Source organism: Globicephala melas, chromosome 14 (assembly GCF_963455315.2).
Source record: "Globicephala melas chromosome 14, mGloMel1.2, whole genome shotgun sequence".
NCBI classification, from domain to species: Eukaryota; Metazoa; Chordata; class Mammalia; order Artiodactyla; family Delphinidae; genus Globicephala; species Globicephala melas.
Window position 1 is genome coordinate 76,508,639 of NC_083327.1, and position 288,358 is coordinate 76,796,996.

At 41.1% G+C, this 288,358-nt stretch overlaps 1 protein-coding gene across 6 annotated transcripts; it reads left to right on the forward strand.

Moving 5' to 3' along the window:
* The first annotated feature begins 31,930 nt into the window (after nt 1-31,930).
* SCAF8 (SR-related CTD associated factor 8) lies at nt 31,931-225,575 on the forward strand. 6 transcript variants are annotated; one of them, XM_060283710.1, is made up of 22 exons: nt 31,970-32,050; nt 32,389-32,476; nt 38,116-38,180; nt 64,586-64,669; nt 68,402-68,446; nt 72,574-72,735; nt 75,548-75,701; nt 76,775-76,905; nt 78,928-79,104; nt 80,722-80,801; nt 82,557-82,674; nt 88,921-89,052; nt 89,311-89,423; nt 90,871-91,064; nt 94,229-94,329; nt 96,822-96,935; nt 97,904-98,060; nt 99,926-100,059; nt 101,685-101,829; nt 103,575-103,643; nt 106,222-106,440; nt 107,672-112,352. In XM_060283710.1, the coding sequence occupies exons 1-22, from the start codon at nt 31,970-31,972 to the stop codon at nt 109,123-109,125; spliced, it is 4,017 nt and encodes a 1,338-aa protein (XP_060139693.1). In that variant the 3' UTR covers nt 109,126-112,352. The 6 variants fall into 6 exon arrangements, 5 of the variants coding, with proteins under 5 accessions (XP_060139692.1, XP_060139693.1, XP_069899563.1 ...); XR_009558804.2 differs by lacking the exons at nt 31,970-32,050; nt 38,116-38,180 and adding exons at nt 202,389-202,474; nt 225,527-225,575 and having other exon boundaries at nt 32,103-32,472; nt 107,672-109,139; XM_070043462.1 differs by lacking the exon at nt 31,970-32,050 and adding an exon at nt 202,389-202,474 and having other exon boundaries at nt 32,103-32,472; nt 107,672-109,139.
* Nucleotides 225,576-288,358: the final 62,783 nt, after the last annotated feature.

Below are 288,358 nucleotides of genomic sequence, written 5' to 3' on the forward strand. Positions count from 1 at the left end.
TACTGTCACAAAAATATTTATAAAGAAGATTGTTATCAAATGTGTAAAAATACTTTGAAAATACCACAGAAACTCTGGCATTTCCTTCTGAGCCAAAGTCATGTTGCAGCTTCCTTAAAATCTCGTTAGAGTATCTCCTAGCTTCTTCTAACAAATCATTTTGGCCAGATTTTTTTTTCCTCTAGAAATGGAGTTTTCTCCTTCCCTTAAGAAATATGTTAAAGCTAAAACTAACTTCTCATACACCCATCCTTTATCAGACAGTCATGGATGTGTTCCTATAAAACTCTATAAACAGCCATTTACTGTATCATTTCAATCAGATCGATGGCATATAGAACAGTTGAACAGAACACTTCATTTATTCTATTTCAAGTTGGAAAATAGGAGTTATTCGCACCTTTCACACCTTAAGAAACCAGAGGTACCTTCTATTTTCTCATCTTACACATATGGATTCTGAAGATTAACAAATTCACGAAAAGACACCCAATAGTAAAGATTTTCAAAATAAAGTGACATACTGGTACAACTCAAACTGAAGAAGACACTTTAGTATTAAACCAATGTCCCATCCACTAAACTTTTTTTTTTTAATAAATTTATTTATTTTATTTATTTATTTTTGGCTACACTGGGCCTTTGCTGCTGTAGGCAGGCTCCCCCTAGTTGCGGCGAGTGGGGGACACTCCCTGCCTTAGTGGAATTTAAGATGTTTGGCTCCAGTTTCAAAGGCCTCACCTTTTCATTTCACATTTCTGTCTTACTTAAATATTCATGGAGGATATTTTTTTATTCTTGAATTTGTTCCAACATCAGTGCTTAAATATAGAATCTCTGATGAGTAAGCATTTCACCACAGTTTACTCCTAAACAATCCCATATGCCCTTATTCATTTTTAACATTGAAGCTGGGTAATATATTTTTCTATTCCTTTCCTAACCAAATAAAAAGGAACATTTTAAGCTAGAAAGTGTTTGTTCTTCACAAATACTTCTATTAGGGACCAATGTTGCAAATCACATTTTTTGAAAAGGTTTGCCTAAGCAAAATTTTTACTAGATGATCCATTCATGTAGCAGGAATTGGTAAAGTATCTATTATCAGCATACTGTTAGGCATGGAGAAGCAAACAGAATAAATATAATCTCTATACATCAAGAGCACATTATCTTACTGAGGAGAAAGACAGAGGAAACAGGTAACAATAAAAGGCTATCAGTCATTCTATGACAAAAGAAAGCATGATATGTTAGTTTCCTATACTTTCCTATCAAAAGTATTATCTCCTGGAGGAAATTTCCAGACTCCTCCTCTAGAGAACTTATTGATTAGGTCTGGGGAAGAGCCAGGGAATCTGAATTTACAAGAGCCAGATGTTGATTATTATTAAGATAAAAACAAAAGCAAAGTAAGCTGGTGTGCCCAAGGAGTATTTCATTAAGAAAATAAGCACCCAACCAAAGCTAACAGGATGGAGAGGATTTAATTAGTTTTGAGAGGTGGAACAAGGGTGTGTGTGTGTATGTGTGTGTATTTTAAGAAGAAGTGTGCTAAATGATGTGGTTGGCTGGTGCAAGAGGGCTCATTTTAGAAGTAGCAAACATTAAAAGTAGAAAAGGATTTTATTCAGGCCAAGAACATTTTTACTTTGTAGATAATGCAAGGGTATTTGAGCTGAGGAATGACATGATGCAATCAGCTTTTTAGCAATATTAATGCAACAGAGGCACTGAGGATAAATGCATGGTGAAAGCCAGGAGACCTAGCCTGCTCATTCATTCATGTAGCAAGTATATATTGAACAACCAAATTATGTGAAATGCCCTGTGCTAAGCGGGAAGAATGCACAGTTGTAAGCACCAACGGCCAGAACTACAACACCAATTCAGTGAGTTCTCTCTGTTTAATCTTTTTTGTTCACTAAAATTTCTTCTTGTAGCCCAACTTAATTTAGGACCATCCTAACAGCTTTCAGTTCTGTATTTATGCTAATTTGCCTAGCTATTTGGAGTGGCTGCATTTGCAATTAAAATGTTCTATGTGGTTGTTAGAAAACTACTCTGTAAGTGAGATGAAAAACAATTTTGTTCCATCCAAAATATACTTAAAAGACTCTGAGGAAAAAAAAAATTAAAGCCCTATTGATGGGTAGCCAGATCTTGAAATACAGAGAACAGTTAAGGAAACTGGCTTTATGTTATTGCACCTATCAGAACAGAGAGGAATAAATCAGTATACATAATAATGATTACTGAAAAAGATTTCAGTTTAGAAGTTTGGTTAATCACATTCTGACTGGAGGCCTTGTCTCTGGGATGCAGCTTGGTAAATGTCATAAATCTTACTGCAGAACTTTTGAACGCTTAGTAAGAAGAAACACCATCAGATACCAAAGTATTATTTGTGTTATAAGTTACTGTGAGTATCACACATTCCAAACTGTCAGAAATAGCAAATTTCTCCATTTTCTTTCAATCAACTTAAATCTCTTCCTGAAAACCTCATCCCACCAAATGATGGGAAATTTAATCTGAATTATCCTCCCTGGTCAGTGTCAGAAGGTATTAAAGTCATGTAACTGAGGTCACAAACTGGTGCCCACAAACTGCCCTGGATTTAGCTCGTTGGTGTGTTCTATTGGCCTACAAAGTATATATATTATAAATAAATAAAATGTGTAACTACTAAAAAGTTTGTAAGTAGTCACCAGAATTCATACAGGAAGTATTGCTGTAAAATTTGTATTTGGGAAGATCTGGCAATATTTGGCAACAGTTCTTGGCCACAACTGCCTGGAGTTGGAAAGCCCCGTCCCTCTTAGAAGGGGTATTTTCTCGTACTTGCCATAAACACAATCTTCTTTATGAGTTTATGCACAACGCTTCAGTCATTTTGTTCTACCACTTGGCCCCTACAGGCATTTGATTTTTGCCACTCTGGCCCAGTGAGTTTTTTGGGGGAAACGTAACCTGAGTTCATTAACCCAATAAGCCTACTATGTTTGTGGTTAAGGTGCTCTGAAAACAGGATCCCATTACATGAGAATTGTTTTTGAAATCTTTATGTTGTTAAAACACTGAAGTCAGCATGAGAAATGCCAGGATTGTACTGGGTTTTCCAATATCTATTTTACAGTTTAGGATTTTTAAATTTTTAATTAAATGGAAAGGGGGCACGTTAATGGTTCTTCAGCACCAAGACAATAAAAATCATGACATGGACCCTAATTTGGGATTCAAGAACTTTCCTCCCCCCAAGATTTTCAGCTATGTTGAATCAGAAATTATAGCCCCTACAGTCCAAATCACTTGGAATACTTCGCCAGAGATCACAAATAAAATTAGCACTGTAGCCAGTGAACTCTCATCTCATCTTCAGTGGTAAGGGTATAAAAATACCCAAGGGTTGGTGAGGGGAAGCTCCTAATTTTTTTTTTTTTTTTTTTTTTTTTTGCGGTACGCGGGCCTCTCACTGCTGTGGCCTCTCCCCTTGCGGAGCACAGGCTCCGGACACGCAGGCTCAGTGGCCATGGCTCACGGGCCCAGCCGCTCCGCGGCATGTGGGATCTTCCCAGACCGGGGCACGAACCTGTGTCCCCTGCATCGGCAGGTGGACTCTCAACCACTGCGCCACCAGGGAAGCCCGGAAGCTCCTAATTTTGTTCTTCGTTAATTGGGGTCAAAGCAGAATACATATGAAACACACAAAGCTATGCCAAATCCCTTTCATCTTAGCCTGCAGTCACTACCTTTCCTCATATTTTAGTAAGATTTAAAGTTCTTTTTTGCTTCGTGCCCAGACAAGGCAGACCTCAGGGTGCAATAATGAGTGGTGAGAACTGAAACAAGTTAAAATATGCAAAAATATAGGCCTTAAGTTTATTATAAAACAAAACAAATATTAAAGATTACTCTCAAAATGAGATTAGCGGATATTAAAAGTACTTTTTTATTTTATTATTGTTATTAATTATTTTATTATTAAATGTATATGAATTAATTTAAGATTATATTAGACAAGAAGAAAAGGAGGAAGAGGGGGGTGAAGATTGAACAACTTACTCTAAAACTGCTTGCCAAAAATAAAAAGATTTCAAAAGATTCTGTCTCACTATTGACCTTGACCATTACAGAAGTATTGATTAACGACTGCTTTTGAAAAAAATTAGTGATCAATGGTCAGAGACCTGAAAAAAGTATTATAGATGAATTTAAAAGAGCAAATACCCTACATCAGCAAATTTTAAGTATCTTTGGAATATTTATAAAATGTTCTCTCTTAGGCCATAAAGAGACTCTCATGGTATAGGCCAACCTCCCAGTTCCGGAAGTGACAGCAAACAACTCAGGCTGCAAGCTCAGCTCTAAAGGAAAATGGAGCATTAAGACTAACCATATAATCAAGATATATTTCTTTTCTTTTGGGCAGCACCCCACGGCTTGCGGGATCTTAGTTCCCCCACCAAGGATCAAACCTGGCCCCCAAGCAGTGAAAGCGCTGAGTCCTAACCTCTGGGAACTCCTAAGGGAAATTCCAAGAAACAATTTCTTTTTTTTTTTTAATCACAAGTAATATCTTTTATCTGTCACCATTAAAAGCCTGAATTTTAAACAGATCCTTGGACTGGTGGCTCATATCCATCAGCCTGTTCAACTTTAGCACCTGTCTCATCCCCAGTAGCTTTTCCAGAACTACTACCTTCACCATGTAGATCCATGAGTTTTCCCATTCAAACTTGCCATGGAAATTAGTTAGGCAGTTTTTTCCCTGAACATCCTCAGTAATTAGCTTGAATTTTCTAAATGCACCTTTATCATTCTGCAGATCAGCAAGGCTCACTTCAAAAACGCGACCTTCAGGCCATCAGATGCGATTTTGGTTCCTTGAGTTCTCATGACTAGTGTTTTCCCAGTATTTCTTACATTGAACATAGCTGGTGCTTTCACATCATACCAATCTTTCTTAGAATATGAGTCAACCACTTTCTTCTTGGCTTCCTTTTGTCACCTTTCGTAAGGTGCTTGTTCTTGCCGACTGCTATGGTGCTACTCAGAGAGCCAAAAGGGCTCAAGAAACAATTTCTAATGCCTTAAAAGATTTATAGCAATAACTGTTAGAATTACAGGGGGAGATGGATAAATTGATAAATGTAGCTGGAGATTTTAACAGACCCTCTCAGAAATTTAATGATAAAGCATACTAACAGTAATTGAAAATATAGATTCTTTAAGTAACATTATTAATAAATTCACATAAATAGCTGTATAAGCAACCAACCAACCAAAGTTCTTTTGGAGCATATGTGAAACTTGGACCAAAATTCCCCAGAAATACCTTCAGCATACTTTTGCCTACATCTCACTGACCAGACTGGTGTCTAATGGCCACCTGTAGCTGCACAAAGTTTATAAACAAGCACTGGGATTTACCAGCCTCTGTTGGAGAGGCAGGCAGGGGAGAAGGATGTTGGGAATGGAAACGGGTCAGTCAACCTTTGGTGTCTATCACATCTTGGTTACGTTAATGTTTTGCCCTAACTTGAGTGATCAAGAGCAACAGGATCTAAAAATTCACGTCGCCAGTTTTACACTCAGAATTTCGAAGGCGCTGCTTGCCAGCATCCAATCCATCTAAGAGAAGTTCTATATCTGTCTCTTCCAAACTCCTCTGTAGTTGTCCTAACTTTTTACTCTCTGGAAGTTCTTAGGATATTTATATTTATTTATTTTCATGTGTTCTGAAATTGCATATGAATGTGTCTAGAAGTGGGTCTTTTTAAAATTCATCCTACTCAACCCTACTCAATGAGCCCCTTTAATCTGAAGACTTGAATCACTTTCCAATTCCAGAAGTTTTCTTCTGTGGTTTGACATATTTTATCCATTTTCTCTTCTTGCGACTCTAATTAGTTGCATATGTTGGCTCTCCTAGATTGTCTTTCACTCCTCTTTCTTGTTTTGTAATTTTGAACTCTCTTGTTTTTAACTTCTATATCTATGGGCTTTCTACTCATAGTGTGTCCACGGCCCAGCAGCGCTGGCCTCACCTGGGAGCTTGTTAGAAATATAGAACTTCAGGCCTCACCTCAAAACTACTGAACAAGACTCTACTAATAAGATCCCCAGGTGATTCTTATGCACATTAAACCTTGAAAGGTAACATGGGATATTTTTCAACTTTATCTTCTAGTTCTATTGAAATATTTTTATTGTCACATTTGCATTATTATTGTAGCTGTTTTTTATACTGTTACTTTTTCAAAGGATTTTATTTTGTTTTATGTATATAATATTTTCTTGAGGCTAATTATTTTATTTCAAGCCCTCTTTTGTTTCTTGAATTATCTATTTCTTCTGGGATTATTTTTTTCTTGTGTATCTTGGTCTAGCTCTTTCACATTGTTCTTCTTCCCTGATATACCTGTTGAACCTTGTTAGTTCCTTTATATTTAAGAATAAAAGATGTGATGGATTATTTCATGTAGTTGGTATGAGTTTCTACTTTTACTGCCTCCTGATAAACCTCTTTCCCCAGATGGGAAGTTGTGATATGTTGGAGGGACATTTAGTGCAGATGCAGTGTTTCATCATTAGGGAGTCAAACCCAGTACTCGCCTTAGAAAACATAGGCCTTCAAACTGTTTAATTTCCTTAGAAATCAGAACTTTTTCTCTTCTCTGATGCAGCCTCTGGTGGGTGAGGCAGGAAAGTTGGGATTAAATTAGCACAGCTCCTCCATATACTCAGCCCGAGTCTGCATTCCGACTCTCTGATCTCCAGACTCTGGCTGGTCTCTTAACTACGCTGCTATCTCACTGAACTGCAGCTGGAGCTCCATCTCACCTATTAACACACTTCTGTCCCACTTTGTCTTCCAGATTTGTTTGAAATTTCTTATCTGTGGATAAATCCCCTCATTAACTTCCCTCTTCCGGTGTTCACATAACTTTCTATAATTCCAGAGCATAATATTAGTGGAGTTTCAGAAGGAACACAAGACAAATATTTGTGTTCAGTCCATTAGAGCCAGAGACCTCTAAAACATTTTTGTGATGCTGTATTTAAATCATAAAAGTGTGGTCTTTAACTGTAGGCTTAAAGCTATGATACCCACGATGGAGTTGTACTTATAGATGATTTATGAAATAAATACTACAGAATTTGGAGGGAATGTCAAGAATTGCACGATGCTTTTGTAGACAAGATGACATAACATGGGTGGATTTGTACTCAATGAAGTAATCAGAGAAGACTGAAACAGTGCTCTTTGATGTCAAGCTGGGAAAGTGCTTTAAAACTGAAAAACAGAGCTTCCGGGAAGATGGCGGAACAGAAAGACGTGGAGATCACTTTCCTCCCCAACAGATACACCAGAAATACATCTACACGTGGAACAATGCCTACAGAACACCTACTGAACGCTGGCAGAAGACCTCAGACCTCCCAAAAGGCAAGAAACCCCCCACGTACCTGGGTAGGGCAAAAGAAAAAAGGATAAACAGAGACAAAATCATAGGGACGGGACCTGCACCAGTGGGAGGGAGCTGTGAAGGAGGAAAGGTCTCCACACACTAGGAAGCCCCTTCGCGGGCGGAGACTGCGGGTGGCGGAGGGGGGAAGCTTCGGAGCCACGGAGGAGAGCATAGCAACAGGGGTGCGGAGGGCAAAGCGGAGAGATTCCCGCACAGAGGATCAGGGCCGACCGGCACTCACCTCGAGACGCTTGTCTGCTGACCCGCCGGGGCGGGCGGGGCTGGGAGCTGAGGCGCGGGCTTCGGTCGGAGCGCAGGGAAAGGACTGGGGTTGGCGGCGTGAACACAGCCTGCAGAGGGTCGGTGCACCACGGCTGGCCGGGAGGGAGTGTGGGAAAGTCTGGAGCTGCCGAAGAGGCAAGAGACTTTTTCTTCCCTCTTTGTTTCCTGGTGTGCGAGGAGAGGGGATTAAGGGCGCTGCCTGAAGGAGCTCCAGAGACGGGTGCGAGCCGCGGCTTAAAGCGCGGATCCCAGAGACGGGCATGAGACCCTAAGGCTGCTGCTGCCGCCACCAAGAAGCCTGTGTGCGAGCACAGGTCACTATCCACACCCCTCTCCCGGGGAGCCTGTGCAGCCCGCCACTGCCAGGGTCCCGGGATCCAGGGACAACTTCCCCGGGAGAACGCACGCCGCGCCTCAGGCTGGTGCAAAGTCACGCTGGCCTCTGCCGCCGCAGGCCCGCCCCGCACTCCGTGCCCCTCCCTCCCCCCTGGCCTGAGTGAGCCAGAGCGCCGGAATCAGCGGCTCCTTTAACCCTGTCCTGTCTGAGTGAAGAACAGACGCCCTCCGGCGACCTACACTCAGAGGCGGGGCCAAATCCAAAGCTGAGCCCTGGGAGCTGTGAGAACAAAGAAGAGAAAGGGAAATCTCTCCCAGCAGCCTCAGGAGCAGCGGATTAAAGCTCCACAATCAACTTGATGTATCTGCATCTGTGGAATACATGAATAGACAACGAATCATCCCAAATTGAGGAGGTGGACTTTGACAGCAAGATTTATGATTTTTTCCCCTTTTCCTCTTTTTGTGAGTGTGTATGTGTATGCTTCTGTGTGAGATTTTGTCTGTATAGCTTTGCTTCCACCATTTGTCCTAGGGTTCTATCCGTCCGTTTTTTTTGTTTGTTTTGTTTTAATAATTGTTTTTTTATTTTAATAACTTTATTATATTTTATCTTTATTTTACTTTATCTTCTTTCTTTCTTTTTTTCTTCCTTCCCTCCTTCCTTCCTTCCTCCCTCCCTCCCGCCCTCCCTCCCTCCTTTCTTTCTTTCTACTTCTACTAATTCTTTCTACTTTTTCTGCCTTTTATTCTGAGCCGTGTGGATGAAAGGCTCTTGGTGCGGCAGTCAGGAGTCAGTGCTGTGCCTCTGAGGTGGGAGAGCCAAGTTCAGGACACTGGTCCACAAGAGACCTCCCAGCTCCACATAATATCAAATGGCAAAAATCTCTCAGAGACCTCCATCTCAAAACCAGAACCCAGCTTCACTCAACAACCAGCAAGCTACAGTGCTGGACATTCTATGCCAAACAACTAGCAAGACAGGAACACACCCCACACATTAGCAGGGAGGCTGCCTAAAATCATAGTAATTCCACAGATAACCCAAAACACACCACCAGACGTGGACCTGCCCACCAGAAAGACAAGATCCAGCCTCATCCACCAGAACACAGGCACTAGTCCCCTCCACCAGGAAGCCTACACAACCCACCGAACCAACCTTAGCCACTGGGGACAGCCACCAAGAACAATGGGAACTACGTACCTGCAGCCTGCAAAAAGGAGACCCCAAACACAGTAAGATAAGCAAAATGAGAAGACAAAAAACCCCACAGCAGATGAAGGAGCAAGATAAAAACCCACCAGACCTAACAAATGAAGAGGAAATAGGCAGTCTACCTGGAAAAGAACTCAGAATAATGATAGTAAAGATGATCCAAAATCTTGGAAATAGAATGGACAAAATGCAAGAAACATTTAACAAGGACCTAGAAGAACTAAAGATGAAACAAACAATGATGAACAACACAATAAATGAAATTAAAAATACTCTAGATGGGATCAATAGCAGAATAACTGAGGCAGGAGAACGGATAAGTGGAAGATAAAATAGTGGAAATAACTACTGCAGAGCAGAATAAAGAAAAAAGAATGAAAAGAACTGAAGACAGTCTCAGAGACCTCTAGGACAACATTGAACGCACCAACATTCGAATTATAGGGGTTCCAGAAGAAGAAGAGAAAAAGAAAGGGACTGAGAAAATATTTGAAGAGATTATAGTTGAAAACTTCCCTAATATGGGAAAGGAAATAGTTTACCAAGTCCAGGAAGCACAGAGAGTCCCATACAGGATAAATCCAAGGAGAAATACGCCAAGACACATATTAATCAAACTGTCAAAAATTAAATACAAAGAAAACATATTAAAAGCAGCAAGAGAAAAACAATAAATAACACACAAGGGAATCCCCATAAGGTTAACAGCTGATCTTTCAGCAGAAACTCTGCAAGCCAGAAGAGACTGGCAGGAGATATTTAAAGTGATGAAGGAGAAAAACCTGCAACCAAGATTACTCTACCCAGCAAGGATCTCATTCAGATTTGATGGAGAAATTAAAACCTTTACAGACAAGCAAAAGCTGAGAGAGTTCAGCACCACCAAACCAGCTTTACAACAACTGCTAAAGGAACTTCTCTAGGCAAGAAACACAAGAGAAGGAAAAGACCTACAACAACAAACCCAAAACAATTAAGAAAATGGGAATAGGAACATACATATCAATAATTACCTTAAATGTAAATGGACTAAATGCTCCCACCAAAAGACACATTGGCTGAATGGACACAAAAACAAGACCCATATATTTGCTGTCTACAAGAGACCCACTTCAGACCTAGGGACACATAGAGACTGAAAGTAAGGGGATGGAAAAAGATATTTCATGCAAATGGAAACCAAAAGAAAACTGGAGTAGCAATTCTCATGTTGGACAAAATAGACTTTAAAATAAAGACTATAAGAAGAGACAAAGAAGGACACTACATAATGATCAAGGGATCGATCCAAGAAGAAGATCTAACAGTTGTAAATATTTATGCACCCAACATAGGAGTACGTCAATACATAAGGCAAATACTAACAGCCATAAAAGGGGAAATGGACAGTAACACATTCATAGTAGGGAACTTTAACACCCCACTTTCACCAATGGACAGATCATCCAAAATGAAAATAAATAAGGAAACACAAGCTTTAAATGATACATTAAACAAGATGGACTTAATTGATATTTATAGGACACTCCATCCAAAAACAACAGAATACACATTTTTCTCAAGTGCTCATGGAACATTCTCCAGGATAGATCATATCTTAGGTCACAAGTCAAGCGTTGGTAAATTTAAGGAAATTGAAATCGTATTAAGTATATTTTCCGACCACAATGCTATGAGACTAGATATCCATTACAGGAAAAATTTGTAAAAAATAGAAACACATGGAGGCTAAACAATACACTACTTAATAACGAAGTGATACTGAAGAAATCAAAGAGGCAAATTAATACCTAGAAACAAATGACAATGGAGACACGACCCAAAATCTATGGGATGCAGCAAAAGCAGTTCTAAGAGGGAAGTTTATAGCAATACAATCCTACCTTAAGAAACAGGAAGCATCTCGAATAAACAACCTAACGTTGCACCTAAAGCAATTAGAGAAAGAAGAACAAAAACCCCCAAAGTTAGCAGAAGGAAAGAAATCATAAAAATCAGATCAGAAATAAATGAAAAAGAAATGAAGGAAACGATAGCAAAGATCAATAAAACTAAAAGCTGGTTCTTTGAGAACATAAACAAAATTGATAAACCAGACTCATCAAGAAAAAGAGGGAGAAGACTCCAATCAACAGAATTAGAAATGAAAAAGGAGAAGTAACAACTGACACTGCAGAAATACAAAAGATCATGAGAGATTACTGCAAGCAACTCTATGCCAATAAAATGGACAACCTGGAAGAAATGGACAAATTCTTAGAAATGCACAGCCTGCCAAGACTGAATCAGGAAGAAATAGAAAATATGAACAGACCAATCACAAGCACTGAAATTGAAACTGTGATTAAAAATCTTCCAACAAACAAAAGCCCAGGACCAGATGTCTTCATAGGCGAATTCTATCAAACATTTAGAGAAGAGCTAACACCTATCCTTCTCAAACTCTTCCAAAATATAGGAGAGGGAGGAACACTCCCAAACTCATTCTACGAGGCCACCATCACCTCAATACCAAAACCAGACAAGGATGTCACAAAGAAAGAAAACTACAGGCCAATATCACTGATGAACATAGATGCAAAAATCCTCAACAAAATACTAGCAAACAGAATCCAACAGCACATTAAAAGGATCATACATCATGATCAAGTGGGGTTTATTCCAGGAATGCAAGGATTCTTCAATATATGCAAAACAATCAATGTGATAAACCATATTAACAAATTGAAGGAGAAAAACCATATGATCATCTCAATAGATGCAGAGAAAGCTTTCGACAAAATTCAACACCCATTTATGATAAATACCCTGCAGAAAGTAGGCATAGAGGGAACTTTCCTCAACATAATAAAGGCCATATATGACAAACCCACAGCCAACATCGTCCTCAATGGTGAAAAACTGAAAGCATTTCCACTAAGATCAGGAACAAGACAAGGTTGCCCACTTTCACCACTCTTATTCAACATAGTTTTGGAAGTTTTAGCCACAGCAATCAGAGAAGAAAAGGAAATAAAAGGAATCCAAATTGGAAAAGAAGAAGTAAAGCTGTTACTGTTTGCAGATGACATGATACTATACATAGAGAATCCTAAAGATGCTACCAGAAAACTACTAGAGCTAATCAATGAATCTGGTAAAGTAGCAGGATACAAAATTAATGCACAGAAATCTCTGGCATTCCTATACACTAATGATGAAAAATCTGAAAGTGAAATCAAGAAAACACTCCCATTTACCACTGCAACAAACTAGGAATAAACCTACCTAACGAGACAAAAGACCTATATGCAGAAAATTATAAGACACTGATGAAAGAAATTAAAGATGATACAAATAGATGGAGAGATATACCATGTTCTTGGATTGGAAGAATCAACATTGTGAAAATGACTCTACTACCCAAAGCAATCTACAGATTCAATGCAATCCCTATCAAACTACCACTGGTATTTTTCACAGAACTAGAACAAAAAATTTCACGATTTGTATGGAAACACAAAAGACCCCAAAGAGCCAAAGCAATCTTGAGAACGAAAAACGGAGCTGGAGGAATCAGGCTCCCTGACTTCAGGCTATACTACAAACCTACAGTAATCAAGACAGTATGGTACTGGCACCAAAACAGAAAGATAGATCAATGGAACAGGATAGAAAGCCCAGAGATAAACCCACGTACATATGGTCACCTCATCTTTGATAAAGGAGACAGGAATGTACAGTGGAGAAAGGACAGCCTCTTCAATAAGTGGTGCTGGGAAAACTGGAGAGGTACATGTAAAAGTATGAGATTAGATCACTCCCTAACACCATACACAAAAATAAGCTCAAAGTGGATTAAAGACCTAAATGTAAGGCCAGAAACTATCAAACTCTTAGACGAAAACATAGGCAGAACACTCTATGACATAAATCACAGCAAGATCCTTTTTGACCCACCTCCCAGAGAAATGGAAATAAAAACAAAAATAAACAAATGGGACCTAATGAAACTTCAAAGCTTTTGCACAGCAAAGGAAACCGTAAACAAGACCAAAAGACAACACTCAGAATGGGAGAAAATATTTGCAAATGAAGCAACTGACAAAAGATTAATCTCCAAAATTTATAAGCAGCTCATGCAGCTCAATAACAAAAAACCAAACAACCCAATCCAAAAATGGGCAGAAGACCTAAATAGACATTTCTCCAAAGAAGATATACAGACTGCCAACAAACACATGAAAGAATGCTCAACTTCATTAATCATTAGAGAAATGCAAATCAAAACTACAATGAGATATCATCTCACAGCAGTCAGAATGGCCATCATCAAAAAATCTAGAAACAATAAATGCTGGAGAGGGTGTGGAGAAAAGGGAACCCTCTTGCAGTGTTGGTGGGAATGTAAATTGATACAGCCACTGTGGAGAACAGTATGGAGGTTCCTTAAAAAACTACAAATAGAACTACCATATGACCCAGCAATCCCACTACTGGGCATATACCCTGAGAAAACCGTAATTCAAAAAGAGTCATGTACCAAAATGTTCATTGCAGCTCTATTTACAATAGCCCGGAGATGGAAACAACCTAAGTGTCCATCATCAGATGAATGGATAAAGAAGATGTGGCACATATATACAATGGAATATTACTCAGCCATAAAAAGAAACAAAATTGAGCTATTTGTAATGAGGTGGATAGACCTAGAGTCTGTCATACAGAGTGAAGTAAGTCAGAAAGAGAAAGACAAATACCGTATGCTAACACATACATATATGGAATTTAAGGGGGAAAAATGTCATGAAGAACCTAGGGGTAAGACAGGAATAAAGACACAGACCTACTAGAGAATGGACTTGAGGATATGGGGAGGGGGAAGGGTAAGCTGTGACAAAGCGAGAGAGGCATGGACATATACACACTACCAAACGTAAGGTAGATAGCTAGTGGGAAGCAGCCGCATAGCACAGGGAGATCAGCTCGGTGCTTTGTGACCGCCTGGAGGGGTGGGATAGGGAGGGTGGGAGGGAGACGCAAGAGGGAAGAGATATGGGAACATATGTATATGTATAACTGATTCACTTTGTTATAAAGCAGAAACTAACACACCATTGTAAAGCAATTATATTCCAATAAAGATGTAAAAACGCAAACAAACAAACAAAAAACTGAAGAACAGACTCCTTAGTAATCAGACTTTTTTTTATGGCTATAGATATAATGACATTGAGAGTATACTGATTAAATCTTTAGATGAGTTAAAACTAGAAGGCTACTGGATTTGACAGAATCACAGTCAAAAAGGTAGTAGGTTGAAAAGGTAGTAGGTTGATGGGCTTAATCTAGGAGAATAAAGTTTAATGTAGACAAATGTAATGGCTGGAACTTGGCCCAGGAAACCAACCACACAGGAGTACAGCTTAAGAGCAAGAAATGCGATGTGATATAGATTCTAAAAATAGCAAATAGAATTTTAAGTTATCCAAAGAGAAGTATAATAGAGGCCTTCATAGATCAGATCCTCTCTGAGTTGGGCTGTCCTTATTTATAGTATTTGAATTGTAAAACAGTACTCTGGAGCTGATCTGAAGACATGGGTTTGGCTGGTAGAAGATCATATGAAGAATGACTAAAAGAAGTGGGAAAAAAGTATAGCTGTTTATGTTGAGTAAAAAACATGACAGTTTTTTTGGGCTTCCCTGGTGGCGCAGTGGTTAAGAATCTGCCTGCTGATGCAGGGCACGTGGGTTCGTGCCCCGGTCCGGGAGGATCCCACATTCCGCGGAGCAGCTGGGCCCGTGAGCCATGGCCGCTGAGCCTGCACGTCCGGAGCCTGTGCTCCGCAACGGGAGAGGCCACAACAGTGAGAGGCCCGCGTACCGCAAAGAAAAAAAAAAAAAAAAAAATTACAGTTTTTTTAAATGTTCTTTGAAAGATTATATTGTGAGACAGAAATCAAATCTACATAGTGTGACTTTGGGACAGGCCCGAGACAAGTGGGTGAAAGTACTATGGCAACATACTTAGGCTCAGTTTGAGATAGAACTTTATAGCAAACAGAGCTGAAGTCAATTGGATAGTAAATTGGACTTGCCCATCACTGGCACCACAACAGCAGAAACTGTATGACCCCTTGTCAAAAATCCACTTAGGAGCTAAGCACTGGTGTATGCTTGCATTCTTTTCCACGCTGAGATTTTATGAAAAATGAGTGAGGGGGAAGGAAATATAGGTTTGATGCTTTATTGAGTTAGAAATGAAAAAAGTCAACTTAGCTGTTTCTGGACAGTTAATCAGTACTTTACAAATCATGGCCTTGTTTTCAGCAAGGCCTAGGATTTGTCCTATAGCCTACCATTTTACTTCTCAGATCCCTTGCCAGGGAAGAAAGAAAATATAAAATGGTGGTTAATCAGATTTGCTATTCTGTTGTATCAAAAATTGGAAAGGCTTAAGCATCCAATGGAACACTTAACTGTTATCGAAATCTTTCCCATTTTCTATGAATTTTAATTATTCATTCCATGCCTGTATTTGGTACCATAGATTATGGATAATTATTTGAATGCTACAAGGGTGAAATTTCTTTTATGATTGATGTTGAAGTTTAATAACAGAGTCTTTAACTATTGTTACATTCTTGGTTACATGATAACTTTTGGGGATAGAAAAATGTTCAGCTTTGTAAGAATACTAATAATTACGTTCTTTAATTAATTAAAATAATGAGGTGATCTCTTCACAGATTTATAGTTTGAAGAATAATCTCTAAAAAGCTAGTTTTACAATAAATTTTACAAAGTAATTTTGAGGTGCTAGTTTAAAAGACCCAAGAAAGGTCACAGTCCCTTGCCCCCTCCTGCCCTCACTTCTCCCCTTATCCAGCGGCAATTCCACAGCCACTGTTTTTATCCTCAAACACTTCATCCTCAGCTTCCTTGCCCTTCTCTTGCCTTGAGATTCCTGCTTGGTTAAATCACAACCCTGAGTAAGTCCAGCTCTTGCGTCCTCCGAGCCTTTACCCACGTGGCTGACTGTGGCTAGAGAACCATGCACAGCCATGTTGACAGTCCTCACTGTGAATCCACAGTCACTATTCTTGAATGGGCCCTTCGTGCTGCCTGCTATTAACACCACCATCCCCTTCTCCTCCTAACACTGCCTTCCAGATCCTCACTCTGTGCAACTTCCTATTTCACTAAGAAAACAGGAGACTGTCTACCCCAGCCTACCACCGCATCTACCCACTGAACTGCATCTCGGTGGGACCCTCTGCCTGGCCTCCCGTTACTATGGATGAGCTGTTTGTGCTCTTAGCCAAAGCCAATTCTTGAGGGCCTTTGAACTTGCCATTCCCTAGGTCTAGAACATGAACAGTCTCCCTCACTTCATTAGAGTCTATACTAAAATATTGGTGAGTCTCTCCTATTTAAAATAGCAACCTCCAGCCCCACTTCCAGTCTCCTTCCCTGCTTTATTTAGCACTTATCATCAAAAAATATTTCATATATTTAGCTTGCTTATTTTGATTATTGTCTATCTCTCCACAGAAGACTCAATTTCAAAAAGATGTCAGTTCTTTCTAATTTATTCGTAAATTTAGTAGGATTCCAGTAAAAGTATCTAAGGCTATGTATGAGAATAGGCGAATGGATTTTAGTTTCATATATAAAAAGAATCAAGAAATAAGATAAGAAATCTTTTAAACAGAAGAGCAATAAGATGGAACCAACCATACCATATAATAAAATATATCATAAAAGCCTAGAATATCAGAATAGTGTTATAGAGAAATATTAATAGACAAAACCGATAGAGTAGAACAACATGTGGGAATTTAACATAAAAGAAAGGTTGTATCGCAAACCTTTGAGAAAAACATAAACTTTTCAATAAATGAGTTGGAGAAAATTCAGTAACCATTTGGGAAAAAATAAGAGTCAAATCCAGAGCAAAATGTAAATTTAATGAGAATCCCAGAAGATAATTTTGTTGGTTTTTGTACTATGTACTATGCTTCTAAATTCCAAATAAGAAATTAGATGAATTGGAATTGTCAAGAAATTTGGAAAAATAAGACAATTAAGAAAACTGATATTATCAGATATTAAAATAATATAAACCTATGGTAATAAAAAACTATGGACTTGACACATGAACAGACATCTACATCTACATCTGTGCTCATGCCTTCCTAGAACATAATGGATTCTCTACACAAGTTTGTTGAAGATAGAATATAATCCTCAACTCAGTACGGTATTATCTTTAAATTATCTCCTGCCGTATAACTTAATTATTCATTATTCTATTGAAATTTGAGTTGTTTTCACTAATATAAATAATGTATCAGGACTTCCCTGATGGCGCAGTGGTTAAGAATCCGCCTGCCAATACAGGGGACACAGATTCGAGTCCTGGTCCGGGAAGATCCCACATGCCATGGAGCAACTAAACCCGTGCGCCACAACTACTGAGCCTGCCCTCTAGAGCCTACGAGCCACAACTACTGAAGCCCACGTGCTAGAGCCCGTGCTCCAAAGCAAAGATGAGCCACTGCAATGAGAAGCCCACACACTGCATCGAAGAGTAGCCCCGCTCACCAGAACCAGAGAAATGCCGCGTGCACCAGCAAAGACCCAACGTAGCCAAAAATAAACTAATTAATTAATTAAAATTAAAAAAAAGAAACCAGTAAAGTTATTAAAATAAATAATGTATCAATGAGCAAATTTAAAGATAATGCTTTATTGAGTTGAAGATTATATTTTGTCTCCAACAAATGTGTATGTGTATATGTACACACACAACACATACATACATATAATTAAGTTTAAACAATAAAGTATGTGTGTATACATACACACACACTAGGAAATGCAGATATTAACATGGATGAACATCACGAGCATTATATAAATGAAAAATTGAAAGGTACATTATTCTACTTAGATGAAGTTCAAAACATTGCAAAACCAAAAATAAATTGTATAGGTATACATACATATAAAATAAATCTGTAGGAAGAAAAGCAAGGTCACAGTAAATATTCATTAATATGGTGGTTACTTGGTGGGTGGAGGGGAAGTGTTTGGGATTTGGGATGGGTATAAACAGTAAGTGGGTACCAGAATAAGTAGCAGGCCTGAGATGCTATCCTTAGAAAGACCTGCTTGTAAGTTTAGACCTTGGCTAGCGTCTGGGAGCTTAGATTTCATCTTGGGAGGGTTCCCACCATTGCCTAATAAGAGTGGCTCACAATATGGTTTATGCCAAACACCTGCTTTCCATCCGGAAGTCTTGAATTTTGGTACATGCCAGGCAGAGGGAGCTGCATGTGCAGTTCCCAGCGAAAACCCTTGGCACTGAGTCCCTAATGAGCTTCTCTAATAGGCAACACTTTACACATGTTGTCACGACTCATTGCTGGAAGAGTTAAACCCATCCTACTTGACTCGCCTGGGAGAGGACTCTTAGAAGCTTGCACCTGATTTCCTTGTGCCTTTTCCCTGTGCTGATTTTGTTTTGTATCCATTCACTGTAATAAATCATACTGTGAATATGACCTGATTCCGAGACTATGAGTCCTCCTAGCTAATATCAAAGCTAGTGTTGGTTTTAGAAATCCCTTTCAGTGAGGGCTATACAGGTGTTCTTTCAAAAATTTTTATATCTTTCATATATTATAAATATTGCATGTATTTACCGATTAATCAAAAGGAAAATAAAAGGTGAAATGAATAGGAGTTACCCAAGTAAAGATGAGATGTGATTGTGTAGAAAGCGTTCCAGTAAAATGAAATAGCATGGCAATGTCTAGAATCAAACCACAGAATATCTCATTCAAGGAACTGAAATTATGAACAGAGGAATCAGAGGAAATGGTAAAACTGGAGAAGTAATCAGAAGTAGCCGTGGTTGTGTTCTCCATGAAAAAGTCTTCCCAGTTCCTGCCGACCCCATCTTCCCTCCATGTACTGCCCCTTCTCCTCCTAATTTTCATCTATGGTGTGATGCAAACGTTGAGACACCTTTTTTTCCCATTAGCATCCCCTTTTTTCCATTGCCGTTTATTAGAAAGACTATGAATTACCTTGGTACGTTTTTGAAAATGAATAAACTATATATGTGTGGGAATGTATACACATATGTGTATATTTCTGGATTTTCTAGTCTTCTCTGTTGATACGTAGGTTGATTCACACTCCACCACCACACGACATTATCTTGAAGCTATAGCTTTATAATAGTATTTTAGATCACATAGTAGACGTCCTTCCAATTTTCCTTAAAATTGTCTTAGGTATTCTAAATCCTTTTCATCCTCATATATTTGGAATCAGCTTGTCTATTTCTAAGGGGGGGAAAACCTGCTTTTTAAAAAATTGCACTAAACATTTAAAACATTTTGAGAAAAACTGACATCTTAACAATATTGCCTTCACGCCATGAATGAGGTTATCATTCTTGCTTGGATTATAATTCAGTAATATTTTATTTTGTTCAAATTGTTTCTGCTTTGGCACTGGGAGCTCTTTCAGTTGGTTCCTGTGTTGCTTTGATACACACCATCATTGTGTGTGTGTGCCTGTAGTTCTTCCCAGGTGTTCAGTGAGGATTTCTCCACTCCGGCTGATGAGAACTCAGTATCTCCTAGTTCTGGGAATTGTTCAGCTTTGGGCTCCCAAGTGCTTTTCTTTGCCTGACCTCGTAGAATTTTCTCTAGGCATGTGCTGCTTTGTAGTCAGCCAAAACTCAAGGTGACCTCTATGATGATTTCTGGAGCCCTTTCTTTAGGATAGATATATTTAAAAATTATTTATTTAGCTGTGCCGGGTCTTAGTTGCCACGTGCAGGATCTTCATTGCAGCATGCAGGATCTAGTTACCTGACCAGGAATCGAACCCAGACCCCCTGCACTGGGAGCTTGGAGTCTTAGTCACTGGACCACCAGGGAGGTCCCTGGAGCCCTTTCTCCACATAGCTCTCTCCGCTCTAGCATCCTGTCCTCCAAATTCCAGCCACCTGTCCAAAATCTGATCTCTGTCTCCTCAACTCAGTAAGACTCTCATGCTCTGTTTGGGTTCCTCCTCCCCACCTGTGGTCCAGAAAGAGCCACCAGGAAGAAAGTAGACGTGTTGCTGGGATACCGTTTTTATTATCCTTCTCTGTCTAGTGCCCAATGTCTGAAAACAATTGTTGCTTATGTTTTGTACATTCTCTAGTTGTTACTATAAAAGGCCAGTGCAGTACCAGTATTCCATCATAGGAGGAAGCACAACGCCCTCTACTAGGGTTGGCCAAAATGTTCGCTCAGGTTTGTCCATAAGATCGTACAGAAAACCCAAACGAAATTTTTGGCCAGCCCAATATTTTGGTTGCTATTTTACTTGGTAAATATTTCTGTAATCAATTACAGTTACTAATATAACTTCCATGTATGGGCATATAGAAATGCAATTGTCAGGGATTCCCTGGCGGCCCAGTGGTTAGGACTCTGCACTCTCACTGCTGAAGGCCTGGATTCAGTCCCTGATCGGGGAACAAAAATCCCACCAGCTGTGCGGGGAGGCCAAAATAAAAAAAAGAAATGCAATTTTCTTAAACTATTAATAATTCTATAACTTGTCTGTAGATGTTTTTAAAGCTTTATATTCAGATAGTTGTGTTAAAATAATATTTTGTGTGTTTTTCTTTTCAGTTCTTAGCATTTTTATTTCTTTGTCTTGCTGCATTGGTTTGGGTTTCTGGGATAATGTAGAATACAACTGGTAATAATGGACATCCATTCTTATTCCTGGTTTTAAAAGGAATGTTTGATATTAGCTGTAGCTATTTTTTTAAGATCCTGATTAAAATACAAGTTAAGGAAGCTGTCTTTTACAATTCGTTTGTGGTTTGTTTTGCGGTATGCTGGAAGAATGTCCCCTCCCCCCAAGTTATATTTACTTCCTAATCTCTGGACCCTGTGAATATCACATTACACAGCAAGAGTGAAAATTAATTTACATGGCAAATGATGTGATTAAGTTAAGGATCTTGAGAGGACTTTATCTTGAATTATCAGGGTTGGCCCTAAATGCAATCATATGTACCCTTAGAAGAGAGAGGCAGAGAGAGATTTTATACAGACAGACACAGAGGAGAGGTCCAGGTGTGGATAGAGGCAGAGATCAGAGTGATGTCACCATCGGTCAGAAAACATCATACAGAGTGAAGTAAGTCAGAAAGAGAAAAACAAATACCGTATGCTAATGCATATATAGGGAATCTTAAAAAAGAAAAAATGGTCATGAAGTACTTAGGGGCAGGATGGGAATAAAGATGTAGACCTACTGGAGAATGGACTTGAGGACACGGGGAGGGAGAAGGGTAAGCTGGGACGAAGTGAGAGAGTGGCATTGACATATATACACTACCAAATGTAAAACTGATAGCTAGTGGGAAGCAGCCGCAGAGCACAGGGAGATCAGCTCGGTGCTTTGTGACCACCTAGAGGGGTGGGATAGGGAGGGTGGGAGGGAGGGAGGCGCAAGAGGGAAGACATATGGGGACATATGTATATGTATAACTGATTCACTTGTTATAAAGCAGAAACTAACACACCATTGTAAAGCAATTATACTCCAATAAAGATGTTTAAAAAAACACAAAAAAAACATTAGGAGAAGCTGTGAGAGGCAAGAACTGACTCTCCCCTAGAGCCTCTGAGGGGAGCCTGACCCTGCTCACATTTAGATTTCTTATTTCTAGCCTTCAGAACTGTGAGAGAATTATTGCTTTAAGCCACCACATTCATGGTAATTTGTTATGGCAGCCATTGGAATCTAATATTGTTTTTATTTAGTTGTGATATTGAATCACATCAAATGCATTTGTTTTGCATCCACTGAAACAGTCATATAGTTTTTCTCTTTTAATCTCTCTTTTTTTACTCTTCGTTGCAGTGCACGGGCTTCTCATTGCGGTGGCTTCTCTTGTTGTGGAGCACAGGCTCTAGGAGCGCGGGCTTCAGTAGTTGCAGCGTGTGGGCTCAGTAGTTGTGCTGCATGGGCTTAGTTGCTTTGTGGCATGTGGGATCTTCCTGGACCAGGGATGGAACCCGTGTCCCCTGCATTGGCAGGCGGATTCTTAATCACTGTGCCTCCAGGGAAGTCCCTCTTTTAATCTCTTAAAATGTGAATTACATTAATTAATTTTTCTAATGTTAAACCAACCCTATATTCCTGTGATTAATCTAACTGGTTTATGATGTATATATGTATGAATGTATGTTTCATCTGTCTTTTCTGCTGATTCTCATTTATGGTATATAATCTTCAAATGTCGTCTCTAGAGCCTCCAGCTAGAAGAAACGCAGCCCTGCTGACACCTTGATTTTAGCACAGTGAGACCCACTGTGAACTCCTGACCTCCAGAACTGTAAGACAATAAATTTGTGTTGTTTTAAGCCACCAACTTTGTGGTAACTTGTCACAGCAGCAATGGGAAACAAATACACTCATTTCCCTTAAGGATTCATTTGCAGGATTTCCTTAAGGCCTTAAAGGAAGGACCAATATTTCAGAGAGGACGTGTATTTCCTTCTCCTAGTTGTCTAGGGCAGAGGTCCCTAACCCCGGGGCCATGGACCAGTAGCTGTCCCGAGGCCTGTTAGGAACAGGGCCTCACAGCAGGAGGGGAGTAGCGGTGGGCAGGCCAGCGAAGCTTCATCTGGCGCTCCCCCTCGCTCGCATCACTGCCTGAGCGAGCCCTGCACCCTCTCAGCACCCCACCCCTGCTCCATCTGTGGAAAATTGTCTCTCACAAAACCAGTCCCTGATGCCAAAAATGTTGGGGACCGCTGACCTAGGGGCACTACTAGCCCGGGAACTCTTTGAACTACATTAAGGGCTAGAGGTAACATGATTTTGAGCTGCAAATCCGTGTAAAGGCTAGGCTGTGTTATACTTTTCGCTATTCCCCTCTCTTCTTGTTCTGTTAGACAAGGAAAATTTTCTCAGAGTCTCCTGGGTGGAGAGAGATGTGAGTTTACTTCTGTTTCGCCCTAATCCTGGGTTGTAACCCTTTGCAGGTCTAGCCCAGTGTAAAGAGACCCTCCTGTTAGACTTTCCAACTTGGGGGCTCCCAGGCTCTGATTTCTGCCCCTTTTACCCCAGAAGGCTGTCAAAACCCAAAGTTCAAGTTTGTCTGGGATGGACTATGCACTCAAGGCAGAAGCAATTTCGGGGTCTCTCTGGTTCTCACTTTCTTTAAGTTTTGCCCTGTTTTCAGCGCTTTTGACGCTTTTCATATTTTTCTTTCTTTTAGCCAGAATTTGTTGCGGTTTTCAGTAACGGGACTGATCTGAATAACCTAGCCCAACATATTCCCAGGCACCTATTAAAAATTTTGTCCTCTGAATCTGTCAGTTCTACCATCTAAACTTTTGGATGATCTGATTTTGCTGTCTTGTGTTTCTGCTGGCTCTCACTCACGATGCTTTGTTTTCCTGTTCATTTATTTGTTTGTTTAATTATAATCTCATTTTCAATAGACCTTTATTTGTCAAACTTCTTTGAAGGTTAGGTTGAAGTCACTTACCCCCAGAAAAAAATTGCAGTTGTATTTTCAATTGCCTGGAGGCATGCCGACCCAGTACCAATTAAAAATAATTCCTTTGCTTGAGGTTTTCTACATCACCCAGGTATTATGAAGTGGACCACAAACATGCATGAGGTCTGACTTGTGGTTACACATTCTTGTGGGAATTTCTGCCCTCTCTTTACTCAGTTCTGATGTTGATACAGGAATTTCTGTGCCGCTCCCTCCTCCCTCATCCGCCAACACCTTTTGTTTTTGTTTTATTCTTCCCTTTACACTTTAACCACTTTGCTGATGGTTCCCTTTTGACACTTAGCTTTGTACAAGGTTCTTTTTATAAGACTAAGAGAGTAGATCTTAAAAGTTCCCATCACAAGAAAAAACAAAATTTTGTAACTATGTATGGTGATAGGTGTTAACTAGACTTATGGTGGTGCTCATTTTGCAATATATACAAATATCGAATCATCATCTTGTACACCTAAAACTAATATAGTGTTATTTGTTTAATTATTTAAATTAAAAAGACTCCATAACTTGGCCATCTCATGTCCTATGTACATATCAAAATCAAAGCTTAGTGACACCAGGGATTGGCAGTGTTCTGCCATTACAGTGCTTCCTTATTTCTCTAGATTTCTGCCTCTACTTTTTTTGGCTTCTAAGACTGCTTTTACTCTTTATCAACCTAGCAATACATTTAAAAAGAAAATTTAAATATTTTAATGAGTATTGGTAGTTGCTGTGCAATGGAGGTGTTTAGGAATCTGCTCTGTCATTCTGTCAGAAATTCATCATTTTAAAGTGTCAACAGTCTGCTGGAATTTAAGGGACTAAGGCTATAGTTCCTAAAGTAGGCACCATGGTGTCCTGACCTCCAGAAGTCCTTCCTGACCTGGAGGATAAGATTAGATTCCATTTCACCACCATTTTATGCCTTGAATGCGAATTCTTTCTGCCTTCATACTCAATTCTCTTTTATAACTCTTCTTGATTACTAACCCATTCCTCTCTACAAGCAGTTTATGTGAAGTAAGTCAAAATAACATGACAGGCATATGATCGTTAAGAACTTTTTGAACTTTACATAGCTCTCTTATCTCTTCTTATTAGAAGCAGAACAAAACAATAAAACAAAATCTTAACCCAGGGCTTCTCAGACAAAGATGGGCATTACATAGCAATAAAAGGGTCAATCCAACAAGAGAATACAACATTTGTAAATATTTATGCACCCAACATAGGAGCAGCTAAATATATAAGGCAAAAATTAACAGACTTAAGGGAGAAATAGGCAGTAGTACAATAATAGTAGGGCATTTTAATACTTCACTTACATCAGTGGATAGATCATCCAGACAGAAAATCAATAAGGAAACGTCAGCCTTAAATGACATGTTGTACCAGATGGACTCAACAGATATATACAGAATATCCCCTCCGAAAGCAAAAGAATACACATTCTTCTGGAGTGCACGTGGGACATTTTCCAGGATAGATCTTATGTTAGGCCACAAGACAAGTCTTAATAAATTTAAGAGGATTGAAATCATCTCAGGCATCTTTTCCAACCACAGTGGTGTGAAACCAGAAATTAATTATACAAAGAAAACCAGAAAATTCACAAGTATGTGGAGATTAAACAACATGCTACTGAACAACCAATGGGTCACTATGTTGTATGCCTAAAACTTATATAATATTGTACATCAACTATACCTCAATTTTAAAAATATATAAAAAAAGAATGCTCAAAAAATAAAATAAAAAGAGGGAAATCCTGCCATTTGCAACAACATGGATGAACTTGGGGGACACTATTATAAGTTAAATAAGCCAGTCACAGAAAGACAAATATTGCATAATCTTACTTATCTGTGGATTTTTTTCTGAAAAAGGTTAAACTCATAGTAACAGAGAGTAGAATCTTTGTTACCAGAAGCTGGGGGTCAGGGGAGAGGGGAGATATTGATCAAAGGGTACGAACTTTTAGTTATAAGATGAATAAGTTCTAGAGACAGCATGATGACTATGGTTAATAATAATGTAATATATACTTGAAATTTGCTAAGAGAGTAGATCTCAAGTGTTTTCATTTCCCCAAAAAAGGTGGTAACTGTGGAAAGCGATGGATATATTAATTAGCTTGATTGTGGTATGCATTTCACAATATACATCTAAACATCACCTTGTACACCTTAAATGTATATAATTTTTATTTTTCAATCATATCTCAAGCTGGGATGCAGGGAAGACCCTGTCTCCAAATACAGTCACATTCTGAAGTACTGAGGGTTAGGACTTCCACATATGAATTTTGGGAGACACAATTCAGACTATAAAAACACCCAAAACTGATTTTTAAAAAGTGCCTTGAAACCTTCTGACTTAGATTAAAATCTATACAAATTAACATATAAGGAATAAACTCAAATCTTCAGAAAGCCATGATTTTGCTAGTCTTATTATAGGCTTCAGATTGAGCCAAAAGATATTAGCATAAAAACAAAATAGGTATCAGAGAGATATTTGCAGTGTTTATTCAATATGGTGTAGGAAAAAGGAGCACTGAAGCTTGGGTATACGTCAGGGGGAAGGATATAAAAGTTCTAGTCACTATAAGTTTCTTTTTACAATTTAATAATTCAAAGCAACTGTCAGATTATTAGTTTCCCAGCTACCTTGGTGTAGAAGACTTTGCCTTGAATAGTAGACATGAGAATTCCAGTCACTTGAATGAGATATATAGTAAATCAATAAACTTGGATTCTGGGCGGCATATGTCAGTATCTTGTGTTTGGTTATTATTGGTTTGTCCATGAGGCTCTGATCTACTCTGGATGAATTAAATTGAGTTACTAATCCATCAACATATGAGGAATACAGTGGTCACAATGTATTGTCAAAATGTGAGGCCTTATTTGGACAGCCTCGTTGATACCACTTAGCACAGTGCCCTCAATTTATAACAGCTGTTTGTAGCAGAAAGGTAGACAGAGTTTAGGGATATAAGAAAATACCTTTTGGGTGATATGACCTCTTTCATCATACCCTGAGTCTTCTCTCATTGTACTGCAACAAAAGAATTTGGTCTCCTTTTCAATGATCTGAAATAAATGAAAATTCCTATAGTCAGAAAGTTCTGTCATTTCACAATAGCTGCATAAAACTTTAAGGCAGGCGAAACAGCTCCTTCTCACCAGCAACTTGAAGTTATGTCCATTTGGAAAGTCTGGGGAACAACTGAAGGTTGTGTCTGTGGGTTGGGCATATACTTTGGGTCAGGAGTGTGTGTGTGTGTGTGTGTGTGTGTGTGTGTGTGTGTGTGTGTAAGTAGTAAGGAAAGATTCATTGTGAAGGAAAAAGACACGAATCTGTTGGTTTACTCATTGAGGGGCAAAGGTTAAGCTTAAATCAATATTCAAACTACAAAGCCTGGAAATTTAGAGATTTTTTTTTTTAAATCTTTGACCACTACTACTGATAACATGTGCTGTTTTACCTTTAGCTATTTGAAGAACCACTTCTTTAACAGAAAACAAAACACATCTGCCAAACTCAAAATTCCTACTTAATTTAAGTGAAGCTGGTGGAAGTAAAATATTTACTTTGTACCTTTAACATCTTATGATTCTCTCAGGAAATATACCTGGTTTCACTATCAAGTTTGGTGAGTTATACTGTGCTCATTTAAAATAATAAGATTGGGAATTCCCTGGCGCTCCAGTGGTTATGACTTCGTGCTTTCACTGCCATGGGCCTGGGTTCAATCCCTGGTTGGGGAACTAAGATCCCACAAGCCACATGGTGGGGTCAAAAAGAAAAAAATAAAATAAAACAATAAGATACAAAATTACCAAATTATTGAAATGGGGCAAAAATATTTTTTAAAAAACCCTTGCAATCCCAGCACCCTAATAGAATTATCTTTATTTTTTATATCATTTTTCAATCTTTGCATATATACTCTTAAAACTAAAATATCAATACATTAAGTTTGTTTTGTATTCTTTTGTATTTAATAGGCTAACATATGCATTTTCCCTTTCCTGTATTTCTAGTCTTATTCTAACCATTAAAAATATTTTAAAAATTGTGATTAAGCAAACATAACATAATATTTACCATTTAATTATTTTTAAGTGTACAGTTCTGTGACACTAAGTACTTTCATAGTCTTGTGCAACCATCATCCCCATTCATTTCCAGAACTTTTTCATCTTCCCAAAATGAACTCTATGCCCATTAAACACTAACTCTCCATTTCCACTCTCCCCTGGCAACCCCCATTCTACTTTCTGTCTTTATGAACTTGACTATTCTAGGTCCCCCATATAAGTGGAATCATACAATATTTGTCTTTTTGTGACTGGCTTATCTCACGTAGTATAATATCTTCAAGTTTCATCCATGTTGTAGCAGATGTCAGAATTTCCTTCCATATTAAGGCTGAATAATATTCCATTGTATGCGTATACCCCATTCTGTTTTGTTTGTCCATTTACCTGTCAATGGACACTTGGGTTGCTGCCACTTTTCTTTTTTTTTTTTTTGCGATACTCGGGCCTCTCACTGTCGTGGCCTCTCCCGTTGCGGAGCACAGGCTCCGGACACGCAGGCTCAGCGGCCATGGCTCACGGGCCCAGCCGCTCCGTGGCATGTGGGATCCTCCCGGACCGGGGCACGAACCTGTGTCCCCTGCATTGGCAGGCGGACTGTCAACCACTTCGCCACCAGGGAAGCCCTGCTGCCACTTTTTAGTTATTGTGAAAGCGCCACTATGAACATGGGTACACAGATATCTGCTCAAGTCCCTGTTTTCCTTTCTTTCGGGTGAATCCAGAGGTGGAATAGCTGAATCATATGCTAATTCTATTTGATTTTTGAAGAACCATTGTATTGTTTCCCACAGTCTAATCATTGTAATTGGCTATATAATATTCCATTTTGTTTCTGTGTCCTAATTTACTAAACCATTCCCGAAGTGTTTCCTGAGGAATCTCAAGTTTTCATTTTTTTCACTGGATGGAAATTAGTTCTGGTTTAGATAGTGCTCCAGGTTTTTTGCCCTTGTTTAAAAATAACTCATATACATATATAGCTACTTCTGATGGCTGATAATTGTTTTTTGCTTACTGCCACCTCACAATGACTCCCCTTATCCAGGACGTGCCCTATCGATGGGACTAAGTCCTCTCTAGCTAGACTTCTGCTTTCCAATGTGGTGGCCACTAGCATATATTTAAACTTGAGCCAATTAGAGTGAAATAAAATTAAAAACTTATTTTCTCAGTTGCGCATGCCATAGTTCACATGCATGATAGTCGCACGGAGCTAGCGCCACTGAATTGGGCGTCACGGATATAGAACATGTCCACCATCTCAGAAAGCTCTATGGCGAGGGCTGCTTCAGACTGTTTTTGACTCTGACCACTTGGTTACGGCTGAATTAGAGCCTATGAGTTACTTCCCCAAATGATTAAGTCCTAGGGGAAAGGCCAATGATAACTGCACTTGGAAGAGAATGCCATAAACTCTGGAATGTGAGTTTCATAATTCACAATTGGGAATATTGCTTCCAGTGGCTGGGCTACTCCTGCCCGCTATTTCCCACATTAATCTTCTTCAGAAAATGAATTATTGGTCTTAAGTTTCTCGGTGATGATCACCTAATCCAAGCTGGGTCAATCCAGTTCCTTACTTTCCTCTTAAGGACTTTGGAACTGGGAAGGAGAGGCTATCAGTCAGGTCCTCTAGATGTTTAGAACTATAAAACCAGGAGCGACAGTCATATCCCACTAAGTAAAACAGAGAGTGGATAAAGCAACAGAAGGAAAACTCAAGCTGGTAAGCAGATAAGGCTGCTTTAGGCTTTCTAAATTCTGGTTTGGGTGCCTTCCTTAGGCCCATCTGCATTCCTGACTTTGGAGAAAAATCTGCATCCTAATGGTGAATTCTTTAATGCTTAAGCTAGCTCGAATTGGTTTGTTACCTGGGAATCAGAATCCTAATATACATAGATACATAAACTACACACATGGGCATTGACATGTTCACATCGTAGAGGTGTGGGTAGTTGTGCACAAACTTTGCATTTACTCTTTGCACTGGGCCTCCAGACTCCCCTTTACCCTCCTCTAACATTTCTCTACTTTTCCTCTTGCTTTACTTCCTTCTCACTAAAAGAGTGTGCTTAGGTTGTCCTCTGCCTATTTTATTTTTCTTTTCCGTCCCTTGGTCAAAATACGCCTTCTGCAATCCTTCTGGCTATGGAAGCTATATGAAATCAAGTCCTGTAATATGTTAACAATGGATTTAATTCTTTTTTTTTAAATATAATTCTTTAGCTTGTATTGCATCTTAATCTCTCAGGCCTAAGTAATTCGGTCAACATTCATTCATGAATGACTGAATAAATAATCCCTCATAGGCCAGAGCGGCAAATGTTGAGTGGTAAAAATCTGGCATGAGCAGAACTGAGTGGGTACTTCCGCAAGTCACAGCATGCTACTGTAGATGAACTGATTAGGAGAAACCTCTGGCAGGAGGAAAGAACGAGAGCAACAGCACCCCAGAAGGCAGAGGCACACAAGTGTCCTAGGTAGGAAAGCACTCAGTGTTGTCAAGGAACAAAGGAGACCACTGTGACCAGAGTAAAGAGGACAGGGGAAGTAGTGTGAGCTGAGATAGGTAGGACCTTCGGGCCATAATAAGAGGTTAAGATAATATCTGAAGTGCAGTGGGAAAGTCTTAAAAAGATTTAAACAAGTGAGTGACCTGATCTGATTTGTGTATTAAAAAATTCCCCTCTGGCTAGAGTCTGGAGGATGAATGACAGGGACCAGTTAGTTAGGAGGCTACTGCAATTGTTGGCAAGAGATCACAATGGCTTGGCCTATGAACTTTGTGACACATTCGAGATTTTGAAAGTGGACATATAAGCTCTTACGAAAAATTATCCGTTTTACCTTCTAAGTAGCCAGCCACCGTATTAAAGCTGTCAATGAAGTAGGCTCTAAAAAGCAGACCCTAAAATGTCAAGAGGCGCCTGCCTTCCCCAGTTTCACACGGTTCTGGGCTCAGCTCTTACATTAGTACCTTGATTCCAACAATCCTCTAGAGAAAAATTCTGCCGTCATCTTTCCCCCCTTTCCTTTGAGTGAACTTCGGAGAAGTGATTGCTGAAAAATGACTCCCAGTAAGACGACAGTGGTGTTTGGGGTTCAGTGATACACCCCTAACTTTTAATTTAAATGCTCGCTTTGAATTTGGTATCGGTTATCTTACATTGCACGACGTGAGAGAGAAGGCGTTTTGCTAGCAGCATCTATTTCATCTAGGAAAACGGTATTCACCCTCTGCCTCTAAACCTAGGGCAAAATTCCTTTAGAATAATTCATCTTTCATAAAAGATGGGTTCTTTCGCCTATGGAAATCTTGTGCGTTCTGGGCACGGCTTCCCGCTGTACAGACAAATGCACTCATTGTCTAGACCACGCCGGTCCCCCCCGGATTTTATGCAGCGTGCATTTCCTGCACTGAGCTGCTTGCTCGCTGCAGGCGTGCTTCCCTCGTCCCCCTGCCCCCGCCCGGATCCAAAGCTTTTGTTTCTAACGTTTTCTCCCGACGCTATTAAAATGCTTGGGCACATCGTTACCAAATAAGTGGCTGACTAGGAGCTTTTCCGGCTGTTAACCTTTAGGCCAACGTCCAGTAAAGTTCTGAAAAGCAACTAAACCTCATGTAAAGGGGCCAAGCCACATGGAAACAACGGAAACGTGTATATTGCCTAAACTTGCCGGAGGGACATTTGAGATTTTCTTAGAGCAATGCTTTGCAGTGGCCCCAAGGGCGCTCCAAGAGGCAGCAGCACTCGCTTCCGCAGCGGCGAGGAGGTGGGGTGCGGGTGAGGGGCAGGGACCCCGGGAGCCGAGATGAGCGGGGCCTCCTGGCGGCGACGCTCTGGCCCGCGCGTGCTCGATGGTTCCGCGCGGCGGCCCGGGCCTGCGCGGTCCCGTCGCCAGGGGGCGCGCTGGCAGGCGCCGCGGATCTCCGAGCTGCGCGGCCCGACTCGTGTCCGCCATATTGGATGCCGCAGCCGCTGCTGCCAGCGCTTCCTCCTCCGTCTTCGCCGTGCGCTGCTGGTTCCTACGGCCCGAGCGGCGGGGAGGTGAAACAGGAGCCTGTCGGAGGAAGAGGAAGAAGGGGGTGGAGAGTGTAGGGGACCGGGCTAGGGGGTGGAAGCCCGAGACCGAGCGGGGCGGAGAAGAGAAGGCGCCCAGCCCCTCCCCCGCCCGCTGCCAACCAGCCCCGGCAGCGCCTCTGTTTCCCGGACCGGCGCTCCGCCCGCCCTAGCGGCCATGCCGGGGCCTCGCTGCCCCTAAGGGAACCTTTCCCTGCCGGTGCTTGCCCTTCCCCTCCTGCCCGGGGTCGCAGCGGCCCGGCCTCCCGCCGGCGCCCCCCTCCTCGCAGCCGCGTTGCCGCCCCCGTCTCGCTCTCCCCACCCAGTGCAGTGGCCGCCGCCTCTTCCGCCGCCGGGCTCCGAGCCTCCGCACCGACAACATGGAGGCTGTGAAAACCTTCAATAGCGAGGTTGGTATTGTACTTTAGCCTCCTCTCCTGCCCACGCTCCCCCCAACCCGGAACGAGGCCACTGCGGGAGGGTGGGCACTGGCCCGCAGTGCTTTTCAGGGTGGGGCGAGTGGCGGCCTAGCTGTGGCCGTGGGGGAGGGGTGTTTCTCTGCCCCGGCGCCCCTCCCCCGATTCCGTGGGCGGAGGGCTGGAAGAGGGCCGCCCCGGGGCGGAGGGAGGTTCCGGTGTCTCCAGCAGAGTACTGAGTGGCTGCGGGGCTGGAGGGAAGGCCCGCTTGGGCCCTCCCCCGGAGGCTTACGGCAGGTCTCTCCGGGTCAGTTCCGCCGATGCCTGGCCCGCCCATCTCTTTCCTGGGCCTGCGGGATTTTAACTGGAGGCCGGGCATCACCGCCCAGACCTTTCCCGGGTCCTTAATGAGGCAGGCCGTGATCAGGGGTAGTGCAGGCAGAGCACCTACAGGGGTGATGACCTGTGGTCACCTTGCAAGTAGTGTTTGTTTATAATTGAGATATTGTTGGCTAGGTAACCTGCCAACTAGGGACTTAAGCTAAGGGCATGGTTGATCGGGAGGCGAGATTATTCTGCAATTTCTCCTATTCTTACTCCCCCCCCGTTCTCATCATCCGACATAAAGACAGGCAGGGTGAGTTGTGCATGCAGAGGGAAGATGCTGGAGAAGCATTTCCCACGGGCTCCTTCACGTGTCGTATATAGGGCTAGATTTTTAACAAGCAGGTGTCCAGTTTTCACTGTTTAGTTGAGTTCACTAGTCTGAAGGGAGACAAGTTTTGATAAAATATTTTAAAATCTTTTAAAACTCCGGTAGGAATAGACCTTAATGCTAACATTAAACAAGCATTTAACAAGTACATATCTACACAACCAGAGTTATCCTTACCTGTATGACTTATTTAACAATATTTTAATGTGATGTTAACTAAATTTATATAAATTTTATGAACTTTTCATGTGGAAGTGCTAATACTCCATTCAGTAGTATAATAGTGATATTCTGAACAGGGCAATACTTTAAAAAGCTGTTTTACAATTTTGTTTTCCAAAAGGAGAAAACTCGTTTCCTCCTCCCTCCCACCGTCCCTCTTTTCTCCCTCCCTCCCTAGAATTGACGTTTTGGAAACTTAGCAAAGAGGCTAAAAGTTAGATAATATGTGAATTAAACTCTCCATATTAGACTAGATAGCAGTGACACAGTTACATGAAAGCAAGCATTTTTTTTGGAAAGGATTTTCTTTTTCAATACTGGATTTTCTTTTTTTTTTTAACCGCTTCTTGATACAAATTAGAGCAGTAGACTTGGGAATCTTTTCCATTTTTTTTATGGATTTATAGCTGATAATTTGGGTCAGATTATAAAATTTGGTTCCACCCCACAATACTCTTGTCCTTAAAATCTGGAATAAAAAGTAAGAATACTATATGTTCCAGTTTATTGCTAATAGTTTCATGGCTCTGCGGGGGGGAAAAACAACAGGTCTGTAGCCTTTTTATTTGCTACATGTGGTGCTATAGCACTAAGAGAATGTTAAAGTGTTTTTTTTAATTATAAAAAATATCCTTTCTCTTATTTCCTTGCCATTATTTGTTTACCCTACGCCTTTTTGTTGGGTGCCTCTCCTATTTATCTTGGGGGTTCCTAATATGTACCGTCCTCCATTCCCAGCCCTCCCTGCCATGTGGTAGATACAAACAAGTGGTTAGTACACTGTGGTTGGTCACTGTAAAGCGTGGTGGATTACAGGTGTTAACAATTGGTTTTTCATTTTAGCATTGATGTTAAGGGTAAGGAGTCTAACATTTAAATGGCTGGCTTGATGCTTCAACTCTTCTCTCAGCTAATCTTCATAAGAACTTGAGATTTGTGGTAGTATTCTCAGTTTATGTAGCACTCTCTCTTTTCCCCTTACGTATTTCAGAGACCTTAAAACATCTTTTAACTTCCTATTTACTAATACGTTCGCACTTCACCATATTTGAAAATGGGGTTGGCTTAAAAATTGTAGCAGTTAACAGTCATAGAATTGAGGAAGGGCAATAGATTTTGAAGGAGATTCAGAAGAATATACTTTTTTTTGCTTTAAACTGAAAGTACATCATCCTGTTTTTTTCTGATTTCTGAATATAGTTTCTGTGAATATCTATAACACTTGCTGATGTAGTAAAAGTTTGTTGTTGCAAGGAAGTATATAGTGGGAAATAGTTCAGTAATGATGTTTTTCCATTAAATCACGTTGCAAAGTGCAAAAATGAAAAAGGAATCTGAGTTACAGGATTAGGAGAAAAGGATGTTTTATAATGTTTACTTGCAGTGAATTTGGCTTTTAAAGGCATCTATCCTTGGGCTGAGCCCAACAGAACTTTCTCTGGCAAGTTTAAAGGTATCTTTGAAGCACTGAATTGTCAAGAAGTGCCATTTGCTTGATAAGGCACCACAATTTAGCTCTATATGTATAATGTTTAAAATAAGAAATGCTTAGCTTTTATAACTTGCTAATTATCAGGTTTTTCAAGATTAAAAAAAAAGACAAGCAAGCAGATCTTGGCTTGAAAACAGGAATGTGCCAGAGATTTTAAAGTTCAGAATGTAGGCTTTTAATCTGCAGATAGTGGCTAAGTCTCAGTCTGAACGTGTGGGGTCTTCTGCAGGATATGTCCGAGTCATGATGGCGTGTCTGCCTCCCTGCCTCCCTCCACCCCCCCAACCCTTTTCTCAAAGGGGCTTTGTGCCTCCCTACCCCTTTTCAAATGCACTGTCAGAAGATCCTTTACGTGGTAAATCCCTCGTACGTATCATGAGTTAAATGAGATTGAGGCTCAAGAACTGATATTTAAGTGCTCATTGTGCTAGTTTTGTGGGAAAACTTTAATTTCCAGTTAAGCATCATCCTTGTGATAAAAGTTTTCAGAACTAATGTCAGTTCTGAAATGATGAAAGAAAATTTGTCCAGGATGGAATATAAGATTCCCTAACGGTCAGTGCTTGACCTGAGCGGTTAATTCCAGAAGAATTATCATCATTACAAGGTATTGTAGTTACTGCTGCTCAAAGATGGTGGCATTTATTTGTTATGATGGTTTAGAGTTCTCACCTCAGTGGAAAGGGTCTCATCTTTATCTGTTTACATCTGTGGATTACGTTAGGACCACAGTTGATTACTGGAATGCAGCAATTTTATGTGAGCTACATATTTGTACTCTGTCCGTAAGACTCCTCCTGTATGGAGGTTATTGTGGTAGCGTTTTTGTTTTTGAAAAGAGGGAAAAGAGAATAGCAATACAGGACCCTTTCCTTAGAAAATTATAACTTAATTGGAGAGGGCATTTTAGTAATATAGGAACTCTTAAAATAATATGTGGAAAATATAAGAATCTCTTATGCATTATAAGAATCTGTTATGCATGTATCAGGAAAACTATTGCAGTTTAATTTTTGAATTTACCTTGGTTCTTAAATTCTTTACTCATCTTTAGGATATCTAAATTCTTAGTGTCTTTTGTTCTTAGGATCCTTTGGTTAGTCCGATAGCTTACTCTTTGTTTCAGGATGTAGCCCATTCCAGAGTCACTTTAACACCCAGTACATTTTCCTCTTCTGTGCCTTGTCTTTCACATCAATAGTGAAATCCCATCTTCATTTTATTCCATTTCCAAGTTTGTATCCAGAGTGTTCATTTGGTTAACTACAGGACTTTTAATACAGTCTTTCCACCGATATCTAGTAGTAGGCATGGTTTGGTAGAGAACAGTGGGAAAGGTAACGGGAATAATAAAAGCATGTGAAATTTGTTTTTATATTTTCCCCTTGTGGTTCAGGAAAGGGAATTTATGTGAAGTAGCTATAAAACGTTGCCTTTTTCTTTTCTTTTTCATGTATGGGGGAAGTCTCTCTCTCCTTTTTCTCTCCTGTTTTGATTTTCCAGTGGGAGTTTTAATTAGTGTTTTTTTTTTTTTTTTTTTTTTTTGCGGTACGCAGGCCTTTCACTGTTGTGGCCTCTCCCCTTGCGGAGCACAGGCTCCAGACGCGCAGGCTCAACGGCCATGGCTCACAGGCCTAGCCGCTCTGCGGCATGTGGGATCTTCCCGGACCGGGGCACGAACCCGTGTCCCCTGCATTGGCAGGCGGACTCTCAACCACTGGGCCACCAGGGAAGCCCCAGTGGGAGTTTTAATTGTAACAATTAGTCTATCTTTTTTGTTTCTACCTTGTGAAAATCCCTTAAAGACGTAGCAGTCTTGGTGTTATAAAGGAAGGAAGCCTTCACTAACCCCTCCGTGCCCCCAGTGGTTTAGGTCAAGGTTTCTCAGCCTGGGCCCTATTGATATTTTGGGCTGGATAATTATATGTTGTGAGGAGCTGTCCTGTGCATTACAGGATGTTTAGCAGCAACCCTGGCCTCTACCCACTAGCTCCCCCATTGTGACAACCAGGAATGTCTCCAGATACTACCAAATGCCCCTTGGGGGGCAAAATCGACCATGGTTGAGAATCACTGATTTAGGTCCCCTGTTAAACTGTCTTAAAACACTGTGCTTTTCCTTCTAGTGATAACTACAATTTTAAGTAGTTAGCAGTAATCTTTCCCACCATATTATAAATTACATGAGGACAGTGACCACGTATCTTTATTGCTTCATATCCTTGGTACATAGCATAGTGCCTTAGTACATAGTATATGCTAAATAAAGATTTCTTGAATGGATAGCTTGATGGTATAGTAGGTAGCTGAATGGCCTGGACCAAGGCAGTTAACATTTCTGGACATTTGGTTTTCTCCTCTGTGAAATAAATGATTGATTTGAGATTTTTAGGTTCCCTATTAGTTGGGAGATTCTTTGACTAAATATGAAATTAATGTTTTGGAGGACTTAGTATGTATAAGCATTATTTTGAAGGTCATTTTATGGCATTGTAGGCGTATAGGAGTTTAGATGGGAAATTTAAAATCAAAACTCTGATTTGTTTATGATTTTCACTTCTTACTAAGAGGGGATAGTGGGAAGGGGACTATTCCATTGAAAGTTCCAGTTAGATTTAATCCATCCTAAATTTTATATTGTGTAATTATGCTATTTTCAAATCCTTTTTGCTTTGTTTTTCATTTTAAAACAACATATGGTAAAAGTTGTGTTTTTAACTAATTTAAAAAATTTAGAATACAAGGATAATTGAGACTGATAATAATGATTTTGGGGACTCTGAGAGTGTTTCAGTCATTCAGGATTAAATATAAAAATTTTTTGGCAACATTGAAATTCATAAGATATATATAGTTCAGCCGTTCTACTTTAGGCTAGCATTGAGTTTGTTACAGTAATTTTGATTGGCATTTAGGGGACATCTGTATTCCCCAGTCTTCTAAATAGTCATATTTTATGATCACTTGCTCCATTTTTTTAGAAGTATAGTTGGCTTAGAATTAGTGCTGGTATTGCTGCTTGTACATGGAATTTTAGGTATTTCTTCTGGGCCAGTTTTCCTGTTATTGGACAACAACTAACTCATAATGGTTTGAGAGAATGTAATCAATCTTGACCTTGAACAGTGGCTGAGCTCCTGAGCTCTTAAGTGAGCTCATTTTATCTGGTTTTGTTTTCTCAACATCTTTCTCTACTCCTCTCTCTCAGGATTGTGCCTCTCTACTCCTGCTTGTACAGACTGCTTTTCCAGCAGCATGGACACAAGAAGCATAGTAAGATGATTATGACCCACATAAGGCAGGCCCTTTGGAAAATACTTAGGGTTAAATTGGTAGTGAAATGATGTCTTGATTATATGGGAAGTACTTGGGAAGCAGAATAAAGTTTGTCACTTAGAGTATGTTGGTAATCTGAAAGAGAACATGTAGGGAATAAGTTGAATTTTTCACAAAAAATAGGTTAAGTGAAAAAAAAGTTACTGTGCTTAGTAGTGAGTATAAATCATATCTAAACTCTTGTGCATTTACTTGCATTCTGCTCCGTATAGTTTTTTGTATAAGAAATATTACTTATGTATATAATGTGAGTAAATTGCAAATCTCTGAATTTGGTGGTAGGAAGTAAAATACATCTTATATTTTGAGGAAGTTCTTCAAACTATAAGATGACAACAGATCATTGACAGATGTTGTGTAGTAATGGAAAAACAAGACTAAATCAAATTTTTGATTTTCTAATTATAGAGGAGCAGATTTTGTTAGCGGTACTATTATGAGAAATAAATGCTGGTGAGAAATGTTTCTGTAGCTTCTGATTCCTTGTCTGAGTTAGTTCTATCTTAAGTTTGATGGTAAACATGATGCATTTGATCTTTCTGATTCTGGTTTTATGCATTTATTTCGTCTTTGTAATTCTGCTTTGCCAGTTTCTGATACACCATATTTTAAAGTCAAGGAAGGGTATGTAAATATGTTACGGTATCTACTGTAGGTCAGGAAATACGTTAGGAACTTTGACTCTATTTAGTCAGAATGGGGAATATAGATTATTTGTTCATGTTTTTAAAAGACATTTGTGGCTGTTAATTTAATGTATGCCAAATTTGTTTTTAAAATAATTCTGCAACTTAGTATACTTTATAAAGACTGACTAGTATACTTTATAAAGACTTAGGATTTCATTCGTTTATTCATTTAACCAGTACTTAATGAATGCTTACCATACACCAGCCGTTTTTCTGTCTGCTGGGATACAGTTGTAAACAAGACAAGCGAAAAGCATACCCTCTTTGAGCTTATGTTCTTGTAATCCTTTTTCTTTCACCTCATCAGCTTTGTGTGCAATGACCTTGCTGCAGAGCTAGTGAGGCTGGGCAGGCGTTACTGACTCTGGGCTTGCTTCTTTGCCAGGAACTGCGTGGGATTGAGCAAGTAGACTTCTTAAACAAGAATGTGATCTTACATTTTCAACAACGGGGAAATAAGACAAGCTACCCTATTTTATTTTAAACTAAATTGTCGTATTAAATCTCCATTTGGCATTTTGGAATCATAACTGTTTTTAGAGAACACAGTTTTAAGGATGTTTTCTTTTGTGAGTGAGATATTAATTAGTCTCCATGTGTAAACAATTAAAAAATACTTTTAAGTGGTGACCAAACCCTTATGAGTTTGGAAGGATAAATTAAGGAATATTTTTATTTTTGAAACAAACTTTCCCTTGATTTGAGTGCATGAAAAAAATTTGGTGTCTCTCTTTTTCTCTCTTCTATAAACACTAATTTTCTGAATTTGATTTAATTCCTTGGGGCTTGTGAGTGAAGGATGAAAAGTTTGGATCATGTATTTTATGATCTTGGGAACTTGGGAAATGATATAATCTTTTTAATCTGGGTCACAGTATCTGAAAGATTGACCAGTAGCCCTGAAACTAATACAAGCTGTATGTCAGCTGTATCTTAATTTTTTTAAAAAGGTTGACAGAGTCCTGGTTAATGATTTTCTTTAGTAATGTTTTTGATACTGTAAAGTTTTATGGTTAAAAAAAAATGATACAGGTATTTGAATTTATTGAAATGGTAAGAAGAATGTTGAATAAGTTAAATTTTTTGCAAACCAAAATACATAGCAAATGTCTAGTTTCTAAAACAGCTGCTTGCTATGGTGAAAAAAATGTCTGGCTTGTGTAATTTTGAAGTATTTTTTGTTTACCAAACATTGTTAAAAGTGAGCCACTTTATAATATATGGTGTTTTATGCACCTCTTTTCTGCAACCATTATTATGTTTCTGTGGATCTTTAGGGTTAATTTGTGAGAAAAGTAGGATAGGTGCTGTCTTCATTTTACAAACAAGGGAACTGAGGCCTGCCATTGTGATTTTACCGAGGAAAAGCAGCTTTGTGTTAGAGCTGAGACTGGAAGGGCCGGCTCTCAACTCCTGGTTGAGATGTAAAGGAGAACCATCACTCGATTTTTCACAATTCTTTTTGCTGGTATAATGTCCAAATATAAATTAACTATTTTTCCCCTTTTTATACTTTATTTTTACGACTTCAGGTTTACAGAAAAGTTGCAAGAGTGATAATTTTTATGTACATTTCATCCTGATTCCTCTATCTAGTTAATTTAATCATATTTGCTTTCCTATTCTCTTTCTCTCTTGACATACACATGAACGACACATGTAAACTTTTTTTCTGAACGTTTGGAGAGTAAACTGCAATTAATGCCTTTTACTTCTAAATATAACTGTCTTTTCTGAAAACAAGGACATTCTCTTATGTAACCATAGTACAGTTACCAAAATCAGGAAATTAATATTGATATAATGCAGTTGTCTGCAGACCTTCAGATTTCACTGTCTGTACCAGTAACGTCCTGAATAAAAGGAGTAAATCTAAATCCTACATCACACCTTGCATTCACTTGTCATGTCTGTCTAGTGTCCTTTAATCTGGAGCAGTTGGTTATTACTTTGTCTTTTGTGACCTTTGATGATTGATGAGAATAGGCCAGTTATTTTTAGAATTCCCTCAATATGGATTTGTCTGCTGTTGCTTTATGATTAGTTTAAGGTTATGCTTCTTTAGCAGGAATAATCCAGAAGTAATATTTTGTCCTCAGGAAGCACATGATGTCTATTTATCCCATTAGTAGGGAGGTTAACTTTTTTCTGCAAGGTTTCTCCATTGTAAAATTACTGTTTTTCCCTTGTGACAGATATCTTTTCTAAAAATTAATTTATTTATTTTTGGCCACTCCATGCGGCTTGCAGAGTCTTAATTCCCCAACCAGGGATCGAACCTGTGCCCCCTGCAGTGGAAGCACGGAGTCCTAACATCAAAGTTCACTCTTCTTTTTTTAGCATCCAGTTAGTTCTTGCCTGAATCAGGACTAAGATGGTTGTCAGATTTTCTAAGTCTGTTGTTTATTATTGGCAGTGCATAAGAGCTTTTCCTTCTCCCCATTTATGTATTTATGCATATCGGTATGAACTCAAGAATTCTTTTCTTATTCATTGGGGTGTTTTGATGTCAGGGCTCCTTCAGGCTGGCACCTGTGTCATTGTGACATGTGCTTATCAGTTTTTGAGTACTTACTTTCTTGTATAATAAGATATTCCCACCCCAGCTCTGGAATCAGCCATTTCTCTGAGGAACCCTAGTTTCTTCTGGTGGTTATCTGTTAACAGATTGAGCTAGAAATTGGGTATATGTCTGAACATGCTTATATGTGTGTGTGTGTGTGTGTATGTGTGTGTGTGTGTATATATATATATACACACACACACATTTTTGTTGTTTATCCATCTGCCTATCTAAAAAGCCATGAGTTCATCCTATCTCCAATAACAGTCCAGCACTGTAGGGTTCATTCTGGCCTTTCCCTTTTGCAAATCTGTAGTTCCTTTCTCTGACAGAAAACTAGTTCCCATTATCCACAATATATTTACTTACTGTTTTATCAATCCTAAAATTACTTATTGTTTTATCAGTCCTAAAATATGCAGAAAGTAGTTGCAGAATTCTAAACCATAGGTCTGAAAACAAACCTATTAACTAGAATTTAGTATTTGTTTATAGTTCATCTTTTTTAGCCTGAGGATATATAGTCAAAATGCAGTGTTCAAAGATTGCTTTGTTAGTTTTTTCTCCCTTAATGTACTTGCTATTCTTTTGAAATATAATTTGGCTTTTTTTTCTCTGTTTGTATTCCTTTGTTTTTTCCTCCATCCGTTTTTGTAATGTTTTAGTATGTAAAATATTAAACATAAATTAACTTTAATCCTCCTTTACTTCTTATTAGTCTCAGCATTATAACCACTTATGCTCTGGTGAAAAAAAAGAGAAATGAAACAAAAAACCATTTCCTTAGTATTCTTCAAATCAAATAAACCAAAATTTAGAGGTTTAGATATGGAGAAGGTCTTAGGTGAAAAATATGTTTCTAGTAGCAGAGATTCAGTTCATAGGTGAAAGTACATATTCAAAAAACTTCCATTCTCTTTTGAATGGAAACTCCATTCACGGTTTCTGTAGAGGGCCAGATGGTAAATATTAGGTTTTGTGGGCTGCTTATGTCTCTTTTGCATAATCTTGTTGGTTTCTCACAGTTCTTTTAAAATGCAAGACCATTCTTGGCTTGAGGGCCTACAAAAATAGGCCATGGGCCATACACTTATGGCCTTACTGCACTCTGAAACCTAAGAACTTGGTTAATAGCATGCTACTTGCAAATCAGAATTATAATTGAGCAGGAAGATATATTCTTTTATAGGCTTTATAAGCCTTTTTAACATCAAAAACAGAAACAAAATAACTTTAAAAGCTGCCTTAGTGAAAATATTTATTCAACATGTTTTTTGAGCACCTACCACCATGTGCAGATGTGCAGGCACTGTTCTAGGCTCTAGAGATTTAAGTGTACAAAACACACCCACACAAAAAACCTCTGTCCTCTTGGAGTTTACATTCAGTTTTTTTGTGTGGGTGTGTACTGGAAATGAACGTTTCTTGTTTTTCCACATTTAGTGACTTCTGATGGACTAAAAGTTTTTTTCGTATTAATTGCAGAGCGAGCATTCTTTCTTGAAAACTTGATAAAAAATGCAGCAAAGGGAGCAAACTTTTAAAAGCTTTGTTCATTTCTTCCTGTCTCCCAGTCATGATGCTTTCATTGTGTAGCTACACTAACTCACTAAAGGAAGAGAAGAGAAACCTCATTTATTGGGCACAGAACCCAGACCTAATTTAGTGATGAGTACACATGTATTACAGATCCTTAAAAAGCTGTTCAACAGTGTACATAACAGTAAATCAGCTAATCTTCCTTTACTGCTTTAATGAATGAATGAAAAAATTTTTTAATTAATTTATTAATTATTTTTGGCTGCGTTGGTTCTTTGTTGCTGTGCTTGGGCTTTCTCTAGTTGTGGCGAGCAGGGGCTACTCTTTGTTGATTGCGATGCGCAGGCTTCTCATTTGCGGTGGCTTCTCGTTGCGGAGCATGTGCTGTAGGCGTGTGGGCTTCAGTAGTTCTGTCGCACGGGCTTAGTTGCTCTGTGGCACGTGGGATCTTCCTGGACCAGGAATCGAACCTGTGTTCCCTGCGTCGGCAGGCGGATTCTTAACCACTGCGCCACCAGGGAAGTCCAAGAATGTTTTTTAAAGTATTGCCCAAAGTTAAGGACCACTGTGAAAGTAGTTGCTTGTGTAGTTTTCTTGAAATAGGGAGAAAGTCTCCTGATAATGCTAATATGCATTTACCTAATAAAAGCTTAAAAACTATGTGCAGGTTATCTATCTTTTGCCTGGCTTTGAATAAAAATCATCAAAATGAGTTTTTACCATGTTGTATGTTAGTTGCTGAAATGACTTATAGCTCTGGGTAGTTTTTCTGTAAGCATTTAATAAACCAGTTAGTGCCCCCCCCAATGCTTTATTGAAATACGAGTGACTGCTTTTGTAAGGATTATTAACATGTTTGGCTTTGTTTTTTCTACACCAAGAAAAGTGGTTTTTATTTTTATAGCAGTTCCTCTTATTGGGCAGAATTTTCCAAATTCTTGTTCCCATTTTGTCAGAGAACCCAGAACCTCTTTTAGAGGCCTCTCTCTGCTTTGGTGGCAATTACAAGAACAAGGGTTGTGACCAACTTAGCTGAAGAGGATTGATATCCCAAAGGAATAGGCCAGAGGCTGCCACATCATTCCTAGTACAAAATTTCCCAGTCAGTACTTTGATTCATTTGCAAAATCAAAGGATTAGATATCTCAGGCATCTTAGAGCTGTTAACAGAGAGTCGTTCCAAATAATTCTGAGTGCTTCCTTTACTTTGCTAGTCCATCAAGATGGTCAGACAATTTTTTCATTCTATTTTAACTATATTACAGTTTTCAAATTGCTAGAATGCAATAATAACCCGCAAAGGTTCTAATGTAATAGCAACTAGTGGTTGGAAGGAATGCTGGAAAGTAGTGGCTGGTCCTTTGAGCCTTGTTATTTATGTGTATTTGCCATCTAGCAGGCATTGTATTCTGCAGAGTGGTTACCAGGTTAATCAGATACCTGTGTCCTTTTTCTCAGACAGCTCATATTTTAATAGGGGTGGGGTTGAGAATGGACTACCACAAAGGGTAAGAACGTAACGTGACATGAATACTATGATACAGAGTAGTGGTGTAGACAGTTTATAAACAGTATGTGTATACTCTTCTGTGTATATCATGTTGTACACAGTATGATGGAGGAGACATTGTGTAAGGCAAAGGCTAGAGATCATTTTCAAGGAAATGGCAGCTTTGGGTAGGGGAAGTGGTTGGGAGGACTGCTGGAGGGTTAGGCAAGGGTCTTCTGATGAAGGGTCTTTGTGTACTATGCACAAGACCGCATTTTTAATCAGAAGGGAATGGAGATTCTGAAGGGTTTTTAATAAAAGCACAAGTTTTAAATTTGTATTTTAGAATGATGATTAATATCTTTGCAGAACAGGGCAGGTCAATGAGGGTTGAGATTGAGGGAAGGAAGGTTAAATTACTATAGAGAAGATGAGCTCAACTACAGTAATAATGGGGAAGAGATGACTAGATGAATGCAAAATAAATTTAGTAATAATAGGGAGCTGGATATAAGGAAGAGGGTGGTGCCACAGGGCTTTGGCTGAGTGACGGTGCAGATAAAATGATATGGTACCAACCATTAATAGGGCAGATCAGGAGGAGCAAAGCACTAGAGGAGGAAGATAATTTGGTGGGTTGGATGAGGGATCATTTTCCCACCTAGAATAAAAGAGTATGGAAGGAGGATTGAAATCACCCATATCTCAACCACCCAAAGACAGTGTAACTAGTTTGTTGAATACAGTTGTAGTTTTGAGCATCTTGAAGATTTGGTGTCTATGGGACATCAAGGTGGAGATGACCAGCTGGATATAGGTCAAGCACTTAGAGAATAGGCTAGAGATGGAGATTAGGGGGAGATGATGTAGAAAAAGAAGAGAAAAAGGCTTGGGGCAAAATCTTTTATCTTACTCAGTTTTTTTTTTTCTTTGTTGTTTTAGATAAGGATTGACCCTTTCTGTCATATTGTATTTGTGAATGTAAGGACATTTTAAAGCAACTCTGCTTGGAATTTGCCTGATTTTAAATTCTGTTTATACAACCAGATGTTCTTATATGCAATTAAAAGTTAAGTAGTAAATTGCATGGTCTATGAATAAAATTAAAGATTTAAATTTTGTTTAATGAAACTTTATTAGAATTCCGTAACATTGAGCCGACTTGTATCATTGAGTGTTTTCTTAGCTCCTCTTGGTCACGTAGTTTTTTATCATAACTCTGTCTGCAATAACCAATTTATTGTGAACATGGAATTGTGGTGAATTTAAATACTGTATTTTTAGAAATAGAATCCATATTTATTGAGAAATTCCAGCTAATATGGTTTGTAATGAAGAGGATTGACAAATTAATTATTCTTTCTCTTGTTCTCATTTTGGCCATTTCACTGTTAATAGATTGCTTATCAGTTATTTAGTAACTCTAAAATTAAGAGGAGGTAAAATTCACATCTTTTTATTTTAATGTTACAAAAAACATAGGAAAGAACTGAAATCAAAGAAAGGTGGTTGTTTGGATTCCTGGGAAAATTTAAACTGAAGACTTATTTTTATATATGTACGTGTTTGTTTATACATTTTGTTTTCTCTCATAGAGAATCATTTCTGTTCTCTTTGATTTTAGAATGGGGTAGCTAAAGACCATTACACTCATGGTAAGCATTTGTAGTTATAGGTTCTATGATTGGGTTTCTTGTTTACTTCCTTGTTAATGCTTAAACTTGATTTCCAGAAATTGCAAATTTTAGACCTGAAACACTTGTGATAGTATATCATTTAATAGACAGATGAAGAATCAAGACCCAAAGGTGATGAAACTTGTTAAGAATCACAGTTTATGAGAGGCATATAGTTAGCAGCCAAATTAGAAGAAATTTCTGTTCTCTGCGTCTCAGTTCATTGTTTTCACTTTTTCAGTATAATTTTTTGAGTGAGATTTTGGTAGTGTTCATGTGTGTTGTAGGTGGAAGAGGAGTGGGAATTGGTGATTCTTAGTAAATTAATATCACTTTATGCTAACCCTGGACCAGAATGAGGAACAAACTACTAGGCTGCTGCTTCCCTGCTCATAAAATAGGTGCCATAGGAGAACACGCACTCCTTGGCAGAGAGGCGTTGTACAGTAACACCCACTTAGCCAGCAGTTCCCTAGCAACCCAGCCCTCTGCAGAAGAGTAAAAAAAGCCTTTTTTACTTATCTTGTACCTTCTTCGTAGAAGAGGGATACAGTTACTCTGTAAGCCTGTATCATTAGCATGTTTCTAATTTTCATTTTAATAATGGTGGCTGCTCTGTAACTGCTTTCTTTAAATTTTCATAGACAGCTGTTTAGAAAGCTCCTGGTACAGGTATTTTAAGGCACAACAATGCTACAAAATTAATGTGGTTGCTTTCAAAGTAAGATGTGATAGATTACAGTTGGCAAGGAAGGAGGTAGTTGTTTTACCATTTATAAAATGTGATTAGACAAGATAAATTTTAGGATCTCTTAGATATTAGCCCTAATGAATAAGTTTTCTAATTAATTTTTCTTAGCTTCAGTTTACTCATTTTAAAAATAGGGATAGTGATACCTTCCCTGACTACCTCTCAGAATTGGTTTAAATATTTAAAATATTGGCTGGTTTGAAATATTCAAAAAAGTTGGTGTATATAAAATTTTAAATATTCAGAGAAGGTGGTTTAATATATAAAATTGTAAAATAATTTTATAAAGTACTTGGAAAGCTAAAGAATACTAGTTCTAATATTCTTAGTTTCTAGAGAAAACTAAAAAGTACTAAGAAAAGTAGTTTTTTTTTAAAGCTGCTACTGGGAACATTTACTGTCATTGTGGATGTCTCTTTTGCCCTGGAAAGTATTTTCATATTGTAACATTTTAATAATGGATAAAAGTTTTGGAGAGTATGAGCTATAAAGAAAGTGCTGTATTATATTCAACATATTTTCCAAGTTGGAGAAATATTTATAAGTTGAACAAAACTTTTGAATATCAGACAGTAACAAAATACAGACCATGATGTATTTTGGACCAGTATTATTTTTGGTCATCATTTATAAGAATTTCAATGTTCTACTAAATCCAGCAAGACTTTTAAGATAATCAATTTTAAATAGTTACTACGAGTATAATTTTGCACCAGATTGTATTTAAAGTATATATGTCATCATATATAAATATGTGTACACATTTATGTTTATATATACACACACAGACACACATATAGATGCATATAGAAAATTCTGCAAAGTAGCCTACCAGCCTTTTAGCCGTGGTTGTTTCTTAAGAGAGAAGTAGGTCGATAGGGTGTAGCGAATGAGAGTTTTCAGTGTTTGGAATTTTTCATTCAGCATCTATTACCATACCAGTTTTGTAATATTTTCCTCAAACCCAAAATATTATGTGTCTTAGCTTTGGGGAGAAAGATGGAGTTGGTCTGTTTTAATGTTATTTGAATTAAATCCTTTAGAAAAAGTGAACTTCCTTGTTAAGGGTTGGAAGACTCTTAAAACTTGATCAGTAGGCATATAAGCTTCATAATCTGTTGTCTTTAAATCTTCTTGGTTATTATTATTGGTTAGGTTGATGCTATTACATGGTTGTCTCCACGGTCATCTACCATCTTACTCAGTGACTCAGTTGTATATGTTTAGTTGGATGCTACTTGGAGGACTTTGCTTTGTTTTTGCAAACTGAGTGTTGGGGTAGCCAGAAGAACTGGGTTTGAGACATGGCTCTGTAGCTTAACACCAGTTTGAATTTAGTTAGGTCATTTACCCTAAGTTTATATATCTGTAAAATGAGAATAATAAATACTAATCTTACTGGGCCATTCTGAAGGTAAAAGTGATATAGCATGTATAATATGATAGTGCTTAATAGTTGACAGTGCCATAGAGATGAAAAGTAATATTTATTTTTAAAGTTTTTTTTATATATATATAAATTTATTTATTTATTTTTGGCTTCATTGGGTCTTCATTGCTGCGCGCGGGCTTTCTCTAGTTGAGGCGAGCGGGGGCTACTCTTCGTTGCAGTGCATGGGCTTCTCATTGCAGTGGCTTCTCTTGCTGCAGAGCACGGGCTCTAGGCACACAGGCTTCAGTAGGTGTGGCACACGGGCTCAGTAGTTGTGGTGAGCAGGCTCTAGAGTGCAGGCTCAGTAGTTGTGGTGCACAGGCTTAGTTGCTCTGTGGTGTGTGGGATCTTCGTGGACGAGGGCTCAAATCCATGTCCCCTGCATTGGCAGGTGGATTCTTAACCACTGCGCCACCAGGGAAGCCCGTAATATTTATTTTTATCTTTCTTCTTTATTATGCTACTGCGTATCTCTTTTTTTAGTTTTTGCATTTGTTGCTTATATTTCTGAAATGATTTTACTGTAAGGCCTGCTAGTCTTTTGGTCTACTTATTCTCTCTCTGATATTTAGTCTTCAGTATTTTATTCTTCATCTCTTCAACTCTTAGCTCTTCAGGAAAGACTGTAATTTTGCTTTTCTCTTCCGGGATGCAGTCCCATATCTTCTAGGTATTATGTGTACATAAAATGGCATTGTTATCATCCCAGTCTAAATTTGTCTTTCTTCTACAAACTTACTTTTAGACTTCCTCTTTATGTCGGTAGTAAAAGTGTGTTCCCAAACACTCAGATCTGAAAACTTGGAATTTTCATAAGTGTCTCTCTTTTATTTGTATCTTTTCAGTCATGAAATCCAATGAATTATTTTTAAAAATACGCTTTTCATCCTTCCCTTCCCTTTTATTCTTTTTTTTTTTTTGCATTTCACTTCTAAAATATATTTTATTTTTTTTTAAAACATCTTTATTGGAGTATAATTGCTTTACAATGGTGTGTTCGTTTCTGCTTTATAACAAAGTGAATCAGTTATACATATACATATGTTCCCATATCTCTTCCCTCTTGCGTCTCCCTCCCCTTTTATTCTTAGTACGAATACTTTGGTCCATATTTTCATAACTCCCCACTTGGTTTGTTATAGTCAGTTTTTTTTTTTTTTTTTGCGATACGCGGAGCACAGGCTCCGAACGCGCAGGCTCAGCGGCCACGGCCCACAGGGCCAGCCGCTCCGTGGCATGTGGGATCCTCCTGGACCGGGGCACGAACCCACGTCCCCTGCATCGGGAGGCAGACTCCCAACCACTACGCCACCAGGGAAGCCCGTTATGGTCAGTTTTTAATTGACTTTTATTATTCTCTGTTCTCTCTTGTTCGTACAGTAGAACGACATTTTTTAAGATTGCTAGATTAATTTTTACTAGGTTAATCTCTGAACAGCTGTTCTGTTTGAATCACTTTGTATTTTGAAAAACCATTAAGATTCCTTTACCTTCAACTGTGCAGATCTCTTTTTTTTGTTTGTTTTTTTGTTTTTTTGCTGTATGCGGGCCTCTCACTGTTGTGGCCTCTCCTGCTGCGGAGCACAGGCTTCGGACCCGCAGGCTCAGCGGCCATGGCTCACAGGCCCAGCTGCTCCGCAGTATGTGGGATCTTCCCAGACCAGGGCATGAACCCGCGTCCCCTGCATTGGCAGGCGGACTCTCAACCACTGCGCCACCAGGGAAGCCCTGTGCAGATTTCTTAACTGTGGATTTAATACTTTTTATAAGACTATTTTATAAATAAGTTATTTATAAATATTTATAAATAAATATTATCAATATGTTTGTCATAAGCATTGCATATTTGAAAATGCTATGAAATAGGACGATTTACTATATGCAAAGCTATACACTATGTATTCCCATCTTCGTGTCTTGTTTTTGGTACTTAGTGATACTCCAGTAGGAAAGCACAGCAGTCTGTTGAGATATTAATGCATTCCCATTAGGAAATAGCCACTTCTCCAATCCTTTGTGAAAATTACTGCTTGTCAAGAGATTTATTGATGAGTATGCTATATGTGTAAATAGTGTAGAAGCAGAATCACAGCTGTGACAGGAATGCTCTCTTTTTCCAATCAGTCCATTTCACTTCCACTTTCTTTATTAAACCTTTTATTTGTTGTTTCTAATTACATTTCATTTGTCTGAATACCTTCCCCAGTAGCATTTTTTATTTTGGCACTAAATTATGCCCCGTGTTCTTGTTTTCATGAGGCAAAGTCTTAAGGTCCTCATGGATCCCCCATTTTTAAATACTAGTTTGGTATGTTATTCCTTTGTTAAATGCGTATGGGAACGTGTGGGAAGAAAAAGATGCTCAGTCACTAATGGTTAAGTAAATTGTTTCCCCATACACCAGCTTTTTAATATACACACTTTGGATTAGTATCTCCAAAAAATTACCTGTGATTACATTTTGGAGAACTTTGGGATCGTTAGTGAATTGTCAAAGCTGACAGTGGTAAATCTCAGAATATGAAGAATCTGCTATGTTAGAGTAATGATGTGTCTGTGACCCTCCCTTTCCACTTCAGTAGATTGTTAGATAGTTGAGGTGAAAGGCTTTATGTTTTTATCCCCTGAAGGGCTTAATATATTGTGCATATCTACAGTAGCTTATCAGTGGATGTTGGTTTGATTTAAGTCACCCACTAGCTTTGACCTGTTAATCAGTTCAGTTTGGCTTTGTATTTCCCAGTTCTTTTTGTTCTATTTGTTTTTAGTTGATTTTGTTTTGTTTTTAGTTGGTTTTACCTTGAAAATAAAACTTGATTGATCTCAGTAAGATTATTGCGTGAGTGCTTATGATTAACTCTCAAAGTAAATTTGAAAGTAAGTACACAAGGGTGATTGTTGTACGTCAGTTACAAGTTATATTGAGATTATTTCAGAGTGAGACATTCCACTCCTTTGAAATAGTTCTTTATTTCCATGAATATTGGCATAGGATTATAGATACAGGGTTGCAGAGATTGTTAAAAGTAAAGTTTGGGGGGGATGGGAGTAAAGAGATGTATGTCATAAATCTGGCTTTGGCATTCTGCTCCTTTGAGCACAATAGATCTGTTGCATTCAGGTGAATTTAGATATGAAGAAGCTGGATAGATTATTTTTTTAGCTGTATTTGGTTACCTGATTATCTTTGGAACCTAGTAAGCTAATTTATCAAAGTTAAATCAGCTTATATTTGAATAACTAATATGTGCAAGGAAGTTTTTGCATTTAATTCTTATAGTTATGAAGTTGCAGTTATTGCAAATATTTTCTATTTGTCATGTAGCATTAGACATTTCCATATTTCTGCATTAATAATGTGTATATCAGGTTTCTATCTCTTAGTATACCTTACTAAATCTCTCTTCCTGGACATTTTTTTTTAACTGCCATATAAAATGTTGATGTAAAAATAATCATGATTATGGCCTTTTGCTTCTTAAAATGTGTAAAGTCACTGGTGAAATTTTATAGCTCTTATATATAGTGCCATACTGTCTTTTTCTTCCAGATACTGTAGTTTTCAGTTCTAAAATTTCCATTTGGTTCTTTTTTGTAGTTTCTCATTCTGTGCTGAAAACTTCTATCTTTGCATTTATTTCGGGAGTTTTCTCCTTTACCTTATTTAGAATGATTATAACTTCTTTAAAGTCCTTGACTGGTAATTCCAACATCAGTGTCATTTTGGGGTTGGCATCTGTTGATTATTTTTTCCCTTGATCAGTGTGGACAGATTTTCCAGGACAGTGAGAGAGAGAGAGAGTAAGAGTGTGTGTGTGTGTGTGTGTGTGTGTGTGTGTGTGTGTGTGTGTGTTTTGGTATGTCAAGTAAGTTTGGCTTGTATGCTAGACATTTTCAATATTGTATTGTAGTATTTTATTAAAATCCTCTGAATAATGTTGATTTTTGTTTCGCAGGTATTCAACTCGGTTTGGTTCAGGATGCAAGTTCTGTCTTGCCTTTTTGGGTGGTTCCAGTGTCAGTTCAGTTTTCAAAGCATTTCTTTTGCTGTTTAGGTGTGCCCAGCATATGTTCCACTCACTTGTCTAGGTATTGGGTAATGGTTTACATAGATATTAGTTCTCAAAGCCTCTGCTGGGCTTCTTTGGGTCTGTTTCACACAGGCACAATTTTAGGACAAGCCCAGGACTTACGTTGGGCTCCTCTCTATCTCTCTCTGGGGTTCCCATACTCTCTCCAGATCCCAGGGCATCCTTTTCCTTGTTCTCTGGCCAAAAAGTCAGGTTTCTCTCCAGGTTTAGCCTTCAGAGTGAAGTGGCAAGAGAGAGAAGAAAATGGTATTTTTGGATAGTAGGGGCCCTTTTCCTGTCTGGAGATGGCTTTTCTCTTGGCGTTTTTGGTGCTGGGGTGGCAACAGTGGCTGTCCTTTAACCTTTAGCAGGGCCTGGGAAGAAAAGGGGGAGGAGTTGTTTTTTCCCTCACCCCTGCTTCCCCAGTAGTGTGGACGATTCCTTTTACCTAGTCTTCTGGCCAGATGAAGGGGGTTTCCCCTAGTATTGTGTTTTTAATTCTGGTATTGGCTGCACCATTTAATAATGCCGGCTCTGGGATAAAAGTCCGGAAATAACGGAGGAACACAAAACACTGCGAAATTTTTTACCTTAACATCCACACACAGCTCCCCGCCCCGCTGTAACTGGTCATTATTCAAGTTTGACTCCAGTGGCTTGGTGTTCCCTTTTACAGCATCCTCAGGTAGTTGTTTTTTATATGTAGTCAGTAGGGTTTACTTGTAATCAGTGAGAAAGAGAGAGGCTACAGTTGCTTACTCCATCTTGGCTGACTGTAACTTCTATGTACCTTTTTTTTTTTTTTTTAAGAAGATGTTGGGGGTAGGAGTTTATTTATTTATTTTTGGCTGTTAGGTCTTTGTTTCTGTGCGAGGGCTTTCTCTAGTTGCGGCAAGCGGGGGCCACTCTTCATCGTGGTGCGCGGGCCTCTCACTATCGCGGCCTCTTGTTGCGGAGCACAGGCTCCAGACGCGCAGTCTCAGTAGTTGTGGCTCACAGGCCCAGTTGCTCCGCGGCATGTGGGATCCTCCCAGACCAGGGCTCGAACCTGTGTCCCCTGCATTGGCAGGCAGACTCTCAACCACTGCGCCACCAGGGAAGCCCTATGTACCTTTTTTAAGAGTATTTTTTAACCCCCCTTTTCCAGGGACTTGGGAGGGTTGTAAAAATTTGGATGTTGGATTAAAGGACCATGAAAATAAGTTCTTGTGGCCTAAATTTAATTCTTTAAATGGTAATATTTTGGGGGGGGGAGATGATAGTTTTTCTTTGCTACTAACACAGTTTTAAGCTATAACTTAGATTCTAAAATAGCTTCCTTTTTGATAGTATTTAAAACTGTAATATTAACCTTAGATGTCTGCCATGCTTGAGAAATACGATATTCTGCTTAATAATATAAAAGGTTAATTATTTATGTGAAACTGCTTATAGCCAATAGCAAAAGATAATTTATGAAGGATATAAACATTTGTATTTGTCATAATAATCTGGTTAGCACCTTTATATATCAAATTCTCGCTTTTTGTTTTTCATTTTCTTTTTTTTTTTAATTAGAGGATCTCTAACCCACCCCCCGCCAAAGTTTGGTATATAGATTTGATCTTACTGGACAGATGTTTGCATAATTCAGATTTATAATAAAAAAATAGGCATCATTTCCTTTTATAATATCTTACATTTTTAAAGAAGGGATTCTGGGGCTTCTCTGGTGGCACAGTGGTTAAGAATCTGCCTGCCAATGCAGGGGACACGGGTTTGAGCCTTGGCCTGGGAAGATCCCGCATGCTGTGCAGTAACTAAGCTCAGGAGCCACAACTACTGAGCCCACGTGCCACAACTACTGAAGCCCGCACGCCTAGAGCCCGTGCTCTGCAACAGGAGAAGCCACCGCAATGAGAAGCCCATGCACCACAAGGACAGTAGACCCCGCTTGCCCTCAACTAGAGAAATCCCATGGGCAGCAGCGAAGACCCAACACAGCCAAAAATAAAATGAATAAATTAAAAACAAAAATTAGAGAAGCTGCCATCCTTTTAAAAAAACAAAAAAAGGGATTCTAGATTTGAGATTCTGAAAAAAATGTACAATTTTGCATACTCTTCACCGTATCACATTGTTACCTTCATTATGTGCTCAACTGTACTCTGCAAAGTGTTTCTATGTGTTTATTAGAATGTTGTCCATCGCCAAAAGCAGCCCATTAGTTTCATGAGAACAGAGACTGTCTACCTGTTCTATTGGATCCATAGTGCCTGGTACTAATTGAGTATATTTGGAATGAGTGATGAATTCTTGGATTATAGATGATTTGCATTTTCTGCTGTCTTCATGCTTTTTTTGCATTTCCAGTTTTTCCATAGTAAAATATTTTTATAATCAGAAAAAAGTTATAAGATTTTTTTTTAAGGTGATTATTTTTTTATGTTCTCTCACTGGTTTTTAGGTATTATGTAACATTTCAGGTTTTGTGCTTTGGTGTTTGCAATTATTTATGTCCCCCCTCCCCCAAAGATGCATTTGAAACTTTGTTCTGCAGTTTTCATGCTGGCACAATATTTAGTGTAAAATTGGGAGTGCTGCCTTTGTTAAAAGCCTGATCTGGTGGTCCTCACAGAATATCTGTGATGTATCTTTTATTTAGCCTTTGTTCTTTAAACATTGTGATTGCTCAAGAATATTGCTACTTCAGTAGAAGTTAGCCCAAGTTTATAAAGAGCTTTGTTTCAAATACTTTTTACAAAGAAATTGACTTTAAAAAACCTTAGGAACATGTCGATATTGGTCACATTATTGTTTTAGAATGTGCTTTTCTTAATGTTGGATCTACTACTGTTAGTCTAATGCTAATGTTCTCTGGTCACATTTTGTCATGTCCTGTGAGTCTGATTTTATACGTCACTTTGTTACATGCTTGTATTATCAGATAGTTTATATTGTATTCCAAACCAAAAATAATATGGAAGATTGTGCTATGTAAAGAAAGGAGAACTCATATGTTAGGGAGTGAGAAGTTTTGGATATGGAGAATACCTAGTTTTTGACTTGTTGAGGTAAAATTTGTAATGAGGTGTATTGGTTCTCAGGTATTAAAATTGGTGAATATTATGCTCTTTAAAATGACTATCAGTGAAACAAGTCTCTTATTTACTTTTTTTATATATATATATAAATTTATTTATTTTTATTTTTGGCTGTGTTGGGTTTTCGTTGTTGCGCGAGGGCTTTCTCTAGTTGTGGCCAGCGAGGGCTACTCTTTGTTGCGGTGCGCAGGCTTCTCATTGCAGTGGCTTCTCTTGTTGTGGCACGCGGGCTCAGCTGCTGTGGCTCACAGGCTCAGCAGTTGTGGCTCACGGGCTTAGTTGCTCTGCAGCATGTGGGATCTTCCTGGACCAGGGCTCAAACCTGTGTCCCCTGCATTGGCAGGTGGATTGTTAACCACTGCACCACCAGGGAAGCCCTCTTACTTACTTTTTATTCCTATATGCAAAATACTGAATTTCTATTTTTAAAGTTAGGAAAAGATAGAGAACTGTTTTATTTTGAAATTTTAATTTCTGTTGAATACTTTGAATTATAAAAATGGTTTTTGCAAAAATATTTATGAAAAGTAAAAAAATCTATACAGTCAAGTTAGAAAATTAAGATAAATCGTTCACAGCTTTCTTCTACTTTATTTATTTTCTTTTGCTGTGTAACACATTGCCACAAACTTAGCTTGCGGCTTAAGCACCATGTACTTATTTCACAGTTTCTGTGGGTCAGGATCAGGCACTGGTTAGCTGGGTCCTCTGCTGATGGGCTCACTAGGCCAAAGTCAGGGCGTCAGCCAGGCAGGCTGTGCTCTCATTTGAAATGTGTGGTCCTCTGCCCAGCTCATCCAGATTGTTGGCTTAATACAGTTCCTTGCCATTGTAGGACTGAGGTCTCCATTTTATTTGCTGGCTATGGGCTGGGTGTCTTTCGGAGTTCCTAGCAGCCACCCTCAGGTCCTAGTTGCCTTGTAGCCTTCTTATGTGTGTCTTCACATGGCTGTGAGAGGGAGCTAGTTCTCTGGTGTCTCTTCTTAGAAGGACAGTAATTTTATTGGATAAGGCCTTCACTCTTATGACCTCATTTAACCTTAAATACAATACCTCCATAAAGACCCTATTTTCAAATAAAGTTGACCCTTGAACAGCACGGGTTTGAACTGTGAGGGTTCACTTATATGTGGAATTTTTTCAGTGGTAAATGCTACAGTACTAAACAACCCGTGGTTGGTTGAATCCACGGATACAGAACCATAGATATGGAGGGCTGGCTATAAGTTATATGTGGGTTTTTGACTATGTGGAGGGTCATCACCCCTAATTCTTGCATTGTTCAGTGGTCACTGCATAGTCACGTTAGGCATTGGGACTTCAACATATGAAATTTGGGGGAGAGATACTGTAGAAGGCCAGGGTTGGCAAGTGGAGTTAAAACAAGATTGTATTAAAATGTAATTGTTACATTTTTCAGAATAACGTATGCATGTAGTTTCTTTTTAAGTACAAAAGAGATTTTATTGGAAGCTCTTTCTTCTCACCCTGTGCTGGATCTCCAAAAAGAACAGTGTTTTAATTCATAACACTTCTGATGATAACCTTCATATCACTAAGCAATAATTTTATATGTGTTTCTTTAATGGTCAATTTTAGACAGTGACATTTTGCAACGGTAGGTGAGGCATTAGTTCACTTGTGCTGGTCTTGCCCTCTGAATACCTTGTTTTTTTTTTTTTTTTTTTTTGCGGTACGCGGGCCTCTCACTGCTGTGGCCTCTCCCACTGCGGAGCACAGGCTCCGGACGCGCAGGCTCAGCGGCCATGGCTCACGGGCCCAGCCGCTCCGCGGCATGTGGGATCTTCCCAGACCGGGGCACGAACCCGTGTCCCCTGCATCAGCAGGCGGACTCTCAACCACTGCGCCACCAGGGAAGCCCTGAATACCTTGATTTTGAATGGTGAGACTGGATTTTTGCAGGGCAAATTATTTCCCTCTTTGGCTGTATCTGTGTGTTTTGGGGCTTGCGGTTTTCTCTTTGTTTCATCAGTTAACCAGTCCTTTTATGACATTTCCATTTTCTGGAAATTTTCTTGTCTGCTTATTCTGTTCCCATTCCCATTCTACTTTTTATTGTGAGTTTTAAATACCTTTAAAAAATTATTCCTTTTTTATCCTGCCAGTAAGAAGAAGAAAAGGAAAAGGTGGTCAGCATGCTATCTTGAATTGAAAGTACCAAGATTGTGTTGGATCCAGGAACTTTTGTGATTGTCTGATTTCTTAGGAGATTTGAAGGATCCTAACTCTAGTACTCTCAAGGCCCTGAAGGACCATTGTAGAGAAAAATGAATTGGATTGATTAATATTTTAGGTTCACACTTAAGGTTAATTCATATTGGACATAGAATCAACCTTGAAGGCATAAGATTAATCTGTAAATGAGCAAGATTTTACCCCAATTTAATGGTTCTCTTGGGTTTGTCAGGTCACATGTTTTTTTGTTGCACTCTTCCAGGGTCATGGTAGAATTCATTTAATATTGCTCAAATTGGGAAAGGCACTAAAATTTTTGAAGTGGAGAGTTTGCTCGAAATAAAAAGCATGAAGTACAACATTTTGTTAAATTTTGGGTAATGAGCCTTACTCAGTGCATAGATGAGGAAAGGCCTCAATACACTTGGCAGGACGTGAGAGTGTCGTGTTTATCCAAAAACAAACAAAGTGGAGTGTTTGTAGGATTGAGAAATAAAATTGCCCAATATCGGGTTGACCTGGTTTTGTAAAAAGGTTATGTTGGAACACACCCTGCCCATTCATGTGAGTTGTTTGTGGCTGCTTTCTTTACCCAGGGGTAGTGCTGAGTACAGGCATACCTCAGATGTTTCGGGTTTGGTTCTGGACCACCACAATAAAGCAAATTTTGCAATAAAGCAAGTCACATGAATTTTTGCTTTCCCAGTACATATTAAAGTTATGTTTACACTATACTAGTGTGCAGTAGCATTCAGTCTAAAAAATGTACATACTTTGTTTTTAAAACTTACTGCTAAAAAATACCATCATCTCAGTCTTTGGCGACTTGTAATTTTTTTGCTGGTGGAGGGTCTTGCCTCACTGTTGATGGCTGCTGACTGATCAGGGTGGTGGTGCTGAGGCTTGGGATGGCCATGGTAATTCCTTAAAACAACAGTGAAGTTTTTGCTGCATGGATTGACTCTTCCTTTTACAAACAATTTTTCTGTAGAATGCAGTGCTTTTTTAAAGCAGTTTTCCATAGTAGAACTTTCAAATTGGAGTCAGTCCTCCGAAATCCTGCCTAATCAACCACGTTTATGTAATATTCTGTATCCTTTGTGGTCATTTCAGCAGTCTTCACAGCATATTCACCAGGATAGAATTCTGTCTCAAGAAACCACTTTCTTTGCTCATCCATAAGAAGCAACTCCTCATTCTTTAAAATTTTATCATGAGATTGCAGCAATTCAGTCACATCTTCAGGCTCCACTTCTAATTCTACTTCTCTTGCTATTTCTACCACATCAGCAGTTACTTCCTCAGTGAAGTCTTGAACCCCTCGAAGTCAACCATGAGGGTTGGAATCAGCTTCTTCCAAACTCCTGTTAACGTTGATGTTTTGACCCTTTCCCATGAATCATGAATATTCTCAATGGCATCAAGAATGGTGAAACCTTTCCAGAAGGTTTGCAATTTACTTTGCCTAGATTCATGAGAAGAATCACTCTCTATTGCAGCTATAACCTTACGAAATATATTTCTTAATAAGACTTGAAAGTTGAAATGACACCTCAATCCATGGGCTGCAGAATGGATGTTGTGTTAGCAGATGAGAACATTAATCTCATTGTACATCATCAGAGCTCTGGGGTGACCAGGTGCATTGTCAGTGAGCAGTAATATTTTGAAAGGAATTTTTTTTTTTCTGAGCAGTAGGTCTCAACAGTGAGCTTAAAATATTCAGTATGCCATCTTGTAAATAGATGTGCTGTCCTCCAGGTTTTGTTATTCCATTTAGAGAGCACAGGCATAGTAGATTGAGCATAATTCTTCAAGGCGTGTAGGATTTCCGCAATGGTAAATGAGCATTGGCTTCAGCTAGTCACCAGCTGCATTAGCCCCTAACAGGAGAGTCAGCCTGTCCTTTGAAACTTTGAAACCAGGCATTGACTTCTCCTCTCTAGCTAGAAAGTCCTACATGGCATCTTCTTCCAGCATAAGGTTATTTTGTCTACATTGAAAATCTGTTGTTTAGTTTAGCCACTTTCATTAATGGTCTGAGCTCGATCTTCTGGATAACTTGCTGCGGCTTCTCCATCAGCACTTGCTGCTTCTCCTTGCACTTTGATGTTATGGAGAAGATGGCATCTCTCCTTAAATCTCATGAATCACCTCTGCTAGCTTCACACTTTTCTTCTGCAGCTTCCTCTCCTCTCTCGGCCTTCAGAGAATTGAAGAGAGTTAGGGACTGGCTCTGGATTTGGCTTTGGCTTAAGGGATGTGGTGTCTGGTTTAATCTTCTATCCAGACCACTGAAACTTTCTCCGTATCAGCAGTAAGGCTGCTTTGCTGGCTCATCATTCACGTATTCACTGGAATAGCACTTTTAATTTCCTTCAAGACCTTTTCCTTTGTATTCACAACTTGACTGTTTGGTGCAAGAGGTCTATCACCCTGCCTCCTTCACTGACACAGGGTTGCAAAGCACGGTGAAATGAAATATGCCTGTTGTGCGATAGCAAGTGTGTAGCCTCCAAAGCCTAAAATATTTACTGTGCTGACCCCTGGCCTAATCAATAATGGACAACTTAAAAACTCTTCATTAGAAATGAGTTTTTTGGGGGAGTAGCCAGCAGCCACTGAGAAATCTCCGTTTAGGTTAAAGATTTCTCAAACCTTGATTGAAGTCATTAGAAACTGATTTGATTTGAAGAAGTTGTTTTCACATCTAAAAATGTGCATTTCATGTGGTACATACAAGTGATAGAATAGAAAATTTAAATGTTACTGATTGAAAGAGCACTCTGCAATGTAACTGAAAGGAGTGGAAAAACAAAAGAATGAATGAGTTAGACTGAAAGCCCAGGCTGTTGTTTAGTATCTTTCCTTTGAATCCGTAAGTCTTGAGTAGCCAAAGGAAGGACACGTCAGGACTGGGACTTCATTAAATTTTAGTAAAGGCATTCTGTGAAGAATTAGATGAAGTGATCTATGCCTCTTTTCTGGCTGTCAGATTTAATAAAGAAATGAGATTTTAGAGAATCTAAATAAATGGTTAGTTGGAAGCACATGTATTCAGTGGGCCTTTGAAAAGTACTTAATTGCTTAGTATTTTTCTAAGTAATACCTTAAGTTTCTGCAGTATTAAAAAGAGGGTCTCTCAGACATCCCTGGTGGTGCAGTGGATAAGAATCCACCTTCCGATGCAGGGGACACGGGTTCAAGCCCTGATCAGGGAACTAAGATTCCACATGCCGAGGGGCAGCTAAATCTGTGCACTGCAGCGGCTGAGCCCCCGCGATCTGGAGCCTGCACGCCATAACGAAAGATCCTGCATGCTGCAGCGAAGACCCCGAGTGCCGCAACGAAGACCTGACACAGCCAAATAAATAAAAGTAAATAAATAAATTTAAAAAAATAAAGAGGGTCTCTGATAAGAGCTGACTTTTCATGCTGTTGAAATGTTTTACAAGTCTAAGCTATATTTTCCCTACATCATTCTCCCAACCTCCCCCCCGCCCAATAAAAAAAGGAAGGAAGAAAGAGAGCAAAGTTTTTGATCTGCTAGAATATGGACCAGTGCTTGATTGAAACTTTAGGGCTTTACCACACAAAATGAAAGAAGTAATGTATTGTCAACTATAGGAAGACCCTGGTGCCTCTTCATTGCCCCAGTCATATAAATTACTATGGAATGTACCTTCAGGTACCTGAGTGAATAAATGTTTGATGCATACTTTAATATTATTCATTTAAATGGAGAATGCCTCCAAAGAGAAGGATTTTAATTTAATAATGGCTAACCCTGTTGAGTGACTTAAGTATGTTCTAAAAGCTTTATATGCAATGTTTCTGTAAAATGAGTATTGCTTCTGTTTTCTAAACGAGAAAACTAAGGTTCAGAGGTTTAGCAACTTTGTATTAAGGTAACATAGTTGGAATTAAAATCCAGGTCTTTCTGTGCAAAGCTTGTACAATGCTGTGTCTTATATGTACTTGTTCATTTTAATTTATTCTTAACAAATTCTTATTCTCAACGAATTCTTATTCTCTGCCAGACACCGAGGATACAGTTTGGACAAAGGGGGAAAAAAAATCTAAGCATAAAAGGCAGAGTTTCTCTTCTTAGAGCTTATTCTTTAGTAGGAGAGGGCAGGTCTGGATCTCAGATGGGCTGCAGTCTGGGCCTGCTAAGAACTTCTGGGAAATTGACCTTTGCTTTACACAGCTTGCTGAAAACACTGTGTTGATGTTGTTTTGCACCTAGTGAGGTGATTGGCATACAGTTAGATTTTCTAAAACAGACAGGTAGGAATTGAGGCCATGAGTATATTAAAATTCCCTGTGAGTTTGACAGAGGTAGCTTCTTAAATGATCTGATGGGATCCTAACCCCGGTTGGGCAGTATCATCAACAAGTGGACACCTCTGTGGGAACTTAAAGGGAAAGACGTTTATACTTCTCCCAAGGTTGATTTCAGTTTGGACAGCTCTTGGTGTTCAGTTAGTGTCTTATTGCTTAAACTGCATTAAAGGAACTTATATCCTTTGTCTCAAGGATGTCAGTCTTTGTCACCCTTTGGGACAGTCCTTTTAAAAGTCAAATATTAGTTAAATAATCATGCAAGTAAGTGTCAAATTCTGTGATGAATGCTTCAAAGGTGAGTGACAGTACAATGAGGGTATAAAAGGTGGTATAGGGGCTTCCCTTGTGGCGCAGTGGTTGAGAGTCCGCCTGCCAACGCAGGGGACACGGGTTCGTGCCCCGGTCCGGGAAGATCCCACATGCCATGGAGCGGCTGGGCCCGTGGGCCATGGCCGCTGAGCCTGCGCGCCCGGAGCCTGTGCTCCGCAACGGGAGAGGCCACAACAGTGAGAGGCCCACGTACCGCAAAAAAAAAAAAAAGGGTGGTATAGCTCTGGTTGGGGAGTTGTAGGGAAGGCTTTCCGCATTAGGTGATGCTTTAACTAAGATGAATGAGTATGCATAAACTAGTAGGGAGGTCCTAGTTCTATTCCAAATAGAGGAAACAAGCCCATTTTTAAAGGCTCTGTGGCAGGGAACTGAAAAAAGACCGTTGTGCCTAGGGCAGAGAGCTGGGGAGAGGAGCATGGTGTGAGATGAGACTGGAAAGGTAGACAGGAATTAGATCAGGCAGGGGCCTTGTATGTGTAGATTTTTGTGTATCTCCAAAGAGTGGGAAGTCATTGAACCTTTTAGGGTGGTAGAGGAAGTGGGTGAGTATCAGTCACCTGATCAGATTAGTTTTTGAAAAGATAGACATGCTATCACAATGTGCGAGATGAAGGTAATTTGGACTGTGGTCATGGTAGTGGTTGGAGGAAGAAGAGGCACACATGGAGGAAACTGGGTAAAAATCAATAGAATTCAGTGATGAATAGGTTATAAGGGCTGCTGGAGCAAAGACTATAGAGCAGCGGTCCCCAACCTTTTTGGCACCAGGGACTGTTTTCGTGGAAGACAGTTTTTCCATGGACGGGGTTGGGGGGCCGGGATGGATGGTTCAGGCGGGAACAGGAGTGATGCGGAGCAGCAGATGGAGCTTCGCTCACTCGCCCCCCGCTTGCCTCCTGCTGTGCGGCCCGGTTCATAACAGGCCATGGACCACTGCTGTCCCGCCCCGGGGGTTGGGGAGCCCCGCTCTAGAGGACTCCCTAGTTGTTAACCAACCAGTGTTGTTTTGAGTTGCTTTGCAAGTCTGTTCAGGTTGTTTTTGCGATGTTCTGAGGGCCAAAGCTTAGTTTCCAGGCTTCTAGTTAATATCTTATAGCATTGTAGTTAAATTCCCAGCATCATTTAATACCAGTTTTCATCAGTATTTATTTAAGCTTAGTTATTTGTCTTTTGCCTAATTCCCCCACCTTGTCTTCATCCGTTTTCTCTCTAAGCAGTATTATTATCCTTTGCGTATATGAGAAATCTTAAAACAAAAATTTGGGGCGGGGGGGTGGGATTATTGCTAAATATTAGATCTCTTGACTTCTAAAAACAATTATATTGAGATGTAATTCACATACCACGCAATTAACCAATTGAAAGTGTATAATTCAGTGGTGTTTAGTATGGTTGTGCAGTCATCACCACAGTCAATTTTAGAATATTTTTGTCACTTAAAAAACATGCTTTACTCATTAGTTATCACTCCTCATTTCTCCCCAGCTCCCCCAGCTCTAGACAATCACCAATAGATTTGCCTTTTCTGGACATTTCATATAAATGCAATTCTGTAACATGTTTTAAATATGGCTTTTTAAACTGAGCATGTTTTCAAGGTTCATCCATGTTGTAGCATGTATCAGTACTTCATTCCATTTTCATGGCTAATATTTCACTGAATGGGTAGAAGAAATTTTGTTTATCCATTCCTCAGTTGATGGACATTTAGGTGGTTTCCACTTTTTAAATGAATTTTTTATGAATAATGCTGCAGTGACCGTTTGTGTACAAGTTTTTATGGGAACGTATATTTTCACCTCTGTTGGGTATATACCTGGGAGTGGAATTGCTGGGTCATATTGCATATTATTTTTTTTTTGAAAAACTGCCGAAATGTCTTCCAAAGCTGCTGCACCATTTTACATTCCCATTAGTAATGTGGGTAAGGGTTCGTTTCTCTACATCCTTGCTAACACTTGTCTTTTTGATTATAAGCAAGTAAGTGTAAAGTGATAATCTCATTGTGGTTTTGATGTGTATTTGCTTGATGGCTAATAATGTTGAACTTGATTTTTAAAAGAAAAGCAGCACTTTAATTTCACTGAGGATATAAAAATAGAAATGGTTGGTAATTTCATGTAATTTCTTAGAGACCAGTTTTGCTGTATTTAAAATTTGTTCTTCTTTTTCATCAGTTGTATTCCCTGAATGACTACAAGCCACCCATTTCTAAAGCGAAAATGACCCAAATTACTAAAGCAGCCATCAAAGCTATTAAGGTGAGTAACACCTTTTATTCTTGTGTTTTTCAAAGGAAATACTACACTAATATTTTGCAGGAGGGATGATTTTCATAGATTATATGTTGTCTTCCTCTTTTCAGAGTCAGTACATGTTCAAGAGAAAAAACGCAAAAATGAAAATCTGTCACCTGCAAACTCTCTCACCTAGAGATAAACACTTAATATCTTGATAAATATTGTTCCATAAACTTGGAAGCAATCATTTTCCCTTATTTTTCTTAGGTAAGATTTTAGATGTAGCCACATTGTGGAGAACGTGTTTAACATTGTTATTTGTCACACTGACTTTACAGAATCTTGAAATACAAGTTAAGAAAAGGTTTCTTTAAAAAAATTAATGTATTCTTTTTCTTATTGATTGTATTATAGATTTAAAAATGGGCCATTATGGAAAATAATTGGGTTTCATTGTACATAGGACATTTAAACTGTGGGAAGAGGCCACAGGTATTTAGCCATTGTTCTGATAACAGTGGTTTTGATTTATGGATACTTCTGAAAATCTCAGGAAAAGGTTGGGTCATCTCTAGAGAAATACACATATGTACAGAATTTTGCATAAAATTTCTTGGTTTTAGGGACCTTATGAAGCTCGACCATAGACATCTCTCCAAAATGTTCTTGTCCCCAAAGCTAAGACTCCCTGCTCTAGTAGGGTTGTTAAAATTGAGAATGAGTGAGTGCTTATTTTTAATTAAGTAGGTATTAACCTATAGATATTTGGTGATACGTTTTTCTGCTCTGAGCATTAGCTCATAACCAGAAGCACCATTATTTAAATAAATTGTCTTTTTTGTTTTTTTGTTTGTTTTTGGCCACACTTCGCTGCTTACGGGATTTTAGTTCCTCGATCAGGGATCAAACCCAGGCCCCGGCAGTGAAAGCGCCGGAGTCCTAACCACTGGACCACCAGGGAATTCCCTGAATAAATTGTCTTTGACTAATAACATTTATCTGTTAGATTTAACAAATTCTTTACAGAGAATCACTACTAGGAGAAAATTTAGGTAGTTGATTTTGCAGTGTTCTAATGCCCCAAACTTAGTTTTCAAACTTATAATTAATATCTGATAGTATTATAGTTCAAATCCCTGTATTTATATGCACAATATCAAAGAGGGGATAAGGACAGTGACCAGTAAACACCTTAAGATAGAGAATTCTTCAAAGAAGTGATTTTTCAGTTTATCTGATAGACTCAATATAGAACGTTAGTCTCTTCTGCTTGCTTTATACCCTTCTTCATTGTGATCTGATTTTTATGGTCATGATCCTGAGAGTATGCGAACGTGTATATTATTATCATTTTTATTCTGAAAATTAATAATTCATGCATTTAATATAACCTTTTGTTGAACAGAATACTTTTTAATTAGAAGACTCTAAGGAATAGGTATTAACATTATTTCCATTTTTCACTTGTTGGAAGGGTCTAAGAGAAGTAATTTGCAACAGTCAGAATAAAATCAGCTAGATTTTGATCTTCTCTCAATTAGTCTAAACATGTTATACTGTACTATTTTGATTTATTGGTACTGTCTTAATGTTTTTAATTTTGAAGAAACACAAACATGTTGCATAATATAATGAGCAACACATAGCCTCTTAGATTCACCAGGTGTTAATATCTTGCTACATTTGGTTTATTTCTACACACGCGCGGGCGTGTACACACACACACACACACACACACACACACACACTGAAGCACGTACATACACACTTTCACGTTTTTTTGGCTGAATCATTTGAGAGTTCGTTTCAGTGTTCATTCAGACTAGCACATAGTCCCTAAATACTTGAATTTGAATGTCCTAAAGCAAAGAGATTTCCTAGGTAACCAAATACACATCACATGCAAGAAATTTCACTTTGATACAATATTATTATCTAATATGTAATCTACACTTTCATTTACCAGTTGTCTCAGTATTAACTTTAGCACCTGCACCTGTGCATTTTCAGGATCCAGTCGAGATCCTGTCATTTATTTATCCTGTCACCCAGCCTTTTTGCTTTGTTTTGTTTTTGTTTTCTTTTTCATTACATTGACATTTTTGAAGAGTTCAGACCAACTTTTTTGCAGTACTGTATTAATTTAAACTGCATTTGATACATATGTAAGTTGATATTTGAACTGCCTTTTAAATCAGATTTAGATGATATTGTGTTTCATATTAAGGTAAGTCATTGGCTTTCTATCAATGTTTAGAGACATGATTATTTTTCTGGGTGCTTGTTAACATTGCACACTGTCAACAAAACTTCTGATAACCTATTGTGGAAGAAGGCCTATGTGAGTTGAGTATCTTTGAATTAACCGTAAGTTGTTTTATGAAGTAACTAGAAGCAAGAAGCACTGCCGAGATGTCTTCCAGAAAAATTAATATTTAATAAAAACCACTCAGTGTGTAATTACTATTTTATATATTGATTTTAAATGTTTAGTTACTTATAAAGTGCCTAATAACTTTTAAGTAGTTTGGCTTTTTTTTGCTTGAGTAACTTAAACTGTAGCATAAACTGTTACTTTGTAGTAAGGAAACTTTTATTGTAGATTTTGATTTGGTGAATATGAATAATGAGATTTTCCTTTATTTTTTTAAAATACGCCTTTTTATATACATTTAGTTAGTTAGTTAGTTGGTTGGTTGGTTGGGCCAGGTCTTAGTTGCGGCATGCGAACTCTTAGTTGCAGCATGCACGTGGGATCTAGTTCCCTGACCAGGCATCAAACCTGGACCCCCTGCATTGGGAGCGTGGAGTGTTAACCACTGCACCACCAAGGAAGTCCCAGTTTTCCTTTGTTTTTGACTTTATAAATGTTGGCTTTCTTGCTGCAGTTCAGTTGAAAGTTCTTGTGTCTCTTCAGTCTAAGGGGATGTCCCTAAAGAGCATAATTCATGGGATCAGAAATATAAATAGAAGTACAATTCAGGACAGTTTTTTTTAAACAGAAATGTGCTGATTGTGCAGTTGCCATTGAGCTATTAAAATTAAATTAGGTACAAATTCCAGATAATTTTTGTTTAACCTGTAATTTTCATCTAATTTTTTTCACGTTTATTCATAGTGTTGTTTCATAAAACTTAAATCTAAGTTTTCACATAATCGATAGAAGCCCATTTCTAATTTTTAATGTGTGTGCTCACTTCTCTTCCTGCTGATTCGTTTTGGCTGATCCTTTAGAACATTATACATCTCTGTGTTTTGTTATATATACGTGCAGTTCCATTTTCCAGGAGAAGCAGAGGAAGATAATGAAGTTGAAAACATCTCCCTTGCACACATTTATTAATGCTCTTTATTTTCAGGTACTTGATTTTTCTAGTACTAACCTAATTTAGCCAATAAAACGATACTAAAGGAGAGCTTTGCTTTTTTTCCAGGAAGGAAGAATGTACATCTACCAGTGTCTTACCACCAGTATTTTGCTGTCAACCTAACTATTTGTGAAAGTTTGCTTTCTTAAAGACTGTAATAGAATTCTTTTGTATCTGTGTTAACGTAACACACTTTGGATATACTGATCATACACCTACTTGAAGAATCCCTTTACTAATCATAGCTAGTTTAATCATGAATTTAGTCAAAATTCATGATTAAAATTCATTGCTTTGATAGACCTTTGAAGCTATGTTAAACCGTATGTTTAGCAGGAAGGTTCTAATCAAACATTTAAAACCACATTTCTTTTTTTTCTTTTAGTTTTATAAACATGTGGTACAGAGTGTTGAGAAATTCATTCAGAAAGTAAGTATATAATTTTCTATATATACGCTAAATGTTCTGTAACTATAGATTAATGGCCTGCACTCTTCTCTTTTAAATCAAATACCCAAGTTTAAATTGTTTTGATGGACTGTTCAGAAGTGATTCCATTTGTTTTAATATCTGATTAAGAGTTAAAATGAAAGTGCTTTTTGGATAATTCTAAAAACAAAAGCTTTTAGATAGATGTTTTTGTTAATTTGCGTTGCCGTAGTGAGCATCCGTCCCTTGAAGAAAATGTTTCAATATGATTGATTTTTTTAAAATTTATTAATTAATTAATTTATTTTTTGGCTGCATTGGGTCTTTGTTGCTGTGCACGGGCTTTCTCTAGTTGCGGCGAGCGGGGGCTACTCTTCGTTGCGGTGAGCAGGCTTTTTGTTGCGGTGGCTTCTCCTGTTGCAGAGCAGGGCTCTAGGCACGCGGGCTCAGTAATTGTGGTTCGTGGGCTGTAGAGCGCAGGCTCAGTAGTTGTGGCGAACGGGCTTCGTTGCTTCGCGGCATATGGGATCTTCCTGGGCCAGGGCTTGAACCCGTGTCCCCTGCATTCGCAGGCGGACTCTTAATCACTGTGCCACCAGGGAAGCCCCCCAATATGATTGATTTTTAATGAAATTATAGATTCATTATTTTTTATAGCCTTTAAAGAAATTCTCCCGTGTTATTTGAAGCTGAATGCTTAGAGAGCAGTCTTCCTTTTAGATAAGATGTGGTAAAATGTAGTAAAAATACCAGCCACTTTCCTTCTGCTGATTCATTTTGTCTCATCCATTAGGGCATTACACATCCTACATCTTATTATATAGACCTGAAGTTCCATTTTCCGGGGTAAGCAGAGGGAGATGAAGTTGAAAACAGCTGTTTGGCATACACTTAGTAATTTTTTTTGTAACCAGGGCCCGAGGTGACTAGATTATATTTCTTTGCCCCTTTGTGATCAGTGCCCTATTGGTGCCACATTTTTTTGGGAGGAGTACATAACTTTTATAACTTGTAATATTGTACTGTAGGATATCTGTAATTGAATTTAGGTTTTGTATTCTGCCCATTGTTCATGCCTAGATGTAAGCAGAACCAGTTTGAGGATCAGAGGTAAATGGCATTAAGGACTTGGCAAGGTTGCAGTGTGTTTCTTGAACGAAAATAGTTGACTGGAGCATGAATCAAAGTGATATTACTGTGTCACTAAACTAGCTAGATAATCTTGAATAAATCAGTTAACCTTTATGTGATTCAGCTTTTTTTCTCTTAAAGTCTTGTTCTCTCAAAACTTAAAGAATTGGTAAAACATATTTTGAGGTGAACAACTCGTGAGTTGAAGCTTAAGGCATGGGGTAAAATAACACGTATGCTGTGTTTTAGGTAAATCCAACTAGAAAATACAAATGTTGGTGATTGGAAAATTTCATTGTTCTAAAGCTTTTAAAAATCTTTTTCAAAAGGTTCAGTGTCTATAAACAGTGCTTCTTAAACTACTTTTGTGCACAGGAATTACCTAGAGATCTTGTTGAAATGCAGGTTCTGTTTCCCTAAGTGTGGGTTAGTTAGGCTCTGATACAACCTCGGCAAGTTAGGCTCTGGTTAAAAAGTTTCTCCTGAGAGAAGACCTTGTGAAGAACTGAATGCTGTGGCTGTCTCAGAATGGTTCCTTTTCCTCTCCTTCCTTTGGAAGCATGCTCTATTCACTGTGAGAATTCATTTGGTATTAGGTATAACTGTTTCCTGAGACCAGCCCTCTTTTCTTACATGCTCCTGTCAGCATCATTTAGTGCTTTGTAAGTACAGCCACAATTGTTATTCAAAGTGTAAAAAATACCTCGTGACATTGGAGTCTTAGGAATTCTTGTGTTTTCAGTACTGCCAGAACTTGAAAAAGAGATTGAAAACATTTCAGATTTTTTGGTCTTAATTCGCCTCTCAAGTTTCTAGTTGGTGACTTAGCCAAGTTTACCAAATATTGTAATCTTAAAACTTCTACAACATTTAAATCGTACATAATTTTTTTTTGCCATTTTATGTGGCAGACACATAAAAATGCCTAGTCTGTCAGTGAAGGAAATTCTGTACCATAACACGTTAATATAGTGTTTCTAAAGATATTGTGGAAGAAGAATTATCTTTATAGCTTAATAATAAAACTGCTAACATTTTTGAAGCTTTGGAATCTTCACAGTAGGCGAGGAAGGCCCATTTATTGTGTTATGTACTCATGATTCTTATGTATTGTGAGTTTATAATCGAGTTTTTATTATAAATCAGAGAAAAAGGTGTATTTGTTTAAACAAAACTCACTGCATTAATCACTTTTATTACTTACCATTCAGTATTAATTTTAATAACTCTTACCAGCAACTTATAAATTTTATTTAGCCTTAGTCTCAAGATAATCATTTCTGTAAAGTAATAGATTATATATCAGATTATTTTATCTGTGTTTTCGGCATTGGGAAATAGATGATTTTTAACAGAGTTGTCTTGCTTTTCATTAAATTTAAAAAAATTTCTTTTCTTTACTGGATGTATTATTTGCCTGGCTAGGTGAATATTTCTTTGAATGTATGGTAGTCAAAGGAAAATAGCCTTGGCCAGTTATATGAACTGAGGGACAGATATGCTAGATTTGGGGAGGAACGTGAGGGAAAAAACTATTTCAGACTTTTAAAACAGTAACTTTCAATAGAGCAGACAGGTTTTTTTGTTTTGTTTTTTTTTTGCGGTACGTGGGCCTCTCACTGCTGTGGCCTCTCCCGTTGCGGAGCACTGGCTCCGGACGCGCAGGCTCAGCGGCCATGGCTCACAGGCCCAGCCGCTCCGCGGCATGTGGGATCCTCCCGGACCGGGGCATCGTGTCCCGTGTCCCCTGCATCGGCAGGCGGACTGTCAACCACTGCGCCACCAGGGAAGCCCGAGCAGACAGTTTTGAAACTTTTTGGTAGGTTAAACCTAAAACTTTAATGTCCAGTCACCAGCATTACTGCCCTTTTATTAAATGTTTCAAGTACTAAACAGCCAGAACCTTGCAGTAGACACTTGTGAATTGGTGCTAAAGGTCTCTTCATTTTCTTAATAATGACCTTAAAGAGAAGGTTCTTAAAAGGGATTTGAAGGAACAAATGAAGAATCATCTAGTCTTTTTGCAGAATGAAATCACTCATTGTCTTGACTGAAAATCCTGTTTAGAAGCATGTATGTCTGTGTTGGAGGTAGATTGAGGATCCTTTACCCACTGGTCCTTGGGTTTCCAGGAAGTTTTTCAAGAATGCAATTTTGATTTAGTCCATATATGATTTCTATGAAATTACTTTGGGTGAAATACCAAATTACACCCAGAATTTGACCCTGCTTTTTGCAGCCATAATTTCATTTTTATCAGTATATGTTTGGGAGGCAGGTGTTCTTATGCTTCTGGATATGGAAGAAATCGAAGCAGTGAGCTTGATAGTGAAAGGATTCTTCCTTGTGCTCTGGAAAGTAGGAGACTTTCATATTCTTCAGATTGGGTAATGGGTAAGGTTGAGAAACATTGATCAGTGGAGTAGCTAAAAAATGTTTTCATAGGATAGATTCCTAGAATCATAATGGTAGTGTCTTGTCTTTTGTATAGGTGTGGTATTTGAGAAAAGTTTTGAAACTTTGGGTTCATTGTGTTTGGAGTGTTACAATTTGTCATTTGATTTGTACCTTCATTAGTACAGAAATCCTTTCCCTATATGTTTCAGACGAAGTCTAAGGCATGTTGGCAATGCTTTTACCAGTACTTTTCTTTCCTGAATTTGCTGCTTCCTTTTATTTGGCTTTTCAAAATCATTAAACATTTCTTTTTATTATAACAGTACCTTATCTTTTGTTTTTTATTGTTCAAGCCAGTTACTCAGCGCTATTTCAGAACTTAGGTGATTGGCAGTTGAACTGAATATGTAGAGTAGCCAAAGTAGATTCTTTCAAATACCATTCCAGAGACAGACGGTGTGGAATAGTCAACCTCGAATGTTCATCACCTCAGTATGAGCAGTGTTTTTGTGTTTGTACAGGATTTGTGGTGACATTTGTATATCAAGAATTTTAACCTTCTCATTTGCTTCCCTTCCCACTCTTCTTTTTTTCTTCAGTGTAAACCAGAATACAAGGTACCTGGACTTTATGTTATTGACTCTATTGTACGACAATCTCGACATCAGTTTGGTCAAGAAAAGGATGTGTTCGCACCCAGATTTAGTAATAACATCATTAGCACTTTCCAGAATTTATATCGTTGCCCTGGAGATGACAAGGTATGCTGCCTTTTTTCTTTTTTCTTAAGTCACTACAGTAATTACCTTTTTTGTCTTAATGAGACTCTTTACATTATCTTAATTTTATCATTTTATGTTATTGTTTACTCTTTGTTATTCCGCATTTGAATATTTAGTTATCGCACTCTCCATGTTCCTCTTTGTTATTAGACTTTTCTTAAACAGAGTGGAAAGATATAGTTGATTTTGCTACTTTTTAATTTATTGAAGCAGTTGGTGTTAAAGAAACTGGCTCTAATAAGCATTTGGAATTATCCTAAAATCTTACTTATTTACACGCACAACCAATTCAGAATTTTGATTATTTGACTTGAGCTGATATTTACCTATTTAGTGTCTGTGAAAAGTGGATTTACCAAATAATTAATAGAAAATAACTGCATATCAAAATTCCATTGTCATGGTAGAGTTTTCTTAGTGCTAGAAACCACACTACTGGGTCTGCTGGATCTGAATGAATAAATATTCTTTCCCACATTAAACAAAAGCTTTGGGACCTGAGGGAGAATAAAAAGGCGCTGTTTATCCTCATAGGTGCTCAAAGATAGTAGAAGGTTACGTATCTTGGATGCTGATTTGGAAATTTAGTGTCCTTTTTCTGACAGAGTTGATTGCAGTATTGATTTTGTAGGAAAAGGAACGAACAAGTGAAGACTAACTGTTACTCTGAGGAAGAGCCACAAAACTTAAAAGCTCACCACAAATCTTTTACCTTCCCTCAAGTACAAGATTAGGTAGTCTTTATTTTTTTATTTTATTTTATTATTTATTTATTTATTTATTTATTTATTTGCGGTACGTGGGCCTCTCACTGTTGTGGCCTCTCCCATTGCGGAGCACAGGCTCCGGACGCGCAGGCTCAGCAGCCATGGCTCACGGGCCTAGCCGCTCTGCGGCATGTGGGATCTTCCCGGACTGGGGCACGAACCTGTGTCCCCTGCATCAGCAGGTGGACTCTCAACCACCTAGCCACCAGGGAAGCCCTAGGTAGTTTTTATTTTTAATTTAATTTAATTTTAACTATTGTACAGTTTTGAAACAAAAGAAGTCTTGTTATAATAGATAGATATGGAGATAAATTTATCATTGTTTTTCAGTTTTATTTTATTTTATTTTAACTATTGTACAGTTTTGAAACAAAAGAAGTCTTGTTATAATAGACATGGAGATAAATTTATCATTGTATCATTCTTTGTAAACTGTTCTTGGATATGCTTCTTGAAGCAGATTTTTTTCTTTTAATTAACGTTGGTACGTTGATAATTCTATGCAGGCAGAAAGAATGCTTCTAGTTTTTAAGTAACCCATCACAGTTGAGACTTAAAGTAGATGCCTTAGAATCCCACCTAAAATAACTCATTTGAAATTTTATATAAACATTTTTGAAGTAACTTAAACACTTTGATTTAGGAATTTCACTGGTTTGGACTTGGATTTCTATCAGTTACAATGAACAAGTCAGTCTTGAATTCGTAGATTTCATAATAATAATGTTTCTCATTTATAATAAAGTTTAGTATATAGGGATTTTTTTTTTTAATAACCATAGTAGGAAAGATTACATTGCTGCTGTAATCTCAGTGCATAAACTCCATAAAGGAGAGGCATTATTTGTGTGTAGGTAGATACACAGAATGATACTTACCAGACGGGGACTACTTTTAGTGCTTGGTGAGTATCTTGGGAACTGGAAGATTTTTTTTTTTATGTAAAGCAAAAAAAATATAAGACACTTTCTTAGTGCCTACATCTTAGGAAAAATAGTTAAATCAGAAGATATGAAGCATTCTTTGTGTAACTTTCTTATGCTTCATTTGAAATACAAAAATTTGCATGTTAATTTAGCTTGGACATAGTTTGAAAATATGTCGATATAATATTATGAGTGATTTAAAGGTGAACCAGATATTCTTAAAAATTCCTGGGGCTTCCCTGGTGGCGCAGTGGTTGAGAGTCTGCCTGCCGATGCAGGGGACACGGGTTCGTGCCCCGGTCTGGGAAGATCCCACATACCGCGGAGCAGCTGGGCCCCTGAGCCATGGCCGCTGAGCCTGAGCGTCCAGAGCCTGTGCTCTGCAACAGGAGAGGCCACAACAGTGAGAGGCCCGCGTACCGCCAAAAAAAAAAAAACAAAAACAACCCATTACAAAATAGATTATTTAACAAAAGGCTCTTTTTAGTACTAATTTCAGCCTCTGTCATTTAACTTATTCTACTGGAGTTAAGTAGCATTACAGTAGTCAGTAACTAATACTGCTGTTTACAGAACTTTTATATGCTGAACAGTGGTGGCAGAAAGTAAATTTGGTTAAATTCTTATGTGAGGAAATACCCTTTCTTGTTCTTAGATAGTTTTAAAATGAAAAATTTTTTTTAAAGTCACATAAGATAGGGATTTTCTCTTGAAGTTACTTTTTTAAAAGATAAAATTAAAATCAACAGTAAATATAACTTTAGTGCTAAGCCTCAGAATCCTTAACACAGTTCTCCAGCTAACTGTAACCATCTCATTAGTGTTCATGTAGAAGGTGAAACCTAGTTACCATTCCTTCCTTCTTTCTGCTAAGTATTGCTTTCATTAACTTGTATATTCATCAGAATGAATATTTTTGCAAGTGAGTTAAAGTTAATAAATGCAAAATTATAGAAACATAATATCAGGGCTGGAAAGTATCATAGCAGTATTTTAATCCATCCTTCCTATCTATTGTCCAAGTAGCCTCTAAGATATGACTGTGCTAAGGTTTTGAAAGCAAAAAAACCAAAATATCATTTTTCTTTTTTCCTGTAGAGTAAAATAGTGAGAGTATTAAACTTATGGCAGAAGAATAATGTATTTAAAAGTGAGATTATTCAACCTCTTTTGGATATGGCAGCAGGGATTCCTCCTCCAGTTGTCACACCTGTTTTGGCCAGTACTACTGCTGCTATGAGCAATACCCCAGGTATGTTGCTTTGATAGATTTTCTGAGTATTCTATTCATGCTTTTCAGGTGATTATTCATAGATGAAATAATAATTTGACAGTGCAGGAGAATTTGTCTAGCATTAGGTAAATGAAAGGAAATGCAGTTTAAGTGAAAAATAAAATCAGAAGTTATATTTGTGTGTAATTCTTTTCTAAAAATTAAAAAGCTTAGTTTTTAAAATCCCTAGAAACATAATGAGCTTTGGAAATTGGTGTGTCAGTTAAGTTTTTCCTGATTTAGACTGTAATCTTTTAAACTTGCATATATATCATCTTGATATTCACAGTGAACTAAGACTACTAATATAAAGAGAACCCTGAAAAATTTATTTAATGGAGAGGGGAATGTTTAGTAATAATCTCAAAATCATGTTTTGTTTTTTTTTAAGGTATTTAAATGACATTTGAAATTTTTTATCATAGTCCAAGAATTACATTTGTTAGCATTTTGGTATATATTTCGTTTTTGATGTGTGTGTGTATACATACACAGACACACATATTTTGGAACAAAAATAGTTTTATGTTATGCACACTATTTTATAATAATTTTTTTCATGAAAGATTGCATTTTGAATATTTCCTTATGTCATTGAATTTTCTTCTTTAATAAGATTTTTAATGACTTGCAAGTATTAAAGCCTCCTTTATTTTGTTTATTTTTTTAAGTTATTTTTTATTTTTGGCCATGCCATGGGGCATGTGGGATCTTAGTTCCCTGACCAGGGGTTGAACCTGTGCCCCCTGCATTAGGAGCGTGGAGTCTTAGCCACTGCACCACCAGGGAAATCCCTGTAGGTTCCTTTAAAGTAGTAACTTAGTTAATTGAGAACAAGTATGGATAGCTCTTTTAGGTCGTTTTTTTTTAATTGTTGTTGTTTTAACATACCTGATTCTGTAATGGTTTTTCAAAATGGAGACAGTAAAATTACATTTATATAAATCTGTACATATTTTATAAAAGTGACAGAACAAATCTCTCTACTTTTCCAAGTCTTATTTATGTACCTACATATTTATTGGGGTTGGGTTTGATGTCTTTTCTAAAAGGAACTCCTGTGACACCTGTTACTCCAGCCAATGTGGTCCAAGGTTTACCTGATCCGTGGGTGTCTCAGATAACAAATACAGATACACTTGCAGCTGTAGCTCAGATCTTACAAAGTCCTCAAGGCCAACAGGTGAGCAGCTTTTTTATTGTGTCAATGATTTAGGACTCATTATTTTCCTAACACATTGTTTCATTATGTACCACCTAAGGAGTATGTGTTTTATTTTTTAAAAATGACTACACTACATATAGTACTGTGTAACTTGGTTTTCTTTTCATTTAGTAATGCATCATGAACACTTTTATGCCATTAAAGATTATTTTACAAATAATTCGTTCCACACCAAAATAATTAAGTGCACAGTTTGTGCCAGACGTTATTAGGTGCTATTGTTATTCCAGTAACAAGGCAGGGAAGTCTTCTACCTTGAAGAAGATACCTATCTATCTTGGGGGAGACAAACAGTAAAGAAGTATAAAACATTATTTAGATAGTGATATATGACTTAAAACAGGGTAAGTCTTTACAGTGACTAAGTTTGGGGGAAGGGGTCAGAATTAGGGTAGCCAGGAGAAGGCATCTTTGACAAAGTGACATTTGAATTGAGACTTTAAATGGAACTAGTCATGGAAAGATATGAGGATAGTCTAGCATCTGTTTGGTTTTTTTTTTTTAACTTATCCTCTAAAAAGCAGGTTAATTGTGATATGAATAAGTAAAAAACGGTGCAGTTGTGGACTCTTTAAAAGACAATCTCAAAAAAAATATGGAACCATTTTAGTGATTTACAAATGTAAAAAAACAGTTCAATTATCGTCTTAGATTGGATCCAGTTTCTACATTTTTGGGACAGTTGGGAAACTGAATTGGATATTAGATTAAATTATAGAATTAATAACCTTTTGTGATAATGATATTTTGAAAGTAATTCGTAAAGCAAATGTCATTTTAAAAGACATCTATTAAAAAAATACTTTTGGCCAGAGTGTGGATTTTCTGGAAGAATAGAACAAGGAGTCAGGAAGACACAGTGATCTATAAGATATGAAGTCAGAGCAGAGGAAAGAAAGTAGGGTGCTGCAGTGTTTGAGCCTGGGTACCTGAAAGAATAACAGCGCTGTGGGGGGAAATGGAGATGTCAAAAGGAACATTTAAAATGTGTAAAGGAGAAATGTGATAATTGCCTTACTTTCTTCTTTCCTCCCTCTCTCCCTCCCTCTTATTCATCCATCCTGTTTTGGAGCTTCCTCAGTGCAGTAGCTCAACTATCATATGTTTTTGTAGTTTCTTTCCTATCACATTAGTAGTTTGTAGTAAATGTTGGTATGATAGGTAAAGACACTAGTTTGTTTCTTAATGTTGCTATTTCAGATGAAATTATTTTACTTTCATCGTGCATGTTTTTACCTTCTCCCACTGTAAACTGAACTTGAAGAGTGCAAATGTCTTATTTAGCAATAGCTTTTCTATTTTTCTTTTTCTATTCTAAACTGATGATTTTCAGATTTAACTTGGGTTTACATCTTGAGTAGGAAAGTATTAATTACTACTAGGTTATATATAGGGTTTACTGAACTGAACTATCTTCAGCATCTTACTACTGTTTCTATTTTTTAAGAGGGAGGGTGAATGGGGGGACAGGGATTGCTTTCAACTCTTGTTGACACTATTCACCTTTAATTTCCTTAGTTTCAGACTGCTCCAAGGGACAGATTTCTTATTTTCTTAGCTGCTTTCAGGAATGTGTTATCAGATGGTAAATCTGAATGATAGTAAAAGCAGTTGTAAGTGCTCGTCCTTTTACAGAGATTGAGTTAATTGAAGAAGGGATGAAAAAGCTTAGTGGAAAAAAGTCTGCTTGTGATGAGTTTTTTTATCCGTTGGTCATGGTGTGATCATTTTATTTTGTTTAAACTTCCCTGACTTTCCAGAAGCAAGACAAACTTATTAAGGACTGTGTTATATATGGCACACACAAAAAGTCTTTTTTTAAAAAAAAAAAAAACTTTTAAATTAGTATATATTTTTTCTTGGTCTCTAGACTGTAGAATGGTAAATTTTATTGACCAAAAGTTTTAGATGAGTATTCTTATTACAAACCCAACACCTGTTTGTAGTAATTTTCTTTTTTTTTTTCCCCCCACCCTTTAGCTTCAGCAGTTAATACAGACTTTACAGATACAGCAGCAGAAGCCTCAGCCTTCCATCTTGCAAGCCCTGGATGCCGGCCTTGTGGTCCAGCTGCAGGCTCTTACAGCACAGCTCACAGCAGCGGCTGCAGCAGCCAGCACCCTTAATCCCCTAGAACAGGGAGTGTCTTTTAACAAGGTAAAAACTAAGATAAGAGATCTGTTCTGTATGAAGAACTGAATTTTCTGTACTATCATGTATATTCCAATTCTGTAAATTACATTTTACCGTAGCACTATTTTATATTTTAACATCCATCATACTCTATAAGATATAAATTTTAGAAAAAGTTCAAATTTCTGAAAGAAATTAAGTAATTTTATAATTCCACTGGCAACATTTAGAATATTTTCTTTTGACTAATAATAACTGGTCAGTAAAATTGTGTATTCACTTTTTTTTAAAATAAATTTATTTTATTTTTGGGTGCGTTCGGTCTTCGTTGCTGCGTGTGGGCTTTCTCTAGTTGCGGTGCACGGGCTTCTCACTGCGGTGGCTTCTCTTGTTGTGGAGCACAGGCTCTAGGCCCACGGGCTTCAGTAGTTGTGGCTCGCGGGCTCTAGAGCGGCAGGCTCAGTAGTTGTGGCGCACAGGCTTAGTTGCTCCGTGGCATGTGGGATCTTCCTGGACCAGGGCTCGAACCCGTGTCCCCTGCATTGGCAGGTGGATTCTCAACCACTGTGTCACCAGGGAAGCCCCCTGTATTCACTGTTGAGGCAGATAATTATTTTTTATACTTCCTAATTTATTTTATGGATGTTACAAATATATTAATTATGGTGTCCGTCCTATAATTTTAATCTGCTAGAATTAAAATTGTAAAGTATGTGAAAGTTCAAAGGAAAGCTTCTTTACAAGTTGTTACTATGCTGTGATAAATCGAGGTCTAACTAAAGAATAGTGGGTTTTTTTGTTTTTTTTTTTTTTGCTGTACGCGGGCCTCTCGCTGTTGTGGCCTCTCCCGTTGTGGAGCACAGGCTCCGGGCATGCAGGCTCAGCGGCCATGGCTCACAGGCCCAGCCGCTCCGCGGCATGTGGGATCTTCCCAGACGGGGGCACGAACCTTTGTCCCCTGCATTGGCAGGCGGACTCTCAACCACTGTGCTACCAGGGAAGCCCCAAGAATAGTGTTTTTAAAGTTGAAAATCTTTTATGTTTAACTTGTGTGATATGCTTAATATTCTTGCTATTTATGGGAATATTATAATACTTTGGAAGTGTTATCTGTATTATTTTTATTTCTGCTACGGTAATTTTCATAGAAGTATAAATATTGATTTATGAGATTATTACTTAGACTTTTTTAGCCTGCAGCTTCCAAAAAGTCTTTAAATTGACCATTTAGAAGACAATGGAGCATTCTGAGAGAACTGCGCTAGTAACAGATCTGTTGATTATAGTTCTAGATTTTTTTTTTAATCAAGCTCTGTTACTATTGACAAGCCACTTAATTATTTTAATCCTAATCCTCTCTTTATATTATAAAGTTAAGAGTATTGGTATTTATCCTGCGTGTCATGATTGTTTTGCTTCATAAGGCAATGTCTGTCAAAATGCCCTGAAGAAAAGTAAAGATCCGCTCAAATAAAATGTTTTATTGGAGTATAACAATAAAATGATATGAAACATTTACATTTTAAATGATAGAGATAAATTAATGGGATGTCAGTGACCTTCAAAATAGCATTTGCAACTTTTATTTGTGCAAAGCACTTTTAAATTTGTCTCTTTCTCTTTTTTTTTCCCCCCACTTAGAAGTTGATGGATAGGTTTGATTTTGGGGAAGATTCTGAGCATAGTGAAGAGCCCAAAAAGGAAATTCCAGCTTCTCAACTGTAAGAGTCATTATGTTTTTCTTTATAAACCATAAATTTTTTCTGTTATCTTTATAAACATTGTATGGGACGTTGCCATTGAGCTACTGAGTGTACTTTGAGTGAGTTGAGTTATTATTTCAGGCTCTTGAGCTCTCACATTACAGAAAGATGGTAGAATTGCTGCTTGTTGCTTCCCTGTGTTATTTTGACTCTTCCTAAGAACTTTGTAAATAATTGGGATATGTCAATATTCTTTACTGGAAAATTGATGTGTTGATAAATCTAGTTGTGTTATTTTCTGTTGTCTATATTAGGCTTTAAGTTATTTAACTCTGTTGTAAGAATATTTATAGGAAAGACGTTTGCTTCTAGTGCCAGTGGGCACTACTAGGAAGTATACTAAATTCTGGGAGTAGATCAGACTAATCAGAAGTAAGGAATAGGGTTGTAGGGATTTTGTTTGTTAAAGAAATGGATTGTATGTTTTTCTTTAAATCAGTGATACAGTTCTGCAGAGCCTTAGGTTCGGTGAGGGTTCATGAGAGGACCAGAGGGAAGGAGGATGTTGGAGAGCAGGGGTGGAAGGTGGGACGATTAGAAAGGGATGATGAGTGGGGAAAGCCTCTAGAAATCTTATTTCAATAGTTATTTAGTTTTCTATATTGTGATAATATATTAAAAATATACTTATATGTAAAATTGCAATTATATGCTTATGATAGAGATTCTACTTGAAAAAATTAAAAACTAATGTTTTAGATTATGAATTCTAAAGTTGTAAGAAGCATTTGAGATCATGTAGCTTAGTGTCCTGAGCAATGTAGTAATCTCCTTTAACCATCTGTATAGGTTATTTATCCATTGTTTTAATGCCTTCTATGACAAGAAGGTAATTTTTAATACTGTATGATCTTTTGTTACTGAATCTTATTTGATTTGCTTTCTATACACTGATCCATTTTGCTTTCTGAAGCAAGGAAACAAATTTGCTCCATTTTCTTTTGAGAAAGAAATAGCCATTCCAGTATTTGAAGATAGGTATCATTCTTCCCCTTAGGTTTATTTGCTCCAGATGAAGTACACTTTTTTCCAACTGTTTCAAGACTTCTCACCATCCTGATTGCCCCTTTTGGGATGCCCTCTTTTTTGTTCATGTCTTGCCTTGTGGCACCCAGAATTCCAGGTGTATTCCAGGTGTGAATTTCCCAGAGTATAGTTAAATTATTAATTCCTCTTATCTAAACACTGTTTCCGTTAACATACCTAATAATGTGAATGCTTTTCTAAAGAAAGCAGATTAGTTTTACGGAGTGTATAATCAATTATGATGGTAGATTTCACATATAGTGATTGATGGAACATTTTTCCCACTGTCTCATAGTTTAAAGAAGGAGTTAGAGTGACAATGCTTAAGTACTTTTAACTCTTTTTATAAGTGTTTTATTGAGATTTTCTTAAAATGCTGTAATGTAAAAAGTACTAATTTATATGTATTTTAATATTGTGAGGCAGTAATATCAGATCTTCATCAGAGTATCTCTAACATGTGATCCATCTATTGAAACACTATTGAAGAGTATATTTCTATTTTAACGTATTAATGTTCTGAGGTATTCTATTTTCTGTGTGAATATTTCAAAAGTAAACATAGAGTATAATAGTAGAGTATGTTCCATTTAATTGCATTTTGGGGTGTTCTTTTCGAATATTCAGTTATTATCATATTATCTTTATTGGATTTTAATATACATTTCCACTTGTTTTTCCTTTTAGTTCTCATGTTTCAGAATCTGTGAACAATTCCATCTTTCATCAGATAGCAGAACAGCTACAGCAGCAAAATCTTGAACATCTCAGACAGCAACTCCTGGAACAGCAACAGCCTCAAAAGGTTTATATCCCCATCTTGTGGTCTTTAGAGTTACTGCTTTGTACAGTCTGTCATTTGGTGATGTTTTTTCTTCAGCTGTTTATTACTAGGGAGATCAGTCTTTTCAGGACCTTTACAGTTTTTGTTTGTTTTTTTGTTTCATTTTGTTTTTTGGTAATCAAAATGTTTACTGGCAACTTATGTATCCATTGAGAACATTAATTTCAGTATACTGGAATTAGAGAACAGAAGACAGAGATGGTGTTTCAGTATTACAGCTGAAAACTTTCCTTTCCTCTCAATTCCCTGTCAAGCCAAGATAGTGATGATTTTACTGTTGTTGGTGGTGATGATGACAAAATAGATTGCTGTCTTTAATTAGACTGTTATTAGTATGTGGCAGGAGCTTTATTAGGCATGATTACAGTTAATGCTTATGCGATAGGTATTTTGAATCTCATTTACATTGTAGGAAATTGAAGCTTAGTGAAATCGAAATATCTACTGTTAAAGTACACAGTATCATATATCATCAGTCTTAAGACCCACCATTATTTTACGTATAGCTAAGAATTTTTAGATACTTGTATGTATAACATCCCCTGGAGTTTTAAGAATCTTCTAAATTTCAGGGTGATAAAATGTAAAGAAAAATCATACCTTAGAATTGATAAAATATGTCAAATTGTTGTGAAGCTAGGGTTAAATCCATTACAAAGCCTCTTTTTGCTCTATATGAGAAATACTTAACGGATGTTAAACTGTTTGGATATGAGTTTCTGGGAATTCCCCCCACTCACACTTCTTCCTAATCAAACCTTTTTGACTCTAATGAATTTAATACAATACCACAAATATTTTTAAAGTATGAGCATTGTTAGGTAATACATACAGAGATGAACAGAGAAGTGTCTGGCCTCAAGTAAGCTCTTCTCTAATGGAGTGCATATATCTATATGAACACAAGGCAGAATCCTGGTTTCTGAAATAGAGGTATATATATGAAGGACTATGGAAATATGGAAGAGGGAGAATTACTTAAGAAGGCATAGTCCCCGAACTTGCCCTTTTAATGCAAAGAGTAAATGTAAAATGGATTTTTTTAAAAAATATAAATTTATTTATTTATTTTTGGCGGTGTTGGGTCTTCGCTGCTGCACGTGGGCTCCCTCTAGCTGAAGTGAGCAGGGGCCACGCTTGTTGCGGGGCCTGGGCTCCAGGGGTGTGGGCCTCAACAGTTGTGACACGCGGGCCCAGCCGCTCCGCAGCATGTGGGATCCTCCGGGACCGGGGATCGAAACCGTGTTCGATCTCTGCAGTGGCAGGCGGACTCTCAGCCACTGCGCCACCAGGGAAGTCCTTGTAAAATGGATTTTGATGATATTTGTATGTTGGAATTTGTACCTGGAATTATGAGAATGGAATTCCATACCTTGTTTTGTAGAAATAATTCTGATAGAAGTAGTTGGGTAGGTGCATTATTTTATGTCAAGAAAATAAAATATATCTGCCTAAGAATTCAGAAACTTGAAGACAAAGCACAATAAAGAACATTTGGGGACTCCCCTGGCAGTCCAGTGGTTAAGACTCCACACTCCCAATGCAGGGGACCGGGTTCGATCCCTGGTCAGGGAACTAAGATCCCCCATGCCACACAGTGTGGCCAAAAAAAAAAATAACCTGGATGTTATTTAAAGAAAAACATAAGTTGTGACTCAAGGAAGAGAAACAGGTTGTCAGAGCTGTTACAGAGGCAAGAGGTAGTAGTAATGGAACAGTTTATCTAAACAGATTTGTTCAGCTATAGATGTGACACTTTTGAATTGCCTTAGTTCCAATTTCATTTCAGAAGTTTTAGCAGAAGCAGTAGGATGAAGGTTCAGCAGAGACAGTAAAGGTGTAGCACTCTTGACCTGGATCTTGAGCTTGAGCTTGTAATTAACACCAGGTTACTGAGGTGAAAGTTACTAAAAACTGGAGAGGGATTTTGCTTTAAGAATCTTACCAACCAAAAACAGAAAAAAGAACTCTGGTCTTAGTTGATTACTCTATACCATCTCCAAAATTTTAGAAGATATAGTAATAAGATCTCTTTGAAAGGAGTAGATGTTCTTAAAAGCTTCCTTATTCAAAAATAAGCAGTGAAGAAAAGGGAGTAGTGAAGAAAAAAAAGCAACTTTTCTAATGCATAAGGTGAATAGTGTTTAAAGCCTATCACAAATTTAAAATTGAAAAGTAAATATCAACAGAGTAACAAATTTAATAAGTTGTGTAATTGGCTTTATCAAACCAGTTCCCTTTAGTGTATTTAAGATGGGGTGAAACATGCAGAAAAATTAAGCATTTTTGTTTACCAGTAAGCTCCGTATTGCTGCCTAAAATTTATTAGAGCGCCTCAGAGAAAAGAATAGGTTTGCTAGTGCCACTCTGTTCCTTGCAGCTTTGACCACACTTGGGTGTGGGTTGAGGTCTTTTATCTAATGATGGAAAACCAGTGGAAAATGGGAGCACTTTCTGAGAATGGTTGAATTGTGAAGGGACTAACAATCATATCATAAGAGGAATGATTTCTATTGTCTTGAGTAAGTTGGAGTTGTGATTTTGATAATTGTTTTATCAGGATATCCAAAAGGTGTCAGAGTCATAGAATGAAATGCTGATGATGAAAATGATAAGACTAATAAAAGGGCTTTAAAAAGAATGTTAGGAATAAAAAGATTATAGAAGATTCAGCTACTTAATAAAGAGCTGTCAGTGGGATATCAGAAATATGTAACTTACTTTGCTTCAGTAGTTTTTTATAGAGGAGAATATAATGGAAAGAGGAGAATTGAACATGATAACTAAGATGGGTGATAATTAAGAGACTTGAGTTGCATTTCAGGGTACTGAGGTTGATGTTGTAAGGTTATTAGACTCATAAATTAGGAAAATGCTGTAGGTGTAGCATAGCATGTGTGGATTTCAGTAAGGTTTTTTGACAGTCTTTCCTGCCACTTATACAGAAAAAAATAGAGGAAAGTAGATTTATAAGGGATCAAAATGTGATACTGAGTGAATGTTAATCCAATTTTGAAAAAAGTCTCTGCTAACTGTTGTTATCCTTGTCTTCTATTTTTTTCGATATTATCTTTATTTATTTATTTGGCTGCGTCGGGTCTCAGTTGTGGCACGTGAGATCTTCGTTGCGACATGCAGGATCTTTCGTTGTGGCACATGGGCTCAGTAGTTGCGGTGTGGGCTTAGTTGCCCCGCAGCATGTGGGATCTTAGTTCCCTGACCAGGGATTGAACCCGGGCCCCCTGCATTGGAAGGCGGATTCTTAACCACTGGACCACCAGGGAAGTCCCTCAGTATTATCACTGATGCTTTGCCTGAAGACTTGCTGAAGAAACTAAAGATGAATATACCAGGATGTATTCTAAGGACGTATATCAGTATATCAGGGTAAAAAGTCATTTGCCACCTGGGTTCTATGGAGTCTTTTTGGTTTTTTAAAAATATTTTTTAGTCATCTTACAAATAATTTAAAAGCGAAGCTAAAGGGATAGGGGAAAATAAACATAATTAGGAATTTTAATATAGTTGAAATATAGCAAACCTTTTTATGTCAACTAAGTTCAAATGTCACATGTTCTTTTAACAAAACAGACAGTCCAGCTTCTTGTTCCAAAATACTATAAGATGAAGTCCTTCCTGTTGAATGACTAATTGAATGAAAATACCCTTAGAGATTTTTGTCCTTAGAGATACATTTTTCGCTCATTAGTTCTTGAGTTTGAGAAATACGTTTGGGATGCAGTCATTTGAAAACTCACCGTCTGGTATTTCACTTAAACATTAAATTTCACCGTTACCATTAGAGTCTAGAATGCTGCGGTCTTTTTTTTGCATTCATCATCTGCTTTGTCTAAGTGTTGTGAAATATTGGGAATTACTGGTGGTCCAGTGGTTTGGACTCTGCGCTTACACTGGCAAGGGCGCGGGTTCAATCCCTGGTCGGGGAGCTAAGATCCTGCAGGCTTTGTGCCCAAAAAAAAAAAAAAAAAAAATTTTGTGAAATACGTTTCTTTGTCAGTTTTCTTCTCTTTGCCATTATGGACAGAAAATGAAACATCTAAATATCCATTGTCCAAGGAAAGCTAAAAGCAGACTACAGATATGTCTCCAGTCTTATTTATACCTTCTTGAAATATAATGCAGTGGTTTTGGTGATGCAGTAAAACTGAATGATGATGGTTTCACTGTTGAATCACGCTTCTCAACAATTCCATTTTTTTTGTTATTATTTTAGTCTTTTTGGCTACAGTTGGGAGTAATTGATGAGTAATAATGGAATAATTCTTAGGATGATGAAATGGCAAAATGTTTCAGTATATAGGAAAATAAAACCTCTAAGATCCCGTACCATATCTTAGATATAGCTAAGGGTCCAGTGGACCTAATTAATGCTAACTGCAAGATCATAAGATAAAATTTGGTAGAATATTAAAAGTAGATTTTCTCTTTGTTCTTCATAAGATTGTTAAGAAAGAATAAAAGTCATGAATCACAACCTTTTCAAATAGGTAAAACTGCTCAAAAAAGAAGCTCAAGAACTAGCATTGGTTGCAGTGGATTCTGCTGGTTATACCAAGGGTTGACCATTAATAGAAAATCAAAGATGAAAAACAAGTGGGTGGATGGTAGGTAGGATGCTCAAGGTGAATGGTGAGGTAAGAAGTAAATAATGTGAAGGATGTATGAGTACTGAACTAGGAGCAAACAATACAGCTCAGGATAAAGTTGAAAATTATCTTGCTGTGTTGTTAAGAATTTTAGTTTTATTGTACCATTTTAAAGGCATAAGCCAGGACTGTGCTTTAAAAACATTTTGATTTGTTCTCAAACATATACTTATTTACCAACTCTTTGGTCAATTTTGTGGAATAAAGACTAATAGAACTTTAATTCTGATTTTAGTTTTAATTTATTTCTAAACTTGAAAATGTTACTTGTCTTTGGGGAGCCTGTTCCTTCATAAATTAAGACACTTGGAACAGTTCCTTTTTTTTTTTTTTGGAACAGTTCTTTAATGCTCTTTTTGGCTCTTAATTTTTATTCTGCTTTCTTTTCTTTCAGTTTAAATGTCATTAGAGTAAGTTTTAAAAAATAATTTTATTGAGATATAATTGACATATAGCATTGTTTAAGGTGTACAACATATTGATTTGATATGATTATATATTGGGATATGATTACCTCTGTAGTGTTAGCTAACACCTCTATCATGTCAAATAATTATCATTTCTTTTTTGTGGTGGGAACAATTAAGATTTAGTTTCTTAGCAACTTTGAAATTTATAATACAATATTGTTTTTTATAATCACTGTGGTTGTATTCCTTTTACATGTAGGGAGACAAATTCAGAGTTGGAGTAACTTGGTTCACAATCACAGAGTTTGTAGCAAGGGAACAGTAGTTTTGAGTTGCTCTTTTCTGTTAATTATTATAATAGTCCCCAACTTGTGTACCAACTCTTCTTACTAATCCTCAACACCTGTGAGATCATGTTTTAGGAATGTTTAACTAGGGAGTCATTTCTTCATAATAATCAGTTTCTCAATTTTAGTTAACACCATAGTGTATGTAATTGCTAGTCAAGTTCATACTGATTAGTACCATGTAAGCAGTATCCCTATAGCAAGTTGCTGTAATTCTAGTCCTAGGGGGGCAAAAAGGTTTAAATTTTAGTTTTTCCTATAATTAGGCTGCATTGCCTAACTTTTATTAGTCTTTCTGAAATATTTTACATATTTGAGTACTTCCTTATACTCTTTTGTCAATTCCTAGAGGTGGAGGTTGAAAAAGACCCAAGTTGAGAACTGATTTTGCAAGATCAGTGATTTTGATATTGGGGTTTGAGCTTCGTTTTGCTTCTACACGTGCAGTTGGGTGACTTAGTTCTTTATATATCATTCATGATACAGTCCCTTTATTCTTGGTAGTTTATATTTTCCACAATATAAAATTTGTTTGGAGACCTACTTTATCTTACCATTCTTTCTAGTGTTATAATATCTCCCTTTTATGGAGGTATTCTGTGCTTTTAAGTAAACTTGGATTTATACAAAAGTGCCATTTTAGATTGATCATAAAAGATGTAATGGGATTTCTTTAGGTATTGGGCTCCTTTTTAAAATTGTAATTGTGATGTTTCATTTGTAACAATATTCATAATATTCATTATTTCCCAATGTTTGTGTGTTTGTGTACATTCTCAATAGGCAACTCCTCAGGATAGTCAAGAAGGAACATTTGGGTCAGAGCATTCTGTGTCACCATCACAAGGGAGCAGTCAACAGCATTTCCTTGAACCTGAAGCAAATTTGGATGATTCCATAGATATTCAGCAACAGGTAAAAAGTAAATGTTTTTCTGGGGCATAAATTTATAAAATTAATTACAGAAAAAAAATCTTAAAATATAGTAATAATTTTTATTGTATGTAAATAATGTAAACCTGAATGGTTTTTTCCTACTCATTAAGCTCCACATTCTTACCATTTTACTATTAGTCATTAATGCTACTATGGTGAATATTTTGTAAGGCAGAATTACCAATACACGCTGAATCTCAACCAGGCATTTTGTCTGCTGTTCTTTTGACTTTCAAGGATATGGATATAGATGAAGGGCAAGATGGAGTAGAAGAGGAGATCTTTGAACAGGAAGCAAAGAAAGTGGCTGTTCGCTCCAGATCAAGAACGCATTCACGATCCCGTTCAAGGTTCTACAATCCTATTTAAGAATAGCTGTGTGCGAACATTTAAATTGTTGGCTTTACTTTTTTGCATCCTTTATTTCTTTGCATCAAGATTAAAGAAAATGTTTTCTGAGAGTGACATTCTCTCAGGAAGAAGTAATTCAGAACTTCAAAAAACAGAAAACATGTGTTCTGTTTTTAATTGGGTGTGGCTGTGGCCATTTATTTGAATGATTTGCATGAGTCACGGCAGTATCACGAGACTTGGATTTGGGGTTATATCTGGTTTTAGTTAATAACATCATGATAGTCAGCTTAGGGTATTATTGCCCCTGAACAACACTTAAATCAAGCTGTAGAGGACCAGTATTAGAAACTCCATTGTATTTCTCACATTCCATTTCATCTCATAATACCAAAAATGATTATAAAAATAAAACTACAAAAATTATTTTTATAAACATTAAGCATATCAGACTATTACAAAACATATCCTAGAAATGGTTTCTTTGTGGGCTGTTCAGCATGGCTGAGGCTCACTAATGTGCATGCTCATTCAGATTGAGTTGGAGGCGCCTTATTCTTAACCTGGTAAATTTTCTTGTAGCATGTGTATATTGTTTTTGCTATAAACTGTCTTAAAACTTAAAGTCATTAATCTTTAACATTTTAATGCCCTATTTTCTACACACAAATACCCAGAAAATCTGAACAGCGAATGCTGGAAGAGAGGCAGTATCCGTGATGACTTTTTCAGTCATTTCTTACGTGTTTCAAGAACTTACTTGTATTTGCCTCTTGCAAATGAGAGCCTGTCAGTTCATCTTTCTCTAAGCTGACCTCTCTGCAGTGAATTACAGTGTTAGTGCTGAAACTTCTTTGTCTTAGCAACTTCTTTATTTGTCTTAGCAACACCTCCCTACTAAGTATTTTGAAGAGAGTTCAATGGCATATGACTGGCAGGAAAAAAGAAACAGTATTTCAGTATCACATTATATTGTAAAGTCAAGCACAGGAGATTTTAGAAATTGAAAACTTGTAAACAGAATTGTATAGTGGCCTAATGTTCTGTTGAAAACATTCTTTGTTTCTTAATTTTAAGAATGTAACATCTTTGTCACCTAAAGAATCTTTTTGTTTTCTTCCATCTTTCATCCCTGTTCTTGACTCTTGTTTGAAAAAAGAGTTGGAAGACCCTAAGAGAAAGTGAGGCCTTACTAGAATCTCTTTCTCTTACTCTTCCTTGTGGTTGTGGTTCAGTAAGAATCATTGCAAACAAACATCTGTGACTAGTGTGGACCTAAGCAGTATAGAAATTTGAGAAAATACATGTTTGATACTTGATTATGCTTGAATGTTTTTTAAAAGGTAGCTAAATACCAGACAGTCTCGCCCCCGCCCCACCTACAAGTGAGAAATTCGATAGAAGAATAACTTTGTCATTAGAAGTAAAATAAGATTTTTTTTGTAGGTCACCAAGAAAACGAAGGTCTAGGTCACGGTCTGGTTCTCGAAAGCGTAAACACAGAAAGCGATCACGCTCTCGCTCTAGAGAAAGAAAAAGGAAATCATCACGTTCATACTCAAGTGAAAGAAGAGCTAGAGAAAGGGAGAAAGAACGACAGAAGAAGGGATTGCCTCCAATTAGATCTAAAACATTAAGTGGTAAGTGACGTACAAGCTTTGGTTTCAATAACATTGAGAAAATAGTATCTGTTACAATGTCTCCCAACCTTATTTTCAGACTAAGAGGTTAAATACCTGTTTTGGTATATGAGTAATTATATTTTTGGGTTTTATAATGTGATAGAGGAGAAAAGGAAAAGGAATAGCAGTTTCTACTCAAGTACTAAAGTCATTGAGAGTTTTTTTTTTTTAATGCTAGTTAGAAAATATGACTTGATTAATGATTTATAAAGTGTCCTAGGCCTCGTGTCTGTTTCATGGACACCGTGACTTCTATGCACAGTGTCCTAACCAATTATGAACACTAGGTCTGTAGGAGTGATTATTATAGGAAGAATGCAAATTTTAAAGCTAATTATAAACTTACTGGATCAGTACTGAAGGAGAGATTTCTCTCGTAAAAACTTTCCCTCCTTTATATGTTAATCTATAATGTATGATTAGAACACATTTGGTAGTAGTGGGAGTTTGTTTTGGGAGAGTGCTGCAGGAGAGTTGACTTGGTAGGCATGTGAGGTCTAGGAAAATAATTTGTAATTAGTGCCAAATTCTGCCTAAACGATTCTTAGCGGGTTATGACTTTTAAGGTGAATCAACAGACTGCAGATGGATAAAGTACATAAAAGGAAGTAAATTGTCATTCTTCGCCAAGAGTGAAACACTGATCAGGTTATCTAATTTCTGAATGTATCCAAATAAACTCCTTCTGCCATGGAGATAGATGAATAACTGGTATAATTTATAATGCTGAAGCATCCTAGAAATCGAGGCTTAGGATTAAAGGCGACGCCATCTTACTGAATTCTAGCCATTTGAACAAGCCTTGGCTATCTTTCCAGAATCTTACCTGATTATGAGAGCCATTGTTAATTTAGTAATGTTGACATTCCTAACTCTGAAAGTTTCTATTTATCCCTTAGGGTGAGGGACAAAATTCAAACATTTTCGTGCTGTCTGATAAATAATGTCAGAAGTCTGATCGTAAAATCTCAACTGTGCCTCCTCCCATGATTGCTATTAGGACGTTCAGAATAACGATTTTTATGATGGGCTTTTACGTGGAGTCTCTCATTTAGTTCCTTACCTAACTTGTCATGTGTCGTTGCCACCGTTTACATAGTTATTGACCGTGGAATTTATTTTTTGTTGCTGTTTTATTTTCATGGGTAAAACACACAATTAAAAAGTTTAGAAAGGACATAAGAAAATACAGTGAGAAGTATATCTTGTCTTTTACCTCAAAACTCTACTGAGAAGCAATAACAATTTGATGTGGTCCCAACACATTTTAAACACATGTGGTAGTGTTTCTCTGCCCATTGCTTCTTAGAACATGAGTTTTCATGAATAGTCCAGGGGCTGTGAAACATCAACAAAGAGTAACATTCTAAGAATCAAGTGTCCCCTTCTCATGGGATGGAGGAGACTCATTACTTTCTGGGGGGGGAAATGGAGTTGTCCATGGGAAAAATTTGTAGAGAGACAATATCAAAAGAGTAGGGGAAACATGGAACAGATTTTGGGGAGATTAAGGCAGCTATAATATGTAGAACAGAGTAATGAAGAGGTGGGAACTGTTCAGTGAAAGAGGTCCAGAAATTTGCTAAGGGTTGGTGGTAGGTTGAATAGTGGTCACCCAGAGATGTCCATGTCCAAATCACTGGAGCTTGTAAATATGTTACCTTACATTTGTATATCTGATTAATAAGGATCTTGAGATGGGGAGATTAACTTGGATTATCCAGAAGGGCCCAGTGTAATCCAAGGGTCCTAATAAGAGGGAAACAAGAGGAGAGGGTCAGAGAGAAAAGGTGATGTGAATGTGGAAAGGAGAAAGAGATTGGTAAATGCTACACTGTTGGCTTTGAAGATGGAGGGTTGGGACCATGAGCTGAGGAGTGCAGATAGCTTGTAGAAGCTAGGAAAGGCAAAGAAACAAATTCTCTCCTAGGGCCTCCAGAAGGAATGCAGCCTTGTTGACTCATTTTAGACCCCCAGAGCTGTAAGAGAATACCTTTTTGTGTTTTAAGGTACTAAGTTTGTGGTGTTTTGTTACAGCAGCAAAAGAAAACTAATATGTTGCCCTTTGAGACTTTGGTTGAATATTAAGTTATTTATGCACAGGGTAAGACTGCATGAGGCAAAGAACAAAGAGCAGGGAAAGAGCAATTTCCAGGCATCTGTTAGCTGAACAGGTTCCTAAAGCTCACACAGGCCTGGAAGACGTTCAAGTTCTGACCAGCCAGAGTAGAGAGATGGAGACCTGATTGAAACCCACATTCAGTAGAATGTAATGTGAAACCCACATTGCAATGGTGACATCTTAGCTCTAGAGTAAAACCTGCTCTAGGCTGTGTTGTAGATGAAAGATAACCCAAAAGCTGGAAACTTCTTTTTTTTTTAATGACATTGACATAAATCCAAATATATTAAAACTCTGCAAATATATCAGCTGTAAATATTTTTAAAGTCAGTGTTTTCAGGAAAAGGAGATGTTCATGGAGACATGAACAGTGCAGCTCAAAGTAGGCAAGATGTCTCACGTGTAGCATTTATTTCTTAAAGGGAAGTGGCTTCCAGCCCATAAGTATCCCTAAGTCTTTCATGATAATGAGTTCTAAATTAGCCTTTTCCTTTTTGTATATATATATTTTTTGTGTATAATTATTCTTTCCTTAAGGATAAGATTTAACTGTTGATTTAGGAGAAACATCCATTTAATCATTCCAGTACAGAAAGATACTTAAAAGGTACACAGATAGTATTGCAATGAGAAGTGGTTTTGAAACTTTGTTGCACATTAGAATCACCTACAGAATTTTAAAACTCCCAGTTCCTGATCTGTCATACCCCATACCTTCCATCATCTTTTAGAGTGGGTTCCAGATATCCACAGGTGACTGATGTGTGCTGCCACGCTTGAGAACAGGTGATAATGCAAGAAGTTGACTTGGCATAGATGTGAATGGGTACCTGGTATTTTAGTTGATTTTAAACATAACATAAAAATGTCTGTTAACAAGTATTTAAAATATACTATCTGAAATTTTAATTTATTATTGTTACTAGTGTTTTTTCCTCAGCTACTTGAAAGAAGTAACTGTCTATGTGATTTGGGTTATTTGTCTCTTATATCTTGACAGTATGTAGTACTACTCTGTGGGTTGGCCAGGTAGACAAGAAGGCAACACAGCAAGATTTAACCAACCTCTTTGAAGAGTTTGGACAGATTGAATCCATTAATGTAAGTATCAGTTCTTAAATAATTTAAAGTTAAAAAAAAATAGGGAGTTTTCAGAGTCACTTTGGTTCCTAATTAGCCCAGCAATATCTGCCTTTAATCAAATTTTAAAAGGATTGTTCGACTCTAATCGTTTTTATGTTTACTCTGCTGTTGCTTATCTCTCTGCTTAATTAATTTTCCTTTTTTAAATGGAAGTCTAACAAAATATTCTTAGGAGTTTTATAGCAATGTAATAGCACTTGATTCCTAAAAACATCGAATGTTTGAGTTAGCAGGAACCGTATGTGTGATATTGTTTAATTTCTTTTTTAATGAAAGTGAAGAAACTGAGTTAGAATTGTAATCACCTGCACATGAGCACATAGGTAATGGTGGAGACACAACTGGACTTGAGGTCCCAGTCTTTTGCCAGGCACTTCCCACCCCTTCCCCTTCTCTTCCTCTCAGAGCAAACCTGAGGCAAGAAAACCTGTGTGGCCACAGCATAGCTCTATCACTCCTCAGCTTGATTCTTTCAGTGTACCCAGTCTCCACCTTTGAGTATTTTCTTCCTCCTGCAGGGCTATTGTTTTTCCTTGAGGCTAAAGATAATGGAATAGTCATTTGAGGAGTCTTGTTCCTTAACTCTCTGATTTTATTCACTGTTATTATACTTTTATGTCTATTGGACCTTTTTATCATTATTTACCAGGAAATTGGCTGGTTTTCCTTTCTAGTCTTAGATTCCTTATATTCTCAACATTCCTTATATGGCCAAACTTGACTTTTTGGTGTTAATAACAGCACTCTTTATTTAAATTGAATTTGACCATTTTGTATTTTACTTTCAACTATGTATGATCTCTTTGGAGCCTCACAAGAAGCTGGTTAAGTAATTCAAATCTTGTTATTTTACCAGTGAGGAATCTAAATGATTTGTCTAAGTTACACAGATAATAAATAGCTGATTGATTGGTTAATTAATAGGTAATTGGCTGAGTGTTTCAACTTAGGTATTTCAGATTCCTCTTTTTACACCATGAAAGTGTTGTAGGCTTCTCTTTTCGTCTTTTTAAATTTCACCTGTCAGAACATAAGTAATCTCTGAGTCTGTGATCATATAACCTCTGAAATTTTTTCTGATTTTCCGCTGCCTTTAAACTAGTGGTTCTCAGCTCTAGCTGCATATCAGAAACGGGTTGACATTTGAAAAAATAGGGATGCCCATTATCAGTACCTTTAGATTCTTATCAAAGTGCCATAATTACGCAGGTGATTTTGATGCAAAGCCAGGAATCACTGCTCCGAACAGATCCCGAATCCAAGTAGCATTTTGTATTTTCACGTTGCTTATGACGTTTGTAGTCTTTCTTATACCACAGTCATTTGGACATTAGTTTGCCTTGTCTCCCTCTTCTTCTGTATTACCTTTTAAGAGTGTAGTACTTAAAAGTAATAGGCACTAAGTTATTTTGTGAACTGAAGTGTACTGAATGGCTAGTGATAAAATCCAGGATTTGAAAAATTAATGGAAGATTTATAAACCTTTCACTTCGTTTTGGGGGAGTTTGAAGACTGAGAAAAGTCCATTAGATTTAGCATCTTGTAGGTCATTAGCTCGAAGAAAATATTTTCGGTGGGTTGGTAAGGGGTTGGATCTACATTGCAAGAGATGAATTGTATAAGGGGTTGGATAGACTTCTCTTTCGAGAAATTTGGTATTAAAGTGACAGCTGTTAGCAAGGCTGAGGGAAGCGTTACTTTGACAGCTAGAGCTTATTAGGTATTAAGTACTAACAAAGTGATGAATACCTTTTGAGTTCTTCATAAAGAAACTGAAATGCTCTGTGTATTTTTCTGAGTTAATACATTAAAGATAATTTTATGATCTGGTAGTTAATAGAGTAGTTAAATGCTTTGTAAATAAACCTCTTGAGATCCTTACACTGAGGCTATCTTCTTATTCATATTAAAATCTTTGTCCAGAAGTACTTGGACAAAGTTAAGTTTTATAAAATTGAAAAGCTTTAGTTTTATTATTTGTTGTAGATTTTGGACTTTATATTAAGGATAAGATACTTCCCCCAAACAAAATCCTTCTCACATTACTCAACATAACATTTGGCAAAATTTAAATGCTACTGTAAATAAATTGTATGCCTTCAAATATGTTGGCCGTACAGTATTGTTTTCCTTTTATCTGGTGGTATTATATACACGTCTATACATTGCTTTGTTTTAATAGCTCTTCATTGTGTGTTAAAACTTTAGTTGACACGTGATATTCAAGATTTCACATATATAATGGCTTAGAATGAGACCCAACTAGCTTCTGAATTTTTTTTTCAACTGATTGTGCTTGAATTTTACCAATAAACAGATAGCTGGAGGAAGAAAAGGGGAAACAATTCAGTATTAATAATCAATATTCTGTTCCATTAAAACTATAAAATGCCAGAAATGACTTGCCCTCCTCATAACACCCTTTCTAAAGAAAATAATTTTTTTAATAGATGATTCCTCCCAGGGGCTGTGCTTATGTCTGCATGGTTCATCGACAAGATGCATTTCGGGCTCTTCAGAAACTTAGTTCCGGGTCATATAAAATTGGGTCCAAGGTCATTAAGGTGAGATTGGGGGGCACGTGCTCTTATTTTATTGGATTGTTAGAATGTTTCCTGTATTTAATTCATCTTCTTCTTTAATGTTATAGGCAAACCTTGACAAATTTATTATTTTAGTATTGTTAAATTATAGAATTTGGCTATAGGTAAAACAATAACCAAAATTTTATTCAAGCAGTTCTTCAAAATCACACATGCACAGTATTCTTAGTCAACCCGGGCACCATTTTATGAGCAGAACTTTTTCATTTTTACAAGTTTGTCTTTCATTCACTCCTTCCCAATGCTTCCTAATCCTACCCCTTAATTATATTATTAATGTCTCCTTTTTAACATCTTGTCTTATACAACTCAGGCCCTTGTGAAGGGTTTATTTATGTATATTTGTTTCCTCTTAGTCTTTGAGTATTTATTGTGTATTTTTCCATTTTTACTTCTTATAACTAATTTACATTTTATTTCTGCTATTTGGAGTTAATTTATTCCATAGTTTTAGCAACTGAATTAAAAATTTTTAAATTACTTTCAAGGGAGTTAATATGCCCGTGTTTTCTCATTTTATGGCAGAGAGTTTATGTAAGCTAAAGTGTCACTGGTCTCTTGGAGTACCAAGATTTTGTTTAACTATTCTAATTATCGCTAATGTAGGTTGACATTTTTATGGTGAAAAGTAGATTTGGTTTATTTCTGGAAACGTGTTGTTTTAAGGCCATAGTAAGAAGTGGAAATAAATCCCATATTATAAACACCACCGCTATCTAATGCAGGTTTTATTTTACAAACAAAATCAGAAAATACATGGAAAAAATTTCATTGGCTACTGTTATTCCAGCAGTGATGCTTTGCCTGTCCAGCTGATTTTTAAAACTAATTTTATTCATATTTGCATTGTTAGCATATGATTTTGTATGTTTTACCTTGTTTTTACAGTAAACGTGAGCTTTCTTTTTTCCTCTCCTCATTCCTGATAGATTGCTTGGGCTTTAAACAAAGGTGTAAAAACAGAATACAAACAATTCTGGGATGTGGATCTTGGAGTAACATATATACCATGGGAAAAAGTTAAAGTGGATGACTTGGAAGGTTTTGCAGAAGGAGGCATGATTGATCAGGAAACTGTAAATACTGGTAAGAGCCCTGTGGGTAGTTTTATTGTTTAAAAATATGCTTGAGGGGTTGTAATTGATAAGAGTTTTACATGTTGGGGTGAATTGTGTTTATTTCCTGGATCTTCCCCATCCTGCAGAAGAGGGGAAAAAGTGAAACATCACCCTGTTCAATGTGTATACTTAATGGGATCTATTCCATAAATGTCAGAGTATATAGATAGTGTTCTAAAACTCTAAATGTAGCATTTTTATATATGTCTTTTAAAAAGTTTCAGTCTTTGAGAGCATTGTATGTATGGAGGCTTGTAAAGACTAAGTTTTTCAGTCACTTGAGTTTCAGTGAGAACCGGGGATTTAGGGAATTCCTTTAAAAAGCTTCCTAGACTATTTTGATTAGTATCTATGTTGAGGATGCCAGGAATAGAATCTCAGAGAGCTGTAGTTCAGATTCATGCTGCTTTTAGAAAGCTTATAACCAAGTGATAATCTGGCCCGTTCTTTTGAAAAATTTGTCTTTTTGTTTTAAAATTTTTCAGTTATAAATTCACAGAATAATGGATGCTTGGGAAAGAATTGAAATATGTTATACTTATTTCTTGATATCTTAGCTCTTCTACCAAAATTAGCTAATTTTCAGAATAGTATTTTTGTTCTCAGGCCAATGTACATATTTTCAAACACTTTTTCAGTTGTTTTCTTCTTGTCATTCTCTCTCGCTGTCTTTCTCTCTCCTTTTTGGATGGATGTTCCTCCAGAACATTTATTCATTCAAAAAATATTTCAGTTCCTACTGTGTGCCAGGCATAACTTTAGGAGCTGGGATTATAGCAGTGAGACAGACAAAAATCCTTCCTCTCTTGGAGTGCACATTGTAGTACAGGGGTTGACAACAGCCCATGGGCCAGATCTTACTGGCAGCCTGTTCAGTAAATAAAGTTTTATTGAAACACAGCCATGCTCAGTTGTGTTTACCTATTGTATATGACTTTTTAAAATTCAGCAACAGTTGAGTCATTGTAACAGAGAACACATGGCCCGCACCATCTAAAATACGTACAAATAGGAAGAGTTTGCCAACCCATGTTCTAGTGGGAAAAAAATGGATAATAAATAAGATAGATAAACTAGGTAGTATTTCAGTGTTGGTTAAGTTCTAAGAAGAAAAAACAGGGAAAGGGGATAGGCAGTATGGGTGTGGAGCTATTGGAGTTTTAAGTGGTTGAAGAGGGTCTAATGGAGAAGGTGGTATTCAGAGGTGTGAGACATGCAGCTATCTGGGTAAGAGTGTTTCATACAGAGAGAACAGCAAGCGCCAAGTCTGTTAGAAAGTCGTGAGACCAGTATGGCTTGAGCATAGTGAGGAGTGAGTAGTAGGAGATGAAGTCAGAGAGGTGCAGAGGGGCGAAGTCATGTGGTCTTACTAGTCATTCTCATGACTTTGAGCTTTAAGGGAGGCGAACCTGTGGAGGAACCTCTTTGTTCTATTTTTGCTTTTTTTTGTATTTTCAGAAAGATCTTTCTGTACTGGGTTAGTACTTGTTGTTTCCCCTTATGCCTTATGACAAAATATAGAATAAGGTTGGTTTGTCTTAAATCAGACAGCCTTTGAGATACGTATCTGTTATATCCCTTTTAAGTGTTTTCTCTAGACTGAATATTTTAGTGTCTTTGATTTGTGCCTCATGTCATGCTGCTTTGAACTCCTTAGTACCCTAATCAGATTTATCTCAGCAGAACCAAATAGGTTGGCACCGACAGCTGTGGACACATCTTAAAGATGTGCCAAGGTAGATGAAGGACTATTTAGATGTGAAATAAATGTGTACATATAAAATGAAAAATTGCACCTATCCAGAGGAAATCAATTTCAAATATTTTGTTTAGAGTGGGAAAGTGTGAAAAGCTCAGAACCCGTTAAAGAGACGGTCCAGACAACTCAGAGCCCACCTCCAGTTGAAAAGGAGACAGTGGTCACAACCCAGGCAGAGGTTTTCCCTCCACCTGTTGCTATGTTACAGGTTAGTGCTGGGTGTTTTTTTATTGTTTAATGTGGTGTTTTACAGTTTTGTTTTTACTCACATCTTTACTTCATAAAACTTGGAAGAAATTGTCCAAAATATATTAATACTAAATATAAGCATTTTTGAAATTTTCCTTTTAGAAAAAGTGTAATTCATATTTAAATGTTTATTTATTGAACAAATATTTATTGATTGCCTGCTCTGTGACATTCACTGTTCTAGGCACCTGGAATAGGGATACATCAGTGGGAAAAAAAAACAAACACAAATCCCTTCCCTTACGGAGAGTTTGTTCTCAATAGGGGAGACAGAAAATATAAAATTAATAAGTTTATAAGATACTGTGGAGGGGAGAAGGTAGTACAAGGGTCATCAAGAGTGCCTAGGTAGGTGTTTAAAATTTTAAATAAAATGGTGAGGTAGACTTAATTGAGAACAAGACATTTGAGCCACAACTTAAAGTTGCTGAGGCAATTAGTCACGTGGCTATCTGAAGCAAGCGTTAGAGGCAGAGGGAACAACCAGTGCAAAGGCCTGCAGCCAGGAGCATGCTTCGTGTGTTCCTGGAATAACAAGCGGACAAGAATAAAGTGAGTGAGAGGCAACTTAGTGTAAGTGAGACCTCTAGGGGGACTTTGGTTTTCACTCTGAGATGGGGAGCCATTAGAGGACTTTGAAGAAAGGAGTGGCTCAGTCTGGCTTAGAGTTTTAAAGGATTACACTGGCAACTATTTTGAGAATAGAATAGTGGGCATTGATAAAAGCAAAGAGACCAGTTAAAAGTTGCAGCAATCCAGGTGAGAGATGATGGTGGCTCAGACTGGACTGATGGCAGTGAAGGCAACGAGAAGTCGTCAGATCCTAGGTGTATTGTCATGGTGTGGCCAGTGCGCGGGGTTAGATTTGAGTTGTGAGGAAGAGCAGAGGCAAGGTTTTTGGTCTGAGAAATTGGAAAGATGGAGTTACCATTATCTGAGAATGAAAAAGACTGTGGAAGTGTGGTTTGGGAAGGACAGTTGGGAGTTCAGTTTTATGCGTGTGAAGTTTGAAGTGTCTTACTACACAGCAAAGTTGAGATGTTGAATAGACCATTGATACAGTGTGAACTTTAGGAGAGGGGTACAGCCATGCCATAATACAGATAAATATTTGGGAATTGTTGTACCTAGGATGAGTAAAAGAATTTATGATTAAGAGTAGAAAACAAATTAATGAGAAATTCAGCCATTTTAAAGCTGTTAGTGACATGCTTCCTAATGGTGATTAGATCGCATAATATAGCTAGGTATTATAAACGTGGTAGGAGATGGCAGTGTAAAATTGAGCATGCTATTCACTGTTGAAGTAGGTGCCCACATCTTTACATCACTCGAATGTAAGGTAGATTTCACAATCTCTACACATACTGTTTGTTGAAAAATACTGTCTTGCTTTTACCTCAAGTAAGTTCACTTATAAGAATACAAAAAGGAAGAAAAAAAAAACCAAAACAACTTAATATAATGATATTTGTTACTTTCCTATAAAAGAAACAGAAATAATTTATCTTTGGTTGTCCTAAGATGTAATCGTTGCAGATGGATAAAATGATACATGGACTTTTTATTTTCTATCCACAAAAGATTCCAGTAGCTCCAGCAGTGCCTACAGTTAGTTTAGTCCCACCAGCATTTCCTGTGTCAATGCCAGTTCCTCCTCCTGGATTCAGTCCAATTCCTCCACCGCCTTTTCTCCGCGCAAGTTTTAACCCTTCACAACCACCTCCTGGTAAGAAATTTTCATCTTATCGTTTCAACTCTATTTAGAATATCATTTAAAATGTTCTTTTTCCAGGTTTAAACGCTGTAGAGCAGTGATTCTCAAACCATAGCTTACATGCGAATCACTTGGAGGGCGTGTTAAAGCACAGGTTGCTGGCCCAGCCTCCTTTTGAGTCAGTGGAACTGAGGTGGGGCAGGACAGTTGCATTGCGAACAAGTTCCCAGCTGATGCGTATTGTTGCTGGACCACACTTTAAGAAGCACTGACAGAAAAGAAATGGAATCCTTTAAAATCATTGAAATGCCTTAAGATGATTTAAAATTCATGTTGAAGTTTTTATATAAAAGTTCTCTATAGTTATCACCCATTCATCAGAAAGTATGCATTAAATTATACAGATTAGTCCTCCTAAAAATCATTAGATTTCCATTTTGACATTAGAAATTATAGTATATCTTAAAATGCTAATTGAATTCATAATACTTTTTTTGACCTAATAAATTATAGATAAACAAGTTCCTTGAAGCGTTTCTAGGTAAAAACTATAGGTTACTTAACATTTATCAATTAAATATAAATAATTGCTTACATAGGTTAGAGATAGAGCTTTTCGTATTAGATCGTGGAAGGCTTAGACAAATAAAGGAGAGAGATAATACAAGGGATCAAACGATATATGTTGTTTTTCAGAACTATTTTTTTTGAACTTCATGAATTATTTGTGTACTATAGAAAAGAAGTACTGAATTGACTTCTGTAATTTAAGTTCTTAGTCATTGAATAGAGTTCCTAAAAACTGTCAACAAGGCCAAAAAGTAAATTCATTGTCTGAAAACGGTTGTAATTTGTCATGTAATGTAAATTTTTTAAATTACAGTTTAATACATAATTTGAAATTGATGCAGATTTTAATAAGAACTTTATCTTTTAATATTTTAAATATTGGAAAACTACTCATCAGATATCTTCAATCACAAATCTGTATTTGTGATTGAAAATTAAAATTTTTTCTCAGAAGGTATTTTTAAATGATTTTTTCAAAAACCATACCACATGGATTTTATAGAGTCTTTATCTAACATTCATTTGTTGAAAACCACATATCTTTTTTTCCCGTTATTCTTAGCCACTATTTTCTATTGGAATTTAATGGTAGCTCTATATTTTAAAAATGCAGGGAAGCAGGTTTATAGTTTGATCATATGATATTTAAAATCATAAAACAGCCAATATTAAATTTATTTTATTTATTCCTTATTTTTTATTAAGATTTGTTTCAGTGCTCAAAATAAAATGTAACATCCAAGGTTAATAAAAGTATTCTGATATAGTGGGTAAACAGCATATACATCAGAGAAGTACAATAGCACATTTTACAGATGACATTATTGCATATGTTATCAGCCGCTTGAAATACAATGTTTAACTTCCCGTACAGTCACCATGCTAACATATAAACAGGTTGCCTAGCTTGACTTAATCGTTGATTTTACAGCAGCATAGAGCATGCCAAGTAAATAAGTAGTATATGCTCATGATGGGGCTCTCTGTGCTTTACTTAGCTTACGGAGGATCAAATAAGGTAGTGTATATAAAAGTAATTTTTTAAATGGAAAATATATTCATAAATATGAGGTAGTAATGACTGTTTTAAGAATGTAGGATTTCATTTATAGCTGTTGGAATGTTTGATTTAAAAGAAAGTAACACTTTTTGTTATTTTATTTTTGGTCTTTTTTTTTTCCATGTAGGTTTCATGCCACCTCCAGTTCCACCACCTGTTGTACCACCACCTACTATTCCACCAGTAGTACCAACATGTGAGTTTTCTACTTTAAGAATTTTCTTTCTTTATGATAGTGATAATGTGTTGGTTCTCATTTTTGTGAATTATTGTTAATTTTTTTATCATGGAAGTTTTCAGACAAATGCATTTTTTGGGTTAAATGATTTCTAACAAATTAACAGTATCATATGACAGTTCAGATTTGCTCTGTTGTATCAAATTTGTGTTTTTTGTTTTATGTATAAAATGTCTTAATCTAGAGCAGCCCCACCCACACCCCCCTTTTTAAAAATGCTTCATGTCTTTGACTTGTTGAAAAGCAGTTCACTTCTGTATGCAAGATCCCAAATAATGGGTTTGGTTTTTTTGCTTCTTTGTGGTATCTTCCTTGAATCTCCTGCAAATAGAAAGTTTTTAGCACCATAGGCTTGTTTAGAATATGCTTCAACTTTTTTGATAAGAATACTTAACAAGTGGGGTGCTGTGGACTTGATATTATATCACATCAGGAGCCTGTGCAGTGCCTTCATGTCCCACTTTTTTTTTTTTTGCGGTACGCAGGCCTCTCACTGTTGTGGCCTCTCCCATTGCGGAGCACAGGTTGCAGACGCGCAGGCCCAGCGGCCATGGCTCACAGGCCCAGCCGCTCCGCGGCATGTGGGGTCTTCCCGGACCAGGGCACGAACCTGTGTCCCCTGCATCGGCAGGCAGACTCTCAACCACTGCGCCACCAGGGAAGCCCGTCCCACTTTTAATGATGTCATAATGGATCAGAGCATTCAGATAGTGGGACCTGGTCATTTAAAAAAGTTGCCCTTCAAATTTTCATCAGATGGTTTCATCTTTTGATTATTATTGCTGAATCTACTTTTCATTAGTTGCAAAGTGGTGACCTTCCGAATTTTGTAATTCCTTCCACATTTCTTAGCAGGGATTTTTTCTGTAAAGAAAAACTTTCTCTTATCAACTAGTAGTATTTAGTTACCTTGAAGTACAGTTGTACAGGAGAAGCTAAATTCTTGCCTGTAAGTGCAGTTTTTCAGAGTAATGAGTTCTATGGATATTACCTGTGATATCCAGTGACTGAAGGTGGGGGAGGATTTCTCTTATTTCTCCTTCTCCACTCCCTTCCCTCTACTTTTTTCTCCTTCACTTTTAGTAGTGTTTATGGATTAATGCATTTTTACTTCCAAGTGGTTGCATTCACCTTTCTTTTTGAAGTTCAGTTTGTTCATTTTTGGACAGTAAGAGCCTTTCATGTTACTTCTCTATTCTTTTGAGATGACTGCATCAGTTTTTGAGAGCTTTTTGGCCTAATACTAGACCAAAGGACTTTATTGTAAAGAGAGTGTATATGATACAATTTTACGTTTTGGTGTTATAACCCACTTTTCTTACATTTTTAAACTCTTTTCTCTCCTTCAGTGTTTAGACAACATTAGAATCCTTTTTGTGTTACTGTTGGTTAATTAGGAAGAATTGTTTATTCTTTCTGAAAATTAGAAAAGTGTTCAGAAGCCGTTTCTGAATTCACCATTCACAGAGACTCACCTTACTTAGAGCCTCCCTCCCAGTTGTTTCTCCTTACACTGTTCATTTTGGAAAACCGAGGGTCAATTAAAGGAGAAGGAGAAACACCACTGTGTGCCAGCTGCTCCCCTAATTGTTCACACTGTCTTATCTAATTCTCATAATTCCCATACATGATCCCGGTTGATTTTTATCCCAATTTTACAGCTCTGTTCTGTGCTAACAGTTTGTCTAGGTAGTCCAGAGTTAAATGTGAGGATAACAGTTTCTAAAATCCCAAAGTACATGATTTAGTAGTGTTGTGAAATAAATTTGACTAGAAATTCTGTGTGTGATTTTTATACTCCTCTAGCTTAGTTTTTTAACATACAGGTGACATATACAGAAGAGTTTTTCTACCTGTTCTTTATGCCTTTTTTATATCTTTATAAAAAGGAAATGGTTTTACCTTTTTATGTGTAGTTCTCACCTGATGAGTTTCCTGCCTCATTTGACAAATGGTAGTGAATGTAAAGACCCTCGTACTTACAGATTCAACGGGATTGGGCAGATTTTCACTCTCATATTTGTTGGTTTTCGTCAATCATTTCTCTATATTTAGATATTCCCATACTGGCATCCTTGAAAAATTATGATTTTTTTTTAATTGCTGGGATTTTGTTCTTAAGTATGGATCCTTATTTTACTAAACATTTCTCTTGAAAATATTTCTAAAAATTGTTGTTTTTCCCTATTTTTAAAAAATGAAGCTTTCTAAATATAATTTAGCTTCTTCAGGATGACTCATTTGTCACTTTGAGCATCAGTTATTATATAATGTGCTAGGTGATACAGAGATGCCATTAAGTGAAACACTCAAGCTGCCAGAAGTTAGTTTTCATTATAAACGAAATAAAGGGACCAGAAGAGAATTCACATATGTCATGTTAACTGAGCAGTCTTACCAAATAATTGGGGAAAGAGGATAGGAAGTCATTTAAAACTTTGGCAAGACCAGTGTTGGTCATACTTAATATTTTTACCTAGCACATGAATTGATTAGCTAATTAAATCTGAAATATATATTCTCCTTCTTTAAACAGCTTTAGTGCAGCCGCCATTATCTATGACTCCAGAAACTGTGAAAGATGTTGGATTTGGTAGCCTTGTTTTGCCAGGTGGTTCTGTTGCCAGCAGTCTTGCTACTTCCACTCTGCCAGCTGGAAGTGTTTTTAATCCTCCAACTAAACAAGCAGAGCCTGAAGAAAAAGTACCTCATCTTATAGACCACCAGATTTCTTCTGGTGAAAACACCAGATCAGGTAAAAAGAAAAAAGAAATCCCCAGAGATACATAGCTAAATCATAATCACTACTTCTCTATATTGGTGTTTAATTCTTAGGTGCCATGAATGTGTAAAACATTTATCTCCTAAAATTCCTGTTAAAAACAAATTTGGCATTCTCTTCAGGATAGTATAGATTTTGACACCTTTCCATTAAGACTCCTTCTCCTCCTGTTTTTGGCCTATTGGAACTGTTTTAATGTGTTATCAAAATAGGATTGCACAAAATATGTATACTTACAGAAAGATTAAAACAAACAAGTATTAGTTATAAGTAACTACTACCAGATATCCAGCTAGGTCTAGAAGATAAATATAGTTTTGAAAGCAGCGAGTCCTTTTTTTTTTTTTTTTTTTCCTTCCTGCAACCGTAAAGCAGTTTATTTACTTGCATGATGTCACACACAGGCTTTAAGTAGCAGAGCCAGGAATTAAACTCTCTTTTTTAGATTTTTTAAACCTGCAAGCTCAGTGTTCTTTTGGCTACACTATACATCTTTTTTTTTTTTTTTCTTTGACATCTTGGAGTATAATTGCTTTACAATGGTGTGTTAGTTTGTGCTTTATAACAAAGTGAATCAGCTATACGTATACATATATCCCCATATCTCCTCCCTCTTGCGTCTCCCTCCCACACTCCCTGTCCCACCCCTCTAGGTGGTCACAAAGCACCGAGCTGATCTCCCTGGGCTATGTGGCTGCTTCCCACTAGCTATCTGTTTTACATTCGGTAGTGTATGTCCATGCCACTCTCTCCCTTCGTCCCAGCTAACCCTTCCCCCTCCCGGTGTCCTCAAGTCCTTTCTCTACGTCTGTGTCTTTATTCCTGTCCTGCCCCTGGATCTTCAGGACCAAAGTCCTTCTTTTATGGCACCACTGTTAGTATATTAAGAATTGTTTGTACTTTAGAAAGACTTTTGTTAAAGGTGGAGAATCAGTATAAAACCTGATATTTTTATTTAACTTAAAAAGATTCATGTAAAGATTTTAGGTAGCAGCCCCACTTATGTTTTAATATTAAATTTCACTACGTATGGTATTAACTTTAGCTTTAATTTTTTAATATCTAGTGTACCTGTGGATTCTTGGGGGGACACAAGTAGCTGATTAAACTAACTGCTGGAAATTATAGCATTAATAATTATAAACATAGTTTCCTTTTCACACCAGAATGATTGTTTGTGTTATTTTTCTTCTTTCCATTTTAGTGATTCCAAATGATGTTTCAGGTGGCTCTGCAATTTTAGGAGGACAGCCGCCAAATGTGACGAACAATTCTGGAATTCTGGGAGTCCAAAGACCAAATGTATCAAGTAATAATGAAATTCTTGGAGTCCGGCCATCTAATGTTTCCAATAGTTCTGGGATTATTGGAGCCCAGCCACCAAATATTCTAAATAACTCTGGAATTTTGGGAATACAGCCACCAAGTGTGTCAAGTAGTTCTGGACTTCTGGGCATGCTACCCCCAAATATACCTAACAATTCTGGACTTATGGGAGTACAGCCACCCAGTGTTCCAAATACTTCTGGACTTTTGGGAACACAGCCACCAGCTGGGCCTCAAAATTTACCCCCTTTAAATCTTTCTAATCAAAGGATGCCTGCAATGCCAATGTTAGACATTCGTCCAGGACTAATACCACAGACACCTGGACCAAGATTCCCTTTAATGCAGCCTGGAATTCCACCTCAGCGGGGACTCCCTCCCCCAGCGGTGCTTGATTCAGCTCTTCATCCACCACCCCGTGGTCCTTTTGCTCCAGGAGATATTTTTAGTCCACCTGAAAGACCTTTTCTAGTTCCTGGAAGACAAAGTGTAGACAACGTTGCTAATCCAGAAAAAAGGATACCACTTGGGAATGATAACATTCAACAGGAAGGAGATAGAGATTACCGGTTTCCTCCCATAGAAACCAGGGAAACCATTAGTAGACCTCCCCCGGTGGATGTTAGGGATGTGGTTGGACGGCCTGTAGATCCAAGAGAAGGTCCTGGAAGGCCTCCATTAGACGGTAGAGATCACTTTGGACGACCTCCTGTAGATATTAGAGAGAATCTTGTGAGGCCAGGCATAGATCATCTTGGTCGAAGAGACCACTTTGGCTTTACTCAAGAGAAGCCCTGGGGGCATAGAGATTTTGACGAGAGAGAGCATCGGGTTCTGCCTGTCTATGGTGGTCCAAAAGGCTTACATGAAGAAAGAGGTAGATTTCGGTCTGGAAACTATCGGTTTGATCCTAGAAGTGGTCCTTGGAACAGAGGATTTGGACAAGAAGTTCACAGAGATTTTGATGACCGCAGAAGACCCTGGGAGAGGCAAAGGGATAGGGATGACAGAGATTTTGATTTCTGCAGAGAAATTAATGGAAGTCGTTTTGGACGAGATAGAATTCAAAACACCTGGGTCCCCCCTCCTCATGCTCGGGTTTTTGATTTTTTTGAAGGGGCCACTTCTCAGCGAAAAGGTGATAATGTGCCTCAGGTTAATGGTGAAAATACCGAGAGACATGCTCAGCCACCACCTTTACCAGCGCAGAGTGATCCTGAACTTTATGAAAAACTGACATCTTCAAGTGAAATAAACAAGGAGAAGAGTGACACAGTTGCTGATATAGAGAGTGAACCAGTGGTAGAAAGCACAGAAACTGAGGGGACATAATCATCACTCAGTAGGTAAAAGATACATTTTGTAAAGTTGTCATCTCTCTGTAATAGATTAATGGCTGACTGGACCATAGTTGTTCACTTTTGTCTGCCAGAATTAAGTTAATCTGATGTTCATGTTCACCTTTCTCTTAAAATAATTGTACAACTGACTTGTATAGACATTGTTCTTAATATGAACATGGTAGGTAAACATTTTTTTATTTTTCTGATAAAATATAAATGTTGCCCCAGATTCTTTTAACTTCAAGGAAATGAATAACAGCTTGTCAGAGACTTCCTATGGAAGAAAGAATTTTTTAGATACTACCATTAGGTTGGATATGGTAATAGATATATTTCAAAATAGCAAACGGTGGTATATCTTATCCATATCTTTAGGCTGCTGCAGAATTTTAAGGTAATAGACAAAGCTGTGATATTTTATGCAAAGACTGGCTCTAGATATTTGAGGAGCACAATACAGAGATTTTAAAAAGTGATTTTGTAAAATCTACACTATGGTCTCTGTTTCTCCAAAGTAAGTGTTTGTGATTTGTTCCTCATACTGCAGTGAGTAAAAAAGAAAAAAGAAAAAAAGAAAACAACATAAATATTAAAGTACGTTTCAATGTTGGGTGAATTTTGTTTTTAGATGCCAATAAAACTTATTTGTTTGATAACAGTGTTCTAGGAATTGTATTTTTTTAACCTACAGATTCTTAAAACCATGGATCATTAGCAGCATGTGCTTAGTTGTTGCAGAATTTTTCTATTAACTCGTAATAACAACAACAAAGAACCATGTGGTTGAAAAAAGCGTGTACTTTGGTATAAAAATCATGCAGTCTCATTAGTATGTGTGTAATATCTGTGTATATTTATTGCATAAGTCATACGTAGAGTTTTCTTTCTCTGTACGTCTATTTTCATGCACATACAGAGAAAAATAGGAAGTTGGTAGTTTAGATAATAAAATACTCTTTAAAACTGGATAGAAAATAAGAGCAATTTGGCTAATTGACATTGCTCATAGTTACAGCTCTTAGCCTTTATGATGGTAAAATAAGAAATACTGTAAAGAAATACATTGGCAGTTTGGCCGTTCTCTTTTAATACAGTTAAGCATGAAGCCAGATTTAGCATCAAGCTGAATTCCACGTAAATGCTTGCATTGCTTTGTTTCACACTATTTGCTATTCTGCATAGATAGTGCTTATACTGAAGTACTTACTGGTCACTTGCCTAAAGTGAATTTCTCAGTTGCACAAAATGTAGAGTAGTGTTGGTGGATTTTAAAACATTAACTTGTATACCAGAAACAATGTGTCCGTCATGTGTTTTGTAGGCTCTGCATAATGCTGTTCAGATTAGCCTCCAAGGTAAACGGAGTAGCAGAAAAGTTGGGGATAAGTTTCCTGTTTTATTTATTATTATTATGTTTTTGCTTTTGCTTTTCATTTACTTGCTGTTTGTTTCTCCTTTGGGTTTTACATATATACACATATATATAAAACCATTGGTGTTTTTCCGTTTCTAATGATGGCTTTCATTTGGTCCCATGAACAGTTGCTTTGTCTCCTATTCCAGTAATTCCTCATTGGTTCTATTTACCTAAAATTCTTAAGTTACATTTGTCAAGCCCCCCCACCCCACCCCACCCCAGAAGAAATGATGGAGTACGCCAGCCATTGAACGTTGGGTGGTGTTCGCTTCCCTCTGATGATCTATAGATCTTTAAGGATTCTCGCCAAAAATAAAGTCTTTTCTTCTTGTAGGTTCTGAAATAGAAATAGTACGTTACTTATTTTGTTTTTTTGGAAAAGTGGATGAGAGGGGGAGTTTGGTGTTTATTTCTAGGGTAATTGAATTCAGTCCAATAATTTCGAGTTGGTTTCAGATCATTTCCTTGGGGTAATGGGAAAAACTGTGACATTGGTACAAAGTTTTAATATTCTGGAAAGATTTAGCCTTGTCCTTAGGGAAATTACATTAACTGAGATTTCTCTCAAACTACTTTAGTTACATTTATCATTATCAAAATTAAGTGACATTCACTTGGATTAAGTAGCAATAAAAAAGAAAGTGAGACTTTTCAGTGACTTTTGATCCCAAGTTTTTTTTATCACCCTTGGACCTTCAGGTGCAAACTTGAAAATAAAATGTGTACAAGTATTGCACTTGTTTGATGATTCTGATGGTAGAAGTTACCTAATCAGTTGTCAGTACTGTCTCCTAGAAACCCATCTTGGAAATGTCTGACATGCTTAATTAAAACAGCTAAAAAATAATTATGTGTAGTTAGGCTCACTTTATCCTTGTATTGTGTAATGTTTGAGTGAAAGGATGTTATTCATCCTCATACTGAATTTCCAAAATTGATATTTACGTTCACTATTTTTTTTTTAAACGGTGGAGAGAAAAGTTAATTGTCTTACTTTGCTAAGTTTGACATAAGACCTATCACATTTTTGACGCTTTTGATCACAGTACTGCTGTCGCTAGAATGCTAGCAGTTAGAAATATGAAAGGAGTACCTAAATACTTTAATAAAACAGTTGAAGTGCTGCAGGCAGTAATTACATTAGACAGGAGGTCACATAGTGTTTTGATTTGTGATATTTTAGAGAGAGAGAATGATAGGACTTAGTGTGGTATTAGTAGATTGCAGCGTTAATAGACATTAATTTCTAAATTTTTTTTGTGTTTAAACATTTCATTAAACATTGGCTTCTGTTCTTAGCATGAATGCATATACTGTACTTTGATCATTTTATATTGTAGATGGAAACTTATTTTAAAGCAAGGTAGTCTTTATCTACAGCATATCATAGGTGGAATGTTCCTTTATTTTAATTTTATTTCAATGTGTAGGCTGTGCAGCATACTTAGAAAGCATTGGAAGATGGAATAGTATAAAATTATTTGTTTAAAACTCTGGAAATGACTTCATATATTTAATTAATACAATTTGTTTATTATTTAAACGATTACATTCTTACCAGAGCAGTTGCTTTTGTTCTGGTAATTTAGTTGCTTCACCAAACTTATTGGCCATTCTTCACAAATTTGGGGTTGTTTTGGGAATGGCACAGTTCGTTACATTTAAAAAGAAAGTTACCTCTTTTAATTTGAAAAAGTATTTTTTTATAAACACTAGTTCATCAGATCTAAGGTATCATTGATTGTAAGAAGCACCGTTCAGAAATTTTTAAATGCTTCCAATATGACATGCCAGCGATTTATAAGACACATTTGTAATTCAGAAATGTCAAAATGTAAAATGTGTCTTAGGATCAAAGAAATATGGTATTTCTTTGGTATATATATATATATATATATATATATATATATATATATACACTCCATATATATATATTCCCTTAGTAAGTGATTTAGAAAAATTCTGATTTATTTTTGTCATTGTATATATTTTAGATGGGCACAACATTTAATGAAAAAAATTTAACATTTGATTAAAAATAATTTTGTTGTACCTTATGTGCCTTCATCGTTATTATTGGGTGCTATATTAATAAGATGTTTTAAGGGCTTTTAACTCTTTCAAAGAAAAAAAGCATTAACATTTTACTCTTTAAATATTTTACATAAGAAGAGGAGAGCAAGTGTATATTCATTTTTAAGATAGGCAAAGTAAAATTATGTAAGAAATCATAAATATTAGTGTGGCAGAGAATTATAAATGTTTGCTTAATTGATGATGCTGTGATTTTATAGGAACCATCTTTTAAACTAACTTAAGTTGTAGGCTTTAAAAATTTTATTTTCTACTTCTGAAAAAAAAAGTCAGGTTGCTACACTTTTTAATGGGAGATTAAAAACAAGATACCTTGATCCAGCAAAACTTTCTAGAACTAGAATTTAAAATTAATGGCAGAAATTGTTTTCTTTGGGGGCATACTTTAAATGAGGGCATGTGTATTGAAAGCTATATGAAATACACTTTCTCTGTGGTTCTCAGCCAGGAAATGTGTGACAGAAGAATCACCTGTGGAGCTTTTTGAAAATATGGGGTGGGGATGGTCACCACAGACTTACTAATACAGAATCTCCTGGGGAGGTATTCATGTTCATACACCAACACACACACACACACCTTCCACATATCACCACTTTAGATATGTTAAAATATGCAAATATTTAATGTACCATACACTTGAGATTTTTTTACGTTTTTTTTTAAAATAGTGATACAAAATTATTTTTAGTGTTTCAATAAAGTGTACAGTTAATTGTGGTAATTGGTATTGGAGGGTGAATAAAAAGTAGAGAAGTCCATCACGGATGTTTTAAATTCAAGTGTTAATCTAAAAATGAATTATTATAGCAAGAAAGGGATGGAAGGATGACGCATATGAGATGGTTTTGTTGGAAGTATTTTTGACCCAGGTGAAACTTTGTTATTGGATACCTCAAAGAAAAATTTACTAGATGTATCATGTAATTAAATGCTTTGATTATAAAAAGGGTCCCTTTGGGACCAAAACTGCAAGCATTAAGCTTATCAGGGATTAGGAGTAATGTTACTAGTAGGACTACTTAGCTGTGGGTTGCACATCAAAGACTAATGCAAGTCAGTGGTTTATTTTGGCATGAGCTTTGCTCAGACATTTTTCTTCCCCTCTACTTAGATCTTCCCCCCCCCCCCCAGGGGTCTGTTCACCTCATATGTACTTAGAATTACTCTGCCTTGTTCTAGTCAAGATACAGAACAAATATTCTAAGTAATCTGTAAAATATGTGTAGTATATCAAGGGGTAGAATGGTGCTAATGGGCTAACTTTATATTGTATGAGCAATGTGAGGTGCTTTGGATAGTAGGCTGACCTGCAGTGAAGGAAGCTGAGGGCATGCTTATGCAGAGCCCAGTAGGCGGTAGAGAGTGCGCCTGGAACTTGTAACCTTGAGCCCTGAGTTTAGTGAGAATTAAGTGAGTTAGTTTAATGAGCGTATTAAGCTCGCACAGCAGCTTCAGAACGTAGCACTTGGTTGACCTGTGTTGTTTGTCCTCCCACCTCCCACCACTATCACTCAGCCTGTGGGTGGCTGTCACTGTTTTATCTTATTTTTCTGCCTTTCTCAGAATTCTCATCACAGCACCTCCCAGCCTCCTTTTTGACCTATCATTCCAGGAAGAGGCTATCAGTTGGATTTGTCTGGTGAAAGCAATTTGCTACTCCTTTGCGTAGTGATTTCTGAGGTCGTTTCCAGCATTTAAGTACCTTGAGTCAATGAAATAAGTTTTTTCTCTTCTGTAAAAGACCAGCTGAGGAAGCAGGAGGAACAGAGGGAAAGGCTAACAATATTGGAACACTTTTTAAGAGAGCATAGGTTTTATTGCCTTTGGGTGTTCAAAACTAACATTTCTAAATATATGTCTTCAGACTGCACCTTGAAGCATCATTTCTTAAAAGCTGGCCTGAAGCGCTGCTTTTTTTTTTTTTTAATTGATGATAATATTAGCTAATATTTAATAGGCATATACTGTGTGACAAGAACTGGGATGATTTTATTACCTGCATAATATAATTCTCATTGACAGTCCTGTGAGGTAGTTGTTGCTTTAATATCTCTTACTAAGAGAAACCTGAGTCACGGATTTAATATCCTAAGATCTCACCACTTGTAAATATTTGAGCAAAGATTGAAACCCAGGCCTGTCAGATTAAAAAATTAACATGTACCACTTAATAAAGTGCCAGGCACATGTGGCAGAGGTTCACCAACTATTAGTTCCTCTTCTCTTTAGAAAAGGCAAATAAATTTGTGCGGAAAAACGTAACATGCATACCAGACTTATCCTTATAGGGTAAGGGTGCAGTGCAACACTGAACTTATGTTTTCACTGGTACAGGTGTACTTGGGGCTGTCTTCTTTTCCAGTGTCTGAACATTCACTTCAGCTTCATTTTCTTAGATCCTACTTTCAGGATATGTTTTTTTTCTTAAAGTGATACCATAGCATAATATTGTTAACTTTCTAAATAACTTGCTACTTTGGAGGCAGGTTTGTGTTGCATTGATATTAAATAAGATTTCTTTTTGAAAACACCTTTTCCCACGAATTAAATAAAATTTCAAAACTTTTTTATTCTTTAAAATGTTTTAATACTTGTAAAGCAGAGCCAGTGGTAGCTTCCACATTTATACTTTTGTGGCTTTGGCAGCTCCTTTCTAAAATGTGGCGGTTATACACTGTATATTTAGCCATAATTTAGTACTCAGTTTTCTTGTGTATAAAACTCATATATTAGGAATATTCCGTGGCTTGAAATAAATGAAATATGTAAAGTTATCTTTACACATAGTAAGCATTCAATGTTAGTCGTTATTCACCACTTGAATTCAAGCAGTCTGGAGGTTAGCTGTTGTCTTTGGTAGTAGTGAATAATTTACAGTTATTTTACTTTATTACAATATATAACCTGATTCTAGGCTTTCTTCAAGTCACTAAACTTAGGTTCATATGAGGTTTAATCCACAGCATGTCATGGTGCTGGCCTTTGATCACCTTTTCCAAAGTCTTTGGACAGATGATTCTAAACATTGTGGCCATATTACTGCCTAATCCACACATCAGGGGAACATGCTTATCGTATTTGTGAGTTATACTTCTATTTCTACTAATCTTGCCAAAGTTAATTATTATTTGCTTATGTTATTATTACATGAAATAAAAAGTTCTTGCATTTGAACAGTCGCTTTTTAATGACATGAGTCTTGTGTTTATTGCTGAACTTGGGTCAGTTTACACATTAGTAAGAATATTAGTAAAATCAGAAGACTTGTATTAAATAAATAACCTTTGAAAGTGTAAAAGATAACTTGTTTAAGAATTGACCTTCTCTGGTTATTGAAACTACGTTGAGCCTTTTTACATAGGGTAGCATTTACCTTCTTAGAAGGTTCTGAAAAACAGCACACCACATAGCACTGTGGTCATACCCAGGGTAAAGATTTAGAGATTTCTAAGTAGTAATGCTATCAGGGCTTCATTTAGGACAGTGTTTTTTATAAAATTTATTTAATAATATTTGAATTAGTCCTCTTTTTATCATATTACTTTCTGAATTGTTAGCCAAATAGTGTCTGACCATATGTTAAAATACATTCTCATTACAGGGAGAGGGGTTTGAGAGTGGACAGAGAAAATTTTTAACCTCTGTGTCATTGACATTCTATATAATTTATCTTCAGAAATACACTGTTTGGTAGGATTCATTTTCCCTTCTTTACAAATAAGCAAACTCAAATCCATGGTCACACAGCCTTTGATTTGCATAGGTCTTTGAACCCTGGGTTTGCTGACTTAAAAGCTATGCCTTAGTTTAAAAAAATGCTCTTTTGGACAGGTAGATTCTAATTATAATATATGGTCTGTATAATTAATTTCATAGAGCTGCTGTAACAACATACCAAAAAGTGGGTGGCTTAGAACAACAGAAACTTAATTTCTCATAGTTCTAGAGGCTAGAAGTCTGAAATCAAGGTGTTGGCAGGGCCATTCTCTCTCTGAAGGCTCTAGAGGAGAATCCTTCCTTGCCTCTTCCCAACTTCTGGAAGTTCTCAGCAATCCTTGTTCTTGGCTTGTAGATATGTCACTTCAGTCTCTGCCTGTGTCATCACATGGCTGTTTTCCATCATGTGTCTTCACATCATCTTCCTTCTATGCTTGTCTGTATCTAAATTTTCTTCTTAAAAGCACACCAGTTTTATTGGATTAGGGGCACACCCTACTCCAGCATGACCTCATCTTGACTAATTATATTTATAATGATCCTGTTTCCAAATAAGGTCACATTCTGTGGTACTGGAAGTTGGGACTTAAACATATGTTTTTGGAGGACACATTTCATAACAACCTATGACTGGATTCTGTAACTATTTAAGATCTACGTAAATACACTTGGAACAGTTTAAAACACACAGGGGGGAAAGATAGTCACATTTTAGAGTGATGAAACCCATCTTTATAGAATTCCATTTGTAAATTACTTTGGGTGTTATAAACAAATTTACAACCTTCATACAAGTATTGCAAATTGTTAAATACGATAGCCACTGCCTAGCTTTTAACATGAATTTGTAATGCCCATACTTTTATGTTTTTTAGTAATAGTTCAACTAACAAATCGGCAAAGAAAATCCAAAAGTATTGGCATTATGTAGCAAAGAATCTATTTACTGAAAATTATTCTTGCACTTAAAAAAATTCATGCTGACTTTTAAAAGTGAAGGTTTTTTGGACTTCATTAAATACAGCTACACTGAACATATGCAATGTGTCTTTCCATTTCATTTCTATTGTTTCTTTTTTATAGTATACTAGCATTTGTTTTGTCTGCTCATTAAAATTTCCTGTTAAGCAAGTGATATAACTATCATTTTGCTGTTTTAGTGGTTTGTTAGAAATAGGTTTTTCATTTACCAAATAAATTAACAATTTGTTCACTATTTTTATTTATCTAGTAGCATAACCTTAATATATCTATTTTTTCATACCATTATCCAGCAAAATCTTTGAGTGAAAATTGGCTTTGTAGCTGACTGAATCCAAGTTGTATAAAAATATAGGTCTTTACTAAATAGGTGTTTTAACAAGGTCCCCTATAACTTTTGTAGAAATTTGGAGAATTCTCCTGATTTTCATTTGAAGAGCACCAAAGCACTTAGAACACTGCCTGACATGTAGTATACCTGGGTGTTCACTATTGTTATAATTGTCCAAAGTGGCTAATAGAGACTTTGGGGGCATGCAAATCACTGTTGTATATTAATTGTAAATAATTAAGGGATAATTTATGCAGATTTGAGTATTAACAACCTCACATCAGGGAGTAGGGAGAGGGGATGGGATGGAGTTATATGTTCTTGGAACTTTAAAGCTCTGAAGTGTTTTTTTCTACCTCTACAGCTTACTTCGTTATTCGAGCTGTATTTGTGTTTCTGGTCCTCAGTACCAGTCTTTAAACGGGAGTTTGATTTGTTAGGCTAGTGGCAAGCCTGCTGGCGTACCTGGCTTGCTGGTAATAAAGAGATGGCTGTGATCTAATTTCAGGAAGAACAATTAGACGGCTTCCTTCCTTTTGTTAATTGTCCAAATTATGTCCAGATAGTAACAATTTAATGGTGAAAACACAGTATTCCTCATTTTCTTATTCAGCAAAGTAGGAACTCAAGTTTTAAGAGTAGAGATTTTTCCATGGGACTTGAAAAAGGATGATTCGATTAAAATGAAAAAAAAAGATTTATACTTTTCTCATAAGTACACTCATACTAAAAAGAAAGTTGTTGGGACTTCCCTGGCGGTCCAGTAGTTAGGACTCCACGCTTTCACTGTTGAGGGTGAGGGCTCGATCCCTGGTCGGGGAGCTAGGATCCCACAAGCTGCGCCATGCAGCCATGTGGGGGAGAAAAGAAAAGTTGTTAATCACTGAAATAAACAAATTACTTTTTAAAAATTGTGTCCGACTCAATCCATTGTATGGGAAAAATTGTCTTACTCAAATCATTTAGAAAAATGCTTTAAAAAATTTTTATTAGACCTCCCTATATGACACTGAGAATTTGAAAAGCATATTTAGAGTTATTTTATCCCAAATTAAGTCTGTCAAATAAAATTTGAGGTCTCAAAAGACATTATCTACTTGGGAGAGAGAAGTGAAGTTACTGTCCATTCTGGACTATCTAGTCATTCATAGCAACCAGTTTAGGAAGACACAGTAGGGATCTTGGTTCCATTGGAAACCATGAAATGCCACAATAACTGTAGTCACCTGTGCTTCCAAATGTAAAGCAGTAATTTAATTTCTCATCAGAGCTTTAAAAAAAATAATAGCTAGACTCTTCAGGGGATAATGTAAAATTTAATTGTTACCTTGATGTAGAGAGCTAAGTTTGGGATTTGGCAGTCCCTTCAACTGTGTTACAGCTGTACTTTTTCTTTGCCACATGCTGTAGATGGAGTACTTCAAATAGGGAGGTGTAAGTACAAACTGTACCTGTCTCCAGATCCACAGTTCAAAGCCTTTGTTTTAATTTGAGCTCTGTGTTGAAAGTTTTCTTCCTAACATGACTTCTATACTCTGAGCAGATAAACTCAGTAGTGTACATTTTAATTAATGGCAGACAAAGAGTGACTTCTTAAATTAGTATCCATTTTCAAAGGGCCAAAAAAGGATTTCCCTTACACCAGCAGCATTTTCATTTAACTGTTAGTAAAAGTAGGGAATGTGGGAATGTTTATGGATGAAGGAAAAATTCGAATGGAGGATTCACCTGAGAAACTATGAGAATAAAGGCACTGACTAGCCTTTGGATCTTACGAGCCTCCAGCTGTGTGATTATTCTAACTATCCAAGGGTTGTAGATGAGGGTATGGCCTTGATTCTTTTCTAAAGCACTAAACATCAGATGGAAATGATTTTCAGAGCACATAGGAATAGTATAACCAGGTCTTGAAATCAGGATGACGTCTAAGTCCAGAGAGTTGAGTAAGGCTGACATTTTGTGATTTGTCATTGAGTCCTTTCAAGGTGTGATTTTCTCAGTTTCTCCAGAGGAATACTTTGCTACTTTTTCCCTTTGTTCTTAGCAGTTTAGACAGCTCTCTGTCCATTGTCGTTAACTCCAGTGGTTGATGGTCTGGTGGAAAAAGAAAGTCGCTCTTGACTACTTAATGCCATTTGTTGTGTTTTGTTGTCAGATATCTACTTTGGCATCTTAAAGCATCTCTTCTGCCTGGAAGTGGTTGAGCCAGGTTGATTTTTAATGGTATATATTTTTTCTGTTAGTGAGTAGTCTTTGCTTTTGTTTCTTGACTTTACATTTTTAATTTAACATTTCAAAACGGTTTCTGATAATCTAATACAATTTATAATACAATTTATACACATACATGTATATATGTACATGCATATGTGTATATATCACCTTCTCAACCTTTAGCAAGCTTTGTAGATTTTCTTTTGATCTTTTTATGATTGTACTTGAACATTCTCTCAGGAATCAGACAGCTTAAAAGCAATATCTTTCTCTGCTTTGAGTCTCACACATGCTTAGCAAACTTGTAGTTCCTAGGAATTAATTAGATCTTTAAAGGCTGATATAGTCTCATCAGGGCCAACTCAGTCTTTATTAGAAAAATGACTCGTTTAAATGCCCCAACAACTGGAAATTAATTTGTACTCGGTACTAAATGTATTCTCAGAGAATGAGAGCGAGCAAGAGCCTTTAATTTTTAAAGCAGTAATATTTCTGATAGCTGGCTAACAAAAAAAGTAGCTTTAAATGATTTTTGAGTTATGATTCATCTTCTGATTTATTGTAGCCTAATAGTACTCTCTAAAATTACTGTCCAGTGCGCTCAATAGCATCAGTCGTATGGTTCACTTGGTGGATTTTCTTCAGCTTCTTTCTTTGCACCAGCTGGTTTCAAAGACACCAGAAGTTAATTGAGACTGAATAAGAAAGACTTCAGAGAGAAGACAGAGATGTGAGATGAGTGAGAGGGATACAGCAGCGGGCAGGCATGTGCCCCTTTTTGGCCTTTTGACTTGTTTCATATTCAGTATTCTACCAAAAAGAAAACTTTCTTCTTTTACTTTTTCGTAAATGTTTTGAAGGCTCTTTTATGGGCGTCCTCTTGGATGTTCTAATTTATGAACCACCATTCTAAACTTTTTATCAAACTGATTAATTCATAGTGAAGTACAGGGCTTCCCTGGTGGTGCAGTGGTTGAGAGTCCTCCTGCCGATGCAGGGGACACAGGTTCGTGCCCTGGTCCGGGAAGATCCCACATGCCGCGGAGCGTCTAGGCCCGTGAGCCATGGCCGCTGAGCCTGCGCGTCCAGAGCCTGTGCTCCGCAATGGGAGAGGCCACAACAGTGAGAGGCCCGCGTACCGCAAGAAAAACAAAGACAAAGTGAAGTACATGATTTCATTGAGCCATTCTGCCTAGAATGGATTGATAAAAATAAAAACAGTACGTTTGTCTCATCATGTATTTAGAGTACATATTTGAAACCCAAGCAGTAGACCTCTTGGGATGATGATAAACAAGCAAAAAACCCAGACATTTATGTGGTTTTGGAATTTAACCCAGGAAAGAACACTTCATGGGTGGTCCTGCACAGAGAGTCTGATGTACACCCTTGGGCCCTCTTTAGTATTACAACCTATCGTAGTAAATGAGAATTAATAACGTTCTCAATGCCTTTGCGCCAACATGATTGTTCCTACACCCTTCTGCTCTCTAAGCATTTTATGATCTGGAATTTCACTTCTGTTAACAGGAGTGCTGAGGCCCTAGTACCGTTCTTGCTTCTGGCTTTCTGATATTCTTCTGAGCTTATAGCTTTCATCTTTAATTAAAAATCTTTGAAGCCTCAGGAGAGTGACTCACATATTTTAGGGTGCTGTTTCTCCTATAACTTGCACAGTAGAAAGAACCCTGAGTCTGGGGGAAGTTAGCTTTGTGATACCCATCAGTAACGGAATTTGTTGCCTTGTGCTAGCACTCTAATATTTACCTAGAGCAAGGTTCAAAAATATGGAAGGTGTACCAGCATTTTCCTTCTTCCCTCAAAAGATGTATATACTTTACAGGTCCAGCTATGTCAGGTACCATTAATCTATCCAGGGACTCTCGCTAAGCCACGAATTTTCCACATTTCTCTAGGTGGCCAGTGCTAGTCACAGTTATTAGCATTAGAACTGAAACCTCTTCATTCTGGCCCTGAAGCATTTTACCATTTAAAATTGTATGCCTTTCTTAAACAGTTATCCCAGCATCTTCTCAGTTTGCAGTGTATAGTTTTTTAGTTCTTAAGGTGACATTACATGATGTTACTTTCCATTGATTAACAGCATTCACAGTTAATATTGTTTTGTCTGTACCTCACTTGAGATGCAGTCACATCTTGCATAATTTAATTAAGTGTTCTGTTCCTGAATTCTTTTAAGTGTTGTAAAACAAAAATAGTAATATAGTTAAGATTATTTACTGACTCTTAATTTTATAGATGTCACAATGCCCCAATTGTGTTTTGGCCTTATTTTCAACTTTTTAGGGAAAAGAATCCTTAATGAAGATGTTAAATGGAATAATTACATCCTTTGCCATTTGTTTTAGGTTTACTTTAACCTTGTCAATAAAATTGTTATAAGTAATTATTAGAAACATGCTAAGGCATGACCTTTGAACCCAGTTAATTCTTGTTTCTGATATTAAAACCTTTTTTTTAAATATTAAGGGGACAGGTTTTTTTAATTACATTGGGGGAGGAAAATTGAAAAGAACTCAGAAAAAGAGAATAAAATTAGGACTAGCATACTTGCCTTATTTCCCACAGAAAATAAAGCCAGTGAGAGGCCAACACAGGTTGTTTAAGAAAAGGACGAGCATTGTTCAGCACCTAAATATACCCAGATTTCTTTTTGAAATGAGAAAGTTAACCTTTATGTCAAGGTTTCATGTTTATGTAATCCAAATATGTTAGAATAAAATATTTTAAGATTATGAGTCATGGAAATCAGTGCTTATGGCCTTTTTGACTTTTTAGTATTGAGCACCCTCAGAGATTGGATCCAATTTATATTAAGAAAAATAAGTCTCAGAAGTTTGTCCACTTTGGAACTTGACTGAACTCAGTACTTTGTTGATTGAAGTGTCTAGTGAAATTTTATTTGCTTAATGTTGGTTTTGAAGGAATTTGATTTTAGTAGTAACTTGCAACAGTAAATAGACAACAAGAGTTTTTTTTTTTAATCAGTAGCTTAAAATGTGGGCCAGGTATTGAAATCCTTAAATTTTTTTAAGCATAATTGAATTATTTATACCTAGGTTGTTCTTTAACTACACTTAACATTCCCTTTCTCAATTCTTATACCTTTTTTTTTCTTTCTTTCTTATACCTTTTAACATGTTTCCAAATCATGTGCACTTTTCATTTCCTTTGGGAGGAATAAAGACATAACCTAACAGCTTTAGAAATAACCCTGATTGCTGTACGAATATGTTTGCCTTCAGTAAATTCTTTCTCACTTGGTAAGAGAGAAAAATTGCCTACGCACCATTTTGTAGTCAGTTTTGGGTGAAGTGCATGGGCTTTTCCTGATGATATAATGCCCGTTATCAGAGCTCATCTTATAGAGGCCTCAAGTGTGCAGATCATGTTGCAAATTAGAAATGCAGTTGAAAGATGATGTTCACATTGGTCTTTAGAATATGGAATTTCAGCTTAATTTTTTGTCCTTTGATCAGTACATGTAGCAGATCAGAAAACGAACCCAACTTGAATTTTCTTTCTTTGAAAGAGAAGTGGTAACATATCCAAAGTGCTTATCATTCAGTATTGAGACCAACTTCAGATGGTTGTGGAGCCCAGAGGAGTTCTGTTTAGGCAGTGAGACTAATAACCATAGTGAGATTATAACCACCACTGTGGCTTCTCTCTAGCTGAAAAAAGTCATACTTCTGAACATATGCTTATGCTGAGGTTTATTTTAGCAGATGAGAATCTTTGCCTATTATATCTGGAATTATTGTTTGAGCATATTTTAATGTGCTAGATATTTGTGTTGACCTGAACTCTCTTGAGGGAGATTTGCGGTTCTCTTAGCTGCGCATGGAAGTGCTACAATAAGTTTATGGATCCAGGAAAAGGAAAAGAGAAAAATTTCTGGGACAAAGTTCCATATCTTTTAAATACATATTTTGGGGAGATTTTTAAGTGAGATAAATTTCTTTGCAGATTACTTTCCTTGGAAATGATGTTGACAAACACTGGAGGTATTATCATACATCTGGCCTGTTTTCACTTGTGTAAGGGCAACTGCCTAATGTGTACTGTGAAAAGTATACTTTCAACATTTTCAGAAAATTAGGTTGTTAAAACATAAACCAGATTTTCAAGTCATAAAGACTGTTTTTAGAAGATAAGTTTAAGTGAGGTAGCTAGTTACAACATCTTCTGACCAGTCACTTTGTAAGTATGCAGTAATTAAGATTTGGGGACCTAGATATAAATATTAAATTTTTCTCTACACTGAGCACAAATATTAATGTGGAGTATACCCAGCATATGGGAGTTAACATGACAGTTTTTCAAAGGTGATGCATCATTTAAAATATTAGATTGTTTTATTTTTGTGTCTTAAAATAAAAAAGTATTGGTTGTAATGGATAGGAGTGCGAAAATAAAACAGAAGACTTCCTAATGAAGACTTTACAAAATTTTGATAAGATTGTATATTCTGAAAAAAAGATCAATTCACTTTTTACCCCTAAATCTCTATTCTGGTAAACAAGAAGATGGTTCTTCTAAGAGTCAAAACACTTTTCAGAATGATTCACTTCCTTAAATTTTTAAGACTATTTTGAGAAAAATCTTTCAGTGCATTATTCAAGCTCATGTCCTTTTGTGTACTGTTTTCTGGAGAGCCCATAAAGCGAATGTACTTGCTTTTTAGGCCTAGGAGAATAGAAAATATTTCTGATACCCAGGTGATTTTGTTTCCCTGCTTATGTGCCTCTCCCATTCCCCACAAAATCATTGCAAATTTTTTCTCACCCACAGCAATACATACTTTTCCCCCACTTTGAGCAAAGGACCCTCCTCCTTTCTCAGGGTACAACTGGTAGATGGGAACCACTTTGTTTCAGTCTCCCTCTAAGCTTTGTCAAAATGATCTAGTCTGTGCCTCTAGGCCGGTAGTTCTGAATCAGGAAGGTTTTGCTCCCTCCTTCCCCCAGGGGACATTTGGCGATGTCTGGAGACATTTTTGGTTGTCACAGCAGGGCTGCGGTTGGTATTACTACTGGTATTCAGTGAGTATGAGGGGCACGGGTGCTGCTGAAAGTCCCACAGTGCATAGGGCGGCACCCCGACCCCCTCTGGCGACAAAGAATTCTCCCTCCAAATTCAGAGGTGCTGGGACTAGAAACCTTACTCTCTAGTCTTAGGACGAAGTGTCACTCCTTAGGTCCAAAGCGAATTTCTTGGTATTCTCTTCATCCTCTTTTACTTAGGACACCACTTCGTCAAGTATCATCTCTTTCCTGTGTTTTTAAACCTTCTCTCTTCATTGACCCCAAGTTTTCCTGTTTAATATGCTCAGGTGTCTCACATTTATTAAAAAAATGAAAACTTGCCCTTGACTTTTTGTCCTTTTCCAGTTACTGGTCTCTTTATTTGCTTTAGAGCAACATCTTTGGAAAGAGTTTTCATTTGTCTCAATTTCTTCTTCCTTTTATTCTCAGTGCACTGTCGTCTGCTGTGACCTCCCCAGTCCACTAAAGTTGCTTTTCCTAAAGTCACCAGTGGCATGTTGGACTCCATGATCTAATAACTCTGTTTACCTTTCCCCAGTTACCTATCTGTTCTCTACCACAAACACCATGTGTCCGGCGTTCTGATGTAATCTGCAGTTCCTCCAGTGCTTTACTGCCTGTCTTGCTGTTTCTTCTGCCTGAGATGGGATCCTCCTCTGCTTCACTCTGTGGACTCCTCTTTATCTCCAGGACTCAGTGCGAGAGCCACACCTTTAGCCTTTTCTGCTCCCCCTAGGAAAGTGGCCATTCTCGTCCTTGAGGGCTGAGATCAGACCTTATTTATGCTCCTAGGGAAATGCCTGCCTCATAATATACCTTCAGTAAAAACTTGTGGAAAGAATAAGTGAACATTAAAAAGAAATTAGAAGAGTCAAAAAAAAGTCACAGGTTTGGAGAAATTAGTTCTTAGCCACACAAAGCCTTAGACCAGCAATTTCAGCATCACACCTGGCAGCTTGATAGAAACTCAGAATCCCAGGCTCCATCCCAGACCTGCTGAGTCAGTATCTGCATTTTAAAAAGATGCTCGGGTGATTTGTAGGAATGATAAAACTTGAGAAATAGGATTCTACTTCATTTCTTCCCCAACAAATGTGGGTTTTTGTATGTTCAAATGGAATATATATGTATATGTTTATACACACGTATATCCATATAGCCACACACACATATATATATACACACACATATATATACACACACACATACACACACGTGTATATATATATACACACACATATATATACACACACATATATATACACACACACACATTTTTGATGTTTTTAAGGACTAGGATAGCTACTTTTATAAATAGGTTTAATGGTAAGAAAAAAAAGTAAAATGGAAATTTAAGGCAAGGGTAAATTTGATGATGTGTTGCATATTCTTTAAAATTATATTTCTCATAAGACAACAGCAGAGGCTCTGTGTGATACTCGTTTCTGAAAAGAAAGAGATCATTTTTTAACTAGAAGGGCTTGGTGTATTTAAAGAGTTTTATTTGATACCATCTCTGATAATGTTTCTAAACAAGAGCCTTGAGTACATTTCTCATGTGACTATTCCTGTTTTGTCTATAAGTTGAATTTCATTAATTCTTGGGATGGGGGTGGGGCTATGGATTTGGATTGAGGGCAGGAATTCCTAGATTTCTTTTGGCCTTCTGATTGGGGAGGGGGAGGTCCCAAAGGTTATCTTGGCCTCACTTTACCCCGTAGATACTAGCAGTGTGCCCATAAAGAGTGAATATAATTTAATAAAGTATGAAAGGCTAAAAACAAGTCATTGGTAAATGAGATGAAAAGATTGGGAACTCTCAGGGCTTTATTATTTAAAGTTACTTTAAGCAGTATGACTCAGCTCTGCTTTAAGATGAACATGTAAGGGTGAATGGTATTATATGACACAACTTTTGTGTAAGGTAGGATTTCAGTTGTAGTACTAAAATTTTTATAACATAATTTCCAGAAGCATGGGAAATCTGATTTTTTGATTGAGTCTGAAAAAACAAGACAGCTCAAAGTTACATGTTTTGATCAGACATTTAAACTTCCAAGTTCCTTGCCAGATTCTTTGAAACTATTTACAAACCTTTATTTTTAATGCTAAGATTTAAATTTGATTCTAAAACTCAAATAAAAATGCTTGAGGTGTAAGAGTTGGAAAAAGCATGTTACCACATGGCTTTATCATTGGAATAGAGAAATTCATAGTGAATTCAGCAAATACTTATTGAAGAGTATATATATTTCAAGTGCTTTGATACATAAAAGTTGGTGGGAGCAGGTGGCTGAGAATGATGGTAAGGAGTTGACAGAACACAGTCCCTGCCTTCAAGGAGTTTACCTTTTAAGTGGGAAACAGCCAGTAAACTACATTTCAGTATGATGTGTGAATTGCAGTAACAGAAGTATATACAGGATGCAGCTGAATCATAGAGGAAGGGCACTTGTTGCTAGATTTCAGTTAGAAGATGCATTTTTATTTCAGCAACTTAACTCCCTAAGTCCCAGTATCCTTATCCATAAAATGAAGAAAATAAATCTATCTATCTGGAAGACTTGCTTTGAGGATTAAGTGAACATACATGTATGGTGCTCAGTACAATATCTAAAACGGACTGATTGCTTAATAAATGTTAGCTATTATGACGAAGTGGCAGTTCCTGTGTAACCATAGAGAATCTTTCCTTCTGGCTTTGTGGGTTCTGCTTCCCTCCTTCTTCCTTTCTTTTTATATTCAGAGCCCTCGTGCATGGATTTGAAGGAGGCTCTCTAAAATCTTGGAAGTCAAATTTAGATTTCTTTGGAAGTTTATTTTCCCTCATTGTCATTCTCCTCCTTCAGTATGAATAACCCCCGTCTCTCTCACTTTTTAAAGTTTCCAGAACATGAGTGGTGTGGCTCTTGTACGGCATGTTGCCTCTCATTCAACATCTGCACTGTTCAGTAAGGAACTGCTTAGTCACGTGTGGCTATTTAAATTGTTAAAAATTCAAAAGTCTGTTCGTCAGTCACACCACCCCCACTTAAAAATGCTCAGTAGCCACGTGTGTTTGTGGCTCCCCAGTTGGACAGTGCAGATGCAGAACACTTCCTAAAAGCTCTGTTTTGTAGCGCTATTCTAGAATAGCGACTGCTGGTCTTATAGGACCCAGAAAGTGCGCTGTTTACCTGAGCAATTTTATGATTCAAAATCCTTTCTCCACCACTATGTTAAAGCAAAAAAGCCTATCACCTTTGGTTATTGGTTATTTGATTAGATTAAATATATTCAACACTGCTTTAATCCCTTTCTTCAATCTTTTATAACTTGTATTTGCCATTTGTTTTTTCTGAGCAACTCAGCATGTATCTTCCATATACAGACAGTGTTCATTTAGGGTTTTCATACTGCAACTGCCATTTACATCTACATTATTACTGTGGCAGACACACCAGCAAATATGCTGACAGATAATTTTGAATAAATCAAAAAAACAAAAAAGGCTAAAAAGTTTCTCTACTGACTGCTCCTGACAAATTTACAGTGAGTAGAAGTGTTCAGTTGTACAAACATTCCATACTGGTTTGCCAAGAACCCACCTATAATTCATCCCATAAAAGTCAACATGTGTGCCTATCAGGATTTTTCCAGAGTGACCTTTTTAAAAAAAATTCTATAGTCCCCAAAACTGATGTTCCTTATTTTCTGACTTGTTGCAGTAAAAACAGATTGGATTAACAGATATGTAAGTAAATGCTGAGTTTATTTTTATAATATGAAATATTAATATTGTTGCCCTGTTCCTTTTACTGTATGCTTTATTACATGAAGCAGTATTCTCTACAATATAGAGAGATGTCTATTATAGTAAGTGTAATTGTAGGAATTATTTTGAAAGAGTATGAATCAGATAAAGAGTTGAAGAGAAAGTAACTAAACCCTTAATGTTTTTGAGAACAACTTGAATTTAGAGTTTGAAAGCATCACAGAGATCATTGTATTAAACAGACAGAATTTAGAGAGATTATGACTTTTACTCATGGTAACCGACGTAGGTGGCAGTTTTTAAAAAAATATGTGCGGTTGACCCTTGAACAAGAGGGGGGTTCCATAGAGTCAAAAATTTGCGTGTAACTTATAGTCGGTCCTCCGTATCCAAAGTCCCACATCCGTGGATTCAGCGAACCTTGGATCACTTAGTACTGTAGTGTCTACTACTGTAAAAAAAATTCGAGTATAAGTAGACCCGTGCAGCGCAAGGGTCAACTCTTGTTTATTCTATATAATAAGTTTGTATGTAATTTATATAGTGTTTATACTTTCTACATCTCCGTGGAAGTGCAGTGAACTAATTTGAGTTCAGAGAGACTCAAAGAGGGCAAGTTACTTCATCTCTCAATCTTAGGATTTTTATGTAGAGCCAATTATCGTGTCTAGCTCACGTGTTTACTTTGAGGTCTTAAAAAGTAATGCATGGTACCAATACAGGCTACAGCGCTGTTGAACCTGGAAAATATTATGGTTAAGTAAAAGAAGCCAGACACAAAAGACCACATAGTATATGATTTATTTAGATGAAGTGACCAGAATAGGCAAATCAATGGAAACAAAGTGGATTAATGGTTGCCAGTGGCTGAGAGGGAAGGGGGAATGGAGGGTGCTAACAGGTACACAGTTTCTTTTTGGGATGATGAAAATGTTCTCAAATTAGATAGTAGTGATGGTTGCACAACTTTGTGAATACGCTTGACTACTGAACTGTACACTTGAAGAGGGTGAATTTTATGGTATGTGAATTATACCTCAGTAAGAAAACAAAAACCTGTGATGCATATAAAGCACTTATTAGCAGGTACCTGAAACATAAACTCTCAATAAAGATTATCTGCTACCGTTATTAGAAACCATTTGTGAACTTGAAGAAAATGCAGGAAATCTATGAAGTATAATATTTCGTATCTTATTTTACTACCTGAAATATAGGTGACTTAACCATTAATAGCATATTTTAATTTTTTTTTTTTTTTTTTTTTTTTTTTTTTTTTTTTCGGTACACGGCCCTCTCACTGTTGTGGCCTCTCCCGTTGCGGAGCACAGGCTCCGGATGCGCAGGCTCAGCGGCCATGGCTCACGGGCCCAGCCACTCCGCGGCATGTGGGATCTTCCCGGACCGGGGCACGAACCTGTGTCCCCTGCATCGGCAGGCGGACTCTCAACCACTGCGCCACCAGGGAAGCCCTATTTTAATTTTTTTGTCAGCAGTAGCAGTACGTATAATGTGCAAAAGGTATTTGGTAACATTAGTTTCCAAATTCAGATGTTAACTATAGCAGTTTTCTTTTGCAGGAAAGAATCCCATGTTTTAGTCAATATTAACAGTATCATTTAAACAATTTTCTTAATATAAAAATAAATACCATTAAAGTGGTAAAATTTTATGTTGTGTATATTTTACCCCATTTGAAAGATGATAAATAAATACCAAGTCTAATGAGAGTTGTTCATCCATAGGTAGTCTCTACTTGCCGTATAGACCTATTCTTTTTTTTTTTTTTTTTGCTGTTCGCGGGAAAATGATGCCTCAGCTTCTCATCTTAGTTGTAATACCAATGTCAGTAACTTATAAAAGTAGAGAACTCTAACTTTCAGAGTCTATAATAAAGAGGTTTTAGGGCTTCATGTAATGCTATAATGCTGGTAGCAAGGGGGAAAAAAAATCGGTTGTTTTTGTTTTAAGGACTCACATGAGAGAGAATTGAAGACAAAGACAGTTTACTAAGTGAAGCCCTGGTGCCTAGGAATAGTGCTTGATGTATAATGATTACCCAGACGTTTGTCTAATAAATTAATTTGCAGGTATTCGATATAATTTGATAAATAAATACAGAAATTGTGGCAGCTGTTATCAAGCTGATTCTATATGACGTGTTTTGAGTGGGAGTTGATGGGGTTGGCATGGAGATAGCGAGAAATTCTTTCAGTGTTACTGCCTTCAAGGGTCTTGGAAGGTTCATAGGGGAGGGAAGGGTGTGGAATACTACAGAACAGTTGTGATAAAGCATGAGGCTGAATATACTCAAGCGCTTCCGTATTTGGTGAAGGTGTGAGATGCTGCAGCTAATCAGAAAAGGGATGCTGTGGAGACTGCAGTTAACGGAGGTTGACCCTTTAGAGGGGTTGATAAGATGTAAAACCCATCTGACCAGAGCTGGCAAGATCACTCTAGTAATAAGGTGACATATGGTTTGGTCGGTTAAGTGAGACTGGGTTACACAGAATCTTAAGCATCAGGAGCTGAGAGGTTCATATTTCATCATTTAAGTTGTGAGGAACCACTTAGAATAGGTTCTCAAACTGAAAAATGGTTTGGTGAATTGGTGTTTTAGGAGAGGTTAATTTGGTAGTTTTATGTATCATAGGTGAATGGTTGTGGAGAGACCATTGGGGTAGTGTACACTTTTATGTGACATATAAGTCCGGTCCTAGGCAGAATTTTAAGTAGGTTGTTAACCTTTCTTTTTTTCACTTTTTCCTTTCATGGCAGTTAGATGTTATTCATGAAGTCAGTGATTTTTTTTAAAAACTCACTTTAATAAGTGAATTTTGTAAACAGAACTTTCCTTGTCAAATTTTCATTGGAGGTTGATGATAAAAATGGTAGAGAATTCATACTTTTGGACAGGGCACACTGCCCAGTAGAATCACAGTATAGAAGGGTCCACCTATAAGGATATCTCACTTTTTAAGATCAGTGTTTCTCAAAGTGTGGACCAAGGGTAACCTGAATTAGAATACTCAAAGGGTTTGTTTAAAATGCAGATTGAGCCCCTCCCAAGACCTAGTGGAGCCAAAAGCTTTGGGAGTAAGTGGGGGAAACCTGCCTCTTCAACCAGCAATCCAAGTATACTAAAGGTATAACTAAATTTTGAGAACCACTGATTAAGGAACTGTAATTTTCTATGAAATTATTCTAGCAGGTAGTCTTAGATTTCATTTCCTTCATATTAGTTTCTTTCTTAGTGGAACATTTCTCAGTAGACCAAGTTATATGTAGCATCTTATTCTCAGGTGGAACCTAAAAGAACATTAAATAATCTACTGGTGTTTGGGGCCTAGTTTTGCAGTTTTTCCTGGAGTGCAGGCAATTTCTTGTTGCATATAGTAAAGCAAACAGTTCCCCCTTGGACGGGTTGACTACTAGCAGCCCATCCAGTGTTTGGTTTGGTTTGGTTTGTCAAATCTCATTAAATTCCTTTTCTATAATAATGTCGACGTTACCAGTGTCTGGAGTTGAATGATTCCTGTTCTACCTGTTGGACTGTTTACTTCAAATCCTCTATAATTATTAGGCTCCGACTTAGAGTGTCATATTAATCATTGAACATGTATTTTTAAATTTTAGTAATTTAACTTGCCAGAGTTTAAAAAAAAAAACAACGTTAAAACAGGAGTTCCAAAACACTGTCTCAGAAGTTAGAGAAGTAAACTGAAGTTCGCCTGTTGGGGGAGGTGGACAGAGGGAGTTTGCTGGGTAAAAATTCAAACAATTGACCTTATAGCTGCCTTTTTGTTGCACCTGGCTCCCCTTTACCTTTATCGACCTTTGTTCTGGATAAACATGAGTAAATTTAAACTGTTGCCATTTTGTTACTTGACTGAGAAGCAAATTAAATACTTAAGAAATACTAAGATAAATGGATTTCTTTATGTTATTCATTTTTAGGTGAGTTTAGGTATGGAACCGGAAATGTTGGTTCCCCATGACTGTACCGTATAGCATAATACTTTTTATTTTTCTTTCTTTCTTTATTTTTGCGGTACGCGGGCCCCTCACTATTGTGGCCTCTCCCGTTGCGGAGCACAGGCTCCGGACGCGCAGACTCAGCGGCCATGGCTCACGGGCCCAGCCACTCCACGGCATGTGGGATCTTCCCGGACCGGGGCACGAACCCATGTCCCCTGCATCGGCAGGCGGACTCTCAACCACTGCGCCACCGGGGAAGCCCAGCATGCTACTTTTTAATCTACTTGTTTCCTGGTAACATTGAAACTAAAATATTTCTTTCTAATGTGTCCAGGCTGATAGTCATCCTTATACTACTAGGACCTCTTATTTGTAGTGTGAGAAGAGCAACAGCAAGAAGGAAGCAATGTATTGATCTCTATTCTAATTAGCCTGTAAAGCGGAAGAGCAGTATTTAAGAAGATACATATAAACAGCAATAATGCACTTTGCATTTTGGGTGAATAAGTTATCATCTAAGATGCACGTGTGCATTCTATCTTTTTTTCCTAAGGAAAAGATTTTAACAAGGCACATTTGTCCCTGACCTCCCCCCACCCCTTTTTTTCCTATATATCTCCTGTGTTAATTTTTAATTTAGAGTGTTTTCTACTAGGCTAAAAATGTTTCTTTAAAGGCAAGAAAAAGGATTTTTGTAGGTAACAGTATTTCAGGAGTCCATCATAGTGTAGATTCACTGTAAATCAAACTGTATAGTATAGTTAGTTTGATGTAGACTGTACAGCATTTTGGTTTGCAGCTTCGTTGCGTATTTAAATGAGGAATAAGTAGCTAACTAGATTCATCAAGGTGAGTGTGAGAGCCTCTCCATTAAAGGCCTGATCAGTCGGTTTCCAACCAGAAAAGTAGGATTTTGAAATTCCAATTAGTGGTCAACAAAATAAAGTGCTCATGACACAGCATTACTATACAGTAAAAAAAAGTCATTTAGCCATAACAAATTAATTTTCAGTTTTTCCAAAGATCTTTTGATTTTTATATCTGCTGTAAGGTTACATTGTGCTGTTAGTTATTAAAATAGAGGACCTGGAGTCTCTGCTATGAAACTCAGAAATGAAGGTGTTTCTAGTTCAATTTGGTCTTAGAAGCATGAAAGCTTTTAGCTGAATATAAAATATTTTATATTATTTTAAAGGATAAATCTTCATTTCTTCAAGATTGTCACTTCATTTTACCATTCATGTGGTACTGGGTGTTGTACTCCCTTTGGAGTATACTATAGTTTTTAAAGTCTGTGTTTTTTTTTTTTTTAATTTTAAAGGACTTAGTTTGGAGAGTTATTAACATTCCTCTCATTTTGTAAGCTCCAACAGAATTTTGCCATTGCCAGATGGCTTAACTGGTATAGGATTTTGACTCTAATAAATACTCATGAGGGGCAGATTTTTAAAATCATTTGACAATCAGCTTTGCCAGAAGATGAAGAACGTTACTGTTTTAGTCTCCCAAAATAATAAATCTGAAAGTGGACAAGTGAATTGACTCTAAAAATTATAGCCACAAAAACACCTGCCTTATCAAATTATTCTCATGGCTGATAAAATTGATTATTTTTTTTAAGGTCAGTCGGGACTCAGTGAGAGGTTTGCTTTTGCTTTCTTTACACGCATTATTTTCATACAACTTGTAAGGTGCATACACACACGTACACACACAGACACTTTGGGAGTTTAATCTGTAAAATACATAGTTAGCCTCAGGTGATATTGTAAAATAAGTGAAGCTTGCCTTTTCCTAGCTTTCTTTTTTTGCTTTCCTCTGTTGAGCTTTAATCTAGCCCTGAACCTTTCAGGAATTAAAAAAAAAGTTATTCTTCACACCCCACCCCAACCCCCAGTGAACTGTCCCTGTCACAACACACATTTTTCTATAGAGCAAGTCTCCCCTTAACGGAAATGAAAAGCCAATAAATGATTGGCAGTTCACAAGTCCAAACTGCATTCCTGATGTTCCGTGACAGACCTGCTTCGTTTCTCCCTCCCCACTCAGGCCCCAATTCCACCCCGGTTTTGTTTTCTTCCTCCTGATTGCTTTTTCCAATTAATCTCTACCTGTACTAGTTAGTAAATTGAAAATTTATAATGTGGAATTTCATACTAGATAACATAGTTGCTTTTGTTGTTGTTTGGGGTTTTTTCCCTACATTATTTTCAAAAAATGAAGGAGAAAAGGATCTCTCAATTACAGCATTTCAGTGCCTTAAAATCTGATCTACATTTAAAAGCAGTGTTACGTGTTTCTGAATTGTGGTTATTTTCAAAACAATTTTTACTGCCTGTAGCCCCCACAGAGAATCCTGTCCTAGGCACAGAACTTGTCATCCGACTATCGCGAGGATTTGTACACATCCTGCACGCTGTGTACTGCATTGCATATGCTTTTGAGGTGTGTGCAGCAAAAGCTTCCACTGGAAGGAGAATGGAGGGTTGCTCACAGCTAATTCTTGGAGTATTAACATTTGGAGCAAAGCATTGAATGAAGCAAACAAATAAGAAAACTTGTGAGGATAACAGTGGAAATAGAAAATATTTTATAAAAGATGATAATACTCCCACATTGAGTAACTCTCATGTAAAGGTTTATTTCCTTTTAAGAATACTGGCCTTTTACCCAATTCGGTCATTGTTTATTTTTTTTCAAATTGACAGTAGTTTATTTTGACAAATGAATTTATCAGAGTATTCATTTGACAAAAAAAATTGATGTATGTCGTTTATTTTTTTCTTGTGAAAATCTCTCACACTCCTGCTTTCATTCCACTCTCCACAGAGCAGTGGTTGGGTTTTTGTCATTCAAAATAGTATTTATTTTATGATTATTTTTCTGTTTTATTTTTTAAACACTACGTTTATCATGAAAAATTCAACAAGTACTAAAGAATGTGAAATAAAAAATTCAAAGTTAACCAGCCCGCCAGTGGTCCTGCAGAGGCAACCACTGTCATCAGTTCTCCATGCATTTATCCTTCCAGACACTTCAGTGCATAAAAGCATATCATTTTTTATAATACATCCATAATATTCCAGTTTAGTTACCCGTAATTTAGTTAACCAGTCTTCTGAGGGACGTTGCAGCCGTCTCCTGTTTTTCTATTTATACTTAGTCTCCGCAGAGTTTTAAATGATGTTTCAGTCCTCTACTGAGGAATATTTCAGTTGTTTCCTGTTTTTCTCTGTTACACCCAGTCTTGGTAGAGTTTTAAATGATGTTATTGCTTTTTTGGACATGCTATTTTAGAGTACTGTCAAGACTTCAGTGTTTACATAGAATTTTGTGACTTACTGTTCATAATTTTGAAAACCATTAATTCTTTCAGTGAATTAGAGATAACTTTTAGGAAATTGCTGTTGTCATGTCTTATGTTATCCTAGGCTGACGGTAGAGACTCTGATGGGCTCACGATGGGTTTTCACTTCTCATTTAGGCTTTCTCTCCTAAAAACTACGTGTCCATTCGGTCTGTGATTCCAGGCGTCCATTCAGTAGTTGATTCCAGAGCATATTTTATGGATATGATTGGTTGAAAAGGAGGAGGTTTATGTGGTGGTAATTGCTTTAACAGCTGTGTATATGGATAGATCTTGTGCCGGAAGCATAATTTCCCCACCCCATCCCCGATAAAAGAGAGGAGAGAGAAGATACTGTCTGGTCTGCAGAAGCAGGCCTTTCACGCGGCTACAGATATGTATGTGGTGGGGTAAGGAGTTGCACAAACTCTTAGATAGCTTTTTAGGGAAAACTTCGTATTTTAAGGCTAAGTTATTTAAAATATGTCCTTGTAGTTATTTGTATGGCAATCCTATTTTCCCTACTGGCTGCTACTTCCTCAGGAGCAAGAATAATGCCTTATTCACCCTTTTTTTCCTGATTGTGCCTTACATGTAGTACAACAAATACTGACTGATAAATTAATAAGTGGAAATAATGAAAAGGAAATATAGTATAGAAATAGTTAAATCCTAGTTATCAAAGTTAAATAGAAATGTCTTCATTTTTCCTAACCCATTACTCTTATTTAAGCAATAAATAACATTTCTGGAAAAATAACTGCATTTAATCTGAGTATATATTCTGTGCAAAACCCAACTAACTCACCAATCCTCAACTATTTTTATTATGCTTGGTTAAAAAAAATAGAGCAAGATTAGAGAAGCTATATTTCCCCACCATTGGAACAAAATCTGGTTTGAGTATTCATCACTGAAAAGTATCATTTTGAATTTTTTCGTACTCGTTTTCTGCAATGGAAATTTATGGAAATGAAGTTTCAAGGAAATTATTTCAGCCTGCAAGAATTAAAAATAGTCCTGTCAGTTTTTTAAAACTCATACTTTCCTGTGAAATTGTGTACAGTATTTCCATCATAGTTGCATGTGTGTGGCTATCATGTAACAAAGCACATTAAGGCTGTCTTTAAGGTCAAGTACAATTGACCCTTGAACAGCGTTGGGGTCAGGAGTGCCTACCCTCCCCACATGTAACGTGCAGCTGTTTCTAGTTGGCCTCCATATACTAGGTTCCTTGGTAGCTGCGGTTCCAAATCCAGGGACTCAACCTACCTTAGATCGTGTAGTACTACTGTAGTATTCACTCCTGTAAATAATCTGTGAAAATTCTGTGAATAAGTGGACCTGCTCAGTTCAAACCTGTGTTGTTCAAGGGTCAACTGTATTATTTGACATTTTTTTCACATGTATTGAATAGTAAAATTTGTTCATTGCAAGTTTTAGAAACTTAATAAACCTATCTATAATTATTTTATTTCTGATAACCTTTGAGATTTGAAAGAAAAAAACCAAAGCTCTAAGTATTATTTTGGAAACAAGAAAGCAAAATATTCATGAGAACGTGAGCCACATAATATTTGACAGCTGAAAGTTTTGAATTCTTGTTCTGTAGTTGGTGCCTTTGATAACTTTTGGGGTGTATTAGAGGTATTTCCAAAAGGTTATTTTTTTAATAACAGCTTTGATACCATGACACTTAACTGTATTATTGCTATCACTGGCAGGATTAATTTTTTAATGAAAATGCTGTTTAGTTCTTTCCATTCTGTGATATTATTTATGTGGTCTGTTTTAATTGGAATGTTTAATACTAGTAGAGGAGGAAATTTATTTTTTAATCAAAAACTTTAAAAGGTTCCCAAAGAATAAATATTCTTTTTTTTTTTTTTTTTTTTTTGGCTGCGTCAGGTCTTCATTGCTGCGCGCGGGCTTTCTCTAGTTGCGGCGAGCAGGGGCTACCCTTCGTTGTGGTGCCCAGGCTTCTCATTGCGGTGGCTTCTCTTGTTACAGAGCACGGGCTCTAGGCGCGTGAGCTTCAGTAGTTGTGGCACGCGGGCTCAGTAGTTGTGGCTCGCTGGCTCAGTAGTTGTGGCTCGCTGGTTCTAGAATGCAGGCTCAGTAGTTGTGGCGCATGGGCTTAGTTGCTCCGCAGCATGTGGGATATTCCTGGACCAGGGCTCGAAGCCGTGTCCCCTGAATTGGCAGGCGGATTCTTAACCACTGCGCCACCGGGGAAGCCCCTGAATAAATATTCTTAATTGTACCTCTGAAAATTCACTTATGGAGAAAGTTGCATTTCAGGATTCCATATTTACACCAGTAGAGGTCACTGTGCACTGCACCTAGGAAAGGAAACCCAGTGGTATCTTCTGGTGATGAGCTGGTTATCCTAGAACTAAGATTCATCATTGGTGTTTCTGGGAACCTAATAAGCACATTCCTCCTCTCCCCTTAAAGTCACTTGCCTGTTATTTAAGAGATAGTCACTTGTTTTTCCACATAAAGGGAGCATATCCTGATGATGTTTAGCGGAGTCATGACACACCTTCCCATCCGATGCTTAGGTGCATCCACTAAAGCACCAGAAATTATGATTTCACAAAATCATAGAATCTCTGAATTTGAAGGAACTTTAATATTCATCAGACTCAGCATCTATTTTAACATTTAATTTGCTAGCTGAAAATAGTCTCAAAGTAATTATTTTCAGTACAGTCATCTGCTAGTTAGTAGTATAGAATTTTACTTATTAAAACTGCTTGTGTCTTTATACCATTATGGTGTGTTCGTATTACATAGTGTTTCATTCTCTGAGTATATAAGCAGATTATTTCATAGGAGAATATTGTTTTTAAAGTAATCTCCACAGATGTGTCTCCTCTTAATCACAGAGGAGTATTCAAGAATTAAACAAATGCTGGTTACCAGATAGTCAAAATCTGCAGCCTGTATAGTGGTCCAAGCCCCTGTTAAGCTGGTTGTGAAAGGTGATAAGGAATGCTGTGAGAAGAGCAGTTGGGAATCAAGGACGACTTCTGTAGGCCAGTGTAATGGGGCCTCAGTTTATAGGATGTGAGAACATTGTTCTAGATGCTTTTACAGGTCCCTTTGGTGCTAACATTCTGGTTGTCCGTGGTCACTGTATACTGCAGGGGCTAACAGCACGGATCCTGGAAGGCGATTACCTTACCTGGATTTGAATCCTGGCCCTGCCACTTGCTAGTTCTCAGGTTATCTTGTGGTTACCCTCCCTGCACCTCAGTTTCCTCATCTGTAAAGTGGGGTTGATAATAACACCTGCGGTAGTATTAAGTTAATAGATGTAAAGTACTTAGAATAGTATGTTCCCAGAACATAGTAAACATTCAAGTGCTGTTATTACAGACCCTCATTTTTTCCTAGTAGAACCCATGCTGTGATATGATAGCTGAATTCTTAGACCTTATTCTGTTCTTGACTGCTCCCTAAGGATCAAAGTAGAGTTTATTCTGTGTTTAATTAACCCTCAATTAATGACATGTGTATCAAGGAACCAGATGTGTATATAATTTTTAATGATTTAAGGTTTCTCCTTTCTTTTCTTTAAAGTTGTTCTCACATTAATCCAATGAGTTTCCTTCTTTTGATCCAATATTTTGCTCTGGAATTTTTCTTGTGGAGTATATAATCACATTTCAGTTGCTGTTTTAATGATTCATATCGACACTTTTTTAATGTTTAAATGTCCTAGGTTCCTGAAAATCACATGACACAAGTTTTTTTAACAGGATTTCTCTGTAACATTCCAATTTTTACAGAATGTTTTTTTAATCGAAATCCATTATGTCATTTATAAAGTATTTTATTCAGTCAGCTCATTCAAAAATTTAGAACAGTGACCTGACCATTTATCTAAAAGGTCTCTATTAACTTTCAAATTCTATACAATAAAAATGTAACACCCACATAATCAGTTCCAAGTGAGGAAACCAATACCTGGCACGTAAATATATAGACACTTTTTTTTTTTTTTTTTGCAGTACGCGGGCCTCTCACTGCTGTGGCCTCTTCCCGTCGCGGAGCACAGGCTCTGGACGCGCAGGTCAAGCAGCCACGGCTCACGGACCCAGCCACTCCACGGCATGTGGGATCTTCCCGGACCGGGGCACGAACCCGTGTCCCCTGCATCGGCAGGCGGACTCTCAACCACTGCGCCACCAGGGAAGCCCCTAGACACATTTTTATAGGTGTGGATTTTTGGTCTTGAAAGTTGAGACCAGTAAATACTTTCAATTTTTAAATAAACATCTTTATTTCTGTAGGGGAGGAACGGAAGGAATTCCCCAGAATAAATGGAAGGCCATAACTAGACTGTCCTCTCCATTAGCCTAAGAGCGATGCATTTCTTAGGTAAAGGGTGTTAAAAATCATGCTGACTGAGATAGTCCCTGAAAGAACGCACCTCATTAACACTCAGATATCTGCACTCAGAATTTTAAATGAGTCACGTATGTGGATACCCCTTCCCTGTGCAGACACCCCCCACATGGGAAACATCCTGGTATAGAACATTACATGAGACAGTATGGTACCAGCTATCTCTTACATGCAACTGTATTTTAACTGTTCTGTAAGTCAGCCATCAGAGAAGGAGGCAGCCTTCTTTCTCTACATTTCTCCCAGTGATATTAGCATCTGTTATGTGTTGAATTCAGCATGTTGAATTAATTTAATTTATCCAGAAAGCGTAATGACTAGGAGACAGAGGGAACTTTTACTGGAAGATTCTTTGATCTATTTCAGAAGTCTAAGTTACAAGCCTTTTTTTTTTTTTTAAGTAAAAGTAATCGTTACTTTTCAATGTTTTCCATGCATTTTATGAAGTTTAATAAATAAGTTAAACTTATTTATTATAAGTTTAATTATTATAGTTAAAATTTCGGTTTCCTAACTTAGTTTTCCAGAATGACAATGTGTCGAGATATGTTTTGTGAATACGCTGTAATTCTTTTGTGGAAACTCAGGAAATAGCCAAGAATACTATTTAGGTCACTTTTCAGTATTTTTTTTCTCACCATACCCTCTTCCTTCTACCCAGATCTATTCTCCAAGTAAAATTTTAGCTAAAGAATTTTAAATTAAGGCATCAGGACAATGTGTGGGTAAAGAACATAACTTGGGAGCAAACTTCTCTGTCTCTGCAGAGTCATATGACATTGGGCAAGTTAGTTTGTTGCTCTGTTTCTTCATCTGTGTCAGAGGGTTTATCATGGCACTTAATAGTGCATATGGCATTTAGAATAGGACTGGCACATGGTGAGCACTTAATTCATGGTAGTTATTACTATTTTCATTGTAATCTAGATTCTAGAGAAAAAGATTTTAAGACTGCAGACATTAGGAGTACCAGGCCCTCTGTTAATATTCATTCTTAAGAGAAAGTTTCCTGTAAAATGTATGGAAATGGAATGGGGATATCTTCAAAGTCTCCCTCTCTTTTTAGCAATGCTTGGCTTTCAGAAAGCATACATTTTACAAGACATGTGTGTGATAATGTGCTGGATGTGGGATAAAGCCAATAAAAGCTACAGCTCTGCCATCTTGTCTTATTTATTCAAAAATAGATAGCATTATTGTTCATAAACATGTAGGAGAGTAGAAAGATGAAGGCAGCCATTCAAGAAATAGCAACCAGAACTAGAGGGACAGAGCGTATTATCCTCACAGTTTGTACACTCTTTTTACTGCACCTGAAAAGGCAGAGGTAGAGACAAGTGTCTGCAGAGGAAAGGAAGGGTGCTTTGTGCAGAGGAAAAGCCAAATGGCCTTCAAAGAACTGGCTCTAGTGAGGCAGGCGACGGGGAGGGAAGTGATGGGCCAGCGCTCCACCTGCCCACACAGGTAACCTGGAGTCTGACGCTGACTGCAGTGAGGTATTACAGGTGACAGGCTGTGTAGTTGTAGTAACAGGCTTTGACAAACTCCATAGGACCCACGTTCCTTTAGTGTAGAGCAGAGTTGGTCTTGCAGGGTGAAGTGCTAGAAATAACAGGCTGCAAGGCTGCAGCGTCTGGAGGTACAAGTTCTGTTTGAGATTGTTGAACAAATGGGCCTTGGGACTTAGCAACATCATGGGTCATAGTTCAGAGAAAATTAGAGCCCGAAAGCACTTGAGAGATTATCTAGTCCGTGAATAAGAATTTGGATATGTCAAATTGGGGAGGATAGGAGGGAGTTTGAAAAGTATGTTTAACACGCTTTGTTTCATAATGCGAAATAAAACGTTTTCAAATCCCCTGGGTTGAAGGAAGCTGTGTGGAATCTGGTCACGTGCAAAGGATGGCAGTGGGCTTGAGTTAGCAGCAGCTGTGCAGCCATCGCTCTGCCGTGGTTTCCTCATCTGTAAAGCAGGAGCGCAGGTACCGGCTGTTTAGAATGAGCATCAAATGACGTCACAGTAAAACTTCCTTGGAAGTTTCGGGAAAGTTAGAAAACCTTGTATAAATGAATGATGCTGTGCTGTTTGTTGCACTGGTAGATACCACGTTATCAGTCTCAGAATTGAAGATAAAGTGGAATTCCCTGAGGCTCCCTTTAAGTGAATTAAGAGAAAAGAGGCAGTAGAAATAGAGTTGCCAGGTTTCACAAATAAAAATACAGGAAACCCAGTTGAATTTGAATTTCAGATAAACAATGAATGATTTTTTTTTTTTTATTTTTCGGTACGCAGGCCTTTCACTGCTGCTGCCTCTCCCGTTGTGGAGCACAGGCTCCGGATGCGCAGGCTCAGTGGCCATGGCTCACGGGCCCAGCCGCCCCGCGGCATGTGGTGTCTTCCCAGACCGGGGCACGAACCCGTGTCCCCTGCATCGGCAGGTAGACTCTCAACCACAGCGCCACCAGGGAAACCCCCAATGAATGATTTTTTAAGTATAGGTACAGGATGTCTGAAACTCAAACTTAACTGGGCATCCTGTATTTTATCTTGCACCCCTAATTAATTAGAAACCTAGAATCACAGTAGAGCCAAGACGTTGGCTGAAGGATTGATGTCCTGGAATGTGTAGGGATTTCACCGGTGGCCTTGGTCTCCTTGGACTTTTCTAGATACCTAGAAACAATGTCTCACTCCCTTTCTTCTTCCTCATTCCTCCTCATCCCCAGAACTGGAGAGTGTTGGAATCAACACTTTGACCTCATTATTGAGCCATGTGTGGTTGTCGGTGTTATTGTAGAATAATAGTAGTGATTATTCTATAGTGAAAACCTGCTATTCTAGACCTTTAACAAGTTATTTTTTCTGTGAGAATATTATTTCACTTCACAGATCAAACAAGCAGTTTAGCCCAAATTATACAGCTAATTTGGGCAAAAGGTGGGTTCTAACCCAGGGGCGTCTGATGATAAATCCTGTGTTCTTAATATCCACTCTGCGTGTTTTGGGACAGGACGATTTGTAGCCAAATCTATGACAGAAAATTACTGAGAGCTTTTCCTCTCTTCCTTCACTGTCTGTTAGGTGAATTTCTCTTCAGAAGCGTGTCCTGTGTGTTCAAATTTCATGCTCTGTCATTTTTCTTTTCAGATTTTGACTTTGTTCACTTTGCTTAAAATAATATTTTATCTTGTTAATTAAAATAGCACACTTTGATCCCTGCAGAAATATTTAGTTTCTTTCCTCACATTTGTAGAGATCGGCATGAGATAAATGAATTCATGGCAGGCATTGCATGTGACAGCCCGGAGAAAGGCATGCAAGGGTTCTGTAGAATCATGTGGGTCTGTGGTCAGCATTTATCTATTCACTGTACACAGCTTTTAAATGAGTTACATCCAGTTAAAGAATGGAAATCCACTGTCGAAAAATATTTTATCAATCAAATTATGTTTAAAGTTATTTTTATTTTCTTTCAGCTCTTACAGCTCTCTTCTCCATCTGATTTCACTTCTGCCATGTTCTTAGCTACAGAGATTTTAGAAAGATGACAGTTGGCTATGAAATGTAGAATCTGTTCTTACTCAAGATCACTGATTTAAGTTTGACAGACTAAAGGAACGTCATGTTCTATTCATTTATACGATTAGTACCTGCCCAGTGAGTTCTTCTGGTCTAGAATATGTTCCCATTTTTCTAGTGATTAAAGATTAAGTTTTGGCTTAAGTGAATCTGTAAGGAGATTTTAGTTAAAAATAAAACTCACATGCGCCCTGACCAGCTTTCACCATGTGGGCCCACTTTCTGCTGGATATTTTTTCTCTTTGGCCCAGTTAAAAGCTCCTGAGGGCTTATGTGTGTGCTGTGTCCTGTAAGGCCTTGGCTTTGTCGTCTTATTTTTTTTAAGCTGTTTTTAACAGCTGCATGTGACATTTGGGAAATTGCTTTCCTAATTGCATTTGGGTGTTATTAGCTTATTGAACTGTATAAGAAAACCACATCTTTAAAAATTTTTGAGTTGAAGGCATTTACATTCGGTATCTTTTAAATAAGGAATTAAGTGAACGAACAACGATAAAAAAGGGTCCAATTTTGTTAAGTGTCTTTCGATAGCATTTTGGGCTAAGGGGCATGGAAAATAATCAAATGCAATTCAGTACAGCACTCCAGCATAAACTCAAACTATAGGGAATTCCCTGTCTGTCCAGTAGTTAGGACTCCGTGCTTCTACTGCTGGGGGGCCCGGGTTCGATTCCTGGTCAGGGAACTAAGATCCTGCAAGACAAGTGGCACAACCAAAAAAAAAAAGAAAAAACCTTCAAATTATAACCATTAATAGCTGTAGATTTGAATTTGCTCAATATTGAAATCTAGTTAAGAAATTAAAGTCAACATATATATTTGATGTCAGTTTTGCAGAACCCATTTATATGTGGGTTCTTAAGCAGAATTATGTTAAGTAGTAATCATTCACGACAGAAACGATCAAGAGAGAGATTTTGCAAAAACTGCCAGTAGAGCAAGTGTAGAAATTCCACCACGTGAATATGTTGACAATTTTTAGTCATAGTGTTTGTCATAGTCAGAGGTATTTGCTCGTAATTACTTTGCTAGGTAATTCTATCCACTGATTATTTGATCGGTAATTTCCACTGCTTACTGTATTATCAGTCTGGGAAACTATGGAGCCAACTTTTTTTCCAGTTTGGTTATTGATATCCATGAGCTAATTTTATTTAAACATAAGATATTACTGGTATGCAGCTTTTTATCTCTGCTGCTTAGCAAAATGCCAGACCATGCCTAGCTCTCAGTAAATATTTGTTGAATTAAAATCAAATGGCCTGGTTGGGGTATTCATATTTATTTATTTTTAAGAATTTTTTTTTTTTTTTGATGTGGACTATTCTTTTTTTTTTTCAGTCTTTATTGAATTTGTTACAGTATTGCTTCTATTCTATGTTTTGGTTTTTGGGCCGTGAGCCATGTGGGATCTTAACTCCCCGACCAGGGATCGAACCCGCACCTCCCGACACGCACATTGGAAGGCGAAGTCTCAACCACCAGACTGCCAGGGAAGTCCCGATATTTATTATTTTTAACAGGGAAATAAAAAGATCCTTTGTCCTTTGTTCATTTCACTTTACGTGTTCCCCTTATTGTTAAGGAATATGGGAACAGAAAATTTGAGGTTCTAAAATATTTCAGTGAACAACCAAGACAGGTAACATTTTTAGACATATTAATAAAATTATTTGTAAGTAAAGAGGTTTTTTCTCAAAAAGCATAGAAATATACTCACCTCTTCATACATATACACCTATAAAAGTGAGAAAATGATACAAGGGACATTGATAAAATAGACGTTTATGAAGATGTCGTATGTATTTATACACGTTTATTTTTATCAGCATCTTTTGCATTGTTTACCCATTTTTTTCTGGTTTCCCAAAACAAGTATGATAGAATTCTCCAGGTAGTTTTATATGGTATAATGATAAACATTCTGCCCAGAAGCCAAAACTTCCTGTCATTAAAAGTTTGCTCTTGGGCTTCCCTGGTGGCGCAGTGGTTGAGAGTCCGCCTGCCGATGCAGGGGACACGGGTTCGTGCCCCGGTCCGGGAAGATCCCACATGCCGTGGAGCGTCTGGGCCCGTGAGCCATGGCCGCTGAGCCTGCGCGTCCTGAGCCTGTGCCCCGCAACGGGAGAGGCCACAACAGTGAGAGGCCCGCGTACTGCCAAAAAAAAAAAAAAAAAAAGTTTGCTCTTGTGTATCAACTGTATCTCAGTTTTAAAAAATTTGCTCTTAAAAGCAAGAATCATAGAATAGCATTGGCTTTGTATTCAAACTTTCCTTCAGGTGTTATTTTTGGATACCGTGACAGTTAACATCTCTATTCTGGGGCACATAAGTTGCACCCTGTGCCCAGTGACATAACAGTAAAACTTCGTGACAGTAACAGTATAACTTTGTTCATCCAAATATTAGATAAAAGTCATCTTGCAGAGTTGTCCACTGTATTCCAGTTGTTTCACTATATTTTTCCAATAGGAGAAATCCCACTTTTATAATTGAAATAAGTGAGTAAAAAAATAAGTAAAAATTTGAGGCCTAATGGTTTTTGCTAGAATTTATTCTCCTAAGTAAGAGTTATGCCTATAGAGCAAAGTAACTGACTAAAAGAAGAGGCCCACTGAGTATAAATAGAAAAGCATTTCAGAAAATGTGTTTCTACTCAAAACGTTTATATAGTAACTAACAGTGTTGAGTCCAGTTTGCCTGATTTTTTTATCTTCCTAATAATTTAACTTCAACGACGAACAGTATAGGGAAATTTGGGGCTAAAAGGTTCTGGCCCAGGAATATTGCCTGGTTACTGAGAAAAGTATAAAGTTATAGGGGGGAAAAACATTTTGTAATTTAATTCTCTAAAAAATATTTTATACTTCCAGTCAATGCAAATTGTTTTATTTTAAGCAATCTTGTAGTTAGTTGCTTTAGAATTTGCCAGTCTTCCTACCTTGTAGCATTTTTGCCTCTGATGGTATAACCTGAGATAGAACAGGGCCACCACTGTGGCCTTAAAGTCACATTTAACTTTTCCTCAAAATTGCTCCAGTCTTATTTGTTTTAGGTCCAAGATATGTAGTTGGGATTCATTTTGGCCAGGTTGAGATTCTTTGTCACCTTACTTAAAATTAGCGTGACCGTATGTCCAGGTTTGCTCCAGAGGACCTCAGTGTATGCCTGTTGTCCCCGTGTAATTATTAATAGTGCTTCTTTTCACTTTTCCATGGACAATAAATTATAAGTTCATCATACTTTTAACTGTGATTTCAGATGAATACAAAACGGTCATCACAGGTCACACAGCCACACGTGAAATCTGAGTGATTTAGAAAGGCGAGTGGGACTTGTCAGAATTTGGCAGGTTAATCTACTGACTCTGCAGTGGAAGAAATAGCAACTTTCTGATATATTTGAGGAGGACAGAGGCTAGACAGCCGATGCCTCAGAATGACTTCTAATCTTGAGTTAGACATTTATCTCAACAAACATTCGTTGCATCCCTACTGTGTGCCCGGTGCCACAGGGAGGCACGGGGAACGACAGACCTGGCCTTATCCTCAAGATGCTGCCCCGAATTGCCCCATTAGGCCCTGTGCAGCCCAGTGACATAAACAGGTCCCTGCAGAACTTCTCTTTCATTTTGTAAACCAAAGACGTAGGCTGTATGTTTATAGTCTGCAGACTAAGTGATATTCCAACCTCATGGCCTTAATATGCTCCTTTATTGGATCACAGATTCAATGTGGTGTTTCTGTGTGAAGAAACCCCTGTAAGGACGTGGGGTTCTCTGCATCAGTTATGCGCCTGCAGTGCCTGATACCCATTGTACTAGCATCATAGCAATTCCTTCAGAGAGACTGTCAGAATGTCCATTGTGATAAACGCTTGAGAACAAAACAAACTGATGATTTTCTTCCAAAACCATTCAAATCAAGTACTTCTAAAAAACTTCTGACTTACTTAAAGTTACTTATGCAGGACCTTCCACTGTTCCTAAACACAGCTGCTTAAAAACCAGGAAGTGAGGACCAGGGGCTCCTGAGCAGCAGCCCAGGCCATTGTGATGAGGTCTGTTTTGGAGGATTATGTAGAACTGGAAGGGCTAGGCGACTACCTGTGGCTTGGGAAGGCCAGGAGGCGTGGCCAGGGCAGGTGGTCAAGGTGTGGTCAAGCAAGTCTTACTGTCAGGGGGCATCAGGCCACCCGCAAGCTGGTGGGGTGTGTATGTGTTTGTAGGCAGGTTGAAGGGCGGGGCCTGTGTGTCCAGACCGCCCCTGGCCTGCTTGAGTGCAGACAGGTTTCCTGTGAGGCCCATGTGTGGCATCAGAGAATGAATTCAGGTTCATATCTCATAAATGGCTCTAAGAATCTTTTGATCATCTGGTTTTCTGTGCCACAATAATTACAGAGATGGGGCTGACAGGTGTCCTGATAGATCAAGAAATTCCATCATAGTCTAGCAACGAGATTAGCCTCTAGTGTGGAGCTGACGGCAGCAGGCAGTGACAGCTAGCAGCTTTACACTGTGAGATAAGACAGGAAACGCTTAATAAAGAGCAGACACCAGCCAAAGGCCATGCACTGTGTCCAAATACGCCACTGCAGACGGAGTTGAATTTACGTTCCGCGTGCAGTTATAGTTCTGGAAAAATATCTCGTGTGGAATATCTCATTTTTCAACATTATAGATAGCTGAGATTAAGCGTTTATTGTAGACAAGTCATCTGTTTTCTCTCCCAGTTAGTTCTTATGTCTAAACACAACCAGAAATTCACATTTAACTCTGAAGTCTGGGGGGGGTTGGGGTTTGTTTTGTTGTTGTTGTCGATTGTTTTATTTTTTCTGGTTGATTTTCAAGGGACCAACTTTTGCTTTTTAATTTTAGGCTTTGACTTTTTCTTGCATATGTAGGATATTGAGGACCATTCTTTTTCCTCTCAACACCAAATGGCTTTCTTGAATGTACGCTGCTTAGTTGTCTTTTTCATTTGAAAACACTTTGAAGTTCTTCCAGTGTAATGAAGAAAGTTTAATTTTGTTGAATAAAAACAGTAGCGAGTCTGTTTTACTTGCTAAGTAAACTAAGTGCAAAGATTGTTCCATGTAAAACTTGCAGTGTTATGTCATGTTGAAAGCATGGGCCTTTGAGGTGGACCTGATTGAAATCCAGTATCTCCCGTAGGGAACAGCGCTGAGATGGTGGGGAAGACACTTTAATCGTCCAAGCCTCAGTTCTCTCGTGTGCTAGTGCACAGGTGTGCTAGTAACGGTGCGTTCTTCAGAGAGCTCTTTGGGTACTGCAGGAGATAACGTAGGTCAAGTGCCTGGTACGTACTCGAGTACTCATGACTGTTATTATTCTGTTTACATGTTTCTTTCGAAGGCTCCTGTACACTTACGTAGACTTAAAAATCCCTTTAAATAGCAGGCAGTGTGTGTTGCTGAGCCACGAGCTGGCCCTGACTTGAGGGAGGACAGGAGGCAGAGAATCACTGTGATGCCCTGGGACTTGGGGGATCTGGCCCACAGGGAAAGGAATATTAGGGAGAGATCAGTGGGTGATGGGGAAAATGTACGTTTGACATTCCCTACTAAAGGAAAAGAGCTTGGTGTTTACTCTGAAGGATAATAAACACCACAGCAGACTTTCATTTTCCGTAAAGAATCCCTTTGGACCTTTGGTAACCCTGTCTGGAAGCAGTCATTCCCCCCCCCCCAACCCGCCGCCTTAGGTCTTACATAGCTATTGACGAACAATGACTTGGGTGGGTATTTCATTTTCTGTCAGCCTTACAGTATGTATGCGTACGTTGTGTGTATTTCTGTCTGAGGAGTGAACAGAAGGTATCTTGTATTTATTGGATTTGATGGTTCTTCAAGAATCTAAACGGGAAACGGGTGTGGGTTGCGCGCTGACTTGTTTCCAAAGTCCAAGTATCTCTGGTCCCCCCAGCAGGCTCTTGGTGATTAGCACTGCCCTGCCGTGCAGCTGAGCTGCTTCCCCTTTAGTGGGGAAACTCTTGGCAGAAAGCAGTTTATAAAAGACACTATTTTGGAAAGCCCTGAACAACATTCCTTATGTTCTCCAAGGAAGTTCTATTTAAAATGACCACTCTTCATTATACTCAGCTGAAACTGTTCCTCGTGTATCGTCATAAGTGCTCAATCGGGTTGACCATTTATACACATTAAAACTTAGCCTTGACCGTAGTTATGAAGTGTAAGGGGCACTAAGTAAACACACTCCTCCCTTCCACTCGACTGTGGAAAAGCAACGCTGGTCAGACTGTGCACGTTTGTGTTTGGGGTGGGAATGCTCTCTCTCCTACGTGGTGTTGCGCCTCCCTTGTGGAATGCAAACGTAGGGCTCGGAGGAGCGGGGAAGCAAGGTGCAGCTGGAGGTGATGAGAGCGAGGGAACCCGGGCAGGTGATGTAGGCGGCGCCGGGAGAGTGTCCAGGGAGAGCTGCTGCTGGAAGACACAGCCCAGTGGCTCCCAGCCCCCCTCGGGAAAGGCGGTGTGAGGGCCGACCGCCAGTGGGCAGCTGTGTCCATCAGGAGGTCATTGGGAGCACACAGTACAGTAAGCCTTGAGAGAAAGGGCTTGAAGAATGAGGGGGCACAAGCTGTAGATTTGTTTAATGTCAGCCGACAGATTTATGTGTAGCAGTATTACCTTCCTGCTCTTGTAGAGGGAAGGAGCCACTCAGCGGCGGGGTCTTATTCCTCTGCCTGCTTTTCCGATGATAGTGCTTTAGCCACGATCCCTCGTGGGTTTGGAGCAAGGAGATCGTGTGTAATTTTAATCAATAGTTTCCTACCAATCGAAGGTGGGGAGGTGTGCTTTCACAGGTAGCTGGGATAGAGTGCAAAGAGCGTTGGAAGCTGGGGCTCGAATCCTGGCTCTGACACCTTCCTTACGCAATCATCACACCTGAGACCGTGCTCATCCACGAGGCAGCCCTAACACCTGTCTTGTAAAAATGTGAGGCTAACAGGAGGCCTTGCTCTGGAGACAGGCCTAGCACATGCTCTGCAGACGTTCTGTCAGTGACGTCACCTGTGATGAGACCATCATCACCCAGGTTTTTCCATGTAGCCAGCGTGTCAGCATTAAACCCGTGCTTTGTATAATCAGTGTTACAGGGACAGAGCATCTGTGGCCGCAGAGTGTAAGAAAACTTCCACCACGGCCACCTGCAGTCGCCCTAGAGCATCCTCAGCGTTAAGGACTTATTACGAAACCATTCACTGAGCACATAGATACTCGGTCCCCGTCGCGTGTTGCAGGCATTTCAGTGGACACAGGTTCTGGTCTCCTCTAATGGTAAAAATGCACATCCCAACTTGGAGTTCAAAAAAAGTGAATGTGACCGCATGCCTGTTCTGTGCTGCTGTGGATGGTGTTAGAAAACAACTTCAGCAGCAAAATTGACAAAAATGATTATAGTTTTTTACTGCTTGTGTATATTTGGCAGTTAGATACTCTGAGAGCAGTAGGTATCTGACTGTCGATTGTCCCAAAGACCAGATGACCAGTTACTTAAAACGTCCCCGCTGCCCACTGCTCTCTAAAGCTACTGTGCTGTCCATGGTGGCCTATGTGGGCCTGGATCAGCATGTAGAAAAGACACTTCACTTCCTGCTTTTCCTTTCCAAGAGGTTAATACACACACCACGCTCCCCATTTCCTCTGTATTTCACTGCTTGTACTTGTGGATTCTAAGTAATAGTCTCTCGTGTATACACATACTCTCTTTATCTGCTTCTTTGTTCTCTCTTTCCCATCCAAGGAAAGCAAAGAACGTCCTGCCCAGCCTTCTAGGCATTCCCCCAAATAATTATTGGGACCTGGTGCATGACACTGTACTGACTCTATAGTTGATACGAGGTTGAATGAGACATTAGCGCCATATCCGCAAAACTCACCGTCTCGTAGAGCTCATGGCTTCTAAACCGAAAGCTATGGGACAAGGTAGAATGTCAGTGCCAGAGTGCGAGGCTTCTTCTCCCATATTTTCAGTTTTCAAATGAAAAAAATGTATCAGTATAGATTTTCAGATGTTCTATGTCATTGTTCGAGATAGTATAGAAAAAGGAAACGTTAACTATAAAGAATGAGTACATGTTGGTCATTAGTTTGGCTTTAGGCTTTGTTTACTTTAGGCACTGTCGTCTCTTTAGCAGCTCTGAGTATAGTAGTAGCAGAAGGCAGGAGAGGATAGAAACCAAATATGTACGCATTGTGTAGCATGTGACTCCACGGGACCCAGGTCTGGTGGCTAAGAGGGACTTACCTGAAAGGACAGTTCGTCTCGTGAGTTCTGAAGGTGGGAGCGGCTGTGATTTTATAGACAGATGGATGGCTGGGGGGCAGGGAAGCCAGCCTAAGAGAACCAAACGAACCTCTGTGGGAGGGTGAATGTTTGTAAAGTCTGATTCCAAGTTTGCTAAGGGCAGAACACAAGGGAAATTGCATAATGCTGAGAAAGGGAGTGATGTAAATATAATGGGATGTGGTTTTAAGTGTTTTTATGACTTAATCCAATAGGTTGGCAAAGATTAAAGGCAGGTCACCTATGAAAGAATGTCGGTTAAGCTTTTTTAGAAAGGCAAACAAAACATTTTTCAAGACATTCTGCCTATTAAGCTTAGATGTGAAAGATTTATAAAAGGCAAAAACTACAATGATGCTTCATATAACCACGTCCCAGAAAATCTTGGCTCTGGTTCCAAAAATCTTGAAATAAAATGTTTTCTGGAACATTAATTGGAAGACAGCTTGCTATCACCAAATTGTTAGTCTGCGGTAGAAACGCAAAACTGCTAACAGATGCACCCTACAGATTTTTAAAATATGGAATTATTTCAGCCAGCTGCCAAACCATTGATCTATATAACTTTCTTAAACTATGAAATATGCATATAAATCTCCGTAACTGTTCAACTGAGAAAAAGTGTTCCTTTTTATACCATATACTGTAAACATCTGATTTCCAAACAGCCTTGCCTCACTAGAATTAAGCTATTTAAATTAACTCAAGAGTTTATCTAAAAATAACTTAGATTAAATTCAGTTTTTACAAATCAGAATTTAGGTTGTAGTCCTTGACTCTGTCAGTAACTGTGTAACCTTGGGTAGGTTTCTTAGCGTGCCTAAGAAATTTCCAGATTCCTTTAAGTCCAGGTTTCCAGTTTGTGCACTTAAGGTTAGTATAATGCACATACAATCGATATATGTTGTTAGACTATACTTAGGAAAACTCCCCAAGTATTCACATTAGTTAGTTAATGAGGTTACTAGCGCACTGGGACTCAGGTCCACTCTGTGCCCATTTACGTTAGTCATGTTTGCTCCCATGTAGAAGTTGAAGAGGGTGGGGAAAGTAAACAGAGGGTCTTTGGGAGTTAGACTCCACTTCTGGGCACATCTGCCAGTCAGCTCAAAGTGGGAGCATCCGCATAGACCTGCTGGACCAGCAGTGGTGGAGGGAAGCTCCGGCCTCTGCAGCAGAAGAATGCTGTTCAGGCTGAGACGCGTGATGACCCTGGATGGTGTCATCCTGTCCCAGACAAATCTCATCACATCTGAGGTTTTCAATTCAGTTCCAGTTTCCATACATTGAGGGACACATTTTGAGTGAGGGCTAATGTGATCATCTTGGAGAACATTTGAGCGGTTTTCTGGCCACTGGCTTAAGTGAAGCACAGTTGAAAGATTGAGTATCCCTTGTAACACCAGAGGGCACAGATCTGGGCTTCCTACCCTTGGAGATGTCCAAGTAGAAGTGGAAACCTCAGGAGACAGGCCCAGCCACTAGAGAGGCTGCTGGACACAGGCCACTTTCAGGGAAGTCAGACAACTCAGAGATCCAAGTAGGCATCCGTCTGATGACATGTAAGCCCCTATGGGCTTGAGATTCTGTGCTTCTAGTTCTTTTCTACTTTCCTGTAGCTGTGGTTACCCAGTGCCTCACGTGCCAGTTCCGCATTGTTTCTGTGAAATGTGCTCTTTGGGGTGGTCTCCTTCTTGTGAGTTGTATGACTCAAAACTGAAAAGTTGGGGTAATCTTGTTTGAAAAGGGCATCAATTTCAACCTGGTTCATTTCATGAGACCCATTATTATCCTTCAGGGAGGAATTTGACTGAAAGGTAGAGGGAGACGCAATGAAACTGCAGGTCCTAATCTGCACATCTACGCTTCTCTGTGCCAAAGAGCGGAGCAATTCTTACAGGTTAAAGTGAGCTGCTGTGCCTCCTTAACTCTTGAAAAAAAAAATCATATAGGCAAGTTGTTAAGGAGAGACATTTTAATATATTTTGAATTTTTTAAAAAATTAGTTCATTTATTATCAATGTAAAAGGAAAGTCCTTCCTTAGAACTTTGGGTGCAAGCCAAAAGCCCAGTGTCATTAACTGTAACTGATAAATGATGGCTAGGTTCCTGGTTCTGGTCGGTGCTGCAGTGACCTAAGATCAGATGTTTGTCCTTGTCCTTTTGAACAGGGGAAGGGATTCAGAAGCCATGGGAACATTGTTTCCAGCATGTTCCCAGGTGGAGACAACGATCCACCAGTTGCTCAGCTGGGGAGTGATGGTCCCCTTAGCATCCACACTTGCTTCCTGGTCACAAATTCAGAAGCCGCAAAATGGACAACATGCCCTTAGGAAATGAGGGAGTTGTTTTCCTGGTCACGGATGTACCTTCTTATTGCAGTTTGTAAACAGTGTTAGCTGTCGACTTCCCCCCTAGTAGATGGTCGGGTGTTCTTAAATGCAGACGCTTTCTCCATCACTTAGGATGCTGGTTTCAGGTGCTGTAGGATTGGCCTGAAGGCTCTTGCTTTTCTACACTAAGCCGCTGCAGAGTGCTTTGCTCTGGGAATGTCAGGTGACCACTCCTCTGTCTTCCTCCCCTTCTCTGCCCGCCACACACCCTCTCATTTTTCCACACTGCTCACCCTCTGTCTCTCACGTTGTCTCTGTCCTACTTTAGAGAAAGCCTAAAGAGCACGCAGTAGGAAGCAGTGCCCAACCCCCCCCCCAGTCCCTGTGACTCTCTTTTTTCCCACCCGGTTTTCTTTAACAGCACACTTCCGTTCACTTGTCAGTTTAATTCTCTGTCTCCGGGCATGCAGGCAGCCTGAAGACAGAGATGGTGCTTTATTCAACGCCTTGTCTCCCACTCCTAGAACAGCATGTTGGGAAGCTCGTAGTAATTATCCGAGGGAGACAAAGGAGAGAACTTGTAACGGGAGTATTCTCACAGCCCGACAGACATCTTCAGTTCTAGACTGCCCGCCTTGCCGTGGACATGAACAGGCTCAGAGCTCTTATGCCAGCTCAGTGTCTCTGAGGCACCCACCCACTCCACTCCCTGGTAGGATGCTAGGTAAGGTACAGGATGCCCAGTTAAACTGAACTTCAGGTACACAAGAAAGTTTAGTATGACTATGTCCCACGTGGTATTTGGGACGTACTCATACTAAAAATTACTTCTTGGGTATTTTCATCTGCTAAGTTTGACAACCCTACCCCCTAGGTCCCTGATATATATTGATTTGCCATAAGTTAGGATGTTTACGTGTTCTTTACAGTTTTCCTAAAAGAAATCAGCTCTAAGTCAGCCTTGCCCCCAGTGTATAGCACCACTGATGGAGCCATGGTTCATTCAGAACCTTCCTTTGAGTGAAATACGTATGAAGAGCGATACTTACGTATGCAACCTACCCCCACCAACCTCTGCTCTTTTTCTCCCACTCAACAAAACATACTGAATATGAGTGATAAGGACTGCTAGAGGGATAACCTTGAATCCTTTCTGACTGATTATTTAAAACAGGTCATTTGCAGATCTGGACTTCATTACTGTAACTAAACCTAAGAAATGACTTGAGACGCCTCTCTTAGCTGAGTGCAGATTTACTTTGAGGTTGAGGATGGGTGGGCTAGATTTAGTGTTAAAAAAGGAGGATTGTGGACTTTATTTTACTTCTTTGAAAGAGAAAAAAATACCTTGGACTCAAAGAGGACCTTTCTGAGGAGCTAGGGATGGCTCAGTAAAACCTCACCTAACTGCCAGGACGGGTGTCGTAGATAGTGAGTTGACAGTGTCATTTTTACATGTGACAAGACAAAATGGGAATCCATCTAACTCCACTGGCAGGACCATTGAAATAGATGAATGAAACGCTTTTTGACAACACAGAGGATCACATAAATGAGAAATGAGAATATCTTTTTCAGTTTCTAGTCACCACCAAATGTTTACTTGTTACTTAACTGTAAAAATTGCTTAGGCAGTTTAAGAAACATCATATCAGAGGCCTGAGGCACAGTTGGAATAAACCAAAAATAAATAATATACCACAGTACCCACCGAGATAATTTTTAAATTATGACTTTGAAATGCAATTGAGTATTGGTAGAAATTTTTTTAAAGACAAACCCTAATACACTACCAAATTATAACTTGAGTTTCATTTCTTTTTCTTAAATAAGAAGTAAGTGAATAGACATATTTATTTGGGTCTGTTGGTTGCAGTCAAGTATCTATCTATCTATGGTTAGCACTTTTGAGATCCCTGAAGCATGGTTATTTTGAGTATAATGCAAACAAAAGATTGGCACGTGAATGCCCATCTTCCTGTTGCCTGGGACCTTCTAGTTTTCTGTTATTAAAACCACTAGTCATGGGCTGCCTTCTCCCCAGTGTCATGACTCTGTGCCCTGTTCCGATGTGTTAGTGTAAGTCCAGCTACTACTATGTAAACCTTGGACCACTTCTCTAGAGTGACACTCTATTAAGCATCCTGGGAGATGTTCCAAAGAGTGAGCTATAGAAAGTTAAAAAAAAAAAAAAATTATAGTTTGTCATAATTCCAGAGAGAAAGAAAGCCAGAAATTTTAACAAAATTTTTGGCGAATAGATCTTCTCAAGATGATTTGCTCACATGCGCTTCGCTGGCATCGCAAACTCAGCTGTGGGTCATCGATGCAGAGAAGCACTTTGTCGGGCTGGGTTCAGCTTACAGGCAGAAGTTTCCTGGCATTTGACCTGCACCTAAAGCATCAATCACCACACAGCTGGAGCCCCCTGTTGGGTTGAAATGCAGTCCTCTGTGGAGGCAACATCACGGGGAAGAGGATGGACTTTGGTTTCAGGTGGGGGCTCCGCCTTGCAGTAGCAGCACAAGCTGAGGAGGTGACAGCCTCAGCTGCCCGTCAGGGTCGCGACAGCTGCTTGAAGGAGGGGAGAAGGACCAAGGTCCAGGCCCGCCTCACACCTGGCACCTAGCACAGGTGACACAGACCCTCATTTCCCCTTCTCCCCGCTGCAATGAGACGGGTTGACAAGCCCATTTAGGCTCTCTTGCCAGGGTTTACAAAGGTTCGCTGAGTTCAAGCAGTCATTGAAGGAAAAGGGTAACTAGTTCAGCGCGAGGTTGTCCAAAGAGGCCGGAGTATTTTCCCAGAAATTGCCAGGGAGGACACAGGCTTTTGGATGTGTTTAGTGGCAGGTGGCTTGAAAAGTAAGTAGCAGTTTCTTTGGAAGATGTAAAGAGACAACTGAGTTGCAAACTTGTAAAATTGGCTGTCTCAAAATGGACATCATTTTCTTGTTGTGTAATACTTTCCTGTAAATAGTTGATAGTCGGGGCTCTGCTCAGGCTGTCCTGGGGCCTGTTAGAAGTTTGTTTTTAGTTCTCCTGTCTCCCAGCCAAGCCACTTATGCCAAGAACACCTAGCTCTGTCCTAACTTTCGATCAGATTTACCCTGCTTTGTACCCGTCATTGTAAACGGTGCTGGGTAAGGGCCGTTCTTTGGGGGCCTCAGGGAGTTCATTTACTTTAATAGTTTCCTTACCAATTGTATACAAATGATAAAAGTACCTACCACTTGGAAGTTTTCTGTGGCCTGTTTTTCAGTGTATATGTGATTGGGGGAAAGGAGGGAGAGACTTAAAGAAAAAGAGACTATTTAGGATCAGCTTGTATTTCTGATGTTTGTATAACAACTAAATGGAAGAGGTTATTTCGTCTTGAATTATTATTTGTAAAGTGGATCGAGCTTTCCTTCAATACCCATTGTAATTGTAGGGAGGGATTCATTCCCAGGGAAACGTTTCAATTTTCCAAAATGTGATGCTTGACTTTGACAAGGATCTGGCTCCTAAAAGGCCTAAAGAAACCTCGCAGGGCCTTAGAAGATGTCAGTCAAGACGCTGGCCCCTGAGTTGACAGGAAGAGAGATCCCTCCTAGGGAGTCCTCAGGCGTTCTCGTGTGGATCGGGGCAGGTGGTATTTGGAGCGCCCCTAATTTGGACCTGATTCGTGGGTAGTGCCTAAAATCGTTTCAGAACAAAGCTTTCCAAACCAAAGTTGTAAACGTTAGGTCTGTGGCTTTTCAGACTCTGTCTGTGGGGCAGGGGCCTGCAGGGTCCCCTCAGGGATGGGGAAAAGCCGGCTTCTACTCGGCATTCCCGTGTCTCACACGATGGACTCGCACAGCTTGAGAAACAGGAGGCGGGTTACGAGCTAATACCGGGGTTCCTTGGCATCTGTGGCTCTAACGTGTCTGCTTTTAGCTGTTCCAAGCCGACTCAGACGTGTAATAATCTGTAGTTTTACTGAGGCACAGATGTGAACAGCCTTGCCTGCAGGACGCATGCGGGGCAGTGTGTCTCACGTGGTGAGTGGACCCTGGGCACTGCGGTCATCTGTGTCTCCACTCGGCCTTTTTCTACTCATCGCTGCATACCTGCTTTAGGGGGAAATTACAGACTACAATGGGGTTTGTACTTTGGGGGCTTGCGGATAGCTGAGAGGTGCCCTCACAAATGTCTAAGGTCTTCTGTGTAAAGGCCTAGGACGCTGGACAGCTGGATGAATGGGGGTGCCGTGGGCCAGGGATTACGAGACGGGTCCTGGGAGGGTCTATGTCACACCCCCTCCTGAGCGCGTGTGGGGTGCAGATGCGGTGCACGTCAGCTCTCAAACACTGCACAGGAAGGGACTTCCTTATCCCACATCCTGGACTTCCGAGGAGCATGACTGTGGAAAGCCACCCATTACAAAAACTCACCTCCCTTTCTATTCAGTGCCTTCAGATCTGCCCAAGCCAAGACAGATGTTCCTGAGACTGTGTTGTGTTTGTAGAAGAATGTCTATTAGTGGTTCATTAACTAGGATCATGTTTGGAAATCTCTGTGAGCTTGTTAAAAGAAGACATTGTGCCTTCCTGAAAGCTGCTATTCTGTTTAAAAAAAAAAAATGCAATTCAAGTGTAGTGTTTCTCTCTCATACCAGAGTTACTGCTTGAGGCGCTGAGGGGACCTCAGGCACAAGCTGATGTCGATGAGGTATGGAATAGCTGGCAGGAGTCTTAGCGTGTCCTCTCTGCTCTGTGGTTTTTAGTGTAAATATGACCCCAGTTGTTGCGTTTGCTGAGCCTGCCTCCCTGATGGATGTGGAGTCGCACTTCCTGTCTTAGTCATTTTAAGAGCTCATGAGAGAGAGACTAAAATGAAGACAGAGGGACATAACTCAGACAACTTCTCCAAACAGGCATGAAAGCATTTTCCAGCTATGCCCCGTCAAATGCCCTTGAGGAGTAATAGTCTGTCTTTTTTTTTTTCTTTCTTTCATTTCGTTCACCTACCTTCCTGGTGATTCTTTGAAACAGCCAATTCCCGATTTGAAATGCTTATTCTGGGTAAGGAGATACAGTGTATGCATACCAAGTAAGCGTGGAGGCACTGCTGAGCCCGCTCAGAGGGGCAGCGTGTGCCGAAGGCCAGGCGTGGGCCCGGGTGTGTTCTTCCTGGCTGCCTGGCCCCTGCAGCCCCAGGGCCTTGCTCCGCCCAGGGCTTGCTGTCCCTCGGAGCTGGGCGTGGGTGTCCCTGTCCTGAGAATTCCCATGGTCATCTTTCCTGGGGGTCGTATGTTCTGGCATCTAAGAAAAGTGAGTGCCTCGTCATCTCCTTGACTAAGTCCCGTCAATTCTCTGCCACTAATCCAGTTTGCAAATTGAAAAAAAAAAAAGAAAAGAAAAGCATCTGCTCAACTGGGTGGCCATCCAGTCTGTCCAATTGGGAAGACAGCTGAGGACACCAGATTGAATTTGCTTTAAGCAAACTGGGTATATGAAAATTGAAAAAGGGGATGATTGTTCACTTTTCAAAAGTTCCTTTACCGTACAAAAGAGAGGAACAGGAGGATTTCTTTAAACAGCAAGTTCTTCCAGTACTCTAAAAATAAGATGTAATTAAGGTCCTTTGTTTCTAGAGCATACTTGATGCATAAAGGTGGTGTGGCAGTAAAAAATACTGAAAGTCTTTTCAAATTAACTTTTTAAATTACTAAAAATTTTTATCTGATGGGCTCCATTTTACTGGATACATACATGTTAATAGTTTGTGCTCCAGATGGGGGGAGGGGAAGAACGCATCCTACTCTGGACAGCTTGAACATAACAATTTTAAAACTGAGGGCAGTGCGTCATGTGACCTGCCACTCATTAATCTTCCAGTATCTGTTCTTGGAAACCCAAAGTCAAACCTTTTAACCTTTAAGCCAGAAGGAGAGCTGTCTCGAGCAAGCTCTCATGTAAAATTCATGAGCTCTTAGCCTCAGCCCCCAGCCTAAGGACCTCCAAGAGTTGAGGTGATTCCACTGCCTGCAGAATGAATGTCATAGGCTTTTATACAAGTTGTCTGGGAGGATTGAGGGTTTAGCTGGGTAGACTTTATACTTCCAGGATGGCTGTGTGGGGTTATTCCTCTTCCGTTCATGCAGACCTTCATTCAGCGTTGACTGTCCGTTGAGAAGCCCGTGCCAAGCAGGAAAGACAGGCCTTGGCCTCGCTCTCCTGGAGCGCAGGCTGGTCTTCCGGCCCTCACAGCCGCAGCCCGCTTTAAGGTCCCAGAACGGCCCCTTTGATAACCCGTTCTTTTCCTCTTTCTCTTTCTGCTACTTGTCACCTCTCCTACCCGCCTGCCCCAAAGTTCAGGGTGTCAGGGTGTCAGCGTCCAGACTTGTCAGGCCACTGTGAGTTGTTAACAGAAACTGGTTTTGTTTTTCTTGTACCTCAACAAGGGCATAAGCTTTGACTTTAAAAAATATAAAGCACCGATTCCTTGTTGCTCGTGGCGATTCTCTAATCCGAATAGGAGTGGCCCAGAGAGAGACAGAGAGAGAAGTGTTGGCAGGTGGAACAAGAAGGGGGAGGCTCGTTGGGCTTTTGGGAGCAGAGTGGAGAAAGGAAGGGTCCTGACTCTGTAACGGCCAGAGTGGCGTGGAGCGTGTAGTCCATAGAGTCACTGACGCCTCCATGAGCGAGGCGAGGGGTTGTGGGCATATTTCATTCGCTTTTTCAATCCGTCATGGAGGCGCTCATATTCCAGGAAAGGAGGGAGAAGATGAGGATGAAAAGAAGGCCCTCCTGGGGGTGTGGACCAAGGGGGGCCTGGGGACAGGGCCTCAACTAATGCAGGAGGCCTTGCAAGGAGGCCGCCATCAAGTAGAGCGTTTTCAGTGGCTGACTGAGCACCGTCAGGTAGAGAAGGGAGCGTTCCACGCAGAGGGAACGGCAAACGTCAGCCTCGCTCCTAAAGCCTAAGTATCAGCCAGCATCTCTGCTCTCCCCTTGCGTCGCCAGGGCCCCTGAGAACACGGCTGGCAAAGGGGAGCCTCCAGACCTCCTGCCTCCTCTGTAATGGCCACTTCCCACGCAGCCCCTCCCACACTCCCCACGGGTAGCCTTGGTGGTGGGTAGTAATCTCCATTTTACAGTTGAGGAAACTCACAGTAGCTAAGGAACTTGGCCAGGGATCGCATATCCAGTAAAGAGCAACTCCAGAGCCGCAAGGCCACCGATGGGTCTGGTTCCAAAGGGCACACTTTTACCCAGAATGCCTTGCCCTAAATGAGCTCGCTGGAGGGCTCTGCCGGACCCTGAGACCCTGTGCCTCCCGCCCACCAGCGCCCATGAGGTTGGATCTCAGCACCTCTGGCGACAGCTCAGTCCATCATGGACCAGAAATCTCTTATATTTGGATCGTTCAAAAGTCTATATTATATTTGGATCATTCATGCCTAGCGGCATAGTTTTCCAGGATTTAGTATCTGAGAGATTTGAATTAAATGAATAAAGGACACTGTAGGGCATACGGTGCATGGTAGGACAAGAAATTTGAGCATTAGCTAGGTTCCCAGTCTTTGTGCACCCGTGGGCAAGCCTGAAACCTCTGAGCTTCAGATTTCTAATGTTTAAGAGGAGAATTTTGTGCCCTGTAATCCCCAAGGTCTGTTTTAGCACTAATGTATATGACCCTGCTTTCTATTATGTTGGAATTACGTAGCTTCTTTGGGGAATCCAAAAAAGGGTATGCACCGTACACGTGTAGGCGTGACGCAGGAAACAAAACGTGATCTCCGTTTAATAGAGGAGCCCTGGGTGTCCCCCATCGTAGAAAGGAACTTCCGTAATAGGAAATCGTTCCCTTTCTTTTATTTTAATTACTCTTACACCTGATTCTTGGGAAGACCTGACTTCATACTGTTCTAATCTAATGGGACATGGCTGCACACATTTTAAGTAGGTTTTTGTAGAACAATAAAACATTTAGCAAATTATGTTAGAACGCGTCTGCACACGCTGCTACTTTTAGATCTGTGCCAGCCATACTACTCCCATATGGGCTGACCGAGTGGGTCAGCTGGACGAGGCAGATGGGGGTCTGGCATCCAGGAATAACTCTGGCACCTTCCCTTCAGCGTGGCAAGGCAGGCTGGCTGAGGCTTGGATCTGAAAGTCTTTTGAAAGGACCTGGTGGTTAATCCAATAGCATCAGTGCCGGGACAGACCATACCCAGGGTAGGTTTCCTTTCCCCTGGCTTCGCAATCACACGCCTCCTCCTTTTGTGGAGGACAGGAGACAGGATGGTGAATTCCAGTCGGTCAGCATGGACGATCACTGGCTACTCTGGTGAGACTTTTACTGGGGCAAGAAATGAAGATCAATTATCAAGGGGTCAGAGCCTCTCTGTAGACTTTGTCTCTTTCTCAACTGTAATTTAGGAGTGATTCTTTAGGCTGTAGGTAATTTTCAGTCTGCTAATAGGTTATTTGGAAATCAGATCACATTTACTTAAGGAGGAAGAACGGGAAAGAGACCACAGAAGTCTCTACGCTGTGACTGACGTTAACCTAATACCTGTTTCTCCCTGCTGTTGGTTCACCTGTGGTCATTCCTGCCTGTCCTTATTCCCTCCTCCTTCTGCGGCCCTGCGTTCATGGAAGCCTGGCCGCTGGTTCTGGAGCCAGGTTTCCACGGGTAAGAAGGGTGTGGCTGCTTTGGAAGCAGCTGGACCTCCCCTGCGGTGCTGTCCCCTGCCGGCCCCTCGGCAGCCGTGGGGCCCACGGGGCCCGGTACGGGGTGACCATTCTTGTGTGTGTAGCCCAGGGATGTGCGAGGAAAGGCAGATAATTTGGGTGTGAGGCACACTTAACCGGAAAGCCAGTCTCAGCCACCTTCTAGCTGTGTCGTCTTTCCCAGGTTATTTAACCTGTTTGAACCTCATTTTCTCATGTGCAACGTGAAGTTAATGAATCTGTCTACTTGGCAGGGCTGTTTGCGTAGGTTAAGTGAGACGTGTACGTCAGTGACCTGGAACCAGTGGGACCCCCCCCAGTGAGTTACAGTTGGATGCGGCGCCCCCCCAAGTCAATTCGCCTTCATTGTGCCCATTTTATAAAAGAATAACTGCATTTCAAAATTAAGAAGAGTTGCAGCAAATACTTCATTCAGGTGTTACTTCTACCTCCGGGCACTGCTACCTCTCAGTTTACTTAAAAAAATTCTTTTCGTACCATGTTCTCGTTGACAAATGCCGTGTTTGGCCTCCTACTCCTCATTTACTATGAAATTATAGCCCATATTGTGGGCAGCCGCGCAGCGCGCTGATCACTGCTAACAGAGTGATCCCTGAAGAAGCGGGAATGCTCTTCACAAAACCTCTCTATTTAAGGAGTTTGGAACAAGCTGTCCTGCCCACAGCGCCACTCGGTGGCAAGTCTCGGGATGGCGGGGGGGGAGCGGCGATGTCTGTCTTTGTGACCAGGCTGTAGACGCAGAAGCTCGTTTTGGATTCGCCATGTAAAGATGGGACTCCACAGCACGCGTAGACGCTTCTGCCCCGTGGCCCAGCGCGTACCGCGGTGAGCTGGAGCTGGGGAACCGCAGCTGCTGCGGCTTTGAGTCCTGGCTCTGCTCTTTGCTGGGTGCCTTGTAACACGGGGCAAGGCGTTTCCCCCAACCCAGCTTCTTTGTGGAGGAGGTTAGGTCTAGTTTGCAGGGTGTTCTTTATAAGACACTCAATCTATGAGGGGTAAGAGTAAGAACAAGAACAAAACAATGCAGAAGAGATGCATTATAGTAAGTAGTGAATTCATCGATATTCAGTGTTACCAGCCAGGGGTGGCACATAGAGGAGAAGGGGCTGGTCTTTCTCCTGCCCAGTGACTCGGTGACCCGCATACCCATGTAACGCCAGGTAGGTCCCCTAACCCTCAAACCTTAGCCGCCTCTCATGGCAGCAGGGTCCCCATTGTAAGTTCATGCTAGAGAGTTCATACGTGTGAAGGGGCTTTGAAAACTAAAGCGCTGTCCAAACGTGAGCTGTGTGACTGTCATCTCCAGCCCTCTGTACTGTTACTTGCACGAGAACTTGATGTTTTCGTCTTAACGTCCCCCTTCTCCAGTGACGGAGCGGTTTACCGTACGTGCTCGTGTAGTGATTCCGTCAGGCACTTAGGATATACGCTATCACAGCCCAGAAAGCCACGGCCGTAAAAATACTTGCCAGAATTCCATAATAAATTTTACTTACTGTTTGTTTATTTCGAGTTCATTTGTCAAGACAGCAATCTTTATTTCTCTTACTTGGCAACGAAGAAACCCAGAAATTTAGTCTGTGTTGATAAACGTGCATGTGTTACTAGATCATTCTCATGGACCCCCACCACTCGATTTGAGTAAACTTGTGTCTTTTCCCTGTTGTCCCCCGTTGTGGTCTCTGTGCCTTTTATCTCATGAATGCTGGTTTACTCTGGACAGCAACCCTCCTGTGTTACAGCAGATCTTATCCAGATTTAAGAAAATGGCTCTGTCCCTTTAGCATTGTAGCTTATTTTCATTGTCGTTTTCTTTCTTGAGTAGCTTTTGTGTCAGCATTTGAAGGATAAACTCATCAGCAAAGCACTTAGAATCATCCAAGTAATAGATGGTATCTTGGTGCCAGTTTCGTTTTGTGTGAATCTTTCACACATTTCACAAAGTTGTGTCTCCCCTTATGCCAAAGCCACAGTAGAAAGATGAAAAAAAATAAGCTTTTTTTGCCACACATGACAGCCATGATGCCTTAATATATTTGTATACATATATAATATAATAATGGCACAATATAGTAGTGTGATATGATATAAAGAATAAACGGTTGTTTCAGCATCATCAAAGTTTTACCAGCCTCCGAAGCATAAAGATCAAATCAGAATCGCTAAAGTTTTTCAATTGTTGAAGCTTATCATTTTGTGACTAATGGGAACTGATGGCCCGAAATTTCCAAATATTGAACCAAATTCCTGGTTGTACCTGTGACAGCCGTGAACTTTACAGTCCCAATTCTTGATCATTTTAACAAGGCATGGCGAGGTAGTTTGCATAGTGGTTAAACGCCTCAGTTTGAGGGTCACACTTCCTGTGCCTAGGTCCTGTCTCTGCTTACCAGTTTGTGTGTCTTTGTAAAGTTATTTGAAGTAATTACTTAAACTAGTCCGACTAGTTGGATCTTGGGGCTAGGTACTGTGCTCTTACAGATTGCATCCATGCTGTTATACTTACTAATGGATCTTTCAACTTTTACATAATTATTTCTTAATTTAAGGAAACCAGTAGCTACCCCAAATAAAGAGACAATTCTTAGATCTTAAGACACCGAAAGATGTGGAAAGGTGTATTTTCAGAATTTTACACCCATAGAGCTTAATCACATCATCATTTAAGAAGATTTTTATTGACTTCAGATGCTAATAGATATGTTGCGACTTCTCTGGTAGTTCAGCTGGTTCTCATCACCAATCTAAACTAGGATGGAAGGCACCCCAGGCGCAGGGATTTTGTAAGCCTAACCATTGCCACAGTCAGAAATGGTTCTACCTGGTTGCGTTCTCTAAGGAGCTACGAAGGCTACATGGACCCATTAAAAGTTAGTCGGTGGCTTTCTTTTTAGACCTCATCCACTGAAGTCCTCAGTGTATACGTGGAGGAACCAAGGCCCAGCAAGGTTAGGTGACGTGTGAGTTACTGGCGGAATCTCGCCTGGAGCCTAGGCATGCTGACCTCCAAGACAGGGGTCTCTCCTGACCCATTCCCCCACGAGGAGAGCGATGAACACTCCGGTTCTTCCTGTTCCACTGGAGGAAGACATGGCATTTTTTTTTTTTTTTTTTTTTGCGGTACGCGGGCCTCTCACTGCTGTGGCCTCTCCCGTTGCAGAGCACAGGCTCCGGACACGCAGGCCCAGCGGCCATGGCTCATGGGCCCAGCCGCTCCGCGGCATGTGGGATCTTCCCAGACCGGGGCACGAACCCGCGTCCCCTGCACCGGCAGGCGGACTCTCAACCACTGCACCACCAGGGAAGCCCAGACATGGCATTTTAGAGCACAGAAATTCATCAAACATTGAAACATTTGCTGTTGTATTCACACCGTCTCTTCTTTAGGAATTATCTTGGAAAAAAAAACTAGGAAAAGTTATTCCATTGACCAGTGATGACCAGTTATTGTTCCTTTTGTCAACAGGCAAGATGATGAATGAAGTTCTGGCAGCTTCCTGTGTCCCAGGCCTTGTAGACATAGATGAGACGTGCTTCAAAGTTCCAATGTGCATCACATCGGATCTTGTTTAAGGAAGCGTTAAAAGGAACCCGCCGTTACCTATTGAAGGCTCTGTGCTCTCAGACATTGTTTCTGATTGAATCCAGAGGTTGCAAGCATGCCTCCCTGTATTACCTGTTGGAGCAGGTTTAATTTTATAAATTTTAAACACGAACTCTATGAGTTTCTAGTCCATAATTGTTCTTTTTGAGGATCCACTCAGACGAACAGTATTGCATCTGTAAGAGATACACACTTCCACAGGACCAGAATTTTTTTTGGAATATAAATGGCAACAGACTCCAGCTGTAGCATCATCCTGTACCAGTGATGAAAAGGACAGATTGCAAGGAAACCGTTCGGGGGGAAATGTCATGTTGTGTTGGAACTACAGATTCCTAGAACCATAGCTTTAGCAAATCGAGGCTTTTTTCCTTGAACGTGACATGCATAAACTGTAGTTCTTGACTGGTGGCTTCAATCCATCATTATTAGTCATCTCCCTGGACAATCTCAAATGTTGAAAGCCTTCACCTTTCATTAAAAAAAAAAGAAATGCAGCTTTGAGAAAATCCAGGTTCAATGCAGTCTTCCAAGTATCTCACTTCAGCCTTCGTGTCCTGGTCGTACAAACAGCGGGTACCTGGTGGCAGATGAGAAGCCTAGTGGGAGAGGAAGGAAGGGACAATAAGTGGGCATATCACATTGTATCGTCAACATACTTTATAAGTACGTTTCTTATTCCTTCTTATTCAGGCAGAGATTAGAAGAGTTTGTTGCAAGTATCCAGACCAGGATTTGTGTTTCAGAAATTAGTGTTCACGATACCTGCAGGGAAAAGAAACCAAACTCAAATATGAGCACTCTTTACACTTAAAAGAATATTTTTATCATTCTTTTATTTGTTTCGGCTCTGTCACTAATTAAAGTGCTTGGAATGCTGTAGTCTGTGGTCTCTTGACATTTAATCAATGAGAACCTAACACTGTCACAGTATGCTGCCACTTGGGACATTCATAATAAACATTGAAACGAATTTTGGTTGATAGTCATTTATTTTGCTTTGTAGCTTAGCGCATCTTTTGTGCTTCACCTTTGCCTGTCAGCCAAGCGATTTGTATGGCCATATGTCTAGACATAGAGATATATACATAGTTAAGGCCTTTCACAGTCTCTCATCGAATCACTGTCGTTTTCTCGATTTTAACAACTACGCGTTATCTGTTGAATGCATTTCGATTATGCATTCTACAACACGGATTAAAAATGGTCCTTGAGGATTCTGCCTTGGCTTTCTTCAGTTTCTGATCATACCATATTTTCTATTAGATTCATTATAATATCATTATAATATATTTTGATATTTTCTATTAAATAAGTAGAAAATTGAAGAAGGCTATGGGCAATCTGGTTCCAGCTCTGGGCCTTTCAATCACATCTTTCTTGTTTGATTCCGCCCCGTGTGTTGTGTGTTGGAGTATATTTTTATGCATTCCACAGTATTGTCCTAAGAAATTAAAAAACTCCAAAGAAACCCAACACGTGAGCCTGTGTAGAAAACGTAGACCTTGCTTGACACTTTTACTGCATTTGATATGGAAATAAGAAAAGAGCCCTTTCCCTCTATTCTTTTGTAACTAAACCTGCAATTGGCAGATACACCACTCATCCAGCTCCCAGCTCCCACCCCACTGGCATCCCCCCAAAAAAGGAACAGCATGGATTTGGGGATCAACATAGACATCCTAGTACATCTATGAGCAAATGGCTTTGGAACTCTTCAATTAGGGGAAAGAAAACCTAATAGGAGGTTCTGGGTTCTTTTCAGTGGGCGGGTGGCAGGAGAAAGAATAGAATAGTGAACAAACTTAACAATAGGATCACCCCTTTAGACTGAGCTGTGTACAGTGTTAGCACTTAGCCGGAGGTGCATTTCTGTGATCAGGTGTACATCCAGGGCCCATCTGTTAGAAGAGTAGTCTTTTTAAAGTCCCAAGGCACCATAATAAGGGCAGAGGTTGATGCTTCTGTCTCCTGGACGAATTCCCTTTTCCGAAGCCTCTGCTCCCTTCTCTCTGCCTGAGCATCTGGACAAGCTCTCTTTGTGAATCAGCATGAATATTTAACAGTGCACACTCCATCCCTGCCTTCAGTCTGTGGCAAAGGAAAGCTTTCAAAAGTCACCATTCTCTAGGGACTTAAAACATTTTGAGCTGGTTTTAAAGACAGTATTAGGTGACTTTGACAAACTGAAGCCATTTGGTGTTTACACAATTAGAAAGAATCCTTGATGTGGGTTGTTTGGTTTTATACTTGAATTCTAATACTGAGATGTCATTTAAATGAGATGGGTGGTCTTAAGCAATGTCTTTGTGGTTGATAAATTCTTCAGAGAGGAAAAAGAAAACAACCTAAACATCTGTTTCAGAATGGTCCCCGCGTAGGAATTACACATAGATGATTACTTATATTCAAAGCAATTTGTGTTTGAAATGATTGAAGAACATAAGTAGTTAAAATGGTTGAGTTTGATTGTTTAGAAGAAAGTCTCTCTCCATTCATTTTAGTAATTTTCCTAAATTTGCTATTTCTGCGTCCATTTGTTAAAATTGGGGAATATTCCACACTTCCGTGGATGGCATCAAATCCCATCCTTTTTACGGCTGGGCTTTCATTCAGGGGACTGCTTCAAGATTACCAGGAAAGGAACCTGGCACAGTATCTGGACTGGGGCATATTTACTGTTTCATAGATACTGACTTCACCCTTTAGCATCTGTGAGAAATGTTATGTTTACTTCTCTTATTTCTTCTGAGTTATACATCTCTTTCAAAACATGTTTTTAAATATCATAGAAAAAGACTCTACCCATGGGCTATCAGGAAATGAGATGGAATTCCCTGGCAGTCCAATGGTTAGGACTCTGGGCTCTCACTGCTGAGGGCTCAGGTTCGATCCCTGGTGGGGGAACTAAGATCCCACAAGCCGTGCAGTGCAGCCAAAAAAAAAAAAAAAAAAGGAAATAAAATGAAGCTCATTTTCACATTCTTGTGTTATTGCAAAAATAAATTATTTTTTAATCCAAAAATATACAAACAAATCAAATACAGACAGTTTAGCAAAGAAAATTGTAAACTAGAAAAAAATATATATATATGTTATTATCTAAACTCTATATACAGGCCCAAGTACAATACTCAGTTATATTTTTCTAAAAAGATGTAACACTCATAATATTTTTTATAAGAATAAATTTTTATAGTAAAATATATGTAATAAGACAAGTGAACTCAAAAGAAATTGAATAAAAAATTATTTTACAATAAAGACTAAATTATAACATGACTAAATTATAACATGACCATTAAAATTTTATTTTAATGATAAAATAAAAAACCTATTAAACGTATTTGATTAAAAGTAAGGAAACACTAGAGTAGTTCTCACTAAGAAGGCAAGTATTTTCACTGCCATAACATTCATAATATTAATACAAATTTTAATATCCAGCAAAGGATCTGCAGCCTAGAAATAAATGTGGCTTTCAGCTGGCTGAGACTAACAGCTTGCATGGCTGGGAAGGAACCTAATACACCTTTTCTAATTTTGCCTGGATGATCATGGGTGAGAAAACTATTCTTGAGTAGAAGCAATTGCTATTCCAAAGATTTAAAAAAAAACTAGATGAAGACCAAGCCAAGTTCTCATTTTATATCACCTTAAAGGATCCCCCTGAAAGAGTTGCATTAGTATTTAAAAGTCCCCTGCACAACGTCCAGCAAACAAAGGGCCACAACAAACACACTCAGTGGGCACCTCCCTCCTTCTCACTGCATCATCCCTGTCCTTTCACTACTGACAGGAAAAAGAAAAAAGCTAAGGAGGAAAGAAAGTCAGTTTTGCCAGAAATGTGCATGTCATCAAGAGTTTTACTTTGCCTGTGTGGACGTAAGCACATGTACACGCTTTGCGGGCCTGGAGGCCATGGCAGAGCGACCCGGATCCACCGAGGTCACAGAGAAGCAAAACTTCCCAAGACGAGGCCTGGCCGGGGACTCCCAGGAGACCCCGGGCAAGGAGAGGACATGCTGGGGTCCTGCCGCTAGAGCTGGTGGGGAGATGCCTCCCCAGAACGTGACCACCAGCACTAGAGATGGAGGCCCTCACCTGTGTGCCTAGGCCGGACCCCAGTGAGGCCCTGACTCCTTCACACTATGTGACTCCAACCCCAAAGTTTGGCTTTTTACTAGAATGTTATACCTTTGTCTCCAAATACCAACACTCCTTTGTGCGTCCAACGCATATGTATTTAGTGCTTACTAAGTGCGCAGGACTGGTTTGAGATCAGAGGTAAAGCAGTGAATGAAAACGATGCTTGTGCACATCACTCAGAGCTGCACGTTAGAAAGGAAGAAGGTGTGCCTTGTGTATTAAACAGTAGCTGGATGCAAAAGAGGCTCACGTGGGCAGGTATCAACCAAGTTTCCCTAAAAATGACTAGCTTTTTATTAGCTCAAGTTTCCACTGTAGGAAAAAGAAGACAGTTCTTACAGTTTATCTTTTTGCTGTTTTCTAGCCAGTGATCAGTTTATTGTTTATTTGGTTTTAAGAATCTTGGCATTATATTTACTTACAACAGCGAACCATCCCTATAGTCAAAAGTATAATATTTCTAAGGACTTATCTAATTTCCGTGGCCTGGCAGCAAAGTTCCCTGGAGAGAGATTTTTGCAAATAGGTCCTCTGATTGGACCTTCCTCGCCACAGATCCTAAACAGGACGCCTCTTTTTTGAAATCCCTAAACTTTAGCAAAGAAACAAGTACCACCGTCCATGAATATGGTCGTTAAATTTGACACAAGAAGTGACAGGTTTCAGCTGTAAGTGGATGGAGGGAAAAACTCAAACGACTCTCAGGCACGGTGACTTTGGCTTTACAAAATGACTTTGGAAAACCATAAATAGAACAGGAGAAGCTATGTCTACTATTAAACCATTCGAATTCAGAGTTTCTTAAGAGATCTCTCATTTCCAAAATATATGTGTATTTAATGGAAGAAGGACAGACTAAAATGAGAGGGTGGATGGAATACATGGAAAGTTACTCTTCGCCCTCATTTTTCCTGGAGTCTGATTTTCCTGGAGCCATCTCAGCAGCACACAAACAACAAGGCTGGTTTTCCCAGATCCTTGTCACAGTAAACAGAGGCATAGAAGTAGGTTGACTCAATGTTTTCAGTCTAGTTATAGCATGCTTAGGAAGATACTACTATTAAACACAAAAGAGGAAAATAAAAACAATAGAAAACCAGTGAATTGTGGATTTCATTATCAGTAGCTCCTGTCTTTATCTGAGGTAGAAGGGTGCATCAGATCTAAGTACAAGAATTTACCTAACTGGACTGTAAGATGTGTGATGTGTAGGTTTGCTTTGGAAATCCAAGGATTTCCATTCAGTGACGAACACTGTAGACCCATGCAGGCAATACATGTTACTTAAAACAAAGTATTAACTCTAATAAGTATAAACATGACCACCACCAAATCATTTGCTAATTATCCTTTCTTGGACTTCAGCCAAGACATAAGCAGTAACGTTTCATTCAACTAAAATTCTATTTACAGTCAAACTAAAAGCAGTAATTCCTCAGGGTGCTTAACTGGACCATCAAATTTTTCAAACAGGTTCTGCAAGATGGCATCAAAATAAACTCTTATTTCCTAGCATAGTAGGGGGTTGAGGCTTTTCCAATGAACTATTTTTAAGGAATTTGAATATATTTCTTATATGCACTAACACAAATGCCCTACTGGCTGTAATCCTACTGTCTTTGCTGTTGCAAAAGGCCGTCAGAAGGCTCCTTACCACTCTGGAGGCCATGGCAGTGCCAGCCACAGAGCCTGCTGTACTAAAGGCTAGCTTCTATCATGAATAAACATGAACTAAAGAGTCACTTGCCTCCCGAGAACGAAGCAAAAAGGAACCCCAATTAAAAGAAGAGATTTACGTAGTGCATTTTTGTTCAGCCCTTAACCATGGAGTCACTAAAAACCAGCATCCTATTGCAATCCTTGGTGCTTGCATTAAGTAAGTTTCTTCTCTTATCAAATTTCTTCCATTGCCTTTAGAGAAGACAGATTCCCTTATTCTGGTGTGTCTCCTCAGCGACGCTCAGCTCAGTCTTCAGTTTGCTCCATTTTATTCTTTGCTTGAGTTGTACTTGGCTTGTTTGGCAAATACTTGCAGCTGAAGATGCTTCCAGGCGCTAACACGGTCGTTCCCAACCTTGTCTGCACATGAAAATCACCTGGGCAGCTTCAAAAAATACCTATGCCTGCATCTTTCCCAAGAGATTGTGATTTCTAGGGTGTGCCCTGGGTGTTGGGAGTTTTAAAAGCTCTCCAGGGGATCCTGCTATGCAGAAGGTTGGGAACTGCTGGGCTAGAGGGAAGAAGGGAAAGGTTTGGTGAGCCTGAGCCTGAATCCTAGCCCTGCCTCCTGTTTGTTGTGTGATTTGGGGTAAGTTACTTCACCTCGAGGAGCCCTGATTTCCTGTCTGTAGAGCGGAGATAATCATGCAGGCAATTTTCTCAACTCTGTAGTGAAATATCATGTACGTTACATGATCGGTGACAGCGGAGGGTGATGTGTTTGGCACAGGAAGTGGTGGCTGCCGTGATTCATCCCGAGGGTAAAATAACGTTTAATCCGTTCCAAAGAAAAGGAAATGCACTGTGATGATTACGTGATGGGCTTAATGAAAGTGAAAATAGGTAGGGTGACAACCAGACTTGCTGCCGCGTGGGATGCCTTTTTTACCCCCTGACAATTGAATTGTTCATCCGTTGCTAGCTTGTTGGAGAGAATGATACAATGTTATACTCAGAGATAAGGCTATTGTGTTTATCTGTTTTCCCAGGGTGGGGTGAATCTACCCAGTTCTTTGTGAACAGGATCTGGTTGGCAGGTCAATCTGAAACACTGGGAAGTGGATGCTTTCGAAAAGGCCAGTTTGACTCCATGGGTTTGGTGGGCACGTTGGCTGATCACAGCTGACCCCGGCCAGGGACATCCCTGGGGACAGATGTGACAGGAAGTAACAGGGTGGGGCTGTCATTGTCTCCCCACACCATGCCTGTCACCTCTTAGGTCCTGGTCACATTAGAATCTGACCCCTGATTGTATTTTTTAATCTAAGAAATCTCTCTTCCACTCCCCAATCTTTATTTCTTGTTTTGTGTTCATCTCAAATAAACAAAAATTAACTTCATTAAGAAAGAAAGGAAGAACTATAAACACAATGTCTATCGGGATGAGTGTGGTTCCTGCATGCAGACTCAGGGACCAGGGTGGGGTGGGGATAGACTTTATCTCATTTTGCCCCATGTAGCTCTGGGGAGGTGGTCTTTAGTGGAGTGAAGAGGGGAGGTGAGCGGTGTACATTCCCTCCTGATAGAATCAGAGGAAGATCGAGTGTCAGAGCCCAAAGGAACCTGAACAATCACTTGAACCCCAGGGATTCCTAACTGGGAACCCTCTGAAAGTGTATGCAACAACTTAGGTAGATGGAAATGTTTCTTTGGTGGAGGCCATGGCCTTTTCGGCAGATTTGCAAAGAGCTTGGTAACCCTCCAGTACGAACCAATTTTACTAATAAGGGAACTGAAACAAAGGAACCTGTTCATAAGCACATAGGCAGTCACAGTGGGGCAGAACTCAGGTGGCCGCATTTTTCTCCCAGCTCCACTCCCCAGGTTTCACAGCAAGTTTGAAGCATCATCGGTGGGTGGGGGACGCTTAAGCCGCAGGTTCTGCTAATTCCCCATTTATCACAGCCTGAGTCAGCGCTAATGTGATACAGAATGAGGTTTCCACTTTTCCTCTAACCAGGGCCGTTTCATCCCAAAGGCACTAGGAAGAAGGCAGGGCTGTTGTAGCTGCCGAAAATCCTCCTTATTTTAACCTGCAGTGAAGATTCAGTCTGGCTCAGAGTTTTAGCAGGAATCGGGCCGTAAATTGGGGAAAGTAGGTGTCTTAGTCCGTCAGGCTGCTGTAAATAGAACAGGAGAAGCTGTTCTAAGCTTCTAAGAAGGGCACTTACTTCTCGCCGTCCGGGAGGCTGGGAAGCCCAAGATCAAGGCGCTGGCAGATTTGGTGTCTGGTGAGGGCCATCTCTCTGAGCCCTCATGTGGAGGAAGGTGGGGGCAGCTCCCTGGGGTCTCTTGTATAATCTCATTCCTACGGACTCCGCTCTCACAACCTAATCACCTCCCAAAGGCCTCCATCACACTGGGATTAGGTTTTTAATTTTCTGAATTTTGGGGGAACACAAACACATGGTAAATAGCAGTAGGCAAAGGCCTCTAAGAAAAAGGATGCTTTGTATTTCCTTTTTCTTTCTTTAGCATAGTTTCGTTTTCACGAGGGCTCGCCCCCCAGGAGAGAGTGCAATCTGGTGGTTAGCAATTCAGGCTCTGGAGTCGATTTGGCCCGGATTGGAAAACCCCAGCTCCAACACGCGCTAAGTGTTTAACCTCATCTCCCTCTAAGCCTTCACTTCCCGTCTGTCACATGGAGACAACTGTGCCTACTTAACGGGACTGTTTCGAGGACAAATGGGAAAATGATTGAAAGTGGATTCTGGGTCTGACAGATCCCATCTGTTTACTCTCTTGAATGTATTCTGCATTGTGAAATTATATTGTCACTTTCATATTATTTTAAAAATGAATGTTTTAACTGCATTGGGAAGGACTCAGTCCTGATCGTTCAAGTTTTAAGTTGATGATGAAAATAAGGGACTCTTGAATGACCACCTCCTGTTTACCTTTTATTTCGGCTGCTGTGTCATATGACCGACCTCAAACTTTTCCTGATTTGTTTTTTATATTTCCAAGTCAGAAAAGGTTACATTCTTGTTATAAATGATTCTCACAAGCGTAGAAATTTATAGAGTCAAAGATGACTAGTCCATATTTTTCTAAAACAGCTGCTAATAAACTTTCTAGGTAGATTGGTCTGGTTGAGCCCTCCATGTGGAAAAGCCTAGAAAATGTCTTTGATGTGCATTATTTTTACACACGCCTACTGACCTAGCCTCATCCTGGTTTTCTTGTGACAAACGTTTGAGGAGTTTTGCACTCCAGGAAGTAGTATTTTGACAGGATTATTTCCTGCTTTAGAAAGTTTCATAGCTGCTCTAGTGGTGTTGAGCACAGGAGGCGGAGTTTGGTGGGAAAGGAAGACCCGCGTCCTGTGTGGGGATGTGGAAGGAAGGAGAGGAGAGATGCAGACTCTTCTGGGGGACAGAGAGTCCTCATGGAGGCAGAGAATTTGGTACTGTGTTGCTGGAGACCAGTAGGTGCCCACTGATGCTATGGTGCTGGGGACTAAGACCAGGCTGACCCCAGGGAGGGCAGGGCTGCTGCCAGCATGGCCTGTGCCTTGTGCAGATTGCAGAAGGGGCCCCCTTTGCCCCGAGGGTACACAGCACAGAGAGAGGAACAGAGCTGGATTTCAGCCCTCGTGCACCCCTTCACAGATGCTCTTGTGCAGTACGCAACGTGTGCAACTGTGCTCAGCAGCTCAGTGACAGATGCAGGAGTTCAGTCATCCCCCACCAGCCAGGAAGAACAAAGGTAGTACTGAAGAGCAGGACCCTGCTCACTTAGACCCAGGTTTTGGAGGGATGTGGATGGTGGAGACCGTCCTGGGGAGATGGAGAGGTTAAGGATCTTCCTTTTCAGAATCTGGAGAGCATCTCCATCAAGCTTCTCCATGGCTTTGTGGACATTCGCAGCCTCTGTCCCCTCCCTACCGGCTGCCCTCTCACATTCTTCCCGCAGCCAGGCTCTGTTCCCCTCCTCATTCTAAGGCCCCTCACTCCCTTGCCTGGCCCCTAGGATTGTGACCTTGGCTGCGAACAGCCATAGCTGTTGTACAAACACACACACATCGCACACGGAGACACCCCCGACACACACCTGTTCCCATTGCTCTTAAGAATAAAACCCGGATCCCTAATGTGCCCTGCACTGGCCTGCAGTGACCTGCCTGTACCCTGCCTACCTCCCAGCCTCCCCCGGCCCTGAGCTCGAGCTGCGCTGGTGTCCTCCATCCTGCCAAGATGCCGTGCCCTGAGGGCTGTGTCAAGGCTTTCTTTTGAAGGCTCCCAGCTCATATATCAAACACTCAAACGTGCCCACATGCCACATTAGATATTTTTTGGTGCAAATAATATTTTAAAGGTTTCCGTATTTCAAATAATTTTGAGATGATTGAACTATGCGTGACTCCTTTCATTCGAATGCCTGTGATCTCTCAGCCATCTTGCACGTGCTTGAGGATCTGATCAAGTGAGAGTGTCTAAAGCCGCACATTTTCCCCAAACACAGTGAAAGGTTTATGACTCCTAGGCCCTGAGACAGCTGAGAGCGTGTTTTGTTTTATTTGCATTTTATTAAGCAGTAATGTCAACTTTGTAGTTTTCCTTTCATATTCGGGGGACAATGTCTTTTTTCAGGCCTCACACCTTTCTCTAACGTCCCCCCACCTCTCCCCACCTTGTCTGGCCAACTTCTGCTTCATCCTCAGATCTTGCCTCCATGTAAACTCCCCCTGGGGAGCCTTCCTGACCCTCCTTCTGGGTCAGCGCCTCCTGTCACGTCATCTCACAGCACTGAGTCACTTTCCTGCCGAGCACATCCTCTGACTTTCACTTCAGGACCATCTGTGTGACCTGCCCTTCAGGATTTCTTTCTAGCACCGCACAGACTATCCGTGCCACTTTCATGTGGACGTAAGCGGCCCTTACTCACAGTCTTGGGATAATCAGAGTTGGCCGTGTGAGCAGCAGCCAGGCTGCGTGGCATCTTCTTTTCACATTCACTGGGCTGCCATGCATTTACCTCCCGGCAGCTTTAAGAAGTCCCGCCATCTTTACAGAATCAACATGCTGGTGTGGGGAAGATGGGTGCAGTTTCCAGTAACAGAATGTAAATAAAGACCCTTGGCAGTTCAATGGTAGTGTTGTTATGGAACCAGACTGCTCGAGAGGTCGCGCAAGCAAATCTGTTCCAAGCCCCCCCACCCCGTCCTCTTCCATATCTTTCCCAATGGTCTGGGGACAGTGCGTAAGGCACACTGATCAAATTCACGGGGACTCTGACTCAGTGAGATCCTTCAGAAGATCTCAGTGAAAATCCAAATGACCTCAACGAGTTTATAAAATGTCCCCATAACACCGGCATGAAATTCCGTGGGATTAATGCCAGGTGGCTGGTCCCGCTGAAACCATTCTCCTTCCCCTCCTCCCAAAGGAAGAGGACAGGCAAGTGGCCGGCCAGAGGGGGTTGTGGGACCCCCTGGAGTGACTGACCCCCCCCCCATAGAGACTAGCCTCCTACCGACATGGGCTCGGCTCACCAGTGTTGGGGGCCGTCCTGTGAAAGGATGCGCCCACACCCCTCTGCCCCTCACACACACCTGGCTAGTGACACACACACAAGGAACAGCTCGTTTGTGGAATACTTCCTATGTACCAGGCTCCACACCAGGCCCTTTAGACACGTTTTCTTCCTTAATTCTCATAGCACATCTAGCATGTATTCTGTGCATGATGGCATTTAGAAAGGTAGGGTAACTCGAGTGCTTAATATCACAGCTGGTGGGGCTGCAGCTGAACCCCGTTTCTGTCTCCCTAGCTATCGACCTACCCAGCCAAGCACCAGGATCACCCAGACAGAGACTGAGAGAAGGACAGTAAACCTGTGGAGGTGTTTGGTTCCCCGCGCAGAGCCCGAGCAGGGCTTTCATGCACTCGGGCGGGTTCCCAGCCAGGATTAACCTGCTTCCTCTCCTGAGATATTTTGGCCTTATATTTCAGCAGACTGGTAAAGAAAATGAAGAATGTGTTGCTGGTAAAAGAAAACAATGTCCAAACCCAGTGAATCGTAGGAAGCCCCTTATCACTCTGGGGCCTCCTATTTCAGGATTGCTTGTAACGTGTCTTGCATCTCGAAGCTGCCTTGGCCAGACAGGGATGTAGCCCAGGAATTCCACCTGTGACTTTAGGCGCAGCAGTTCTTGAGGAAGATGTTCAGGGAGGTGGGAACCAAGAACCAGAGGTCTCCAGTGCGACGTCTGATCTCCTTCCTCTGGCGGGAAGGCAGGCTATTGGGGAGAGCATTTCACTAAAACCAAGAGAGCTGAAAAGTGGAGAGTTGAATGAGGTAGGTGGGGTGGAGGGAAGGGGAAGGACAAAATCCAAGTACCCGATGGGTCGTTTATTCAACCTTTAACAAATATTTATCAGGGCCTTGGGATACAGTCGTGAATAAACAAGCACCCTTCCTACATAGGACGTAGGTTCTGACGTATGAGCTACGTGCATGGTCTGTATGTTCTAAGGCAGAAAGCCACAAAGATGTGGCTAAAATAATTTCAGTTGTAATAAGTGCAATGATGAAAGTCAGAGTCTGAGGGAGAGAATTGGGGGCAGGGGAGGAGAGGAGATAAAAAGTACCGCCAAGGAAAACTCTTAAGAGGTGACATTTCGGCTGTGACTATAGTTCAGATTCGTTTCCAGGTGTGCCGGGCAGGCCCCGAGGAGATTAAGTGGGAGAATGTTATCATTCTAATCACATCACTTCTGCTGCCCTTCGAGGAAAAGATGGAAGAGGGCCCAGTGGGAGAGCAGCCCCAGGGCTCTCCTGAGGTCAAGGGGGCTACACAAAGATGAGAGAAGGAGAAGTGAGAGAAGAGGGTGCATGTTTTTGGAGACAGCCTCAGTAGGACTTCCCGGTGGGCTGGGAATAAGGGTGTGTGTGTGGGAGGGGGCGTGGTCAAAAGATTTCCGGCTGCATAGACAGGGAGCCGTTTTTTCTAGGTGGAGAAAGTAGCTGTCTAAGCAGAGGGGCCCTGGGGTGGCCGTATGGGGTCTTGGAGAGCCGGGGGGATGAGAGGGCAGGGAGCATGGTGGGTCCGCTGGTCAGGGGTGACGTCGGTGAGCAGCAGAGATGGAAATTGGTGTGAGGATTAATCAAATGCGGAGCGTGCGGTAAAGCCATCCGCACAGCGCTGGGAGCGTCGTGATGAGTCAGTAAACGGGAGCTGTCGTTCGTTTCACTAGGAACGGTCCAGATCCCTTGTAGGAGCCGGAACAGGATGGGCAGGATGGGAAAGGACAGGAGTGAGACCTGCAGGGCAAGGCTGGAGACACCCTATAAACGCCGTATGTCCTCTTGGGGTCACCAAGGGAAACCCAGAGAGCGGTGTCAGAAGGGAGTGGGTTTCCGCCCTGATAACCTGCGGGCGGGACGGGCACAGCCATCAGTCAGCCCTGGGAGGGTCGTGGGTCCTCAAGGTCAAGGGGTGGGCGAAGCCTCTGCTGTCTGACTTCTGACCGCAGAGCCTGGCCGGCTCCTGATACCCTTGGGTATGTGGCCCTGGCAGCAGCAAATCCCCTCCCTTGTGCTTATCCTCCTTCCCGTGGAGAAGGTCCCCTCCAGCCCCCATTGTTTCTGCTGTTCCCCTTTCCATCTGGTCCCCCCTTCACCTCCCCACGGGGTCCGGTCTGGCCCATCCACTCAGTCACGACGTGCTGAGAACACAACTCGGTGACGTGATGAGCAGATGAGAACCCGGGACCAAATGTTTTCCCGCCATCCCGATTCTTTCTGTGCCAAAACAAATACACTCAATTTTTAATTGTTCCCTGTTTCAAACTTATAAATGGAAAGGGGACCTCGATCTCAAGTCTGCTCTCTCAAACTAAGTCTCCACTGCCTTGAAGCAGGTGTCTGACCTGAATAGCTCTGTGGACTCAGACCTCGTAGGGAAGAACACTGATATTAGGAATCCATAGCGCCCGTCTTCTTATCAGAAAATGGGGGGAATTCTGTTGATCTATTTCATAGGATCTGAGCTGTAAGTATTGAGAGCTAATGTTTTTAAAAACTGGAACTTGGGATTTCCCAGGGGATGCTTTTAAACTCAGGCTGATTTAACGCAGACCCACATGTCCACACACACACACTCTCATTCCTTCATTTCAGACCACGCACATCTCCGCAAGGTTCACTGACCATCCTAACGAAAACAGCTCACGGTGGCCGTGACCTTGCAGAAACAAAGGTCAGAGCCGCAAGCTTTAAGTAGTGTGTTCCTGATTTTAAAAGCTGCCTGCTTATGACCTTCCTTTCTAAGTTTTCCATCGAGGACAAGTCAAGATTTGAAAAGATGTCACGGTGGGGCAGTTGGGAAATGCGATGCGTGGCTTCTGTTTTCACTGTGAGGACCTTCCCAGGCCTTCCTGGGTCCCAAGAGGCGGGTGGGAAAGGACACAGCCTGCCCCTGTCACAGCCCATCCTTCACAGGACAGGAAGCCCAGCCTGCCCCTGGGTCCCTGCTTCCCTGACACAACTGGAAGTCTCTCACCTTTAAAGCCTGGGGAACCAGGTGGGCCCAGGGGGTTTTGGTACCTGCTCTGAAGGGAGGGACATCGGGGGAGTCAGGGTGCCCCATATGGGCAACATCTCGTGCCCCTGGAAGGTTCTGAGCATCCTTCTTGCACGCCCGCTCCCCAAGTGAAGACTTCCGTGTTGAAGGCGCTTTGAAAGGCCAGCAGGTGAAACTAAAAAGAGGTTTTACAAAACCGTACCCGGGATGGGGGCATTTTCCTGATGTCCTTAGGGCGGCACGTCACACTTTTTTCCCATCTACTTAATGGCAAAGGGGAAAAAGTAAATCCCCATCCTCTGGAGGCCAAGGGCACAGCTGTGGTCATCACACACGTTGAAATAGCTTGTTTTATCCCAAAACTCCTGTGATCGTGAAAACATGTGCAAACTTTGCACTTTATTCCAGCAAGTAGGTTTGATTCAGTACACAAGTCATGGGTTGTACTGTGTCAAACTACCTAACTCTCCGACTACACCTCCCCTTGGTCTTTCACTTTAATCTGTTGGAAACCGATCATTATCCTCCTGCCTCTTGTTCCTTCTTGTTTTCCCCAGACGGTTCAAATCTTGCAGACTTCCCTGCTAGTTTCCCAGCTTTGTTTGCTGTTTGAGTATATGCGCAGAGGTGGAGACCAAAAACAGACAGACAAACGAAAATAAATAGGAGACTGACGAAGAAGTTCCCAACAGTGTCCCATTGGCAAGTTGCATCTGCAGAAGAGTGTGTGTCACCTCTGTTCTAATACCAGGCTGGGAGGTGGAGGGAGTTAAAGGAACTACAGCAGAAATTCCGGACAGAGTCTGTTCCTTCTACTTCTCAAGGATCACGTCAGAAAGCTCGTAAGAGCTTCGGGAGGAGACCCAGCGTAATACCCTTGTCAGTAAGTTTAGTTGAACCGTGAAAATCAGGCAGGTGACTTAACTGACTCTTCCGCTGAACTGACTGTGCTTGTCCAAGTATCCTCTGTACACTACCTTAAAGAAGTTCATTCATTGCTGTGTGAATTTAGCAGATGATGCCCCAAAGGAAGATGAAAAACCTAGGGAGAACATTAGTTTTCTTAGCTAGAGTAGGAAGTGTGCAGTAATCAGGAATGCAAGAAGCATCCTGGTGATTTCTTTTTTAAATGGTGTCCTGCCCTTCATCTAAGAGTCTTATAATAATGGAAGTAATGGGCCACTTAGCACCCAAGCACTTCCCGTGCCTTGCTAACGGTCCCCCTGCAGCCTGACACTTCATTCCCTTCACACCCCCTGAGGTGGACTCTCTTCTCACCCCCATTCGCAGATGGCTTAAGGGGATTTAAAGACTCCCCCGGACTCACACAGCTGCAGAGTGGCAGAGCCAGTCTCCATACCCTGGTCCCTCTGACTCAGGAGACGCACCTAAACCCACACCCGCCATCTCTCTCTCTGGAGAAAACTTGCCTTTCTGCAAGATAACGAACAGTATCTAAAACCAGAACTCTAGGACCACATTTATCTTTCTGGTTGTTAGTGTCTTTTATATTTAGGGCATGCATTTAGTGAGGCACTGTGTTTATTTTTCTGCCGGAGGTTATATGGTCTTCTGGGAATTAGAATTACTTATAATAAGAAGATATTTACTTCCATAATTTAGCCAACGTAGCTTTTGGATTAATTTTATTAGCTCCTGAAGCTGGAACTGTAACAACCAATTCATACAAACACAAAGTTTTCAGCATCTTTATAAAGGCTACCTCAAGAGGGAGCTCCTTGCAAGCCTTAGATTTATTCAGTTCTCTCAGTCCTGAAGCTTGATTATAAAACGTATTTTCAGAGAATGGATTGCAATCCTGTATGAGTGGAGAGGAAGTTCGCGGAAGAGGCTCAAGGGAACAAAACAGAAGTTTAGGAATTTGAATCCTTAGGTGGGTGGCCATGAAGATCCAGGGATTTAAATTTTATAAAAATTACTATCAAGAGAACTTAAAGAAGAACTTCTACAGTCTTTTAGTGTGTGGAATCGTAGCACTAGAGGGGCTCTTAAGAAGACAGGGAGAATTGTCGGGACTTCCCTGGCGGTCCAGTGGTTAAGACTCTGTGCTTCCACTGCAGGAGGTGTGGGTTCGATCCCTGGTCAGGAAGCTAAGATCCCACGTGCTGTGCGGCCAAAAAAAAGAAGAAGAAGAAGAAGAATTGTCTTTCCCTATTGATAAGGACTTTGGGGCGGGGGTGGGGGGTGGAGGTGCAGGATTCTCAACTCTGCTCAGTAACTGGTTGCGTAGTTTTCTGTACTGATACAGTATCGTGAAGCAAAGGGCACCAGGGCATTTGTTTTTGTTCTCTATGAAGTATTAGCTCTTCTGAAGAAAATACAGTGAGGCACAGTTAAAAGACAGAAAGGAAATGAGAATGGAAGTCTATTTAACCCAGAAAGAAATAAGAAAGGAGGCGCATCGGAATTTTTAAAAATCCAGGTGGGACCGACAGAAAACAAATCAGAGTAGCAGACTTAAATCCAACCACATCAGTAACTAACAGTAAATGGACATAAACGGAGTAAACGCTCTAATTTAAAGGCAGAGATTATTATTAAACTGGAGAAAAAGAAAGACCCAATGACATGCTGCCTTTAAATATAAATACAGGTAGATCAAAAGTAAAAAGATGGAGTAAATATGTCTTACAAACAGTATGCTTTAGAAAGCTGGAATAGCCAAATGAATGCAAGATAGAATAGATTTCAGGATGATGCATATTATCTGAGATAAAAGGGTCAATTCTCCAGGAACACATAACAACCATAAATCTGTAAATATCTGGTAACAGAGCTTAAAATATGCGAAGCAAATATCGACAGAATTTAAGGGAGTAACAGACAAATCTACAATCACAGGTAGAGGTTTTAACATCCCTCTGTCAGTAATTGATAGAACAACTAGAGAAAAAAGCATTTCCTTTCATCTAGATTGGCCATCCACCAGGGACTGAGCTGGCATCAGCCAGTGCGTGCTCTGCTCACGATGGGCTTTTATTTAATTTCCTTGGCTAATGAAGGAGCAGCTGTCTCTGTATCCTCTGTTGCCCAAAGGATGTCTCGAGATTGATTATAATTGCTGTGAGAGTGAACCTGAGGTCTTTACCTTGGCAAGTGAACTGGAGAGGTTTCCTCATCTCTTGTAGGTACCCTTGAGATCAACCCTGTAGTCTAGACAGGATGAGTTTCTAGCGCACAGAGTAAACTGCTTCTGCCCAAATAAGGTGAGGCCCCTTTCTCCAAGGAGCATTTTGTAACTGCTACAACACAAGACTCTCAGGGAAGTGGGGCTCCTTCAAGGGTCCTCATGTTCAATGTTTGCTGATGAGCCCTGCAGTTTGGGACTGGAGTTTTACCTCTACAGCTAAGTGACACTTAAAGACTCGTTCATTATCTTACAGCCACTTCAAGCCCAGACTGTGTTGTGCCGGGAACCACTTAACGGGATTATTGCAGGACGAGGAGCAATCTCACTCTCTGGGCTCCAGTCAGATCCCCCTCTCATCCTGCCACTTACCAATTCTCAGCCTAACCGTCTCCTAAGAAGAGAATTTTTCAATTTCCTGCAGTGATCGGAACTAACAGTTTTCCCAGCCTGCAGAAAGAATGGATTGAAAATTGTGGACGTGCAATTAGGATAATACAGAGCCGTTATTTAGGTTAAAACACCTTATGCTCCTGGATCACTTCAGATACGTGTGGTTGTAGAGCCTCGACTCCCTGGCCTGGCCTGAAAGTAATTCTTATTTTGAATTGAATTTTTTTTTAGTTCAGTTTAAGCTTTATTTTCTAAATTAAGGGCAGTTAGAAAGTAGAAGATCTGCTCTTATCCAACTCTGTGGTGACAATAAGTGCATTCAACCTCAAGTTGAACCAAGAAGCCAAATTAAAGAAATTGCACATGTTTGGTGGTAGGGAGAGAATATCCTAGATCAAAATTTTGTCAGGCAAAGGGAAATAGTCCTAAAGTGTATTTACTAAATAGGGAGCTGGTTTCCAATGGGTTTTCATCTATAGACCAATAACATACATTACGTAAAATCCTACCCAGAGCAGGAGAAAGTCAGAAAAACATTAGGGACTAATCCATGGAAAAGAGATGGGACTGAGTATTCAGGCTAGTCTATGAATCATTCAATCCCCTCTGCCCTGAGACACTCAGGTTCCCAAGTCACTTCTTTTATTTTTAGAATCAAGATTGTGATAAATGCGATATTTGTTTCTTTTGTACAGTACATTTTGCATCTATTGTTCTTTCTATCTGGTTTCCTCAGATAGGTGAGTAACTCTGCCTGATGCCAAAGAAAGCCTTTGTGTGCCCCTTCAATCCTTGCTGGTCCCATTGGTGGGTCCCCAAATGGAACATGGCATTTTTCCATTTTGTCTTTAGTGAAAGTAACAGACCATGAAAGACTTTTTGCTCCAGCCTCCTAAAAGGCCCTACCATTTTACCCTAACTTTTATTACTATTTAGATAATAAGGGGGAAGGGGGTGTTCATGGTATTGTTTCAGAAATATTCTGATAAATCATCTAAATTAGTTACTTTTCTTCTAATGGTTTAATGACATCTTCCAAAGGGGAGAAAGACATTCGGAGCCCATTTATTTTCATGTAATTGATGTAGGAAAGGGGGAAAAGGTGACACACTCTTTCTACTTTTTCCTTTGAGCACTTTAATCAAAAAAGAGCATAGGACTCAAGTCAAGTAGGTCACCAGTTATTAATTTTGTGCGCTTGGGCATGCAAGTCTCTTCTGAGCCTGTCCCCTTGTCTATAGACTGGGGGGCTCTGTTCTTTCCTGTTTGCCTCATGAAGCAGTGTGAGGAGAACACACTGCAGGGGAGAGGCTAAAACAGTGAGAGACCTCATGGACGATCCTTATTTACAAGTTTTCATTATAATTTGGAACTTTTCTTTTCACTTAATTATCCCTTCTCATTGCTAGTTTGTGCCCTAATCTCAGGCTGTTATTCCTACTGTGACATCTTCCTACTTTCCTTTTTTCTATTTGCTCATTCACTTGGCAGATCAGCTGTCGTGTTTTCCTCATTTACCATGTAACCCAGCTTCATTTTTTATTATTATTTTTTTAAATGGAAGTATAGTGGATTTACAATATTATATAAGTTTCAGGTGTAAAACATGGTGATTCACAATTTTTAAAGGTTATACTCCAGTTATAGTTATTATAAAATATTGGCCATATTCCCTGTGCTGTACAATATATCCTTGTAGCTTATTTGTTTTATTTTTTAATAGATATTTATTGGAGTATAATTGCTTCACAATACTGTGTTAGTTTCTGTTGCACAACAAAGAGAATCAGCCATATGCATACACATGTCCCCACATCCCCTCCCTCTTGAGCCTCCCTCCCACCCTCCCTATCCCACCCCTCTAGGTCATCGCAAAACACCGAGCTGATCTCCCTGTGCTATGCCGCTGCTTCCCACCAGCCAACTATGTTACATTTGGTAGTGTATATATGTCGATGCTACTCTCACTTTGCCCTAGCTTTGCCCTCCCACCCCATGTCCTCAAGTCCATTTTCTTTGTCTACTTCTTTATTCCCACCCTGCAACTAGGTTCATCAGTACCCTTTTTTTTTAGAGTCCATATATATGCGTTAGCATACGGTATTTGTTTTTCTCTTTCTGACTTACTTCACACTGTATGACAGACTCTAGGTCCATCCACCTCACTACAAATAACTCAATTTTGTTTCTTTCTGTGGCTGAGTAGTATTCCACTGTATATATGTGCCACATCTTTATCCATTCATCTGTCGATGGACATTTAGGTTGCTTCCATGTGCTGGCGATTGTAAACAGTGCTGCAGTGAACATTTTGGTACATGACTCTTTTTGAATTATGGTGTTCTCAGGGTATATGACCAGTAGTGAGATTGCTGGATCGTATGGTAGTTCTATTTTTAGTTTTTTAAGGAACCTCCATACTGTTTTCCATAGTGGTAGTATCAATTTACATTCCCACCAACAGGGCAGGAGGGTTCCCTTTTCACCACACCCTTTCCAGCATTTATTGTTTCTAGATTTTTTGATAATGGCCATTCTGACCGGTGTAAGTTGATACCTCATAGTAGTTTTGATTTGTATTTCTCTCATAATTAGTGATGTTGAGCATCTTTTCACGTGCCTCGTGGCCATAGGTATGTCTTCCTTGGTGAAATGTCTATTTAGGTCTGCCGCCCATTTTTTAATTGGATTGTTTGTTTTTTTGATATTGAGCTCCAAAATATACAATTTTGGAGATTAATCTTTTGTCTGTTGTTTCATTTGCAAATATTTTCTCCCATTCTGAGGGTTGTCTTTTTGATGGTTTCCTTTGCTGTGCAAAAGCTCTTAAGTTTCATTAGGTCCCATTTGTTTATTTTTGGTTTTATTTCCTTTACTCTAGGAGGTAGGTCATAAAGGATCTTGCTGTGGTTTATGTCAAAGAGTATTTTTCCTATGTTTTCCTCTAAGAGTTTTATAGTGTCTGGTCTTAAGTCTTAATCCATTTTGAGTTTATTTTTGTGTATGGTGTTAGGTAGTGTTCTAATTTCATTCTTTTACATGTGGCTGTCCAGTTTTCCCAGCACCACTTATTGAAGAGGCTATCTTTTCTCCATTGTATATTCTTGCCTCCTTTATCAAAGATAAGGTGACCATACATGTGTGGGTTTATCTCTGGACATTCTATCTTGTACCACTGATCTATATTTCTGTTTTTGTACCAGTACCATACTGTCTTGATTACTGTAGCTTTGTGGTATAGTTTGAAGTCAGGGAGCCTGATTCCTCCAACTCTGTTTTTCTTTCTCAAGATTGCTTTGGCTATTCGGGGTCTTTTGTGTTTCCATATGAATTGTAAAAATTTTTGCTCTAATTTTGTGAAAAATGCCATTGGTAATTTGATAGGGATTTTATTGAATCTGTAGATTGCTTTGGGTAGTATAGTCATTATCACAATATTGATTCTTCCAATCCAAGAACATGGTATATTTCTCCATCTGTTTATGTCATCTTTGATTTCTTTCTTCAGTGTTTTATAGTTTTCTGAGTACAAGTCTTTCACCTCCTTAGGCAGGTTTATTCCTAGGTATTTTATCCTTTTTGTTGCAATGGTAAATAGGAGTGTTTCCTTAATTTCTCTTTCTGATTTTTTGTTGGTGGTGTATAGGAATGCCAGAGATTTCTGTGCCTTAATTTTGTATCCTGCAACCTTACCAAATTCATTGATTAGTTCTAGTAGTTTTCTGGTGGCATCTTTAGGATTTTCCATGTATAGTATCATGTCATCTGCAAAGAGTGACAGCTTTACTCCTTCTTTTCCAATTTGTATTCTTTTTATTTCTTTTTCTTCTCTGATTGCTGTGGCTAGAACTTCCAAAACTATGTTGAATAAGAGTGGCAAGAGTGGACATCCTTGTCTTGTTCCTGATCTTAGCAGAAATGCTTTCAGTTTTTCACCATTGAATATTATGCTTGCTGTGGGTTTGTCATATATGGTCTGTATTATGTTGTCAGAGGTTCCGTCTCTGCCCATTTTCTGGAGAGTTTTTATGATAAATGGGTATTGAATTATGTCAAAAGCTTTTTCTACATCTATTGAGAAAATCATGTGGTTTTTATTCCTTAATTTGTTAATGTGGTGTATCACACTTATTGGTTTGCGTATATTGAAGAATCGTTGCATCTGTGGGATAAATCCCACTTGATCATGGTGTATGATCCTTTTAATGTGCTCTTGGATTCTGTTTGCTAGAATTTTGTTGAGGATTTTTGCATCTATGTTCATCAGTGATATTGGTCTATAATTTTCTTTTTTTGTGATATCTTTTTCTGGTTTTGGTATCAGGGTGATGGTGGCTTCGTAGAATGAATTTGGGAGTGTTTCTCCCTCTGCAATTTTTTGGAAGAGTTTGCGAAGGATTGGTGTTAGCTCTTGTCTAAAAGTTTGGTAGAATTTGCCTGTGAAGCCATGTCATCCTGGACTTTTGTTTGTTGGAAGATTTTTAATTATGGTTTCAATTTCATTACTTGTGATAGGTGTGTTTATATTTTCTAATTCTTCCTGGTTCAGTCTTGGAAAATTGTACCTTTCCAAGAATTTGTCCATTTCTTCATGGTTGTCCATTTTATTGGCATATAGTTGTTTGTAGTAGTCTCTTATCCTTTGTATTTCTGCAGTGTCAGTTGTGATTTCTCCTTTTTCATTTCTAATTTTATTGATTTGTGTCCTCTCCCTTGTAGTTTGTACCTCATAATCCCTTACCCCTATTCTACCCCTCCCCCTTCCCTATCCCCACTGGTAACCACTAGATTGTTCTTTACATCTGTTAGTCCGTTTCTTTTTTGTTATATTCACTAGTTTGTTTTGCTTTTTACATCCCACATATAAGTGATATCATACCATATTTGTCTTTCTCTGTCTGACTTATTTCACTTAGCATAATGCCCCCAAATCCATCCATGTTGTTGCAAATGGCAAAATGTCATTCTCTTTTTAAGGCTGAGTAGTATTCCATTTTGTGTGTGTGTGTGTGTGTGTGTGTGTGTCTCGCATCTTCTTTATTCATCCATCTATTGATGGACACTTAGACGCTTCCATCTATTCATCCATCTATTGATGGACACTTGGACGCTTCCATATCTTGGCCATTGTAAATAATGTTGCTATGAACATTGGGATGCATATATGTTTTAAATTAGTGTTTTAGTGTAACTAAGCTTTAAATACAAAATTTTTGTCTCCAAAACCATCTTTAAACATTTCACAATAACCTTCCTATCGGCTTCCTGTTTTAAGAGATGAGTTTTTGGGAATTCCCTGATGGTCCAGTGGTTAGGACTCCATGCTTCCACTGCAGGGGACCTGTGTTCAATCCCTGGTGGGGGAACTAAGATCCTGCAAGCCTCACGGTGTGGCCAAAGTAAAAAAGAAAAGGATGAATTCTCCACGTTTATTCTACAGTTTTGTAATCTTAACATTCTGTAGGTTTGCATCTGGTACTGAGTACCCAGGATGTACTCTCTGGTTGGGGACTTGACTGACTCATGACTTGAGAATGTTTCTTTCCCTGCTCCCTTTCCTGGGGGTGTTGGCTACCTCTGGCCTCACTCCATCCTCAGAGCTGCTTAGCAAGACTTCTGTCTTCAGCAAGCAACTAGCACCCACTGGGTTCCAAAGCTCCTTTTTTAAAAAATAAATTTATTTTATTTATTTATTTTTGGCTGCATTGGGTCTTCATTGCTGTGCGTGGGCTTTCTCTAGTTGCAGTGAGCAGGGGCTACTCTTTGTTGTGGTGTGCAGGCTTCTCATTGCGGTGGCTTCTCTTGTTGCAGAGCACGGGATCTAGGCGTGCGGGCTTCAGTAGTTGTGGCATGTGGGCTTCAGTAGTTGTGGCTCACGGGCTCCAGAGCACAGGCTCAGTAGTTGTGGCGCACAGGCTTAGTTGCTCCACAGCATGTGGGATCTTCCCGGACCAGGACTCAAGCCCATGTCCCCTTCATTGGCAGGCGGATTCTCAACCACTGCGCCACCAGGGAAGCCCCAAATGCAACTTCTTCTGTTGCTTTTTGTTTTGTTTTGTTCTTAGCTTCAGATGAAGGTCCCTTTGCAAAGAAGTTAACGCTTGATCTGTTGTAAGACATTGTGGAAAGTAGTATTATCCTACACTGCTCTTATACTCTAGTGTTTGAGGGTTGGTGGCCTGATTCTTCTTTTGAGGCTATGTCTCATTGATGTAATTCGAAAACAATTTTAAACCCACAGATTAAGAACATGTGTTTCTTCACGTCACATGTTAAGAGAGACTTTAATTCATTCTGAAATCTATACTGAAGAATATCTTAAAGCAAAATTGCAACTTTGCAGCTATACTAACTACAAATTAGATCGAGTAGGAGTACAGTGACCTGGAGAATCAGACCAGAGGCCCATCCAGCTAGAATTCTTCCTCCACAAAGACCTCCAGTTTTTTTATGGTTGTGCAGGAGGGTGGGTAGAATGGGGCATGTGATAAGGTGGAAAGATAGGTTTTCCTTCTCTGGTCTCCGTCTCAGAATGTCTGGAATGTTCTTCAAAGGTGGATCTGTCAGCATGACCTTTGCTAACTCCTTCTTGAATCCCTTTATATTTTATCTGCTCCCTCACGGGACATAAGTTTCATATTTTTATTATCTACAGTAGCACAGTACTTCCTCTTTTTGTCCTAAAATTACCTCTTTCAAGCTTTAAGGAGTGCCCTCTGCCTTTAGGATTTGGGAGCGATGATTCCATCTGCGTTTTCTCCCTTCAGTTCCACCCTATCCCAGAGGCTTTGATGGTATCTGCTCAGCCTTTGTTGTCAAGACTGAGAAAGCTAATTTGGGTTCAGAAAGTGGAAAATATTCAAAGGAGCCAAATAATTTTTGAGTCAGCGTTCAGTGGTCCTCATTGTTGCAATGCAGGAGCACATTGTGGCAACCGTTGACAAAGGGTTAAGCATCACAGACAGCCTTAATAGAAGTAAAAAAACAGGACCGATCCAAAACATATAACGTATACTCCAAAATAAGCCAGGCTCGCCCCTCTTAATGGGATAACTGCAGACATGCCAAATTCTACAGCTAGTCAGTTGTATACATATGGTAAAACTTTTCATACCATTCAACGTTTGCCTCAATATGATTTTAATTACGTACAGATTGGGTAGCTGGAAGAAAGCGCTGGAATTGAATAAAGTTAAACACAAGCCCTTTTATAAATGGCCCCAGTTTAGGTTAGAACGTATGCAAATGACTGCCGAGGACAGGGAGAGGAATGTGTGGTTTGGGGGAAACTCTGGGGGTGGGAGGTGTCTCATCCTCAACCTGGGGACCCTGTTGATCTGGAAGGAGAGAGTTTCCGGAAATGGTGATTATACTTCTTTTGAAGTTGGGACTTATGCTGATGCTTGTGCTTTTTTACTCAAATTCTTCCTGCCCCAGGACAGGGTTGTCTCTGCAAGATGAAATTGCTCTCTGGGCAAACGCCGCCTTCAGTTTGGAAGACCGTGGGGTTGCATACGGCAGATCGGTAGTTTTGAAACTTTTTTCCCCTAATGGTGCTTTCTTGGGCTGTGTTCCTCGTTTCTCTGAAGTTAATTTGACATAATGAATTCAAAGGTGGTGTTGTTTACTTCATTCAAGAAAAGAAATGGAAGCAAATTGTGCTTTATCTGGCCCTTGGCCGTGCCCGAGGAGAAAACCACGGCTCTGGAATGTGCGTTTCTCAAACTTTAACAACATAGCTTTGGTTTTCCTCATAACTTACCAGAATGGCTTTGACTTACTGAATATCTTTTGGGTCAGCCACTCTGAATTCCAGCTTCTCTTCTGTGAAATGAAGATACACCCCACAAAGCCAATTTACGGAGGCTTCAGGACCCGAAAGCTGGCCCATCACAGACCCTGCACACAGGGCTGCTGTGACCCCCAGAGGAGAAAAGATGGAGTTAGTATAATAAGGAGTAGAAATAACACCCGGATTTTTGGAGCCTCTTAGGATCACGTCAAACCATTTCAAGGAGGCGGCAAGCCTGTATTCTGTGCCTTTGCTGGTGAGATGGGAGGACCAGGAATTGAACCTGTTGCAGGAAGGGCCCGAGAGTGGGCTCCTGTCTAACACTCAGAAATGAATTGTCCAAGAAGACACAAGTACTGACCAAGCAAAAGACTTTATTGGGAAGGGGCGCCCGTGTGGAGGGCAGCAGGGTAGGGAACCCAGGGGAACCGCTCTGCCACGTGGCTCGCAGTCGCAGGTTGTATGGTAATGGTGTTAGTTTCCGGGTTGTCTCTGGCCAATCATCTTGCTTGGCCCATATTTGGTCTGAATCAGGGTACTTCCTGGTGGCTCATGCAATTCTCAGCCAAGATGGAGTCCAGCGGGAAGGGTCCTGGGCTGTTGGCAGGAGAGTATTATGGGCTGGCGTCTCCTCCCTCTTCTGGACCCCTCCCGATTTCTCCTGGTTGGTATTCGGCTGCAGCACCATGTTCCTTATCGGGATCTCCTGTTGTGAGACAGCTCATGCAAGCGGTTATCATGGTGCCTGGCCAAGGAGGGTGGTTTCAGTCAGCGGTTCCCTAACGAACCTATTAAAGGAGCAGGTTGAGGTCTGGATCAGGCATGGCAGGTTCTTCTCCCCCGGTATCCATGGAGAAGGAGGCAGAGTGAAGGGTCACGGGGAGGATGAGCTGCAGGACCCCAGTTGCTGGGGGGGAAACCACTGCCTTTGGCCAGGTGAGCAGCCGCGACTCCCACCTGCCCCCTGGCCCCCTGCTGATCTGGATGGCGGCCATGGCAGTGGGGAATGTCAGTGTCATGTTCAGCCCCCTGGCTTTGTATTTATGAATATTTGTATGCAGACGCTAATCTGCAGACATACACACTCTAGTCTAGTTTTCTATCGTTTGAGCTTCAGTTCAGTAACTTTTCTTGGAAAAGTCACCAGTTAGCCTAGTTGTGGGCTAATTAATTAATCAATTAATTAAAGTTCCTCTATAAGAACTATCTATGGAGTGAAATGTCTCACTCTGGGGGAAAAGGCAGGGCTATCAGTGAACTAAATGTGGCCTCCAGACTGTGAATTTCTTGAGGGCAACTTTCACATCTTACCCTCTTTTGTGGGATAAATGAAGACCAAATGAAAGACTCTATAATTAATTAATTTCACTTGGTGGAAATGGATTTTTTAATGGACTCTTTAATAATGTGTTCAGATATATAAAAATGACATCTACCAGTACTATGAGTTAGTTTTTCCACGTTTAGGAAGGAACAAAAGGAGGGAGAGAGGGAGGGACGGAGGGAGGGAAGAAGGAAGGTCATTTGTACTTAATTTCAAATATGGATTCCTCATTTCTTCTCGCATAGTTACTTCAGTAGCCTTAATATATTGGTTCCAGGCAAACTTTACCACTTCTAGAAGCCACTTCCATGGAGCCCAGATTCTTGGTTACCAAAATCAAAAGAGGCAAAAGATACTGGAGTTGGCTGCTGTACACAGCAGAGATCCACTGCAGCCCAAAGAATCAACCTGGTCCAGAGTGATGCAGTCCTTTCCCCATTGCTACCCCACTCCGTCCCCTGTTGAGACTGCAGCCCTTTGTGGCCTAGGATGAGCTCAGACACAAAGCAACCATCCTCCCCCACGCTAGGAAGCAGACAGGAGTGAGGCAGGGGCTTGGACAGCACACAAGGGGTGACTGATTTAAGTGGGGTTTGCCTCAGGCCCTTCGCTCTGAGGTGAGGGCCAGTTTTCCCTGGCTGACCTTGGCCGCTCTGCATTTAGTTCCTAATCCACTTGTGTGCCAAGTGGTAGTTGAGGAGCTAGAAAAGCCACAAGTCCTTATAACATAGGGGCTGCCCTCCAAGTAGTAGAAAGCACAGACATTTAAACAACGATTGCAGCACAATGTAAGAATTTGCTAGAGTAGAGGTATAAACCGAGAAGAGGCAGCCCTAAAAAAGAAGCTAATAGTTATGCCTGGGAGTATCAGGGAAGGCCTTACAGAGGTGGGGATATTGGGCAAAGTCTTGAAGGATGAATAGCGATTCACTGGGCAGAGGCTCAGGGAGGGCATTCCAAACACTGGAGATGAAGTAAAGATATGCAGGTATGAAAGAACCTGGCACATTTCTAAATAGCAAAAAATTCAACATAGTTGGAAAACAGGAAAAATGGGTGAGTGGGAATTCACTGAATATGAGACTGGTGCACCGGAGTGGGGCCACATTACAGTTATGATGGTTGATTATAATTATTTCTTTATACGTCTGTATCTCCTGCCCAGGTGTCTGCACCCCGAGGTCAGGGAATGGGTTTTACTGACTTTCTTCAGTCTTCCTGAATCCCACTGTGTTTTTAAGAGGGCCCAATGAATTTTCATTGAATGGATGCCTGAGTGGATGTTGGGCGGTATTGGAAGTTATTTTAGCCCAGGCTGATGAGCTGATTGGATTATAAACTGGTCCTACATCACAGCAATTTGTTTGGACTTTACCTCTTGGGGAATATAGAGCCATTAAACAAGAATGATCTAAAGCTATCTGTGTTTGAGGAGGTAAATCTGGCTATAATGTGACAGATTCATTGGGAGAGACTGGAAGTTGGAAGGCCAGTTAGAAGACTACTGTAATGATCTGGAGGAAATGTTAGAAGGCCTGAGAGTGTGGAGACTTGAGAAATATTTATAAAGCAGCGTTAACATCTAGCCCAATTTTTGGTGACCAGTGGAATGGGAGGGGGAAATCAAAGATCACTTTTGACTCAAGTGAAACTAAGTCTGACTTTCAAGTGGATTTATATTCAGAGATGAAAAGGAAAGGAGTTCCTAACACTTGGGCACTAAGCATAATTAACTTATTGATGTTGGTTTAGAACAATGAAACTAAGAGTTGACTAACCAATAAGATTTATGTGGACATAGGATAGAAGCAACTGATTTATATAGAATATGTAATGTACATATTCATTTTGTAATATAAATAATATGCAAATACACAAGGAAAGAGTGTGTTCTGACATCACAAGTATAATCAGGGCTGCCACGTGTGGCCTCACAGGTTGTGCACTGCACAAATCTAAGAAGCAGCACTTGTAATAGCAACAGGTCACCCTGTAAAGCTACTGTATGTCCCTCTTGGCCTTCAGCTCGAAGCATTCACGGACTGTTGCTTTTAGCCACAAAGGAAGGTGTTTAGGATGGGAACTTGATAGACTTGCAAGGTTAAATCATCTGACGGGAGCCCTCCTATAGCCAGGTCATTAGTATTAGATGTATGTTGGGTAGGGGGTGTCTTTTCATGTTAAAAATGAGAGAAGTTTTTCTCCCTTTAAAGGACTTAGATTATGCTCTTATCCTGCCTTCTGACAGCAACGGGAGAATCCAGCGTTTCGTTAGTGGTGATGTTTTAAGGCCTCCTAGTGTGTAATGTGTCCCTTGCCGTGGTGCTGGGCGTTTCTGCATCTTGTTCAGAGTGAGTAATGCAGAAAGCCACGTAAATTCAGCCTTTAGAAGGAACGGACTCACGGAAGCAGATGAAGAGAATATAGTTCCATATATTCTTTCACAACAATCACATGTTGCTTTAAAATTGGTGTGGATTTTGCTCACATGCTTCAGGGGAAATAGCTTCCAAAGGCAACAGACCACAGTGTAGCTTAGGCTTGCTCTCCGCTGTGGCATGGCCTGCCATGGCTGGGGTAAACCGTCACAGAGCTTCTCAGCAGACAGAGACTCAGTCCGGGGGATGCAGGAGGCTCTGCAGAACGTGTCAGAGAAGAGCATCTTCTTACATGTCAGACTGCCAAGGGCTCACGGAAGGGAAGGCAGCCCAGACGACTGCATTGTAGACAATCTCCAGATACTCAGGCACTGGGGACCCAGTTGCCGAACTGTGGCCTGGCCTGGGGCCTGGGCACAGCGCAGGTAGTGTACAAGGATCTGTGCTTCCTCACACTTATTCATCTCGTGGAAGCATGTCAGGCTGGCTCCTCCAGGGCCCTGCATTTATTTTAAAGAATGTTAGAAAGGAAATAGATCGCTTACCATCTTCCTCCCTCTTTGGGCGTGTTTATTGTGATTGGAAATCATTCTCGGCCACGTGGTTGTAGCTCTCACCCCACTCTCTGTGCTCCTAGGTTAAACAGCCCTCTGTGCAAATAAACAGAAAAGGGAGAACTGTTTTATTCAGCTACAGAAAAAGGAGCGAAGTGAGAGCCTGGAGAGCTGGGAGGGTTCAGCATGGCTTGTGTCCTCTGCTTGTGCTTTTCCCCCCGCCCGCAGAGCCAGGACAAGAGGCACAGAACAGGCCTTCGCCAGCGCTGGCTGGGAGCCCGGACCCAGGTGTTCGGCAGTGAACGGGACGCCGGCCCCGGATTGGTGTTTGCTAGAATTTACCTGGGGATTATCTTGACTATTCCTGGTGGGGGAGGAGATCGGGCGCTGCTCCGAACTTGATTAAAACCTGAAAGCAAGAAATAAAGCTGAAGATACTTTTGGATACCATCTATTTAAAAATTTCGTTCCAAAGCCAATAAAACCTCCAGCTGTTGGTACAATCGATTAGACTTACTTGCCATCGAAATCATTTTGAACACACTCTTAGAAGGAGCCCGATACTACCTAAGACCCCTCAGTGACTGACACAGGTACTCTGCACCAGAGCCCCTCAAAACGCGGCATTTGTATAACAAAGGAAGGGAAGTAGGCTTAAATTGTCATCCTTTTCGTCTTACCAGGCCTGGAAATAACAGTTGATTATTATATTGTTAGTTCCCTATTTCAAGCAAATGATTTCGTTATGGAAATCCCCCTTTAGTTTAAAAGAGAAAAAAGGGAATTCTCTGGTGCTCCAGTGATTAGGACTTCATGCTCTCATTCCAGGGGCCTGGGTTCAATCCCTGGGCGGGGAATTAAGATCCCATAAGCCGTGGCCCCCCCAAAAAAGGACTTTCTCCCCATGGATGGGGCTGGTACCATCAGAGTCCTCTTCCTGCCCCCACCCCCTGAAAAACCCTCCACAGATACAGAAAACCACACAAATCGAGTGTGTGGCTTAATGAATCACCAAAGCCCAGAAATAGAACTGAACTGCTGCATCCCCCCAGCCCCTCCTGTGGTGACCACGTTCCTGTGTTTAACTTTTAATAGTTTTATCACTCAGCTGTGCTTCATCTCTAGATTCAAAAGTTTAATTTGCCTGTCTAAAAATATTTAATATACCTTTTAATACTCTTAAAAACTGTAGATACTTCCTCTAACTCCTTATAATTTACCTACTGCATGACCTTTAAGTAGGACTTAAAGTATCTAAGTTAAATTCTACCAGCCACACACTCGCTCACAAGTTACCTTGTGTTAGATATAATTTTGAGACTTTTTTTTTTTTTGCAAACATAGTGATAACACCTAATTTTAATTGAAACATGGTAAAACCTAAAGCTAGAAATAATTTAAAAGGCTAAGAAGCCAAAAAACTTCTTTTGAATCTAGACGAGCAATGGAAAGGTTGAAGCTGTCTGGCTGATGTTCAAGGAGAGCTTTTCATTCTCTGATACCATTTTGTGATGTGTGTGCTTATATATAATCATTACATTACATATGATCATCTCTCTTCTGGACAAAGAAGGGAAATCAGCTATGGCTCTGTAAGAAAAAGCAAACCCAAAACCAAAATCACGAGCAAGCTGAGAAGTTAAAGTGCAAGGGCTCTGGTGTGCCAGGGGTCTGCCTTTCTGTTCTGGTTCTGCCATCACGTGATGCTGGCAAGGCATCCGCTTCTCCGTCTGTACGGTGAAGATCATATTTATTAATCAGAGTCCATCCAGGGCCTTCCCTGGTGGTCCAGTAGTAAAGAATCTGCCTTCCAGTGCAGGGGACGCGGGTTCGATCCCTGGTCGGGGAACTAAGATCCCACATGCCGTGGGGCAACTAAGCCTGCGTGCCACAACTACTGAGCTTGCGTGCCTCAACTAGAGAGACCGCATGCCACAAATTACAGAGCCCAGGCGCCCTGGAGCCCACACGCCACAACTAGAGAGAGAAAAAAAAAACCAAAAATGCATGCCACAACTAGAGAGAAGCCCACACGCCGCAACTAAGACCAGACACAGCCAAAAAAATAAAGAAAAATAAATAAATAAAACTTAAAAAGTCCATCCATACTTCTGTTATGAAGGATGATTACTTATTAAACTCTCTGCCTTATTATTATTATTATTATTATTATTTTTTTTTGCGGTATGTGGGCCTCTCACTGTTGTGGCCTCTCCCGTTGCAGAGCACAGGCTCCGGACGTGCAGGCTCGGCGGCCATGGCTCACGGGCCCTGCCGCTCCACGGCATGTGGGATCTCCCTGGACCGGGGCATGAACCCGTGTCCCCTGCATCGGCAGGCGGACTCTCAACCACTGCACCACCAGGGAAGCCCTCTGCCTTATTATTAATCTTGATTCTTGAAAATGTTAAACCTGAGTCCTTGGTGTAAAAATAAAAAGGTGTGAAAAACAGCATACTCAGGATCCATCAGATATGATTTCATTTACTTGTGGGTACTAATACTTTATATTTTTTACCTGATAATAGCTTATTAGCATTGATAATAATAATGATAATAATAACTAAAATGGCGAATACTTGCAGAATAACATTTAGTTCATGCAGTGCTTTCATATGAACTATCTCTGTTTTAATAGAATAAAAAAATCCTACCCTAATTATTTCTCCTGCTTTCAACATGTGCTAGTATTCTCTCCTCAGCCAGTAGTGAAGAGGAACTTATTAAAGACGCAGGTGATGGGTGAAGAAACATAAAACATAAACATCTATTCATTGCTCTTCTATACATTTCTGGGGCTGTTTATTTTGTATAGTACCCAGTGCTTGTCATCATCACGTAAGTCTGTGCCACAAAAAAATATGGGTTAAATAATGGATAAGATAATTAATTTGACATTATCTCATGTCATTGCTTGTTAAAAAATAACTATGCAATAACCAAGTCACCAAAATGACACAGTGAACTTAGCTGCCGCCCTGAGCTAGGTCTTACTGCATAGTCTCTTAAACCCACATCAGAGAGGCTTACAGCATGAGTCACTCAGGTTACTCTACAGGAAGATCTTTTTTCTCTCACCTTGAGTCCATACTCAGACACCTGAGAAAGTATCTCCGCGTGGCCATCCAGTGGACTGCCACAAATCCTCAACCTGTAAGCATGGTATCTAGAATATGTCCGAAGGAAGTTGTGTTCAAAGAAAAGAAAACTGAGTTAACTGTTTTATCCTGCTAAGGAAGGTCGCAGTAACCTGTCATCCCAAAGGAGGCGCTGTTCTTGAGATTAAGATCATTTAAAGGAGCCCACATCTGGCTCCCTGGCTTCCACCTTCCGCACTCCGGAGGCTCTCCTACACTCTCTTCACAGTGGGATGCTGGGAATTGAGAGGCCTTCCAGCAGCTTCCACAGTTCTAGCAATTCGGGCTAGATTGGGGTTCCATCTCCTTGAGGTTTAATCCCCTCTTCTTGAGTCTGACTCCATTGGTGTCATTGTGCCTTTTGTGGCTTCATGGCTGCCACCTTTCCCAGACTGGGGGAGAAGGGCCCCTACTCTGTTTTCCTCTCTAGTCCTGGAAATTTCACCCCAGCCCTTCTCAAGCTCTTCCTAGCTTTGAGCATTAGATGTGGGCATCCCATCCTTAAGAGGTTTGTCTTTGGTGAGGAACCAAAATTGTCCCCAGCTTCCTCTGGAGCTAAGTGCAAATTCATCTGCAGGCGGACGCTCCCTCCTGTGCGCGCTTACCATTACGCATGACCTCCTAACACAGCGCTTGTCACTTTGCTCTATAACTTGACGGCTTTCACAATTTTTTCCACCATCACCTACAAAAGGAAATATATTTTCCATTGCAAATCAATGCACACAGACGTATATATATGATTGATGCAGAGATATAGACATATATCCATGTGAGTTGCCTCACCTTTACGCCATGCTCTCTGATATTTTCCATTCTGTGCTGTTCTGTTCTACTTTGTTCATTTATTTATTCTGAGTGCTGTTCAAGACCCACTAAACTGGCTTCATGATCTTCTATCTAACTGGGCTACAAGCCGCTGTTGGAACAACATAGCTCTGATTAACTTGCTTGACTCCCCGCTGCCCCATCCCTGCTAGACTGTGACCTCACTGTGGGCAGGAGGCGGGGCTTATCCATTTCTCCTTTGTAGACTGACCACCCGCCTTGGTGCCTGGCAGGTAGCAGATGCTCAGGTAAATACTAGTTGAACCAAGGAACCCAGCCTCGTTTGTAAAATGTGTGAAATGGAGAGGTGCCCAGGCATACCTGTGGGACAGTTGTGAGAACAGAATGAGATCATGTATTTAAAGCAGAGAACACAGGGCCTAGTGCCAACAGATGTTCAATTAACACATGTTTCTTTCTGGTTTTCTCCAACTGGCTCACCCTTTAATTGATGAGCTGAACTGCGCTGCACTTTCTTTAACTAATGAAAGGTTTGAAGTCCATCAGCCTGAGGCCTCCAGACACTCAGCACTCTGAGATTTTCCAAGTGCCGTGGAGCCAGGGACAGAGAGCCCTTCAGGGAGAGCAATTTCTTCTAGGGTTTAGCCCAGGCCAGCCTCTGGCTGTACATAGGGGAAGGTCATGGGGCGAATTGGTTTTGTCATACCCTAGTAGGACTCATTTCTCCATGAAAGGTGGAGACGAGCTCATTATTAGAATTTCTTTGCAAAAATGAAAATGACTTGCGCATTTTAAAAGACTACAAAATGAGTTTAAAATCAGCGTGAAATTTAAAGTGTTTTGTGACTCAGAAGTCTTCGTGATAAGAGGTATTGTTTCAGAACGCCGACACCTAAATGAAGTCTGATGTAGCAGAAAGAGCAGTGGTTCGATCAGTAACCGGTCACTAGACTGTGGGTAGGACAGCTTCTCTGGATCTTATTTCTTCATCTTTGAAGGAGAATCCTACCCGTTCCCAAGACTTTGTGATCACAAATATGAACTTTAAACCCCTTCATTTTACATTTGCTGGATCGTATTAACCGGCAAGGAGATAACATTTCACTGAAAACGTTATCTCAGCTGCAGAGTCTGAATCAAATACAGGACCTGCAACCTTTTCTCTTTATAACCATTTCTTGCTACTGTCGCGCAGCAATACTAAATGACGCTTTAGCTGACCTGATCACCAAAATGAAGAGTCAGGTTATCTGTCATCTGCATAAATGAAACTTCAAAAATCAGGCTTTAAAAAAAAAAAAATCAGGCTTTTGCATGCATCGTCACAGTAGTAATTCGTTCTGAACTGTACTTCATCTTGTCCATGAAATGTCAGCTCTTCGTTTAATGCAGTGTGAATCGATCATTCACATATGAGTAATTTAACGAGCCCACTTGCTGTTTTCTTCCAGGACAGAATGACTCGGAAGATAATGGAGCTTCGAAGCCTAGCAGAATATGAAGTCCTTCCTCTGCATGGATCTCGTTTAAATTTAAGGTCAGTAGTGAATTCCATTTGCTACCAGCTGGTACCTGCCCTCTTCCCAGGCTCCTAACGAGCAGGCTGTCCTGAAATTAGCAGAGCGGTTAGAAATGCCTCGCCTGCATTGGTATGAAAGTCAAGATTTTTTCAGATGTCTAGGAGAAGTAAAATGCTTGGTGTGGGGAGGTTAGCAGCGCAGTTCTGTGGCCCCAGCTCCCTCATACAGAAGCTTCTCATTCGCTCCTTCTCGGCACTGCCCCTCCCCCCCACAAAGATTCTGATTGGAAAAGAAAATCGGATAATAAGTGGTTCAGCTTGAAAGGTTAAGCTCCCCGCCAAAAATGTCAAGCAGGACTCCCTTCCCTTTGTTGTTTTCAAAATGAACATAGAGTCAGCTTCCACGGGGCACAGAGGGTGGTGTCACATGGCTTCTTGTATAGAGAGACAAAGAAGTTGGTGTCAAAAATGGTCTTCTGGGCTTCCCTGGTGGCACAGTGGTTGAGAGTCCGCCTGCCGATGCAGGGGACGCGGGTTCGTGCCCTGGTCCGGGAAGATCCCACATGCCGCGGAGCGGCTGGGCCCGTGAGCCATGGCCGCTGAGCCTGCGCGTCCGGAGCCTGTGCTCCGCGGTGGGAGAGGCCGCAGCAGTGAGAGGCCCGCGTACCGCAAAAAAAAAAAGGTCTTCTGCTGACTCATTTGCTGTCTGTTGCTCGTGTTTTGCTGACTATGTTAACCTCCTGGTCAATCTACCTGCCCTGCTGTAGTTTTGCCACCTTCCGCCTAAAATTAGATGCATGTCCAACCACGTCACTCCCCGGGAAGGCCCCTGTCTCCCCCAGGATTAAATCCAGCCTCCCAGCCTGGCTTCCAAGGGCTTTGTGGCCCATCCCTGCCCGCATCCTCAGCCACATCTCGTGATGCCCCTTCCTCACTTCTGGACCCATCGTCTGTTGGGTCCCTCTGTGCCTTTGCTCTCGCTGTTCTCTGTCTGGCACGATCTCTAGCCCCCTCCACCCCTGCCTGCATTGCAAGACTCACTCACGTGTCAGCCCCTCTGGGCAGCCTTTCTGGGGCCCCCGGCACTGGGCAGCAGCCTTCTCCATTGTCCCTGCACACACACCTTCGTTCCTACACCCACGACATCATGTCCATATGACAGTTTTACTTTTCTCTTGAAACATGACATCAACCATTTGTTAGCAATGGATCCAACCAATTTTGTGAAACCACATCAGATTATTTCAAATAATTTTTTTGAGTAGAAAAAATATAACTCCTTCCCCCCAAACAGGATGATCTTTGAGGCTGCCTGAGAAGAGTGTGCCTCCTTTTCACCCATGTGGGGAGTAGTATTTTGCCTGAGTTCCTATCTTTGAAAGCGCTCTTAAAATTTGTTATTGGTAAATATCCCATTGAACTGTTATATGAGCATTAACGTTAAATTCGTGGCTGATGTGAAAATGGTCTTCTTAGAGAGTTAGCTCCTTTAGCTCCTTTTGTCAAATACATGAAAAAGGCCTGGGTTCAGATGAGCTGAGATGCCTGGTCAGTTCTGCACTCTTTCTGGGAAGAGCTTGAATTTCAAGAGCTCCCCTCAGCCGCTCCCTCCACAAATAAACGTGGGGTGAAAACCTCAGTGAACTGAGGATCCCATGTGGAGAGAATTCCAGTTTTGTGGAATTTCACAGCCTGTGCTCACCGAATGGCATTCCTGAGACTGTTGCGTTTGGATAAGAAGAAAAATTCTCTGTGACCTTGAAACTTCCGTTTTGGATAATTCCTCCTCTATAACTTCCTCATTGTATTCATGGCTGCCCGCGGATCCAAGGTCAACCGTTTCTTCCTGCCTGCTGAGAGACCGGCAGCTTCAACATTTACTGTTTTGTTGCCACATTATTAGGAGCTGCCTCCTGGTTTGCACCATAAAATTCTAGAGTGTAAACACTTGGGCATCTATTTTCATGTGTGGCAGACTCACACTGTGGGCACACACAACCCTTTTGTTACCTCTTTGAACTCTGAATGAGATTTCAGGAGTGTGCACCTCAGGGGTAGATCCCTACCTTTGCAATGGGTACATACCCTACTCCACCCTACCTGTACTTTTCCCCCTACCTGAACCTCTGAGCCAAAGGGCAATAAACCGGCACATGCCAGCCCCACCATGGCCTACAGACAGCCCTCCCTTCCAGACAGATACGCATGTGCACACGTGCACATTCTTGCCTGCAATCTCCCCGCCCCGCAGGCATAATACACATACCTAAAGGTTTAAGGCTGTCCTTAAACATGCACTGGATGGGGACTTCCCTGGTGATCCAGTGGTTAAGACTTCACGCTCCTAATGCAGGGGGCCCAGATTCGATCCCTGGTCAGGGAACTAGATCCCACATGGTGCAACTAAGAGTCCGCATGCCACAACTAAAAATCCCACGTGCCACAACGAAGATCCCGCATGTGGCAACGACGGTCCCACGTGCTACGACTAAGACCCAGAGCAACCAAATAAATGAATAAATATTAAAAAAAAAAAAAAGCACACCCTGGATGTCCACCTGGGGGTCCAAATATGGGATGAGACTGCAAAGGCACACCTGGAGTAATTTCTGAATATTCCTCCCATCTTTCTTTGTATATCACCCCTCTTCCCCTCCCTTAGCTAAGACGTAGTTCCATGAGGCCATATTTCTCCTGGCTCCTGTCTTTCTTTCTGTCATTGTCTTTTCTTCCTGGCAGAGCGCCAGCCTGAGGTCTCCCTGTGTGGACGCTACTGTGATCTGTTTTTCTAGAGGCCCATGCAGTGATCGTTCTGAGCCACTCACGCTCTGCCTTACCCTGTCATGACGGAGGGTGCTGGCAGGAGGCCTTGGGTCTGGATGGGAAGCCAGTCCCGAGTCCCATCATTCCTTTATGCAAACCAGTTATGCTCTCTGGTACAAAGAGTTCATTGTTGGCTTGAGCCAGGGACTGAGACTGTAACATCAGTTCCACTGATCTCAAGAAGACCTCTTCAGCCTAACGCGAAGTGACCTGCTAAACCACTCTCTGAGAATTTATATGAATCATATTGACCCTGCAGTCATGTCAGGTTTTATTTTTTGCGTTTAGGCAAGTCACTGTGCACAAAAAACCATTGGGTGAGTGTGTGCACATTTGCACAAAGAATTTTAAGTCATTATTGCAGAAAATTTGGGGCCTCGCCAGTGGGATCAGAATTTTGAAAGATGTGCAAAAACATAGAGAAGAGTGAACAACCAAGGATGAACATGAGAAGGAATTTGGGACAGCAGAAGCCTTAAATGAACCTTGGCTTGCGAAGATGGTAAAAAGGACTTTTAAAACTGTCTTTAGACAGAAGAAAGTGAGAATGGGGGCTAATCAGTGCCCAACTGGAGAAATTGAGCATGGGGTGGGCTGCCATTTTTTTTTACAGATATCACAGAGGGCGTTTAATGAGCAAAGGGGTGTCAGGATCAGCTGACCCCTCCAGACCTGAGAGTCAATGATTCTATGAAACAGATGTTGAAATTCTGTATGAGGTCCACAAACATCCCAGGATGTGAAGTAGTAAGATAATTCTAGAATTGGAAAGATTGCCTGCTGAAGAGTTATCAGTAGTTATGGCTTTTCACCTAAAATGTTTAACGCATTTTCCACAGTTACTGAATTTATTCCCAGGACATAGTTTATTCTCTGGGAGAATCCTATTCATTCAGTGTGCTCCACCGTTAGCTGATAATACTCTGTACTTAAACAATCCCTTTCATCTGTGGGTCTCAAAGAATTTTATAAGGATTCATTAGTTCTCACGTGTGACTTTCAATTTGTCTGCACACTTGTGAAATGGATAGTAAACAATTTTACACCCAGGCAAAGGCAGAATACTGAGGTGGTGTCTTCTGGGTGTCCGATTGCTGGTGGCCGAGATGCCCAAATGAACTCCAGCCTCTTCCTGCCATTTATTCCCGCCCTTTATATCAGATCTTCTGACATTCAACTATCAAATAAGGTATGAAATTTGGGAGAACTTTCCAGACTTCTAATCAGCATATGGGTTTGAGAATTATGTATCCCGTCTGGCTTTGTCGTGTATTCTGTCCCACACAAAAACTCACACACAAAGCCAGAGCTGTCTGGAAGGCTCTGGGACAGGACTGAGCACTTTATTGTTGCCTTACCATCCCCCCCCTCACCCCCATGTCCCACCTTTCCAGCCCCCGTTACCACTTAACACTGTTTAACTAGTAACAGGGAATTCCTCAGGGGTCGGAGATGAAGGGAACGCTCACCTCCCACCCCCTGCAGTTCTGACTTTGACACATTTTAATAGTTAAAATCTAAACATAACCTGATGCCTTCATTTCCTCCCCATCTGTCCCTTCTTAACCCCCTACAGTCCAGCTTGCATCCTCTCCCCTCTACCGGAGTCACTTTTTAAATGTCTTCAATGACCTCCTTGTGGAATTCCACAAGACATTTCTTGGGGTCGTTCCACTTGACCTCCTTGATACTGTTGCCCACCCTGCCCTCCTCCAAACTCTCTTTTCCCTTGACCTCTGTGGCCCTGAAATCCCTGTTTTCCTTTCCCCTCTCTGGCCATATCTCTTTCTCATTCGGAGGACATCCAGTGCTGTGGTCCTTGAGCTTCTCTGATCCTCCCGTGGGATCAACTCTTGCCATCCTTATCTCCCACGGGCTAGAGATAGCTCTCCCCCGCTCCCAGACTGAAAATCCCAGAGATCACGTTCATACTTCTCTTCCTCTCATTTCCTATATCCAGTGGCTCACGGAGTTCCTATTTTTCCCCTGAAGAAGCTCTTAGCACTCACTGCCTTCTCGACTCAGAACCCTAGCACCCAGAGCACCGTCCCCCAAACTGTTTCGATCATGTGCATTAACAAAATCTGTACAATTCACGCTTCCAGTTCTTGACTGTTTACATATTATGTGCTGTATTAGTCTGCTAGGGCTGCCACGGACTGGGCGGCTTAAAGAACAGAATTTTATTTTCTCACAGTTCTGGAGGCCAGAAGTCCAAGATCAAGTTGCCATCAGGGTCGGTTTCTGATGAGACTCTTCTTGCTTGTAGACGGCCACCTCCTTGTATCCTCACATGGCCTCTTCTCTGTGTGTGTGCAGAAAGAGAGAGAGAGAGAGAGTCCTGGTGTCTCTTCCTCTTTTCGTAAGGGTCCTGTCAAAATAAGGCTGCAGGGGCTTCCCTGGTGGCGCAGTGGTTGAGAGTCTGCCTGCCGATGCAGGGGACGCGGGTTCGTGCCCTGGTCCGGGAGGATCCCACATGCCGTGGAGCGGCTGGGCCCGTGAGCCATGGCCCCTGAGCCTGCACGTCTGGAGCCTGTGCTCTGCAACGGGAGAGGCCACAGTGGTGAGAGGCCCGTGTACCGCAAAAAAAAAAAATAAGGCTGCACACTTATGACCCTATTTAACCTTTAATACCTCCTTAAGGCCCCATCTCCAAATACTGTCTCATTGGGGGTTAGGGCTTCAACATGTGAATTTGGGCACAAGTCAGTCTATAATATACATATTTTCTATTCAGTGGGTATGTTCATTTAAAATACATAAAATAGACTCAAAAAAGATGAAAAATTTAAAAGTATGTACACGTAAGAATTCTGATATTTTCTCCCCACATCCCAGGGCATCACCTCAGCGTACCCGGGATACACACCCAGCATTCAAAACCACGGGCCTGAGCAATGACCGCAGTGTCCTAACAGATCTGTCCACCGCTGGGCTTTCATGTCGTCTTCCCATCCAGCTCAACCTGTGTATTAGCCTTTGTAAAATGGTGGTTTCTTCTTCCCCCTTCCTCAGAAGACATTGGTGCTCTGGGTTGCCCAGGAGAGGCCAGGGCACCTGCCAGCTTGACCTTCAGGGCCCTCCATGTCCCAACACGACCGCTGCTTCAAGCCATTGTCCCTCCCGCTGCCTCCCTCAGTGCCCCCTTCCTCCTCTGCAGGTCCCGAGCTTGTAATTCACATCCTCACCACCTTCCCTCTTCACTCCCACACGTTTGTCTCTCCCTCCTTGAAGCTCTGTCCCATCCTTTGGTTCAGGCTCACCTGCCGTTCAGCAGTGTTACTTCCACTTTCATGGGTGCCGTCTTTCCCCCTCAACTGGGTTACGGTCTCCAAAAGCTCATGGTCCAGGTTTCTTCTTCCTTTTACATCCTCCCCTGAGCACAGACTCCGAGCCTGTCCTCTGTCCTCCTTCTGGTGGTTGTGGCTGGATCGAGACCACCATGGGGGCGCTGGAAGCAGTGACACCATCTGACTTGCTGTGCACGCACGGCCTGGGTGTGTTCAGAGAAGGCAGCTTAACACGGCTGAGTTCCTAAACCTACTCCAGCTCAGCTTCTTGCCGATGCTATTTCCCAGAATTTGCTAATATATTCTCCTAAAAATTTAATAGAAGGAAAGTTGGCTGCTCATTGAAAAGTGTACGCTTGACCGCAGACTCAGATCACCTTAATTAATGTTGACGAATGCAAGATTTATTAGCAAAGCAGCCATCTCTTTAGTGCCCAGTGGGGCTCAGGACATGCGTGTAAATCATTCCGATAGCCATTTCCTGGATTGAGCACTTGGCATTCACCGACCACAAGGTGCACCTATTCCCAGATAGCAGAGCTGGGATGCTGAGGGTGATTTGAGATGATGAACACTCAGGAAAAGAATGACTTTGCACACTGGAAAGGCAGCAAGTCTGGAGCTGTTTCCAAACCATGAATTCTCCTTTAAAACTCACCAGCTAATGCTGGCCTGAGAATTTCAAAATGAAGGTACCAACTCACTTCCTGAATTATTGTATCTTTATGGCCCTGTGGCTGCAGTCCAGCCATCCAGTTCCCAGAGGCGTGCATGGGGACCATGCCATTCCTGGGATGAAGGCCTTGGAGACCTGTTAGCTGAAACCCGCTCTTCTCTGTGAAATGAATGTGTGCAGCTGCAAATTAGTTTCCTGGTGCACCTTTAGGAGGGGATTGTCCCCCCAGTTGAATTGTTTAATATTTAAACTATGTATTCTTTCCTTATCTACGTGGTAAACTTGGCAGACTCAGCGAATGTTATAATTGTGCTGAGTCCAAAAGTCATTTCATAGTATATGTTTCAAGTATAATGTGGTTCAGTGTCCTGAACCAAGATTATCTCACCAACCTCTTTGAGTGTTACACAGTGGCCAGGGATACTAACTGGCCCTGTGGGTGACACCCACGTAATCTGCAGAGACCATGCAGGTAACCCTCAGGCCATGTTTGTCAGATTAAAGTATAATTGCAACAATCCTGTAACGGCTAGTTGTTGATTTTGTCTTGGTTTCTTCATACTTTTGCATAAGAGCTACCTGTATCTCTTACATGGGAAGCAAAGGGCTGAGTTGGAGAGAGGGACGGACCTGGGAAAGGCCAGGGGACACATAGAAATGTCTCCTAGTTGAATAGTTCTTTGAGATTTTTGTTGTTTTCATTTTCACAAGAGACCCACAGAGAGGGAATTCCCTGGTGGTCCAGTGGTTAGGACTCCACGCTTCCACGGCTGAGGGCCCAGGTTTGATCCCTGGTTGGGGAACTAAGATCCCGCAAGCCACACAGTGAGGCCAAAAAAAAAATAAAAAAAAAAGAGAGAGAGAGAGAGAGAGAGAACTACAGAGAAAGAAGGAAAGAAGGAGGGCGGGGGAGAGGAGAGAGGGAGGGAAAGATCAAGAAAAGGAGAAACGAAAGAAAAAGAATGAAAAGAAAGGAAGGGAGGAAGAAGAGAAAGAAAGAAAGAAAGAAAGAAAGAAAGAAAAAGTAAGAAAGTCTCCGCATGGATCCCATGCGGTTTTGTGAGGCCACCTCTTGGAGGAGAGTTTAACTCAGGACACAGCTTCCCCTCGCAGCCTCCCTCCACCGTGGCTGTTGGCAGGGGCCGCAGGGACATTACAGACGCCACCAGCGAGGGCTGCGGGGCCAGCCTCCTTGCTTCTCCGGGCCCTCGGCTGAGGCCCGTGTGGGGAATAGCCACGTGGGTTGCCAAGTCAAGCATTTTCACGGCCTGAGTCACACAGACAGAGCTTTAACTCTGTGAACACAAACCAGGCAAATAAAGAACAAAATGCCCATCCCAGGAGGCGAGGGAATGATCGTTAAGTGCCCCTACAGGCCCTCAGGGTAATTCCCTGCACCGTTCCCTTCTGCGCGAGGGTAACGCAAACTCCTAAGGCCTTGTTGAGTATCAGGCCTCCTCGCTGTCGTCTTTAAAGCCTGCTTGGAAGCAGAAGGGCGCAAACCAGGACGGAGTTCGGAAAGTCTGCGTTCATCGTTGGGGTTTAATTAAAACACACTGAGCCTTGCAGAAGCTTGTGCTTTAGAGTAATGGAAAATTTAGGGAATCAGAAACAGAGATGGATCTGAGGAAGAAAGGTCTGATTTTCTCCTCAAGCCTCTGGATTTCTTGCCTTCCATTTCCTCCCAGACTTGTAGTTGACACCTTCTTAAACATGTGAATTATTTTTCTAATAAAGGATTACTCAATTTTATAATCGCAAGTATTTGGTATTTACTTATACAGAGGCATTATCCAAATGTTCATGCTATTTCATATTCCCTTCTATTAGGTTAATTTATAAACATATATTTATCATACACCTCCCACGTGCAAAGCAAATGAAGGGTGCAAGGGGTACAATTGTGAGCAAAACTGCTTTCTCTAATTGCAGCGAGCGGGGGCTACTCTTCGTTGTGGTGCATGGGCTTCTCATTGCGGTGGCTTCTCTTGTGGAGCACGGGCTCTAGGCATGCAGGCTTCAGCAGTTGTGGCATGTGGGCTCAGTAGTTGTGTCTCGCGGGCTCTAGAGCACAGGCTCAGTAGTTGTGGCATATGGGCTTAGTTGCTCCGCCGCATGTGGGATCTTCCCGGACCAGGGCTCGAACCCATGTCCCCTGAATTGGCAGGCGGATTCTTAACCACTGCGCCACCAGGGAAGCCTGCAAAGTAAGATTTTAAGAACATTATTTTCCGGGCATTCTTGTCAAAATCAATGTACAAACAATCAATCAATTGGTCAAACCAAACAAACTCGATACTGTGTTGGGGGTTAGGGGCTAATATCAGGCAGGTCTATGAGAAGCTTTATTCGTCATCATAGCCGCTCCTCCCCAGAGCAATAAATAATGATACAATACTCCTTGCGCTCAGCTGGCTGTGTCAGTGACCTTAATCGAGTCATTTGATTTCTTACTTTCCGTATCTGTGAAGTGAGGGTTTGGGCTTAATGATCTTTAAGCACCTTTTTTATTTAAACTTTTTTTTTTTTTTAATATTTATTTATTTATTTGGCTGCACCAGGTCTTAGTTTTGGTATGCGGTATCTTTAGTTGTGGCATATGGGATCCAGCTCCCTGACCAGGGATCGAACCCGGGCCCCCTGCATTGGGAGTGCGGAGTTCCAGCCACTGGACCATCAGGGAAGCCCCTAAGCACCTTTTTTATTACTATCAACACACTAAGCAGGTACCTGCAGCGGTGGCCAGTGCTTTTACACTTTCCTGTCCATGCCGCCCTCCCACATACGACACAAACATTGGCCATCAGGAGATTGAAGGCAGAGAAAAGGAAGAAATAGGATAAGCACAGAAGAAACATGTCAAGTAAATTATGCCTTCAGACTCGAATTCTAATTATTTCCTCTTGTCTTCCTTCTTCTACTAAATCATGTTCTTCTTTGTTATGTAGTGATTGAGTTCATCATCTTTAAGTCATGCATTCATTTGTGGAACACTTCAGGGTGTCCAGAATATTCCAGGACAGGGCTGTGTGTTGAGGATGTGGACATGAACAGTTTGACCTCATATGGTTTTCCCTCTACTAAAATCAGTACATTTTACCCAAAATAGTCCGTTGACACCCTTTTCAATTCTAGGCTCCCCCTCCTGAAAGGCTAGTGTGGAAAATATTTTGCAAACATAATGACCAAAAAAAAGACTAGTCTTTTTTTTTTCTTTGAGCTATATCTAATTGCTTAAATTTCAAACCTAAATGTTTGAAAGACAGACCCTACACAATCATCCATTACTCTTGTCCACATGCATAAACAAATAAAACTCATAGTTGCGTCGTCATATGTGCCTTTCCTGTCGTCCGTAATAATGTTCCCTGGGAAGAAGTAAGACAGGTGGAATTTTTAAAGTTTTTTGAATCTCTAGTGACAGAGAAGCTTATGCTCATTTTATAACACCTACTGTATACCAGATAATAAGTGTATACTGATTCATTTTCTATTTTGGTAAATAACTTTCAGAGAATGGCAGTATATCTTCAGAGGATGATAGATGAAGGACCTCCCTTTAAAAAGAATATTTCAAACTAATTTTCCCCTAATTATATTGGAAGGTTTTTAACGACAAAGTTCATGAAAGGGTCATTGGATTTCAAAAACTCTCCTTGCTCTGTCGATATGACTTAAATGTTTTAAACTAAGAGGGTATCTGGATTTATGAGCTTCCACCTACGTCTTGGATTTAAGGGGAAAAATAGGTGTTTGGATTTATCTTCATGATCGATTTTATATTCAGGAAAGAACTCTGTCATGAGGTTGCTTTCGTCAACTATTGTTCATTTCACACAATTTGAACAGATTTTTAATTTATTTTTAAATTTGTTTAAAATTTAAATTAAAAAAAATTTTTTGGCCGAGCCGCGTGGCATGCAGGACCTTTGTTCCCCAACCAGGGGTCTAACCTGTGCCCCCTGCAGTTGAAGCGTGGTGCCCTAACCAGTGGACCACTAGGGAATTCCCACGAACAGATTTTTTTTAACTATTTTATTCAAGTAGAGTTGATTGACCATGTTGCATTATGAACAGGTTTTTAATTAAGGTTTACAGGTGAGTCACCATAAAAATGATGCCAACTCTTCTCCCCCCACCCCCACCCCGTGAAGCCATCAAAGGACCCTGCCCTTGTTTTGTGTGAAGGGGCCGTGAGTGAGTGTTGGAAGGTCCCCTCCCATAACCCCACGTCTGAGAGGGGCATTGCCTGCCGTTTCTCCTTCTCAGTTTAAAAAGATCCTTCTGGACTTCCCCATCACCAAGACACTCATCTATCATGATGACTAAATTAAAGCAACTCGAAGAATTGTTTTTACTTTATTGTCTGCATAAACTAACACCCCCAAGAACTTGCAGGGCGAGTTTAAGGGTGGGCAAACCACACACGTGACCGTGAGAGGGACGGAAAGTCTCCTGTAGCATTTTCCCCAGAAGGTCGGCAGAAATGTGAACCAGTAATTACTTCAGAAGACAAACTGCTGTGTCTGTGGGGAAGGAAGAGTGCAGCATTCAGCCTCCCTGGGCCTCGAGACACTGGGCGGGCAGCACACGGGCCCACGGTGCTCATGGCGCCCACTATTACACAGACTTCCTGTTTCTGATTTCAGGCCTTTCAGAAAATTTCCTGTGAAATGGAAATCCTGACTGGTCTTTTCTGGTGCATTCTTACTACATGGTAGAGAGCTAATTTCACATCATTGAGGAAGCTTTTCCCAAAGGGACTAAAACTGGGCTACTGGAGAAAGTATAGAAACACACATGCAGGAGACAGGTTAGCGTTCAGGCCCAGCTGCACTGGATGACTGTGAACGCTTCACACTCCACAGAGGAGCTCCGCAGCCCCGGCACTCAGCCCTGTGCAGGGCAGCTTTCAAAAGCTGCAGCAGACCAGTTTCTTTGTGCGTTGAAGAATCACCTCCTTCAGAACCCTTGGGAATTCTCAAACTTCCATATCTACATCATGAATTGCATACAACACCAGTTCTCCTTTTGGAAAATTTGATATTTAAACACTAATGATGTTAATATTTTTTTAAAAATGTGTACATGTCACAGGCAGGGAACGTGCCAAACACCACCCACACGACTCTTCACAACAACCTCACGAAGTAGGAATAGCCCCACTTTACCCGTGAGGAAACTGAGGCCAGAGGAAGAGGAAGTAATTAACCCAAAGCCAAACAGCTAAGAAGCAACGGAAGCAGGATTGAGATCAGCTCCATTTGACTCCAGAGCTCATGATCTCAGTGAGTTTCTGCTGTATTGCCTCGGTGTAAGTGATACGAACAGCTGCTCTAGTTAATGATTGACTTAGGCAAGTGAGGACAGCTTGCGTGTACTTATTCTGACGAGCGTTTATGGTACCATATCCAAATGCGTCTGCATTTCCTTAGCAAGGATGGGAGCAGAGAAGCTAAGTGCAGACGGTTTGCTTGTCCTCTTCTTATCTGGAATATCCTCTACTCCAAATATCTAATTTTCTTGTCCCTGTCTTTTCATGACCACTGAATCAACAGCCACGTTTGTCCCTGTCCTTTAAATAGTGTGTGTGTTTTGGAGTAATCAGAAAACAAAGCTACATAAAGAAAACACGAAGAATGTTTTCTGGTGGAGATTGTATTGCAGAATCAAGCTTGGAAATGTGACATAATTTCCAGTTTCCCCATTGATTGAGGCTCTGATGTAAGGGGATTTTTTTTTTTTTTTTTTTTACTTAATTTGTTTATTTTTGGCCGCGTTGGGTCTTCGTTGCTGTGCACGGGCTTTCTCTAGTTGCAGTGAGCGGGGGCCACTCTTTCGTTGTGGTGCTCAGGCTTCTCACTGCGGTGGCTTCTCTTGTTGCGGAGCACGGGCTCTAGGCGCACGGGCTCCAGTAGTTGTGGCACGCAGGCTCAGTAGTTGTGGCGCATGGGCTTAGTTGCTCTGCGGCATGTGGGATCTTCCCGGACCAGGGCTCGAACTTGTGTCCTCTGCATTGGCAGGTGGATTCCCAACCACTGCACCACCCGGGAAGCCCTAAGGGGACGTTTTACAAAGTCCTTTTTAGTGGCAACTCAGACACACCTTCAGATAGAGACATGCCACTTGGGCATCAAGCAGAGGCTTAGCTGTCTGAAAGCCACCAGCCTGATGGAGAAGGAATGACTCCGAACCCCCAGGCTGGGCTTGTTTGCTTTCCTCCTGGAGGATAATAGGATGCTAAGTATTGGGTTTAGCTGCCCCTCTCCCCCGGCCCCCAGAATGGTCTGGAACAGGATTAGCCTCACACCATCATACTCTGGACTGGAACTTCCTCTAAGGCAGGAGCCACGTCGTTACATTCCCAAGGACTTACACTGTGCCTGGAGCAGCTGATGGATGAAGGCGTAGCTAAATGAGTGGGGCTGTTTGAGCAGATGGAAGATTCGGTGGCTTCTGGCTCTCAACATCACCCTATTTTTGTGAAGATGTTTCCATAGAAGAAGGTTTCAGTTTGTATGTTGGAAACTCATGGGCCAGACTTTCAAACAATGAAAGAATTCAATAAAAGGATTGGAAGTTAAGAAGATTCCCAAGAAAGATTTCTCTGCACAAATAAATTGACAGTGTTGCTTGAATAAGAGTCTTCCTCGTGTTTCCCCCATTACCAAATTCTTGGTACTTTAAGCTGGCCCTAAGTCTATAGCCCTTGCTCTAGAATTTAGAGCCCCAAACAAAAGCCATGCTGGGGTATATGCCAAATTAAGTAAGCCACTGTGCCTAAATATAAATGTAAATGCCTGAATGTACATATCAAAGTTTATTAGGACGACCTGTAGCAGCTTCAACAAAGGGTGTATGACAGTAAACATATGGTAATAACATTGAAACCATTTTTTGTTTAGAAATAAAATGACTATTTTCTATAGATGATAACACACCCCATAATCATATATCAAAGTCGTTTTTCCCATGTTGCTTTTCTTTCAAACAGGTAAGTGGTGCGATGGATCGTTACACGTTGGACACTGTCTACATTGTGATAAACACTCATGAAAACACCGTGGTCTGTGGGGTATTTTCAGAGCACCAACAGCGCTGTGCCTACCAGGGGCCCTGGTGGTCTTTTCCAGATCTTGCCCACGGTGCCTGGAGGGGTCAGGCCGAGGCGTGTCCATGCGGGGGCTTCCTAGAGCCAGCTCCGACTTTTAGATTTTATCCCATTGATATCTAGATCCAAGATCTTTCCTCTCCAAGGAGGAATTCTGAAAGTGTCTGCTCTCAGCCTAGCTCTACCATGTCATTACGGAAGAAGCTTCAATCTGACTTTCATAATATTGCAACGTGGAGGTAAAATTTCCCCACTCACCTTGGTGGAATCTCCTGCAGCCAGAAACGATCATTACCCTTTGCTCGTTCTCTTCCCCTGGCACTTACCACAGTCTGTCTGGTAAGATAGATATTTGTGTGCACGTCTTATTACCTCTTCGACTCCTTTAACTACCTATCAGTTCTTTATGTACCTGTTTTCCTTAGACCCTGCTTCGGAGGTCAGGAGACTTGGATTTGAATGCTGGCTTTATTATTTCTACTGCCATGAAAACGTGGACAAGCTACTTTCCCTCCCTTAGCTTTAGTTGTCTCTTCTGCAAAATAGGAAGAATGACGTTTGTACCTCTGTGAGTTGCTCTGCAGATTAGATAGCATATGTGAAATGCTTCTGTAGATGCCTGGCACATTGGAACAACCAGTAACTGTCATCTGTCATTCGTAATGATATTCTGGAGTAGAACCAGGACTTGGTCTGGGAGCTTTGCTCATCAGGGAGGAACTCTGAGTGTCTGTGCTCAGCCCATCTCTGCCGGTGCCGCTGGTGCCTGGTATCCTCCTCCCAGCGCCGCACCTGCTTTGGGACTGCTGCCCCGCAGCAGTGTCGCCCCACAGCAGTGTCACCCCGCTCTGCCACTTTTCCTTGTCAGGGAGTCGGGGCATCAGGTTTGTGTCATGAAACCTGGAGTCACTTGAGTATGACAAGTTCTTTTCTTTGTTTGTTTTAACTTTTATTTATTTATCTTGGCCGTGCTCCGCTCGGCATGGCGTGTAGGATCTTAGTTCCCCGACCAGGGATTGAACCTGTGCCCCCTGCAGTGGAAGCATGGAGTCTTAACCACTGGACTGCCAGGGAAGTCCCTATTTATTTATTTGTTTATTTAATTGAAGTATAGTTGATTTACTATATTCTGTTAGTTTCAGGTGTCCAGCAAAGTGATTCAGTTATACATATACATCTATTCATTCTTTCTTAGATTCTTTTCTCATATAGGTTATTGCAGAATATTAAGTAGAGCTCCTTGTGCTATACAGTAGGTCCTTGTTGGTTCTATTCTTTTTTTTTTTTTTGCGGTACACGGGCCTCTCACTGTTGTGGCCTCTCCCGTTGCGGAGCACAGGCTCCAGACACGCAGGCTCAGCAGCCATGGCTCACGGGCCCAGCCGCTCCGCAGCATATGGGATCTTCCCGGACCGGGGCGCGAACCCGTGTCCCCTGCATCGGCAGGCGGACTGTCAACCGCTGTGCCACCAGGGAAGCCCTGGTTCTCTATTTTATATATAGTATGTGTATGTTAATCCCAAGCTCCGAATTTATCCCTCCCCCTCATTTCCCCTTTGATATCCATAAGTTTGTTTTCAAAATCTGTGAGTCTGTTTCTGTTTTGTAAATAAGTTCATTTATATCATTTTTTAGTTAGATTCCACATATAAGTGATATCATATGGTATTTGTCTTTGTCTGATTTACTTCACTTAGTGTGATCATCTCTAGGTCCATCCGTGTTGTTGCAAATGGCATTATTTCATTCTTTTTTATAGCTGAGTAATATTTTATTGTGTGTGTGTATATATATGAACCACATCTTCTTTATCCATTCATCTGTTGATGGGCACTTAGGTCACTTCCATGCAGTGTGGCAAGTTCTTATATTAAAAATATTCAGCTAACCTAAGGCTGTTCCTGTGCTTCCTTCCTCACCCCTCCAGAGATCAGGGAGGAAAAATGGCTTGTTATCCATCTGACAGCTAATAATTCTAGGCAGTGACTGCACAAGATACCACCAAGGCCGGTGGCATTTAAAAAGTAGTGTGACGTGGACTTCCCTGGTGGCGCAGTGGTTAAGAATCCGCCTGCCAATGCAGGGGACATGGGTTCAAGCCCTGGTCTGGGAAGATCCCACCTGCCGCAGAGCAACTAAGCCCGTGCGCCACAACTACTGAGCCCACGCGCCTAGAGCCCATGCTCCACAACAAGAGAAGCCACTACAATGAGAAGCCCGCGCACCGCAACGAAGAGTAGCCCCTGATTGCCGCAACTAGAGAAAGCCCGTTCACGGCAATGAAGGCCCACTGCAGCCAAAAATAAAAAGATAAATTTATATATAAAAAAAAAAGTGGTGTGAGGTGCGCTCTGCCTTTCAGGCTGCTACAGTCCCTGTGGCCAAGATGGGATACAGTATTAAAAGGCAACTGACAATGCCAGGAGGGTTCTAAGTGGCAAAGGAGTGAGTGGTACAAAGGAAAGTAAGTTTATGAGACAAGAAAGATCTGGGTGTCTGGAGGAGAAGTGATGATCCTCGACCTCGAGCAAGACCCTGAATAAAAATGTGCTGTCGGGGGCTTCCCTGGTGGCCCAGTGGGTGAGAGTCTGCCTGCCGATGCAGGGGACACGGGTTCGTGCCCCAGTCCGGGAAGATCCCACGTGCCGCGGAGCGGCTGGGCCCGTGAGCTGTGGCCGCTGAGCCTGCGCGTCCGGAGCCTGTGCTCCGCAACGGGAGAGGCCACAGCAGTGAGAGGCCCGCGTACCGCAAAAAAAAAAAAAAAAAAAAAAAAGTGCTGTCTTTGTATTCTCCAAACTGAAAAACAAAAACAAAAAAACACTGCGAGGGCAAGTCTGTTTTTCACGGAAGAATAATTCCTTTGTTGATTGACTCTAGGAGGAATTAAAGAACATTCATACCTAATTAAAACAAGTAAAGTCTGGAGGTGAGCTCAAGAAGGTGGGTTGATTTATGAATCCCACTTCAAGACTTTCAACTTGAAGGTGATCAACCTGAGCAGGACTTGCCTGAAGGCAAGTATTACCCGGTCTAATTATTAGACCTAAAAAGCAATGTTCATCTTTTTTAAAATTATTATTTATTTATTTATTTTTGGCTGCGTTGGGTCTTTGTTGCTGTGCACGGCTTCCTCTAGTTGCGGTGAGCAGGGGCTACTCTTAGTTGCGGTGCGTGGGCTCTAGGCACACAAACTTCAGTGGTTGTGGCACACGGGCTCAGTAGTTGTGGCTCACGGGCTCTAGAGCGCAGGCTCAGTCGTTGTGATGCACGGGCTTAGTTGCTCCGCGGCATGTGGGATCTTCCCGGACTAGGGCTCAAACCCGTGTCTCCTGCATTGGCAGGTGGATTCTTAACCACTGCGCTACGAGGGAAGCCCCACAATTTCAGTCTTAATGATGCTTATATCCTGTTTTACACAAAGACGAGATGTACTAGGAGCGATAGCTCTAAATTTCAATCTTAAGAGTCTATGTGAGAAATGTTTGTTTAAACAATATTTTTATTACAGTTTCATAAATACAGAAAATGCACTGGACATAAGTTACAGTTTTGTGGGTTTACTCAAATAAACACACCTGTGGAACCACAGTCCAGTTCAAGAAATAGAACATTCCCAGAACTCCTCCCTTCTCTCTGCCCTTCACAGTCACCAAGGTAACCACTCTCCTGACTCCTACACGGTAAATTAGTTTCACCTATTTTTGAACTTTGTATAATTGGAACCACCTAGTACCTATTAATTTATGTCTGCCTTCTTTCTCTCAACATCACGTTTGTAAGATTCATACATGAGTTGATTAATTTACTATGCTGTACAGTATTCCATAATATAAATATACCACACTTGATTTATCCATTCTACTGTTGAGGGACATTTGAATTGTTTCTCATTTGGCCTATTTCATACAAGTAATGATGCTACATTCTTACACCCACACTGTGCACACTCTAAGTGCATTTCTGTTAGGTGTATAGACTGGGGGAAAATTGCTGGGTCATTGCAGCTATTGTTTTTGTGGTTATTGTCAAAAAGTTTTTCCAAAGTGTTTGTATGAATTTATGCTCCCACCGGCAATTTATGAGACTCACGCATGTCCTTGCTGACACTTGATATTATCGGGGGTTTTTTGTTGTTGTTTTTTTTGCGGTACGCGGGGCTCTCGCTGCTGTGACCACTCCCGTTGCGGAGCACAGGCTCCGGACGCGCAGGCTCAGAGGCCATGGCTCACGGGCCCAGCCGCTCCGCAGCAGGTGGGATCTTCCCGGACTGGGGCACAAACCCGTGTCCCCTGCATCGGTAGGCAGACTCTCAACCACTGCGCCACCAGGGAAGCCCGATATTATCGTCTTTTTAATTTTAGCCATTTGGAGGGTACGTAATGGGGTCTCTTTGTGGCCTTATGCGTGAGGTGGAGCATCTTTTCGAGTGCTTATTAGCTATTTAAATATCTTCTATTGTGTAGTAAACATCCAATCTTTTGCGTATTTTTTAATTGCAATGAATTTTTAATATAAATTTATTTTTTCATTTATTTATTTTTGGCTGTGTTGGGTCTTCGCTGCTGCCCGTGGGCTTTCTCTAGTTGCAGCGAGCAGGGGCTACTTTTCGTTGTGGGGCGCGGGCTTCTCATTTCGGTGGCTTCTCTTGTTGCGTAGCACGGGCTCTAGAGCGCAGGCTCAGTAGTTGTGGCTTGTGGGCTCTAGAGCGTAGGCTCAGTAGTTGTGGCGCACGGGCTTAGTTGCTCCGCGGCGCGTGCAATCTTCCCAGACCAGGAATCGAACCCCTGTTCCTTACATTGGCAGGCAGATTTTTAACTACTGCGCCACCAGGGAAGTCCGACTTTTACTTTTTTTTTTAATTAATTGAATCATCAATGTTTATATATATTCTGGATAGCAGACCTTTATGGGATCCTTATCACAACAGATACCTTCTCTCTGGCTGTCCTGGCAACTAAGTGAGTGGAAAATGCCTCAAGGGGAAAAGGAATCCAGACGTTGTGCTCCTCCCTCCAAAATTCCCTTTTCTCAGGGATTTTGGTCTAAGACTTCAGTGTTTGGGCAGCTCTTTGATGACTCCCAAGCACGTGAGTGTGTGCTCATCTGGATTTCCTGCTAGCTGTTTGCATCAGAAGGGTTAGTCTAATATAAGCTGTTCCTTTATCTCCAGAAGCAAAACGTCAAGAATGAGACTGTTGGTTTAAAAAAAAAAAAAAGGTGTGGGGGGGACCTCCCTGGCGGTCCAGTGGTTAAGACTCCACGCTTCCACTGCAGGGGGCATGGGTTCAATCCCTGGTCAGGGAAGTAAGATCCCACACGCTGCAGGGTATGGCCAAGAAATTAAAAAAAAAAAAAGAGACTGTTGGTTTGGGGCATTTCCAAGGAAAACTGTAGACTAGAGAAGCATGTCTGATATCTTAAGGCCCATCTGCACACACAGAGCAGAGAAACACCTTTCCTGGGCTGGGGCTGAGCTGGTGTGGAGCTGGGATAAAGGCAGGATGAGAAATGCTGTGTGGGGTTCTGCCCTCTGACCCTTGGGCCTTGTCCCTGGGGATGGGCAAAAAATAAACCAGAGAAAAGCTTGGGGATCCCCAAGCGTGTCCCTCCGGTTTAGCCCACAGAAACTTTGGGAAGCCCCCATCTAGTGGAGCAGTGAACTGAAAAAGAAAAATAAAAAGCTAGACTGATAGCCAGAGGACAGCTCTCAAGTCCTGTGTGCCCAAGGGCCCCAAGTGCGGTGGAAGGGGACTTCCAAAACCTGTCTATTCCTCAAAGCAAAGCACAGAGCTGGGATGAAAATAGCCCGGCAGACGGGGGGAGGCCTCCCAGTTGAGAGAAGGAGGACACAGTCTGTGGAGTCCTATTGATGGAAGTCCATGGTGAGACGGGTGATGGCAGTGTTTGCTACGAAGACCAAGGTCGATGCCCAGGTCCAGGCAAGACAGACTCGGAGAGGACTGGGGCAAGTCTGCCAAGCGCATCCCTCACCCAGGCCGGCTTGGCCCTGCTTCTCGAGAGCACTGGCCTGACCCACACCCAGCCTCCTCCTGGAACTTACTTACGTCTAGAGAGAAGAAGAAAAGAGATCAGGAACTGAGGAAAACTAAATATCAGAAAGAGATTAGATTTTTAAGCCGGAAGGGACTGAAATTCTTTGGGGGTGAGATTTCTTTTTCCACAACTGTTCTGGATTGAATCATGTCTCCTCAAAAGATATGTTGAAGGCCTGGTACCTGTAAATGTGACCTTATTGGAAAGATGGTCTTTGCAGAGGTAATCAGGCTGAGATGAAGTCATCAGGGTAGACCCTAATCCAATATGACTGGTGTCCCCTTTTTTTTTTTTTTTTTGCGGTATGCGGGCCTTTCACTGCTGTGGCCTCTCCCGTCGCGGAGCACAGGCTCCAGATGCGCAGGCTCAGCGGCCATGGCTCACAGGCCCAGCCACTCTGCGGTACGTGGGATCTTCCTGGACCGGGGCATGAACCCGCGTCCCCTGCCTTGGCAGGCGGACTCTTAACCACTGCACCACCAGGGAAGCCCTGGTGTCCCTTTAAGAAGAGGAGAAGAGGGCTTCCCTGGTGGCACAGTGGTTAAGAATCCGCCTGCCAATGCAGAGGACACGGGTTTGAGCCCCGGTCCAGGAAGAGCCCACATGCCGCGAAGCAACTAAGCCCGTGCGCCACAACTACTGAGCCTGTGCTCTAGAGCCCGTGAGCCACAACTTCTGAACCCGCGTGCCACAACTACTGAAGTCCACACACCTAGAGCCTGTGCTCTGCAATAAGAGAAGCCACCACAACGAGAAGCCCGTGCACTGCAACAAAGAGTAGTCCCCGCTCGTTGCAACTAGAGAAAGCCCGTGCGCAGCAACAAAGACCCAACGCATAAAGAAATAAATTAAAAAAAAAAAAAAAAAAAAGAAGAGGAGAAGAGGGAATTCCCTGGTGGTGCAGTTGTTAGCACTCTGTGCTCTCATAGCCAAGGGTCCAGGTTCAATCCCTGATCCTGGAACTAAGGTCCCACAAGCTGTGTTGTGCGGCCAAAAAAAAAAAAAAAAGAAAAGAAAACCGAAAAACAAACAAAAAAACCAAATCATTAAAAACAAGAAGAAAAAGAAGAGAGAGAGCCAATGGGAGATTCCACGTTGACGACAGAGGCAGAGATGGGAGTGATGTTCCTACAAGCCCAGGAAGTCCGAGGATTACAGGCAACCACCAGAAGCTACGAGAGAGGCATGGAACAGATTCTCCCCTCGAGCCTTCGCAGAGACCATGGTCCTGCAGATGCTCTGATTTCAGACTTCTGGCCTCCAGGACTACGAGACAATAAGTTTCTGTTGTTTAAAGCCACCCAGTTTGTGGACATTTTTTAGGGCAGCCTTAGCAAACGAGTACAACTACAAACTGGAAATGGGGGCTGATGAACTTAAGTTGAGACCAATGATGGAAAAGGAAAGACAATTAGATTTCTGTACCTGTCCCCACATTTTATGTTAACTCAGGCATTGAGCTCGTATTATATTCCTTACAAGGGTAACCTTTCATGTCACCTTTGCATCTGGGCGACCCTGATGTGCTTCTCTCCATGTAGCAGTTCCCCAGGTTTATCTGCTCTCCTGGTTCTTGTGTCATGAAGCTAGCCTGAACTGGCTCAAGTCAGAATTCGCACCAACTGAGGAAACAGATACAGTTTACAGCCAAGTATACTTTGCAGTAAAACAAACCAACAAAAGCAACAACCACAACAAACAGGTCAAGGTCTCACCAGGAAGGGAATTAGTGACAAGTACAGTGTTTTCTCATACAAACGTGTACCATCAGGGTCAATCTGTTGGGGTGACTGAAGGGCTCCGGGGAGGCCTCCTCGGTCAGATTGCTTGTACAGGTGTCTGAGATCCATCGTGTGGCATCACTCCTTTGCTTCTTGAAGGCGTCATCCGTTTCACAATTAAAGCACAAATATCTCCCAAGAAAGTTCAGCTCACAGCTTAAGCTCTTAGCAACAGCTGGCAGATTTTTGTTGTGTGATTTCTGTCCCGGGCCTAGGGGAGAGGTGAGGAAGGAACAGGGAAGACCGTGGCCAGCTTCCCAGTGTGGCTGAGTGCAAGGTCATCATAATCATCAACAGGCAATATTTGATGAGCGTCCATGTTGCTATGATGACAATTAACTTAGAAAGCATGAACTATATCTTCAAAATAGAAAGGAGTTCATTAGTAAAACAAAGAGTCCTGTTTTCCCCCATATGATTGGTGGTGAGGCCCATCTACTCTGGGTCAGCTGACCACTAGCTCTGTGACCATGGCAGGCTGCTTCTCCTTTTTAAACCCCAAGTTATGGCTCATCTGTGAAATGGGCTAATAGTGTTACCTACCTCATTAGGTGGTTACAAGATGCAAGTGAAGTCAATTATCTAAAGCCCTGATGCTATTGCTTGGCGCAGAGCGAGTGCTCAAGAAACGTTAGTATATCATCAATCTGTGACTTTTCTCCCATCAGGTTAGTGCGTGGTTGGGTTTCTTCATGCAGTGCTGGTTTCGTGCTAAAATCATCTGTGTTGTTCCATAGCGTGGCCAGGGCTGTATTAATATGAATTCAGACATCGGTGCGTCAAAGAGCAGTCAAGACCCCCAACGCTGGGCAGCGCCCACACTGTGCCACTTATTGTGTACTTTTCCTGTTTGAAAATATACTGAAGTAAAAGAAAGCGTCAGGGTAAGAGAAATCCCGCAGCTGTTTTTAGCTTGTAAAACACTTAGATAGAGCTTACTGTGTGCTTTACAAATACAGACTCGTTCGATCCCCCTACGATTCCGTCAGGTAAAACCTATTATTATCCTCATTTTACACAGGAGGTGACAGCGACGCGGAGGGGTAAGTCATTTCCTGGGGTCGCCAGGCTAGTGTAAGAAGGGGCCGCTTCTCCTCCCATTATGTCTCTATCCACTTTCCTTGAAAATGTCTGCCAGTCAGAGCTTGGTGGACATTTTCGGTGTGACCACATCTGGGATGATGGAGGGCGATCTGGCCAAAAAAGGAAGTGGATTGAATTTTTAGGGAAGGGGAGCCTCTGTGGACCATGTACCATCTTCTGGCAGGCAGAGGGTGAGGGCAAGAGTTGGCCTCCCTGAAGAGTTCTGACAGCCTTCTTTATCTCCAACCGCAGGGGAAGAAGCCGAGCAGCCTGAGACAGTGAGGCGGTTATCAGTCACCAGCTCCCGGATGACGGAGGAGAGGAGAAAGGAGATTTTCAGAACCCAGTTATGTTAGACATATTAACAGAGGAATCTGACGTGACAGAAGGAAAAAAAAAGAGGAGATTCTTGCCCCCGAGGGCAAAGCATTTAGTTGCCACATCACTGAACTGGGCTTTGCAAAAGGTGTGTACGCAGCGAGAGTTGAACACAGCTCCGTGGAGGAAACAGATATCCCCCTGTGGAGCGAGGGCCCGTAGTGCCTGGGATGTTCCAAGTCCCTGGCCACTGACCAGGACACCTCTGACCGGCCCTCCCCAACCAAGGTCCACTGTCCCATTGGGGAGGGGGCAAGGGTGAGGGAACAAGAGGTCTAATGCTTGGGAAGCATAGAGCTGGTTCCACCCAGACGGCTGCTAGATGATGCTCAGACAGATGCCATTTCTGCCGGGTCCTGAAGCGTGAGAGCATTACTGGGAGTTGGCTGCAACTCTTTGGGCAGCACTGCTGGGTGTGGTGGTGGACAGGAAGAGAGGATTGGAAACTGTCTAGGAGGTAACAACGTGAAGACTGGAGACCAGATGGTTGTGGGAGTGAAGGTCAGGAGAGGTCAAAGGCGGCTCCCAGCAGCTTGGGAAATAGGGATGCTACTGACTGAGGCAGGAGGCGGGATAGAGGAGTTCATCTGGGGAGGCATCACAGTGGCGAGGTGGGTGGTTAAAGGCCACACCTCCAGGGCCGGGAGTCAGGGTAGCGTGGCATCATCCTCTGAATTTTTTTTTGGGGGGGCGGGAGGGGTGTTGCCCCCCTAGTAAGTTTTTTTTTAATGGAATCGTGTTGGATTGGAAATGAAATAGGGACAAAATGGAACTTTCTTTGGGGGTAGCAGGCAGGGAAGGGGCCGAGGGTGGGGGGCCGTGAGGCTGTGAAGCACTTGAGTGACTCTTAGACTTATTGCTTGTCCCTGGGCTCATTTTCACAGGAGCTGGTAGACGGAGGCGCTAACAGCAGGTCTCCACCGCTGCCTGTCAATCACCCCTCTGTTCAGCTTGCCCCTGGAATGATGCTGGGGAGACACAGAAGTACCTCGAGCACTTCCTCGGGATGGCTTGTTTCTCATGACCTCATCACAGTGAAAAGAAGATGGATTTCTCAACCACTTCCTCCTGCAGTAGGTAAACCTGGAGTGCCTTCGGGTTTCTGTGCAAGCAGGTAGCAACGGGAGCACTACTGGTTAATGAGAGTCATCAGGGGAGGGTCCCTTTCTCAGTTGAATTTCAGGTCCAGGTAGGACTCTGCACAAATTGATAATATCCTCTTGCTGTAGGAAATTGTATCAATACTTGAACAAAGAAATTGTCAAAAGCTTGTGACAAATTGGGTCCCTTTATTTCAAAGGATCCAAAATTGCTTTATAAATTCTCTTACGGCCCTGCGGGCTAAGAGCATATGATGAAAAAGGCAATCTGTGAGGCTAGAGGTAAAAAGCAAAGCAGCTCCCTGCACCCAGCTTCTGCTTGTCTCCTATTCTCGGGGCTGCTTGTTTAAAACTGGCTGTCTGTTTTTATTAGTGAATTCCACAAGGGAAAGTATGCTCGCTGAGACTCTCATTACAATGACATGGAATAAGAAGAAAATATGCAAACAGAGTTCCCCATCCCTCGTTGGGAGAAGGGGATGGAAGGTGGAGGTGAGGAAGAACGCAGATTATTCCAGAGGCATAAAGAGTAGACAACAATTATGTTTCTTTTCTTTCTTTCTTTTCCTTTAAAAAATGGTAAAATAGAAATATTTTCAAAACTCTTGACACAATAGCAGGGAAAAGTTGTGGGCAGAAAGATTTCATTAATCCTGTAACTTTGGGGAACGACTACAGATGTTGATGGTAGTTTTAAAATCTAGAAGAGAACATTTCAAAGCCAAAGTGATTTTAAAAATTTTTTTATGGAAACTTGCTCTTTACAGTGTAAAGATACAAACCTAACCTCTTATAGAAAGGTTATATATAGTCCTATTGAAAACTGTATCAATTTAAAAGCCTGGAGTGTGGATTTTAAAGCTTGTGGCTTATTTAAAGCTTCTAATGAGAAAGTGAGGGTGAAAAAGCAAACAGTAACCACGAGGTCAAGGTATTATTACCCTAACTTAAGACAATAAAGAGTTATTAATTTACATATCTGTTAATTCACTAAGTATTTATATAATGTGCAAGATACAGAGTTTAAAAAGCAGGGTTTTTTTTCTGCATGACACGATTTCCCCATTCTATCACCCAAGTTTGTAAATTTCTTTTTAAAAATGCAATAGAATGAAGCTGTTAAAAGAATCAAGTAAGTCTATAGGTACTGACATGCAAATATGTTTATTTCATATATATGTAAGTTTGTGATGTATAGTATGTATTTGATGAATATTTACTATAATTGTTATAGGTCATCCTAAGACTTTCTTTTCCTTTCTTTTGAGATGTATCGGACCAAGGAGATATCCGAGCTCAAGGTCAGGTTTCAGCTCATTTAATCCCCCAGCTTTGAAACTGAAATCCACAAATTACATATCATCACCAAATTATAACCTTTAGAGGATGTACATAACAGTTAATGTGATTTATTCCCACTACACACTGGTATGCCTAAATGGATTTCATAGCTCTACTTACGAGGAGAAAGCTGCTAGTTCTAATATCCTAGTGGAAGTCCATTCTCTGAGTCATTTAAGTTCAAAACTCACTTCCCTTGGAAGGATCTTGTCCATACATCAGATGGCTCCACGCCAACCACCCTGAGCTTCAGATGTGGTTTAAATTATCTTTGCCCACGAGCAGAAGTTGATCTGTTTTTCCTCCTTTCCGACCCACTTAGAACTGTCACATGCAAATCCCAAACCCCAATACTTTCAATAATAATAAGCAGCAGCAGTGATAGAACAGAGAGTGAGGAAGACTGTGACGTTGAGGGGGGAGGGGAAATGACCCAACAGAGTGAACAGGGCTGGGAGGAAGTACAAGGAATTCAGGAAGAGTCCAACCAGAGAACCTGCAACAAAGACCAAGAACAAGTTTAATGGCACAAGGGAATTGAAACAGTGGAACTCAGGGCCATAAAGGGAAACTTGAGAGAAAAGACTTGCTCCTATTGTGTACGTTTTGCATTTCATGGAAAGTTTATGGGTTCAGTAAACACATTTCCTAGGCTGAGGGCTCCAGTGAAACGTAAGGCTGGCTGTGGAACCAGCTGGCTAGCAAGAACTGACTGGACATCTTTAAAGTATTATAAGCATTATAATTGGTACTTTATTTTGATTCAGAAAATATTAACTTTTACATGTTCAGATATGTTTATCAGACTTAGTTTATTTATAAATTATGAAAAATGAAACAAACTTAAAATCACATGAGTTTTAGCAACTTAGAACAATCAATGTCACGGGCATTTTTTTTCAAGGATATGCCTTTTGAGAGTGAAGCCCAAGGTTAAAAGTCTTTCACTGGGTGTTGGAGGGTGTCTGCGTATGGGTTACGCAGGAGCCAGACCAGTGCATTGGTAACTTGGGCTGATGCACTCAAAGTTCACTCACAAATATGCGTAGCATACTTCCCAGGGAGCACTGAGGACCTCTGTTTCCTTTTGGGAGATGTGGGGAGATGCTTTCCAGCTCAGGGATGGAGTAGAGACAGGATCAGCCCTGGCCAAGAGAGAGTCTCTGTGGGATTAAATGAGATTTTTAGACTTGGAATCGTGAGCAATCTTCTAAACAAACATAGACCTTTTATCATGGGGTAGTAATCCTATCAGGCGACCTTTTTTTTTTTTTTTTTTTTTTCCCAGTACACGCGGGCCTCTCACTGTTTTGGCCTCTCCCATTGTGGAGCACAGGCTCCGGACACGCAGGCTCAGCGGCCATGGCTCACGGGCCCAGCCGCTCTGCGGCATGTGGGATCTTCCCAGACCGGGGCACGAACCCGTGTCCCCTCCATCGACAGGCGGACTCTCAACCACTGCGCCACCGGGGAAGCCCAGGCGACCTTTTGTTTTTCATTTTTCTTTCAAGAATATATCAGTTAGCTTCTAGTAACTTGTCAGCAGAAAGGAAAAATGGGTCAAAGGAATCCAAGAGAAAGACCCATCACCCCTGCGAGCAGGTGTACCGCCTGGCCTCCCACTATACATCATACACACGTGCAAATGGTTTGCAGGCAGTGCAGGGTGCATCCAGACTGTTGGGTTAAACGCAGCTTTTTGGAATTGTAATCAGGCCCACTGCCTTCTTTCTTTCAGGAGTTTGAAAAGTGCCGTGAAGTAGATCGAGCAAGCTCCTGAAACAGCCGCTAAAAGAACCGTTTGTTTTCCGCCAATGATCTTCAGAAAGGAGAGATGCAGCCTCCCTTGAAAAGGCTATCCTCTGACTTCTCCAAAGTTAGCCTGACCCACTGGCAGAGATGCCTGCCTACACTGGGGAGACGCTGGGCTGGAGTCAGTGTGGTCTTTGTCTGTTTACTGGATCCTGGGGCACTGGGAGGGAGGCCGCATGGAGCCTGTTAGTTCGGGGCCTGAAGTAATAGGAAAGCACTTAGTGGAAGTAACCAGCGCTGAGATCCTCCTTCTTGCCCCCAAACAAGCTGTAAAAGTGAATTTGAGCTCCGTGGAGACAGGTATTAAACGCAGTCATTTTTTTTTTAACATCTTTATTGGAGTATAATTGCTTTACAATGGTGTGTTAGTTTCTGCTTTATAACAAAGTGAATCAGTTATACATATACCTATGTTCCCATATCTCTTCCCTCTTGCGTCTCCCTCCCACCCTCCCTATCCCACCCCTCCAGGCGGTCACAAAGCACCGAGCTGATCTCCCTGTGCTATGCGGCTGCTTCCCGCTAGCTATCTATTTTACGTTTGGTAGTGTATATATGTCCATGCCACTCTCTCACTTGTCACAGCTTACCCTTCCCCCTCCCCGTATCCTCAAGTCCATTCTCTAGTGGGTCTGTGTCTTTATTCCCGTCTTACCCCTAGGTTCTTCATGACATTTTTTTTTTCTTAAATTCCATATATATGTGTTAGCATATGGTATTTGTCTTTCTCTTTCTGACTTACTTCACTCTGTATGACAGACTCTAGGTCCATCCACCTTACTACAAATAACTCAATTTCGTTTCCTTTTAAATGCAGTCATTCTTGACTGGTATTCCACTGTGTGTGTGTGTGTGTGTGTGTGTGTGTGTGTGTGTGTTCTAATGTCATTTCTGGCGGGGCCCGGGCTGAGGCAGAGAGTTTACTTGGCAAGAAGATTCTCTTTCCTTAGGTTTTGGGAAAGAGAAAAGAGAACAAAACCCCCCACAACTTCCAAAACAAACAAAAAACTTCCAAAAACTAGAAAGGTGTTTTAAGAAAACTCTTTCTGACATAGTACAGAGGAAGGATGGCTTGTTTTTTGAAGTGTCCTACTACCAGAAAGTCCAACGAAATCCTGCCCAGTACTGGAAGGATTTTGGAAATGAATTTCAATTCTGCTAACATTGCTAGATACCCTCTAGGTGCCAGAAAATGTACGAAGTTACTGGGGATAAACGGATGGATTGGGCTGATCCCTTACTGCAAGGAATTTAGATCTGAGTAATTTAAGTATGAAGAGTCTGCAAGAGAATATGACAGAATGGTTATTTCTAGGGACTGGGGTTACAGCTAATATTTAACTTTTTGGTGAATAGTAGGATACTGTAGCTAAAGAGTTTTGGTGGCTGTGAAGTGAGTGGATGGGGAGGACCCTGGGGCCGCCTCTTTTAAAAACAGGCTGTTCTGGTCTTTGCCAGGGGTGGAGATTTGAGTTTACCTTTGAGAGTAGGTTTGCTTTAATTGGGCCTTTGGTTATTCTACAGGGAAGCGATCCTGCTTTATAATGAAGATGACCCAGCATAACTTCCTGACGGTCCCCCAGCTCCCTAGCTCTTCCCCCTCAGCTTTCTTTGCTGATTCGACCCCATCTCGCGAGAGTTCTGTCTCTTTCCCAGTCTTTCTCGCAGGCATCTCAGCCAGGCCCTGGGTTAGACTGGATTCCTCCGGGCTGGTTATTTCTCTGTCTTCATCTCCAGGTTCAAACTCTGTTCTGAACACTAGTCTTGTATATTCTCTGCATACCTCTCCCAAATATACCCTCCAGTCTCTTCTCCAGCCCCCAGCCCCCCAGCTACACTGGTGCTTAAAACCTTTCAGAAGGTTCTTATTGTTCAAAGGATAATATCGAAAATTCTTAACATGCCAACAAAAGCATGCGTGACTGACTCTTCTCTGCTTCTTTGGCCTCATCTCTGGCTGCTCTATCCTTACTCCCTTCCTTTCCAATGGGCCCAGCTCTGTCGCACCTCAGAGCTTCAAATTCACCATTTCCTTTACTTGGAATGATCGATCCAACTCAATCATCCTTCAGAGCTCAGCTGGGCCCCCTCTAATCCCTTAGAGCTAGCTTAACTCTCATTATATGCTCTGCATCTTTAGCAGAGACACAAACAGAACTACTTGTAAAATGATTTGTTTATCTGTCTCCCTCAGATTGTAACGGTGACACAGCTTATATCCCTACTGCCTGGTACAGTGCCAGGTGCCGAGTAAAGGCTCCGTAAATGGATTAATAACTGAACGAGTTTCAGTATTGGGGGCTAATTTCACTTCCTAATCATGCGAATGTTCACCTTGACTGTAGACAGAGCTTCATCTCCGCAGGTTATTTTTATTTAATGGAGCGGCACTAAGATTATGGAGACACTCCATATTTATTTTTTATTTTATTATTTAGCGGCACTAAAAGTGTGGAGACACTTTTTCTCTCCCTCGCTAGGCCCGGATGGCACTGCGGCCTGGACTCTGGTCGGGGGTACACACTGGCGCCCTGGATGGGGCTTGGACTAAGGAGAGAGAGGCTCTGGATGGTTTCGTCTCTTTGGGACCATTACTTGGTTTTTGCTTTTTTCTTTTCCCCTCCTGTAATTCCCTTCCGTTTCCCCGTCTGTTCAATCCGATGTGAACTGTGACCTCACAACTTGGTCTTAGCCTGCTGTGAGAAGCGAGGCAAGGAAGAGGCCACGCCTCCCCCTTGGGGCAAAACTGGAGGAGAAAATGCTAAGAGGCAGCTTGCAGCCGGGGGAGTGGGAGTCAGGAACAGAAAGGCCAGCAGAGGGAAGAAGGGCCAGCAGGGCGAGATTTGGAGAGAAGACCGTAAGTACCGGGCAGGCATATTTGGGGAGGGGAAACTGGACAACGCCTGGACTCTTCTGAGGTTGCACAGCATGCCTGTCACTGACTCACTGCCTGTCAGCTCCAAATTCATCCTTTTTGCCATCTCTGTAAAAAGGGATCTCGGCCTTTTATGTAATTTCCCTTGCCAGCTGCCTCGTCGTTAGCTTTGTCAGTACAGGGTGTGGGGAGAACTTGCAGGAGGGCAGAACTCTGCCTGCCAGTTGCCTCGCTTGCCTGTGGCTCCTGCATGTTGAGGGGTTTCTCCAGCACCAGGATCCCGCAGTGCAGGGCAGCACCCAGTGGCCACCGGCTTCTCCTGGCGCCTCTCTTTCTGGGTGGTTTTGCAGCGAACTGCTTCCATGAGACATCTCCCTCTATACCACTTTCCCCACACCCTAGAGGGTAGATTTCCAGCAAGTTCCACTGGTGTGATACCACAGTGACTTCCCTGGCACTTAGTGAACCATAGCCATGCTCTCCCCAACAAGGTCTGGGTCTGAGCCTGGGGTAGGGGAGGGATAAGGGAGCACCCTTACCCTTGGGTGCTCTATCTCGGCCCCAGGGGTAGTGGCTGCTTTAAAAGTCTTTGTATCTGCTGTTCCTATTTTCTTTTGCATTCTCTTTACTTCTAACCAGTCAATCCCTCATTGCTCCAAATCCTGTCGTAGTTAATAATTCTTTCTATTACACTTTTACCACTTAATTGCTGTGTGGTTTCTCTCTTCTGATTGGATGCAGACTGATACACATGGGTGGGGCTCAGAGTCTGATTACTTATCTATCAAGGGAAGGTATCCCTTGAAGACTGGAGGAATTGGAGACATTTGGATTATATGTCCCAAGTTGTGCAATGAACGTGTTACTTGTATAATCAGAAAAAACAAAAACAAAAACATAACGTTGTGAAACAGCATGAAAAAACATGATACAAGAAGCAAGGGTGAAAAACATATAAAGAAGATCCTAGGGTGGTAGCTCTGTGCTAAGGGGAAAAAGCTCCTTAGAGGAGGTGATACTTGAATTGGGAACTGCAGGGTGAGTGGAGTGGGAGGCATTCCCCGAGGCACCGCCACGTGTGCCCGAGTGGAGACAGGACCAGGGAGAGCCTATGTAGTGGAGAGGCGTCAGTGTGGCCAGAGCCTGTGGCAGTAGAAAGTGGAGAGCCAGGTCTGTCTGAACACAGCAAACGCTTGGGGCTTCATTTAACAATTGTAGGTGTGTGTGGGAAAGTTGATTCCATGTGTCTTGTAGACTGGGGAATCGCCAGCTGTGGGAATCTTCCTGGAAGATCTCCAACCATCTCCAGCTTTCTGGGAGTTTAACTGAGGAAGGGCCCTGGCTGTTGTGCTCTGAAATTCACCTCTGGGTTTGTGCCCAAGGCCACACTTCTCATCTGGCTGCTCCCAGCTCAGGGCTGGTAGAGACACGGATGCTCAGGCAGGTGGGTACCGAGGAGAACTGGGCCCTCTGTGATGGGTAACTCTGGGTGTAGGACTCACCCATGATCTTCCTGAGGCTGCAGGGAGGTTGGGATGTTGCTTCGCTCTCTCCTTCACTGGGATCAGACTCGCGCGAAGCCTGGCTCTCTGGAAGCCCCTGGCGTTTAATCCCACAGCCATTTCCCCTGAGAAAATTCTTCCGTATCTAGTCCTGTCTTGGCGCCTCCTCCTTGCGGGACCCACACCAGCACACGAACTCTTCCCCCTTCCAGCTCCTCTCTACGCGAGAGCCTTTGTAAAGGCAGGGACAGCGAGGGTGGGAACACAGCCCTCACTCCCGCTTCTCCCGAGCGTCCTCCCCTCCCCATCATCCGGGCCCTCTGGATTCCCCAGGTTTCTCTAATAAACCCTGCAGCTTCCACCTGGGAAGTCCGAATTCTCCCGGACTCTCCGGCTCCTCCCTCTCTCCCTTCTCAGGAAGGTTAGGGGGCGAACAGTCTCTCCTGCCTGCACGAGGCTTCAGATTCCGCCTGCTTCTGTCCTTAGTGGTACCCGAGTAAGCGTCTTCCCACTCTCAGATCTTTGGGGAAGGCACTGGACCTTACGCACCGCATCCACGATGGCAGGCAGAGCGCCGAGCTCATGGTAGGCGCTTACTCGAAGCTCGTGGAGTTCTCGGTGTTGGTTAGTTGGGAAGTCCTAGAAAGAAAGCGCAGGAGGCTACGGCGGGGGACGCGGGCGGGAGCGCGGGCCGCCCCGGGAGCCGGCTGCGGGGTCCGGGTCCTGGCGCGGTGGGCGCCGCGGGGGATGGGCGCGGGCCGGCGCGGAGCCGGGGGGGCGGGGGGGACTTCTGGTGGGGGGATGGGAGGACGGGGGATGGCGGGGGTGGGCTGGGCTGGGCTGGGCGGCGGGGGCGGGGAGGAGGCGGGCCCAGCGGCCGGGGAGGAAGGTGCGGCCGCTCTCGCCGCCACAGGCGCTGCGTGCGAGGCGAGGGGTAGCGGCGGCGGCTGGAGGCTCAGCGCCCGCGCGGGACGGAGTGACCCTGGCAACTTCTCCAAGTCGGCCGGCGCCGCCCCGCGTGACCCCGGGACCCCGCGGGAACGGCCGTGTCGCCGGTTCGGGCCCGGGCGGGTGCCGGGCGCTCCACCCAGGTAAGGGGGGAGGCGGGGGCCGAGGCCGGACCCCGGCTCGGGGCGGGCGGCCCACCTCCTCTGCTTTGTTCGCCGCGCCCTCCGGCGCCTGCCCCGGGCGGTGAGCCGAGGGTTGCGGCTGCGGTCGCCGAGCCGGCACAACCCGGCGCATGGTGGCAGCTCCCTGGCGCGTCCCGGAACCCCGCGCAGCCTGGCCGGGCGGAGGAAACGCTTTCCAGATCACCGGCCCTCGCGGTGCCCCTGGGCCCGCCCGACCCCCGCGTTCGGGCTTCCGCGCCCCGAGCCCGGTCTCGTGGGTGCGGTGGCCCAGCGCCCTGGAAGGTCCTGGGGGAGCGGACCCTGCGCCCGCGGCTCAGGTCGCCGAGCCCAGGGGTCCCCCAAGCCCGGGGCCACCGGGCGGGAGGGGCAGGAGTCCCGCCGCTGCCCCCGCCCGGCCCTGCTCCGAGGGGCCCAGGTGCCAAGTTTCTGGGAAAGCCGACACGTCGTGTCGCAAACGGATCATATTTACCAAAAACAGTTTAGAAAGAAAAGAGGCCATTCTTCCAACAATTGACGGCCGGCAGCCGCTGTAAAGGTCCGGGCGCGGGGGTGGGGTACGATTGCACGGCGTCGTTTCTCTTTAAGAAACGGTGAAACTTACCATGATGAGCTTCCATGCGTCTTCATACTTTTTAAAATAGCAAAATAGGGTAACTTTACTTAATTGGGGGGAGGGGAGGCTGCTTGGTCCTGAAGATATTTCCCTTCGCGTTGCCTCTGCGGGGGCCCTGTGAGAGGCTGCCTGGTGACAGTTGTAATCTAGGCAGCCTTGCGTCGCGGTAAGACCTTTATTCACTGTGTGGCCAAGGTCTTGGGGTTCTCTTCTCATGCTTATTCACCCGTTCTACCACCCGTCCCTCAAATGCCGCTGACATAATTATTGTAACGGACGGCACCTGGTAATCTCCAGTCCCTCTCCGGTAGATTTAAGCTGGAGGGTCTCTAATAAAAGTTTTTAGTCTTCCAAGTTTCTTACAGGTGCAGACCATATGCTATAAATATTTCAGACCTAAGCTCAATGAAAAGCGTCAATTTCTGGTCTTATCATTTGAGCATAACCAATAGAACCTGTGTATGTACACACTTCAGAACATCTTCTGGTATTCTTTAAGGTTTTTATATTCTAAAAATGTAGTATCAAGATTGGTGCTGTGCTGAAAGCAAAATTCTTTTCCATTGGAGTTTACCTGCTCAGCTTACAGGGTAAGACTTGTTGCTTTAGGGAGTCAGAGCCCCTAATTACCTTGTGATTGGTAAATGTGAAAAAACAGGGCAAGGTATAATCCAAGAAGAGTTTATTATTTACAGCGGCAAAACGAGCCCCTAATGATCTCCGAATCCGGTTTTGACACCTTAATTTGCCATATAAAATGCTTCATCATCTGGCCCCTGCCTGCCTTTACAGCCTCCTCTCCTGACTCTTCCCCAGGTCTCGCCTCCCCCCTCCCCCTTACACACACACAAACACACGCACACACACACAGCCAGCCTCATCAGACTCCTTCCAGGTCTCGCCTCCCCCCTCCTCCTTACACACACACAAACACACGCACACACACACAGCCAGCCTCATCAGACTCCTTCCAGGTCTCGCCTCCCCCCTCCCCCTTACACACACATGCACACACACGCACAGCCAGCCTCATCAGACTCCTTCCAGGTCTCGCCTCCCCCCTCCCCTTACACACACACACGCACGCACACACACACGCCCAGCCTCATCAGACTCCTTCCAAGTTGTCATTTCCAGACCACTGTCTGGAATGAATGAGCATTCTGTTTAGACTCTTCTCGCTCCACTTGTCCATCTGTTGGTTACTCACACGTCCTTCATGTGTCAGTCAGATGCATTCTCTAGTAAGCTCTCCTTCCTCATTATCGCTCGGCAGTTAAGCTCTTTCTTCTCTAGTAGTCCTCGTCTCTACTACAACGTGATTTTTTTTTAAACACCTCTGGCCAAGCCACCTTGTAAAATTGTGAGTTGTTGACTGCACAGGGTTATCCTGTCCAGTGGGCAAGTGGAGGCTGAAATCCAATTTACACTCCACTCACCAAGCCCCTGGTGCCCTCCTCTCTGTTGGAAGGGGCCGCCTTTTCTAATTTACCCAACTCGGCACCCATCACAGAGACTGATGGAGCAGAAGCTCAGTTAAGATTCCTTGAATGAGAGAAAAGAAAGCACCGTCTCTACAGACGTCTAGAAAGAAGCCGAAGTTTAGGGGCAGATTCCTCACGTAAGTCAGGATATAGGAATGTGCTTTGGTTTGCTCTTATGTCGGGCTGGTTCAAGTGATTCTTGAACCAGCCAGACATAAGAGGTGTCTTATCCTTGATTACAGGGAAGAATCTGGGGCTGTAAATTCACAGGTGGGCATCCGAGATGTGTGCCAGCACGTGGTGGGCCTCCTCAGCTGACTGCCTTTCAAGGCTCTAAGGTTTATGCATCTAATCATGATTTGATGCGAGAGATAAGGGTATAAGACTCTTAAAAGTAAGGCCATAAAGAGCTTTGCTTCCATGAACATGTGTTACTACATTGGTGGAGGTGCCATTTTGTACACAAGCCCCAGTCATCCTAAAGTGACATCACAGAATTAAAAGAAGAATCAGAAAAGAAGGCATTGAATCTAATTTATTTAGATTCTTCAAATGAGAGCGGCATTTAAGATTGCAGTTTACACATTACAGAAAATGCAGTTTTTATGTGAGGCAGTTTGCAAGCTCAGTTGGCTGTAAGGTTCTTAAAAATGCTCCAAATTTGTATGTAGTTTCAAACTTCTAACAATTTGTGGGCAATCTAGAGATATTTGTCAAGCTAAAGTCTATATGTGGATCATCTCAGCAAAATTTATAACACGGTGGTATAAAATCGTATACCATGGGCTTCCCTGGTGGCGCAGTGGTTGAGAGTCCGCCTGCTGATGCAGGGGACACGGGTTCGTGCCCTGGTCTGGGAAGATCCCACATGCCGCGGAGCGGCTGGGCCCGTGAGCCACGGCTGCTGAGCCTGCGTGTCCGGAGCCTGTGCTCCGCAACAGGAGAGGCCACAGCAGTGAGAGGCCCACGTGCCGCAAAAAAAAAAAAAAAAAATCGTATACCATTAAACATCAAAAGAACTTGACAGTTGTATGGAATCCTGGACTCTCTAGAATTCATAGCATAGAATAACTTTAAAGATAATATAGACCAATTTTCCCATTTTATAGGTAAGGAAAAGTAGTACCAGGGACCTGTCCAAGGTCACAGAGCTTAGGTAGGAGCTCAGCCAAGGTGAGCACTCAGATTCCCTGGCTCTTAGTTCATTGCTTTATTTATTCAAGTGCTTTTATGTATTCAAGCTTCTGTATGTTCCATTGTTGGCTTCAGTTGGGAAATCTTGAAGGTATAGACTAATTATATCTCAGGGAAAGGGAAGATTCCCAGCACCAAACACAATGCCTTGTGTGAAGTAGCCAGGTGATAAATATTTGCTGAGTGAAGGAATGAATGAACGAGCCAGTTGAAAGCTTACTTATTTAAAGTACTTATTTGATATAGCACAAACCAAAGTCCTTTGGAGTCCATTATAGTGGAATTTGGCCTATGTGTTTGTATTCCTTAAATGCAATAAAAATGTTAGATAAACTTGATGGAAGAGATGGGTAAGAGGGCTTCCCTGGTGGCGCAGTGGTTGAGAGTCCGCCTGCCGATGCAGGGGACGCGGGTTCGTGTCCCGTTCCGGGAGGATCCCACATGCCGCGGAGCGGCTGGGCCCGTGAGCCATGGCCTCTGAGCCTGCGCATCCGGAGCCTGTGCTCCGCAATGGGAGAGGCCACAGCAGTGAGAGGCCCGCGTACCGCAAAAAAAAAAAAAAAAAAAAAAGGGTAAGAAATGTTTTCTGTAAAAGAAGCCAGAACTCCTGACAGAGAGGCATCAGTAGAAAAACTCAGGATATGGAATCAGTAGGTTTGTCCACAGACCAGCCTTGATTCTGCAAGCCTTGGATATCACTATCCTCAGTTTCTTCCTGTAACCTCCTGAGTCACAGAGTCGTTAGAGGGATCGAACGAGCTCACACGTGTGAAAGCACTTTGCAAACTTTAGAACACTGAAGGGTTAGACTGTGTGGCGGGAAGTGCTCTCCAGGCACTGTGCTGGCTTTCTGTATGCATCACCCATTTATTCCTCTGAGTAGAGCAGCAAGGCTCTCGTGGAATGAGGAGGAAACCGAAGCCTAAACAACTGTCCCTCCACATGGAACAGGCATTTGGTGACCCCTGAAGTGAATTAAGTATCTTGAGTCTCTGGACTTGAATAAAGGACTTTCTTCAAGTGGAGAAGAAAGACAAGTGACATAAAAGCAAGTCACTTTGGCTTTAGGCAGAGCAACGATTTGCACTTTCGACCAGTCCCTCTTTAGAGTGTGGTGAGTGGATTCAAGAAAACAAGACCGCCAGAAAGATGTTCAGTTGTAATCGTGCAGATGGTCAAAGGCAGCTGGACTGGGCAGTGGGAAAACACAAGGGGACGGAGTCCTGGGATCTGAAGGAGGTGGGATGGACTTGGCGAGGAAGAGTGTGGTGGGCAAGGGGCAGTGGATCCAGTTAAGGATGTTCACAGACCTCAGCAATGCAGAAGGAGAAGGCTGGGGACCTGCGGGGGCCCCTCACCCAAGTTCACACAGTTAGGAAGTCGCACGGCTGAGATTCACCCAGGTCTGTCTGACTGCGTGTTCCTTCCTCTCTCCCATTCTGTCTCAACTGTTAGCATGTCTCCAATCGTAAATGCATCGAGGATTTTAATTAAAAAAACTGTAGAATTTGAAAGCTTTTATGACTTAGTTCAGAATTTTAAGAAAGAACAAAAAGTGCCCCTTCCGAAGCCCTCCCACAGACTGAGGTCAGGAGACACAGGCTGGTGCTCGAGAAGTTTCCCTGCCAGGAGCGTGTAATGTATTTCCTATCTTGGATTCCGTCTGGCCTGGGATCCGGCCCACTCCTCTCCAGGCATTCCATCCAGCTGGAAATGGGTCTGCTTCGTTTCCATTTAGGAGGTTTGCAGATTGAGTAACAGAATCTGGACTGCAGCTTTCATTGTGTTTTTGTGGTGTTGGATTACAAGGTTTCTTTTAAATTCACGGTTAGATTTCTGAATGTGTCTCTTGGACATGGTTCTTTAAGAGTTCCCATTACTAAGTGATTCCTTTGCATTGGGAATAGGATGGAAAACTAGAATTTTGTCATCAGTAGTTTGGGAAATGGCATATAGAAAATAAGCTTGGAAATCTTCTCAAACTGGTAAAAGTTAAGGATTCCCCAAATCTTTTAGCCTTTAAAATATAGTGATGAATTTTTGTGCAGTATTTTGTTATCATTTTTTAAAAATTTTATTACTTAGTTTTTGCTACATTGGGTGTTTGTTGCTGCACGCGGGCTTTCTCTGGTTGCGGCGAGCGGGGGCTACTCTTCGTTGCGGTGCGCAGGCTTCTCCTTGCAGTGGCTTCTCTTGTTGCGGAGCACAAGGCACGCGGCTTCAGTAGTTGTGGCTCGCGGGCTTAGTTGCTCCGCGGTATGTGGGATCTTCCTGGACCAGGGCTCCACCCGTGTCCCCTGCATTGGCAGGCGGATTCTTAACCAGTGTGCCACCAGGGAAGCCCCTGTTATCATTTTTAAAATTCAAAATAGCTTTGTCTTGTAAAGAGTGTTCTGTGCCTCAGGATTTACATCTGAAAGGAGGGTGACAGCAGTGCTTTCCTCATAGAAGATTATTTGGAGAATTGAGAAATTAATGAACTAATTAACATAACGTGCTTAGAACCCTACCTGCCAGGATGAGAGTTCAGGAAGTGTTAGTTGTTCTTCCCTCCCTGTAGATCGGATCTGGCTGTATCAAATTATGTAAAATAAGGATGGTGAGCAGGATGGAGCTGGGAGTTGGGCTGGCAAAGTAGAGGCCATACTCCGTTCCTTTTCCGTTGCTTTGCACTGTTCTCTCTGTCCTTCCCTTTGATGGTTCTTCCCCGTTTGGTCAGCTGTTCATCATTTTTTATTGAGAGTCAGCGAAGCCTTTCCTCTGAGTGTGAAGCACTCTTTCTTGTGCTTCCAGGCACTTGGTCCTGTGTGGTCTGTATCAGTTGTGGCATTCATCGTGGGATATTTAGTTGTGGGCAGTTTCTCCATCACACAGGGAGTGCTTTGCTTATTTTCTTTTTGTACCTCTTCCAGGGCCAGCATGGTGCCTTCGTGGCTGTTCTTAAATGGTGGTCGATAGAATGCAGGAAGTGCTCATTGAAATTGTTTTTAAATTTCTACGTGTTTGAAATTGTTTGGTGATTATGAAGTTGAGTGATCCTTTGCCAAATATTTGACTCTTTATCAATAATAAAGTGCTAAAAAATAAAGGTTTCTCCATCTGAAGTGTGGAGTAGTAGCAATATCATACCGAGTATTAATCTAGACTCTGGTATAGAATACACCTTTTACTCATTTGGCAACTTGGCTAAACCTTTGAGGGCCTTAGATTCTTCAGGGAGAAAATAAAATTATTCTCTAATGAGTCCCAGTGTCTTCTGGCAGCTGAGGCATCAAATTCTTCTCATTAACCTTCCTCTTCAGGCCTCATGCCAGGGCTTGGTTGATAGAGTAACAGTCACATTTACCCTTACCACTCTGGATAACCATGAGGCTTGTTTTTTTTTTTTTTTTTTTGCGGTACGCGGGCCTCTCACTGTTGGGGCCCCTCCCACCGCGGAGCACAGGCTCCGGACGCACAGGCCCAGCGGCCATGGCTCATATGGCTCACGGCCGCAGCCGCTCCGCGGCATGTGGGATCTTCCCGGACCGGGGCTCGAACCCGTGTCCCCTGCATCGGCAGGCGGACTCTCAACCACTGCGCCACTGGGAAGCCCCATGAGGCTTGTTTAAAATGGATTTTATACATTCATAAGAGAGCATTTATACATATGAACATGAACCAAGGAAGAACACATTCGGAATACACTGAAATGAATTAAGTTATCCTGTGTGCCAGTGGCATTTGAAACTTGTGGAATCAGTACCTACCGTATGAAAACATGAAGCCTTGATGAATGTTAGCCAAATCAGAAACCAGAATATTTACCCATTGAACGGGTCCATTTTGAACTTGCCCTCTGGAAGATCCTAATCGTTCTATGAAACCATAGTCATCTGTAGTAACTCTCCCTTCACAACTGTCTGTTGAACTTCTCATTGGGAAGTGCACTGCATATCATGTGGGCAAATAACCTCATTTTACATAAGATGTAAAAGAAAATGAGAAATACCATGGACTGGATCCATTCATTATGTATACACCAACCCCTGCTAGCAGGTTACTTTTTAAAAAATCAGAATTTTATTATTATAACTGGAGAGCACTGGTTTCCTCAGCCTGCTAGGCTCATGTTAAATGTCATCCTTCTGAAACTCTCCCTGATCTTCTCCTAACCCCTCATTTTTTCTTGAAATGTAACGCTCTGTCCTCACCATTCTTGGGGTTCATCTTCTGAATGGCTGCATTGCCCACACAATGGCTGTATATGTGTTTGCATCCTCTCCCTGCCCCCAGTTGGATTCCTTATTAACTATATAAAAGTGATCATTCCATAAGGTTTGCTGTTTGTGGTGTTTTGGGACACGTATGACTTTTATCAGTGCCTCCACTTTTTTTCCATTCTGATAGGCAACAAGGAGTTAACTATTTGAAAGGTGTTTGTATGTGTTTGATTGAATTGTTCTTGGTATTTGTCTAGTCAGAGGTAATAATCCAAGTAGTCAAGATACTGTTTTGGAAGAAAACAAAACAAAACTAGAATTCTGGGTTTTGGGTAGATTTAAGAGCTCTGCATTTTGGGTAGTTTTGCCAAAAATAGCTGTGTGATCTTGAACAAAACATGACATTCTCTCTGGGTTTCCATTGCTTAATTTGAACTTTGGTGGTCAGGGGAGTCATATTGGACTCAGTGACTTTTAGGGATCCTTTCAGTTACAAAAGTCAATGATTCTGTGCAGCAGTAGGATATAAGAAAGCAAAAGAAAAATTTATAAAAATTTAAAAGTGGTGTATTTACAATATGCTATTAGCTCACTGGCATTTGAGCCTTACTGGATGACAGATAACCGTCGCCCAACACTAGTAAGGAGGGCAGTGCTGGTGAACACGTAGGGTCTTGGTAAATCCAGAATGTGTGATGAGACATTGCTGGGAGGTAATTATCTGTGATCTTGGGGGCTGTGGATAATATGGATTTCAAGGCCTCTGGAACTGGGTGGAGGGGAATTCAGTGTTGAAATAGAAGAATGCCTGGGGAAGAAACTGAGAGATCAGTGCTGTATTGGAGGTGGTGAAGGGAGAGCAGGGCAGGCAGAGAATATATGAAGCACAAAGTAGCCATGTAGTATATATATAAACAGAGTAGCCGTGTAGACTAGATGGAGAACAAAATAGCCATGTAGAGTATAGGTAAACAGAGTAGCCATGTGGAATATAGAACAAAGTAGCTCTGTAGAATATATGTTGAACAAAGTAGCCACGTAGAATATATATAAACAGTAGCCACGTAATAGACTATATGTAGAGCAGAGTAGCTCCATAGAATAGATACAAACAGTAGCCGCATAGATATATGTGGAACAGAGTAGCCATGTAGACTGTATAGAAGAAGGTGGCCACACTGGGTCCAAGGTAAAGCTGTATGAGAATGTTGGTAAAATGATGGCACTGCTGAGTCTTAATATGACAGACGGTGAAGAGGATCCAGAAGAGAATTTAGAGTTAATGGTCAAGTCTTGTTACCTTCACTTGTAGATGGAGAAAATGAAGCCAGTGATGGGAGTTCTCAACCTTGAATTTGTATAAATATCACTTTGGGAGCCTGCTAAAATGCAGGTTTCTGAAAGTCACCCTGAGATGATGATTCTGGAGGTCTAGGGTGCAGTTAGTCAGGCACACCAGGTGTGGCTGGTGGCTCTTTGATTGTACATGGAAAAACTCTGCCCTTCAGGTGAGACTGGCCCTCTTAGGACACTCAGCTTGGAGAGGAAGCGTGCAGAGCTGAACCCAGATCTTCTTTCCCACGTCTTTCTGCCGCAGGATCCCCGTCTGAAATGGCTCCTATAGGGCTGTGAGAACCTAACCATGTTAATTTTTGCCGGGGATGGGCAAGAGATTTGGAGGTTAGCCACAGAGAAATGCAATGCAGTTTCCCTTATTTCAGACTGATCCATGATTTGTGGTTTGACAGGCACTGTTTTTAAAAAGAAACATCAGGTCCCTAAAGAAAAAAATTGTTAAGTATAGTAATTATAAGCATATTAATAGTGAAAAGCAGCAGGGAAAATTTCCATCTACATAGAAACATCTACTTTGTAATGACTATGAATGAGGAAGCATTTCCATCTCTTTGGTAAGTCATTTCCTAAGAAATACTCACAGGCAGTGTTTTGCTTAGTTGTATTTCAGCTTTCCATGTAATAGGAATTTTAAAATGACTTGTCTTTAGAAATTCAACTGTAATAAGTTGCACCTCAGTCATTCGTGTAAATGTGTGAGGAAATTGAGTCCAGAAGGGTGGTTGACATTGCTGAAGTCTTGGTGTGTGTTGGGAGGAGAATGTCATTGTAGTATGGCATTTTCTGAAAACCTGTCTGTCACAGAAGCTAAATTTTGATGGCTTGATAAATCTCATTAGTTAGAAAATTCACTAAAACTTGAATGGTATATACAGAGTTGGCAGCCAGCATTTGGAATTTTCAGCAAATCAGTCAATGGGTAGTTCTGAAAATGGATGGGCACATCCACATTTTGTTAACATTAAATAACACCTCACATAATTGTCCTGTTGTCTAAAGGAGAACCTTTAAACATTTGTAGAGTGCATTAAAAATTCTTGAATAATTTCAAAATGTAAAAGTACATTTATATTTGTGTGCAGTAGAAGAGACGACAAACTTTAAAAAAAATTGTAAATAGTGGTGATACAGACATGAGGGTTTATAGTCATATGCATATTCAAAATGTTGTGGTCCCAAATCACAAACTGTGCTATATTCCTTTAATAGTTATATATCAATAAGCATTCTAGAACAGAATAAACTTTAGAAATCATCTAATTCAACCCATTTTTCAGAAGAGAAGCTTGATGTTTTGGGAAAGTTAAATGACCTGTTTTAATTCCCCATTGGAAGAAGTTAATGGTAAGCAGAGCGAGGCCTACATCCCAGAATTCTTTACTCTAGAATTTTTCTCTGTGCTTAAAAATTTAGGAGGACATGTTAGGAGGACTGCATCAAAAAACCATGAAATGTTGTAGATTTTCTATGGGAAAGGAAGCTAAACCTATGACATTTTGGAGTTAGCAAAGGCAATAACAACTTATTAGCTTGTGTACTTTAGAGCCTGCCCAAAGGAATGTACAACTTTACATGGAGAGAATGGCCTACAACTGGAGCTTATTATGTGGTTTACAACAGATGGTGTCATCTGTACAAAGATAAATAGACCTTTTCCTAATTAGGTGTGAGTGGGAGATTTGAGGGTACTGTATACATTATTTGAGCTGAAAGGAATCTTAGAAGCAATCTAGTTCACACCTTTATTTTGTGTAAGAGGAAACATAGCTTTGTCCTGCCTTGCTGTTATAAATAACTATGATGTTTTTGATAATAATTGTTTTAAAACAAAAAAACTGACATCTTTAAAGTGTATCATAAACAAAATAATGATAAAACAGATGTCCATGAAATTCAAAATTTTGGGCTTGATTATATCCAAACAATGGAAGAAGTTAGTAATGTGTCTACAAAGATGGTAGTTTGGGGCCTACGATTGACTTTCTATTGGAAGATAGTGGGCCATGCTTCCAAACGCACCCTCGATTATAAGGGCAGGTACCTGCAGCCTTGCAATGACAGCAACCAAGAGAAGAAAACTTACTGTTTAGTCAAATAGAAATCATGCTTAAATTGTGGTCTGAAGTCTGGTTCTCAAGTCTGTGTCTTCGCTGAATTAGTGTGTGGGTTTCTGCAAGTACATGCAAACAGGTAGGAGCTTGGGTGGTGTGGGCGTAGGGAGATGCTGCTAAGAGATGAAGAAAGCTCTACCTATCAAAGCATTGTTATTGCAAGGTATTCCGTTATCCCAAGTAAATGAGCAAAGCCCGTGGCAACGTTTATGTTCTTTGTTAGCCAATCACACTACTCACATTACTCAATTCAGGAAGTTAGCGAAAACGCTGCTTCTTCCTCGTGTACACCTTCCCCTTCCCCCATTCTGCCAGCCTCTCCACTTTAGTGTATCCTCACTTTTCAAGATGAAGGTTCATCTCGCGAGTGCTTAATAAAGACTAGTTGAAAAGATTTTACTTTATGAAGGAAAAGTGAGTAACAGGTTCAAATAGGTTGATTCTACAGTAATGCCTCATAGTTTGTGATGTTGAAGCTTCATGTAATTTCTCATTTGGCGTTCTCAAAAATTGTTAAAATCGCATGGAATTGAGATGTGGCTTATGACTGATAGCTAGCCTGTGTGGTGCCTCTTCCATGGTTGTTTTGCAGAAGGTCATCAAGTTCACCTGTGTAGATGGCTGACCTATGCCGCGAACTGCACAGAGTTCGAGGTACAGCGAAATCAATTATCAAAGGCTGGGCCGAGCAGTAGTCATGTTCCTACTTATTCTGAGGTATCCGAACCAGGTTTTCCTGGAAAGAGCTGTCTCATAGTTTAATAATCCTCCCGTGTTTCATCACATTGTCTCTTTGGTCCTCTTTTCAGTGGGTATTGGTCACTGACAGTCCAGAGTACCACGATCCTGGTTTTCTGGAAACAAGTTTCTTAGCATTGCTCAGCCCTTTTGAGGTTTAACCTCTAAAATACTAGTAAATTCTGCTCTCTTGAATTATTCTTTGAAACCATGGAAACTTTTTTTTTCACCTCTTTATTGGAGTATAAATGCTTTACAATGTTGTGTTAGTTTCTGCTGTACAACAAAGTGAATCAGCTATATGTATATATATCCCCATATCCCCTCCCTCTTGAGCCTCCCTCCCACCCTCCCTGTCCCATCCCTCTAGGTGGTCACAAAGCACCGAGCTGATCTCGCTCTTCTATGCGGTAGCTTCCCACTAGCTATTTTACATTTGGTAGTAGAGTCAGTGCTACTCTATCACTTCATCCCAGCTTGCCCTTACCCCTGCCCCGTGCCCTCAAGTCCATTCTCTATGTCTGCGTCTTTATTCCTGCCCTGCCACTAGGTTCATCAGTACCACTTTTTAAAATGCCATATATATGCATTACATACAGTCTTTGTTTTTCTCTTTCTGACTTACTTCACTCTGCATGAGACTCTGGGTCCATCTACCTCACTACAAATAACTCAGTTTTGTTCCTTTTTATAGCTGAGTAATAGTGCCTTGTATATATGTGCCACATCTTCTTTATCCATTCATCTTTTGATAGACACTTAGGTTGCTTCCATGTCCTGGCTATTGTAAATAGAGCTGCAATGAACATTGTGGTACATGTCTCTCTTTGAATTATGGTCTTCTCAGGGTATATGCCCAGTAGTGGGATTGCTGGGTCGTGTGGTAGTTCTATTTTTAGTTTTTTCAAGGAACCTCCATACTGTTCTCTCCATAGTGGCTGTGTCAGTCTACATTCCCACCAACAATTCTGGAGGGTTCCCTTTTCTCCACACCCTCTCCAGTGTTTATTTTTCTAGATTTTTTGATGATGGCCATTCTGACTGGTGTGAGGTGATACCTCATTGTGGTTTTGATTTGCATTTCTCTAATAATTAATGATGTTGAGTATCTTTTCATGTATTTGTTGGCCATCTGTATGTCTTCTTTGGAGAAATGTCTATTTAGGTCTTCCTCCCATTTTTGGGTTGGGTTTTTTTTGTGTGTGTGTGTGATATTGAGCTGCATGAGCTACTTGTATATTTTGGAGATTAATCCTTTGTCAGTTGCTTCGTTTGCAAATATTTTCTCCCATACTGAGGGTTGTCTTTTCGTCTTGTTTATGGTTTCCCTTGCTTTGCAAAAGCTTTTAAGTTTCATTAGGTACCATTTGTTTATTTGTGTTTTTATTTCCATTTCTCTAGGAGGTGGGTCAAAAAGGATCTTGCTGTGATTTATGTCATAGAGTGTTCTGCCTATGTTTTCCTCTTAAGAGTTTTATAGTGTCTGGCCTTCAATTTAGGTCTCTAATCCATTTTGAGTGTATTTTTGTGTATGGTGTTAGGGAGTGTTCTAATTTCATTCTTTTACATGTAGTTGTCCAGTTTTCCCAGCACCACTTATTGAAGAGGCTGTCTTTTCTCCATTGTATATTCTTTCCTGCTTTGTCAAAGATAGGTGACCATATGTGCGTGGGTTTATCTCTGGGCTTTCTATCCTGTTCCATTGATCTATATTTCTGTCTTTTTGCCAGTACAATACTATCTTGATTTCTGTAGCTTTGTATAGTCTGAAGTCAGGGAGCCTGATTCCTCCAGCTGTGTTTTCTTTCTTAAGATTACTTTGGCTATTAGGGGTCTTTTGTGTTTCCATACAAATTGTAAAATTTCTTGTTCTAATTCTGTGAAAAATGCCATTGGTAATTTGATAGGGATTGCATTGAACCTGTAGATTGCTTTGGGTGGTATAGTCATTTTCACAGTATTGATTCTTCTGATCCAGGAGCATGGTATATCTCTCCATCTGTTTATATTATCTTTGATTTCTTTCTTTAAAAAAATTTATTTATTTAATTTATTTATTTAATTAATTTATTTATTTTGGGCTGCATTGGGTCTTTGTTGCTGAGCGCAGGCTTTCTCTAGTTGTGGTGACCGGGGGCTACTCTTCATTGCGGTGCACAGGCTTCTCCTTGCGGTGGCTTCTCTTGTTGCACAGCATGGGGTCGAGGCACGTGGGCTTCAGTAGGTGTGGTGCACGGGCTCTAGAGTGCAGGCTCACTAGTTGTGGTGCACGGGCTTAGTTGCTTGTGGCATGTGGGATCTTCCCGGACCAGGGCTCGAACCCTTATCCCCTGCATTGGCAGGCGGATTCTTATCCACTGTGCCACCAGGGAAGCTCTTATCTTTGATCTCTTTCACCAGTGTTTTATAGTTTTCTGAGTACAGGTCTTTTGCCTCCTTAGGTAGGTTTCTTCCTAGGTATTTCATTCTTTTTGTTGTGTTGGTAAATGAGATTGTTTCCTCAGTTTCTCTTTCTGATCTTTGATTGTTAGTGTATGATAATGCCAGAGATTCCTGTGCATTAATTTTGTATCCTGCAACCTAACCAAATTCATTGATTAGTTTTAGTGGATTTCTGGTGACATCTTTAGGAATTTCTAGAAAACATTGATTGATACTTTGACTCTTTGGATGTGAGTCTTCTTATGGTGAGAAAAGAAAGAAATATATCGACTGCACTAGCAGTGACTAAATACCTTCTCATGATATCTTGGCTTTTTCAATGGGTGACTTTCCAGTTAGGTTCAGTATTTCTGGGGCAGTTGCTGAATGTGTACTGCAGTAGAGACGTGGGACTAACTAGAATAAGAAGAGGAAGAGAATAATGGAAAACATTGGGATTGCTCCAGAGCAGAGGTTCTCAAACTTTAGGGCATCAAATTCACCTGGAGGGCTTGTTAAAACACAAATTGCTGGGTACCCCTCTCACAGGTTCTGGTTCAGTAGGTCTGGGATCGGCTTGAGAATTTTCATTTCTGAGAAGTTTCCAGGGGATGGTGCTTTTGTTGATCCTGGACCACACTTGTAGAACTGCTGCCCTGGAGGTTCAGTGAATTGGGATATAGCTCCGTGTATACCAGTCCGCTTCCCAGGGGCTCTGTTTTTCTGTCTGTGAAATGGTACGATACTAGTGGTTTTCAAATGTTTGAAATCACAGGAATCTTTTGTTCCAAACTACATATTGTGTGAAACTCCAAAATACAAAAGAGAGAAACTGGAATTATGTTCACGGCAGCAGAGGTAGAGGATAAAAGGATTTGTGTCTCTTGTGTATCTTCTTTTAAAAAATTTATTTATTTATTTATTTACTTTTGGCTTCGTTGGGTCTTTGTTGCTGCGTGCGGGCTTTCGTTAGTTGCGGCGAGCTGGGGCTACTCTTCCTTGCAGTGTGCAGGCTTCTCTTTGTGGTGTCTTCTCTTGTTGTGGAGCACGGGCTCTAGGCACGCAGCATGCAGTCTCAGTAGTTGTGGCATGCAGGCCCTAGAGCGCATGGGCTCCAGTGGTTGTGGTGCACGGGCTTAGTTGCTCCACAGCATGTGGGATCTTCCTGGACCAGGGCTCGAAGCCTTGTCCCCTGCATTGGCAGGCAGTTCTTTACCACTGCGTCACCAGGGAGGTCCCTCTTGTGTATCTTTTTGTCTTGTTCCCCTGGAGTGGAGATGGAAGACATCCCTGGGGTCTCTCTGAAGAACCTAAAACAGTGACAAGTCCAATGGAAGAGATGATTTCTAAGGCTCCTGGCGTTTGTCATTTTCCCTTTGCTTCTGCATACTCTTGAAACCGTACACTATTACTTAAAGAGTTGGACAAGTCTAACCAAGAGACTTAACCGTAAGGTTGCGCTTTTTTTTAATATAGGAAACTGTGTTTAGGCTATATAGATAGGCAGGAAGTGAGTCTGAGACTTCCATGGTAATATAAAAGATTTACAGCTCATTTCAGGTGAGAAATGGGGAAATTCTAGTAAGAAAGGAAATGGGTGGAGGGTAGGGGGACGACTTGGGTAACAGGGATGTGCCTTACTGCCTTTGGGTTCAGCAGGTGTGTGTAATTGAATTGAAGGTGTTCGTGTAAGTCTGATGGTCATGCCTAAAATTGGATTTCAGAATCTTTACTGGAAAATAGATAAGAAGGAGACGTCTTAATGAATGTCTTAATGAAAAGAATGAAAGATCCCAGACGTCACAACTGTCCAGAGATGTCTGCCTATCGCTCTTCATTCCTTTTGTCAACCACTTTATGGAAACCCTAAAACCAGCTTTAAGGGAAACTGTGGATTAATTTTAACTTGACTTTGGTACTCAGTAAGTCTCTGTTCTGGGTTTCCTGAAACCTTTACTTTTACTCTTCTTCCTTGGCTCATTCTCCTTAGAAGAAAAGATCTAAATAGAAAGAAACTAAATATCCGTAAGAATGGAACAGTCTCTGCCGTCGATTAAGTGGGAAACCCAGGAGCAGACACTGCAGAAGTGCCCAGCCTTTTGAATAAGACAGTGTTTTTCAGACAAGTCACAGGTAGTGACATCAGTTTAGTAGTTAGTTCTGTTTTTAATTCTAGTGCTAGACTTTTTAAAAAATTCCAATAACTTTCTGACTTTTTTTTTTTGACTAAGACCCATATTAAGACACACATGAGATGGAATGACATAGCATAATATTGAATAGAAAGTCTCTAAATATATTTTAGGAATGTAATTACCACCCTGCTAACTGTGGGATTTAGCTTCAGAAATACATCACGTGCTTTCTGGATTATTTCTGTGCCTTCAACATAATATGTGCTTACTGTGAATTTATGGAGGATGCACTATTAAAATTTCTTTGTTAAATGTTAAGTGTTATAGTTAACATGATCAGAAGGCCTGGGGTAATCCTTGACAATGTACCAAACATGGATTTTATAGTATATCTTGTAAATAAAAGAAAGAAAAGTTTTAAAAAAAAGAAAGTATCTAAATATATTACATGTAGCAAGGATATTGTTTCTTGAAACTTTTGTTTTAGTTTAATATATATTTGTGTGTGTATATATATATATACATACACAAACATATGGATGTATATAGGGATGTATATATATGATATAGATAGGTAGGTAGATAGGGGAGATATATATATAGTATTAGTTGAAGTTCTTCAGAAAAACAGAATCAATAGGATGTGTCTATATACAGAAAGAATTATGTAATAAGGAATTGGCTGCATGTGATTATGGAGGCCAGCAAGTCCAAAATCTCAGTGTGGGCAGACAGCCTGGAGACTCAGCCTGGTTCAGATGAAGTTTGCAGGCAGTCTGCTGGAGAACTCCCTCTTGCTCGGGCTGGTCTTTTTGTTCTTAGTCAGGCCTTCAGCTGATGGGATGCGGCCCACCCACATTATGGAGAGCAATTTGTTTTATTGACAGTTCACCGACTTAAATGTTAATCTCATTCGCAAACACTGTCCAAGTTAACGAATAAAATGCATCATCACATATAGGTATACTAAGCCACAAGGCAAAACATGTCTTACCTGTCAAAGTTAAATACACACGTCCATCTATATATACAGGGATAAATATCCCTCAGTATATAGGGATCTCTCTACACACTCGCACAGGCATGTGTATCCATTCTAGGGATCTCTCTCTCTGTGTCTCTTTCTGTCTCTCTCGATATCTCTAGAAAGGTTGGTAGGTAGATTAGATGGATAGATGTGGATGGATGGATGGCTAATTAGCTAGATACCTCTAGAATATCTCTGAAGCAGAAACATTTAGCTAAAGCAGAGGTTTTCAGTCTGGGGAGAAGGGTCTTCTTAATCACCTGGGGAGCGTTTCTAAAATGTGTATGTATGTGCTGCAGCCCTTTCTTGTTTCTCCTTGAAGAATGAATCTTAAAAAGGGGTGAGGGGGAGGGGAGATAGGCAGTAGCAAACTGTTTTTTGAAAAACTTTGATGGACTGAAGTGAAGACAAGACTGGCGCTCTGAGAGCGGACTTTTAGGCATCAGCCCGCAGGTGGGAAGTCATGTGCTCTCGGGGGCTCTGGGCTGAGGTCCCTGAGATCTCAGGAGCTTGGATAGCCAGACATGGTACCTGGTGCTTCCGGAAGTTGACAGACACTCTGATATTTGCTTCGCTCTTAACCATATAGAAACAAGTGCCACTTTACCAGCCCTCCACACGTTACCTAGATGTTAGTGTTCCTGCCAAGTGACTGAAAATACAGTTGACCCTTGAATAACCTGGGTTTGAACTGCGCAGGTCCATTTCTATGCAGATTTTTTTTCAATCAATGTGCACTGCAGTACTGCACTCTCCGCGGTTGGTTGAATCCGTGGATGTGGGACCACAGATGGAGGGCTGATTGTAAAGTTATACAGGGAGTTTTGACTGCGTGGGGTTGGCGCCCCTACCCCTTGGGTTGTTCAAGGGTCAAATGTGTATGTGACGATCATACCTATGGTTTCTCTCAGCCTGTGCCCTCTACTCCTGGGATACCCATGACCATCTTTAAAATTTTACAGTTGTGTTGTTATAATCTTTTGTGGACTTCCCTGGTGGTGCAGTGGTAAAGAATCTGCCCGCCAGTGCAGGGGACACAGGTTCGATCTCTGGTCCGGGAAGATCCCACATGCCGCAGAGCAGCTAAGCCTACGAGCCGCAACTACTGAAGCCCGCGCGCCTAGAGCCCGTGCTCCGCCACAAGAGAAGCCTGCGCACTGCAACGAAGAGTAGCCCCTGTTCGCCGCAACTAGAGAAAGCCCACGCACAGCAACGAAGACCCAACACAGCCCTAAATAAATAGATAGATAAATAAATAAATAAATAAATAAATAAAATCTTTTGAAATGTTAAAACATACCCTTTGAATCACAGATGACCAGCTTTGTTCTGGGTGGAGTTTCCCTAGAGATGGGGCCTGGAGGATCTGGGAGATACTGTTATATACATAAATCAACACGTTTTTCATTTTTCTAAGCCTGGGAAGGAGGTTAAAAAAATTAATTAAATTTGGAAGCAGTTATTTTCAGGCCATATTTATGTTGGGTGAGCACTTCATGACCTCCTTAGGTATTGCAGGTAGCCGCTCAGTTTGTAAGATGTAGTTGTCATAAAGGGGTGGGAGTGTCACTGTGGAACTGACATTAGTTAGAAAACCTTTGGACAGGTGATCATTTAGTCTATGCCTCATCTGTTGAATTAAAAGGTCTCTCTCGGCCCTGACCATAGACCTGCTGCATTCTGAGTGTCTCAACTTAAGATTCAAATGAACTGAATTGAGACGGTGTGGCTTTTCAGATTTTCTTATATTAAAATGATTGGGTGTGAAATATTTATTTTGAAAAATGTAGGTAGTCATCAGTCACTCCCAGAGCTGGACTGAAATGGCCTATCTTCAGAGCATACTTCCTTGGGTCAGTTTGATCCATCTTTCTCCTCAGAGGTGTGTCTGACAGTGGTCTGCCTTATGAGTAGTACATAATTTAAACATGTGCTAAGCATAATTTTAGTTCCTTTGGGATCACCCTCAGTTTTTATACCTTATCTGTCTCTCTGAAATCCATTTAATTACAACTGTTTTGATATTCGGCCAAGTCACTAAAACCAGTGAACTCTCCCTGGGGAGACAGTAAATTTTTGATTGGCATACCAGTAAAAATGGAATTCTTCTGCAAACAGACACTTTTTCAGGATTATTCTTATATATGCATGGGGAAATTGGCAGCCTTGTGATACTTTTGGAGGGGTTCTGGTGGGTAGCAAATGGTGCATAGCTACTGTGTGCTTGGAAAATGTTAACAAGAGGCTCAGCTTTTCTGAATGTGTGTTTTGGCTTTTTGAGATAGCTTCTATGCAGGAAGAAACTTCTTTTAAAACCAAATGTAGACTCTGGACTTGCTCCAAGTGGAGTATTGTAAATATATCAAAGCTGATACTGTACTGAATTTCTTTATAGAAAGAAAAAAAAGGAGTGGTTAATAAATAACATACAGTGTTTGAGTAGAGCCTGCGAATTCAAGGAGATCATCTTCTGGCCAGTTTAACAAATGTTTTATGTTCGTCCTTTCCCCTGCTCCCCACCAACCCACCCCCTGTATCATCCTGTTCACTTTCTACTGTACAGATCTTCACGTGAGGGCCACAGTTCTCATCCTGTTCTTTGGTGTGAGATTTCACTGAGGAAGAGGAAGAGAATCCTTACATATTTTGATTTTTTCCCTCCCTTTGAGCTTTAGATTGAATATAGACTTAAAAAAAAAAGTAATTTTTTCTGCCTCTGTGTTGGGTGGGTGGGATGTTAAAAACAAAAGCAGAGTCACAACCGAAGCCCTCTAAGTCATGATTCTGTAATATACATAATGATCTTTCACAGAAGTCACCGCAGGACAGCTTGTGATGCTGCCACAGAATAGTACACACATCCCCACATTAAAATCTCACACGGCTTTGGAGTCCCTGATCTGTTTGAATCTGAAAATCGCAGGAGAGACCTTCGAGTGAGCCCTGACTCACTTAACAGGACAGAGGGGAGGGAGGTTCAGCTGCTTGCCCAGCTTCTCCCACCTGGGGAGCGTGGACAGCTGCGAGGGCATCTGAGTTTCTGCTCATCTCTTCTCTCGCTCTTCACGCCTTGGTGCTGGCCCCGCCTCGGGCTCGAGGCCCCAGGCTTTCTCTGTGCGTAAGACACCCTCACATCCCCTGAGTGCAGCTGGGGTTTGGGGTCCGCAGCCAGTTGAGTTGGTCTGTGCCACTAAGGGGGTGTGTGCTATAGGTAATCCACAAAGCAGGTCATCAGATGCCTACAGACTCCCCCTGTTCAGAGTTTGGCAAAGAGTTTTATCTCTTTTGCTTTAAAATGTTTGCCTGAGAGAGCTCTGTTGTTGTTGGTTTTATTTTTTAGGTTTTTTTGTTTGTTTTTGCCATGCTGAAGGGCTTGCAGGTTCTTAGTTCCCTGGCCAGGGTTAGAACCTGTGCCCCCTGCAGTGGAAGCATGGAGTCCTAACCACTGGACTGCCAGGGAACTCCTAAGAGCTCTGTATTTTGCAAATGGCATGCTGTGAGAGGCTGAGGCACTAAGGGAGGAGAAGAAAAGCCTGGTTACTAACATGTGCTGCGTCTCTTGTGTCAGGCGCTGTGCTAGGGCTTTTAAAATTCATGCTGCCCACAAGTATGTGAAAAGGATATTGGAAATCCATATTGTAGATGAGGATACAGAGGCACAGAGCTGGGATTGGGTCGCAGTCCGGCTGACTTCATACCTTTTCTCCTGGTTCTTTCTTGAGAGGGGGCAGGGTGGAAAGCACACGTGCATTTTACAGGCCATATGGAATTCTGAAGCGCCGCTTGGCTCTGACAGCTGTTTCAATTATCTGCGACACTGCATCCAACGTTAGCATGTATGATTGATTGTTGACAGTTGCCATCAGAAGAGGCTGGAGTCCTGGTCGCTGGAGCGGCGCTCACAGTTTTTCCAAAGTGCTAAGTATGACTGAAACTTGGATTCTAATCGTTCTTGCTAGGCTGGAAAACATGGAAGACACTGTTAGGCAGGCTTTTTTTTTTTTTTTTTTTAAAAACAACTTAGGTGGAGCAGATCATTATTCTGTTTGCTTTGACACAAATAATGTGGGGACCTTTTCCACGTACCAGAGTTCAGAAAATCTGTTGGAACTAATCTCATGCTCTTCATCTTGCATTTCTATCCATTTTCTGCCCTTGACAATACATGTCTTCATCCTTGATTTCATTTCCTAGGTGTAAGTTTCATCTCCCTAGTTAGTATTTGTACTCCCTGAGGTCACTGAGCTTGTCTCTTTATTTTTTATTATATTTCCTCAATTACTCAGGACAAAGTTTAACTCATAGGCATCAACTGAAGGTTTATTAAGTAGTCATTTTCATTGTTTCCTTTTCAAATGACTTATTGAAACATAAATTATTATTACAAATAGTTTTTGAGTTTTGTCCCTTCAGGTTTCATTTAGTGAGTTTTGTTTAGTTCACACTAGTGGACTTTTCTTTTCCTACTCTAGTGTAATATAATAGAACTCCCGCTCTCTTGCTGAGTTTTATTGACAGTCATTTATGAATGTCTGATTCGTGAAACTCTATCATGAGACAGATGTGATTGTAAACTGACTCTCTGGTATCTGTGTAAATGTAGGATGCTCTTGACTGTGGCGGATGATTTTCCTGTTTTACTGTCTTTAGTTTTTGGGCATTTTGGAGTGTACACATACGTCTTATTGTAGTTTCTGTCAGTTTATATAATATGTTTCATTTACTTATCCAATTTCTTTTACCTAATATTTTTTCTATTTAATGTTAAGAGGGAGAAAGACATTTCCTTGGCAGTGCCAGGGAGGCAGAGGGAATTCCAGTCTGCATCTGTTTACTTTTTCTGTTCCTTCTCCACGAATTCTTCTCCTGTCTGAAAAGGATCTCCCTCAAGGCTACCGGACCTGCTCCTGTTGAGCTTGGAGCATAAGAGGTTGTCAGTGGAAAGGCTGGGCAGTAGATTGGAAGAGAGCTTAGAAGGTCGTGACAGTGTGGTTAGGTTGGGCTCAACTTGGCGAGCAGGTTGGATTGACAGGGTCGGGGGTGTGTGCTGGAGCTGGGGGGTGTGAGCCAGGCTGTTGCAGGCATCCTGGTGATCTGTGAGGAGAGTCTGCACCCACTGGATAAGAGAACAGAGAACTGCCAAGACTGGGCAACTGGCTGGATATGGGGGCAAAGTGTTGGGAAGAGTAAAGTATGATGTTCAGATCTGGATACCTGTGGTAAAGATGGTGCTGCTGAGAGCACAGGGGGAGGGATACGTTTGGAGCGAGTCAAGGAGAGTTTGGAGATGGTCCTCCTGATTTTTGAGGTATCAGTAGGCACTGTGTCATGAACAGTTAGCAATGTCCCCTGAAGAGTTAGAAATCTGGAGCTCGAGAGAGACGCCTTGGCTGGCTTTGTAGATCTGGATTCAGCCCCTAGAAATGATGGCTAAACCCTGTGCAAGAATGAGATTGTCAGAGAACAGCATGTGAAGAGGAGAGGAAAGGACAGAGAGGCAGCCTTGTTTTGTGTTTAATTTTTGGAGGTAAAATAAGACAGGAGTCAGAGGAGGTGGCTCAGAAGGGGCTGCCAGAGAAGGGAGTTAATTTCCTGAGTGACATGGAGCAGGGTGGGCAGTGAGGGAGAGCTTTTCAGCTTTGTGTATAGCAGATCATCAGACTGGCAAACGGTATTAAAGTGGCACTATCTCCTGCTGGCAGGAATGCTGGGGAAAGGCAGTCTTCCAGCGTCGCTGGTGGGAATAGCCACTCTGGAAAGAGTTCTGGCGGAGTCTATTAAAATTTAAAACGCACATAGCCTTTGACCCACCAATGCCCCCCCCCACCCCGGGACTCTATCCCATAGAAATAAAAGCAGCTGTATGTAATTTGTTTGTACAAGAATATTTATTACAGCATTGTTTGTAGTGGCAAAGAACTGGAAAGTAAGTGGATGCTTTCAACGGGAATGGTTGGATAAAATGTGGCACATCCATGCCTTGGGTTTCTGTACCACTTGACTTGGAAGGATTCCCATGAGAAAAGGAGAGGCAAGGAACCACGTCTAATAGGACCCTGATTGTGGAGGATATAAAATGATTTAAAATAATCTTGTATATATGTTAATGCCGCTTGGAAAGAGAGAAGTTGGTACTATGGGTGGAGGTGGGTGGGAGGTAAATAAAAAACAAGACGGCTTACAAAATGTCTAAGAAAAAACATTGTGAAAAATCACTTGTGTGTGTACGTATAGACAGATGGGAGAAGGATGGTCACCAGAATGTTACAGGTATCTCAGCGTGTGGAGATGTTGTTCTTTACTTTCTTCCTTATGAGTTCTCTGCGTTGGTTGCAAATCAGTGAGAAAAGGGCATTGAATTTAGAGTTTAGAAATCACTGGAAACTTTTCCAAGAGCAGTTGGGAATGGAAGCCCCATTTCTTGCTGTGAGGAGTAGTGACAAAGTGGAGATAGTGAAGGGGTGCTTTTTTTTTTTTTTTTTGCGGTACGCGGGCCTCTCACTGTTGTGGCCTCTCCCGTCGCGGAGCACAGACTCCGCACGCGCAGGCTCAGCGGCCGTGGCTCACGGGCCCAGCCGCTCCGCGGCATGTGGGATCTTCCCGGACCGGGGCACGAACCCGTGTCCCCTGCATCGGCAGGCGGACTCTCAACCACTGCGCCACCAGGGAAGCCCAGGGGTGCTTTTTTTACAAAGAAATTTTGAGGGAAAGATCTTTGGCGACAAAAAAGAAAAATGGTGGCTTGAGAGGGTGACAGGGCTGAGAGAGGCTTGTCCAGTGCAGGGGGAAATGCGGGCGAGTTTGGAAGCAGCCGCATTGGAAATGGAGGGGCTGAAGTGCAGGTGGCCACGGGGAGCGGACAGTGGTGCATCTGGGTCAGGAGCACAGGAGCGTGGCCTGGGCAGTGCCGGCATGGCTTTTGGGGCTGGCAGCAGGCAGGCCAGGTGAACAGACAGAGCTTTGGAGAAAGGAAGTTGAGGAAAGGTGTTTTTAAAATAATACAGGAGGCAGAGTTATGGTTGAGCATCAGGGGCTTTTAGGGTCGCTTTGGATACTTTGGTAGATGCAGAAGTTTGGGACAGCCTCTGTAGGAGATGCTAGAAAATTCATATCACGTCAGTAATCACAGTGGGAAGCGGCAGAGGGGCTGTAGGAAAGTTAGAGAACTAGACTTCCTAGACAGCTCCACCCCAAAGGCAGTAACACTTAAAGGCAGTCTGCAGGGCCACCGGCCAGGCCAGGAGCAGGGGTGGGAGATGGGCTTTGGAATTTACTTCCGTGGAGGGGAGAAATAAAGCATATCCAGGGAAATTAAGGGGCCAACGGGCTTCCAGTTGGTGATGATGTCATCATGGAAATGGCTGGGAATGAATAGTGCCCAAGTGATAGAGGGAGACGAGGTGGGTCAGCCGGGCCCCTCAGAAAGCGGCTGAAGGAGGAGGGACCCAGTGAGGGAGGTGAAGGGGCATTTGGAGGGGAATCCAGGGAGCGGCAGCCCCTGAGAGCCTGAGATCTCGGGGCTGGGGCAGTAGCGTCAGTGTTTGGTACAAAGACCTTACTTTATGTCATCTGTTCTAGAACATCACCGACTTCCTTTCATTCCTGAACAGATAAAGTCCAAACCCAGCCTGACTTTTTAAGCCCTCTCTTTAGGATTTCTCGAAGTCTTTGCTTTGACCTAATTGGTTTAGTCACTACCCTCCCAGAACAGAAAAACCCCAAACCCGCTCCTGGCTGATTTGCCTCTAGACTTGCCGTGTCTTCATCAGTAGCCACTAGTCACGTGTGGCCAGCGCAACTCAGGTGTGCTCTTAAGTGCAAAGTCCACACCCGCTGGGTTTTGAGAACTTTGTGGGGGAAAAAAAATGGACTACCTCATCAATAATTTTTTTAAATTTATTTTTATTTTATTTATTTTATTTTTGGCTGCGTTGGGTCTTCGTTGCTGCACACGGTCTTTTCTCTGGTTGCGGCGAGCAGGGGCTACTCTTCGTTGCGGTGCGTGGGCTTCTCATTGCGGTGGCTTCTCTTGTTGTGGAGCACGGGCTCTAGGCATGTGGGCTTCAGTAGTTGTGGCCCACGGGCTCTAGAGCGCAGGCTTAGTAGTTGTGCTGCACGGGCTTTGTTGCTCCACGGCATGTGGGATCTTCCCAGACCAGGGCTCGAACCCATGTCCCCTGCATTGGCAGGCGGATTCTTAACCACTGCGCCACCAGGGAAGCCCTCATTAATAATTTTTATGTTGTTTTCATGTTAACATGATAATAATTTGGATACATTGGATTCAAAGGGATTATTTAAATCAATCTCACCTGCGTCTTTTTGCTTTTTTCAAAATAGTTACTAGAAAATGCAGTTACATGCTCAGTTAACGTTTTACCTCTGTTGGGTCGCCCAGCTCTAGGCCTGGGCGGTGCGTTTTTCCTCTGCTGGGTGCCTTCCCAGTTACAGCCCACTTCTCCGTATTTCCGTGTCTCAAGCGCAACTTCATTCTTTCTTCTCCAGTCTGTGACTCTTTCTGTCCGGCCTCTTATCACTTACTCCTAGCTCAGGTTGGGAATGTCCCAGGTTCCTTGTTGTACCTTTATTTGAAATCTGCTTGCAAGCATTTCTCGTCTCGCTTCCTAGAAGATAAGACTGGCATTGCCTTTCCTAGATGGTAATATCCTTGCATGATAACATATGCGTAGTAGTTTTTTCTTGGCTTCTGCTATGTCTCTGTTTTGGGCTTTGTCCCCGTAGTTTGTTTGGATGAGTAAATAGATGATATATTTGCGTTTCCAGTCTTAACAAAATGCACTTTTTAAATCCAGATGAGTCACCTGTATGTGACCTGTAGACCTGAAATTGAGTCTAGAATGATCATTTGCTCTGTGACCTCGGCAAGTTATTGAATTCTTCGCACCTTCGCATCCTTTTTAATTGAGATACTGACACACTTACCTCACAGGCTTGCTTTGAGAAAAGCCCGCATGCTGTGTAAATGTCCAGTGGTTCCGGGGTCCCAGTTACTGGGAAAGTTTGTCTGGAATGTCGAGATTGTGAGTGAAAGCTGCTGCTGAATTGACATGGACTTTCTCCTCCTGAGCTGGGAAACTTTATCGTTGGTGCCATGCATTTTGGCTCTTGGCTGTGTTCTGATAGTATTTTTCTTTGACTGCTTTGTGACAGTTCTGAATAGTGGCAATGTTGAGGATCCTCTGTCTCTGCCGGAAAAGTCCTTGAAGAAACACACGTTGATAGCATCCAAATTAGTAGGTGACTAAATGAATATCTACTGATTGAGTAATGAATGGGTAGCTATAAGGGAGAATGTGTGTCCAGATGATTTTTTTTTTTTTTTTTTTTTTGCTGTACGCGGGCCTCTCACTGTTGTGGCCTCTCCCGTTGCGGAGCACAGGCTCCGGACGCGCCGGCTCAGCGGCCGTGGCTCACGGGCCCAGCCGCTCCGCGGCATGTGGGATCTTCCCGGACCGGGGCACGAACCCGTGTCCCCTGCATCGGCAGGCGGACTCTCAACCACTGCGCCACCAGGGCAGCCCCAGATGATATTTTTTTAAAGAAAAACTAAGTTCTTATAAATGATTTGTTGAATGAATGAGAGAACAAGAAAGGAAGTGACTTAAATGAATTTAAAAATTAAGTAAACAGAATTAAATGGCAAATGATTAAATGAAAGTCCTTCATGGGGAGAAGGTTGAAAATGGTGGAGGTGGACTGCCTTGGAAATAGCCATGGGACCCCAGAGGTACTTTTTCTCCCCAAATGTGGTTTTCTCTGGTATGTTGGAAAGAACAGTAGACTGGCAACTGGTTGACCTGACTTCCTTCCTTGAGCCTCCTGGCTCCATGTGGAACTTGGGGAAGTGACTTAACCTTTCTGAGCCTCTGCTTCCTCGTTTGCAGAGCAGGGCAGGCAGATTAGAAAAGGTAGCAAGGTGAGGGTAGGATGTGGCTGGGAGTCAGCCTGGGTCTTCCGTGCTGGCTGTACTAGTTCCCAGCTGAGCAGCCTTGCCCCAGTTCCTTAACTCCTTCCACACTTTTCACGGAGTGGAAGTGAAAGGGTGTTCCCTGTTCCTGCCAGAAGAGCCTCTGAAGAAGCCCATGCGTATCGGCTGCAGATCAGTGGGTGATTGGTAAACATTTGTTGACTTGAAGAATGAAAGGGTAACTGTCAGGGGAACTTTAAAACGTATTTTTATTTTAAAATCAGGCTTATTTAGGTATAATTTATGTGCCATAAACGTCATCCTTTTTTATAAATTTATTTATTTTACTTATTTATTTTTGGCTGCGTTGGGTCTTTGTTGCTGCACGCGGGCTTTCTTTAGTCGAGGCGAGCAGGGGCTACTCTTCGTTGTGGTGCGCGGGCTTCTCATTGTGGTGGCTTCTCTTGTTGCAGAGCATGGGCTCTAGGCGCATGGGCTTCAGTAGTTGTGGTGTGTGGGTTTCAGTAGTTGTGGCTCGCGGGCTTAGTAGTTGTGTGTGGGCTTCAGTAGTTGTGGCGTGTGGGATTCAGTCGTTGTGGCTCGTAGGCTTAGTAGTTGTGTCTCACAGGCTCTAGAGCGCGGGCTCAGTAGTTGTGGCGCACGGGCTTAGTTGCTCCGCGGCATGTGGGATCTTCCCGGACCAGGGATCAAACCCACGTCCCCTGCATTGGCAGGCGGATTCTCAACCACCGCGCCAGCAGGGAAGCCCCATGTCATCCTTTTTTTAACTTAAAAAATTTAATTTTGATAAAGTCTCTATCACATAAAATTTCCCATGTTAACCATTATTAGGTGCGCAGCTCAGTGGCCTTAAGCACATTGTTGTGTGACCGTCCGCACCAACCATCTCCAGAACTCATTTCATTTTACAAAATTGAAACTATGTACCCATCAGACAGTAACTCCTGTTCCTCCTCCCCTCCAACTTTGGCAACCGTCGATCTGTTTTCTGTCTCAATGAATTTGACTCCTCTAGGTCCCTCTTAGAAGTGGAGTCACACAGTATTTGGCCTTTTGTGACTGGCTCATTTCACTCAGCGTAATGTCCTCAAGGTTCATCCCTGCTGTACCGTGTGTCAGAATTTCCTTCCTTTTTAAGGCTGGATAGTATTCCATTGTATGTATATACCACATCTTGTTCATCCTTCATCCATTCGTGGACACTTGGATTTTTCCATCCTTTGTGTTTTTATGTTAAAAAATAATTTTAATATCATCAGATGAAGATGTATACATTCTACTGTATTTCCTGTTTTGTTTCAGAATAATTAGGTGATTATCTGCTAGATAAAACTTTGAAACTTTTCATTCATAAAAGACTGGAATACATATTCAGATAACGTATTCCACCCTCACAATTTGTTTACAGAAGAAGTTGGAATCTCTTCATGCCCACTTCAAATACCTGGGCCACTTGGGCCCTACAAATATATGGTATCTATCTGTCTATCTATATCTGTATCTATAGCTATATATATATATTTAAAATTAATTATGTTTGGCTGCATTGGGTCTTCGTTGCTGCACACAGGCTTTCTCTAGTTGCGGTGAGTGGGGGCCACTCTTCATTGTGGTGCGTGGCCTTCTCATTGCGGTGGCTTCTCCTGTTGCAGAGCACAAGCTTTAGGCACGCAGGCCTCAGCATGCGGGCTCAGTAGTTGTGGCTCGCGGGCTCTAGAGCACAGGCTCAGCAGCTGTGGCACGTGGGCTTAGTTGCTCCGCGGTATGTGGGATCTTCCTGGACCAGGGATCGAATCCATGTTCCCTGCATTGACAGATGGACTCTTAATCACTGCGCCACCAGGGAAGTCCCAATGTGTGTATATATATATACGTGTGTGTATATATATATATATATATATATACGTGTGTGTATATATATATATATATATTTTTTTTTTGCGGTACGCAGGCCTCTCACCACTGTGGCCTCTCCCGTTGCGGAGGACAGGCTCCAGATGCGCAAGCTCAGCGGCCATGGCTCACGGGCCCAGCCGCTCCATGGCATGTGAGATCTTCCCAGACCGGGGCACGAACCCGTGTCCCCTGCATCGGCAGGCGGACTCTCAACCACTGCACCACCAGGGAAGCCCCCAATGTATATTTTTTAAAATTAATTTTTATTGGAATGTAGCTGCTTTACAATGTTGTGTTTCTACTGTACAGCAAAATGAATCAGCTGTACATATACATATATCCCCTTTTTTGGATTTCCTTCCCATTTAGGTCAACACAGTGCATTAAGTAGAGTTCCTTGTGCTATACAGTATGTTCTCATTAGTTATCTATTTTATACATAGTGTCAACAGTGTATATGTGTTAATCCCAATCTCCCAATTCCTTCCGCCTCCCCCTTCCCTTCCCCCTTGGTATCCATACATTTGTTCTCTACGTCTGTGTGTCTATTTCTGCTTTGCAAATAAGATCATCTATACCATTTTTCTAGATTCCACATATATGCGTTAATATACAATATTTGTTTTTCTCTTTCTGACTTACTTTACTCTGTATGACACTCTCTAGGTCCATCCACACCTCTACACATGACCCAATTTCATTCCTTTTTATGGCTGAGTAATATTCCATTGTATATATGTACCACATCTTCTTTATCTATTCCTCTGTCGATGGACATTTAGGTTGCTTCCATGTCCTGGCTATTGTAAATAGAGCTGCTGTGAACATTGGGGTGCATGTGTCTTTTTGAATTACAGTTTTCTCTGGGTATATGCCCAGTAGTGGGATTGCTGTGTCATATGGTAGTTCTACTGTGAGTTTTTTAAGGAACCTCCATACTGTTTTCCATAGTGGCTGTATCCATTTACATTCCCACCAACAGTGCATGAGGGTTCCCTTTTCTCCACATTTATTGTTTGTAGATTTTTTGATGATGGCCATTCTGACCAGTGTGAGGTGATACCTCATTGTAGTTTTGATTTGCATTTCTCTAATAATTGGTGACGTTGAGTATCTTTTCATGTGTTCGTTGGCCATCTGTATGTCTTCTTTGGAGAAATGTCTATTTATCCATCCTTTGGCTATTGTGAATAATGTTGCTGTGAACATGGGTGTACATATCTCTTTGAGACACTGCTGTCAGAACTAGAATTGCTGGATCATATGGTGATTCTATTTTTAATTTTTTAAAGAGTCACCATATTGGTTTCCACAATGGCTGCACCATTTGACATTCCCACCAACAGTGCACAAGGGTTCCAACTTCTTCACAGCACTTATTATTTTCTTTCTTTTTTTTTTTTAATAGTAGCTATCCTAATAGATGTGAGGTGGTTATGTAACCAGACTTTAAATAATAAAAGTTTATAGGATCTAAGAACTATAAGGATCTCTTGATATCATCTGTCCAATTGCTTCATTGAAATAGATAAGGAAACAGTTCCTGAGAGGTTAAATGAGTTGACCACATCTCTTGTCGTACATCTTTTCACAGTCAAAGATAAGACTGAAATTCAAGTCTCCCCACTCTCGTTGTTGCTTGTACAGTGCAGTCTGGTCATTCACTTATTCCCTTATTGAACACACAGCACACAGGACACATATCAGTACTGTGTGAGGTGCAGGAGTTGACAAGGGTGGTTCAGATAAAGACTAGTTCCTGACCTCCCATCCCTGGCTGCTGCCGCTGCTGCAGCCCCCAGAGCTGCTCAGCGTGGCCTCGCTGTCATTTAAGGACCAGCTAATAGAATCTGCAGAATCACGAGTGAGAACTCTTGCTTTTACTTCCCTCCCCTATTGTATTATCGGTCCAAAGGAGCTTATGAAAAGGAACTCGCTAGTCTCGGTGTAGCTCTCAAAACTGGATAATTTGCCACAAAATCATTTGAGAAGGAAATATACATGAGATAAAAGGGAAAGGTGCGATGTGGTGAGCTGTCTACTAAGAGTTGTAGAAAGCTTACCGTGTTTAAAGGTGACCAAACAGCATTGGGTGTGCTGTGTGGACGTGTGTGCCTGGCCGGTTCTTGAAGAGCTCATTGACCTCATCTCTGATATGTTTAATGCTGAGGAGAGATATAAACGACCACGAAGCCTGAGCTGTGTTAGTGCAGCTCTCACCTCGCAGGGAAAACCACGGGGGGCTGTCTTGCAGAAGCAATACAGTGTCTTTCGTTGTCAAATTTCTGGAGTTTTGAGAAGTTAAAGCTTACTCTGACGGTAGAGTACTGCTTAAGTATAAGCTCCCTTAGTGACCGTTGGAACTGATGATGGTTTTTAGTAAGGCATTACTGGGCTTGCTTGTGTCATGTTCTGGGTTTGGCTTTGGCTTTGGCTTTGCCTCTGTGGATATGTATAAAGTGAACTCATTTTCATATCCAGCTTAGATTTCCTCATTTCTGGCTTCTGTTTTGAAGAAGTGGTTTTTCAAACAAGGGCATTGAAAGAGAAGGAGGAGCCCAGTTTTTGCTCTATTTTTTCCTGGCATATGATTTTATTTTATGATCTGCATTCTTTTCCTCTTTGTTCAAGATGTCTGAATTTGACTTGGATTTACTAGCAGCTACTTCAGGAAATGGACTTAGGAGGACAATCTGAGCTGGGGGTTGGGGGATCTCAGCTATAGATGCTATCTGTACCTGGCACCTGGCTCTCTTTAAGCCAGGTCTCAGCCTGGAGTGAGATCGGAGGTGCCACATTTGGCCAAGATGCAGATTGTTGAGGTGTCGGTGTGAGGGGCCTTTATGATTGGAAGTTTAAGAGTTCTTCTGAAAATTTTCAGTTGAGCAGCCGGGAGTTTGCCTCTCCATCATGAACCTCTGTCCTTTTCAGCTGCTTCCATGCAGGTCTGCCGGGTCTGTGCATGGGATCAAGTGCAGGTGGGAATCGTACCACGTCTGTGTGTCCTCTGCTGCTTGTGCAGCCGTGATGTGTTGGGCAGCTTACTGGCCCGAAACCAGCTGGAAGTGAATGGTCTTTAGTGGCCAAGCAAAGATGCAGAGATATTTGAAGTCGAATAAAGGCAGATGTTACCCATCACGCTTTGGGGGCCTTCTCTTGTGGGGAAAGTTCTCATTTCCTTACACGCTCAGCACTAGTGAGGTTTTGGCCAGCCTTCCTTGGAGGCAGAGCCCCTCATGAGCATGAGTAGTGTTGTGCTTTCGTTCATCACATCTAGAAGTCCTAACTGAAGCCTTAGACGCTCCTGCTTCATAAGCCACTTACTGAGATGTAGATTGTTGGTTTGTGCGGTAATTTCTCTGGTCCTCACTTATCTTCATCTGAAAAGTGAAGGGATTGGAGGAAGTATTTCCAAGACTCTGCTTCATCATCAGCAACGTCCTCATCTCGCTGACTTTGTAGGAGTCCACGATGCCATCGTCTCATTTAACTCCGCAGTTCCCCAGAGCGCTTTCCCTCCCAGCCCGCGGAGGAGGACCTGGGATTGGAGAGGGTGAGGGATTCAGCAGTGGGGCTGGGTTTTGACCCAGGCTGATTGCGGAGCACGTGTTCTTTGGACTGTGCCATGCTCTTGTTACCTACAGCTTCATGATTCTGGGAAAAAGAATTATTACCACTTTTCTCTGGTAAGAGATAAGTAATTGAAGAACAAAAGTGGATTCTATATCTGTTTTCCGAGAATTGAGAGCAGTCTAGAAAAGTCTACAGCTTTTCTAACTGTAAGATTTAAGTACCACTATCTGAACCAGAGAATATAAGAGCTCACAGACATGAGACAACATGATATAATTTTTTTAATCTCGTAGAATTTTCAGACCACAAATTTCCTGGAAGAGATTGTGCATTTTTTATTTTGAGAGTGTCATAAAAGCTGGGTTTAGGAATTGTCTTTAGGTAGCAGATGGACACATTATGTTTGATCGCTTTAATAATTTTGCTTTATAGGAAGAGATAATCCTATCCCTAAATTGCTGTTATAGTTACATCTTCAGGGGTGGGATCTTATGTATTTGCTATTATAGTAGACCAAAATCTATATATAGCGACACTCAAATTAAATGTGGTATAAATCCATGTCTTTAAAAAAAGAAAGCAATTACTACGTTTGAAAACCAAGCTATAAAAAGTAAGTGAAATCATAGGAGAGCCAAGACAGGATTTCATTTTACTAAGCCAATGGCCCTGACTTCCTTTTCCCTTTTGGGTCCTGCAGGGGCAGAGTGGGGAATACGAATATTTGAAAATTAGGATCTTAGACATTTATAGGTGACTGAAGTTTGGAGAGCTTCCTTGTTGGCACTTGTCCTATAGATTAAGAGATGGATCTGGAACGGTGAAGTGCTGATAGACTCAAACACTGTACTTTGCTGAATGTTATTTTAGTTATTGAGCATCCCATAGAACGTTTTTTTTTTTTAAGGTCATTTTTTATTTAATGTGTGCTCATACACATTGTACATTTTTTTCATCAAAGTTAAAATTAATTTCCTCGAAAGTATATGCATCTTGACCACTGAAGCTAGACTAGTACCTGCCAGTTTTGCCAAGCACATTTAAAAATCTATTTTCATTGCATGTACACAAATGCATGTGACCCCCTCCACTCCCCCTTTCTCACCCGCAAAGAAAAAAAAAAGGAAGAAGAAAAACCTTAGGAGCCTTCTGAAAAGTACTTGGAACTTTTGCTATTGAGTGTCTGGAAGGAAGCCTCTTTGGCAGTTCTGAGGACGAAGAACATTGAGCATTAACTGGTCTATACATTCTCAGTGATCCCATCTCGGAAATATAATTGGCTTCTTTTATAGTACTTTCCTGCTCAGAGTCGCCTTGCAGCCCTGCTGGAGCTCTGATAACGATAGCTTGGATTTCCATGTGGAAACATAAAATAGCTCATAAGCAGGCGTTTTGCTTTGTCCTCTGACAGTGCTGCGTGGATTTGGCTAGGTACTGGATAAAAAAGAGCCTCTATTGAGAGGAATATTTAAGACCTGGGTAAGCTGTCACATCTCATAATGCTAAACAGTCTTCCCCTCAGGGACATGTTCAGAATTTCAGATGATAAAAACTTTTATTTATTCCTCAGCAAATACAGATGATCTTGGAATCATTTCTGACCTGCTTTGCCCAAGTTCTTCCCAAGTTTCCCATTAAGAATCATCCTTTTGCAATGGGAATTGTTTCTCTTTTTTTTTTTTTCTCACTTCAGGAGTAGAATGTTACTTTTCTTTGCAGAATTCACTGTGGTTAACTGTCTCATTCTGAAGGGAACAGACCCCTGCTGGAGGAGGACTGGAAGTGTTTTTGTACCACGGAGGTTACACGTTGGAGGTGGAGACATCCAAGCAGGGGCTTTCAGGCTTGGTGGGACAGACCCAGCCATGACTCAGAGGGCAGCCTGTGTGGCCCCTTGGCCCGGGTGCCAGTCCCTGAAAGTGGAGAGGTGGTACCTTGGTTGCTCCCACGAGAACTTAAAGGTTAACATGTACGGCTTTGATTCTGGCTTGGTTCAAGCGTGGACTCACCCCTGGTTAGGGACTTGGTGAGAGGCTATAATAAGCTCCCACACACCTTTGGGCTTTGGTACCATATGTGATTTGGGAGAGACAGGTATGCTGCTGGTTTTACACACGGGTGAAACTGTACGACAGACAAAGGATTGGGAAGAAAAAACTTAGTTGTTCTAACTTTGGTTGTTTTAGCACCCATCTTTTCCTTTCTCTTTTTTTTTTTTTTTTGGCCACACCATGTGGGATCCAGGGATCGAATCCATGCCCCCTGCATTGGAAGCACAGAGTCTTAACTGCTGGACCGCCAGGGAGGTCCCCATCTTTCCTTTATGTACTTGAAATGCCACCTCTGTCATTTTCTAAATCTCCATATCACTTTGTGTCTATTTCTGGACTTTGAATATTTCTGTTTGGTAGTAAGCTATTAAAATTATTATAAATTTGTGGAATAATTTGCTATCTGATAGGGCAGATGCTCTCATGTTATTCTTGTTTTTTTTCCCTTCAAAATACTTTTCTTGGTATTTTCTACAAAGTTAGCCACACAGATGAACTTTAGAATCAGTCACATCATTTTAAAAATCTGTTTGCGACTGCACTGAATATATAGTAATTTAAGAGAATTGACCTCCTGTGATTTGAATCTTCCTACCAAGGAACATAGATTGTCTCAGAATTTTTTAAATCTTCTTTATGTCCTTTAGTAAAATTTTAGTAGGTTTTTATTATAGATATTATGCATTCTCACTAATTTCTAGTTATTTAATAATTTTTGCTGGTGACGGAAAAAGGATTTTTTTTTTTTTTGTGGTACGCGGGCCTCTCACTGTTGTGGCCTCTCCCTTTGCGGAGCACAGGCTCCGGACGTGCAGGCTCAGCGGCCATGGCTCACGGGCCCAGCCGCTCCGCGGCATGTGGGATCTTCGCGGACTGGGGCACGAACCCGCATCCCCTGCATCGGCAGGCGGACTCTCAACCACTGCGCCACCAGGGAAGCCCTTCCCTCACTTTTTAAGTGGTTATTACTCATATGTATTAGAAGCCTACTCATCTTGTCTATTCATTGTATGGTCCCCTTACTGAACTTGCTTAATAATTCCAACACATTTTCAGCTGACTATCTTTGATTTTCTAGGCTGACATCATATCATCCATTAAAGTAGGAATAATAATTGTTCCTCATTTCTCAGTTATTGCATTAGGGTTCATGAAAGGAATTGATAGCCTTTCCATCTTTTTCTGTACTCAGGAACTGTATGTAACATATGGATTTGCTGCTCTGTGGAAGCCTCATAGTTACCACCCATACAAGCAAGTGGGGGTGAAGTGATTTTTATATTACTCTACAATAACTTTCTAAAAGTTACACAGCTTGGGAAAGGAGGGAGAGCGATGGGGGTGCAGCTGGAGAGGGATAATGAAAGATCGGGGACGGGACATGAGGCAGGTCCTGATCAAGAGGGAGAAGCTGAGCAACTTGGAAAGAGATTAGCTGATAAAATCATGTTTCTAAGGAGCCTTTGGGAGATTGGCTGTGATACACAAGCAGAGAGATGGTCCAGGGGTAAGAGGACCCCCTCTTACCTCTCCCCTCCCATCTCCCCCTCCTCCCCCCACCCCCGCACCCCATCTGGTGCTAGAACTTCTTTGAATGTCATTATTTCATGTAGGGGAGAAAGTCCACAACATCCACTTTATCCCTCAGCTACTTCACAGCCAACTTGCAATGAATCTTAGGGTCTTTCTCCTAGAAAACAAGGAAGCAGATTAGGGTGTTAAAATGGAACCTCCTTCTGTTGGTAAGAACTTGATTTTCACAACTGTTGTGATGGCTGCTCACATTGTGTGACTAATCACATTTTGATTCCCTGAAGAGATTAAGGCGGCCAGCTGTAAGAAGGATTTAGTTGATGATCTCTGCTTTTATCCTGCGTCCGAGTCCCAGGTCTCCTGTACTGTCCATCCACTGCTCAGGTGGACACAGTGGGTACTACTGGGAACGCTCGCCAAGCCATGATTTCATCAGATGCATCACGTGATTGTGGATGAGTGTTTTAGCTAATTTGCCCTCCCTTCTGTGGAATAACGCTCATCTCTAAGTCTTGGAAGAAAGCTATTTTTCTATAAGGGTGGACATTAGATCTTGGATTCCGCTGTTTACTGTGAATGTTTTGGATAAGTGCAGCCCTGGGCTTATGTCTCAACCAGAGAGATTCCATGGTTCCAAGTAATGAGATCAGACCTCTCATTTCAGTGAGTTTACTGTGTTTAGATCAAGATCTGTGCTGCCTCTTGTTAGAAGACCTGGGAAATAATAAGTAAAGACGTCTCTGGCATGGTAATGATGTCTAATAGACCGCCATAAGTTTTAAAATTTGAGGATGCATTCATGGTTTTGGGAAAGTGAGTTCCCCTGAGGGTCTTTTTCCTCCCCGACTATTGTTATTTCCCTTTGTCATACATGGCTAAGAGTTTTCATGAAATGCCAAACAGTTGGTATTCACAGGACACCTTCTAACATATTTAACCCTTTGACAGTGTGCTGGAAATTCCAGTGTGAACCTGCACGTTTATAAATTCTTCCCGTTGTTAACTAAATTAGCTGATTAAAGTTGTTACTTAATTGTTCTGTTTGATTTCGTCATTTTAAAAAGACTAAATACATATGTGCATCTGCATGTGTTAGGTACATATTAGAATTAGTCAAGTCAGATCCTACTGTATCTTTGTAAATAATTCAGTCACTGTTGCTGATATTTTAAATAATTTTTTTCTATCTTATAGTTTGTCTCCAGTTGTTTTTTTTTTTTTTTAATTAGCTGTCTCAAATTACAGAAGAGTTTTTGTTTTCAAAAATGAAGCGAGGGCTTCCCTGGTGGCGCAGTGGTTGAGAGTCCGCCTGCCAATGCGATGTAGGGGACACGGGTTCGTGCCCCGGTCCGGGACGGTCCCACATGCCGCGGGGCGGCTGGGCCTGTGAGCCATGGCCACTGAGCCTGCGCGTCCGGAGCCTGTGCTCTGCAACGGTAGAGGCCACAACAGTGAGAGGCCCCGCGTACTGCAAAAAACAACAACAACAGCAACAACAAAAAAAATGAAGCGATCGTTCATCTGGATATTATCGTAGCTTTCTGGCCTCTTAAAATTAAGAAACTGCAGAGCATATATTTAAGTAAAAAGAACTAAATATCAGATTTCTGTGTCATAGACTTAGAAATTAAAACACAGTTTTGTTAATTTGAATTATCTTATTCACTTTTCTTACTTTTGGGTGGATTTGAGAGAAAGAAAATTTCTAGGAACAAATATCATATATTTAATTTGAAGGATCTATGAAAAGTTATTTTAACTTGTATTTTGAAGGTGTGTAGGTGGAGACCAGGGGCTATATTAATCGAGGTAGAAAATTCACTGCTTTTGTAAATACTGCAGAGGACAGAAGAGTCTCTAAAAATATAGAATATAGAATATACTTTATAGCCTATAGAATAGAAGATCTGTGGGGAAAATACCTGTGATTCAGTGAGGTTTCACTAATGTGAGAAAGGAAATTATGTTTAGGTAGAACAATTTAAGCCATTTTGCCAACATGTTTTCCTAACTGCCTCTGTGTGTTTTCTCCTTGTACACAATGTGTCTTAAGCGTGTGTGAACCTGCTTTTCTGTGGACAGGAATTAAAGCTTGGAAAGATTACGTTGTGATCCTTTCTCCACCACCCACTCACCATGTGGTCCATGAAACGGACCACTCAGTGAGTTTCCATTTGAAAAATGCAGATGCTCACAGTAATCCATGTCACGTGTGGCATTAATCTTTAAATCTCTGTTTACACACAAACGAGATTAAGTGGAGAATTGAGGCATCTGCCGAAATAATTTAGGGAGAATCCTTCGAGAATGAGGATTTTTTTCTTCATCTCTGCATTTCTTCACCTCCTTGGGACGCAGGAGATTTTATTTTTAATATTTGTGTTGTATATAGACTGAAGGAATTTTTGGCACATAAAGGAATCATTTTCCCTAATATTTTCCGTCTTTACATTTAAAGAAAGCTATATGTTAAGTTATTGTAGTTTGAAATTCCAGGACCATAGTTCATTTGCATTTCCTCTTTGTGTTGGCGGTGTTGGCACTCTTGCCAATGTGTGAGTGTTACATTGTATCTTAAACACACGTTTGTTTAAACCGGTTTTGATTTTCCTTGTTTCCAGGTCTTTCAGTTCCCTTATTGGACATTGGGAATAGGATAATACGGCTGGGTCCCATTTTTGAGTACACGTGTATTCACTGCCGCAACGGTGACCTCAGGATCTCTGCGGCACTGCCTAAGCCCTACTTGAATGCAGCCCCAAAAGACCAAGTATCGTGTTGTTACCCCGTACCACTTCTTTGGTCTTTCAGGAGCTGTGGCTAAGTTTTATACTACCTAATTCCCTCAGGGCAACTGGCTTCTCCCTCCAAGGCAATAGTTAAAAAGATAAAATATAGCCTTATGCTTTTGAGCAACATTATATGTGGCTTACAATACCCATTTTATCTTATGATATTCCCTAATCTTGTAAGTGGTGTAGCCCCTTGGTTCTGAAATCCAGAATAGAAGCCCAGCAAGTGTTTCAAGTTTAAAGATAACAAAGAAGTTACAGACTAGACTTCCCTGGTGGTGCAGTGGTTAAGAATCCGCCTGCCAACACAGGGGACACGGGTTCTATCCCTGGTCTGGGAAGATCCCACATGCCTCAGAGCAGCTAAGCCTGTGCGCCACAACTACTGAGCCTGCGCTCTAGAGCCCATGAGCCACAACTACTGAGCATGTGTGCCACAACTGCTGAAGCCCACATGCTTTAGCACCCGCATGCCACAACTACTGGATCCTGCACGCTCTAGGGTCTGTGTGCCACAACTGCTGAAGCCTGCGTGCTCTGGGACCCGCGTGCCACAACTACTGGATCCTGCATGCTCTAGGGCCTGCGTGCTGCAACTACTGAAGCCCGCGCGCCTAGAGCCCGTGCTCTGCAACAAGAGAAGCCACTGCAGTGAGAAGCCCACGCACCACCATGAAGACCCAGCATAGCCAAAAAAAAATCAAATAAAACTTAAAAATTTAAAAATAAATAAATAAATAAAAATAAAAAAAGAGTAGAAAGCCTTAGCTTCTTATTTAAAAAAAAGAACTGTGCCGGATATGAGTTATACTCAGAAGTTCTGTACAGGAGATGTTCTTGTGCATCTTTCTCAGAGCAGCTCCGTCTGCTTCCTTGAACACCCTTGTCTCTTGCCCCTTCTTGAAGCATCTTCTGCAGTTGACTTCTGGGCCAGCCCCTTTCTCTTGGCTTTCTTCTTTGCTCATCATTCCTTTCTTGCTTCCTTCAGATTCTCCTTCCTCTTCTCACTGTCAAATTGATGTGCTCCCTAGGGAGCCATCCCGGATCCCCTTCAGTGGGTAACCATATTTTTGCCCAACTTCAGCTACCATTTATACATGTCCATGCCCAGTTAATACACCTGTAGTTGGGACCTCTCTTCGGGGTCCAGTGGTTTTAGCTTCCAGCTGGATATCTTCATTTGGCTGTTTGCTACGCTCCTACAACTCAGTGCATCAGAAAAATGAAAAGAGCTGCTTTGCCTCAGAGTTCTTTTTTCATGGAGCTTCTGCTTCAGAGCATATGAGAGTCTCACTTTTCTGTAGAATGGGAACAATAAAATACATAATTCAAATTTAATCATGAGCCTTAAATGATATGAAGAGCTTGACACCATACCTGGCATGTATTGGGTCCTAAGTAAACTGAATATGGCTGTCTTTCCTTTTCCCATGGTCATAAAACTCAGCAATTGTCTTTTTCCAATGAGTAAGACTTTAACATTTCCCTGGGTTTCTATTGTCCTGAAAAAAAAAAAAAATTCCAGCCCACTTATGTTACCCACAACTAAATATTCTTTTCCCCTAATGTTGTAGGTCACCATGAATAGTTTTTTCTGTGTTCTTCAGCGTTTGTTTCTGAGTCCTTACTTCTTCTGTATCCATTACTGTTCTGCATCTTTATCTGAAGCTATGGTTGGCTGGGTCTTTGTTCTCTATCCTGTTTTTACAGTACCTAACTGGTCCTAAGGAATTCTTTGTTTCTTCATTTTTACTTTTAGGAAAAAAGAGGCAATCTTTTTCTCCAGTCATAGGAGAAAAGAGCTTGATCTGGAGAATTTTCTCTCGTGCTGAATTACGAAGTGAAGAGCACTTAAAAAACCTGTTCCTTAAAATATAGCGGGCACAAATCATAGTGGGGAGCCTGGTGAATTTTTCCGAAGTGAACATGCCCATGCAATATGGATCACAGTAAACTTAAGAAAAGTCTGACTGCTCCAAGCTTTGTTAAGCCTTCTTCCCCTCGTCATCCTTCAGATTACCGATTACCCACCTGTTGTGAGAAGCATTTCAGCCCCTGGTGCCCTCTGACCCACCAGCTGCCAGCTGGTTCTGTGTGGACCGGGTTTGGCCTGCCCTGCCCTCCCTCTCTTATCCCTGAGATGGGAAGTTTGGGGTTAAAGGGGCAGGCTCTTTGTTCTTCATGCTGTCTACCTTTGAGTAGATGGCAAAAAGGGAGAGACGTCCACTTTCCCTTCAACAGTCGTCCCCTGTGACCAGCTGGGGCTGGGATGCAAAGGCAGAGACAATGCTCAGTGAAACCCAGGCTGACTGCGTTTTCCCTCTGCTTTCTTCTCTGTTCAGCGTAGTATTGCAGATAATGAATGACACAGCAGTGCTAAAGTAAGACGCTAGTGTGAACCAATCATAAATAATCGTAATAGATTAAAAAACCTAGACTTAGGCTTTGGAAAATGAAGAGTAAATGGGAGCGCGATGAATGGTTAGAGGAGGGTTATATGGTCTATAGAGCAGAAGGAAATGGACTTAAATCAAGGCAGAGGGATTTCGGTTACATGATGGAGGACTTCCTGGGGGAGGGGGCTCTGTGAGGTGTGTGTTTCGTTGTCTCCTGGGTAGATGGGGGCTGTGTTTACAGCAGCCACCGTCAAGGGTTGCAGTTGACCTTCCTCTCGTTCTCATTCTTTCATTACTATGTAGTTTCCTAGATACGATCAAAGGTACCAGTACTTTCTACTGCCATTCATTTAATGAGGAGAAATGGAGTATTCAGGCATTCTGGTATGAGCTGGAGATTTTTCAGAAGTGATGTGCTAAGTATTGTCAGACTACAGGCATGAGTTTACATCCCAGCTTCACCACTTAGTAGTTGCAGGACCGACCGTGAAAAAGGATTGTTGGAAAGACTTAGGAGACAATGTAGATGAAGGACTTTATAAATTGCATAGTGTTGGAACTAGAGTGAGCTGTTAGACTTCCAGTAGAATGTACACTTGTGTGTTGATATCTTTTCTACCTTCTCTTTGGCTTCCAGACCTCCTTGTCTCTCGTGTTGCTTGGGGCACTGGGGTAGAAGGATCTTAGTAGTGTCCTGCTCTTTGTTCGAGTTTTCAGTGCTGTGCCCTGGAGGGTAATGCTGGTTGAGATGAAGGGGGAGCTCTGAGAGGTAGGCAGGTTTTACATTAGTGGAGGGTAAGGAAGTTTTTGAGAAACTGTAGATTCAGAAAAGGAGGCTAGAGGTGAAAAACAAATCTGGGAAACATAAACAGGCTGCAGGATCGTGTAGGCGTGGAGTGCCTCAATAAATCTTTTTCTGATTTAATGGATATGTGTTTATAAAGTTGTGTTCCGTTGTGTTTCTACTTGAAAAATGTACAAATGCTTCATCCGTACCTGGGTGTGAGCTGTATCCTTCACAGCAGCAGAGCGCGGGGAAATGCAGCTGCCAGTAGGTTGCTGGAAGGTGTTTAAGATAAAATTTCCTCTGGTTAGTTTTTCTCTTAATATAAGTGCTTGTTTGACTTGACCTGTCACTTTTGTTAAATAAAGTTTGTATGTTGCATTAAAAAAAAAAAAAATCGTGGATTCTCAAACTGCCCTGGGGCAGGGCAGTGGGTCAGACTGAGCGCGTGCCAGTTCTACAGCAAATGACACCCTGATTCCCTTACCAAAGGTAAGAAAGGCTACTAGCCTCTCGGTGTCTGCATGGCCAGGGCCCTGTCTTAGGACCAGCCAGCAGCATCCTTGTCTCCGCCGTGAGGGTAATGACTTCAGGGATGGGATGGCCAACTCCAGCTCCTGTGACCCTGGCTCACTTCCTGCTGTGAGTCAGGAGCGGTGGTGTGGGTCTCCATTCCCACCCTGGCCCCATCTTCAGGAGGCCTGACCCTGGTGCTGTGGGGCCTCCTTCATCAGTTTGTCCCTGGGCGGCATAGGTTGTAATCTTTGTCTTGATGCCAAAACAAGTTGCTTCTGCCTTGGAGAGATTATCAGATTTGTTTTCAGTGATCTTACCTCGTTTTGAATCTTAAAGTATGGCCTGCAGTAGAGTCATATTTTGTTTTGGTTGTTGGCCTTAACAACATAAATGTATTTTCTCTCTGTTCTGGAGGCTGGAAGTCCAAGATCAAGGTGCTGGTGGGGCTGGTTTCATCTGAGGCTCTCTCCTTGGCTTGCAGACGGCCTCCCTCTTGCCCCCTCCTCACATGGTCACCCCTCTATACAGGCGCAGCCTGGTGTCTCTCTGTGTGTCCTGAGCTCTTCTTTCTTTTCTTTGAATCACATTTTACTAAATTTAGTTCATTGTCTACAACAGTCATACAACATAATTAGCTATTCATTTCTGCGTAATAGAGTACTTCGGAGTCTGAAATGGAAATTTAGAAACGGAAAGAAATATAAGCATTTGTATCTTGATAAGATAATTTGTAAAAGGGTAACTATATTAGTTATCTGTTGCTGTGCAACCAATTACCAGTTATTCTCTCACAGTTTCTGTGGGTCTGGAATCGTGGCCAGCATTGCTGGGAGCCTCTGGTTGAAGTCTGTTGTCTAGAGATGCTGTCATCTCAGAGCGCAATTGGGGTAGGACCCGCTTCCAGGTTCACTCACATGGTTGCTGGCAATTAGAATCATATTTTAAGTGATGTAGGAAATTTGTCTCTATTTAGAAATTCTGATGTAAAGTGAGCACTCATTTATAATTTTATATAAGTCTGCAGTTTGATGTTGGGATTTGCTCAAAGATAGCTATACTTAAAAGAACCTTTATTGAGGTATATAGGTATACTTAAAAAAAAAGACATGATTTTAATTCTGATCTTATTGAAGCCAATGAGAAGGAAGAACTATGTTCCCGACTACTTACTCTCATGTAATTATAGCCTTCATTGTACCATAGCGTTTGTAAACTGAATAAATTAAGATATCTTGATTCCTAACTTTTTTTTTTGCTGAACCTCCCAGCTTGTGGGATCCTAGTTCCCAAACAGGGCTTGAACCTGGGCCCTCGGCAGTGAAAGTGCAGAGTCCTAACCACTGGACCGCCAGGGAACTCCCCCCTCAGCATTTTATATTTGTCATGTTAAATATTTGAAAAAATTGACCTTTTTTATTTTTTTGGCTGCACAGTGCAGCGTGTGGGATCTTAGTTCCCCAAGCAGAGATCGAACCCGTGTCCCCTGCATTAGGCATGCGGAGTCTTAACCACTGGACTGCCAGGGAAGTCCCCCAAAGTTGACTCATTTTGGAAGACAGAATTTAGAGTGTGGATTCTCAAACTGCTCTTCTCTGGAAAGATGGTGTCGGTCATGCAGATAAGGCCGTTTCTCCCCCCTTTTCTCATGCACTCACTATACAAGACCCAGTTGCACATACTATCATATTACACATTTACAGGTTTCATTTACAAAGATATATATAAAATCTTCTATTATATATGTAATATCTATAATCTATACAATCTTAACTATGTATTGACTATACATAACCCTCTACTATATATTACGTATATTACTTTCTTCAATTATATATAATATATAATCTTCCATTATATAATATATAATGTATCATATTGTCTATTTCTCCTGTATATATGTAATCTATTATATAGAATATAAAATCTATTGTATATAATCTTCTATTTATGTATGACGTTTATAATCTTCTATTATATATAACATATGTATAATCTTCCAATCTGAAATATAAGCTCATGAGAAGCAGATGTCATAAATCACTTTCATACCCTGTACCACCCTGAACAGTAAGTTAAGGTTCGTGGTTATTTCTCAGCAAACACTTGGAAATTTGATTGTAGTTGATCTGGGGGGATGAACATTGTATTTCTCAGCTGTAGGTAACTGGGGGAAATTGGATGCAGGCTCTCCTGGGCTTAGAGATGCTCAGGGGCAGTCAGGTCACCATGCACCGTGAGTTCCCACATCTGCAGATTCAGGGCCCCCACACATGGAGTCTCTGGGGGCGCTGCTCGCATTGGCTCCTCCTGCACCCCCCCCCGCCCCCAAACAGAAGGGTTAGAGTGCGTAAAGCGGGCATGCTACATAGGGTGACAGGAACGTTCTTTTCCGTGTTGTCACCTTCAGCTGCAGTTCCCTCCTGGGGGCTGGTTCTGGAGGTGAGGACCTCCTGCTGGGCTCTGTACGGTGCCCTTCACTTCACCTAGAGGTGCCTCTTTCCACGGACTGTAATGAGATTGGAACGGAGCAGCGTTCCTGGTGTTTCTGTTGTTTGTGTAGTTTTGTCCCTTTATGAAAAAGCCGTGGTTTGGGTGACTGAGCTGTCTTGCTTTATTATTTTGAAGTTTCCCTTCTATTTTCTGGAAAACCCTTCATGATGCTGCTCCTAAATGGGTCTGATGGTGATTCTTGGGCTCTTCCGGTGGTCTCTGAGCCCAGGAGGAAATCGTCCAGGCTGGGCGTGGAACTCAGGACAGTCCAGTTCATTAGAGAAACATCTGGAAAGAATGAGGCGAACAGCTATAGGGAACCATAGTAAGTGATGTCTTAGTTTGGGCTGTAACCAAAATACCATAACTGGGTGGCTTAAACAACATGTATTTTACACAGTTCTGAAGGCTGGGCAGTCCAGGGTCAAAGCACCAGCAGATTCTGAGTCTGGTGAGAGCCTGCTTCCTGGTCCCTAGACAGCCATCTTCTCACTGTGTCCTCACATGAGGGTGAGAGTTCTCTGGAACCTCTGTTATAAGAGTGCTAATTCCATTCGTGAGGGCTCCATCCTCATGACCTGTTCACCTGCCAAAGGCCCAGCCTCCTAATTCCATCACATTGGGGGCTGGGATTTCAACATATGAATTGGGGGGGCCCACAGATGTTCATTCATTCATAAATTTGCACTGGCTCCCCCAAATTCATGTCCTTCTTACCTGCATAATACATTCATTCATCTCAATAGTTCCCAAAGTTTTATCTCATTCCAGCATCAACTTTAAAATCTAAGTCCAAATCTCATCTAAATAGCATGTAAATCAGATATGAGTGAGACTCAAGGTACCATTCATGCTGAGGCAAATTCCTCTTCAGCTGTGAAACCAAATAACTTTTCTGCTTCCCAAACATAATGGTGGGACAGGCAATGGTAGACATTCCCATTCCAAAGGGAGAAATAGGAAAGGTGAAAGGGTAACAAGTCCCATGTCATACAACAGGGCAAACAACATTCAACCTTAAGGCTGGAGAATAATCCTTGATGCTCTGCCTTCCAGGTCACTGGGGTGGTAACGTCACCACGATGGCTTGGCAAGGTGGCTTTGCAGTGGCTCTCTGTTGGGGCCCTAAGGCTCTCCAGGCTGGGGTCTCTCGCCCACAGCTCTCCTGGGCTGAGATAGTGGCCCCCGGCTCCAGCCAGCCCTGTCCTTTGGTATGTAGGTGGAGGAGGCCATGTTTTCCTCTTTGACCCTGGGCCCCTGCTCTTAGGGCCTGTGCTGGGAGTGGCAGCCCTGATGACCTCTGAATTGCCTTTGAGAAAGTTCTCCCGCTATCTTGAAAGGGTTGATCCTAGAACCTCTTCATCAGAGGGTAACTTGGCCACTCTGTCAATACTCTCACTTTTTACAATGTGGATAGGCTGAGAATTTCCCATATCTCTAAGTTCTGCTTCCTTTCTGCTTAATGATTCCATATTTGTCATTTCTCTCTTCTTGCCTTCTACTGTAAGCTGTCGAAGGAGCCAAGATGCGTCTTCAACACTTTGCTTAGAAATTGCTTCAGCTAAGTGTCCAATTTTGTTGCTCGCAAGTTCAACCTTCCACAAAACACTGGAACACAAACATAATTCAGCCATTTTCTTTGTCATTTTATAATAAGGGTTGTCTTTTGCTCACTTCCATCTGAGACCACATCAGAATGACTTTTACTGTTCATATTTCTATCAGCATTCTGTTTGTGAAGATTTAAGTAGTCTGTCAGAAGACGGAAGCTTTCTGTCTTGGTCTTGGGGGGTGGCAGTGGGAGGGTGGGAGAGGGAGGTCCAAAATATTGAGCAAAAAACTGTCCCCCTGGACAAAGGACTTGAAGATGTGCAAATGGCCAACAAGCGCATAAAAAGATGCTCAACATCACTAGTCGTTAGGGAAATGCAGATCAAAACACAGTGAGATACCAGTTCACACTCATCAGGATGGCTGTTACCAAAACATTCCCCCCAAACCCAAAACAGAACACCAGAAAATAGCAAGTGTTGGCAAAGATGTGGAGAATTTGGAAACCTTGTACACTGTTGTTGGGAATGTAAAATGGTGCAGTTGCTGTGGAGTAGCATTACTACTGTGGAGTAGCATTACTGTGGAGTAGCATTACTACTGTGGAGTAGCATTACTGTGGAGTAGCATTACTACTGTGGAGTAGCATTACTGTGGAGTAGCATTACTGTATAATCCAGCAACTCCACTTCTGGGTATATACCCCAAAGAATTGAAAGCAGGGAGTCAAACAGGTATCTGTGTATCCACATTCATAGCAGTGCTGTTCACAACAGCCAAAAGGTAGAAGCAAACCAACTGTCCATGGACAGATAAATGGATAAACAAAATGTGCTCTATACATACAATGGAATTTCATGCAGCCTTAAAAAAGAAGGAAATTCTGACATTTGCTACAACATGGATGAACCTTGAAGACATTATGCTTGGTGAAATAAACCAGTCACAAGAAGACGAATACTGTATGAGTTCACTCACATGAGGTACCTAGAACAGTCAGGTTGGTAGGGACGGAAAGTAGGAGGATGGTTGATTGGTGCTGGGAGGAGTGGAAGTTACTGTCTAACGGGCAGAGCGTTTAGATGAAATGAGTTCTGGAGACGTTTGCTGGTGATGATTGCACGGCAGGGTGCGTGTGCTTAATGCCGCTGAGCTGTGTGCTTAATCATGGTTAAAATGGCAAGTTTTATGTATAATTTCCCACAGTTTAAAAAAATCATAAAAAAGAAGCCATGTCCCCCTGTGCACTGTTTACCGTGGGGAGTTCAGTTGACATATACTGAGGTTTCAATTTAAGAATAATGTTCTGGTCGGCCCTGTGAGAAAGTTGCAATCACCAGAATTGTGTTTTCATCCTCTTTGGCTATAATCAAGCTCCTCTCTTTTCTCTGCCCTCCCTCCCAACCTGAGAAGTAAGATAGTCCTTGAAGTCTTACCTGGGCCACGTCTGGAAGACAAATCCTGATGGCCATGGTGGTGTCCTGGGGCGTGTGCTACTTTTTCTGTCTCCCTTGAGACAAGGGAGCAGTTGCCTCCTTAGCAGGGTTAAACTGCAGGCAGGATCGCACTGGTCATCCTGTGTTAGCAGGGCACCTCAGGATGTCAGGGACCTTTTTAATCGACTCATCCCGAAGTTTCTTTAATTAGAGGGTTGTAATAGTCTCCCTCCCGCGTCTCATTTGCAGAAGCTGCTGGATAACGAGGTAAAGACTTTGAGGTCCGGGGAAATCCAGGTTTTGTTGGACCTCAAGCTCATACAATTTGAGGTTCTCCTTAAGAAAAAGCATACAAAAGAGATCTTTCTTCTGTAACTTCTGCGAGAATACTTGTGAGCATATCTGGGGCTCTTCCCAGGGTTTCAGAAGGAGCCCTGAAGCTTAAGCTTCATTAGTCTAACGTAACTGGTCTTTGTTCCAGGATACAGTAGGGAGTGCCCCGAGAAAACGGTTTACCTCCTCTGAGCTTTATTCTCGGAAGCAAAAAGATTTGGAAAGATGTGTTACATCCAGAAGATGGACGAGTAACTAGGAAGCCCCAAGGGATGGAAAACGTTTTACGCCGTTTAAACTCACTGCGGTCCACGTTTAATGTAACCATTTTCCCAAACTTCAATTTGACGACCATTTGTACTGTAATTTAGTATCACAAAGTAACCTTTGACCAAAACCAATTAACTTTGAATTTCTTGCCTAGACTGTTGCCTGATAAAATTTTAGAGGCACTTTCTGAGGAATTGTATAAAATTTCCACGATAATTATGACCTTGAGGTATTCTTGTGTCAAAGAAGATGCATACTCTTCTCTGTCTGGTAATTACTTTCCCATCTTTTCCCCACCCCCTCTGATTAGTCTTCATATCTGTTCTGTACTTAGATAAATACTTCATCAATCAGAGATTAGAATAATCTCATTACCTATGGGAATTCCTCACTGCCACTCAGGCCTTTAATGGAGCTGTTAGGGAGCCTTTGTCATTGAAAACTTGTCTTAGTGACCAGATGGACTCACTGGAGGCAACTTGCGCAAATGTCAGGCAAGAAGACATTTAATGAGGCTTAACACGTGCGGAGGAAGTGAGAGTGGGGTCCTGGGTTTCTTCTTGTTGCATTGTATTACCTTCAGTAATAGCATAATTTCTTCTTTTTTTTAAATAAGAGAAATGGAAAAAAAAATGAGAAATGGAACTTTCAGAAGTAAAACAATGTGTTTATTTCATACCATGAAAATGAAAATGAAGGCAAAATATCAAAGCATGCTCCACGCTCTTTTTCTGTGGCAGAATTCATTATCCTGAGGGAGCACAGGCCTTGTAATGCGGGACAGGGGGAGGCCAGCCGCCATTGAGGCTTCTCAACCCTGCCAGATCCCTCCTTTTTAAGATGTAGATTTCAGTGTCCAGATTGCCCATTGTTCAGATGCCAATTGGGCGCTGGGACATATTTGCCAAATTCATTTTCACTTCTTGGACAGAGCTGGAATTTGGATCCAAAATTAAAGGTGAAAACCAAATTGGTCTAAGCCAGTTAAACCCCATTATCATTCAAGTGGGTCTTTTATACTGTTTCTGGCCATTTGAATAATAGAAAATGGTTCAAAAAAATTGTCCCTCCGCCCATCCCCAGACTCGGGGGAAACTTTATAAAACTTGTTCATGTTTGTGGTGAATTGAAGGCTGCTTTAGTCTCTGGAAAAATGAAATGAAAAGGAGTTCAGAATCTGTGAAGAGTGGCCGTCCTTTCCGTGGGTCTGTATGTAGCCAGACGATTTTGGGCTTGATCCTGTATTCCAAAGAAAAGGGTGTGGTTGAAAAAATGATGTTGAGAGTTTGTAAAGCAGGGAGGATTTTGTATTGTTCTGAGTTTTAGTGTGATCCGTGGAAGAAGGAAGGATTTTAAAAAGGAATAATGCTGGCTAAAAAATAGTTTGCATATTCATTTCACAGCTTTGCTTTGGTCATGACTGTTTTCATATGAGTGTCTAAAATGTATAAACTTCATTACCAGCAAATACTTGGCATGTAGACATTCTGTCGTCTAAATGCTTGTAACACTTGGGTGAAAATACGAACAACAAGGTTTGTTACAATTAACTTCTTCACAATTTTCCCTTCTTCATCTGAGATATCCGTATTGCCTGTGTGATGGTAGTCCCAATTAGGGCAGCTTAGAGACTTTTATTTTTAGCATGAGAAGAAAATAAGTGGTGTGCTGGTACCAGCTTGCTTTCAAATAAATTAACAGATAGTCTCAGTTAAAACAGTTTTGTATGGGAATTTGTTCCCTCACCCTGGCAGATTGGCCAGAAGCCAGTGTTGCAGCCTTATTCTACTTTTTCATAGACGTTTTATCTACAGTGTTTGTTCCTTTAGGGAGAGGAAAGTCTTTTCCTGCGGCTTCCCAGTGGGTGTGGGCTCCCTGCACCCACCCTGTTGCAGGCAGCTGCCCTGCCCCCGCCTCCTGCCTGTCCAGGGCTTGGTCCACTCGGCAGGTGGGACTCCCCAGCTCCTCCCTTAGCAGCTGCCTCCTTAGCAGGGTTAACCTGCAGGCAGGATCCCATCGGTCATTCTGTGTTAGCAGGGAACCTCAGGATGTCAGTGACCTTTTTAGTTCACTCATCCCGTAGTTTCTTTAATTAGAGAGTTGTCCTAGTAATAATTACATTTTGTGATCCCCTGCTAAGTGCCAGTGGCTGTATCAGGGTTCTTCCCCTGCAGGATTTTATTTCCGCCTCATAATGTTACGGGGGAAGCATTGTTAGCTACATTATACAAGCGAGGAAGGCCCGACTCCAGGAGGAGAGAGAGACCTAATCAGAGTCACGTGGACGGGAAGGGGCAGACAGTGGCTTTAAAACCCGGTTTTGCTGACTGCTCTCCCCGCGCCCTCTGCTGCCTCCCGTAGAGCTAGAGGGGCTCCTAGAGACCTTCTCGTCTAGTGATCTCAGCACTGACTGCACATCAGAGTCACCTGGAGAGTTTAAAACGAAGACACCACTGGTCTCATCCCTGGCCCGCTAGTTGGAGTCTCGGGGGTGGGTCTCAGGAGCTCTCGGGGTGATTCCCTGTGCAGCCAGCAGGCTCTCGCTGGTCTAATCCGACTCCCTCAACTTTCAGAGGAATCTGAAGCCCAGCAATTTCTTCCAGGCCAGTCAGCTAGTTAGTTCCAAGCCGGGACTTGAGCCTAGATCTTCTGACCTCCTTGGTCTCTTCTTACTGTTCTCATTCCAAATCCTGAATAGAGTCTGCATACAGGAAACATCATATGAGAGGCTTCTTGGCCTAGAGGGTGCATGCCACTGTGTACTTGAGGGGCATGGCTCGGTTTTGAAGGATTACAGGAAATCAGATGGCTGTAATAGCATCTTGTGAATATCAGCTGAAATGCTAATATGTAACAATAAATGGGAAGCAGGCCTTAAATTTTATCTCTTAGTTCCACCTGCTATAACAGAATACCATAGACTGGGTGGTTTAATGACATTTATTTCGCACAGCTCTGAAGGCTGGAAGTCCAATAACAAGGTGCCAGCAGATCTGGTGTCTGGTGAGAGCCCACTTCCTGGTTCACAGATGGCTGCCTTCTTTCTGTGTCTTCACTTGGTAGAAAAGAGGGAGAACAAGGTCTCTGGTCTCTTCTTACAAGGTCACTGTACCCGTCATAGGGGCTCCATTCTCGTGACCTTATCTAAACCTAATCATCTCCCAGAGGCTCCACCTTATAATACCGTCACATTGGAGGGGGAGTAGGGGTTCAACATGAGTTTTTGGGGGGAGGGGGGCACAAACATTCAGTCCATAGCAGTCCCCATACATGCGCATACGTATGATGTTGCCAGGAACAGTTTAGGTTTGTATGACTCTTCCTGCTTGCTAAATTGTTTGCATTTATAGTATCAGCCACATAACCAGGGAGAGTTACGAGAAGGTGGGTCTGTGACTATCTCCGTTTTCTGGAGAAGCCATATAAGAGTTACAAGTCCTGTACAATCACACAAATCGTTCCTAGAGCCAAAACGGGAAGCGAGGTGTTCTCATTCATGGTTTGGTTCTCTTGCAGTTGAACCACACGGTCATCTTTGATTTCTAAAGTGCGTGGTACGGCCACGTTGCCGAGCCCCTTGGGTGCGAAGGGGCTCGTGGGTGTTGTTGCATTCACAGTTATGGCCTGTTTTTCATTCATCCACTGGGAATGCTCGGGGGCCCTTTCGGCGTGGTGGCTCATGTCTTTGATCAGCTGGGGGAGACTTTCTTCACACTCTCATCCCCCCTCCCCCCCCACCCCCGCCTTATCGTCTTGTTTAGCTGCTTCTGAAACTCATCTCGAATGGGTGTCGGACCTCAGGATGTATTATCCCTGTCTCTTAACTTTTCGTTTTGCTCTGTGATGTTTTTTGATATTATCTTCCAGCTCACAGCTTTGGTATTGCTGTGATTGGTTTTATTTCTCAAATCCATGAAGTTTCTTTATACCAATCATTTTACATTTATTTTTCTCTCTTTCTCTTCTGCAGAGTTCTTTTTCTCAGATGGCTGCTTCTTCATAGCAGCTGGTCGTGCTTTAGGACACAGTATTATTTCAAACCTGTCCTAAGATACTAATTAGAATTTTTTTAAAGTTTTCTTTTGTCCCACAAAT

What these genes read in the sequence shown, in the direction of transcription:
- SCAF8 (XM_060283709.1), top strand. Translation starts at nt 31,970, where the DNA reads ATGCCGCAGCCGCTGCTGCCAGCGCTTCCTCCTCCGTCTTCGCCGTGC. An exon ending in TGAAAACCTTCAATAGCGAG is followed by an intron (nt 32,473 to 64,585) that starts GTTGGTATTGTA and finishes CTTTTTCATCAG; the next exon opens with TTGTATTCCCTGAATGACTA. An exon ending in GAAATTCCAGCTTCTCAACT is followed by an intron (nt 80,802 to 82,556) that starts GTAAGAGTCATT and finishes TTTTCCTTTTAG; the next exon opens with TTCTCATGTTTCAGAATCTG.